Consider the following 259,791-nt stretch of genomic DNA (forward strand, 5'->3'; position numbering starts at 1 on the left):
TCCCACAGAGAAGAGAAACTCTCTTAGTTGCTCTAAGTGTGTCAAACATTTGATAATTTTGTGCTTTCCCAGTCCAGTTATTTCCTCCTTTTAGTCATAGTTTGGCATTTTTTTTTCTTTCCTTCATTCAATGTAAAAAAAATTTATTCTTGCCCCTTTCATTTACAGGCCTTCAGTCTGGGTGCATTGACATTTTTCAGATTCCCAACTACTCAACCTCCCCAGACCATAAAGTCTTTTGACTTTGGGTCTGCAGTTTTTCCTGCAATGTCCAAGGCTCCTAGGGACTTCAGGCAGTTCTCTCAGTGCCACAGGATCATTTCAGATACAGACTTACATAACTGGTATGTCCAGTGTCTAGGTCCTTTTCACTGAGATATTTCTTTCAAGCTCTGTACTCAACTGCAGAAGTTGCTTAAAGCCAGGAAGCTGCTAAATGAGAAATTTTTCAGGTCAACTATACATGTATCGATAATTGCTGGAGACTCAGACACTCAACATAAAGAATGAAGCAGGGAAAAAAAATCAATCCCCACAAGCTTGGTGACCATCTCTGCAATCTCGGTCCCCTTTCCTGTAAACTGTCTGATCCCATCTGCACAAGCCTCAAATAGTTATGATTTTATTTTGAACTTATTTTATTAAAGTATAAAAAGAAACAATATTCTATAGAATTGCCATTTTATAAATACAAATACAGAGCAAGGATCAACAAAACCCCTAGCTCCCCTCCCCCTTCACAAATATCTCCTCTACTATTGAGAAAACTGAACAAGTCAAATTACATAGAAACATAGAAATAGACGGCAGATAAGGGCCACGGCCCATCCAGTCTGCCCACCGCAATGACCCTTCCCCACCTAACTCAGTGAATAGATCCCACGTATCTATCCCATTTGGCCTTAAAATCAGGCACGCTGCTGGCCTCAGTGACCTGAAGTGGAAGATTATTCCAGCGGTCAACCACTCTCTCAGTGAAAAAGAATTTCCTGGTGTCACTGTGCAGTTTCCCTCCCCTGATTTTCCACGGGTGCCCCCTGGTTGCCGTGAGACCCATGAGAAGGAAGATATCTTCTTCCACTTCGATGCGACCCGTGAGATACTTGAACGTCTCGATCATGTCTCCCCTCTCTCTGCGTTCCTCGAGTGAGTAGAGCTGTAACTTATCCAGCCTTTCCTCGTAAGGGAGATCCTTGAGACCAGCGATCATCCGGGTTGCCATTCTCTGCACCGACTCTAGTCTCAGCACATCTTTTCGGTAATGCGGCCTCCAAAATTGCACACAGTACTCCAGGTGTGGTCTCACCATGGATCTATACAATGGCATAATGACTTCAGGCTTACGGCTGACGAAACTCCTGCGTATGCAACCTATGATTTGCCTTGCTTTGGAGGAAGCTTGCTCCACTTGATTGGCAGCCTTCATGTCCTCACTGACGATCACCCCTAGGTCACGCTCTGCTTCAGTTCTTGTTAGGATCTCGCCATTTAGGGTGTAAGTCTTGCATGGATTATGGCTGCCCAGGTGCATGACTTTGCATTTTTTGGCATTGAAGCTGAGTTGCCAGGACCTAGACCAGCGCTCCAGTAGTAGTAGGTCGTGCATCATGTTGTCGGGCATTGAGTTTTTGTCTGTTGTACTCTTGGCCACTACATTGCTTAGTTTGGCGTCATCAGCGAATAGTGTTATTTTACCTCGGAGACCTTCTGCCAAGTCTCTTATGTAGATGTTGAACAGGATCGGGCCCAGGACGGAGCCCTGTGGCACTCCACTGATCACCTCTGTCGTTTTGGAGGGGGTGCCATTCACCATTACCCTCTGAAGCCTAACCTCAAGCCAGTTCCCAATCCATTTCGTCAGCGTGTCGCCCAATCCTATAGAACTCATTTTGCTCAGCAACCTGCGGTGTGGTACGCTATCGAATGCTTTGCTGAAGTCCAGGTATACGATGTCCAGGGACTCCCCAACATCCAGCTTTCTCGTCACCCAGTCAAAGAAGCCGATCAGGTTGGATTGGCAGGATCTCCCCTTAGTAAATCCATGTTGACGGGGATCACGTAGATTCTCCTCGTTCATGATCGTATCCAATTGGCATTTGATTAGAGTTTCCATTAGTTTGCTCACTATTGATGTGAGACTCACCGGTCTGTAGTTTGCTGTTTCCATCTTGGAGCCTTTCTTATGAAGTGGAATTACTACACAATACTTCAGTCACACATAGCATGAATAGCGTTAGGGGAATGCAACTAGAGCAGGGGTCTCAAAGTCCCTTCTCGAGGGACTTTATATCAGATTTGAATATATATCCTGCTAGAGCTGGTGTTAGACATAACTGAGGACCACAAAGCCCAGGCTGTGCTCTTTAGCTTCCAGCTGGCTTAGGGCTCTTTCTGACCAGGGGGCACTTGCTCTAGTTCAGGGGTCTCAAAGTCCCTCCTCGAGGGCCGTAATCCAGTCAGGTTTTCAGGATTTCCCCAATGAATATGCATGAGATTTATTTGCATGCACTGCTTTCATTGTATGCTAATAGAGCTTATGCATATTCATTGGGGAAATCCTGACTGGATTGCAGCCCTCGAGGAGGGACTTTGAGACCCCTGAACTAAAGCAAGTGCCCCCTGGTCAGAAAGAGCCCTAAGCCAGCTGGAAGCTAAAGAAGCACAGCCTGGGCTTTGTGGTCCTCAGTTATGTCTAACACCAGCTCTAGCAGGATATGTATTTCAAATCTGATATATTCTTAGTACAAAATAGAAAAAAAAAATTTTTCTACCTTTTATTGTCTGCTAATTTTATTCTTCAAATCACTCTCAGGCTCTGGTTTCCTTTTGTCTTCATCATGGCATTGGTGGCTCCTGACGGTAAAATAGGCACGAGAGGAGCTGGGGAGCAGAAGGCGATTCTAACCTGGGTGCAATTTTACCACTCACATGGGATAGTAAAAAGTCTTGTCCCTGTTCCTGTGGTAAACCAGCTGCTAATTTTCCTCCTTCCTGCAGTAACTCCCGTGTCATTCTCTAGTTCAACATCCAGCAACTCCAGCACCCGAGCCCTATTTCACCTCTGCATAGTTGGTGTTTTCTTCCCAAGAGGATCCTCTTGCTAAGAAGCACAAACATTTCTCTACCTCCAGGTAGGCTTTAGCATCATTACAAAACTTCTTTTCCATTGACGCTTTTACCATTCCTGAAACTTGTGTCACCTCTCAGTCATGCCTCAACATTTATACCTTAACAGTGATAGTGGTGCCATCTCTGCAGGTGCAACCCAGACAGCTATTGCATAAAATTAGCTGGGATGCTAGTCGTACTCAATGCAAGTACCTACTTCAATATGCCCAGCTTCAGTACAGTCCAAGCAACAGTCTATATCTGCAGTGAAGGACCATTCTCAGATGGCCAAGCATCGCAAGTCCTGTATGAGGGGGACACACTTCATCTTCCAAAGAGAGCACTTCATCACGATCTCCTCAATGCACTTGCTCTCCTTGAGGTTCACCTAAGCATCCATCTCAACCCTAACCTTGACGTCAAGACCTACAATTCAGAGTTATCACAAAGATCAGACTTTGACTTGTCTATAGAGGAATTTTATAGCATACTGTCAGATCCTTTTCCACCACCTTCTTGAAGATCCCCACCAGAAAGTCTGTCTTTTAGTAAATACAGTAGATTCACAGCTATCCAGCACCCATGGGGATTGGTGGATACCAGATAAATGTTTTTCTGGTTGCTTGAGAGTTACTGTAAAATAAATAGTGTAGAAGGCAGCCGTTCCCAATACCCCTTTCTCCAGCCTCCCCCATGCAGCTCAGCCAGTTCTGACCACCCCTCCCCCCATCGGGCCTGAGGCAGCAGCGGCAGCCTCCCTCCCTCCCTTACCAAGGCAGTAGTGGCAGCCGTGAATATAAGAAGCGCTGTAAAGAGGCTGCTTCCAGCCAGCTCTGGCAGGGTTTTTCTACCACCTTAGAAGTGACAGATGTGGGGTGTATGAAATGATGGACGGTTTAATTTGCATCTAAAATAGAGTGATTTTCTATCAGTCTTTTCTGAGAAGTACCAACATTAAACCAAATTGTGATATGTAACACACTCTAAACAAACCTAGAACTACAGATCAAGCAGATGCAAACCATCCCATATAATTGTATCAGGCACAGATAAAAATCAAGGATTAATATAGAGCCTTTTGACAACAAATCTCACCAAGTCTAAACCTACTATAAAAAGTTTCACAAGATCTTTTGATTCCTATTCCACTCTGATATCCAGATACAAAATCAACAATGAAACTGCACAAGGCCTTTTGAGTATACATAGCATCGCTCACCCTGTCTATGCAGAATACATCATGGCTAGTGCATAGAACAAAAAAAAAAAATTAAATACTACTTACCCAGCTGGAGATTTTCTTGAGGAACCAACATGTGCCCCTAAATGTAATCTTTTGTGTTTTTGTATTGTGTAGTCTATTTTTGGTCCTGGGATCAGGCCTCAGAGGCAGTGGGAAATTGAGATGAGAGGAGGAATAGGCTTTTACATATATAGACTATAAATCAGATTTATAGCTGCTTTTGTGTATTAGCGCTGCCCGATTCAGGGGAAAAAAATTTCAATTTGATTCAATTTAGCCTATTGTATCGATTTTTCAATTCGATTTTCCTGCCCAATTGGGTGTTTGTTTGGTTTTTGGGTTTGTTTTGTTTTTTTCCAAACATCCTGGTTGGTTTATTTTATAGCCTCTTCACCCTTTTTCTAACCTCTTCACTCTCTTTGCTCTCTCCTACCCACACTGGCGCTATGGTGTAAACAAAATAAAAGACTTTTTCCTCTCTCTGTTAAATCCTAGCTCACGTTCATAGTCTTTAACACAAGCTTTCAGAAAAGCAAGGACCACCAGAATTGGAACATGTAGCGGCTCCACCTGATCCCTGTCACACCACTTTTGAAAAGCCTTCCAAGCCTTAGGATAGGCCACCATACTAGAGGGCTTTTTCAACTGCATGAGAGTAGCAATGACTACGTCTGAGTAGCCTCTTTGAATGAAGGCCCTGTGCTCGAGAGCCATATCGTAAGACCAAAGTGCTGAGGATTCTCCATGGGAACTGGTCCCTGACTGAGAACACCACGATAAAGAGGGAGCTTGAGGCCTTTGGCCCACTGAAGACAGATGAGATCTGCATACCATGGATGGTAAGGCCAGTTCGGGGCCACTTAAATCATGCGACCTGGATGAGTCACAATCCAGCAGATTATTCAGCGCCTACCATGGACCACAACAGGAAGATGTAAAGGAGATCCTGGCTTGACCAGGAGTGAGCTAACGTGTCTAGCCATAAGCTTCCTGGCTCTGCTCTTTGACTAAAGAAGCGCTTGACTTTTGAGTTCTTGACAAAAGCCATCAAGTCCATTGCTGTTCTACCCCAACGACACACAATGAACTGGAAGGTCTTTTGTGAGAGGGCCATTCCCCTGGGTCCACGACTTGACTGAAAAAGTCTGCTTGAACATTTTATTCTTCATCCACTTGTGCAGCGTAGAGAGCCTGAAGGTGCACATCCGCCAACCAGAAGAGCATCTGTGCTTCCAGATACAATGGAGTACTTCTGATTCCCTATTGCTGTTGCGTTGTCGGAAAATGCTTGCATCACTTTTTCCTTTAGGGTCTATTCCAGAGTTCATAACGCTAACCTTATGGCTCAAAGCTCCAGGTATGGCCCACCCCTTTTGATGGCGAGTCCACTAGACCTGAATGAAGTGGCCTCCGCAATGGGCTCCCCAGCCAAAAAGGCTTGAATTAGTCATGAGATTTAATCACTTTGCGATCCAAAGAGGCCTGCTCTTTGACGAGGAAGCTCCTTGAAGCCACGTTGCTCCTTGCTGCCTCCTTCCATGGAAGCTGCATCTGAAGAGAATGAAGCTGAGGAGAACACTAAGACAGAAGAGACTCCTGTAGGGGCTACATGTGCGCCTTGGCCCAGGGAACCTCCAGTGAAGCTGCCATGGAGCCCAACACCTGAAGGTAATGCCAGATCGCAGGGGATGGAAGTGCTAAGAGATTCAAGATTTGTTTCTGTAGTTTGTTTGCGTGGCTTGGGGGAAAAAAAAAAAAAAGTGGCCTTGTGCCATGTCAAATTGAATGCCCAGATATTGTATGAAAGTCACAAGCTTCCACACTGACTGCTCAAACTCTGGCTTGAGCCAATCATCCCTAGAGGGGTGTACTTGAACCCCCATTTTACAGAGATGAGTAGCCACTACCACCAGTTGGTAATGAAATCCACACTGGATAGGGTCATACTGAACTTAATGCTTACAAACAGGGAAAGTGTTTCTGATGTTACAGTGGGTGTTCATCTGGCATCCAATGATCACTGTATGGTACGGTTTAATATTAAAATGGATATAGAGAGGGCTCATTCAAAAGCAAAGGTTCTAGATTAACTTTGTTTGGAGAGGGGGATTGAATCAAGGAATTGTTTGAATGGGAACATCTGGAAGGAGTAGAAATGCAGTGGGGAAAACTGAAAGGAGTAATTGTAAGAGTGACAAACCTTTTTGTGAGGCATGTAAGAGGGAAAAGAAGGCCGCTTTTGTTCTCAAAAGTAGTAGCTGAGAAGGTAAGAATAAGATCTTAGCTTTCATAAACTACAAAAGATCACAGAAAGAGGAAGACAGGCAAAAATATCTAGAAAAGTTAAGAGAGTGGTCGTGTAGTCAGGAAAGCAAAGATGCAAATGGAATAAAAAATAGCTGACAAGGTAAAGCGGGGAGACAAGACCTTTTTTTTCTTTAATATATTTTTATTGGATGAATAAATCACAAGAGAAACAGACCTTTTTTTAAGATATAGTAGTGATAGGAAGAAGTGCAAAAGTGGCATTGTGAGACTGAAAGGTGAAGGGGAGAAATATATAGAAGCTGATAACAGAAATGGCTGAATTGCTTAACAAATATTTCTGTTCTGTGTTAATGGAAGAAGCCCAAGAACAGGACCTAAGAACACAAATATGAATAGAGATAGAGGAGTGGTAGACCCTGATCGATTTTCAGAAGGTTGTGGCTGGGGGAAAAAATAATGCCAGTGTACAAATCTGCTAAAATCTGAAAGCTTGCTTTTTGTTTTATTAAATCCTTAAGCAAAAAAAAGAAAAAAAGAAGGTTGTGTTTGTGAGGAGCTGGCTAAAATAAAGGTAGATCAAGCGATGTGGCCGGATCGTATACATCCAAGGGTACTTTAGGAACTTAAGGAAGTTCTGGTGGCTCTGCTGACTGACCTTTTCAATGAGTCTCTAGTCGGGAGTGGTACTGGAGGATTAGAGAAGGGCGGATGTGGTCCCTCTCCACAAAAGTAGAAGTAAAGAAGAAGGAGAGAATTACAGGCCAATAAGTCAGACTTCTGTGGTAAGCAAATTAATGGAAACTCTTTTAAAACAGAGAATGATAAAAAAGTTTCTGGAATCCTGTGGATTACAGGACTGGAGGCAACATGGATTCACTAGAGGTAGGTCTTAGTCAAATCTAATCAATTTCTTTGACTGTGTGACTAGAGAATTGGATAGAGGTAATGCGCTAGATGTGGTGTATTTAGATTTTAGCAAAGCATTTGAGTATTCCATACAGACGTCTAATAAATAAACTGAGTGCCCTTGGGCAAGGCCTCAAAGTGACGGACTAGGTCAAAAACTGGTTGCGGGGAAGGTGACAGAGGGTAGTGATCAATAGAGATTGCTCTGAGGAAAGGGATGTTTCCAGTGGTGTGCCTCAAGGTTCCCTTCCTGGGCCTGTTCTTTTTAACATTTTTATAAATGATATGCTATTGCTGAAGGGCTGTCGGGTAAGACTTGCCTCTTTGCAGATAACAAAATCTGCAATAGAGTAGATACCCAGGATGGCATCAATAATATGAAGACAGACCTGGCGAAGCTTGAAGAATTGTCTTAAATTTGGCAGCTAAAATTTAATGCTAAGAAATGCAAAGTCATGCATTTGGGCTGCAAAAACCCAAGGGAACAGTACAGTTTAGGGGTGAAGAAGAACTTATGTGCATGACAGAAGAGTGGGACTTGGGTGTGATTGTATGTGATGATCTTAAGGTGGCCAAACATGTTGAAAAGGTAACGGCAAAAGCTAGAAGGATGCTAGGGTGCATAGGGAGAGGTATGGCTAATAAGAAAAAGGAGGTATTGATGCCCCTGTATAAGACTTTGGTAAGACCTCATTTAGAATACTGTGTAGAATTCTTGAGACTGCACCTTCAAAAAGATATAAATAGGATGGAGTCTGTCCAGAGGAAGGCTACTAAAAGGTCAATGGTCTTCGTCATAAGACATATGGGGACAGACTTAAAGATCTCAATATGTATACTTTGAAAGAAAGGCGGGCGAGGGAAGATATGATAAAAACATTTAAATACCTATGTAATGTAAATGCAAGAGTTGAGTCTCTTTCTTTTGAAAGGAAGCTCTGGAATGGGAGGGCATAGGATGAAGATAAGAGGTGATAGGCTCAGGCATAATCTAAGAAAATATTTTTTTTTACAGAAAGGGTGGTAGATGCATGGAAGTGTCTCCCACAGGAGGTGGTGGAGATAGAGACTGTATAAATTCAAGAAAGTGTGGGATAGGTACATGGGGGTCTCTTAGAGAAAGAGATAATGGTTACTGCAGATGGACAGACTGGATGGGCCATTTGGCCTTTACCTCATGTTTCTATGTTTTATTACTTTGGTGAAGGTGGGGGGAGCTAGCGTCTATCTGAAGGGAAGGATTGCAAATTGGAAAAGCTGCTAGAGAACATGAAATGTCAGATATTTCCTGTGTCCCAGGAAGATGGGAATATGAAGACAGATTTCTGTTAAATACAGAGACACCAAGAAATCTCCAGAAGCCACCACCGCAGTGACCAATCGCACTGTTCCATGTGGAACCTTAAGAAAAGCATTGACCACCTTGAGATCCAGGATGGACCTCCAGTCCTCTGTGCCTTTCTTAGGCATGATGAACTATAAGGAGTATCTGCCCGAGCAAGATTCGTCATCGGGGACCAGTTCTACCGTGTGAATGCCACTAAGAGCTGCTAAAGTGTTGCTTGGACCCTGGCCTCTTTTTCCAGCCTCCCAACTGGAGAATCTAGAAACAAATCTGAAGGGGGATGAAAGAATTCTGTGTCCCTCTTGTTTGATGGTCTGAGATCAATTCCCATTTCCTCTGAAACGCTGACAACCACCCCCCATTGTGTGTAGGTGTGGTTCCAAGCCTGGTGTCATTGGGACTTTTTGGGGAAAATGAACATGAGACACAGAGGTCTGCTGGCATCTGGGATTACTATAATGCTGTCTGTACCCTTGCAAGGATCTCTGGGCAGAGGAGCTCAAGTTATTTTGGCGGGACTGGCAAAAATTACTTTGACTCCCCCTAGGGGGGCAGCGAGGTCTGCTGTCCAGCAGTGACTTAGGGCGGCAGTTTTCTATACTGGCCATGAGTTCATCAAGACCCTTGCCAAAAAGCATCTGTCCTTTGAAGGACAGTCTGCTTAACGTTGCTTTACAAGTGGAGTCTCCAGCCCACTATCTGATCCAGAGCATCATGCAAGCAGAAACTGCATATGCTGTGACTTTGCTCAGGACCCTAATGAGGTCATGCAAGGCATCTGCCACATAATCCACCCCTTCTAGCACCAGCTGGGGGCAGGCAGGCATCCTCCTCCTCCGCTGACTGCACCCGTTGCAGTCTCATGTAACAGGCCCATGTAGCAAACAAGGCTGCCACAGCTGCCTTGATGCCCAAACTGCTTCTTTAAGACCGTGTCCACCCTGCCATTCTGCAAATCCTTTAGCATCACTCCTCCTTTGCTAGGGAATGCTGTGTGCTTGGTGACTTGAGCCACTGCCAAGTCCACCTTTGGTTAGTCAAACACCATACGTATGATTTAACACCATACGTATGGAATCTGGAGTAGATGCAACAGAATCATCATTGGTCAGAATTATCTTAAAACTTTTACAAAAACAGTTTTATATAGGATTTGAGATTTCTTAATATATAGTATTCATCTTTTGAGCTTCTTCAATATATTCACAACTAAGGGAAGACTCTCAAATCGAATCTATATTCCACTAATCATTTTATCAAGAATTCATCTATAAAAACAGTTTTAAAAATGATGTTAATATTCTTTAAACTTATTTCAAGCAGGCTTATTTAAAAACTTTAACACTTAAAGCTACTAATCTTTTAACAGCCAGCTACACCCTCTCTGCAGTTGCAAACTTAAGCAAAGTTGGCATTGTTGTCTATCTTTATTTAAATACTAACCTCATCAGCTGATCTAATATTGCATATAAATTAAAGAACAGATGTGGATTTTTTTATTTAAATTCATGTTTCTCTATATGGATTGAATTCCGAGTTAGAATGGATGACACCGATATAGTTGCTTAAACTAGGGGGTTTAGGTGTCAGTTTCCCTTTAAGATCAGCTGATGTGGTTAGTATTTTATTTATTTATTTTTCTATCCCATTCTCCCCAAAGAGCTCAGAACAGGTTACAATAATGTTAGAGAGATGCCACCGCTATCTTTGCAACTATGAATATGGTATGGCTGAATGTTAAATACTAGTATTTAACAGAAAGTTGAACAGAAAGTTGAACAGAAAGTTGAAAGGTTTTAGGTAAGTCTGCTTGAAATGATAATTTTAAATTTTTTTATAGGGGAAGTCCTTGATAAAATGTTTAGCAAAATGCAGACTATATCAGAAACTCTTCCCCTAGCTGTGAATATATTGAAGTTCAAAAGATAAGTACTCTAAGATTTCTTGATTTAATCTATAGAAAACAATGTTTTGTGAAAGTAAATTTAAAGATAATTCTGACCAACGACAATTTTGATGCATTAGTTTTCCTGGACACTAAGCAGCAGCACTGCTGAGATCTTTAAGATTGTCGATTCTTAGAGGGATTATTTTATTGAAATTTAAAGCGACAGCATACTTGGTATCTATCTGTACCAGGTACTGTGGATGATGTAACCTACATGTGAGAATATTACACCTGCTTGTCTTTAGAGAACAGGAAAGTTCATAAAAACAAAATTGATAAATGCAGTTCACAACCACTTATAGTCACATTTTTCAACACTCATCTACTTCCACATTTTGAGTCAGAAGTTTGGGCAAGCAGGACTTCTTTACAACTACTGTCAGCATTTAAAATTGGGAGGGGCAGGCAGAGAGGCAATAAAGACAGCTCTCTTGCTCTACTTCCACCACAAGCAAATTTTAAGAGATGGTTAAATTAGAGCACAGGCTTGGAAGTTCCTCACCAATGAGTTATACAACTCTGCTTTCCCTTTCTAGTAGCAAAGAGCAGAAGTATGAACGATGGTTGCTTCTTCCATTCTAGTCGTAAGCTCCTCTTCTGGCTCATGTGAACATTTGCTACAGTAAAAGTTATGCCACTTTGTATGCACATAGCCTCTCATGTGCATGAATGGACCAACACAACATCAACAGGTGCTCTTACACAGGCAAAACATACTGAAAAACATTCTGCTAGTCTTACAAAACCTATTGTATGCATTTGCTATAATCTAGGGTGAGACTGTTGCATAACAGAGACTGTAGCTTTCCAGCCAACTGATTTTCTCAAGTTAATTTTCTAATATGAAATTTAGCAGTTTCTATTATATATTGTTCCAGAGAAGCCATAAAGCTAATTTTAATTATAAGCATACATATGATACTTACAGCATTTATTTACAATAGCAAAAATCATAGACAATGTTTGATTTTTGTCCTTATATATTTAAGAGCCCAACAGTAGAAAAGATGGAGAAACACCTTGAAAAGAAACACTTATAAGAACATTAAGTAGATTTAACTGGTTTGAAAAACTTGCTTAATTGTAAAACAAAAACAACCTTAAAATTGCTTTACCATACCGTTATGCATTAAAAGGTAAAATGCAAAACTGTAGGACCCTCCGTCCCCATAATCATCACAAATCCAATTCCAGGAAAAGGAAACTTCTTTTGGGTTGTTTTGTATCTCAGGCTCACTTTGCTCCTTGCTCTTTTCTCCCATTAGTAATTGGACAACCAGATAACATGATTTCAGAATAGATCAAGGCATCTCTTCCCTCTTGCCCTTAGGCTAACTTCATCCACTGTCCATGGTACTCATTCCAGATAAAATCTCCATTGCACTCTTGTCCTTAAACTGCCGAGTTTATCATTAATCTAAATATCACTCACCTGAATCCTAGCACACTAGATAGTTCCTAAAATTACAACATGTATCAATTATATACAATCTTACCTATAGTAATACAAAATGCATAAAGAGAAAAAGAAACCCATAATATTTACAAAGTGGGGTGGGCTATAAAACTAAACTGGTTAAGGAGTCTTATAAGCATTTCTAATAGTCTTCAAGACATGGTTAGTCCTCTGTATGCTCCAAACATTTTGTCTTTATTTTGTTTTCTTCCTTGCAAGTGCATTTCACGTCTCTCTTTTCTGAAAAGAAAATACAATTGTGCTATCAGACCATAGTATGCTGATATTTCTCATTATGTTTTGAAAGAAATAAAATTAGGCATGCATTTTATAACTTCTGCATTTAGAAAAAAAAAATTGGTATGAACATTTCTTTCTATTGCAGAGATTTCCAAACTGAGTCACATCACCAAATGGAGTGGCAAAGTCTGCAGCTGGGGTCAGAACCTGACCAGGTCTATGGGAAGATTAGGACTTACCTCGATAATCTACTTTCTAGTAGTGAGGAAAAAGCACAAGAATCATGGGGAAATGGCTTTTTGGAGGTGGAGAACCGAGAATGACATGGGGACAAATTTTTCCCCATCCCCACGGGAACTTGTTTTCTCGTCCCGTCGAGTTCCATCCTCATCTGCACAAGCCTCAAACAGTTTAAAATCATAAGTGTTCAAAGCTTATGCGGTTAAGGCAGAGCTTACAGGAATGGGGACGGGACACGGACAGCGACAAAACTCGCGGGGATGGGATGAAGAAATTGCATTCCTGCGGGGACAGGGACAAATTTGTCCCCTTGTCATTCTCTAGTGGAGAACCCAAAAATGTGCCCCAGAAACCCCCAAAACTGGAAATTATACCCCCCCTCCAAATGTGCCCCATCGACAAAGGTGCTGTACTCACACTGCAACTGGTACTATGCCTCCCTCAGCCCTCAGACAAGTTGGAAAGTAGTGAAGACTTAGTAACTCAGGCAAACATAAAAATATAGACAAAATAACTACTTGCATCTTCTGGCTGCTACTAAGACTGGTTTAGAGCCCAAATCCCTGGACCCCACAGCTCATCGTTCCTCTTTTTTAGGGGGGTGATGCAGCTGGCACCAAATAAAGTCCCAGGACCACAATGGACAAGCAGTGCTACAAAGAAAATGGTCCCCAGGTATCTCAATGTTAGTGCAGGTTGGCCAAGTAGGTGCTCTGGAACAGTAGCCCCCCCAGCTACAGACATCAATTGAGCATCTGTGTCTCCAGGAACCCCAAGTGGCTCCTAAACACCAGAAAGCTTCTAAAATTGGTAAACACCTCCCCCCCCAAAAAAAAATACAAAAAACCCCAAAGAACAAAGCAGGGACAAAAATGACACCAACTCGCATTTAAAAGATGAACTGAGGAGCACAGAGCAGCGTCAGAGGAGGAGCTGAAAAATGTAGGTGATGCCTTCTACACAAACTCACGAGTAGGTGTGCACAACCCACTAGTCAAGTCTCATAAACCTTTTGCACTAAAAGTGCCCTTAATAGTCCCTATGTTTTTTTGATATTACTTCAGTCTTGACTGTTTTGTTTTTATTTTTCACTTTCTTTTTAGTTTATGATATTTTATTTTTAAATCTCATTCATTGTTTTGCCACTTGGTTTTTGTTTCCTAGTTTATTATTTAAATTTCATTTAAATTTCCCAAGAATTCTATAGTTTCAACGGTTCTCCCTTCTGCTTCTATTTCCTATCTCCCCTCTTTTTTCAACCTTTCAAAGTCCTTTAGATCATTGTAGTCTTATTAGAATGTTTTATTTTCTCATTTTTCTCATCTCTCTATTTTATTTCTTCATTACTCTACTAATTGTCATTTTTTCCAGGTACTTTAGTTAGATTGTGAGCCTTCGGGACAGTAAGGGAATTTATAAGTACCTATTTTACTTATAATTTTAATGCACCCTATTGTCTATTTTTCTGTAAACCGCTTAGAATCCTAACGGAGTTTAGCGGTATATAAGAAATAAATTACATTACATTACTCTTATAAAGTCTATCATAGTAGCCTTTATTGAATTAGAGAGGGATTTTTTTTTTTTAATTAAATATGTCTAAGTGTGCTTTTATACCATCAAGAGGTTTTTATGCTTTCTTCACAGTGTTGTGAAAGGCTTTTTGTATCCTATATGTAGTGGTACAGTTTGGAAGGTAATTTCACCAAATTTTTGGTTTTCTTATTTAATTTTTTTTTCTGCTTTTTCTCCGATACTTCTAATCTATGGTTTGTCTCTCCGTTATAGGGGGATATACAGGGTGCCCACAAAAACACTCCTTGATTTTAAATGGTTACAAAATCAAAACCTATTGAATATGTTTATAAATAAGATGACAGCAAATACAAGTCCCAAAAAGCAAGGTTAGCAAGATCTTACACAAATCGCTTGCATTTTCACCCTTATAAGCCGCAATTGGTGCAGAAGTTACAACCTTCAGACAATGCAATGCAACAAAATGACCAGGTGTTCCTCAAGTGGCCCCCAAGATCACCGGACATTACTGTTTGTGACTTTTTCTTGAAAGGACAGAGTGTGCATACCTCCACTACCCGCAACTATGGATGATCTGCAGGAATTATAAATGTGATCACGCCGGATATGCTTCGGAGAGTCTGGTCCAAGCTCAATTATCACATCGATGTTTGCCGAGTAACAGGTGGGGCACACATCAAGCGTATGTAATCAACATGCCATATGAAACTTTATGAGTTGATGAAACTGTAGCCTCAAAGGGGAAAGAATATTACAATAAATTTTGGTTTTGTAACCATTTAAAATCAAGCAGTGTTTTTGTGGGCACCCTGTATATGTTTTTGAACTCATACTTAATTGCTTGACTGTAGCCCCTGACACAGGCGCAGTGTTGCCGCTGCGGTTACAGATACACCAAGGGCCATTCTTTGTTGGAACATTAATAAAGACCAGTTTGAACTTATCCTTTTTTGTTCTTGTTGTTATTGTTGCTGCTCTTTTTCTTTGCTTTGGACCTGCAGTTTGGATTATTGCCTCTTTTTGCTTTTGAAGTTCAACATTATGCCAGCTGAATGTACTGGCAGATACACATAGCATTCCTGCATATCACATTTTAAAACATGTTCTACATACCAGTGGAATTGTGAACGTCCCAATCTACATGTCTCAATTCCCATCCCAACATTCTATGTAAAACTGAGCGTCACGTTTACGGCTTGTAAGTCAATATATGCACCCCATTGCACCTCTTCATAATGCTTCTGAAATAATTATGCTCCCATATAACTAAAGGAAAACTATTACCTAAGCACTCTTAAATAATTCAGATAATGCAAAGTTAGTTATAGTTACCTAGTCTGGAGAGAGTGCTGCTTGTAGTTCTTCTTAAGGCTTGCAGATTTATTCGTGGCATCAGTTTTTTCTTGAACGCTTCTCCAAGGTTTCAACTTTCCTACAATGTAAAACAAAAATCCATGCCAAAATTCTTAGTTATAAGTATTCTGTGCTATTTTTCCACATTGATCACCATGGGATGGAGACTCAAATGATTGGTTTAAAAGCTTTTTACTTAAATTAAAAATAAAGAAGTGTATCATTTTCTGTTGTAGAACAAATGAAAAAACACAAACACACGAATCTGATGCAAGTTCTGGAGACCGATTCCACACAAAGATAAGACTGAGGTGATCCCATGTGACAAGGCAGGAAATGGTAGAAGAGAGCAGAGCGTGCCTGGTCTTCAAAACCCACTTTATTAGCAACCAAACCTAACATCCATGCACACAGTGGTCTTGTCAATCATAAGCATGTAGCAGATTATGGACATGACACGGACTATGTTTCGGCTAGACAGCCTGCATCAGCAGTCCTAGAACATATGGAGGGGCATAATCAAAAGACAAGTCTAAGTCCAATTTGGATATAGGGCGCTAGTCATCCAAAGTCGGCAGGAGCAAAATGTTCATTCTTAAAAAATACGTCCAAAATATATTTTTTTTCAAAAATCGTCTACTTCTACGTCCAACCATTTGATCATCCAGACCACTAATACGTCTATCTTTATACCATATTCTCATCCAAAAAATCATTCCAAACGCCCAGAACAAGACCTTTTGGACGTGGGGGAAGCCAGCAAAGTGATGGACTGGCAATACAGCAATGGGGCACCTTACGGGGCACTACTGTGACCGTCACAAAAAGGGTGCCACAAACATCTCGCCAGAACTCCCCTGCAGGTAATGATGAGTCCCCCAAAACCCACTATACCCACCTGTTCCCCAATAGCCCTTATGGCTGTAGGTGGTACCTATTTAGTAGTACAGTAGGGTGGGCGCGCATTTTCCATTAATGTAGTGGTTGGAGTGGCTTTTGGGCCTGGGTCCTCCTCTCTATGGTTCAGTAGCCTACCCCCCAAGACTACTTAAGCTACCTCTGTGCAGCTCTACTAGGCTTTCCTATAGCAGGTGCTGATATTTCAGAGGCAGGTATGTATGTTTTTATTCTGAACTATGTGGGGGTGCAACGGGGTCCGTGAACAAGGGGTGGGGGGGATTACTTTGTGTCTGCAGTGGTTATCTGGTCACTTTGGATACCTTTTGGGCACTTAAATCTGGTTTTAGATCGCCTAAGTCACAACGTATAAGGTCCATCTGGGAAGCCTCGTCAACCACCAAAATTGCCCCTTTCAGCTCTGGGCGCACAGTAGGATTCAGAAGCCTAGAAAGTCTCTAGATCTAAAATCCCATTTCGATTATCAGCACTTGGATGGCCTGCCTTTTAGATCGACTAAGTGCCGACTTGGGCGGGTTTTTAGACATATTTTTGTTTCGATTATGAGCCCCCATGTTTTTAAATGCCATATAACACAGATGATATACTGTAATATGAGATAAATTAAAATAAATATAAAAAAATAAGAATTATATAAAAAGCTAAGTATTTAACTTTGTAAAACATACATACCCCAAGAGCTAAATAACAAACCACAATTGCGAGTCAAATCTGTGAAGATACTATAAAGAATAAAATACATAAACTCTATTATAAATCAATGCAGCTTACAATATACTCACAAGCATAAAAAGAAGCCAGTATACAATTATAATGTTTACTGATGATACAATATGCAAATTGACCTATTTTTCTAATAACCCAGGAAAATGACAGATTACACTGCATACTCATCAGCAGACTTAAATTGAAACAATGTTGCAAAACATTGGCACATTCAAACTTCCACTGAGATATATTATTCCAAATTCTGACTCGATTGTGGCAAAAAGGTAACTTTACTTACTATAACTTGAGACTCCAATGAGAAAAAAAAGGGCATGCTAGACATAAAAGGTTTAAAATGCATATTATGTGTTTAAACCAGATCAAGTCAATTGCTATCAAGGAACATAAAGCACGAGTATAATGCACGGTTAACATCTAGCGTATGGCTGCATATATCTACATTTAAAAAGAACTAAAAACCATGCCTGTTGACTTTACTGAAATTATATAAAAAACAGCAGTAATACGACAATCAATCTCCCCCGTTGAGTAAAGATGAATTATGAAAGAGTAGCCGACAGTATAAACTAAAAATAGATTTGCCACTGTTGAAAGCATCATTCTGCAAAGTATACCTTTTAGAAAGGTACTCAAAAAACGCCAGCATAGGGTTTGCTTGATTAAATAATGATAGCAATTTATGATGCGACAACTAAATCCCATTCTAAAATGCGCATGGTGGAAAAAGCATGGTACAAAGATAATGTTCTATTGCCAACGTTTTTTAAGGATGGCACAATCTTACCACTCTACCTGCTGGAGACTGAGAAAAGACCGATTGTAAGAGAGACTGCATAGCCCACTTGTACTGTAGCCATAAGTTAGTAGTGACTCAGTTTCCACATGCTGGCAGAGGAGTGTAAACCATCCATTTCTGTGCCGGTCTGGAGAAACGCTAAAGAATCAGTGTGATTTTCCTAGGTTATTAGAAAAATAGGTCGTCGATTTGTGTAGTGTATCACCAGTAAACATCATAATTGTATACTGGCTTCTTTTTATGCTTATGAGTATTGTAAACTGTAATGATTTATAACAAAGTTTAAATATAGTTTAGTTTCATAGTTATTAAAATTTTGATTAAACGCTTATCATAGCATTCAAAGTGTTTATAGTATCTTCATAGATTTGACTCACAATTGTGATTTGTCATTTAAAGGTATGGGTATATGTGTTTTACAAAGTTAAATACTTTGTTTTTATATAATTCTTATTTTTTTATTATTTATCTCATATTATGATATCTATGTTATATGGCATTTTAAAATATTATGTGTTCTAGGACTCCTGATGCAGGCTGTTTAGCTGAAACAGAGGATGAAACAGGGGAAACAAAACCACAAAATCGAAAACAAAGATAGAGCGGAATTGTCCCAATCAGAATGATGCGCACAAAGAAAAAGTGTCCTTCAACTGATCTGATGAATTCAAATGCCTTTATTCATCCAAAGTATCATAAATACATCCATGGACTCAATGACCCGACGTAACCAGCCTGCCTCAGGAGTCTTAAGAGTCTTCAACAGATGTATCCAAAATCATATAACCATAAATGTAAAGATGCACAACCCACTAAACGCGGCTGCCAAATCTGAGAGGTACCAGGTGGAAAGGATCTCAGCTGTGGGGAAGAGCTGACCTGCGTTTCAAGTTACAGCACGATTGGGTTGGTATCTGATGTTTAACGACCTCAGATTTGGCAGCCACATTTAGTGGGTTGTGCATCTTTACATTTATGGTTATATAGTTTTGGATACACCTGTTGAAAACTCATAAGACTCCTGAGGCAGGCCGGTTAGGCAGAAACATGTACATGTTAGGTCATTTAGTCCATGGATGTATTTATGAAACTTTGGATGAATAAATAAAGGCATTTAAATTCATCAGATCAGTTGAAGGACACTTTTTTTTTTGTACGCATCATTCTGATTGGGACAATTCCGCTCTCTTTATGTAGCTGAAACAGTCCATGTGAAGTCCATGCTACATGTTAATAAGACTGACAAGACCATTGTGTGCATGGGATTTTGTTTGGTTGCTAATGAAGTGGGTTTTGAAGACCAGGCATGCTTTGCTCTCTTCTATTGGATCTTATGGTTAGTCATGCAAAGGTGATCATCTCCTCTTTGATTGCAGGAAATGGTATGCATGCACAATGAGGCAGCTTAAAAGCTTTAGCATCTCTGAGATGGAATACCTTCCCACACGAGCTCTGCTAGTGTTATTACCCACAATGAGTACAGTGTTCCCCCGCAAATGAGAAATTAGGTTCTTACCTGCTAATTTTCTTTCTGTTAGCCTGTAGAATGGTATAGTCCTTACAAAAGGGTTATATATCTCACTGCTACCAGCAGGTGGAGACTTAAAACAAACTTGTATATCAGGATAGCTTCCCCTCTTGCAATCCAGTCTGGCGAATAGCCAAGCAGAACATAGGAAAGACTTCAACTGAAAAAAAACAGTATAACACACTCTGGACAGGAGTGTAAAAACAACAAACACTGGTAAACTACTGTTGGAACATATGTAGAACTGAATCCTGGTATAGAAAACATCCCTACAGTTCACCAGCTAAGCCAGCTGAGTCATAGCTGCTGTTCTTACTTCTCCCCGGCCCTAGAAAAATACTAGAACCCGCAGAGAAATCCAAAATCTGCACACGAGCAAAACAAAAACCCGCAATCACCGCACAAAGACTGATAGGGTGGGGGACTATACCAGTCTACAGGCTAACAGAAAGAAAATTAGCAGGTAAGAATCTAATTTCTCCTTCTGTATTGCCTGGTAGACTGATATGGTCCTTATGAATGGGACGTACCAAAGCAGTACCCATTAAGGGCTGACACCAGAACACGTTCACCGAATACCGTGTCCCAACACGTTTAAACATCCATACGGTAGTGTCTTACAAAGGAATGCAGAGAAGACCAAACTGCAGCCTTGCAAATATCCACTGGAGACACAGCCAAAGAACCTGCCTGACTCCTATTGGAATGAGCCTTGAGAAATTCTGGAACAGGCTTCTTCAGAAAATAAGTGGAAGCAATAGTCTCCTTGATTCAGAGCACAATAGTAGCCTTAGAAGCGCCATCCCCCTTACTAGGACCCGCGAGAAGGACAAAGAGATGATCTGATTTCCTGATCTGGGTCCTCTACATATAAAAGGGAAGGATCTGACTGACATCCAACTTGAGCAACTGTCTCTGCTCAGAAGAGCCCTCTCGGCTACCCAACACTGGGAGGATCACTGCCTGATTGACATGAAAAGGAGAAACTACCTTTGGCAGAAAGGAAGGAACAGGCCCCAAGACAACCCGTTCCCTAGAAAACTCCAAGAAGGGAGCCCTACAAGAAAAAGCCTGCAGCTCAAACACGTCTAGCTGAAGAAAGGACCACCAAGAAGACCGCTTTAAGAGTAAGGTCCTTCAAAGAGCAGTCGCTCAATGGTTCAAAAGGAGGGTGCACTAGAACTGACAGAACCAGATTCAGATCCCAAGATGGAATAGAGGGTCGAATGGGAGGCTTGAGCAACTTGGCCGCCTGCAAGAAGCGAATCACATCCGGAATGTTAGTCAAACGCCGATCTTTCAACAACCCACAAAAGGTTGACAAGGCCGCAAGCTGAACCCAGAGAGAAGACCAAGCCAGGCCCCTGTCCAGGCCATTCTGCAAAAACTCTAGGACAGGGGTGTCAAAGTCCCTCCTCGAGGGCCGGAATCCAGTCGGGTTTTCTGGATTTCCCCAATGAATATGCATTGAAAGCAGTGCATGCAAATAGATCTTATGCAGATTCATTGGGGAAATCCTGAAAACCCGACTGGATTCTGGCCCTCGAGGACCGACTTTGACACCTGTGCTCTAGGATGTTAGCCAGGGAAATGCGAAAAGAGACCACTCCACAAGCAGCACACCACTCCTCAAATAGACACCAAACCCTCACATAAGCCCGAGAGATGGAAAGCCTCCGAGACCCCAAGAGAGTTGAGATCACTTTATCTGAATACCCCTTCTTACCTAGGTGACCCCTTTCAAGAGCCAAGCCGTAAGACAGAAGGGACCTGGATTGAACATTGGAATGGGACCCCAAGTCAGAAGGTCATACAAGAGAGGCAGAGGAAGATGATCCGCCACCAGATCTGTATACCATGGACGTCGAGGCCAATCCGGAGCCACTAGAACAACAAGGCCTGGATGGCGAATTATGTGGATAAGAACTCTGCCCACTAATGGCTATGGAGGGAACACATGCAATGACTGAAGTGGGGTGTTTTGGCATTGACACTTGTGGCCATCAGGTCAATTAGGGGTTGACCCCAAGACTGCACTATCAACTGAAAGGCCACCGGGCTTAGACACCACTCTCCGGGATTTAGCACATGACAACTTTAGGAAGTCCATTTGAACATTCTCCACTCCGGCTATGTGGGATGATGATATTTCCTGAAGGCACAACTCCGCCCAGACCATGAGCAGAGTCGCCTCCTGTGCCACCAAAGTGCTCCTGGTTCCCCCCTGATGATTGACATATGCCACCGCTGAGGCATTGTCCGACAGAACCTTGACTGACTTGCCCATCAGAAAGGACTGGAAGGCTAGCAACACCAGACATATAGCTCTGGTCTCCAAGACACTGATCGACCAAGAAGCCTCCTCCGTGGACCAGGTGCCCTGAGCTGAGTGACTTATATACACTGAGCTCCCCAACTGAGAAGTCTGGCATCCGTGAGCAGCACCGTCCACTGTGGCTGATTCAGACTCGCCCTTTGTACAAGATGGGGGGGCTGGAGCCACCAACGAAGACTGCCCCGAGCTAAGCCCGGAAATGGAACAGGGTGATCCAGACTGTGCCTCCGAGACGACCACCTCCGAAGAAGAGCATACTGAAGAGGACGCATGTGGGTCCGCGACCACCTCATGACATTGAGGGAAGCCGCCATCGACCCCAAGACTTGGAGGAAATCCTGTGCCCGAGGACACCGGGAAGCCATAAGCAGGTGAATCTGAGATTGCAATTTGCTTACCCGGGCCTCCGGAAGGCAGACCTTCCTCAAGGTGGTGTCGAACAGCACTACTAGATACTCCAGGCGCTGAGAGGAGACAGCCTGCTCTTGGCAAGGTTGAATACCCAGCCCAGCAACTGCAGAAACTCCACCACCCAAACAGTGACCCAGGTGCTCTCCTGTAATGACTTCACTCGAATCAACCAGTCGTCCAGGTAGGGATGAACTAGAATGCCCTCTTTTCGCAATGCCGCCACAATGACCACCATCACCTTGGTGAACGTTCGTGGCTCTGTAGTCAGATCAAAGGGAAGTGCACAGAACTGATAATGTTGCCTCAAGATCACAAAGCACAGGAAGCGATGATGGGAGGCCTGAATAGGAATGTGCAAGTAGGCCTCGGTCAGATCTAGAGAGGTCAGAAACTCCCCCGGCTGAACCGCCAGAATCACAGACCACAGAGTGTCCATGCGGAAGGAAGGCACGTGAAGAGCCCTGTTGACCTCCTTCAAAGCCAGGATGGGCCGAAAGGTCCCTTCTTTTTTTGGCACCACAAAGTAAATAGAGTACCAACCTGTGCCCCACTCTTGCAGGGGAACTGGAACCACTGCGTTGAGATCTAACAATCTTTGAAGGGTCTGGCGAAAGGCTTGCTGCTTCCACCTGCGAGAGAAAAGCAAAAAAACGGACTGACAAGGAACGGGCAAACTCCAGAGCATAACTATCCCGAATCTCCTCCAGAACCCACTGATCAGACATGATGTCTGCCCACTTTGGATTAAAAAAAAAAATCCCTCAACCGGGTGCCCACTGGAACCAAGACGGTCACCAGTAAGAAGTCATTGGGAAGGATGGGTGGCAGAGGACCTGGCGGGGGCGCTATCCGCACCCCGGCGGGCCCAACAAAAAGACTGCATGCGCTGGAAGAACCTGCCTCTAGAGAGCCCAGGAGACTGAAAAGAGGCAGACTCCTTGACCAGGGTGGAAGCTGCAGAAATCATGCCCACGAGCAGCCCCAACTCGAGCCAGCGGCCTAGGCCTATCCTTAGGCAAACAAGGCACTTTAGAATCAGTGAAAGTCTGAACCAACTTCCCCAGATCCTCACCAAACAAGAAGGATCCTTTAAAAAGAAACTTTGGACGGTCACGTGATGTGCTGAGCCGAGTGAGACGTGCTTCACTCATGCTCCGGGGCCCCGAATCCCTCAGCACCGTCTCAACTAATCTTTGCTAGCCCTGCACTGTACTGAACCTTCGGGGTTGTGTATGGAACGTTTTCTGCAGACACCCAGCCCGGTTATGAGCACTAAATCGAGCCGCTCTGTGAAAGACAGGGAGACTAGGTCGGCGCGGCCCGAGGCTAAGATGGCGGCGGGGGACTTGGGTTCCGCGTTCCCCCTGTCGGAAGCCCACATCGCGGCGCTGTCGGCTTCGGTGGTGCGAGCGTTGGACTCCAAATTTGATCTTCTCTCCAGCCAACTTACCTCCCTTGAGTCCATCTTGGGGGAAACAACTAGACGGACGGGTGAACTGGAGCATCGCGTCTCGGGGGTAGAGGACACGTGTTCCTCGTCTGCTGCGGATCTGGCCTCCCTGCGTGCCCAACTCAAGAGACAGGCGGATAAAATTGAAGACCTCGAGAACCGCTCGAGGAGTGATAACATACGTCTGGTTGGTCTACCTGAGGCTGTTCCAGACTCTTGTCTCCTTTCAACATTGGAGTCTTGGCTCCAGTTGGCGTTGCCACTTCCAGCCGGGGTTGGGCCCTTGAGGCTCGACCGCGCTCACCGCCTGGGCCGGCGCAACGAAGACCGCGAACGAGCCCGAGTTACCATCTTTATCTTTACAGTTCATAATTCGGCTGTGAAATCTGAACTCATGCGGCAGTACCGTCAGAAGCGGAATACCCTCTCTTATGAGGGTACCCCTGTGCGCCTGTTCCAAGATTATTCCCCTGCACTACAGGAACGTCAGAGGCGCTTCTCCCGGGTGTGCTCGGCTCTCTTTGATAGAAAGCAGCGGTTCCAGCTCCTCTACCCGGCACAACTGAAGATTTGGACTCCCACCGGTTGGCAACTGTACACTATGGCGGAGGATGCCCAGGCCTACCTAGATTCGTTACCAGGAGAGGCGGGACCATCATCGGCCACCTGAGTCCTGTAGCAGAGTTGGTGTACAGCGTTGATACCCCTTTGTGGAGCGGCTTTGTTCTGTTTGGCCAGTGCTAGCTCTTCGAGCTTTTGCTCCAGCTTGCTTCCTCTTTGGACTTCTAGCTTCCTGGACTTTGCTGACATTTACCTCTCACCCTGCGTTTGGGCTGCTTTGTGGCCCACTCCGGCTGCTTCTCTATGCTCTCCCCTAAAGTTTGTTTATCATTATGTTTGCGCACCTGGATTTGATGTTTTGTAATTTTCCAGTTCCTGTTCAGGATTTTCCTGACTGTTTTCATGATCTCTTTGTTGGTTACAGGTGTTTCCTAGGGGGTTGCAGGGGTGCTATGGCTCTGGTGGGGAGTTGGCATTCTGTCTGGTTCGAGGGTTTGTCTCCTCCCGTATGGTTGGGGTATGCTTGTGGGGGTTGTGATTCTGATTGGGATGTTGCATGGGTGCGTATTGATGGGATTGGGTGGAAGGGGGGAGTGTTTGTGTGTTTGTGACCTTGGAGTTTGCTTTTCTTTAGGCATATGCGCATGTGGGATTGATTGCACTGTGTCTGCCTGGGTTGTATGCCACCCTGGGAGGCCCCTTGGTGATCCCTTTTAGGTCGGATGGCTATTGGGCTGAGTTGCTCCCCGTGTCCTGGGGTCATTTTGCTTCTTGACTTCGCTCTAATATGGCTTCTCTCGGTGTGTATGGTGGTTGGCTGGGGCGATCTGATTGACTGTGGTGTGGTTTGGATTGAGGGATTTGGGGCCCTGACTGCGTCTTTACGTGACTATCTCTGTTCCACGTTTGTGGGACTGGGTTTTCCAATCTGGTTGGGTTCTTAGGGGGTTTGGTTCGGGGGGGGGGTCTGGGAGGGGTGGGGGGGGGGTTGGGTTGGGAGTTGGTGGGGTGGGTTTGTGGGGGTGGGGGGTCCTCCTTCTGTATGTTTGTTCCATAATTTTGATATGTTTCATTGCCCACCTTTTTTATCCATCACTATCATCTGGTAATTCCTACTGCTCTGGGGGGGGGGGGGGGGCTGGGCCCTTGGGGTAGTTTTCATCTGCTTTTTCTTTCTCTTATATTGCTTCCTTTCTGATTTTCTGCTGTGAGTACCCCTTTTAGAATTACATCTTGGAATGTTGGGGGGATCACGTCGCCTGTCAAGAGATCCAAAATAATTGCTGCCCTACAACGCTATCGGTCAGATATTGCTTGTCTACAGGAAACTAGATTGACTGATGAAGAACATCTTAAGTTATGTCGTTCTTGGGTGGGGGAGGTGTATTTTGCTTCCTCTTCAGGCCGTCATGGGGGCATTGCTGTGTTGGTCCGCAAGTCTTCACCCATTGGTGTCCAGGTTCTTGATAAGGAACCTGACGGTCGATCTTTGCTCTTACGACTTACCTTGGGAGGGCGCTCCTATCTTTTGTTAGTGGTTTATGGCCCTAATTCTGGAGAATCGGCCTTCTTGCAACGGTTGCTCCAACTTTGTTCTCGTTTTCCTGGTGATCCTCTCTTTCTCCTGGGAGATTTTAACTTGGTCATGAATCCTGATCAGGATAAATCCGGATCTCCCGTTTCTTCTTTGGGTTCTAAGGGTCACCTTCTTTCGGACTTTTGTGGATCTCTTTCGGTTGTGGACCCTTGGCGCCTCCAGCACCCTGAAGTTAGTGACTATACTCATCTTTCTCGTGCCCATGGCACTTGGTCTCGCTTGGATTATATCTTCCTCTATGTTTCCTTCCGTTCAATCGGCTGAGATTGGACCTCTGTCTATTTCGGATCACGCCCTGATTTGGGTAGATGTTTTCTTGGATTCTACGTACCTCCGAGCGTCGTCATGGCGGTTTCCCTTCTATCTTGCCCAGGATATGGAATTTCGTACTTTTTTGCAGGCCCAATGGGATGACTATTCTACGAATAATGCTTCCCACATGGATGATCCTATTTTGTTTTGGGAGGCTGGGAAGACGGTGATTCGAGGTCATATCATTTCATTTCTGTGTGCTCGTAACAAGCGTATTAACCAAGGGATCGTTACTCTCAAACGGGTCTTACGTTTGGTGAAGCAGTCCTTTTCTCTCCACCTTTCTCAGGAGACTCGAGACTGTTATCTGTCTACTCAGGTGGCCCTGAACTCGCTTCTCCATTCTTGTTCCCAAAAATGCAAAGCCTTTTATCAGCATCGTTCTTCGTTACGGGAACAAACCCGACCGCCTTATGGCTCGTTTGGTTAACGCTACGACTGGCAGGAAGCCGATTTTATCTCTGTGGACCCGGGGCGGTGGGGTGGTGTCCCAAACTTCTGAGATCTCCGGGGTCTTATTTGACTTTTTTCGTCGGTTATATGAAGCTCCGGATGATGCTTCTTTGGAGATGATGACGGACTATCTTCACTCTTCTGGGCTGCCTCGTTTGTCGGCGGATGCGATTTCTTCTCTTAATAGTCCGTTCCGGACGGTTGAACTGGAGTCTGCCATTAAATCGCTCTGCTCTGATCGGGCTCCGGGTCCAGATGGGTTCTCGGGTGACTTCTATCGGCTACTTTCCCCTTCTCTTTATGGACCTTTGTTGGCATATTTTAATGCAGCTACTGCCCGTTGTTCTTTTCCGCGCTTTGCGAACGAGGCCCTTATTACTTTGCTATTGAAGCCGGGTAAGGACGCTGATTTGCCGGGGTCTTATCGCCCCATTTCTTTAATAAATGTTAACCTCAAACTCTTCGCACGCATGCTGGCTGATCGTCTTGCTCCTCATTTACCACAGCTTATACATGAGGATCAAGTTGGTTTTGTTCGGGGCCGCCAGTCTGTACACAATGTCCGCAAGGTACTTCTTGCTCTTGCTCAGTGTCAATCTCGCCAAATTCCGACTTTATTTGTTAGCCTGGATGCTTCTAAGGCGTTTGATAGCATTCACTGGTCTTTTTTGTTTCGTACCTTGGAGTATGTGGGGCTCGGAGGGTTCTTTCTGGATGCCGTGAGTTCACTCTATTCCAATCCGCAGGCTTCTCTGCTTGTCAACGGGACCCGCTCAGACTCTTTCCCTATTCTTCGTGGTACCCGGCAGGGTTGCCCTCTTTCCCCTCTTCTGTTCCTTCTTTCTTTGGAACCCTTGTTATGCACTCTTCGGGGTTTCGCGGAGGTCAGAGGTCTCTCGGTTGGCGACTTCGAACTTAAGACTCTGGCGTACACGGATGACATGTTTTTAATTCTTACCCGGCCCGAAGACTCTCTCCCGGCAGCTCTGGATCTCATTTCTGAATTTGGTTTTTATTCAGGGCTGTCTCTCAATTTAGATAAATCCTTGGCCTTACCTTTTCCACCGGATTTACGAACTTCGTGGAGGGGTGCTTTTCCTCTTCGTTGGGCTGATTCCGCTTTGCGGTACCTGGGGGTTAACTTTCCGCTGGATTTATCTAGTCTGTACCGGTTAAATGTGACGCCGCTGTTTCAGGCTCTACAAAATAAGTTACACCTTTGGGAAAATCTTTCTTTCTCGCTTCTGGGTCGAGTACACTTGTATAACATGCTCCTAGTTCCCTGTTGGCTTTATGTTTTTCAGGTCCTTCCCCTTTATTTGACTTTTCGTGACGAGCGCAGACTGGAGCGCCTGGTCCAGAAATTTCTTTGGGCTGGTAAGAGACCTCGTTTGTCTTATAAGCGGGCGGCGACTCCCTGGTATAGAGGTGGTTTGGGCTTATTGAATCTCCGATATTTGACAGTTGGTTGTGGCATGCGGCATATTAATGATCTCTTTAGGGGTACTTCAGCGTTCACTAACACTTCTCTGGAACTTTCCTGATTTCATTCTACTCACTTTAGTGCCTATCTTCATTCTATCCCTTCTCTTGAACCCGAGTCTCTTTCTGTGAAAATACTACATCGACCCTTGCGGAAGGTTTGGCGTTGGGTCTGTAAATTTCACACTCTTTCTCCCTCTGTCTCTCCCTTTCTGCCTCTTCGCTTTAATGGTTCTTTCCTGCCTGGGATTGATGGGCCGAGTTTTGCTCGGTGGGAAGCGAAGGGCATTCATTATATATTTCACTTGGTTAATGATGATGGTACCTCTAAATCCTTTGCTCAATTGCAAGCAGAATTTGATCTCCCTCCTTCTGATTATTTTGCTTACATGCATATCCATCACTACCTTTCTTCCTTACCTTCTAGCTCCTTGCAGGCCTCCTGTCAGGAGTCGTTGTCCACGGCTTTTACCATTGGTTCCCAACAACCGGTCCCCCTTAAGTTCCATCATCGCCACTTGAAAGATGAATGCCCTTTGTTTGACCATTCCCGGCTGCGGGATGCTTGGTCTTGTGATCTTGCTGTTGATTTGCCTTCTGATATACTCCTTCAGGCGGTTCGCTGTCTGTCTACTTTTCGTAGAGTATACCACTTTTTGGGAACAACATTTTAAATTGATTTTTCGTTTATATATCTCTCCTAGAAAGGCTTATTTATCACACTTCCGTCCAAATGCAGCCTGCCTTCGTTGTCAGGCTCCGGAAGCAAGCTTGGAACACATGTTTTGGACTTGTCCTAAGGTACAGCTTTTTTGGACTGCTATCTTTGCTTTTGTGGAGAATCTTTGGCATGTCAACATTCGCAGCTCCCCTTTGCTTTTGTTTGGGACTGTTCCTCATTACTTTCCACGTTCTAAAGGAGTTGCAACCTTCCTTAAGTGGTCTATACAGATTGCTCTGAAATGCATCTTGCTGAAATGGCTTGATGCCAAAGCTCCGGACTATTCCCTTTGGAGATGGCGAATAATTTCTCTTCTGATGTGGGAGTGGAGGGATGTGACTGATATGTCTTCTTGCCAGGGCCGCCTTTTCCAGACCACTTGGGAACCTTTTTTGTCTACTTTGACCCCTCTGGCTCGTAGCCGGATACTCAATTGATGCTCTTGTTAGTATTTACCCTTTTGTTTAGCTTGGTGTTTTACTCTCTTTTCTCATTTTTTGCTACAATGTATTTTGAAGGAGGACCCAGGGGTAGGATTGGGGGTGGGGGGGTTGTTTTGGTTGGGATTTTGGGGGGGGGGTTCTTTTGGGGCCATTTTATACTCTATTGAACTGGTTTTGTATTTTATTGTGTTGCCTGTTGCTTTCCTGATTGCTCAATAAAAATATATTTGACCATAAAAGGAAACTTTGTCAACTTAGATTTGGACGCTGAATCCACCGACCAAGTGCGAAGCCACAAGATATGGTGAGCTGCCATTGCAAACGCCAACAACTTGGCAGAAGCTCGAAAGATAAGAAGCACCCAATCTGATCTTTGCCAGCTCGTGCTTGAGCAATTCCCAATCCTCAGATGTACTGTCAGCACATGCGTGGCCCAGCGAAAACACGCCCGAGCCACCAGCCTGCCACACATTGCCACCTGGACCGTCAAAGTTGTCACATCAAAATTCTGTTTAAAGGAGGGTCTCCAACTTATGCTCCTCCAGGTCCTTCAAGGCCGCACCACCCTCAACAGGCACAATATGCCTCTTAGAGATGGCCGAGACCACCGCATCAACCACAGGCAACTTCAGATTGTTCCTATCCCCTTAAGAATGGGATACAGGCGGGCCATGGAGTGCACATGGAGTGGCAGGTGCTTCCGGCACCTGCCACTGTGTGAGTATAATGTCCCGAATATCCTGATGCCTAGGAAAAGAGCGGGAAGCAAAGCAGATCCCCTTAAGCAAGGGATCCACCGTACGCGGGGGCTTCGACACAGTATCCTCAAAGTGCAAAACTGAAGAGATCTGAAGAATTAGCTCATGAAGCTCTTCCTGCTGAAAAATGTGCACCACAGACGAATCTTCGCCAGCTGGGGAGTGCTCGAACCCCTCGCTGGTGGAATCTGACTCCCAAGAGGATCCTGGAAATCTCCAAGGGTCCAGGTCCTCATCAATAACATCTTGCTTAACTGACAAAAATCCTCATCCCAAGACACCCTCGGGTGCTTAGACGAGAGAGGAGTAGATGGGGGAAAATCGCTGCTGCCTGGGGCCGCACTGGTGAAGATGTTGAGGGCAACACCCCCATCCCCGAGACCTCGAAGTGGACACAGAACTTCCAGCCGCCGGCACATAAACTTTACAAAGTGCTAATATAAATTCAGGAGGAAAACCCCCCAGCAGCCCCAAGGAACTCCCTGCCCCAGCAGGGGATCCTGCCATATCTTGCCCCTGTATTTCCAGAACAGGGGGAAGGTCATCTGAGGTAACAGAAATGAAGGAGGAAGTTCCCGTCGAAATTGGACCTGAAACCGCCAAAATCAGAGCTCCTGCGGCCTGTCATGTCTGAGAAGCCTGGGACTTTCCCGACGCTGAGGCAGAGGAACCAACCGACAAGAAAGGGAATCCCTAGCCGCTCCAGCAGTAAGGGAATCCTTCGCGAGGTACATGCGGCGAATTGCCCAGGCCGCCGGCAACCGCTGCTGATGAGACTCCCCCACCGATCCGGCCTACACAACGCTTGAACAGGCCAGCCGCGAGTACATCACGTCTGGAGCACAATGAGCATTTTTCCCCCTTAAAAAGTGCTCATTGTGCTGAAAAACACTCTAGCGGTAATAAAAGTGCTGGTTAGATGAGGAAAGACCAATACAAATGGCAGTTTTAAAGGGAATTAAGCCCTTTAGACCAGCACACCTCAGGATTTTTTTTTTCATTTAGTCAAAATAGACTCCATGGCTCTCAAAGCTGGAGGGCTGACCAATCAGGGGGCCAGGCCGCCGGCTCAGGTACCTCTACAAAAATGTGGGGAGGTGGAGGAAGGGACCCAGCATGAGACTCGCCAAGTTTAACACCCCCGAGGTCGGACGGATCCCCAAACAGGACCTGTCCAAGCTCTATCCGGCATAAAAGGGGAACCCTGGAGACCAAAACAAAATTCCAACAGTACTAAGAGGGGAGCCGAATTAGTCTTACTACCTGCTTTAACGGAGACTGAGGAAGACTGTTTTGCAAGAGGGGAAGCTATCCTGATATACAAGTTTGTTCTCAGTCTCCACCTGCTGGTAGCAGTGAGATATATAACCCATTCGTAAGAACCATACCAGTCTACCAGGCGATACAAAATTCGCGGTTTGCGAATCACGGATTCGCTCATTTGCGGTCTGCTCCGACCGCCTCTTCCTGTAGTAAAGTCGGGCTACACCAATCAGGAGCTGCGTGTCAAAGGAGCTCCTGATTGGTGTAGCCTGACTTTCCTGAGGCAGTCAAACAGACCACAAGTGATTTTCTTCACCGCAGGCGCTCCAGCTGTCCTCTCCTGCTTCCCCTGACTTTTAACAGGTGGAACCCCCGCAAATTTCGGGGGAGTACTGTACTTGCTATTCTGCTTGTCCTCAAAAAACTTTATCTAGAATTTTATTTATTTTTTAATAAATTTGTTTTCATGGTATGATTTTATAACAGGATGCTATGTTCAGTGAGGCTCTATTTTGACCATGATTTTCCATTCACTTATTTTATGACTCCTAATTACCAGGCTTGAATATTGTAACATCACCTATCTAGGTTTCCCCCTACCCAGCTTAAAAAAAATGCAAACCATCCAAAATACTGCTATCAGACTTATGTCATGCCCGTTATGACCATGTCTTTCCCCTTTTCCAAAAACAAACATACATTGGTTGAACAGTGTCTAATTTTTAAGATTTTAACCCTCACCTTCAAGACATTATAAAGAGATTATGTACTTACCCTGGTAAGCTTTTCTAGTAGATAGGTAAGACATTCTAGACAAGTAGATAGTGTCCCCATGGCCACGTGCCAACTGTGGAAGGAATCCAATTCAGATTTGTCTCTGTGCTCCAAAGAGGCTCAAAGGGAGCCTTGGTGAGGCTAGACAGCACCAGGTTGAAATCACAAAAAGGGAACCCCTCCGCTGCTAATGCTGAGCCAGTTGGAAAGCTCAGTGGGAGAATTCAATTTTAAAGCTTTTGTTCATTTGGCCCTGCCACCCTCACTTTCCTTCCTTTGGACTGGGAGCAGCTGAACTCAGGCATGGGAGAGCACTCTGCCCCTCCCCTCCGCTGCTAATGCTGAGCCAGTTGGAGGGCTCAGCGGGAAACCTCTCATTTGAAAAATCTCCCCCTTTCCTTTGGCTTTGCCATTTTTCTACCTGCTACCGATGCGACTGAGGATCCCCTCGGGCATGGGAGAGCACTCCGCTCCTCACCGATGCTCCAGCCGGCCCAACATTTTATCCCTCTTCAGCCGAACAACCTCCAAGGAAAAAGAAAAAAAAACACAAAACAACCAAAACACAACTTCCCAACCCCCAGAAAATCACCTACAACCGCACTCCCATATACTTCTACCTCCCATCTTTCACAATGAAAACTATACCACAAAAACAAACACAAGCTATCCTTCTGATCACCCTGCTCCTAACCAACTGGAAGGCGGCAGCAAACAACATCTCCCCAATACCAATTATTTCAACTAACAGAATTCACCACCCAGCCAGAGGAATCACAGTAGAAAGAAATATAAACTGCCAGACCTGCATTTATCACACCATCATACCAACAGAGGGAAGACCGACAAACCCCTCCAAGACCAAACCACATCCTCACCCCAAGATCACTCATCTACCCAAAAATGACTTACAGTACCTAAACAGATTATACCACACTAACATGTGCCTACTTAAACATCAGAGCTATAGGCCCTAAGTCAGAACACATAAAAGACTGGATAGAAAACGAGAATTTAGAGTGCCTCTTCCTCACAGAAACCTGGCTAACATCAGAATCAGATCCCAGGATAACAGAAGTCTGCCCAAAGGGATACAAGATAACAGTGGTCTGCAGAGAAAATAAGAGGAGGAGGTCTAGCCATCTTAGTCAGAAACGCCCTAAACCTAAATATACTAGACAAAACATCCACTCCATACATGGATCTACTAGCCTTCCAACTCTCAGGCACTACACTCAAAGGATCCATAACCTGCATGCTCTGCTACATAACACCAGGGAACTGGAGCACAGCAAGACCAGAATTTTAAGATTTTATATACCAAAACTCACTAACAGCAACATACAACTTAATCCATCTAGAAGACCGATCCTCCAAACAAGTAGGAAACTTACTATCATACCTCAAAACCTTAACATAAAAGATCTTAGACCCACAACTCACACATGAGCAAGGTCACCAACTTGACATCGCACCCTTCATGACCCAACATCCCGTTCAACCAGATTCAAACCTCAAATGGAAATTGGTCCCGATACCTATGGTTAGACCACTACACATACTCCTTCAATATCAACTGGGCCAAAAGCAAAAACAAACCAAAATCTCAAAGAATAACCTACAACTCAAGTAAATACAATAGACCCCTCCAAATTCTGGAATAAAATGGACAATAATCCAAGATTGTAACCCCAAGGACTTCATTTCACAATGGTGCAGTCAAAGTACAGCTACCCTGGATGAGCTAGCCCCAATACAAACAAAAACCAGAATTAGCAGACGATCAGAAAAGTGGTTCGACAACAAACTACTCCTACTCAAGAGATAATGCAGACGACTAGAAAGACAATGGAGAAAAAGTAATCAAGAGCTCACAAAAACAGCATGGAGAAAACTAAACCAACAATACAAACTAAAACTGAAAGAATAAAGAAAGACACACTACTCCAACCAAACAGGCAGAGAATCCCAAGAGACAAAAAAAATATTCCAATTATTAAAAGAATTCAGACACCAATCCCTACCTGGCCAATAACGACACCCCTACACCCTCAGCCACCCTTTTAAGCTGAATTCTTCAAAAACAAAATCACTTAATGGATCATTCTGGAGCTACCAGAATGATCCGTTAAGTGACCCAACCTATCACGGGCCAGGGAGAAAAGACACACAGGAGAATCTCCGGAGGCCATGGCTGCACTATAGCATTGAGACCCTCACTTTCAGGCTCGGATCTTCAACTGAAGAAATGATCTGCTTTCTAGTTCTTTGCCGTGGTCATGAAGTCAAAGCAGGACCAGCCCCCGTGTTGCACTATGGCTTAGATGCCACTGCACACAGGGCCCACTCACCCAGATTCAGTCTTATCTGCTGAGAATGTCAGCTTAAAACACTCTATTCCTGCTACATGTGCTGTCGATAACGCCTGGAAGTGACGTTCCGCTCACAGAAAGAGAAAGCAGACTTCCTGAGCCAGAGGAATGCTCCTGGTCCCTTCCCTGGCAATTGACATAGGCTACTGCTGTCACATTATCGGAGAAGATCCTGATGGTTTGGCCCTCCAGAGTCTTCTGCAATTGCATCAGAGCCAGCTGAATGGCTCTCAGCTCCAACCAGTTGATTGGCTATTTCCTCTGAGTGTGAGACAAACCATTTCCTCTGAGAGTGTGACCAACACCTCTGGATGGGACAATTGCAGAGGGCTACCCAGACCTGAAGGCCAGCATCGGTCATCACCATGATAAAGGAGGCAATCTACAGCCCAAGCCCCAGAGTCCAGAGAAGATAGTTCTGTAAAGCACTCCCGTGCAGAGCCCAGCGAGAGAGTAAGGCGTGCTGCAGAGGACGCATGTGTGCCCGCATCCAAGAGCCACATTCAATATGGCAGCCATGAACCCCCAGGACCTGAAGATAATCCCATGCTAAAGGATCCGGTAACTCCAGAGGGAAGAAATCTGGGCACATAGTCTGTCTGTGCACCTTTGGAAAATAGACATGGCCTTCAGCTGTGTCTAAGAAAACTCCTAGATATTTCAAAGAAAGTATGGGTGCTAGATTGCTTTTTCTGTAGTTCACGATCCAGCCTAGATCCTCCACCAAGGCAGATTACAAAAGGAGTTATCTGGCCATTTCCAGAGGAATTGAAGAGTAGAGCGGTTTGCTTCAGAGAATTGGGACAAGTCTTGTGGTGTTAGTTTGTCTTCAGGGATTTCTTGAATAGCATGTTTATTATTTCTTTTCTGAACGATTTGTAGTCTGGGGTTGTTATCAGTAAATTGGAGAGTTGGTAGTCTAGTTTTGCTGCTCGTGTGGCTAGGAGGCTATCGTACAGTTTTTTTTCGTTTGACGTCTCTGATTGGGGGATGCGTGAACGGTTTGTGGATTCTCTTATGTCTGGTTGAGGTAGTTTGAATTAGGCTCAGTTTATGGTTTTAAATAGTAGGCAGTAGAATTTGAATAGTACTCTTGTTTGTATTGGGAGCCAGTGGGAGCCAGTGTAAGTCGAGGTATGCCGCCGTGATGTGATCGTGTTTCCTCAGTGAATAGATAAATCTTAGCGCTGTGTTTTGAACTGTTTGTAGTTGTTTTATCATGGTTTCGGGGCAGGGGAGATAAGAGTATGTTGCAGTAGTCTAGAACACTGTTCTTCAACCACCAGTCCGTGGACCGGTGCCGGTCCACAGAAAATTTCTGCCGGAACATGCAGGGCCGGCGAGATCTACAAATTAAATTTCCTGTTGGGCATCTGCTCCCCTTTCCCTTCCAGGGCCGGCGTTAGGATCGGCTGCGGTACTGCTACAAACGGATGGCAAAAAGAAAGACAGAAGCCGTGGGACTTTTCCTCTTGCCTGCATCACTATAGGCTTTGCCGATCTTGATCCCGCTCCCCTCTGAAGTGACTTCCTGTTTTTGAGGGACAGGATTGAGACCGGCAAAACTTGTAGCGAATAACAATGCAGGCAAGAAGAAAGGTCCCACGGCTTGTCTTCATTCTAGCCATCTGATTTAGCGGGACCACAATTGAAGGTAGGGTAGGTTTTGTCTTTGTTATTGCTGCCATGTTTAAACAGGACCAGGGTCGAAGGCAGGACTGATAGCAATCGAGTGCTGGAAGAGTGGATCGGGGCCAGCAGCTAAGGGAGGAAATAAGATATGCTGGATTATGAGGAGAGGGAAAAATGTGATATAGGTGTTGTGGGAAGGGGATGGTAGACCCAGGAGGGGGGATTGGTGTGATAGAAGGGAGATGGTGTATCCCCTTGGGGGAGGATAGTTATTGGAACTAGGTGGGAGTTGGAAGAATAGGGACACAAAGACAGATGCTGGACCTTGCAGGGGGTAGAGAGACATGGAAAATGCTGAACAGGAGGATGGAAAAGTAAAATGTTGGACATGGGTAGAAGGAGTAGGGAGACAGAGGGGATATGCTGGACATGGTGAAGGGGGAATAGGGAGACAAGGAGAAGATGCTGAATAAGGAATGGAGGGAGTAGGGTGATGGAAGGTATCTGCTGGATTAAGATGGGGAAAAGAGGGGAGGTACTGGAATACGTTCAATATAAAATCATAACTGAGGCTTGTGCGGATGGGATCAGATTGTTTGCGGAGACGGGGCGGAATTGTGATTTTTTTATTTCAATCTTAGTAGTTTGCCGGTCCACAAAATAATTATTTTATTTCTGCCGGTCCACAGGTGTAAAAAGGTTGAAAAACACTGGTCTAGAAGACATAGGACTAGGGATTAGACCAAGAGCTGGAATTGTGTTCTGTCGAAGAATTTTCGAACTTGCCTTAAGTTTCTCATGACCGCAAATGATTTTTGTATTGTTTTGTTGATTTGTGGTTGCATTGTACAGCATCTGTCTATCGTCATTCCTAGAAGTTTTAGAGTGGGTTGTATGGGGTATGTGTATTTTGTTATGGTTGGGGTTTTATTATTTTCATGGAGAATGAATTTTGGCTTGTCTGGGTTCAGTTTTAGTTTGTGATATTTCATGTGTCCCGTGTAGTATGTCTGTCATGGAGAACGTTAGTTGGTCAAAAGGAAGGAGAATGATGATGTCATTTGCATAGCTATAGGAGGTTAAGCCTAATTTGTCCAGGTAGGTGCCTAGGGATGCAATGTAGAGATTGAAGAGAATTGGGGATAGTGGAGATCCTTGGGGTTCGCCGCAGGGGTTCAACAATGGTTCTGATTTTTCTTTGTTCAAATTTACTCTGCAAGTTCTAGATTGTAGGAATCCTTGAAACCATATGTGTACCTTATCTGCGATTCCTTTTGTATCTAGTATTTGTAATAGGATGTTGTGGTCCACCAGGTCAAATGCTGCGGTGAGATCCAGTTGCATAATCAGCATTTTCCTACCTGTGCTGAGGTGTTGTCTAGCTGTGTCCAGGAGGAAACCTAGTGTCTTTGTGCTGCAGTTGGTTCTGAAACCAGACTGTGTAGGGTGGAGTATGTTGTGGTCTTCTAGGTAGTTGGTGAGGAGTTTTGGCTACTAGGCCTTCCATTAGTTTGACATAAAGTGGTATTGAGGCTATGGGTCTGTAGTTGGATGGTTGATCTGTTGCTCCTTTAGAGTCTTTTAGGATCGTGGTGACGATAATTTCACTGAGATCTTGGGGGAAAAGGCCATCTGCGAGCATGGTTTGTATCCATTGTAAGAGGAGAGCGTGGAATTTGGTACTGGAGGATTTTAATAGGTATGGTTGCCTGAGCTTGAGAGTTTAGACAGCACCGGCTGTATGTTTGAATATTCAGCAAGTGTTGAATAGTGGCTTGAACCTTAAGCGCTTTGTCTTGTCGACCCATGGGAGAGTCCACAAACCAGTCCAGAGGCCATGCGCATTACAGCTTGTAGCCCAACTGAATAATGTCCAAGACCAAATGGACAAGAATGCTGAGATTCTGCCCCCTATCTGTAGATGGGCATCTCTCAGCCTGGCATCATTGCGCCTTTATGGCAGAGGATGCAGGTCAGGAGGTGGAAGGCTAGGACCACCTATAGCCAGCATACTTGGGCTGGGAGCCCTGAGAAAATCTCTGCAACGTGGCACTTGCATAAAGGCAGGATCACCAAGAGCCATGAAAATTAGCAACCAGAACCTCTAGAGGTCTTGGGTCTGCTACCAGGCAGAGTTTTAGGGCGACGGTCCACCACAAAATTCATGCGGTTGTCCAGGCCCCTGCCAAACAATAACTGTTCCCTAAAAGGAAAGTCAAAGTAATCTTGGAAATGGAATCATCAGCTCATTGTCTGAGCATCCTGCGGGCAGAAATGGAGTACACCAACACCTTTGCCAAAACCACATAAGGTCATACAATGCAACAACAACATAATCTGACCCAGCCAAAAGAAGTTGAGGAGGAGGATGATCCACAGTCTCACTTTCCAGCGTATGCATTGGAGACAGAGAGGCACGTGTGATAAAGGACACTGCTGAAGCAGCCTTTATGCCTAAAGTAGCTGCATCAAAAAGTCTCTGAAGGACCACATCCAAGCACCATACCACCTTCACTAGGTAGAGAGGTGTGCTTAATCACCTGCGCAACCAAAGAATCTACCCTAGGCTGACTCAGAAGCTGCTGCCACTCCTGGGCCAGAGGATACAAGCGAGACATAATTCTTGTTATCTTAAGAGTACCTCCGAAGAATCATACTGCTCTGAGATAAGAACACTTATATTAGGGTGCCAGGGAAAGGTAGCAGACTGCAACCACACACCACAAAGCCAGGAAGATGAAGTGGACAGAGCCGGCTGAGTGACTAAATTCAACTCTTGGAAAGACTCCGAAATAAGATCTGATAAAACCAGACTTAAATAAACTCAGAAACGTGGGATCATCCCCAGGTTCCAAAACCCCACAGGGATCCGCAGATCTAGCACATAATCCCTGAACTCCCTTCCTGGGAAGCACTACGCCTGTAAAATAAGAGATCAGCGAGCTGGTCATCATCATCGGGATCAGGCAGCGCAAGAACAGTGGCTGACTGAAATGAGGATGTATTCATAGAAGCTACGCGCCACTGAGAGATGCATCTGAGACAGAGCGGGACTGTGCAGGGGAAGAACGCCAGCTTGGAAATACATTCCACAATGTTTCATAAAGTCAGACAAAGCCTTTGGCTCCTAGGGCGCAGAATCACCCATTGATGACTTGTGTGTCTTAGAAAGGCGCACGAAACTGTGCCAAGCCCCGAAAATAAAGAAAGCCACCCCACCGGACTAGCCAAGGGTTTGGTCACCTGCTTCAGCATGGGAGAAACATAGAACATAGAAACAGACAGCAGATAAGGGCCCACGGCCCATCTAGTCTGCCCACCTTAATGTCCCTCCCTTACCTTTGCCCTGTGAAGAGATCCCATGTGCCGATCCCATTTGGCCTTAAAATCAGGCACGCTGCTGGCCTCAATCACCTGTAGTGGAAGACTATTCCAGCGATCAACCACTCTTTCAGTGAAAAAGAATTTCCTGGTGTCACCTCGTAGTTTCCCGCCCCTGATGGGAGAGGCTAAACTGGATGCTGCCGCCTCTCCCATCCGCACCACGTGGTGCAAGGACACTCTTGAGGTGCTAAATTTGTACAATCCTGGCAAGAATTTACATTAGGAGAGCCAAAGAACTCAATCCCAACAGACTTTGAGGCAAAAACTGAAGTTTTGGAAAAGAAAGGAGCTTTAGAAAAAGAGATAGCTAAATATCTAAGAAATTCACACCAAAAACCTGAAATTTTTTTTACATTAAACAAACTACAAAAAGGGTGATTTTAGGATTTTTCAGGTGGGGAACACAGGGGAACATGTAGAAACCTCAATACTTTGAATTTCAAACCTCCCACAATTCACCTCACAGGCTGTTACAGCCTTTACCCACTGTGACCTGGGCTGATAATGCACCGCGCGGCCATGCCAAAAGCCGTAGTTAGCCAAGATCCACACCAAGTCATAAAGAGCATCCGAGAGGAACGAGGCAGCCATCTCAATCTTTGCCACCTCCTGAACCACCAAGGACTAGTCATCCGACTCACGATCCAGGTCACGCTCAGCCCACCGAAACACGGCATGAGCCACCAGCCCCACCACAAATGGCCGCCTGGCTCCCAAAGCCAAGACCTAAAAATTCTGCTTAAGAATGGCCTCCAACTTACGCTCCCCAGAGTACCGTAAGGCAGAACCGCCCTCAACAGGCACGGTATGCCGCTTAGAAATCGTCAAGACCACTGTGTCAACCATTGGCGATTGTAATATAGCCCAATCCCCCTCCAATATGGGATACAAACGAGCCAGGGCGCACCCCAACTGAAACGGCACCTCCGACGTTTTCCACTGCACCAGAACAATATCTCTAATATCATGATGCATAGGAAAAGAACGGATAACAGTACAGATCCCCCGAAGCAGAGTGTCCCCCACACGCGGAGTCTCCAGTGGCGCATCTTCAAAACGCAACACCAATGAAACCTGTTGGATCAGATCAGGTAGCTTATCTCTCTGAAAAATGCGCACCACAGACGCCTCTTCGCTGGAAGGCAGAAAACCCGCCAGCCCGACGCCAGCGGACATCCCCTTGAAAGGGTCCTGAAACTCCTCAAAAGGGTCCAGGTCCTCATCCAGGCCGACATGCTCCTCAGACCATAAATCCTCATCCCAAGTCATCCACGGGCGCTTGGCTGAGGGAGGAGGGGACGCCAAAGGAGACGAGGGAGGCAAAGTCACAGGGGGCGCGGAGGAAACCCCACTCCCCGAAACCCTCTGGGTGCATACAGGACCCCCAGTCACCTGAAAATAGGCTCTGCATAAAGAAAAAATTAAATCAGGGGAAAACCCCCCGGGAGTCCCAAGGGACTCCCTGTCACAGCAGGGGACCCAGCAGAAACCTGCCCCTGTTTGTCCAAAACAGGGGGGAGGGTCACCTGAGGTTGCAGACAAAAATGGAGGGGCCAGACTGAGAAAATGGCAAAGTTCCCACCAAAAAAGCTCCCTCCATGGCCAGTAGCGGCTGGGAAGCCTGAACAGTCTCAGCTGCTAAAACATGCAAGTCGGCATCGGCTGTTAAAAAAAAAATTAAAAAAAATAAAATAAAATAATCAGCTGAGAGGGAATCCTTTGAACCCTGACCGTCGGCGGTTCAGGGAAGACCGGATATCCCCACTGCTCCTAGCCAACTCGCGAGGCACTAGTGGCGGGGTGCTCTGGGCGCCTGCAGCCGCTGCCGACGGAGCTCCTCCACCGCACCAGCCGGCACACCGCTTGCACAGGCTGGAGAGTGCCTCGCGTCTGGAGCACAATGAGCACTTTTTCCCCCTGAGAAATGCTTATTGCTCCATACGCGACCTAGCTAGAAATAAAGTGCCGGTTAGATGAAAAATACAGTAAAATACAGTTATCTTAAATGGAAAACACCCTCCAGACCAGCACTACCTCAGGAGATATATATATATATATATATTTTTTTTTTTTTTACAGAACAGACTCCACAGGCTCTCGAAGCAATATGCCTTGCTTGGTTTAGGGGGGCAAGGCTTACTGCTGAGGATCCTCTAAAAAAAATGTAGGGAGGTGGAGGAAGTGGGTGGGGTCCCCGCTCGAGACCCGCCTGGTTTGCTACCCCCGAGGTCGGACGGACTCCCAAACAGGGCCCACCCAAGCTCAATCCGGCTAAAAACAGGGACTAGAAAACCCCTAAACAAATTCCAACAGCCCTACAAAGGGAGATGGGTACAGGTCACTCAACACCTGCTGGAGACCTGAAGTAGAATAGAGAAGGGGATATCTTATGTACTATTCCACAGTTTTGTTTTCAGTCTCCACCTGCTGATCATGATTGGATATATACCCATTCATAAAGATCTGGTCTGGAGAGTGCTAAAGAATGTGCCATAGCTTACCTCAGCTCTCTTACAGTAGCTGAAATCAGAAAATCACTGCCTCATGCTGAATATTTCTCTGCAATGCTGATCTTCGGGCTGCCAGTAAGACCCTATGCCTGACTATACCTACACCCTTGTGGACTGATGGACGCGTTCAGGGATGGGCAGAGGTGAGAAGATACAGCTGGCAACCTGTGAGACACTACTGAGTCTCCAATGGATGCCAAAAGGTGCTCGAACCTTCATTCGGCAGAAGGAGAAAGATGGGGATGGCCCCAAGCTCCTGTGAAGCAAATGCAGGCTGGCTGACAGACACTGGTCCATCACCTACAGAACGAAGTCTGTGTGATCTCAATGCAGGCAGAGCTGAAGAATCGCTCCGAGTACCAGAAACCCTGAAAAAGGGACAAAAAACACACCGAATAAAATGTGGAGAGACGAACACACTCCTGCTGGCAGAAATGCAGAAAGGAAAAACTGTAGGTGGGGCTAAGGAGCCCAGAGAAATACAAGCAGAGGCACAATGAAAAAATCCAGAGTGGATTTCTTCTGCAGATGGTACGCGGAATGCCTCACCTATTACACTGGAAAGACTAGTGGGTAAGAGAAAGGGAGAATGAGCAGTAAAAATCATGAGTGTATATAGAGGCAGAGGAAAGAAAATAAAAAAACCCCAAAACAAAGAAAGATCAAACAAGAGGAAAGAGAAGGGGGAAAAAAAGCCAACCTATAAAAGAATTTAAGAAAAGAAGACCAACATACGATTGGAGCCAACCTATTAGAAAAGTTCCCAGGCAACAAAGATAGAGAAGAATTTATTTTTAAAATGTGAGTATAAAATGGACTTTAAACATGGAAAAACCTTTCTAAAATTATTCCCTCAAAGCAATTCTAACAGTTCCTTATGCATTTTTAACTATGAATGATAATCCCTTTAAATTGTAGCATAAGTGTGAAACTGATACATAAACTTAGTGCACTGACCTTTATGTGGCAGGTAGCCAAGTGGCCGAGCCAAACTTGCTTTCAGGTCAAATGTCAACTTATTATTTGTGGCTGGAGTCACTATATTCTCAGCTGCAAATTTGAATGGAGTTAAGGCTGAAAAAGAAACCATGAGATGTGATCTAAATCATCTAGATAGCTTAGTAGATTGGATTAAAGAAAACTTCAATTTTAAGATGCACAATGTCCGCATCTATGAGACAAACTTGGTTCTTTTTGTTACATTGAGCATTTTGGACCCCAGTTCGATTACAAAAGTTGGATAGCTCTAAGTCTAATAGATGCTGGCATTGCAATCTGGAAGCAGGGACCTTAGATCATTTAATATTTTATTGTCCCATTATCATGGCTTTTTGGAAATCAATTTGGTCTCAAATAAGTTGTTTATTAGAAAATCATGTAGCATTATCATATGATACTATTCTGTTCGGTATGTCAATGAGAACAAAAAATCAAATTTCATCAAGTAATAAACTTCTATTGATAATGACAGGAGTCGCCATGCAACATATCACCAATAATTGGAAAAATTACAACAATCTTAGTTATACATTCTGGTGGAATTCGTTGTGCCACATTTACAAAATGGAAAGAGTAATTGCTTTGCAGAATGGGAATTATAATAATTTTTAAAAGATCTGGGGGCCATTGGCAAATTATTGTAATGATTAGACATCATTTTCCACTGACAGTAATTCTACTTATAGGGGGGATGGTATAATGTTCTATTTATAGGTTTCATCAATAATTAAAAAATACAATATTTATGATTGAAATATTTGAGGGAAGGGTGGGTGGGGAGGGAATAAATTTATGTACTTACGATGACAATAGAAAGAAATTCAAGTGATGTGTAAAAGTTATAAATGATGTAATGTTGTGTACTTGTTATAAGATGAAAAATGAATAAAGAATTTAAAAAAAAGATGCACAATTTTCACAATTTCCTAGTCAGATAATATCAAAAAGATACATTTTTGATGTCCATCTCTTTCTTGCTTTAAGTTTCATCCTTCCAAATCAGGGCTTTCATTACTAAAGGCTTTGTCTCATCCCCACTGACCCCCAATGTCTTCTAGAATTCATTTTTTTTGTTACCAATTGACAAAACTATTTTATAAATATTGCTCTTAACTATATAAACCCCCAGATCTGGATAGGCATTATACTATACAGAAATTAGACAAGCCACTTTCTCTATTGCTGGATCATTGCTTTAGAATAAGCTACCAAGCAAAGGCTCAGTACTTCTTTTCAACAATTTAAGAGAATTCTGAAAGCTTTTTCCTCTAAGTACTGTAATGCTATAAGGTGTTATCTGGATATGTGCAATTGGAAGTACAGTACTGCAAAAGGTTTTTCTTTGTATGCATTTTTATGTCATGTTTGTAATTTTATGTACATTTTCTGATGTAAAAACAAAAAACAAACTGCAGGCATCTATGTACGAGATGGCAATGTTTATTATACAAAATATTTATGCAGTTAAAAATACCACCTTATAACAAACCAAAGGACCAGACATGGTCCATGTTTCGGAAAACACTCCTTCCTCAGAGGTCCATGGTTGCTAAGGTATAAAATAAGCTACATAAAAGGTATAAAACAACCGCCTATCTGTAATCCTTCTTCACTTGGAATGTGTGACACAAATAGTCAAGCAAGTCATACATAGTTGCCTGCAGTTTGTTTTTGCTTTGGCTGACGGTACTGCAGTTTTCGTTGGATTTTGTTTGTGTCGTTTTCTGATGTAAGCCACTTAGATTTAAGTGAATGAGAAATATTTTAAATAAATAAAATTGCAAGTGAGCCAGAGCTAGGTATAGGTCAAAATAGCCCAAATAAATCAGCCCGAACACAAAATAGCCCTGACAAAAAAAGCTCCTGAAAAAAATAGCCCTTGCCCACAATTTGGCCCATGACAAATGAGTTCCCAACTGTTATGCATGCTGCTGCTGAAAGCTGAGTTACAGTACTTGCTCTTAGGCAGGGGCAACAGTGGCACCCTTCCTGAGTCCAAACAATATCTCTCTTTCTCCCCACCTTGAGTCCAGTGTCTCTCTCTCTCTTCAGAATGAAGGAGGGAAGCAACAGTGACTGGTTTGGGTAGTGGAGGAGAGATGCTCGACCCACAGATGGAGAGCGGGTGTTATGCCAAACCATGGCAGGGGAGCTGCTGGGCATGGAGTTAGAATAAAGACAGGGACACATGGAAATGCTGGAAAAAGAGTAGATGGAGAAACACTACGAAAGTAGATGCTGAACAGGGACACAGAGGAGAGATGCTGGATAGGACATACAGGGATTCAGAGAGAAGATGGATGGTCGAAATGGAGAAAGAAGAAATGTCAAGGGCTATTGTGTTACAGGGGCCATTTTGTTACAAAGCTATTTTGACAAGGTGCCCCAGAGCTATTTTCATCACCACTAAAACTTGAGATTCTATAAAGTGTAGTTGCTTACCTGTTAATAGGAGTTTTTGGTGGATAACAACATAAATCAGTCATACAATAGTGACATTATCGGATGATGTCAAAACATATTAGCTCTCCCAAAGGTCAGAAAAGCTAAAAGGCTTTCTGAGCATGTGCTGGCCTTTCTGCCCCTCTTGCTCATCCACAAAGGGGATAATGGGAAGGTTTGCATGGCTGACTTAGCCTGCTGTCCACTTAGAATCCCAGTTACAAGTAAGCAATTATGCTTTTTCCATTATCAAGTAAGCTGAATCAGTCACACAATAATGGTTCCTAAGATTTAAGGTTCCAAAAGGACAAGTGTACCAGAATAACCCTCAATTCTCCTTTGCAACCCATACAAGAAAGCTGCAGTGAGGATAAAGTTATCAAAGAGACACAGGGATCTCTTTTGTTAAACTTACTGTCACTGTACCTTTATTGGGGAAAATATTAGTATACTTGCCTTATTCCTTTTTTAGTTTTTTTTAATTGGGTTTTTTTTAAATTCTTTATTCATTTTATAATTCACAAGTGTACAGTAAATATCAAACAATTAGAATACAATATCACTTGAAAATCTACCATATCATGCAACAAAAAGATATAACCCCACCCCCTCCCATATACAACAAAAAATATACCACATGAATATAATATCTTATCATTCATATATATTATTAATAGAAATCCAACCCCCCCGATCCACATGTAAGAATTAAAATTGGGAAAAGTATAAATTATTCATTAGAATAATTTAAAAATGGCCCCCACACATCCTTAAATTTAAGGAAATTCTTTCTAATATTGAAAAAAGTTGAGAAAACACCTCCGTTGTTGCTAAAACTGTGCTGGTTGCCAGTAGTGACTTGCATGCAGTTCAAATTTTATATAATTTTTATTCTATATATATATTTTTTTCCAAGTCTTTATTCATTTTAATAAATACATCAAGTGTACATTAAATATAAATTAACATAGTACATTATCACTTGAAAATTCCATTACAATATGTATCTAAAAGATTTATATCCCATCCCTCTCCTATAACCATATACAAATAATAACATTCTTATATATATTAGTCAATTAAGATATGCAAATATATATGTAAATCTCCCTAACCCACCCATCCCCCATTCTAGTTTGTTTTTAAAATAATGAAAAAAATAAATCAAGATAGACTATCTCCTAGAACAGTGTTCTTCAACCTTTTGACACCTATGGACCAGCGGAAATAAAATAATTATTTTGCGGACCAGCAGTTTAAGAACACTGGGCTAAGTCGTGGGTCAGACCCCACCCATCTCCACCCAATCTCCGCCACCAGACCCTGCCCCCATAATAGTACTAATTGTAACACCATTTTATCCATACACACAATATAATCGTATTAACAACACATAATGGTTAATCACAAAATTATGTTTAAATGATTTTTATTATTCCAGCAGTAAGAAGCAAATTCAAACAGTTGTACCATTCAGGAAATAACATTTTCAACAATATAATTAGTTCCCCTCCCATCCCCTCCCCAGGAATCCATGGCCAGTCCAACAGCTTAGAGTGGGAATAAAATCTTAAAGATTCAAAAGTCTACTGCGAGCATGCGGTGTGAGGTCCTGCCAGAAGTGCTCCCACACCTGACAAAATTTGCGACCCGGGCCAAGAGGGTTAATCACAAAATTAAACTACACAAAGCACACTGTATGATTCTCAATATTCATTCCTACCAGAACACAGATAACCCCATGCAAATACAGGACCAAAAACTAAAAATACTAATATTTACAAACAAACCCTAAGATGCAAGACTCTGCAGGCAGTACAACCCCAGAGGAATAGAAAGAAACAAATGCATTTCTTCCTGATGTAAATCAATCACTAAATTATAAAATAAAATAATTCCCCATACTGTTGTTGTCTCCCTCCCTCCCTCCATACTGTACCTTGCCTTCTGGCCTGCCCCCCAGTCTTATCGTCGTGCTGGCTCCCTCTTCCTCAGTGCTTCAATGCACAAAGATGTGGGCAACAGCTCTTTGCACATCCCGCGCCTCATCTGGAAGCCTTCCCTCTGACGTTGCAACATCAGAGAGGCTTCCAGTTCAGGCACAGGACACGCATAGGAGCCTCTGCCCACGGCTTTGTGCACTTCAGCACTGAGGAAGAGGGAGCCGGCCCGAAGAAAACGCTGCATCAATCTGACCGTGGACCAGCGGCTGAAGAGCACTGTCTGGGGCCTGATGCACCTGCCGGCCCTGTGGACCGGCAGGAAATTTCTGCGGACCGGCACAGACTGGTGATTGAACAACACTGTCCTAGAACACATCATGGAAAACTTCCTGAACAGAATAGTCTCTCCTAAAGCGGCCTATTTAGGTCTTTTATAATGAAAATTGAAAAATAATAAAAAACACCAACTATTCTTAGGCTCTAATAGTTTTATGTAGTCATAAGGAATAAAAGACCTGCAAGAAAAGCTGAATGCACTGTCCTTCTCTGCATGGATTGAGACAATAGTTTTTCTTCCGCGATGCATTCAGTAACATGACCACTGTTACAGGGGAAAATTACCTGTATATTCTTCAAGAATTTGCTCTGCCACAACTTCAAGCGAGGACTGACCTTGCTAATATCTTTTTTCAACAAGACGAAGCCTCTCCCCACTTTGCAAGGTTAGCCAGATTTCCTGAATATCAAGTTTTCTGACCGATGGATCGGTCAAAGGGGTCTCCTCGAATGGGCTCTGCGCTCCCCTAACCTTACACCATGTGACCTTTTTTTGTGGGGCTATATCAAAAGCAAGGTGTATGCCACTAAGCCCGTAACCTGTCTTAGGAGAGCTAATCTGTTCCTGTTATTGTCAGATGACACACATTTTGTGACTGACTCATTGGCGTGGTCCAAGAAGAACAATGAATCAAAGATCACCCCCCCAAGCTTTTAAGGAAAGGAATAGCCAGTAGGAAAAAGGAAGGTAATGATGCTCTTATATAAGTATATAAGACTGTAGTGAGACCCCATTTGCAATAGTGTGTACAATTCTGGAAACTGCACCTTCAAAAAAGATAAACAGGATGGAGTCGGTCCAAAGGAAGGCTACTAAAATGGTCGATCTTCAAAGTATTTGAGGACAGACTTAAAAGATCTCAATATGTACAGTGTACAGTATTGTGGAAGAGGGGATATACGATAGAGACATTTAAATACCTATGTGGCATAAATGTGCATGAGGCGACTCTCTTTCAATTGAAAGGAAACTATGAAATGAGAGGGCTAGAATGAAGGTGAAAGGGGATCGATTCAGAAATAACCTCAGAAAATATTTTTTCAGGGAAAGGATGGTGAATGTGTGGAACAGCCTCCCGGTAGAGGTGGTGAAAATGAAAAATGTATCTGAATTCAAGAAAGCTTGGGAAAGTACAATGGATCTTTAAGGGAGCAGGAGATGGCATAGATATCTAGGCAGACTTATCTACTTTCACTTTTCTATGTAACTTCAGATTTAAATCACAAGACTGAAAAAAAAAATAATAATAATAATAATTTTTCCCCAAATTCTTTATTCATTTTTCCATCTTATATCAAGAACACAATATTACATCATTTAAACCTTGTAAACATCACTTGTATTTCTTCCAACATCATCTTAAAAACATAAATTTATACCCTCCCCACCCACCCTTCCCACAAATATTTCAATAAAAAATCATATATATTATATTCTTATCTATTGATCAAACCTTTAATATAACTTTATACCCTCCCCCCTCCCCCTATGTACGAGAGTACTTTCAGTAGATAATGGTGTCTAATCATTGCAATAATTTGTCAATGGCCCCCAAATCTTTTTAAAATTGTTATAATTCCCTCTTTGTATGGCAATTGTTCTTTCCATTTTGTAAATGTGGCACAACGAATTCCACCAGAATTAAGTCTACTGTAATTTTTCCAATTACTGGTAATATGTTGTATGGCGACTCCTGTCATGATCAATAAAAGTTTATTATTGCTTGATGAAATTTAACTTTTTGTTCTCATTGACATACCAAACATTATTGTATCATATGATAATGCTATATGGTTTTCTAATAAACAATTAATTTGAGACCAAATTGATTTCCAAAATGCCACAATACAGGGACAATAGAATATTAAATGATCTAAAGTCCCTGCTTCAAGATTACAATGCCAGAATCTATTAGACTTAGAGCTATCTAACTTTTGTAATCTAACGTGTCCAAAATGCTCTGTGTAAAAGAAAAAAAAAACAAGTTTGTCTCATAGATGCGGACACCGTAGATCTCATTCTCCAAGACCAAATTCGTGGCCATTGAGACGCAGTAGTTTGATGCTTTATATCAATGCTCCAAATGTCCCTAAGTCCATTTTTAGGTTTTTTATTTATAAATCCGTTTATCAATTTATACCACTGTGCGGCCTGGTGACCCAAGAAGTCCACCTGAAAGCATAAAAACTCCAGACTATACTGATTATTGAGATTTTTCCATTCAGGGAACTCCACCTGAATAGCCTGTTTCAGTTGCAACCATCTAAAGCTTTGTGATTTATTAAGACCATATTTATGTTGCAACTGTGAAAAGTCATGCAGCCTACCATTTAAAAAAACATCTCCCAAAATTCGGATACCTGCAATCATCCAATGCTTCCAGATGACCTTAAATCCGCCAATTTGAATCTTGGGAGTTTAACCATATAGTTTGATTTGTTGATTTATAGATTGGAATAGGTGTTAAATTACTAAAATATTGGAGTTTTCCATAAATATTCTGTTTTCTTTATATAATCTAAGCATTTTAATACTAAGGACATGACAATCGTAAAGGGAACATGAGTCGCCACTCCAACCATAACCAATCTGGGGTATTATCAATGAGCTCTGGGAGGACCCAATACATACCCTGTCGTAAAATATAGGCTTGATGATACCTATAGAAATTGGGAAAATTTACCCCACCCTCCGCAATTGATTTCTGTAAAGATACTAAAGCAATTTTAGGAGTTTTGCCCAACCAAACAAATTTTGTAAGAATACTGTTTAACTTTTTGTAAAAGGACCCCTTGAAAAAAACTGGTAACATTCTCATCTGATAACAAACCACAGGCAATATCATCATTTTAATAGTTTGAACTCTCCCCCACCAAGACAGATGTAATGGAGTCCATTGCTCACACATTTCTGTTACCTTCTGCACATTTCTGTCACGCCTTCTGTTACCTTCATTCTCTTTCATTGTGTCTTCCAGCGTGTTTTTTATCCAAATTCCCAAATATTTTAATCCATCTTCCTTCCATACAAAAGAAAATGAATCAAATAATCCTTTTGTGCAATACACATTTAGTGGAAGAACTTCAGATTTACTCCAATTTATCTTATACCCTGAAAATTTTCCAAATTTTTCAATCAATTCTAGTAAGCATGGAATGGTTGTTTCTGGATTTCTCAAATGAAGCAAAATGTCATCTGCATATGCAGAGACTTTGTATTCCCGGTCTGAATAAGGAATACCTTGTATCTCCTTTACTTGCTGAATAGCTAATAACAGGGGTTCCAAAACAATATCAAAAAGCAAAGGAGATAGGGGACAACCTTGTCTAACCCCCCTCCGCAAGTTAAAGCGTTCTGAAAAATTATTATTAATATATAGGTTTTGCAAACAGGGAAGCTATACAATGTTTGAATCATTTGTATAAATCTTGAACCTATTCCAAACCATTCCATAGCTTGATACATGAAGGTCCATTCTACCCGATCAAAGGCTTTTTCTGCATCAAAGGACACAGAAAGCCAGATCTTTCATGTCTTTTATTAAATTTAGCATATGAAAAGCCAATCTAGTGTTATTAGATGAATGTCTCCCAGCAACGAATCCAGTTTGGTGCATATCAATTATAAAAGTGAGAGCCCTGGCCAAGCATAAAACCAATGTCTTAGCCAAAAGTTTTCCATCGACATTAATTAAGGATATAGGTCTGTAATTTGAAACCAATATAGGATCTTTGTTTGGCTTTGGCAAAACTATAGTCAATGTTTCTGCCATAGTACCTGTAATGCAACCCTTATTTAGTTGAGTCTGATATAATTCCAATAAATGAGGTAATAGGGTATTTTGAAATGATTTATAAAATTCTACTGTGAAACCATCCCCACCTGGAGCGGATCTAACTCTAAGAGACTTCAACGCTGTTTCTAATTCTTTTAATGATATAGGCTCCTCTAAACTTTTTTTAATACGCTCAGGAATTTTTGGTTCCTCAATCAGATTCAAAAATTCTATACCATCTTCTCTATTTTCATAAGGCTCAGAAGAATATAGGTATTTATAAAAATTTAGAAATTGATTCAAAATGTTTCCAATTTGAGTATGTGTCTCACTTCTCTCATCCTTTATAGCAATAATTTTTGTTCTTCTTTTCTTCACTTTAAGATAATTTGCCAATAATCTTCCCATCTTATTTGAATTTCCATAATACAAAGTTTGTTGGGAAAACAAATCTTTCCTTACAAATTTTGATGATATCTCATTATATTTACCCTTTGCTTTAAATAAAGCCTGCAAGGTATTTTGCTCCCACTTATCAGCTAATTTATTTTCAAAATGTTTAATTTCTTTTTCTAAATCAGAAAATTGTTTAAGTTGTTTTCTAATATATGTCGAATATGAGATAATATTACATCTCATGGTAGCCTTAAATGCATCCCATGTTTCCATGGTAATTTTTTCCGAGGTGTTAATTTGAAAAATTTAATAATTTTTAATTTAAATTCTTCAAGAAAATTTGAATCCGCAATCAATGTATTATCGAATCTCCAAACAGACCTACTACACTCTTGAGCCTCAAACATAAAAACTCAATTCACACACCTCCATGATCAGACATTATGATAGGGTCTATGGATGCTTTTGTCACTTCTTGTACTAACTGATTTGTAACAAAAATATAATCTATTCTGGAAAAAGATTTATGAACTTGTGAACAAAAAGAAAATTCCCGCTCATTAAAATGAAATATCCGCCATATATCTTTCAAATCGCAAGATTGTATCAAATTATCTAACCCCAAAGACTTCATAATTTTACTTGGTTTTTTATCCATTAATAGATCTATAACAGCATTGAAATCTCCAGCCACCACTAAATTAGAAGCAGCCAGTGGGAGTAATAATTGTTGTAATTTCTTTAAAAATTCACTTTTATTCATATTTGGGGCATATACATTAACCAGATCCAGGGTATTATTTCCCATGCTCATTCTTACATGTACCCACCTTCCCAAGGGATCAGAAGCAATCAATTGAAAATTAGCTGTATTCTTTTTTATTATTAATATGGCTTTAATATTATTTTATTATTAATATGGTATTAATATTAATACCCCAGCTTTTTTACCAAGAGCAGGGGCAAAAAGACTGTTTTATCCAACCTCCTTCCAACTTTTATCACTCCACCACTGATAGGTGCATCTCCTGTATGAAATATAGAACCACATTCTGTTGTTTCAGAAAGGCAAGCATTTTTTTCTTCTTATTTTATGGTTAAGGCCATTAACATTTAATGAAAAAAGTTTAACCTCCATTATATAATTTGTTTTCTAAGTAGTCAGATGTAATTAATTTAAAATAATTAGATACCATTTCCAATATTTTAAAACTTTGCACATAAAATTCTCCTATCCCAAATATTTTCTTTTCTACCCTTCCCCCAACCTTCCCTCCCCAAATCTTTATTAACAGTGTTAACTTGGTGACACACATATTAGATCAGGCAATGATAAACTCCCTATAGACCTTCTTTAAATCAATATTCAAAAATAATTCACAAAGAAAATACTTATTAAATATAATCATTCTTCATAGAACTTATTCTAAGTCATAAATTATACAATAATATCAGTTTGATGACTTTGTATGCATTTCAGAAACCTCTAAACTAAACTCATATTAGTATACCTAAACAACCAATTATATTCCAATTATTTCACCCTATAATCAATATATTTTAATAATGATTATACCATCTTAATACCATTTAATATTTTATACTAAAGACTTTTACATCTAAGATTAGAAATCAAAAACTCATATTAGTATACCTAAACAACCAATTATATTCCAATTATTTCACCCTATAATCAATATATTTTAATAATGATTATACCATCTTAATACCATTTAATATTTTATACTAAAGACTTTTACATCTAAGATTAGAAATCAATAATAGATTCAAATTCCTTTTTGGACCAATTATCAACTTATTTTATAACTTATGATATAGAAATTCATTAATAAACATCTATAATTTGTCATCTTCTTACTTATGTTTGATGATAAAATTTTATGAAAGATTTAATTAATCTTCTTTTTCCCCAGCTTACATAATTCAACACTCCAGAACATATTTTAATTTATTGAATCTGCATAAGACTTAAACCTACCATCTATATTTTGGGAAATGTATTATATTACCTTTAAATTAAATCAATTTCTTAAATTAAATCAATTTATTTTTATTAATGAGAATCCATTGAAAAACCATATGTAGAACTAAGCATATTTAGAACCATTTAGAATCTGTTTCTTATGTTACAATTAATATACGACACAAATACTCGGATTCGTGAAAAAATCAATATTATTGTGAAACACTTTCACGAGAAAAAACAATGAATGATGTCAAGTACTACGTGTAGATAGAGCTGCTTTAGTCATAGGGAGAAAGTTCAAGCTGAACTCGAGGAAAAGCCTCAGATAGGGGCCCTACCACCACCACAATGGTGGATAAAGGTGGTAGGGTGATAACCTCACCGGCAAAAACCTCTGTTTGCTCCCAAATGTAAACAAATATAAGCAGGGCTGTCTAAGCTTGATAGAAGAAAAAACTTTTCTACTTATCTCTCAATTGACCGGTGCACCGACGATGGCCAGCGTTTCACTAACTTGCTGCCTCAGGGTGTAATCAAAGTCCGATCAAAAAACTTTTAGTAGGACGCCGCAACGTCTCAAACGATCCTATGATCGATCCTATGATTTTTGATCTTAGGATCGTTTGAGACGTTGCGGCGTCCTACTAAAAGTTTTTTGATCGGACTTTGATTACACCCTGAGGCAGCAAGTTAGTGAAACGCTGGCCATCGTCGGTGCACCGGTCAATTGAGAGATAAGTAGAAAAGTTTTTTCTTCTATCAAGCTTAGACAGCCCTGCTTATATTTGTTTACATTTGGGAGCAAACAGAGGTTTTTGCCGGTGAGGTTATCACCCTACCACCTTTATCCACCATTGTGGTGGTGGTAGGGCCCCTATCTGAGGCTTTTCCTCGAGTTCAGCTTGAACTTTCTCCCTATGACTAAAGCAGCTCTATCTACACGTAGTACTTGACATCATTCATTGTTTTTTCTCGTGAAAGTGTTTCACAATACAATTAATATACGAGACATAAATAAATAGATTAACTTCTACCAATATAATACCTTCCTTTAAAAATTCACCTTTATGAAACTATTAGCATCTTTCTCATTTTAAATTCTAAAATTGAATTAATTTGTATTTATCTGAAGTATAGATAAAACAAAAATTAATAAAATATCTTATGTTACATTTACAAATCCTCCTATGAACCATGAATCTACAGGAATCTACTTAAGCAGACTTATGTACTGAGGCATTGACTCCCGAAAATAAAACTTTATATAATTCCTCCCAAACCAACTAACAAAACTACTCCACATGTCATTAAAATCCATGCACTCCAAGTTTCTGCATCAGATGCTTTAACTGAACCACTTCCCTCTTGCTTTGACAGAGAATGTTATATTATTCCTATACATTCTTTCATCTTATCTCCGAACATCCTTGACGAATCCATTACTGAATTTCAAACCAGCTTCAAATATCTAATCCTCTGTGAATCTTCTTCTTTAACATTTGGATTGGAAAATAGTGCTAATGAAAAAAGAAAAATGCAAGAATTTGTTTGTGCTTTTATTCTTTCTGATCTTGGTAAGGTGCAGTTAGTGACATCCATGGGTTTTGATACCCTGATTTTCAGGATATCCAAAGTGAACATTCAGCCTCTATATTTGCATATATTTGCATTTATATTAGTCACGACTTCTTCATATATTAAAACTTCCTCTTTCCATTCCAATCCATCTAAGGAGCCAGCTGAAAAGAATGAGGATGAGGTGGATGAAGGAGATATCCTCCCCAATTCTATCTCAGTATTTAATTCCTCTCCATATCCTGGAACGGGTGCTTTCCTTACAGCAGTGACGAGTTTTACCTGTGCCCTCCAGTTCTGACCTAAGACCTCTTTGGATACAGTCCGCATTGAAGAATAGTGCTAATGCAGTGGTAGGATGAGTCTACAAAAGAGTACATGTACTGCTCACACATTCATGAATGACAGCGCTGGATCATTCAGTACATTACATACTAGGCAGGACAAGCCATAATTGACTGTGTCCTTCAGCCACTCTTTCCCATGCCAAAAATAGACTCACTATTCTGGTATGTAGGATGTCAGTGAGCAGAGGTTGAAACATTCCAGCAACAATGGTCGGTGTAAAACCTGCTTTTGCAGGAGACACACCAGATCCATGCGAAACACTGTTCGGGAGGTCTACCCCTCTGAGATTAGCTTCAGAAACAGTGTATGATCAGGAAGCTTTTCTTTAAAAGACTCATTTAGAATCGGGTATCCTGATTTTATGTGTTTTCAATAACATCTAGAGCAGATGCAATTTCTTCAAAGGCAATCATTCAATCACTTCTAAGATTAAGACCCAACATAGAATCCACGAGAGAATTCAATTTCTCATTGTTTCTGCCATTGAGTCTTATAGTTCAAATTGAATCATAAACATTCTTTAACGTTTTCCCCATCAACTTTCACGGAGGATATGTTTAACATATTACTTATAACGTTAAGTAAAATCCCATTTACAGTCCTCAAAAAGATGAAAAGAAAAATAAATATTTCAAAAGAAAGTAAAAAATCATATCATCCACACTATCAATCATTCTAAGTCAACATGGGCTGTTCCTGTTGATTTATGAAATCATGCAACTTTTCTGGATCATCAAAAGTAATTGTTTTATTCCCAAAAGTAATTCTCATTAATGTTGGATATAATAATCCATATTTAGCTCCCATGGTGTCAGATCAAAAGCGCACCGGGACAAAGGTGCGTGCAGACAACTGAGTGCAACGCGGAGCCGCGCACCGAAGAAAATGACTGTTTTAAAGGGCTCCAACAGGGGGCGTGGGGGGAACCCCCCACTTTACTTTATACAGATCGCACCTCATTGTGGGGAGTTGTAACCTCCCCACATTTTACTGAAAACTTCACTTTTTCCCTAAAAAACAGGGAAACAGTTAAGTTTTCAGTATAATGAGGGGGGTTACAACCCCCAAACCCCCCATGCCGCCGCGATCTGTATTAAGTAAAGTGGGGGGGGGGGTTCCCCAACAAAAACCCCCGTCTGAACACCTAAAAACATTTTCTTCGGCTCGCACTTCCGTCTTGCGCTCATTTGTCGGCGCGGGCCTTTGTCTTCGGCGGTTTTGTCTATGAACCAGCCCCCAAAGCCCTCAATTGTGGTCTCAGTGCTAAAAAAACTTTTCTTTTAATTGCTGTATTTCTAGCAAAGTCAGGAACAATATGAATACGTGCATCCTGACATTTCAAGTTCCTGTTTTGCCAACTGGAATATTTCTAAAACCTGCTGATACCTCAGCAACTTAAAAATTAGAGGACGAGGACCCTTTTGCCTATCATCTCTCTTAGCAGGGATTCGGTAAGCCCTTTCGATTTTGAGAGGAAACTTTCATTTTATAGGCAGTATCTCAGGCAAAAAAATTCTCTAAAAAGGAAATTGCACTCCCTTTCTCTACCCCTTCCGGGAGATCTAAGATACGCAAATTACTCCTCCTCTCACGATTTGAAACATCCTCCAGCTCTCCGGTAAGAAAATCAACTTTTTTCCGATCCATTTTGCTTGTGACTATCTCCATTTCAGCTGCCTCTAATCTTTTCTCGATATTATTTGTTTTAATTTCAGCCTGCTCCAATCTCCTAGTAAGAATAGACACTTCATCCGTAAGATCATTCACTTTATTGGCAATACCTGAAACGATCTCTTTTATTTCTTTCAACTCCTTCATATCGCTGTCGCCATTTTTTGATGTTGATGATTTTAACGGCATCTCTGGCTCCAGCTTTGCTCGTTTCACACTTGCAGAAGGTACAAACGTTGAATCACTCTTATTCTGTTTACCCGAAGCCATTATAAAGATCTTACCCTTCACTGAAAAACAAATTTAAAAAACTTTCGCGTGACTTATTACAATCAAGGTCTATCAATACGGAGCCCACTCACTATCTGACTTTTTCCATGCACGACCAAGCCACGCCCCCCTCAAAAAAACCCAAAAACTAAAGTTAAGAGCTATACAGACTTCAGGGAAGCAAAAAGAAAAAATTAGGTTCTTACCTGCTAATTTTCTCTTTTAGACTTTCCAGGCCGGTATGGCTTCACTGATGGGTAATACCTCATTATGACCAGCAGGTGGAGACCGAGACAAAAACTTTTAGTTGCAATACAAGTAACTGTGCTTCTCCCTAATCTGACCAATCTGCCAAATAGCTAAGCAGAACTAAACAGTGCTAATTATAACAGTAACAATACTCTGAAGAGGAGCAACAATGAACATAGAGCAATACTGTTGGAAGATGCAAAGAAAGTCCATTCGGCAAAGGTTCCCTCAGCTCGTCAGCTGAGCCAAAGCTGCTGTTCTTGCTATCTCCCGAGTCCTAGAAAAATACTAGAATCCACAGAAAAATCCCACTTTTCACGCAAAAACTGTAAGAACAGACAGACAGATAGGAGTGCTTTATCACCTTTCCAGACCAGTACAGCTTCACTGATGGGACGTACCAAAGCAGTACCCATCATGGGTGGGAACCCAGGAGGGCTGCCATCAGAACACGCTCACTGAACACCACATTCCGACGTGCCTGAACATCCACACGGTAATGTCATAGAAAGGAATACAGAGAAGACCAAACCGCAGCTTTACAAATATCCACTGGAGGCACAAATGAAGACTCAGCCCGAGTGGAATGAGCCTTAAGAAATTCTGGAACAGACTTCTTCTGAAGAAGATATGTGAAAGCGACAGTCTCCTTGATCCAGCGCGCCAATGGTAGCATTGGAAGCACTATCCCCCTTACGAGGGGCCGCTAAGAGGACAAAGATGATCCGACTTCCGGAAGGCCTGGGTTTGTTGACCATAAGAGTGAAGGATCCGACAGACATCCAACTTATGCAACTACCTCTGGTCTGAAGAGCCCTCCCGACAACCCAAAACCGGGAGGATCACGTACTGAATGACATGAAAAGGCGAAACCACCTTCGGCAGAAAGGAACAGGCCGCATGAAGGGAGGCCTACAAGAGAAAGCCTGCAGCACAGAAATCCGTCTCGCAGAAGAAATAGTCACCAAAAAGGCTGCAGTAAGGTCCTTCAACGAGCAGGAACCTAGGGGCTCAAAGGGAAGACACACAAGCACGGACAAGACCAGACTGATACCCCAACCCGGAACAGAAGGCCGCACTGGAGGCCAAAGCAATTTGACCACCCTCAAAAAGCGAACGTCTGGAATAGATGTTAAGTACCTACCCTTCAGCAACCAGCGAAAAACGGACAAAGCCGCAAGCTGAATCCAGAGAGAAAACCAGGCCAGGACATCCTGCAAGAACTCCAAGATACAAAGCAAAGAGGCGCGAAAGGAAACCACTCCTCAAAAAATACATCAAACACACACATAAGCCTGATAAGAGGAAAAACCTACAAGACCCCAAGAGAGTGATCACTTTATCTGAATAACCTTTCATACCTAGGTGTTCCCGCTCAAAAGTCAAGCCGTAAGACAAAAGGGACCCAGATCAAACATTGCAAAGGGGCTCCCAAGTCAGAAGGTCAGGCGAGAGGAACAGTGAAAGAAGATCTGCCACAAGAAGATGAACCAAATCCGCATACCAAGGGTGCCTGGGCCAGTCCAGGGCTACCAGGATCACTCGGTTGGGGTGCAGAGCAATTTGAAGAAGATCTAACCACCATCGGCCAGAGGAAACACGTACAGGAGGCCTGCCGTCAGCCAAGGCCGAACCAGAGCAACCAGACCCCTGGCCTGAACATCCCTGTGCCGACTGAAGAACCGGGGTGCTTTGGTGTTATTCTCTTGAAAGAACCCGGACAGACTTGCTCGTTAACAGAGTCTGGTACACTAGCAATGCCAAACGGATGGCTCTGGTCTCCAGAACACTGATTGACCAAGATGCCTGTTCTGAAGACCAGCTGCCCTCAGCAGAGCAACTGAGACACTAAGCTTCTCAGCCGAGGAGATTGGCGTCCATGAAAAGAACTGTACACTGGGGCTGAACCAGACTCACTCCCTGCACCAGGAGAGAACACTGCAGACACCAACGGAGACTGCGATGAACCAACCCACTAAAAGAGGAATGGGAGAGTTCAAAGCGTGCACCTGGGGCGACCACTGCTGAAGTAGAGCATACTGAAGCAGATGTAAGCGAGTATGAGCCTATCTCACCACGTCCAGGGAAGCTGCCATCGACCCCAGGACCTGGAGAAAATCCTGCACCTGAGAACACCAGGAAACTATCAGAAGGCGAATCTGCGACTGCAACTTGCATTTCTCACAAGCTGTTAATTTTGTTCTGTATAGACAGACACTTCTCACTCCTGGCAAAATTCTGTGAGTGAACAATACCTCACCCCCCCTCAGGATGCACAGAATTCTGGACATGCTGTGCAGAATTCAGTGCAGTAGAGGAGAAGGTGAACCACTGCACAGCAGGTCACTTTCTCTTCCTGTGCCGGCTTAGACCTGAACTGCTATCTTGCACACGCAAAATCCTGCCAGGAATAATTTCTGTATTGTATAAAGTTAACAGTTTTAAACATGTAAATGCTTAGTAAGTTTGCAAAGTTACTTCAATGAAATACCTGTAGGTTTGCTCTTCTCAAGAGCCATTTCAGAACTCACAGGCTTGCTTCCACTCTTAACGACTGCAATAGGCCAGTCTTTCTTCTGATGGCCACTAGGTGTGTTCATACAAGTGTACGGAGACTTCCTAGCTGGAGTCTTGGTGAGGGAACGTTTATGTTCATTATCTTTAGTGGTCTCTGAGAATCTGATTAAATAGAAGGGATGTACTAGTGAACATGAATGGAATTACAATACCAGTGAGGAAAGTATAGAAAACCGGCTTCTAAATATTTTTATGACTATAAGCAAATCTAATACCAAGTACTTCAAAGTAGTAAATAAGAGTGTCTCATATTAATTTGGGGTCCAAAAAATGCACTAGGGCTTACTTTTGGAGATGTCTTATTTTTTTCATGTACAACAATTCTCTCCCTTCCTCTCCTCCACCCCAATTCTTCCTCTTTCCTCCCCCCATGTGCATCTTTCCTCTCCCCCATCCCCTTACGCAGCATCTTTCTATCCCTCCCTCCCATCCCCCTGTGCAGCAGAACCCCACTGACATACCTCTGCACCAAGGCCTCCTAAAGCAGCATGGGTGGGGGTTGCTGAATCGACGAGTCCAATTTTTTCAGCAAATTAGGCAGCACTAGTGTCAGGAATAAAGTCGGGAAGTGTCGGGTACATTCGGGGGGGGGGGGCCTTGGGGGTCTATCTTAACTAGGGCTTATTAATATAAGCATCTTTAATATAAGAATCTCATTAGAATCTCGGAAAGAGCAGGAGCCAGAAGGCCTTGAGCATGCGCAGATGCTCAAGGCCCAGAAGAATCAGCGGCAGACTCTTTGGGCACCGGCACATCCTGTCAGTTGGTGCTGTGTGCTGATGCCCAACCCGGTAAGGGTTTGGGCGGGTGATGCCGGTTCTCAGGAGTGGGGTGGGCAAAGCCAATTCCCGGGGGTGGGGTGACAGTGCGCTTGTGGCCTCAGGGGTGGGGGGTCTTTTGGGGATGGGGGTTGTAGGGTTGAAGCGCGCCAATGGTCTAAGGGGTACATAAGAACATCTTTTGGGATGTGGTGGAAGTGTGCCAGTGGCCTTGGGGGGGGGGGGGGAGGGTCCTTTTAGGGATGTGAAATGAATCTCCCATGTTTCCATTGTCTCTATGAGGAAATGTGCATTGATATGAGCACTTTGGTTTACAAGCATGCTTCTGGAACGAATTATGCTCGCAAACCAAGGCGCCACTGTACCTAACTTTAGGCATGAGCACTTACACTAGCTCAATGTCAGGCATAAATACTCATGCTTAACTGTAGACAGGTTAGGCTCATAAATGCTAGTATTCATGCATAATTGCCCGACAAGCCCCTAAAAACTGCCCATGCCCCTCTCAGGTCTCCTCCCCTTGAGGAAGATGTAAACTCTGGAATTTAGGCATGCAATTTATAGAATACTAAGGGCAGTTATAGATATAACAGCAATTTACAACAATTATAGCCAAAAATTGTTTGGCCTTGGGATCTGAGGGATGATCCAAAGATCACTCCTCTAAGAGAACCTGAAGCTTTTCCTCAGAATCCTAGAGTAGTCCATATCAGCTTTCTGTCTGAGTTTGTACCTGCTCAGATGACTGAGCTCGTGGCCAGGCTCTGGACGAAAACACGGAGAACCAACATGGGATCTAGAATAACCTCCCCCCCCCCTTCTGGAGTGATTAGAGATCAACGGTGTCTCCTCTGGTGTCTATCTTGATGGCCCTTTAGGTAACTCTGCTGTTACATGGCCAGGGAATGGCATTCCTCCTGCCTGATTTTCGCCAAAAGGAACGGGGAGGAGCGATGTCAGGAGAAGGTGGTTCGCAAACTAGGGAGGGTTCTAATCTGAACCTCCCCCAGCCAACCAGGATTTTATGGGCGTGCTTAGGGAGATTGGAAGGGAAAGGAGGGGGCCTTGGTGTTTGGGGTGCTGGAGGGAAGGCGCACATGCAGCAAGGGGCTGGAGAGCAGGAGAGGTGCAAGCACATGATGTGCCAAGATGACACATGAGGCGAAGCGCCGCCCCCCCCCCCCTTACTAAGCTACTGGATTCTGCTACCCCATGGGAAGCCAGTGTTTTCAGAAACCCATAACATTGCTGGTGCAAAAGATTAACATGGTAAATTGTTTTTTTCCTGTCACTCCTTCACTGGCCCAATGGAGATTTCGGTGAGCTTGTTTATAAGTTTGGAGTAGAAACCTTCGAGTCTGGAATTCTTTGACCCATAGAGCATGCAGTAAGATTTTTAATCTATAAGTTGAAAATGCAGTTTCACATGCTATTGTCTCAGGGATGCTTTCTGTGTATGAAGGTGTTGGGTGGGAGAGAGGAATATCAAAACCTTTAAAAAAAAAAAAATAATAAATAATTGCTGAACAGATCTATGAAAAGTGCTAATGTATGAGCACTAAAAACTTGTATACAATTGATTAGACAGTTTGGGTTATGCTGACCTTTTTAATTGTAATGTAATAATTTTTTTTTTTTAATTATTTATTCATTTTATATTTTACATCAAGTGCACAGAAAGTAACAATTAATTTAATACATAACTTGAAATTCCACAAATTTTCTCATTAAATAAGATTTATTCCCTTCCCTCCCATCATACTGGTATCAAATATAACAAATAATATAATAAACTCTCTCCTTCCCTTCATAACAAATTATGAAAATCAACCCCCCCCCATTCTTTCATTTATGTTAATCAGGGAAAAATGATATCTATTCATTACAATAATTTATTAATGGCCCCATGACACACTGATCTCCACCAAAAACTATAATTCAATCTGTTCCAATTTTTCCAATTATACGTTATTTGCTGAATGGCAACTCCTGTCAGAATCAATAAAAGTTTATTATTTTTGGAAGATATTTGGCTCTTAGCTCTCATAGACATGCCAAATAAAACTGTGTCATACGATAATGCCACATGATTCTCTAGCAAGCAATTTACTGGCCCCAAATCGACTTCCAAAAAGCCAAAATAAATGGACAATAAAACAATAGATGATCTAAAGTCCCCGCATCGAGATGACAAAGCCAACATCTATTAGACTTGGAGCAATCCAATTGTAAACGAACAGGGGTCCAGAATGCTCTATGCAACAGGAAGAACCACGTTTGCCTCATAAATACAGACATTGTACATTTCATCCTCCAATTCGTGGCCATTGAGAAGCAGTAATTTGATGCTTAATCTCATATGCTCCAGACAATGTACATGATACAGGCAAGAATTTATTGTACCAAAGTTAAAATTGCAGTAATAAAAAACCTTTTTACCAACCACTTGGTTGGTAAAAAGGTTTTTATTATTGCATTTTAACTTTGGTACAATAAATTCTTGCCTGCATCGTGTACATTGTCTGCAGTTTTTGTTTGGTTTTCCTGCAGATATGGTTGGATTTCTTTTTTGTTGCTCTTTTTTAATCTCAATGCTCCAAATGTCTAAGTCCAGTGTTTGGTTTTTTATTCATATATCTAGATAATAATTTGTACCACTGTGCAGCCTAGTGCCCCAGGAAGTCTGCCTGAAAGCATAAGAACTCTAAACTAAATTGATTATTCAGATTTTTCCATTCAGGGAACCCCGCCTGAATAGCCTGCTTCAGTTGCAACCACCTATAACTTAGTGATTTATCAAGGCCAAATTTATGTTGCAACTGTGAAAAATCAAGCAGCTTACCATTGGATATAATAGCATCTAATGTGCTTATACCTGCTTTTATCCAATACTTCCAGACAATCTTAAACCCGCCAATTTGAATCTTGGAGTTCAGCCATATAGTTTGATTTGTAGATTTTTGAATTGGAATATGTGTTAAATTATTGACATATTGTAAAGTTTTCCATGTATCTATTAATATTCTGTTTTCTTTATACACTCTAGCCATTTTGATACTAAGAACATGGCCGAGCCTGAGAGGAAACAAGAGCTACCATTCCAACCCCAACCAGTCTGGGAGCTTTTCCATGAGCTCTGGGAGGACACAATACATACCCTGGCACATAATATAGGCTTGATGATACCTACAGAAATTGGGAAAATTTACCCCTCACTCTGCAATTGCCTTTTGTAAAGACACTAAGGCAATTCTAGCAATTTTACCCAGCCAAATAAATTTTGTAAAAATACTATTTAATTTTTTATAAAAAGACCCCTGAAAAAAACCTGGTATCATACCCATTTGGTAACAAACCATAGGCAAAATCATCATCTTAATAGTTTGGATTCTCTCCCACCAAGACATATGTAAAGGATTCCATTGCTCACACAATTCTGTTACCTACTGTAATAAAAAGTTTTCATTCACTTTCATTGTTTCTTCTAGCGTGTTTTTTATCCAAATATCTAAATATTTTATTCCTTCCTCTCTCCATAAAAAGGGAAATGAATCAAATAAACCTTTTGTGCAATGTACATTTAGAGGAAGAACTTCTGATTTATTCCAGTTTATTTTATAACCTGAAAATTTCCCAAATTTCTCTAACAATGGTTATTCCAGGATTCCTCAAATGAAGCAGTATCATCATCTGCATAAGCAGAAACTTTATATTCCCTACCAGAATACGGAATACTCTGTATCTCCTTCACTTGCTGAATCACTAACAACAAAGGTTCTAATACTATATCAAAAAGTAAAGGAGACAAGGGACAATCTTGTCTAACCCCCCCGTTGCAAATTGAAACACTCTGAGAAATTATTATTAATATACAATCTAGAAACATGGGAGCTATACAATGTTTGAATCATTTGTATAAATCCTGGACCTATACCAAACCAATCTATAGCCTGATACATGAAGGTCCATTCTACCCGATCAAAGGCCTTCTCTGCATCTAAGGATACAGAAAAGGCCGGATCTTTCATGGCTTTTGTTAAATATAACATATGAAAAGCCAATCTGGTATTATTGGAAGAATGTCTCTGAGCAACAAAGCCTATTTGGTGCATACTAACTATATAAGGGAGAGCCTTAGCCAAACGTAAAGCCAAAAATTTAGCCAAAAGTTTTCTGTCTACATTAATTAAAGAAATAGGCCTGTAGTTTGAAACCAATGTAGGTCTTTATTTGGCTTTGGCAAAACTATAGTTAATGATTCTGCCACAGTATCTGAAATGCAACCTTTAGTTAGTTGAGCCTGATATAAATGTAACAAATGAGGTAATAGGGTAATTTGGAATGATTTATAGTATTCTACAGTAAAACCATCACCACCTGGAGCTGTCCCTACTCTAACAACGCTGTTTGTAATTCTTTTAATGATATAGGCTCTTCTAAACTTCCTTTTATATGATCAGGAATTTTTGGACCTTTAATTAATTCTAAAAATTCTAAACCATCTTTTTCTCTATCTAAATAAGGCTCAGAAGAATAAAGGGCTTTATAAAAATTGTTTTTAAGATAGGACCAATTTGAGAGTATGTATCTTCTTTTTCATCTTTAATTGCAATTATCTTTCTTTTTCTTGCTTTAAGATAATGTGCCAATAATCTCCCCGCCATATTTGAGCTTTCATAATACAAGGCTTGTTGAGAAAATAAATCATTCCTTACAAGTTTAGAAGAAATCTCATTATATTTACATTTAGCTTTTAAAAGAGCTTACAACATAGATTGTTCCCATTTTTCTATCAGTTTCGATTCCAGGACCTTAATTTCTTGTTCCAAATTAGAAAACTGACGTTTTATTTGTTTCTTAATATATGCTGAAAATGAAATAATTTGTCCTCTCATGGTTGCCTTAAAAGCATCCCATAAGATTTCCATAGAGATTTCTTCTGTGCTATTAATTTGAAAATAATCATTAATTTTTAATTGAAATTCTTCACAGAATTTTGGATCCATAAGCCAGTGGTTCCCAACCCTTGTCCTGGAGGAACACCAGGCCAATTGGGTTTTCAGGCTAGCCCTAATGAATATGCATGAAGCAAATTTGCATGCCTATCACTTCCATCATATGCAAATCTCTCTCATGCATATTCATTAGGGCTAGCTTGAAAACCCAATTGGCCTGGTGTTCCTCCAGGACAGGGTTGGGAATCACTGCCATAAGCAATGTATTATCAAATCTCCATATTGGTCTACTTCCATCTTGATCAATAAATTTAAATTCAACCCACACCTCACCATGATCAGACAAAATAATTGGATCTATGGAGGCTTGTGTAGTCTGTTGTACTAGTTGATCTGAAATGAAGATATAATCTATTCTTGAAAAAGATTTGTGAACATGGGAATAAAAAGAAAATTCCCTCTCATTAAAATGAAATATTCGCCATATATCTTTCAAATTACAAGATTGTACAAAATTATCTAGTCCTAATGATTTCATAATTTTACTAGGTTTTTTATCCATTAAAAGATCTATAACAGCATTAAAATCCCCTGCCACCACAAAATTAGAAGCAGCTAGTGGCAGTATTAATTGTTGTAGAATTTTAAAAAACTCAATTTGGTTCGAATTGGGGGCATATACATTAAACAGCGCCATAGAAGTATTGCCCATGCTCATGTCTACATGTAACCATCTCCCTAAAGGATCTAAAGTCATCATTTTAAACATTGCAGTACATTTTTTATTCGCCAAAATAGCTACTCCCGTCTTTTTACCTACAGCAGAGGCAAAAAAGCAATGCTTTACCCAATTGCCCTCTAATTTTTTTAGACTCTACAACAGACAAATGTGTCTCTTGGATATAACAGATGTCCGCATTCTGTTTTTTAAGTATAATAACGTTTTTTCCTTTTCATCGGATGGTTAAGGCCATTAACATTTAATGAAAAAATTTTTTAAATCCATTATATTTAATTATAATACCTACAGATAACCAGAAATTGATAATATACTGAATAATTAATATATAATCAAACTTAAAACTTAGACTATACCCCCCTCCTCCAAATTCCCTCCCTCCAACACCCCATCCCACCCCCACCCAATCCTCCCAAATTAAAAGTGAAAACTTGGAAACGCACATGTAAAATCAAATCAGGTGACGAAAAACTCCCTTCAGGCTAAATCCATAAACATCATTAATTAATTATAATAAGTTATCCAATACTGTAGTGTGAATCACATATTATATAAAATCCATTTAATTTTCAATCCCCTCTTTTGAACTATACTAATGAAGGTTAATTACTAAAAAATCCATATTTGATTCATTATATAAATCTTTGCATATATTAAACTTAAATCATAATACCATTACAAGCCTTATTAACTTATATCCATTTCATAAAAATTTATATGAATCAGTATTTCCATAAATTAATAGGATACTCTATACATCAACAGTACTAATTGAATACTAATTAAGGTATTTATCATTGAATTACCCACAATCCCGTACATTTAGTTAATCCACATAACTGTGCAATACTGTATCTATACCAAATCAATCCTTTCTCCTGTTATTTTATCTCCTATATTTGAAATCCTGTATAATAAATTCTTCTACATTCTAATTTTATGTTAATATATAATAAATAAAGCTATAAGCTGCAATATTACATTTCCTTATCTCATAAATGGCCATACTTTCATGTTATTAACTATTGGAAAAGTTAAGGATCCAAACAAAAACCTTTCCCATAGTATACCTTCCTGTATTAAGATACACATCAATTCAAATAAAATATTAGAAAGCATTTTTTGAAATTTGATTTCAGGAAGAGTTAGTAAAATACACTTTATAAACATGAAGGACGGCATTTTCGTTAAAAGCAAACTGATAAGAAAGAGAAGTGTAATGTAATAATCTGATATTTAACTGGAATGTGTTATAGGCTATTCACTATTTTTGCTCATCACTTAAATAAAAGAAATGATTTAAAACGAACAAAACCACCCCCACACAAACAATTAAAGAAAACCAAATGGAAGATTGAATATTTACCGAACATTCATTTTGGATGTTGAAAGAACAGAGGGTTTATAAACAGACTTCTCTGTCAAGATACTGCGATTAGCCACATTTGAGATACGTGGTGAACGGCGCCGATTGGAAGGAGTGCACACAAAAGAGTGCCTGCCTTTATGGGGGAATGGGCTAAATAAAGACATCCTGGGATTTAATGGCTTCTGAAAGAAGAGATTACAATATTACACAACAAGTCTAGGTTACTAGTAAAGATAAAACAGTTTCATAGTAACTTCAAATAACTAAATACATGGGCCCAATCTACACTATTAAACAGCGGGATGCATTTTCAGTAGCAACATCAACATTAAATAAAATTATTATGTATATTCAGTGGTGATGAATATATGTACAGAATAATGTTGTTAGAACTGCCATCGTTGTCAATTTACTGTATATGCTCAATAGGCTGAGATTTTTGGGCCCAAACCCCCCCCCCTAAAATTGAGGTCTCAGCTTATAGTTGAGTTAAAAGACTTGACTGTGCCTCCTGTCTTCCCACAGTGACTAGCAATCTTATGTCTCCCTCTCCAGCCCAGGCCATTTGGTCTCTCAAACCACTCCCTTCTTAGCCACTATCTGTTAAAAGGTTAGATCTTTGACAACAGCAAGCAGCGAGATTGATACACTGTTCATGCCGGTCTCAAAAACTTCCTTTTACATCAGAAGGAAGGGCTCTGGGTTATGTTCCCTCTAAGCGGGGTGAATGAGCAATCGCTCAAACATTATAGGAGCGTTGCTCACAGATTTTACATGTTCACTCATAAAAATACTTGCAAATCTGAAAAATTGTTGATTTTTAGAACTTGTTGCTCACATGAAAAACTGCATGCATGCACTCAGCCAATCCTTAGAAGGAGTATTGGCTGTGGGACCAGTGTGAGCAATGCAACAATCATCCTGCTTGCTGCAGGCAAAGATCTAATCTTTAACAGGTATATGATCGGGGGGGGTGGCGGAGGGGGGACATCAGACTGCCTGTTACTGTGGAGGAGGAAGGCAAGGAAGATGAAGGGGGGTTGGGGGAAAGAAGAGAAGAAGAGAGAAATGTCAGTCTCTGCAGGGAGGGGGGCGTGGAAGATAGAGAGGGAGGGACAGAGAGAGCGAGGGAGAGAGAGAGAGAGAGAGAGAGAGGAGTGACAGTCATGTTAGATAAGTGTAGGAGAGGGAAAGGGACAAATGTAGGACACTAAAAGGGAGCAAGAATGGAAGATTAGATTCTTACCTTGTTAATCTTCTGTTGTAAGACATAGAATTCTGTACTATAACTGTTGCATCCTAGTAAGCGCGAACTTTACAAAAGTGTGTCACTCAATACTCTGAACTCCTCCCCTTCTGCAGTGGAGAGCAGCTCCCTCTTCAGTTAGTATCAAAGGAATCAAACTCCACTGAAATAGAAGAAAAGAGAAGGAAGGGCATAGGGAATTTCTCCAGCGACAAATCATATTCTGTTCTGCTCTGTAACATTTGAGAAAAGAACAATGATTAATAACCATTAAGAATCAACGCTGAACAACAAATAAAGTACATAAGTAGCTAGGAACCAACCTGCTAAGTGCAACTAGTAGGAGCCATAAAAACCCTCCAAAGGAGAAAGGGAATCTTAGAAACAGGAGTGGTTAATTTTGGAATGGAAAATTATGTCCCCAATGCGTTTATCTCATATATTAGACATTAAACTACCCAGTTATGCTAAGGATAATAACATTATTTTGGATACTTGGAAGACCCTGAGATGCATAAATAAACTAACTGAAATTCCTATAGAGAAATCTTTGCGTCAATCACTATGGCTCAACTCCAAGATACAAATAGGCGGTCAAAAATTGCACGGAAAGATTGGATGCAAGTAGGCATAGAACATTAGAGGATGCTATTTCAAATAGAAAACTGATTGATTTTTCACGGTTGCAACAAAATTTCAATTTTATAAATGGTTGCAACTGAAACAGGCTATTCAGAAAGGGTCGCCATTCAGCATACAGTGGTGCCTCACACAACGAACTTAATTCGTTCCAGGAGCAAGTTTGTTATGCGAAAAGTTCGTTATGTGAAACGCGTTTTCCCATAACAATACATGTTAAAAAAAATAATTCGTTCTGTAGCATAAAATATGCTAAGATGACATAAAAAAAAGATAAATTTTTGGTTATTATTTTTATTTAGATACATCTAAAAACATAATTGTTTTTTAAAACACACATTTTTTAAATTTAAAGACAGACTAAGTAGAGTCTAATTTTACAGTGAGAGAGGGCAGAGTCTCAGCGGCAAAAACTGGGACTTAACTGTTCATTTTTTTTTTTTTTTTCTACCGTGTTTCCCCGATGATAAGGCAGGGCCATCAAATAAGACAGCCCCCCCTTTTTAGAAAAAAATGTAAAATAAGGCACCCCCCCGCAAATAAGCCACCCACCGATACCTGCGCTTACCCGAATCGGGTGGTACGGTGGGTGACTCCGTGTGGTCCCTGGCACCCCCGACACGATCGGGGCAAGAGGGAGCTCAAGCCCTCTTGCCCCCCCGACTCCCTGACACGATCGGGGCAAAAGGGAGCTCAAGCCCTCTTGCCCCCCCCCGACTCCCCGACACGATCGGGGCAAAAGGGAGCCCAAGCCCTCTTGCCCCGCCGATTCCCCAACTCCCCGACAATATCGGGCCAGGAGGGAGCCCAAGTCCTCCTGGCCACGGCGACCCCCTAACCCCACCCTGCACTACATTACGGGCAGGAGGGATCCCAGGCCCTCCTGCCCTCGACGCAAACCCCCCCTCCCCCCAACGACCGCCCCCCCCAAGAACCTCCGACCGCCCCCCCAGCCGACCCGCGACCCCCCTGGCCGACCCCCACGACACCCCCAACCCCCTTCCCCGTACCTTTCTGTAGTTGGCCGGACAGACGGGAGCCAAACCCGCCTGTCCAGCAGGCAGCCAACGACGGAATGAGGCCGGATTGGCCCATCCGTCCCAAAGCTCCGCCTACTGGTGGGGCCTAAGGCACATGGGCCAATCAGAATAGGCCCGGGAGCCTTAGGTCCCTCCTGGGGGCAGGGCCTGAGGCACATGGTCGGGTTGGGCCCATGTGCCTCAGGCCCTGCCACCAGGAGGGACCTAAGGCTCCCGGGCCTATTCTGATTGGCCCATGCGCCTTAGGCCCCACCAGTAGGCGGAGCTTTGGGACGGATGGGCCAATCCGGCCTCATTCCGTCGTTGGCTGCCTGCCGGACAGGCGGGTTTGGCTCCCGTCTGTCCGGCCAACTACAGAAAGGTACGGGGAAGGGGGTTGGGGGTGTCGTGGGGGTCGGCCAGGGGGGTCGCGGGTCGGCTGGGGGGGCGGTCGGAGGTTCTTGGGGGGGGCGGTCGTTGGGGGGAGGGGGGTTTGCGTCGAGGGCAGGAAGGCCTGGGATCCCTCCTGCCCGTAATGTAGTGCAGGGTGGGGTTAGGGGGTCGCCGTGGCCAGGAGGACTTGGGCTCCCTCCTGGCCCGATATTGTCGGGGAGTTGGGGAATCGGCGGGGCAAGAGGGCTTGGGCTCCTTTTTGCCCCGATCGTGTCGGGGGGGCAAGAGGGAGCCAGGCGGAGAGAGGGCAGTTAAGCGCAGTGCCTGCGCGGAAGGATGCAGCTCGGGCGACTTCGTTATGTGAAACGAAGTTCGTTGTACGAATCAAGACATAAAGTTCGTTGTGCGCAGCGTGCGCTGTGCGAGGCGTCCGTTGTGTGAGGCACCACTGTATTACCAACAATTGGAAAAACTACACATTTTGGTGGAATTCAGTATGCCATATTTATAAGATGGAAAGAGCTATTGCTACGCAGAAAGGGACTTACAATAAGTTTATAAAGATCTGGGGACCAATGGAAAAGTATTGTAATGAGTAGACATTTTTTTAAGGGAGATTATATTTACACATTGGGGGGGGGGCGATATAATTTTTATTTGAAAGTTTGTTTTACTTACTTTAAGATGGGTGGGAGGGAGGGGATTTCTATTTTTGTTTATGAGGATTTGATTAAGAATTTTAAGTGCTGTATTGAAATTATAATGGATATATTTATGTACACTTATTGTCTGCTTTAAAATGACTCAAGAAATTTAGTTACTTTAAGAAAGGTGGGGGTGGGGATGTATATTTTTGTTCTAGATGATATGATTAAGAATTCCAAGTGTTATATTGAAAGTTTAATGAATATTTTATTGTATACTTGTTTAAGATTTAAAATGAATAAAGAATTTAAAACCAGAAAGGGTTCCCTGAATGGCGTAATTTTAAATAATTTTTATAACCTGCAATTCCTCTGTTTTCAAGCAGATATGCTAGGGCATCAAGCCACCAAGTGGTATAAATTAATATCTGAACTTATGAATAAGAAACCCAAAAACGCTATTAGGGATATTTGGAGCATTGAGATTAAGCAGTATATCTCTGCATCTCGATGGCCATGTATTTGGTCTTGGAGGAAGAGGTGTACGGCGTCAACATCTATGAAACAAACTTTGTTTTTTGTTACATCGTTCTTTTTGGACCCCAGTTAAGTTGAATAAATTAGATAATTCTAGATCTAATAGATGCTGGCACTGTCACCTTGACATAGGAACATTAGACCATCTATTGTTTTACTGCCCTAGAATTCTGAATTTTTGGAAATCAATTTGGGGAAAAATTAATAATATTTTAAATTCTGAGATTCCTTTAACTTATGAAATAATTTGCGGTACTATTTTGCATATTAAAGATCCCCTAGATAAACATAAAAGACGTCTCTTTAATTATGACAATTACAGCTATACAACAGATTACACAAAACTGGGAAAAATTTTACATTTTGGTGGGCAAGTTACATATATATATGTCTAATGTATAAATATGAGAAAATGAATGCTGCTATATTAGGGAATATTGAAAATTTAAAATTAATTTGGGGCCCAATGACGTCCTTTGTAGAATCTCTATAGTTATGGTTTGTCATTAGATAATATGTACATCCAAGGAGGGGGGGAGGGATGGGAGGTAAATAAGGCTGGAAAATGGTTGGAAAAGTTTTGGTGGGTGAGGGGAGGGTATTAAGCATGAATTTTTGAGAATTTTAAGTGATGTCTATATTGTAAAATGAATAATTTACTCTGTATTTCACTCATTGTATATGTTTTAAAAATGAATAAAGTATATAAAAAAAAAAGAAACAGGAGAAGAGGTCCCAAGATGGACAATGGCAATGTCCAAGATAGAAATCGAGTGAATCAAAAGTCTGCACAGGGTGGGCTGAACAGAATCCTATGTCTTATAAACAGAAGATTTAAAAGGTAAGAACCTATTCTTCCATTCTGTTGCAAAGACATAGGATTCTGTACTATAGCTGATATACCAAAGCAGTGGCAGACATCTGGGGAGGAACATATGAGTCTGCCTGCAGTACTGAGGATATAAAAGTGTCATCCTCTCGAGTCACCACATCCACTCTGTAGAACTTCGTAAAGGTATGGAGAGTAGACCAGGTTAGCTACTCTATAGATTTCATCAGGAGAAACAGCCTGGGACTCCGCCCAGGAAGCAGCCATGCCTCTAGTCAAATGAGCTGTGTGATAGAAAGCTGATTTTCCCACAGGCAATGTAGGAAGAAGAAATTGCCATAAGAATCCTTCTAGCAATTGAAGCCTTGGAAGTTGGCTTGTCCCATCTGGACTGGCTGGTCAGTACAAAAAGGTGGTCAGAGGCGAGAGTCAGTCCTCTCCAGATAGTGAAGTAGGATTTTGTGCACATCCAGCTTCTGTAAAATCCTGGTCTTGCTTCACCGAGCCAATGGGGTGAAACATGGGTAAGCAAATTCCTTGACCGATGTGTCAGGCAAAGACCACCTTCAGCAGGTACGAAGGAACCATCCGCAGAGAAACACTAGAGTCTGTAAACGTGAAGAACAGTTCTCTACAGGAAAAAGCCTGTAACTCCAAGATCCGCCTTGTTGAGACTAAGATCAAAGAGGATTGCATCTGGCAGAGGTTCATATGGAGCCTAAGAAATACTTCATAACAACATTAAGGTCCCAAGCCAGAAATGGCCTACACAATCTGAGCATCCTCAAAAATATTAACATCTGGATGAGATGCCAGTGACTGCATACCTCTCCAAGCCCTAAAGCACAAGAGGCCGGCTACTTGTACCTCAAAACAAAACCACTAGGCCCTTTTCTAATCCAGCTTGCAGGTATGCTAGAATCGTCAGGATAGGAACCCTCTCCTACTCCACCTGCTCCTTGGTGCAACACAACTGGAAAGCTTTCCAGGTCTTTTACATAAACTGCAAATGTCACAAGCTTCTTTGCTCTAAGGAGAGTTGAAATGACTACCTCTGAGTAACTCTTACGAGTTAGAACCTTGCACTCAAGAGCCATGCCTAAGACCAAAGCGCTCTGGATTCTCCATAGGAACCAGACCCTGGCTGAGTAGGCCGGGATGAACTGGCAGCCTGAGAGATCTGCTACTTTGGGGGCATACCAAATCCACATACCAAGACCAATAAGGCCAGTCTGGAGCTACCAGGATCATTAGCCCCTGGTTGCTCGCTATTCTGCAGATAATCTGAACCACCATGGCCCATGTTGGAAACACAGAGTAGGAACTTGATGGGCCAGGGCTGAACAAGGGCATCCAGCCATGTGCTTCCCGGCTCAGCTCTTCAACTGTAGAAGTGAACTGCCTTCACATTTTTGGCTGTGGCCATGAGATCCATGTCCAATCTTCCCCAGTGCTGAACAATGAGAACGAATGCCCTCTGGGACAGAGCCCACTCCCTCAGATCCAGAGTCTACCTGCTGAGAAAATCAGCCTGGATGTTCTCTACTCATACCACATGGGCAGCTGAGAGGGCTTGTAAGTGAACTTCCACCCACTGGAATAACATCTGTACCTCCAGGCATAGGGGAGTGCTTCTGATGCATCCTTGTCTGTCTACTTAAGCTACTTTGGTGGTATTGTCTGAAACCCCCCCAACTCCAGCCATGTGCTTCCCGGCTCAGCTCTTCAACTGTAGAAGTGAACTGCCTTCACATTTTTGGCTGTGGCCATGAGATCCATGTCCAATCTTCCCCAGTGCTGAACAATGAGAACGAATGCCCTCTGGGACAGAGCCCACTCCCTCAGATCCAGAGTCTACCTGCTGAGAAAATCAGCCTGGATGTTCTCTACTCATACCACTTGGGCAGCTGAGAGGGCTTGTAAGTGAACTTCCACCCACTGGAATAACATCTGTACCTCCAGGCATAGGGGAGTGCTTCTGATGCATCCTTGTCTGTCTACTTAAGCTACTTTGGTGGTATTGTCTGAAACCCCCCCAACTCCCGACAACCTTCCCCATCAGGAAAGACTGCAACATCTTCAGTGCCAAACAAATAGCTCACAGTTCCAAATGGTTTACTGACCACTTGCTCTCTGACCGAGTCCCTGTGCCCTGAATAGGGCGACCATAGCAGTGAACTTGCCAGCATTTCAGGCTGGCATCAGTCATGAGGGTCACTCAAGAGGCATCAATAAGGCATCCTCTGCAGCCACCAACATAAGCTGCGTTTTGCCCCCAAAGATCAGGGAAGCTGCATCTGTAGAAAGTGCAGTTGCGGTGACCACCTGAAGAGAAGTGTCCTAGAGTGGCCGATTATGCATTCTCACCCAGGGGACAACTTCCAAGGAGGCCACCATCAAGCCCAGCACCTGAAGGTAATGCCAGGTCGTAGGGCTCGGTAAGGCTAGGATCTCTAAGATCTGCTTCCTGAGCATGTTTGCGTGGCTCAGGAAGAAAGACACAGCCCTGCACTGTGTAGAAGCAGACTTCCAAATATTCCAAGCTCTGAGTCGGCTATAGTTGACTTTTTCGGAAGATGACTATCCAAGCCAAGCCTATGAAGACGATCTACCACCTGCAGTACAGTGTGCTCGCCTTTCCGTTGTGAAGGGGCTCTGACTGGCCAATTCTCCTGATAAGGATGCACTGTATGACCATCCTGTGTAGGTGAACTGCTATAACCACAAATCACCTTGGTAAAAGTGCATGGTGCTGTGGCCAAACCAAAAGGGAGTCCCACAAACTGAAAGTGTCACTAGAGAACATGGAATCTTAGATATTTTCTGTGATCCGTTAAAATGGTAATGTGAAAATATGCCTCTATCACATCCAGGGAGGCTAGGATCTCCCCCGGAGCTACTGCTGTGATGACTGTGTGGACAGTCTCCATGTGATAGCAGGGAACTCTGACCACCTCATTTACTGACTTTAGGTCCAGGAAAGGCCTTGGGCACTAAGAAGTATATGGAGTATCTACTGGAGCCCAATTTTTCTGCAGGAACTGTTTCCATGGCACGAATGTCCAAGATATCATAAGAATTGCCACTGCTGGGTCAGACTACTGGTCATCGTGCCCAGCAGTCCGCTCATGCAGCGGTTCTCTGGTCAAAGACCAGTGCTCTAAATGAATCCAGCCTCACCTGCATACGTTCCAGTTTAGCAGGAACTTGTCCAACTTTTGTCTTGAATCCCTGGAGGGTGTTATCCCCTATAACAGACTCCGGAAGAGCAATACAGTTTTCTACCACTCTCTGAGTGAAGAAGAACTTCCTTACGTTTGTACGGAATCTATCCCCTTTCAACTTTAGAGAGCACCCTCTCATTCTCCCTACCTTGGAGAGGGTGAAGAATCTGTCTTCATCTGCTAAGTCTATTTCCTTCAGTATTTTGACTGTTTGTAATTCTTTTAATGATAAAGGCTCTTTTTTTTTTTTCCATTATTTTTTATTTTCAAATTTTACATAAAGTGTACAAAATATTAAAATACAATTGATAAATATATAGTATCACTTTTATATCTAATACATTATATATCTAAATTTAATTTTCCCCCTCACCCTCCCCCCACCCTTTTATTACTTTAATATAATATTTTAAATTTTCAAATTTTACAGAAAGTATACAATATGTTAGAATACAATTGATGAATATTCAATAACATTTTTATATCTAATACATTATGTTCTAAATAAATTTTATCCCCTCTCCCTCCCCCCACCCTTCTATTACTTTTCATTCATACATTACATATTGTATAATATATTATATCATATTATATAGAAATTATTTTCCTTATCCCCCCTCTATGTGTGTCATAAAAAAAAAAAAAATCCTGAGAAGAAGAAAAGAAAAAGAAAAATCTTACTATTTATTCATTACAGTATTTTGTCAATGGCCCCCATATTTTTATAAATTTAGTATATGTCCCCCTTTGTATTGCTATTGTTCTTTCCATTTTAAATATATGACATATTGTATTCCACCAAAATGTATAATTTAGGTTGTTATAATTCTTCCAGTTGTTAGTTATATGCTGAATGGCAACCCCTGTCATAATTAATAAAAGCTTGTTATTTTCTGGTGAAATTTGACTTTTTTTTCTCATCATCATTCCAAATAATATTGTATCATATGATATTGCAATATGATTTTCCATCAATTTATTAATTTGTGGCCAAATTGAATTCCAAAAAGTTTTAATATAGGGACAATGATACAATAAATGATCTAATGTCCCTGGTTCTAGATTACAGTGCCAGCATTTATTGGACTTAGAACTGTCTAATTTTTGCAAACGTGTAGGGGTCCAAAAAGCTCTATGTAATAAAAAGAACCAAGTTTGTCTCATAGATGCTGACACTGTACATCCCATTCTCCAAGACCAAATTAGTGGCCATTGAGATGCATTAATCTGATGTCCAATCTCAATGCTCCAAATTTCTCTTAGACCATTTTTTGGTTTTTTATTCAAATATCCAGATATTAATTTATACCACAATGCGGCTTGATGTCCTAGGAAGTCTGCTTGAAAACATAAGAACTTTAAACTATATTGATTATTTAATGTTTTCCATTCAGGGAACCCAAACTGAATGGCCTGCTTCAATTGCAACCATTTAAAACTTTGTGTTTTATTAAGACCAAATCTATGTTGCAATTGTGAAAAATCCAGCAGTTTACCTTCTGAAATAACATCATCTAAAGATCTAATGCCTGCAATAATCCAGTTCTTCCAAAGGATTTGAGCTCCGCCAATTTTGATCTTGGAGTTTATCCATATAGATTGATTAGTTGATTTGTTTATTGGGATAGGTGTTAATTTATCAATAAATCTCAACGTTTTCCAAGTATCCATTAATATTTTATTTTCTCTGTATCTTCTAGGTATGTTAATACTTGGCAAATGAACTAAATTTAGGGGAAACATAAGGCGCCATTCTAAATATAACCAATCCGGTGCATTATCCATAAGTTCTGGGAGGATCCAATACATACCCTGACGTAGAATATAGGCTTGATGGTACCTATAGAAATTTGGAAAATTTACCCCTCCCTCCTTAATTGATTTTTGCAAAGTTACTAAAGCTATTCTAGGTGTTTTACCAAGCCAAAGAAATTTTGTTAAAATGCTATTAAGCTTTTTATAAAAGGACCCCTGAAAATAAATAGGTATCATACTCATTTGGTAGCAAACTACAGGCAAGATCATCATTTTAATAGTTTGAACTCTTCCCCACCAAGAAATATGTAATGGGTTCCATTGTTCACATAACTCCGTAACTTTTTTTAATACATATTTTTCATTCTCTTTTACAGTATCTTCAATTGTATTTTTAACTTGAATGCCAAGATATTTAAATCCTTCTTCTTTCCATATAAATGGAAAAGTATCAAATAATCCTTTTACACAATGAACATTCAAGGGTATAATTTCAGATTTATTCCAATTAATTTTATATCCTGAAAATTTACCAAACTTATCAATTAATTCCAATAAAGAAGATAAGGTTGACTCTGGATTTCTCAAATAAAGTAAAATATCATCAGCATAAGCCGAAATTTTATATTCCATATCTGAATATGGAATACCTTGTATCTCCCTCGCTTGTTGTATTGCTAACAATAAGGGTTCTAATACAACATCAAATAACAAAGGAGATAGAGGACAACCTTGTCTAACTCCCCTCTGCAATTGAAAACCATCAGATATCTTATTATTAATATTTAGTCTTGCAATCGGGAAGCTATACAATGTTTTTACCATTTGTATAAATCCAGAACCTATACCAAACCATTCTAAAGCCTGATACATAAAATTCCATTCTACCCTATCGAATGCTTTTTCAGCATCTAATGAAACTGTAAAAGCCGGTTCATCCATTTTTTTTTATAAGTTTAACATGTGAAACAATAGTCTAGAGTTATTAGAAGAATGTCTTTTAGCAACGAAACCCGTTTGATGCATATCTATAATATGTGGGAGAGCTTTGGCTAATCTCAAAGCCAAAATTTTCGCCAAAAGTTTATTATCAACATTTATCAAAGATATAGGCCTGTAGTTTGAAACCAAAGTAGGATCTTTATTTGGCTTAGGCAAAACAATTATTATTGATTCAGCCATAGTACCTTTAATATTACCTTTTATAAGTTGTGTCTGATATAAATTTAGTAAATGTGGGGAAAGGATATTTTGAAATGTTTTATAAAATTCTACTGTATAACCATCACCACCTGGAGCGGATCCAACTCTAAGAGATCTCAATGCTGTTTCTAATTCTTTTAATGATATAGGTTCATCTAAACTCCGTTTTATATGATCAGGAACCTTAGGTCCATTAATTAAATCTAAAAAATTTTTTCCATCTTTTTGTCTCTCCAAATAAGGCTCGGTAGAATACAGGTCCTTATAAAATTTTAAAAATTGTTTTAATATTATATTTGTTTGATTTGTTATTATACCATTATCATCTTTTATTCCATTAATATTAGTTTTCCTTTTTTTTGCTTTAAGATAATTTGCCAATAATCTCCCCGCCTTATTAGAATTTCCATAATACATTGTTTGCTTGGAAAACAAATCTCTTCTTATCATTTTTGAAGTTAATTCATTATATTTACCTTTTGCTTTCAAAAGAGCTTGCAAAACTTCATTTTCCCATTTACTTACCAATTTAGCTTCTAATATTTTTATTTCTTTTTCTAATTCTATATATTGTATTTTAATCTGTTTCCTAATATAAGCTGAATATGATATAATATTTCCCCTCATAGTTGCTTTAAATGCATCCCATACATTCTCTATAGATGTATCCTCCACTAAATTTAGTTGAAAAAAATCATTAATTTGTATTTTAAAATTTTCCAAAAATTTGTCATCTACAAGCAATGCATTATCAAATCTCCAAAGAGGTCTACCATTTTCTAATTGATCTAATTGTAATTCTATCCATACTCCCGCATGATCTGAAATAATAATAGGATCTATGGAAGCTTTAATCACCTGTTGCACTTTATTTGTTGAAACAAAAATATAATCTATTCTTGAAAATGATTTATGAACCTGTGAACAAAATGAAAATTCCTGATCATTAAAATGAAGAATACGCCATATATCTTTCAAATCACATGATTGAACCAAATTATCTAAACCTAAAGATTTTATATTTTTACCAGGTTTTTTATCCAATAATGGATCCATTACAGCATTAAAATCTCCAGCCACCACTAGATTAGAAGCAGCTAGTGGTAATAACATATTCTGTAATTTTTTAAAAAATTCTGATTGATTCGAATTAGGGGCATATATATTAAACAACGTCAGGGCATCATTTCCCATACCTATATCAATATGCATCCATCTTCCATGTGGATCTGAATTTTTTACCTTAATCTTGGCCATACATTTTTTATTTATAAGGATTGCTACCCCTGCTTTTTTACCCTCTGCTGGAGCAAAAAAACATTCCTTTACCCACCCACCCGATAGTTTCTGTGATTCCTTTATACTAAGATGGGTCTCCTGCAGACAGTAAATATCCGCATTTTGCTTTTTTAAAAATGTTAATACTTTTTTCCTTTTGATTACGTGATTCAGGCCATTGACATTAATAGAATATATCTTAAAAGACATTATACATTTTAATACTTCTCATTATAATCTTCTTCTCCTCTTCCTTCATATTTAGAATCCAAAAAATGTTTTTCATGACACACATATTTACCCCTAAAATATCTAATCCCTTGTTTATTTTTTCCTTAATCATAGTAAATACTCTCCTTTTCCCTCCCTTTCCCACCCAATACAATGGCTGCTTAAGGATACACATTGGAACTGTAACCCAAACATTCTCCTCCCCTCTAGGCATTCAATATTCAATCAAATTCCCCTTCTATCTATTTATATTAACCTTTAATATCTTTAGTCATATTTTCTTAACATTTCATTAATGTATCTTTATCCATTTAACAATTTTTAATTTATATTTCCTTAGTATTATTATTTACATCATAAAATTTTATCTTAAACATATATTTAGTATGTTATTGATGTTTTTCCTATATCTTGCTCTTTCTTTCTTATAAATTTTTATTGTCTTTTCTTTATATCATTTTTTTTTCTTTTTTCAGATATTTCAATATTTCATACTTTTATAATTATTTCATAAAGTCATCAAAACCCATCTTAAAATTTTATGTTAAAATATCATAGGTTCTGGCTTAGAAAGAAAAGCTTTTAGTTTTTCTGGATCCTCGAAGTATAAGGATTTATCTCCAGATGATACTCTCATTTTCGCCGGATAATATAGACCATATTTAAAACCTTTTTCTTTTAGTTGAGGTCTCATGTCTAATAGTCTCTTTCTTTTATTTGCTGTGTTTTTGGCAAAGTCCGGCAAGAACCATATTCTAGATCCTTTATAGTTTAGATTTTTGTCTTTCTTTGCAGAATTTAATATTTCTAATGCTTGTTGGTATCTAAGCATTTTGAAAATTATTGGTCTTGGCCTGCTTTTATTTTCTGTATTTTTAACTGGAATCCTATGCGCTCTTTCTATTTCTAGTGGTTGTTTCAAGTCCAGTTGTAGTATTTTTGGAATTAAATTTTCTAGAAAAAGAATAGTATTTTTTCCCTCTAAATTTTCTTGTATTCCAAAAAGTTTAATGTTTTTCCTTCTTCCTCTATTCTCATAGTCTTCCAGTTGATCTTTCAATTTATTTAATTCCAGACTATCATTTTTACATCTGTTTGTTTCGCTTTCTATGACCTCCATTCTGGATTCTAATTCAGTTGTTCTTTTGTTATTACTTTCCATTTGTCTGTGAATGTTTAATATTTCTTCCTTCATTTCAGACATATTGGTTACTGTTTCCTTAAGCATTTGTTTGATTTGTCTTAGTTCTTCCATAACTTCTGCTTTACTCAATATGTCAGGTTCTTCAATAGGAAGTGGGATCTTGCTTGGTGTTATTTGATCTTGTTTTTGTCTTTTTGCTGATGTGCCAGCCTCATTTTTGTTTTGCCTGGTACTTGCCATGCTGTTGTTTCTTTTTTCGTGGATTTTATTTATTCAGTTTTGTTAGGAATCTTAAAATATCTTTCAGTCACAATTTTTTGTAATCTGTCTTTGATATCTTTTTTTTTTTTTTTTTACACCAGTGTTGCGTTGTTTTAGCACTGAGCGGATTGCAAATCAGTCACTCTGTCCAAATATAATAGTCAACAAAAGAGAAATCCTTTTCTTCTTCTTCTCAAGCCTTTCTCTCTCAGAATTTCATTCTGATTTCAAGCAGCAGAAATTTTCTCACATTAATTTCTTGTCAGTTATCTGCTTTATTGTCTTTTTAAAGTATCTTGATTTTGTATCTCAAGAAACTGCTTCAAGCAGAGGATAAATTGATCTCTCTCAGGACTCCAACTCAATACCGGCAGGAGAGAGCTGCTTCAAACTGTCACAGCTTTGGATTGTTAAACTGACAACTGCCTTATAATGAGATTGATTTTTTTTCAATACTTCAAGTAATTAGTTGATCTCCCAGGGCTCCGACTGGCTGTAAAGGGCAATTTCAAACCGCCACATCTCAGGAATTTAACTGACAACAGGCTTCATATTAGAATCAGTCTTTCTTTTACTTTTTTTTTTTTTTGGTCAGTTTAAATTTTTGACATCCCTTCTCAATATCGTGCCGATTTAACTTTCTCTATTCAATAGTCTGTCTTCACAAAAAGAAACCGGCAAAAGGATAATATTGATCTCCTTCATTCACCACCCGTAGGGCTCTGAGTCAGCGCCGGCAGGAGAAATCAAACCGCCACATAAATCAACTGATAGCAGCCTCACAACAAGATCGGTTTTTTGTTTTTTTTTTAACTTTTATTCAGTTTTCATCGCTCCAGCAAACCTCCTCCTCAATCTCCTACTGTTTCAGTAAGGAGAAAATTTGCCGATTCTTTGCCCTCAGAGTCTCTGTTCAGCGCGGGCAAGAGAGGTCTGTTTCAAACCGCCACAGCTCTATCCCTCTTTAATTTCTCTCGCTGCAAGCCTCTCTTTCTCAATGCCCATAAACTTTACCTTCGTTGGCCAATTTAAGTTTTTATCTACCTTCACTCTCTGCCTCGCCGTTTCAGCACAGATAAAAGCCGGTAAAAGATTCAATTACCTTCCCCTCAGCTTTTTTTTTGATGTCGGCGATTTGATGTCGGCACTCTGCCTTTTCAGCTGTTATTCTCTCAAACTTTAACTTCAGGCTTAAGAGGGTAACATCATCTTCATTAATAATTATTTTTTGATGAAATCTTCAAGAAGGGAATAATATTTTTTATCTTCAGTTGCCTAGATGAAGAGGAGCTTTGCTATTACACGTCCATTCGTGTTCCCGTTAAGCCACGCCCCCCCATACCGATAAAGGCTCTTCTAAACTTCCTTTTATATGATCAGGAATTTTTGGACCTTTAATTAATTCTAAAAATTCTAAACCATCTTTTTTCTCTATCTAAATAAGGCTCAGAAGAATAAAGGGCTTTATAAAAATTGTTTTTAAGATAGGACCAATAGGTATCATGTCCCCTTTCAGTCTCCTCTTTTCAAGGGAGAAGAGGCCCAGTTTCTCCAATCTCTCACTGTACAGCAACTCCTCCAACCCCTTAACCATTTTAGTTGCTCTTCTCTACACCCTTTCGAGTAGTACCATGTCCTTCTTCATGTATGACGACCAGTGCTAGACACAGTACTCCAGGTGAGGTCGCATCATGGCCCGATACAGCAGCATGATAACCTTCTTTGATCTGTTTGTGATCCCCTTCCTAATCATTCCTAGCATTCTGTTCGCGTAATGCGCAGCTGCAGCGAAAAAGGCGAACGGCTTCATCGACTTGTCGATCAGAACTCCCAAGCCTCTTTCCTGGGAGGTCTCTGTTGCTTGGCATCCTTTTCTGGCTGTCCAGCTGGGGAGTCAAGAAACAGATCTGGAGGGGGCCAAGAAAACAATCTTGTCCCCTTCCTGAATAATGTCCAGAAACCAACAGTCTGATGTGATCTGTTCCCATTCCCTCCAGAAAGCCAACAGTCACCTGCCAATGTAGGGTGGTGGTGGTGGGGTTGTCAACCTGGAGTCATTCTGGCTTTTATTTGGCTGAACCGCCACATGAACCAGAGGTTAGCTGGTGCTTATAATTGCCAAATCCTATTCAATACGACCCAGGGGAAAGTTTTTCTTTGGTGGGTCAGGGGCAAGAAGTTGTAGTTTCAGATCCGTCTTCTGTTACAGGTTCTCCGGCCAAAAATTTGGGATTATGTTCAGGTCCTGGGTTCCATGATAGTGACTCTGGAGGTGGTGCCGTGGGCTCAGTTTTATGAGGCCTCTGAAGCAGCCTCTTCTATCCAGGTGGTCGCTGATATCTCAGGATTATGAGCGGCAGCTGAGATGGAGTCCGCAAGCCTCTCACAGCAAGCATTGGTGATTAGATGTGGAACACCTGTTCAAGGGCATGCCATTAGCAACTCCAGACTGGCTGGTGATAATTATGGACACCAGCCTGACGGGGTGGGGGCGCAGTGCCTCCAGTCCTCGGTGCAAGGCACGTGGAACTCCGAGGAGGCTCAATGGTATATCAATCTTCTGGAGCTAAGGGCAATCAGGCTAGCTCTCTTGGAGTTTCAACTGCTGATTCAGGGGTGGTCGACTATGGGTGTTGCATTGGATTGCACGTTTCCAGGGCTCAGTGATCTTGGTGGCTACGGATTGGCCGCACCATCCGTGGTATGCGATCCTCTGAGGTTGCCGGTGAGTCCTGACTTACTCAAACAGGGGCCGATGCAAATGGAAGATCCTTCCCGCTTACTCACACAGGGGCCGATCCGAATGGAAGATCCTTCCCGCTTTGGTCTTATGGCCTGGCTTTTGAATGATCACAGCTAAGGCATAAGGGATTGCTATTCTTCTGCAGGCAGAAAAGAGATCTACGTCCATGGCTTATGCCAGGGTCTGGAGAGTTTTTGATTCTTGGTGCGGTCAGATGGGCGTTCCCCTTTTCAGGCTTCCCTTTCCCAGCTTCTATCATTCTTGCAGGATGGGTTTTCCAAAAGGTTAGCCTACAATTCTCTTCGGGTTCAAGTTGTGGCTATCGCCTGTTAGAGTATCGAATTCTTTGTTGGCTTCGCAGCCAGATGTTGTTTGGTTCCTGAAGGGGGTGAATCACATTCGCCTGCTACTGCGTAAACCGTGTCTGGATTGGAGTTTGAAATTGGGGGCTTACAAGAGGCTCCTTTCAAACCCTTAGATAAGGCGACGCTTAAAGACGTTACCTTAAAGGCGTTTTTTCTGATAGCTATGGCGTCCGCTCGACATGTGTCGGAGTTGCAGGCCTTATCTTGCAGGGATCCGTTACTACATTTCTCAGAGTTGGAGTCTCGATTCAGATGGTTCCTTCATTTCTTCCCAAGGTGGTCTTGCATTTTCATGTCAATCAGTCCATCTTTCTACCATCCTTCAGGGAAGAGGATCAGGGGGTCAAAGTTTCAGTCCTTGCGTTTGCTTGATGTGCAGAGAATTCTCTTGCACTATCTTCAGGTGACTAATGACTTTCGGCGTACAAATCACCTCTTTGTGCTGTTTTCAGGACCCTGGAAGGGTTTAGCAGCCTCCAAAGCCTCAGCAGCTTGTTGGGTCCAGAGGCTGTTGCTGCTGCTTACTTGTTTGTAGGCAGGAGATTGCCTGAAGCTTTCCATGCTCATTCCACCAGGGCAATGGCTACTTCTTGGGCCGAGTTCAGATTTTCGTTGGAAAAAATTTGTAGAGCGGCCACTTGATCATCCTCGAACACATTTTCTAAGCATTACCGGTTGGATGTGGCAGCGTGCGCAGAGGCATCTTTTGATGCTTCGGTTATTGCAGAGGCGGAGTTTGCGTCCCACCCACCCAGATTGAGGATTGCTTTGCTACATCCCCACTAGTCTCTGGATTCATCTGCTGTCATTGCTAAGGAAGGAAAAATTATGTTTTGACCTGTTAATTTTCTTTCCTTTAGACACAGCAGATGAATCCAGGGCCCCACCTGGTCTTGATATCTGCTGTTGTTCCCCTCATGGGTTCATTTGGTTGTTCCTTCAAGTTTGTTGTTCATGTTGGTTATATTTGTTTACATATGGGAAAGAAGTTTTTGTTATGCATTTGCATTGTACCTGATGCTTGGGCAAAGAGCGATACTAATTGGCCAGGAGACGTTCCATCCAAGAAAACACCTGAAAATCAGTTATCTATCTCCACCTACTGGAAGATATGTGCTATCCCACTAGTCTCTGGATTCATCTGCTGCGGTTGCTAAAGAAAAATAGATAAAGAGAGCTAAAAATCCAAGACAGCTGCAGAAAGGGCTTGTGGGAATTTAACTGAAAAATAAAAAAAATGTCTAAAAAGGGGTTTTGGAGGTGGGATAACCTGACTAAGCTCAGAAACCCTCAAATCTGTTTTTTGGTGGGCCTTCAGACCCTTCCCTCTCCCCCCTGGTTTTCCCCATGGGGAATAATAGAAGTACTCACTGTGACTTCTGGTGCCCGTCAGCTTGCAGCAGCCTGCCTACAGGGAAAGGATTTCTGCCTCAGAGAATGCCAGGAATATGTCCACCTCTGTAGAGCTTCTGGCTGCTAGTCAGGCAGAACCAGACCATAGACTCCTACTCCTGAAAATCCATGTTATGTGTTGGGGAGAGATAATTTGCAGCCGGCACCCCAATACCCAGAGTATTATTACACAGGGGCCCCACAGCCTGTGCTCAAGCCTATGATAAATCAGCAAGTGAGCAAGCTCCAATGGGGGAACGGATCCCGAACTCCAGAAGAGACACAAAGCAGGCTGGTTCTACAGGTACTTAGCGCAAGATTGGCCTGAAAGCAGTAATCCGCCCACTTGGGACTGCGTCCTTTTCCCTCACAGAGTAAACCCAAGAAGGGGACCTCCGAGCACCAAAGCCATGCAGTAAAACAGAAAACAGATGTCAAAAATACCCAAAAATAAGAAAAAGAAAGTAAAACAGAACAGATCAGAACACTCCTAGCAGAAGGAAAAACTGAAGAGGGAGCTGCTCTCAACTGCAGAACAGGAAGAGTTCAGAGTTTTGAGTAACACCCTTCTGCAAAGTTCGCAACTGCTGGTAAGCAGCAGCTACAATACAAAATCCTGAGTAACACCCTTCTGCAAAGTTCACAACTGCTGGGAAGCAGCACAGTACAGAATCCTATGTCTTTGCAACAGAATTACCGATATACTTGAATATAACCCCCCCCTTCTCCCCCTATTAAGCAGAGCTAAACTGAACATCAATCATTATCTGTATAGCAGCTGAATTTTGCTACTATGTGGATTTCTTGAGGCCAGCCCTTGGCCCACCTTTCCTCTGCCTCTTCACTACAGAGAGGGTCAGGGCAATTAGACATGTTTTCAGCATGGTGTTAACTTTATAGCTAGTATACATAACTTCCTTTGAAAATTAATACCACTATGTTTGAAAAGAAAGTTTGACAAATGAGTAAATCTACTTAAATATTAATTATAAAATTAAATCTCACCTTAAGACTGTTACCAGGTGATCTTTTCTCTGGTGGCTTTAGAAGACTAGACTTTTCAACTAAAATCTGCAAAAAGGGATACACAGCAGAAAGAAAGATTAGGTTCTTACCTTGATGATCTTCTTTCTTGAAGATATGTCTAATGGTTCTGAAAGCTAGGGTTTTGCATTTAAACCCACAAGTTGCTTGCAGAATGCTAGCAATCATCTTTTGAACGCCACCTCTTTCCCAAGGAGCTGCTCCTGCCCCCTCAGTTTGTACAAAAGTAATCACTAGGGAGGGAGGCATGTTTGATTACTTCAGCCTCCTTGGAATCAACCTTTGGCTGGTTAAACAGCTACTGAAATGCAGGAGCCATAGATTAAAGCTTGGACATAATTTTGGTCATCCTCAGGGAGACCTCTGGAGATTCCCATCACTCTGTGACTAGTAAGGTGATGTCCTGATGTGCAGGGAAAGAGGTAGTCTGAGCATTTGAGCCGCTGATGACTGTGTACTGAGAATTCAATGGCTGTTGAGGTTTCAGCTTCAACTCCCTGAGCACATTCATAATAACAACATGTTGTACAGAAGCAAACTTGAAAAGCCAGTACACAGATGGATCTTCTCCCTGGTCAAGAGCCACTATTGCCTCCCAACTTCCAGTCCCTACAAGGAAACTGAAATCCTCCAGGGAGGATGCTGCACCCTGTGACAGTAAAGGCATGGAGTCTGACCTCCAATCTTCCCAGTATTCTTTCTCCTATTCACATAGGCTAAGAGCTGGGTCTCTAAGCTGTGGGAGAGGTCTCAGAGCAGGATCACTCCCTGGTCCAAAGCCAACATGCTTCTAGGCAGCACAGACTGTCCCGGACCCATAAGATAAGTTTTACACAGAAAATTAACTAACTCCAGGGTAAACCCTTGAACCGTGGGACCAAGAGACCCCTGTAGGACTTCAAACTGGCTTCTCTTGGGCTCTACAGCATCCACTTACATGCTTTTTGCACCTTCACTAACTGTAGGCTTCAAGAGGAACTTCCCTGCCAATCGGGTTCCCTACGGTTCTCCAGCCCTAGAGGACTCTTGAGGAGGCTAAGCCCAAGGCTCCCACCTCTCTCTTGTGTGCCTCGCCCCACTCCTAGGCTGATCATCCAGTGCAAAACTGGCATGGAACTCATTGTGTCACACCTATAAGATGGAGAGAACAATAGCCATACAAAAAGGGAACTATAAAAAATTTAAAGAGATATGGGGGCCATTGACAAATTATTGTAATGAATAGATACCACTTTTCCATTGTAACTACAATGCAAGTGAAGGGATGGGAGGGGGAATTTTATTAAAGGTTTGGATAAGTTAAAAAGAATATTTCATAGGATATATTTGACTGCATATGTTATGGTAGGGATGGGAGGGAAGGGATTAAAGTTTATGTATTATCGTTAAATGACAGAAATTCAAGTGATGTATTTAATTTCAATTGTCAATTTGTTGATACACTTGTTGTAAGAGGTAAAAATGAATAAAGATTTATTTAAAAAAAAAAAAGAAAATTAGATAATTTAAATCCAAGATGGTCTCCACAATGATTTTGCACAAACACCCCTTGGGGGCTCCCCTGAAGTTAAAAAAAATTCAGGGAAGGGTGTTTTGGAGAAGGAGGACCCTATCTCTGGCCTCAAACCCTGAAAAATGAAATTTTCAGACTTCCATGATTTTCCCAATAGGGAATAATGGACTGTACTCACTGTACTGTGCTGGTACCTGCCAGTGTCAGCTTTATTGCAGCCTGACTGAATAGAGAAGACTTTCTGCCTCAAAACTGGCCTAGAAGTGTTCCAAATCTGGAAATCTTTGGGCTGCTATTCTGTCCAGCACCAACTGTGAACTCAACCTTCATGAATCTTCGATGGGGATTTGGGAGTTGAGTTCATGTGGGTGAGATAAAAATGCGGCCGGCTCCATGAAACCATAAGGGACTAACACAGGAGCTCCACAGCCTGCATGCTCAAGCCTCTATCACAAAAGGCAAGCTAAATCCCAGAGTTTTGACCCCCCCCCCCAAGCTTTGACCCCAATGTTTGAAAATGCACAAAGCAGGCCAGCTCAGCAGGTACAGCCAGGGGTTGCCCTGCAAGCTGCAGACTTCCCTTGCAGAGTCTGCATCTTCTCCTATGCAGAGCTTCCCCACCTGTAGAGACTGCTGGGCACCAAAGCCTCATGAAACGGATGAAAAAATACCCCAAAATAATAAAAACCAAACAGAGCAGATCAGGACACACCTTGTCAACTCAATCGAAAAAGGAAAAACTGAAGAGGTAGCTATACTCCACTGGTGAAGGAAGAGTAGCTGAAAGATGCGATTGACATCTTTCTGCAAATAACTCACGACCAGGAGATATTCACCTAGGAGTACTGACACCTATGTCTTTACAGCAGAACAGTCTTCTGAAAGGATTGCATATGGACCCTGGCACACTGCACAACTTCCAGCATGGCGGCTTTGGACCTCAATATATGAAAGTAATCCTGAGCTTACAAACCTGGCAGAAAAGTTGTCCCAAATCTGATACTGTCCCCATTCCTGAAGATTCCATCTCCATCCCTACTCCATTCTGTCCCCACAGACACTGCCCTCACCTGCACGGTTCATAGACAAAACTGCCGAAGACAAAGGTGCGCGCCGACAACTGAGCGCAAGACGGAAGCGCGCGCCGAAGAAAGAGTGTTTTTAGGGGCTCCGACGTGGGGTTTTGTTGGGGAACCCCTCCCTACTTTACTTAATACAGATCGCGGCGGCATTGTGGGGGGTTTGGGGGGCTGTAATCGCCCTCATTATACTGGAAACTTAACTGTTTCCCTGTTTTTTTAGGGAAAAAGTGAAGTTTTCAGTAAAATGTGGGGGGTTACAACCCCCCAAACCCCCCACAACGCAGCGCGATCTGTATAAAATAAAGTGGGGGGTTCCCCACCCCTCCATCGGAGCCCTTTAAAACAGTCATTTTCTTTGGCGCGCGCCTCCGCGTTGCGCTCAGTTGTCTGCGCGCGCCTTTGTCCTGACACCCATCTGCACAAGCCTCAAACACTTATGATTTTATATTTAAATTTTTAAAAAGGGACAATATTCTGTATAACTGTTTATAAATCACAAACGGAGTCTTCCATTTCAATCTGGTTTTGGTATAACCTTCCCAATTCAGTTGCTTGTGTTTCTACATCAACTAGGAAGATAATTGGTTTGTCTTTCAGATATAGCGGAATTAGGAAAGGTGCAGAGGTGACAAAAATGTTAAAAGGTTTGAGATTACTTCCCTATGAGGAGAGGCTAAAGGGGCTAGGGCTCTTCAGCTTGAAGAAGAGGCGACTCAGGGGCAAAATGATAGAAGTCTCTAAAACAACGAGTGGAGTGGAAAGTGTAGATATGAATTGCTTGTTCACTCTTTCCATGCGATGAAGCTACTAAGTAGTAGATTTAAAACTAACTGGAGAAATATTTCTTCACACAATGTGTAATTAAACTCTGGAATTTGTTGCTGGAGAATGTAGTGAAACCAGTTAGTTAGCATGGTTTAAAAAAGGCTAGGATAATTTCCAAAGAGAAGTCCATGGGCTATTATTGAGATGGCTTGGGGAAATCCACTGCTTATTCCTAGGATAAGTAGTATAAAATCTGTTTTACTACTAAGGATCTAGCTAGGTACTTGGGACCTGGGATGACCACTGTTGGAAACAGGATACTGGGTTTGAGGACCTTGGTCTGTCCCAGTATGACAATTCTTATGTTGTTAAGAGAACTACACTGTGTAATAGATGAAAGCAAAATAAGTGTCTATTAAAAATGATGGAAATGCTCGATATCAGTAACGATGGATGAATCTGTTGCAGTAACAGTAAAGATGCTTGAGCAGCTGGGCACGTGATGGAAGAATGTTGCAGATAGTAGGAATCTGATCAGGAGACAAGACTCTTGTTGCTACCTCAAAGGCAGACAAGATGCAAATGATGTCATTTAACAGCAGTTCATTTAAAACCAAAATCAGCTTCTACAGTTTATCACTGAATTCTGTTGCCAATTGACTAAGGCATTTTCAGTTTTTTATATATTGATACTAACATTTTAAATGCTGTTCCATCTAGTTCAGTGGTCTCAGAATCCTTTGCAGGACCATATTTGGATTTGTAGGAACTTGGAGTGCCGCAGAAAAAAATACTTAATGTATTATTAAAGAAATGACAATTTTGCATGAGGTAAAACTCTTTATAGTTTATAAATCTTTCTTTTTGGCTAAGTCTTAATAATAAGGAGAAATTAGGTTCTTACCTGCTAATTTATTTTCTTTTAGCTTCTCCAGTCCAGTAGAGGTTAATCTTTACGAATGGGTATATATCCAATCATGACCAGCAGGTGGAGACTGAAACAAAACTGTGGAATAGTATATAATATATTCCCTTCTCTATTCTCATCAGTCTGCCAAATAGCCAAGCAGAACTAAGAACTGGAAACAGAAATAAACAATACTCCAAACAAGAGTAACAACTAACATACCCAAATGCTGTTGGAAAATGTAGAGGAGAAATACTAGAAGGAAAATGTCCCCACAGCTTGCCAGCTAAGCCAGCCGAGCCACAGACGCTGTCCATCAATTCTCCCCGGTACTAGAAAAATACTAGAACCCGCAAGGAAAAAAAAACAAAACTGCCCGCGCAACAGCCCTAACACAAGAACAGACAGGGTGGGGACCTCTACTGGTCTGGAGAAGCTAAAAGAAAATAAATTAGCAGGTAAGAACCTAATTTCTCCTTCTTTAGCACTCTCCAGACCAGTAGAGGTTAATCTTTACGAATGGGACGTACCAAAGCAGTCCCTCTCACGGGTGGGACCCCCAAAGGGCAGACACCAGAACACGCCCACCGAACCCCGTGTCCCGGCGCACCTGAACATCTACCCGATCGTGTCTGACAAAGGAATGCAAGGAAGACCAAACCACAGCCTTACAAATGTCCACTGGAGGCACAAGCGACGACTCAGCCCAAGAAGCCGCCTGACGCCGAGTGGAATGAGCCTTGAAACTCCGGAACGGGCTTCTGCCTCAGAAGATAAGCGGAAGCAATAGTCTCCTTGATCTAGCGCACAATAGTAGCCATAGAAGCGCCAGCCCCCCTACGAGGGCCCACCAGAAGGACAAAAAGATGATCTGATTTCCTGATCTCCTGAGTCCGCTGCACATAAGAGCGAAGGACCCGACCAACATCCAACTTGCGCAGCTGTCTTTGCTCAGAAGAGCCCTCCCGACTATCCAAGACCGGGAGGACCACAGATTGATTGACATGAAAAGGAGAAACTACTTACGGCAGAAAAGAAGGAACAGGCCTCAAGACAAACCGATCCCTAGAAAACTCCAAGAAGGGAGCACTACAAGAGAAAGCCTGTAGCTCAGAAACACGCCTAGCGGAAGTAATGGCCACCAAAAAGACCGCCTTCAGAGTAAGGGCCTTCAAAGAGCAGCCGCCCAACGGTTCGAAGGGCGGGTGCACCAGAACAGATAGAACTAGATTGATATCCCAAGATAGAACAGAGGGCCAGCAGGGGAGGCCTGATCAACTTGGCCACCCGCCAAAAGTGAATCACATCAGAAATGGCTGACAAACATTGACCTTTCACTAACCCACAAAAGGCTGACAAGGCCATAAGCCGAACCTGGAGAGAAGACCAAGCCAGTCATCTATCCAGGCCATCCTGCAAGAACTCTAAGATGGTAAGCAGGAAGGCACGAAGAGACCATTCTTCTGTTCTTCTGATCTCACTTGACCTTTCGGCAGCTTTTGATACGGTTGATCATAATCTCTTATTGAATAGATTACAATCCATAGGCATTACGGAGCAAGTCCTTCTCTGGTTTAGATCTTATTTAGACAATCGATCGTCTATAGTTTCCTTTAATGATTCAATTTCTACTAGTTTTTCTGTCTCTTATGGTATTCCACAAGGTTCTATCCTGTCCCCACTTCTGTTTAATATTTTTCTTGCTCCTCTTCTATCGGCTTCTCCGTATTTGCTTATGCGGATGATATACAACTCTTACATCCTCTTGACCCTAAGTTCATCTGAAATTGCAGCTATTAATGAGAAATTAAACCAGATTCATCTATGGCTCGATGATAATAGACTGTCTTTAAACATTAATAAAACTAACACCTTGCTCTTCCCCTGGAAAGACAATCATAAAATTGCTGTTCCCATTACTATCCAAGGGGTTATTCTTAAACAAATAAACAAGATCCGAATTCTAGGTGTTATTCTAGATGAAAACCTAACCTACCATGACCACGTTAGTTATGTGGTTAAGGCTACTTTTTACAGACTACGTCAAATACGGTCTATTTCAAAATTCCTATGTCCCAAATCATTGAATATATTAATTCATTCAATGATTATTTCAAAAATTGATTACTGCAATTCTTTATGCAAGGGAATGGCTCAAAAAGAAATTAGAAGATTGCAGATAATTCAGAATGCCTCTATTAAATTAATTATGGGGGCTAAGAAGTTCGACCATGTTACTCCATTACTTCAAAAGGCACATTGGCTCCCAGTATCATACCGTATTTTATACAAATTATCTTTACTTACATTTAAATCGTTATTATACAAAACCCCTGCTTTTATTTACAAAGTTTTAATTCCATATAATTCTCCAAAATTTTTAAGATCTAATGACCAACTTTTGTTGGTCATTCCTACTCTTAAAATTATTAACACTCGAAGGCAATTCATTTTTACTGTAACGGCGCCACAGACATGGAATTCACTCCCACTATATTTAAGAGAGGAGAAGAATTTGGAAAAATTTAAGAGCCAACTTAAGAGTTTTCTTTTTAAAGATGCGTTCAATACCTAATTGAAATGTTAATTGCTCTTTCATCATTTGCTCTTTTATGTATTTTTATCTCCAATTATTTATTTGTCCTCCCATTCCTATTGGGTTTTACCTTTAATTGTTGATTCTTTCCTATCGAAAATTGTATTTCTTCCCCTTCTGTCCTATTGTTTGCTTGTTTTGTTTTAATTAGTTTGTGTTAATTAGTTTGTTTGGTGATTTTATACCGTTGTTAATGTTACTTTCTATTTTATGTATATTTTAGAAATTTATTTTATTATGTGTACATCGCTTAGAATTTATAATAGGCGATTAATCAAATAACAAATAAACTTGAAACTTGAAACGCACATAAGCCCGTGAGGTAGAAATCCTCCAGGACCCCAAGAGAGTAGAGATCACCTTATCTGAATACCCCTTCTTACCTAGGCGACCCCTTTCAAGAGCCAAGCCGCAAGTCAGAAGGAAGACGGGTCAAACATGGCATTGGGACCCTGCGTCAGAAGGTCACCCAAGAGAGGCAGAGGGAGAGGATCCGCCACCAGACGCCTCATCAGATCCGTGTACCAAGGACGTCGAGGCCAATCCGGAGCCACCAGATCCGGGTGGCGAACAATGCGGAGAAGAACTCTGCCCACTAATGGCCATGGAGGGAACAACAGCCCCTCCTGTTGGCCATGGTTGAACCAGAGCATCCAGACCCTTGGCCAGACCGTCCCTGCGCCAACTGAAGAAGTGAGGCACTTTGGTGTTGCCACTTGTGGTCATCAGGTCCATCAGGGGCTCACCCCAAACCGGCACTATCAACTGAAAGGCCACAGGGCTGAGACACCACTCTCCGGGAGCTAAGATGTGAAGACAGAGGAAGTCCACCTGAACATTCTCCACCCAGGCTACGTGAGAGGCCGAGAGGTCCAGAAGGTGAGACTCCGCCCAAAGCTTGCGCTGAGCCACTTCCTGCACCACCTGAGCGCTCTTGGTGCCTCTCTGATGATTGACATAAGCCACCGCTGTGGCATTGTCCGACAGAACTCTGACCGACATGCCCATGAAGAGGGAGCGGAAGGCTAACAGCGCCAGACGGACAGCTCTGGTCACAAACGCCTTGATCGACCAGGACGCCTCCTCCGTGGACCAGGTGCCCTGAGCTGAGTTACCTAGACACTGAGCCCCCCAACTGAGGAGACTGGCACATGTGAGAAGCACTGTCCACTGCGGTAGATCCAGACTCACCCCCTGAACCCGAGGAGATGTCTGGAGCCACCAACAAACACTGCAGTGAACCAAGCCTCGCAGAGAGACAGGGACATCCAAACTGTGCCTCGGGGGCGACAACCTCCAGAGCAGAGCATACTGAAGAGGACGCATGTGGGCCTGCGCCCACCTCACCACGTCCAGGGACGCTGCCATTGACCCCAAGACTTTGAGAAAATCCTTTGCCAGAGGACACCAGGACGCCATAAGGAGGCGAATCAGAGAGTGAAAACTGCTTACCCGGGTCTCTGGAAGGAAGACCTTTCCCAAGGATGTATCGAACAGAACCCCAAGCTACTACAGACTCTGAGCTGGGACCAACCGACTCTTGGAAAGGTGGACCACCCAGCCCAGAGACTGGAGAAACTCCACCACCCGAGCCATAACCCAGGTGCTCTCCTGCAACGACTTCGCCCGAATCAACCAGTCGTCCAGATAGGTGTGCACCAGAATGCCCTCCGACTGCAATGCCGCCACAATGACCACCATCACCTTGGTGAACATCCGGGGAGTTGTGGCCAGGCCCAAGGGAAGCGCACAGAACTGATAGTGCCGACCTAAGATCGCAAAGCGAAGAAAGCGCCGATGAGAGGCCTAAATGGAAGCATGCAAGTAGGCTTCCGCCGATGCGAGAGAAGTCAAGAACTCCCCCAGCTGAACCGCCAGGACAGGCTGCAGTGTGTCCATGCGAAAAAACGGAATTCTGAGAGCCCTGTTGACCCCTGTTTAAACCAAGGATGGGCTGAAAGGTCCCCTCTTTCTAGGGCCCCACAAAGAAAATGGCGTACCAGCCGGTGCCGCACTCCTGAGAGGAAACTGGACAACCGCTTTGAGATATAGCAAGCGCTGAAGGGTCTGGCGAAAGGCTAGCGTCTCCCATGCCGCCTGGCACGGAGAGGCTAGATATGATCTGGCAGAGAGCGGGCAAAATTCCAGAGCATAACTGTCCTGCACCACCACCAGGACCCACCGATCAGACGTGATCTTGGCCCACTTGGGAAACAAGTTGTGCAGCCGGGCACCCACTGGAACCAAAGGGGACGCCAGTAAAGAGACATCGTGCAGGATGGGCAGCAGGGGAACCAGAGGGGGGACGGACTCCCAGCCCCCTGACGGGACCCCTGAAAGGACTGCATGCGCTGAGCCAACCGACCCCGGCGAAAAACCGGCAGCCTGGAAAGAAGTAGCCCCGGGCGAAACTTGCAAAATTCTTGCAGACGCCCCCGAGCAGTGCCACCCCAAGATGTCGAGCGGGCACAGTCCTCAGGCACACGGGGCACCTTTAGAGTCCGTCAGAGTCCTCTCCAAACAAAAACGACCCCCGAAAGGGAAATTTTTGGAAGTTCAGTTTTGGACGCGGCAACTGCCGACCAAGCACGAAGCCACAAGGTACGGCGTGCAGCCACCAAAAGTCCCAGACTTAGCCGCACCAAGTCAAAGAGAATCCGAGAGGAACGAGGCAGTCATCTCAATCTTCGCTACCTCCTGATCCACTAAGGACCAGTCATCAGACTCACGATCCAGGACACTCTCAGACCATCGAAACACGGTGCGAGCCACTAGCCCCACACATATAGCCGCCTGGACCCCCAAGGCAGAGACATCAAAATTCTGCTGAAGAAGTGTCTCTAACGTACGCTTCTCAGAGACCCTAAGGGCAGAACCGCCCGCAACAGGCACGGTATGCTGCTTAGCAATCGCTGAGATCCACCGCGTCCTCCACTGGCAAAATTAAGGTAGCCCTATCCCCTTCCAGGAGCCAAGGCGCGCACCAACCAAAACAGCGCCCCCGGCATATTCCACTGTGCCAGCACGAAATCCCGAAAATCCTGACGCACAGGAAAAGAGCGGGAAACAGGACAGACCCCCCTGAAGCAGAGGGGCCTCCATACGCGGGGTCTTTGGTGGCGCAACTTCAAAAATGCAGCACCGAGAAGACATGCTAAATCAGGTCTAAAAGTGTGTCCTTCTGAATAAAAGGCGCACCATGGACGCATCTGCACCAGAAGACGGGAAACCCGGCACCCCGCTGCCAGCGGCCATCCCCTCTAGGGGATCCTGGAAGCCCGCCAAAGCAGCCAGATCCTCATCCGTGCCAACACGCTCCTCCCACCACCAATTCGCAATCCAAGCCCCCCGTGGGCACTTGGATGAGGGAGGAGGAAGAGGGGATGCTAAATGAAAAGAGGGAGGCAAAGCCACAGGGGGTGCGGAGAGAATACACCTTCGAAACCCCCCAGGCACACGTGGGACCCCCAATTGTCTGCCCAAAGAAAAAAATTAAATTGGGGGCAAAAAAAACCCCCAGGGGACCTTTCTGAAACCTGCCCCTGTGTTTGCAAGACAGGGGGAAGGTCACCTGAGGTTGCAGACAAAATGGAGGAACTGTCTGTCAAAATGGCGAAGATCCCGCCAAAAATAACCCCGCCAGGGCCTGTTGCGGCTGGGAAACCTAAACTGTCCTAGAAGCTAAAGCAGGCCAAGTCGGCATCAGCTGTTGAAAAATCAGCTTAGAGGGAATTCTTTTTCCCCTACCGTCCGTGGTTCGGGAAATCCCTCCGGAGGAAGTGAGAGCCGACCGGGCTGCCTCACTGCCTTCAGCCGGCTGACGAGGCACTAAGGCCAGGGAGATCGGATGCCTACAGCCGCTGCCGACAAAGCTCCATGACCACACCAGCCGAAACTGCCGAGATCAGGCCGGCCACAAGTGGGTCGCGGCTGGACCAAATTGCATTACACTTCCCGGGAGAAGGGCACAATTGCTCCATATGCGACCTAGCTAGAAGAAAAAGTGCCCGTTAGTGCAAAAATACACTAAAATACAGTAAATTGACAGGGAAGCAACCCTACAGACTGGCACTACCTCAGGATTTTTATTATTTTTTTTTTAACTGAACAGACTCTACAGGCTCTTGAAGCAGTAGGCCTTGCTTGATTTAGGGGGCATGGCTGACTGCTGAGGCTCCTCTAAAAAAATGTGGGGAAGTGGGGGGAGGGACCCCGCTCGAGACCCGCCAGGTTTGACACCCCTGAGGACGGATGGACCCCCAAATAAGGCCCGCCCAAGCTCTGTCCGGCCAAAAACAGGGACTAGAAACCCCCTAAACAAATTCTAACAATCCTCCAAGGGAGATGGGTACAGCTCACTCAACACCTGCTGGAGACTGAAAGAAGAAGACTGATGAGAATAGAGAAGGAATATATTATATACTATTTCACAGTTTTGTTTCCAGTCGCCACCTGCTGGTCATGATTGGATATATACCCATTCATAAAGATTAACCTCTACTGGTCTGGAGAGTGCTAAAGAATATTGTAATTTACAGCTAAAGAGACATATGATGAAGAAACTGTTTATTTTATTTTTGTGATTATGCTAAACATAAAGAGGGAATCAAAATAGTTCCTGGCGGGCCGCAAGTTTGAGACCACTGATCCAGTTGGAACAGCCTGTTTATGGCTAGTCTAGAAAATGACACGTGGATAAAGTTTGTCCCTGGCCTTACCCCATAGGCTCTATCTCTGTCCTGTGGGTACCTGTCTGCATGTTATTCTCTAGTCTCTACAACATATTTTTTGTATAAATCCACTAAACCCATTTCCTACTGGTAGCAAGGCAACATGATTTTGTTCATAAAATTAAAAGCAACCAACCAACCAACAACAGAAATGATGCTATTAAATAATGTCACCGTTAATGTTGAATAAAATTCATACCTTCACTTCTTGGATAGAACTGCCAATTGCATCAAAACGTTTCTGTTTCCTTTCCATGTACTTGTCAATTGACTCCATTTTCTTAAAATGAGCCTCATGTAGCTTCTTGAAATCTGTGTATTAAATGTAAAAACAAAATCCAACTGTATGCTGAAGGAAAAATAAAGGCCTTATTCACTCATTCAGTTTTGGAAAGAGAGAGAGAAAGAGAGAGAGAGAGAAAAATTAAGCCTACATAGGCTGTGAAATGAGCTTGTCAGAGGCCTCTCCCTTTGTATACAAGGCTTTACATTTGTTTTACTTATCTGACATGCCCATGTTTGCACTGCTTCATCACTGAATCCCTCCTGCCATAGCCAGAGGTCTTCACTTCCTATCAGTTAATAACTGAGGGAGAAACATTCCTGACCAGGCTCCATGCCCATGTATGTACAGTAGTACCTTGGATTACGAGTATAATCCGTTCCAGGAGAATGCTCGTAATCCAAAATGCTCGTTTATCAAAGCGAGTTTCCCCATAGGAAATAATGGAAACTCGCTTTGATGCATTCCCCCCCCGAGAACTGGCATTGCTCCCCTCGAAGGCCCCCCTGCGATCCAGCACCCCCCCTGCCTCGAACCAGTACTCCCCCCCATGATCCGACCCCCCCCCGCCACGATCCGACATCCCCCCGACACAATTGGGCACCCCCCCCACCGCTTCTTACCCTCATCTGGGCACTCTAGAAGGTCGGACTCTTCGTCTACTGGGCCTTGAGCATCTGAGAATGCTCAAGGCCTGCGAGATCACGTTCACGTTCAGAACGTGAACTCGCAAGGCCCAGCAGACGAGGAGTCCGACCTTCTAGAGTGCCCAGATGAGGGTAAGAAGCGGCGGGGGGGGGTGCCCAATTGTGTCAAAGGGGGGGTGCTCGTAAATCGAGCCAAGCTCGGTTTCCAAGGCACCGATTTTGCAAATGTTTTGCTCGTCTTGCAAAACACTCGCAAACCGGTGCACTCGTAAACTGAGGTACCACTGTATTTGGATTGGTTGTCTTGCCAAGGCTCAGTGCTGTTTTAGGCAGACCAAGCAAGAGTATAACTGCACTATGTACCGATACATTTGAAGCATTCTTTTCTTTTGCATTTTGCTTCAATATTACATCTTTGTGCACTGTAGAGCTAATAAAGCCATAAGTCTCTGTAGTCCAAACCATTTATGTCCCCTCCCTGTGCAAGGGAGGGGGCATAATAAAGTATCTATTGCATTTATTTCCTGGCAGAGTGTGTGAGTCTCTAATCTACGCATATTTGTTATCCAAAAATACAAAATAACTCATAAGGTACAAGCAAGGGCCATTGCTAATCTAGGTCATATTGTTTGACCAAACCAACTGTCACTTTAGAAGTCCTACACTAGGCAGTAGTGAGTCACGAATGTGTGGACTGATGACCATGTTGCAGCCCTGCAAATCGCCTGTATGGAGTTTGATCTCAGGTGGGTTACTAACATAGCCATAGCTCTAACATTATGAGCCATGACATGACCCTCCAGAGTTAATCCAGCATGGGTGAAAGTGAAGGAGATGTGGTCTGCTAGCCAATTAGATAAATGTGCATTTATTGATAGCTTCCCTCAACCTGTTGGTCAAAAGGCACAAAAAGCTGGGTAGACTGTATATGGAATTTAGCATGCTTCAGATAAAGGCCAAGGTTCTTTTACAGCCCAGAGTATGCAGTATGATTTCACCTGGATGGGCATGTGACCTTATGATAAATATTGCAGAACTTACTGATTAAGATAGAATTCCACTTATTGTTCTATTGTCCTTTTATTTTGGCATTTTGGAAATCAATATGGGGCCAAATTAATTGTTTTTTGGAAAATCCAGTGGCATTGTCTTACGATACTGTATTATTTGGTATGTCAATGAGAGCTAAAAGCCAAATATCATCTAAGAACAACAGGCTTTTATTAATAATGACAGGAGTCGCCATACAACAAATTACAAACAATTGGAAGAATTGGAAAAGGATTAACTATAGTTTTTGGTGGAATTCACTATGTCATATGTATAAAATGGAAAAGACATTGGCCATTCAGAAATGGAATTTTAAGAGGTTTCAGGAGATTTGGGAGCCATTAGCAAAATATTGTAACGTTTAAATAGTGTTTTCCCCTTTAAATATGCACATCCGGGAGGGGGAGGTGGGGGGATGGTAGGTTAATGAATTTTGAATAATTGATATGGGATGATTATAGATATTTTATGTATGGGCATTGTGATTGTTTAGGGGGGAGGGGGATTAAGCACAGTTACTTACCGTAACAGGTGTTATCTGGGGACAGCAGGCAGATATTCTCTACATGTGGGTGATGTCATCCACAGAGCCCCGACACGGACAGCTTTTCAAGCAAACTTGATTGAAGATTTCAAGTTTGCTGGTGCTGCACCACGCATGTATGTGCCTTCCCGCTCCACTAGAGGGCGCATCCCTTCCTCGTGGTCTTCAGTTCAGATAGCTAGCAAAGAAGCCAACCCCGGGGAGGTGGGAGGGTTGCGAGAATATCTGCTTGCTAACACCTGGATAACACCTGTTACGGTAAGTAGTTTATTTAATTCTTTGATTACCTCGCGTAGTCCAAATCCAATGCGATTTACATACAAGTTCAAAAATTGCGTAAAATATTAAAAACCGATAAACATAGCATTCACTACTAATACAGTAATACATGTAAGGAGGGAGGCGGTTGACAGCAATTGACATAAATACAATTCTAAAAAAATAAGTAAAAATAAAACCAGGGGAGGGTCAAGACACAGAAGGTTGGGGAACAGGTACCCGCTTAATTCTATTAGATCGTCTTCCTGAAGCTATTATAGGTTATAACAAATCTATTGGAAAGCGTCCTTAAATAGCCAGCTCTTTAGGAGACTTAAACTTGCTCAGTGATTTTTCTTCTCTAATATTAAATGGAAGTGAATTCCAAATTTGTGGAGCTGTTGCAGAAAAGATCATATCTCTCCTAAAATATATAACTTAAGGAAGGCACTACTAGCAGAGCTTTATCTACAGATCTTAAGGATTTTATGGGAGAGTATGGTATTAGATATCTTTCTAAAAATATTGGAGCTTTATTTATAAGTATTTTATGTGCGAGTAAAGCTATTTTATAAATGATTCTGTAGTTTACTGTTAACCAGTGTTTTTCCTTTAGAAGCGGTGTAACATGATCAAATTTTTCTTTTTCATAATTATTTTTATTGCAGTGTTTTGAAGAATTTGTATTCTGCATATTTCTTTTAAAGCAGACCCTTTGTATAGGGCATTGCAATAATCGATTTTTGATATTACTAATGAATGTATTAATGTGTTTAATGCCGATTCATCCAGGAAAGCAGATAATGTAACTGCTTTATCCCAGGACAAGCAGGCAGCATATTCTCTACATGTGGGTGACCTCCAAGCTAACTAAAAAAAGGGACGGAGGGAAGTTGGCAATTTAGGAAAACAGATTACGCAAAACCGATTAGCCAAACCAGCCGTCACTCCTGGACAAAGTATCCAGACAGTAGTGAGAGGTGAAGATATGAACTGAATACCAAGTGGCAGCCTTCAGATCTCCTCAAATGGCATGGACCTGAGGAAAGCGACAGAAGCCGCCATCGCTCGGACCTTATGTCCTATGACCTGACCATGCAGCGAGAGACCAGCCTGAGTGTAGCAAAAGGAAATACAAGCAGCCAACCAGTTGGACAAGGTGCGCTTGGAAACAGGACGTCCCAACCAATTAGGATCAAAAGACAAGAACAACTGAGGAACCTTCCGATGAGACTGAGTGCATTGGAGATAGAACGCCAACGCCCTCTTACAGTCAAGAGTATGAAGCGCCACCTCCCCAGGATGAGAGTGTGGCTTCGGAAAAAACACCGGAAGAACAATAGACTGATTAAGGTGGAAATCTGACACCACCTTATGCAAGAAGTTGGGATGAGTACGCAGGACCACCTTATGATGAAAAACAGTAAAAGGTGGGTCCGCAATCAAAGCCTGCAGCTCACTAACCCTGCGAGCAGACGTGAGGGCAAGCAGGAAGATCACCTTCCAAGTAAGGAACTTCAGATGAGCTTTGTCCATGGGCTCAAAGGGAGGTTTCATCAATTGAGCGAGATCCCAAACCACAGGGGGAGGCTTGAGGAGGATAGACATTCAAGAGACCCCCATGAAATGAGAAACCAAGGGGTGGACAGACAGCGACTTCCCATCAAGCTGCCGATGGAAGGCGGCAATCGCACTAAGATGGACATGAACAGAATTGGTCTTGAGGCCAGACCGAGACAAATGAAGCAAATAATCCAAAACCGAAGACAAAGAAGCAGACAAAGGTTCCACCTGATTTGAAGCACACCACGTGGCGAATCTAGTCCACTTCTGGGCATAACACTGTCTAGTAGAAGCCTTCCAGAACATCCCGCACCGACTGGACAACCCCAGGGAAGGTGTCAAGTGGAAAGGAACCAAGCCGTCAGATGAAGAGACTGCAGATTGGGATGCAACAGCAAACCCCGACTCTGAGACAGCAGAGAAGGAAACGCAGGCAGAAGCAGAGGATCCCTGATACTGAGTTGAAGAAGCAGGGAAAACCACGGCTGTCGAGGCCACCGAGGAGCGATCAGAATCATGGTGGCGTGGGTCAACATGAGATGGAAAAGAGTCCTCAGAATCAGCGGGAACGGAGGAAACGCATACAGAAACCTGCCCTTCCAATCCAAGAGGAACGCATCGGCCTCGAGACGATACGGGGAGAATACCCTGGAGCAGAAGAGGCAACTTGTGATTGAGGGGCGAGGCGAAGAGATCTATCTGCGGAGTCCCCCACCGAAGAAACACCTGACGCAGAGTCTGGGAATGGAGAGACCATTCGTGCGGCTGCAGGAGGCAACAATTTGTCCGCCAGGCAGTTGTGTTCGCCCTGGATGTAGACCGCATGAAGAAAGATGTTGTGGCGGAACGCCCAATTCCAAAGGCGAAGAGCCTCCTTGCAGAGAGACAGGGAACTCGTATCCCCCTGCTTGTTGACGTACTACATTGCCACCTGGTTGTCCGTGCGTACCATAGAAACATAGAAGATAACGGCAGAAAAGGGCTATAGCCCATCAAGTCTGCCCACCCTACTGACCCTTCCTCTTAAGTCTATACCTAGTGACTATTTATTCAGATTGACTCTCTTAGGAATCCCCTATAGGCATCCCATTTATTTTTAAAGTCCCATTTATTCTTAAAGTCCAACACGATGCAGGTCTCTATCATCCCATCAAGTCTGCTGACCCATCCTCTTAAGTCTATACCTAGCGACCGATGTTCCAGTTCGACCCTCGTAGGGATCCCACATAGGTATCCCATTTATTCTTAAAGTCCAGCATGCTGCTGGCCTCGATGACCTGCGCTGGAAGCTCATTCCAACGGTCAACCACTCTTTCTGTGAAGAAATACTTCCTGATGTCGCCATGAAATTTTCCGCCCCTGAGTTTGAGCGGATGCCCTCTGGTGGCAGAGGGTCCCCTGAGAAAGAAGATATCATCTTCCACCTCGATACGTCCTGTGATGTATTTAAATGTCTCAATCATGTCTCCCCTCTCCCTACGTTCTTCTAGAGTGTAGAGCTGTAGTTTGTTTAGTCTCTCCTCGTACGAGAGACCTTTGAGCCCCGAGATCCTCCTGGTGGCCATCCGTTGAACCGACTCGATTCTAAGCACATCTTTATGGTAATGTGGCCTCCAGAATTGTACACAGTATTCCAGATGAGGTCTCACCATGGTTCTGTACAATGGCATTATGACTTCAGGCTTCTTGCTGACAAAGCTTCTACTGATACATCCCATCATCTGCCTTGCTTTAGATGAAGCCTTCTCCACTTGATTGGCAGTTTTCATGTCTGCACTGATGATTACTCCTAGGTCTCGTTCCGCCGAAGTACTAGTTAAAGTTTCTCCATTCAAGGTGTAATTTCTGCATGGATTACCGCTACCGAGGTGCATAACCTTACATTTCCCAGGACCACCTGATCCTGAAGCAAATGGTGGAAGGCCACCATGGCATTGTAAATGGCCCGAAGCTCCAACAAGTTGATGTGGCAACGACGGTCCGCACTCTACCAAAAGGCCTTGCATATGCAGCCCGTCGAGATGTGCCCCCCAAGCATACGCCAAGGAGTCCGTCGTCAAGACCTTGTGATGCGGAGGAGCGAGAAAGAGCAACCCTCTGGAAAGATTGGAAGAGTTGGTCCACCAACGGAGCGATCGTGTTAAGGAATGAGTCACCGCAATGAGATGACAAGCGAGATCCCGATCCTGCCGCCACTGAGAGGCCAGAGTCCACTGAGGGACCCTCAGATGCAGCCTCGCGAACGGCGTGACATGCACGGTGGAGGCCATGTGTCCCAGGAGGACCATCATCTGCTTGGCCGAGACCGAAGCCCGCAGGGAAACCTGCTGGCTCAGCTGCACGAGCGTGGCCTGCCGAGCAGGAGGCAGGAACGACCGGAGGCGAACCGTGTCCAACACGGCCCCGATGAACTGTAGAGACTGAGAGGGACACAACTGGGACTTTGGGAAGTTTACCTCGAACCCCAGACTCTGAAGGAATACAATAGTCTGACGGGTCGCTGAAATAACCCCCTCCCTCGGCGGGGCTTTGATCAGCCAGTCGTTGAGGTACGGGACCTGGAGTCCCTGCGACCGCAGCCAACACCACGAGACACTTCGTGAAGACTCGTGGGGACGAAGCCAGTCCGAACGGGAGTGTAAGCTTCCTTCAGATCGAGGGAACATAACCAGTCCTCCTCGTCCAGCAAGGGATACAGAACGGGAAGCGAGAGCATCCGGAACTTCTCCCGAACAAAAAAATCTGTTCAGCTTCCTAAAGTCCAAGATAGGCCTGAGGTCCCCGGTCTTTTTGGGGACCAGAAGTACCGGAAGTAAAACCTTCACCTCCCGCGGACAAGGGGGAACTCCTCCACTGCTCGAAGGCGAAGGAGAGCCTGAGCCTCCAGAAGGAGCAAGGGAAACTGCGCACGATTCGAAAGAGACCCGCAGGAAGGACTGTCCGGCGGTAACTCCCAGAAGTTCAGTGAATACCCCTCTCTGATAACGGTGAAAACCCAAGCGTCCGAGGTTATGCGGGTCCAACTCGGGTAGAAGGCCCTGAGACGGCCCCCGATAGGAAGAGGGGCGTTCAGCACAAAGGAGGCCAGCCCCCATCCGTGCAGCCCGTCAAAAAGACGGCACGGGCTTAGACACCGCAGGGGTCTGAGGCTTGGGAGGAGCCCGCTACTGCTGCTGGCAGCAAGGAAGCGGGCAAGAAAAGGCCGGGGTAGACTTCTGTGGGTACCGCCGGGGCGGCAGCTGATAAGCCTTAGGAGGAGTGGGTTTCGGCTTGGGCCGCACCAAAGAAGCGAAGAATCGCTCATGCTCCGAGAGGCGCTTGGTGGCCGCCTCGATCGAGTCGTCAAAAAGTTCTTTCCCCAAACAGGGAAGATTGGCCAGACGATCCTGGAGGTTAGGGTCCATGTCCACAATGCGGAGCCACGCCAAACAGCGCATGGCTACCGCAAAGTCGGAGACCCTTGAGGACAGTTCAAAAGCATCGTAAGCCGCGTGGAATAGGTGCATACGAAGCTGCGAAAGGGAGTCCACCAGACGCCCAAAATCCACCTGATGGGAGTCGGGCAAGTCACCCTGAAAGGCGGGCAAGGACTTGATCGGAACCTTAAGGTACGAGGTAAAGGTGAAGTTATAGTTCAAGACCCGATTGGCCATCATAGAATTTTGGTAGAGACGCCTGCCAAATTTGTCCATCGTCCTCCCCTCCCGGCCAGGCGGGACCACCGCAGAGACCCTGGAGGGGTGAGACTTCTTCAGGGAAGACTCCACCAGCAAGGACTGGTGGGAAAGTTGCGACTTCTCAAACCCCAGGCAAGGGACGGTCCTGTACTTAACTCCATTTTGGATGGAATGGCTGGGACCGCATAGGGGGTTTCCAAATTCCGGATGAAAGCCTGGCGCAGCACCGGATTCAAAGGGAGCCGCAGGGATTCCTGAGGAGGACAAGGCTGGTCCAACTCCTTCAAGAACTCCTTTGTGTATTTGGAGTCAGACTGAAGGTCGAGATGGAGCACCCTCCCCATGTCTTGCACGAACCTCGCAAGAGGACGGTTGACTATCCAACCGACCCTAACGGGGTGTGGTCGAACGAGACGAGGCGCCACCGAGAAGAACAGAGAAGCCTCCCTAGAGTAATGAGGAGGCAGATCAGTGACCCCTGCCCCGAGCCCCAGGACGCTCCACTAAAGGAACGCGGCAGGGTCTAGGACCGCTGGCGCCTCGAGGACACTCAAGGCGAGGACCCCGGGGTTCGAGGCGCCCTGGCGTCGAGGAGAGAGGCCTCAGGAAAAGGAAGGGGACCTACCCAAAACCGGGGCCTCCCGGAGCGGCGACTTGAACAACCGAGGGTTGGACAAAGACAACTCAGAGGCCCGGAGAACCGCAGTAGAGCGAATGCCCGGGGACCTGCCCCGCCTCAGAGGGGAGTCCTGGGGTTGCGAAACGGGGTTGAGGCACGCTCCAACCGGCGCTTCGACTTCGGGCGGCCTGAAGGCGAGGAACGCCTCGAGGTCCGAGGCGAAGAATCTGAAGAGGAAAGACGCCTCGACCGGCGCACCTTGACCCGAGGGGCCTCGACGCAAAGCTCAGGCTGGTCCATCGCTCGCGAGGTCGAGGCCAGAGTCACGTGGGCCAAAGCCGAGGAAAGCTCCGAGGATATCAAGGCCCGAAGTATATCCTGGAACCCCACGCCGAAACCACAGCGGGCAAGTCAGGTGCAGCAGTGCATTCCACCAAAGGCGACCTCGAGGATGAGTATTCCCTTGAGGAGGAAGCACGCTTGGAGGGCTTAGACTGTTTCGACAAGACCAGAGGAAGAGCACTCCCACCATGGACGGCCAGAGACTCCGAGGTTGGCTTCCTCGCCGGCACAGACCCTGAAGAAAGAAGAGGGGACTTACCCAACGCCGACGCCCTCGAGGACGAGGCGGAGCTCTTCGAGGCCAAGGTCTTCAAGGCCGACATAGAGGCCGGGGTCGATGTCGAGACCGGGGCTAGGGCCTGCTCCACAGCAAACAACTCAGCCATGCGGGCCCGTCGACGACGCATTTCTGGAAAGTGGCACACCGGGGACAAGAATCGGTAGGATGGTCCGCCCCTAGGCACAAAATGCACCAACGATGCGGGTCAGTGATAGACAGAAGCCGACCGCACTGGGTGCACTTTTTAAACCCGTTAAGAGGCCAGGACATAGAGAAAACGGCCACGGCCAATCAAGGCCAAGCGGCCACAGCAAACCGGGAGCCCCCGGATGCCGAACTACGATCGGTAAAAGCAACAAAACAACAAAAACAAAGAAGAAAAACCGCACAGCGACTCCCGAGAAAAAACCCAAAGAAGCCACGGTGCTAGAAAAGCACTGAACACTGAGAGAAAAAAACAACAGGGCTTTCTGGCTCCGCGGAAAACTAAGAACGGAAGACCACGAGGAGGGGAAGCGCCCTCTAGTGGAGCGGGAAGGCACACACATGCATGGTGCAGCACCAGCAAACTTGAAATCTTCAATCAAGTTTGCTTGAAAAGCTGTCCGCGTTGGGGCTCCGTGGATGACGTCACCCACATATAGAGAATATACTGCCTGCTTGTCCTGGGATAAATTCTGAAATGGATATTACAAGAACATTAAGTGTGATATTTGAGTATAAAATGTTATATTTACTGTTACACTTGTAAGTATTGAAAATAAAGAAGTGGGAAAAAAAAACCCCAAACAAAAGTTCCACAGGCTAGCAAGAAGAAAAAAGAAGATAGAATTCCAACACTACCTATGAAGAAACTTAGGATGCATACACAGAACTACTCTGGTGTGATAAAATCTGTGGAAGGTAAATAAACTACTAGGGCCTGAGCTCACTAACCCTTCGGGCTGAAGTGACTGCCACCAAAACCAGAATTTTCCAGGTTAGTTACTTCAGGGGACAGGTATCAAGTGGCCCAAAGGAAATTTTCATCAGCTGGGCAAAGACAAATGTGTAATTTCACAACACTGAGGAGCTTTACAGGAGGTTTGAGCAACAAGCCAGTTGCACCAAGGTAAAGCATTACAGAGTTTATTTATTTAAAATATTATCCACCTAAAAACTAGACAGATTACAACAAAAAACATCCACACTCACCAACAGGCATATGCTAAGTTCAAAAATCAGTTACATCAATAAAATTAACACAGCATCTTTACGACTGATCTAACCCAAGTCATCCCAGATTCAATCAACCCTTATACTTCTATGTCCAGGCATTTCATTAAGTATGTCCTCAATTTCTTGAAACTAAGCACATTCTCACAGAAACACAAGTGTCCGGGAATACCATTCCATAAATTGGACCAGCAATAAAGAAGATATTGCTGTATTCACATAATGTGAATTCACCCTTATTCTAACATCCAACAGCATACGTTTCTCAGATCTCAATGTACGCTCCCCGTTTGTAAATCTGTAAAAATTCATTTAAAAAAAAACTGGGGAATTTACTATAAATACTTCTGCTAAACCAATTTCAAAATTTTATAATGAATACAAAATTGCACTGGAAGCCAATGCAATTTCTTCAATATAGGGGTAATGTGATCAAAATGTGATATTCCCATAAGCATACAAGCAGCAAAATTTTGGACAATGTGCAATGCCTGTACTCAAGTCACTAAATTCACTGATAACACAATCAAATTTTCACAAGGGTCCTTAATCAAGACTATTTCAGATATGGTAGAGTAGTTCTTCCACCATTTGAATACCCTTATGGTTTTACTATTTTTCCATACAGTTTTAAAGGATCCTCAGCGGCACCACTTGGAACTCAATTACATTTCATTGTACCAAGCTTTACGTGTCAACTCGTCATCGGGTCCAAATAATTCTAATAATTTTATCTAGTATTTTTCACTTCTGCATATTTATCAATGCTTTGAAATTCAAATATTTTATAGTTTTATAAGCTATCACTTAGCTTTTAGATGTGGTCTCCGGCTAGGGCAGGGGTCGGCAACCTGCGGCTCGCGAGCCACATGCGGCTCTTTCGCCACGTGGATGCGGCTCAGAACAGTGCTTCTGACGACCTCACACTGTTCAAAATTCCTCTTATTTTTTCACATCTTCCAGAATGACGCTGCTGCTTCCGACGTGGTACGCTCGGCTGAGGCGCGTGCTGTTGGCTGTGCTGGTCCTCTGCCCCCCCTCTTAAGTCAATTCCTGTTCCGGGGCAGAGGACCAGCACAGCCAACAGCGTACGTCTCAGCAGCGCGGTATCGCGCTGAAAGCAGCAGAGTCTTACTGGAAGATGTGAAAAATAAGAGGGATCTTGAACAGTGGGAGATATGGTTCAGAGTGTTGCAACTAAGAAACCAGTGATAGTTTTGTGCATCGGCCGCTTGAGGAGAAAGAAGGGCTGGGAAGAGCAAAACGGAGGTTTCCTGAGCCATTGGAGGCTTCTTCTGGATTGGGAAGAGCAGATAAGAAAGGCCCCAGCTCTGCCTGAGCTTGGGACCGGATTGGGCAACATCCGCTGACATCATCATATCTCAAACCCCCTTGTCTACCCATTGCGGCTCTTTGTAAATCTTGGGTCAAACATTTAGGAAAAAATGGCTCTTTGCTTTAAAAAGGTTGCTGACCCCTGGGCTAGGGGAATGTCATACCGACATGTTTCGCCAGAATAGCTTTATCAAGACATTCTAAAGACAGAGTGGTCATAAGGGCTGTCTGCTTAGTATTGGGGGAGAATTCCTTGATAAATCTATTCTGGCGAAACATGTCGGTATGACATTCCCCTAGCCGGAGACCACATCTAAAAGCTAAGTGATAGCTTATAAAACTATAAAATATTTGAATTTCAAAGCATTGATAAATATGCAGAAGTGAAAAATACTAGATAAAATTATTAGAATTATTTGGACCCGATGACGAGTTGACACGTAAAGCTTGGTACAATGAAATGTAATTGAGTTCCAAGTGGTGCCGCTGAGGATCCTTTAAAACTGTATGGAAAAATAGTAAAACCATAAGGGTATTCAAATGGTGGAAGAACTACTCTACCATATCTGAAATGTACTCAAGTCACTGTCATACCCAGGTACAAACCATTGCAGTGGTCTAATTGATAGCACCAAAAACTTGTCAAAAATCCCAACCAGTAAGCACTACTTTTAATTTTGTCAACATTCTCAAGGCAAAATATGCCTTCTGTACTATTCATGCAACTTGCGCTTCCATTGTCAATTTTGCATCCAGTATCACTCCCAATACCATGATTTCCTTTTCTACTGTAATCAAATTATTAGAAACACACTCTGGCAAAAAAAGTTTTTACCTTACTCACAATCAAGAATTCTGTCTTCGTTACATTCAACACATTGTAACTTGACATTGTAAATGACAGCAGATAAAGATCTGAACGGTCCATCCAGTCTGCCCATAAGTTAAACCCATTTTTAAAAAATACATAAATTAGATTAACTTGTCTATTCTGTGATATTTCTGGGCCATAGACTGTAAAGCAGGGGTGCGAGCTACGTGGATTGCGAGCTACTTTTAAAATGACCAAGTCAAAATGATCTACCAGCAATAAAATTTTAAAAACCACAAAGCACACTGTACGCAGAAAAAATGTTAATTATCATTTATATTCGGGTTTTTATAAAGAGGTCAAGGCAGATGACTTTAAAATATGCAATGTCACCTCAGTAACAACTACACAAAAATAGACAAATATACCCCCTCCCCTTTTACTAAACTGCAATAGTGGTTTTTAGAACAGGGAGCTGTGCTGAATGCCCCACGCTGCTCTTGACGCTCATAGGCTTCCTGCGCTAAAAACAGCTGTCGCAGTTTAGTAAAAAGGGAACCATAGTGCAAAATATAGACAACAGATATAAATTCGGACACACTTTGATCACTAAGTTTAAAATAAAATCATTTTTCCTACCTTTGCTGTCTGGTGATTTCATGAGTCTCTGGTTGCAATGCCTTCTTCTGACTGTAAATCCAATATTTCTTTCTTCCTCCTGCATGCTTCCTTTCCTCCAGACCTCATTTCATTCCCCAACCAACATCTCTCTCTGTCCCTCCATGAGTACAACTTTTTCTTCCTCTCTCCCTGCCCCCCCCCTTTTACTTTCTCTCTCCCTACCCATCCCCACCAAGCCACCACCGCCAATTTCTCCCTGCTTCCCCGACACCAGGCCAGGCGCGTACAAGCTTCGGGCCCATAAACCTTCCCCCCGCCCCCACGTCAATTCTGACATCGGAAAGGAAGTTCTGGGCCATCTAGGCAGCGATTGGCTGGCCCAGAACTTCATCTCCGATGTCAGAATTGACATCCAGGGGTGGGGAGGGGGGAGAAGGCTGTGGGCCTGGTGCTTATACGCGCCTAGCCTGGCATTGGGGAAGCAGGGAGAACAGAACGCAAAGGCAACGCAAGTCTATCATGGAGCCCGGGATGGGCTCTGTGATTGACTCACGTTGCCTTTATGATCTACTGGTTGATCACAATCGACCTTTTGGGCACCCCTGCTGTAAAGTCTGGTATTGTCCTAATAACAGAAGGCCATTCATGCGCATCCATTACTTCTTTACAATCTTACTCATAAATCCATTCAATTGAGAAGTTACTATTTCACCCCATTCTGTAATTTAAAAATAAAACTTATCTGCATACATACGAAGACACCCCATTCTCCTCTAAATGTTTACCCAAGGAGGCCAAATAGATGTTAAGCAATATCACCGACAATTAAGATCCTTACAGCACCCCCCTCCATTTTAACATGCACTTCAGGTGAAATTACTCCTCTGCTATATACATACATTTTCTCCCCAAAAAGGTATGTTCTAAACCCGGGGTGTCCAACCTGTGGCCCAAGGGCCGCATGCGGCCCCATGGAGTATTTTGTGCAGCCCCGGTTGAGGGCAATGCAGTGTTTTCCTCTGCTGCCCCCGGGTGTTTACTGTCTTGCCGGCTCCCTCCTCTGTCTTGCTGCAGCATTTGCGCATTTGTGTGGCCCCAGAAACATTTGTTTCAGCCAATGTGGCCCAGGGAAGCCAAAAGGTTGGACACCCCTGTTCTAAACCATTTCAAAACAGACCCTGTCACACCTAATTTCCTCAGCTTAATTAAGCTGGTCTTCAGATTAGACTCAAAGATATAAAAAAGCATTCAACAAGTTTTTGTTTAAACATAGAAACATAGAAGATGACGGCAGAAAAGGGCCAAGGCCCAACAAGTCTGCCCACTCTAATGACCCACCCCCTAAATTCTTCCCTGAAGTGATCACACATGCTTATCCCATTTTCTCTTAAAGTCCAGCGTGCTGCTGGTCTGAATTACCTGCAGTGGAAGACTACTCCAATGATCAATCACCCTTTCGGTGAAGAAGTACTTCCTGGTGTCACTATGAATCTTCCACCCCTGAGTTCCAACGGATATCCTCTTGTCGCCGTAGGTTCTTTAAGAAAAGAGATATCCTCTTCTACCTCAATATGGCCCGTGACATATTTGAACGTCTCAATCATGTCTCCCCTCTCTATGCTCCTCGAGTGAGCATAGCTGCAACTTACCCAGCCTTTCCTCATACAAGAGATCCTTGAGTCCCGAGTAGAGAGTTGCGCGGGGACAGAAATCCCACCCGTCCCCACCCGTCCCCGCCAAAATCCCACCCATCCCCACCCGTCCCCGCGAGGAATCCCTCCGTCCCCACCCGTCCCCGTGAGGAATCCCTCCGTCCCCACCCGTCCCCGCGAGGAATCCCCTCCGTCCCCACCCGTCCCCGCGAGGAATCCCCTCCGTCCCCACCCGTCCCCGCGAGGAATCCCCTCCGTCACCATCCTTCCCTATAAACTTCAGAAATAGTTATTTTATTTAATTATGCTACTGAATTAAAGGCTCTGGTAGAGACCCATTTACAAATAAGCAAAGAGACTATTAATTTGGAAATATTAATTGGGAAGAATACATACTTTGTAAATGGGTTTCTACCAGAACCTCTAATGTAAATATAAAATATAAATACTCAGCTGATGAGAACCCACAAACTGTCAGCTGAGGACTTCCTTTGCAGTTGGGGTCCCTTTTGCCAAGCTTGGCAGGCAGCAGTAGCGTCCCTGAGTCACAGATGCTGGCACCTCAGTGGCTCATGGATGCTGCCAGCGACTGCTGCGCTTGGTGGAGGGGAGTTCTGACCATCTCTAGAGGAGGTCCTCTGCTGGCGGTGCTTGGGGATCCCCACCAGTCACAGCAAGGGCCAACAAGTACTTCAACACTGTAGAAATAAAACCAGAAATGCATTTCCTTTTCTTTTGAACACAAAACAAAGATATCTGCCATATACATTTCCCAAGGCAGATGACTCTATGCAATGTCACCTCGGTAACAAAATACAAAAATAGACAAATACACCCCCTCCCTTTTTACTAAACCACAATAGTAGGTTTTAGCACAGGGAGTTACGCTGAATGCCTCGCGCTGCTCTCAATGCTCATAGGCTCCCTGCGCTAAAAAACAATATTGCGGTTTAGTAAAAGGGAGCCATAGTGCAAAATATAGACAGCAGATATAAATTCTCAAAACAGACACATTTTGATCACTAAATTGAAAATAAAATCATTTTTCCTATCTTTGCTGTTTGGTGATTTCATGAGTCTCTGGTTGCACTTTCTTCTTCTGACTGTGCATCCAATCTTTCTTCCTTTCTTTCAGCCTCCTGTATGTTTCCTCTCCTCCAGACCTCATTCTCTCCCCCAACTTTTTCTTTCTGTCTCCCTGTTCCCCCTTCTTTCTGTCTCTCTGTCTGCCCCCTTTCTTTCTTTCTCCGTGCCCTCCCCCAAGCCACTCGGTTTGCTGCCACCGCCATCGGGGAATAGTCCCCAAGCCACCGCTGTCCCAAGCTTTCCCTGCAGAAGCGTCGCGCTGACCAGCATTCCGCTCCCTGACGTCAATTCTGACGTAGGAGAGGAAGTTCCGGGCCAACAAGGCATTTCTCCTCATTCCATCCAGCCTGAGCCCCATCTCTCCTTGATCCAGCATTTCCCTTCTGTGTCTGTCAGAATTACCATTCCACCTATTTTCCAGCATCACCCTTCTTTGTGTCCATCTCACCTATATCCCTATCTCACCACTTTTTCAGAATCTTCATTTGTCTCTGTCCTTGTCTTTACCCCATATTCACCATTTGCCCTTTCAATGTCTTTATCTCCCCCCCCACACACACTTTTTCAGCATTACTTCTATGTCTCTATTTCACCTCCTCTTCATGTCCCCTCTGTATCTCTATCCTTATTCAGAAGGTCCTGCTTACCCTTTCTCTTCTTTGTGTCACTATCTCCATTTTCAGCTTTCCCCTCTTTTCCTTTGTTACTGCACCCTGTAGCCAGAATCTTTCCACCCTCTCTCCACTCCGGCCCAGCCCAGTATGAAATATTTCCTTTTGTTTCTCTCCCCTCTCTCTTCTCCTCCCTCACCCACGAGTCCTGCATCTGGCCCTCTCCCTTCTACCTGCACCTGGCAACACCCCCCTGCTCCGCGGCTCTCTTAAGCAACTCGTCAGCAGCGGTGATCAAGACAAGCTGCCGACATCGAGGCCTTCCCTCTACGAGTCCCACCTTTGTGGAAAAAGGAAGTTGAAACAAGCGGGACTCGCAGAGGGTAGGCCCCGACGTCAGAAGCTTGTGTCGATCGTTGCTGCTGAGTTGCCGAAGAGAGCCGCAGGTAGAAGGGAGAGGGAGATAGGAAGGCTGTAGAAGCTCCGGAGCATGACACCGAACCCGGCCAGGATGATTTCTTTTTCAGGCTGCTGCTGCCGCTGCCATCCCCCACCCGAAATGACAAAAAAACAGCCTAATGCCCGCGTCGGGAAATAGCCATGCTGAGCAGTGAGCTCAGCATGTACACAGATGAAAGCCTTGCTTGCTGATTGGTCCGGCGGCACGGTGGGGCGGGGCCGCCGGACCAATCAGCAAGCAAGGCTTTCATCTGTGTACGTGCTGAGCTCACTGCTCAACATGGCTATTTCCCGACGCGACGCCAGACTTGTAAGCTGCATCTTGCATCGCCAGAATTTAGGTAGGCTGTTTTCATCCCCGTGGGAGTCCCGTGGGCAAGGGGGCGTCCCCGTGGGAGTCCCGTGGGTCAGGGGGGCATCCCCGTGGGAGTCCCGTGGGCCAGGGGGCGTCCCCGTGGGAGTCCCGTGAGCCAGGGGGGGAACCCGCGGGATCCCCGCGGGACCCGCGGGATCCCCGCGATCCCCGTTCCCGTGCAGACCTCTAGTCCCGAGACCATCCTGGTGGCCATTCGCTGAACCGACTCCATTCTCTGCACATCTTTTTGATAATGCGGTCTCCAGAATTGTACACAATATTCCAGATGAGGTCTCACAATGGATCTGTACAATGGCATTATAACTTTGGTCTTCTGGCTGACGAAGCTTCTTCGGATACAACTCATCATTTGTCTAGCCTTGGATGAAGCTTTCTCCACTTGATTGGTAGACTTCATGTCTTTGCTAATGATTACTCCCAAGTCCCGTTCTACTGTAGTTCTTGCTAAGGTCTCACCATTTAGGGTGTAAGTTTTGCATGGATTTCTGTTGCCAAGGTGCATGACCTTACACTTTGTGGCATTAAAACTTAGTTGCCAAGTTGAGGACCAATGTTCCAGTAAGAATAGGTCCTGCATCATGCAGTCGGGCATTGTGCTTTTGCCTGCTATGTTGCATAGTTTGGCGTCATCGGCGAATAATGCAATTTTCCCTCGAAGCCCTTGAGCCAGGTCCCTTACGAAGATATTAAATAGGATCGGACCCAAGACCGAACCCTGCGACAATCCACTGATCACTTCTGACATTTTGGAGAGAGTACCGTTCACCACCACCACGTTTCTCCTAATTCCATCAAACTCATCTTGCTCAATAACCTGCGGTGTGGGACACTATCAAAAGCCTTACTGAAGTCCAAGTACACGATGTCCAGGGAATCCCCCATATCCAGCTTTTTCGTTACCCAGTCAAAGAAGCTGATCAGATTGGATTGCAGGACCTTCCCTTTGTAAATCCATGTTGATGGGGGTCTCAGATTCTCGTCATTCAGGATTGTATCTAATTTGTGTTTGATTAGTGTTTCCATAATTTTACACACTATTGATGTGAGTCTCACCGGTCTGTAGTTTTCAGCCTCCGTCCTGCATCCTTTTTTGTGGAGTGGAATGATGTTAGCTGTTTTCCAGTCCAATGGGACTCTTCCTGTACTCATGGAAAGATTGAAGAGCGCGGATAACGGTTCCGCTAGGACATCACTCAACTCTCTAAGCACCCTGGGATGTAGTTTGTCAGGTCCCATGGCTTTGTTCACTTTGAGCCTTAAAAGTTTGTAGTAGACGCTGCTGAACGTAAATTCAAAATCTCGAAACGGGTCTTCCGAGCTTTCCCTTGCCTGCAGCTGTGGACAGGATCCCGGCGCCTCGCAGGTAAAGACTGAGCAGAAGTATTCATTTAGTAGTTCGGCTTTATTGGAGTCCGATTCTACATAGTTCCCGTCTGGTTTCTTAAGGCGCACAATCCCATCCGTATTCTTTTTACTGTCACTGATATACCTGAAGAAGGATTTATCCCCTTTTTTAATGTTCTCTGCTAGATTCTCTTCCATCCGGAGATTGGCCTCTGACTAGAGAATGACACGGTGGCGGTTTACCTGCGGCTACCGCCTTTAGCCGCGGGTAACCCGCCGGAACGGTGAAAGAAAAGAAGCAGTCGCTGCGGGGACAAGGCCATTCACCGCCCCGTGGAGCGGTGAATGGTCTTGTCTCCGCAGTGAGGTATCAAGGATCGCGCGGTCCCCGCAGCCACTGCCCGCCCGCCCGTAGCATTTAGCCAGCTCCCTCCCTCCACCTCACCTTAAATTTCGAGTTTTCTGGCTTCCTTTTTTCCGAGCTGCACGCGTTCAAAAATCCGTGCACGCGCGGCTGCGCGAGTCAATCAATCTTCTCCTCTGACGCAACCGGAAACAGGAAGTTGCAGGAGAGGAGAAGTTTGATTGACTCGTGCAGTCGCGCGTGCACGGATTTTTGAACGCGTGCGGCTCGGGAAAAAGGAAGCCGGAAAACTCGAAATTTAAGGTGAGGTGGAGGGAAGGAGCTGGCTAAATGCACGGCTTTTTGAACGCGTGCGGCTAGGGAAAAAGGAAGCCGGCAAACTCGGAACGAATATAAGGTGAGGTGGAGGGAGGGTGGGGGCTGCTGGACCATTCTTCATTACTTTGCCATACTAATTCCATTCTATGTTAGGTGCCATGGACTCAGATTCGAGTCCTAGCGACGATGAGTTAAAGATCCCAAAAGAAGCCAACTTCTAAATCCAGTGGTTAGAGCTACACTACACTCCTTGTGACCCTGGGCAAGTCACTTAATCCCTATTGCTTCCGACACAATGGGCAGTTCCAAAGACCAAGACTGGCCAGTGTCAAAGACATGATGCTGAGCTTGATAGACCCTTAGTCTCCACTGTTTTTAGTGATCAACAAAGTTCTATGTTTCTATAATCACCCTAATTCTGTTATCATTGGACTAGATATTCAAAATGATTTAAATGGCCAGGACAGGCTCCTGGCTGTTCAAATCATCTGTCCAGGGCTAACCAGGCATTTTCAATCTTCATGTTCAGCCCAAATGGTGTCACACAATTCAGCAAAAATACCCAATGTTGTTCCTCATAATTTAAATATTGCTCATAGAAGGAACAACATTGGGTATTTTTGCAAATGGAAGTTGGAGGGTTAATTCCCTTGAAACAGCCAATTGAGTGAAACATGAATTCATGCTGGGACACAAGATAGGTTGAATTTGTTTTGAATTTAAAAAGAAAAATGATCAATGAAGAATACTATAATGGCAAGAAAATATAATGATAAAACAGCAACTAATTTTGTCTATTTTTATATATTAAAAAAGTACTACATAAGGTGAATGTCCATATTGCTGTCTGTTGTTCTGCTGAGCACTGGCATTGAAACAGCAAAATGCATTTATTGCATACTTGTCCTCTGTCGGAAACATTATGGTGGTATATTAGTTGTGTTAATAAAAATTTATAAACAAAGCCCTGCCAGCTGAACATCTTTCTCTAGTTCAGCAGCAGGAACTTTGATTTATAAGAATGGAATAAGCTAAATATTAGAGTACTAAGGCTTATATGGATGCTGCGGGGACGGTGAATGGGATGGCAGTGGCGGTGACGGGGCGGTGAAAGGGATGGCGGTGACGGTGACGGGGCGGTGAATGGAACGGCGGTGACGGGGCGGTGCAGAGGATGGTGGGCCGGGGACGGGGCGGTGATGGGGACAGATTTTTTCCCCCGTGTCATTCTCTACCTCTGACTGCTGTTTTGATGGCTCTAGACTTGGCCTTATAGTCTTCTTTGGTCTCTCATTTTCCTGATTGTTTGCAGGAGATAAATGCTTTTTTCTTCATTTTCACGAGGTCCGAGATCTCCGCAGAGAACCAATGAGGTTTATTGTTCCTCCGCCGTTTACTTATTGTTTTTATGTAGAGGTTGGTTGCTTCGTGTAGGGTAGATTTCAGAGCTGACCACATTGCCTCTACATTATCAGTTGCGGCCTGATTTTGCAGCGCCCGATAAACGAAATCACCCATGTTTTTGAACTTAGTGCCCCTAAAGTTGAGGACATTCGTGGATGTGTTAGATCTAGTGAATCCTTTCCTGAGGTGAAACCACACCATGTTGTGGTTGCTAGAGGCCAACTTATCGCCTACTGAAACCTCTGTGACACTTTCCCCGTTGTGAGTACCAGGTCCAGTATCGCCTGATCCCTAGTGGGCTCCAATACCATCTGTCCGAGTTGTGCTCCCTTTATGCTGCCGCTGGTTGTAGCGGAAAGTTTGTTCCAATCTGCATCAGGCATATTGAAGTCCCCTAACAACACTGTGTCTCCACGCAAAGTGATGGTCTCTATATCTTTGATTAGTTCTATATCTATGTTTTCTTCTTGTCTTGGAAGTCTGTATACAACCCCAAGATACAGGCATTTGTCATTCCCCCTGGCCAGGTTCACCCAAAGGGATTCCCCGGTCAACTTGACGTCCATGATCCTGGTAACTTTGATGTCTTCCTTAGTGTATAGTGCTACCCCCTCCCCGTTTTGCCCTCTGTCTCAACGAAGTAAGTTGTATCCCGGTATAGCCATATCCCACCAATGGGAATCCGTGAGCCAGGTTTCGGATATCGCTACCACATCTAGGTCGGCGTTCCTTATTTCTGTTTCTAATTCCAGAATTTTATTACCTAAACTGTGGGCATTTAACGTACATAGCCCTCCATACTTTGTTGTTAGGACCCCCTGGCAATTTTTCTGCTTGAGTTAGTGTGGTTCCTACAGTACTATTTGTCATGTGTGTACTTACCTCAGACTCAGAAACATTTAGGATAGGAGAAAGGATTTATGGCAGATGTCTCAGATGTCTTTAACATGCAGCAGGTCCCTGCAGTCCTTCGTTGCGGCCCTCAAACACCATTCACCACCCCCCCACCGTTGGCATCCTCCCACCTACCCGTTTCAGCCCGTCAAATATTGCTCAAGTGCTGCTACACTGCCAAAAGCATGCTGCCTTTCCCACTGCCCAAAGCCTCTCTGTAGCATCCCAGAATGAGATGATTCATGTTTCAATGTCTATGTGTCTGTAACTCAAGGAGGCTGATCTGATACTCTCTCTCTCCTGAGCAGACCACTGACCTTGGATGTAGAGCCCATTTACAAGAGCCCCACCCCCACCCCAGCTCAAGTTGGATACATCTGTTAAAGTCTTATGGGACATAAAAATTTAGATTGGTAGTCTCTTGGTCAAAATGCCAACAATCATCCACCAAAACAGAAACTTTTTGAGGGATGGAGTAAAAGTGATGCTGTCTGCTAAGCTTCGGTTAGCTTATGGTTTAATATACTGCCTTTCCTGCTCCCATAATAGGGGGCAATTTATAATTTCAGAACAAATCTGTTTTAAAGATATATTTTTTTTAATGTTATTTAAAATGAAGGAAAGAATTTGCAATTGGGGAGAAGGGGGTGCTACAAGAGAAGGAGTTGTGCCAGAAGTGCATAAACAAATATTGCCAATCCTGTGTTTGGTTGGGATAGGCCTTTTTAAAAAGGTATGTTTTCAGAGTTACTGAAAAATTGGATAAAGCCATCTCTGTAGGAAGGGATTATGACAAAGTATTCCATAAGTGTTATGGTGAAAAACAAAGCACCGCAGTGAGAAGAACACAAGTATGCACGGTGCTGTAAGGGAATATAGCACAGTTACTTACCGTAACAGGTGTTATCCAGGGACAGCAGGCAGATATTCTTGACTGATGGGTGACGGCACCGACGGAGCCCCGGTACGGACAATTTTAGAGTTATTGCACTCTAAGAACTTGGAAAGTTCTAGTAGGCCGCACGCGCGATTGCCTTCCCGCCCGACAGAGGCGCGCGGTCCCCAGTTTCTTAGTTTCCGCGGAGCTAAGAAGTCGCTTTTTTCAACGGCTGTTGAAATTTTTTCCTTAACGCCTTCCCGGTTTGCGAGTGTTTTGCAAGACGAGCAAAACATTTGCAAACTTGGTGCCTCGTAAACCGAGCGCGCCTCGATTTGCGAGCGCCCCCCCCCCGTCGCCATCCGGAACCCCCCCCCCGCCGCGACCTGAGGTTCCCCCCAACCCACCCGAACCCTCTTCTTACTTTGATGTAGCCTCCGCACCGGCACCAGCATGTCCTGTGCTGGGCCTTAAGCATGTGCTCATACTCAAGGCCTGAGAGTTCACGTTAAATGTGAGAGTTCACATTCGACGTGAACTCTCAGGCCTTGAGCATGCGCACATGCTCAAGGCCCAGCACAGGAAGCAGATCTTCGGGCACCGGCACCAGCACAGGACATGCTGGTGCCGGTGCGGAGGCTACATTAAAGTAAGAGGGTTTGAGTGGGTTGAGGGGACCTCAGGTTGCAGCAGGGGGGGGGGGGTGCCGGTTCTCGTGGAGGGGGTTGGAAACCTATCAAAGCGAGTTTCCATTATTTCCTATGGGGAAACTCGCTTTGATAAACGAGCATGCTCCTGGAACGGATTATGCCCGTAATCCAAGGTACCACTGTATATAAAATGGAAAAAACATTAGGCACACAGAAAGGACATTTTAGTAAATTTCAAGAGGTTTGGGGGCCATTAACAGAATATTGTAATGAGTAGATAACATTTTTCCCTTAATAGTATAATTATAAATAAAGGGGTGGGGGGGAGGTTTTTTGGTCTTTTATTAAATGTTGAGATTAATAGGAAAGAACATATTTTATGGTATACGTGATTGCATATTTTATGATAGGGATGGGAGGGAGGGGGGTTAAATTTCATTAATTTAAGTTGATTACAATAGAAAATGAAGTGATGTATCCAAGTTCAAATGTCATTTTCTGAAGCACTTGTATGTTGTAAAAATTAATAAAGAATTAAAAAAAAAAAAACCTCTCCAATATAAATTTTCAATAACTAAAGAAAACAGTTAAAACATACCTGGCGTAGTAGTAGCTTTCATTACAACTTGCCTAGGTTTAGATAGATTGGCCATATATTGTGGGATCTTTCCACTAGTATCTAGGAAAAGAACAAAATGAAGTGTAGTAGCTGGTCAATATACAAAGCAATTTAAGTGGGCAAGAGTATCTCCTGCCCACTTCTGTGGTCTGCGAGCTACGTGCTGACATTCAGCAACATTTGACTGGGCAGTGCCACTGAACATTGGCTTTGGCAGGCTCATTTTCAAGCGAGTTGGAGAGGGGCATTCCAGAAGTAGATATGCAGATGCTAACAATATTCAGTACTGGCACCCACAAAGCTAATCAATCAAATAGGACTGCCTAAACAGAAGTTCTAATGCAGGTGCCAAACTTGAATATCAGCCAGCATCCACATAACTACTGGGTTGAGGCCTGAAGAAGCTGCTCCAATCTCCCTTCACTCCCTGGGCCTACATCATGAGGCCTAGATGCGATAAAAGGCAGAACCCCATTAACTTATATCCCTCACACCTTCAGTTAAAAATGGTTGTCATGACCTTTAGTGGTAGTCTCATTGTACTACTGGTTACAGGCCAACCCCTAGCTGAGTACTGACTGGCTGAATATTGACTGGTTCAAGTACAGTGAAGTTCTAGGACAGGGGTGCCCAACGCGTCGATCGCGATCAACCAGTAGCTCAGGAAGGCAACTCGAGTCGATCGCAAGCCCATCCCGGGCTCAGTGATAGACTCGTGTTGCCGTCCTGATCTACGGGATGATCAGCCTTCCTCTCCAGTGTTTTCCCTAGGGCCTTTTAGCTGGGCGGTCCGCCCAGCTGTCATCTGCCGCTGCTGAACATTAAAAAAAACCCCAAAAAACCGGCTTGGAGATTTCAGCCCGCAGCGAACTTATGCTCCGGGCTCTAACGTGTGCGTGCCGGCTTCTCTTCTCTTCCCTCCGAAACCGGAAGTTATGTCCGGGGGGGGGGGGGGAAGAAAGGAAGCCGGCAGGCACATGTTGAGAGCCCTGAAGCAAGCGTTCGCTACGGGCTAATGCGGGAGACAGGTTAGTGAAGCATTTGTTCTTCTTCCTGCCGGGTCCTGCCTACTTTCTGTTTCCGCGAAGGCAGGACCCGGCAGCATTTCCCCCAATAGGTTGATCACGATCTTGGGCTGATCAGCCTTCCTCTTCCCGACGGAAAATTGACGCTGGTTGGCCGAAGCAGGGAGAGTTTGGGGCCTGTTATTGGTGGCGTCTGGGTCCTGGTCCCCGATGGCAATGGCAGTGGCGTGGAGGAGGGCAGGGAGAAAGAAAGAAAAAGGGCAGGCAGGGAGACAGAAGGAAAGAAGAGAAACAGAAAAAAAATGAAAGGGAGGCAGAGAGGGAAGAGGAAGGAAAAGTTGGGGGAAGGAATGAGGTCTGGAGGAGAGGAAACATACAGGCTAAAAGGGAAGAAAGATTGTATGCACAGTCAGAAGAAGAAAGTGCAACCAGAGACTCATGAAATCACCAGACAAGGTAGGGAAAATGATTTTATTTTAAATTTAGTGATCAAAATGTGTCTGAATTTATATCTGCTATCTATATTTTACACTAAGGTCCCCTTTTACTAAACCACAATAGAGGTTTTTAGCGCAGGGAGCCTATGAGTGTCGAGAGCAGCGCTGGGCATTCAGTGCAGCTCCCTGCGCTAAAAACTGCTATCGTGGTTTAGTAAAAAGGGAGGGGGTATATTTGTCTATTTTTGTATGGTTGTTACCAAGGTGATAGTGCTTAGAGTCATCTGCTTTGACCTCTTTGAAAAACCCTGGAATAGGAATGATGATTAACATTTTCTATGCATACAGTGTGCTTTGTGGTTTTTTTTTTTTAATTTTATTGTTGGTAGATCATTTTGACTTGGTCATTTAAAAAGTAGCTCGCAAGCCCAAAAAGTGTGGGCACCCCTGTTCTAGGACATAGGATCTCAAGCTTAGAAGAAAACCTATTATTCTTATACAGTAACAGGTACGTATAAAGATTAAATTCTTACTTGCTAATCTTTCTTGTAACCAGGACAGGTAAGTCTTGACCATCGGGTTTTCACCGCCACTAGTTGCGTGGGTTAAAGAAAGCCCACTGTTTGTTTTCATGTTCCACCTCCCATCATTCTGGGATGAGCGTCTCCCCCTCAGTCAGTACAAAAGCTTCTAACAAGTCCTAGAGCAGTGTTTCTCAACCTTCTCAACCTTTTCATAGATCTCATGCATATTCATTGGGGAAATCCTGAAAACCCGACTGGATTGCAGCCCTCAAGGAGAGACTTTGAGACCCCTGCAAGCCTAACAAATACCAACCGATTACCCTGCCCAAGCTCCACCCCAGACCCGCACAAACTCCACCCTATACCACCCAAACTCCGCTCCCAACTCCACCCCCATAATACTAATTGTAGTACAATTTCTTTCATCAATTTTTCATATACACACAATGATCTTATTAATACATAATGGTAACCACAAAATTTAAACAAAGCACACTGTACACAGAGAAAATGTTAATTATCATTTATATTTGGATTTTTTTCAGAGGCCAAGGCAGATGACTTTAAAATATCCAATATCATCTCAGTCCCCTTCCTCCTGCCGCATTTACTATTTTTACTATTAATGCCCCCTCCCTTCCTTCTTTGTCCTGGGTTCATTCCCCCTCCCCCAACCATTGAGGAAGGAGAAGCAGGTGAAGAACAGAAGATCTGTACAGGTGAAGACAGACCCCTGTAAATCCTCATATTAACAGAGACATGGCAACAATAATATTATAGGCCTGAAAGCACTCTGCTATGATTTCTCTCTCTGCTAACATAAGCAAGTTTCATGCAAAACTCATGTTTCACAACAGAAACTAACAGGCATCTGCTGACCATAGGAAACAAGAAGTTTTGTTTGTGAGAAAGGAAAATTATCGACATCAGAAGGAAATTAATACATCTCTATAACCTAAGTTAAGTTGATTCACCAAAAATAAGATCATCCACAAGGATATGAAATTGACAAACTGTGCTAAGAAGTAAAAAGGAACAACATAGGCTGTTGCTTGGAAATTGATGATTCTTGATATTAAAAGGACATATGTCGGGAAATTAGCTAGCCATTTGGTAATCAGGACATTACACTCAATATGACTCAGAAAAGTATAAATGTTGACCAATCAATGAAATGGTAAAGAAATGACAATTATGAATATCCTATAGAAATTAAGAACGTAACATGTACTAAAATGTGGTCTCAAGTTGCTAAGATTGTATAAAAGGCCAGCTTACTAGGGGATTAATCAGGACAGACACTAGGTGTTCAGAAGGCTGTATTCTGTTTAGGCTCTCTCTGTTAACCCAATTGGCTGAGACTTGTTCTGTAAGCTGACTATATTGATTACTAATAAATATATACAATATACAACTAATTGGGTTGTTGTGAGGTCACTGATGGAGACTTTCGCAGCTGGTCCTCATATGGTGGCCCCAACCACAGGCCTTAAGCCTAGTGGCCCATGGGTTAAAGGCCTACATCTGCTTTTCAGACAGCCCCTCTAATTATTTGGGACTATTCAGGATTTTAATTGACTGGGTTTTAATTGACTAAGGGTATTACATTGCGCCTGCGTTTTCTAACTACTTTTTGTTCTTCTTTTATTTTTACAAGTTTTTTAACTTCCTTTAATAAGCTTTTCTTGTTACAGAATATTCAAAACTTGACCTGAAACAGAAGCTAGCATTGAGACTAGTGGGTAGGGAGCTAGCTGAGACTAGTGGGTATGGTTCAGGGAACCAGCAGCTAGCAGTGACTAGTGGGTAAAGTTTTAATAATTACTTCAAGAAAATGATTAGTAGAGTCAGCTTTGACTGGTGGGTAAAACGTTTTGATGGACCAGTGCCACTCACGATTCAAAAAAACAAAACAACAAAGAAAAACAAAAAAGGTACCTGCTCTTCTGTGATCACATTGCACTATTTTGTAAGTATTCCTTCTTCTCCTTATACGGTAATTTGTAAGTTAGTAAAGGCCTTTCTTGTTTTCAGTTTACTGTTTCTGTTAGTAATAGGATTTTATTTAGCTGTATATTGATTGCCTTTTATCATGATACCTTTAGATATTACTCGCATTAATCCTGAAAGGGATCCTATTTCTGTCCCAGATTCTCTTATTGACCTGAACCCTTCATGTCCGATTCTGGACAATCCGAGCGTACCCCCCTTATTCTCATGTTACTTGATGGCACTGTGAATCCCCTGTCCGGTTTTTCTGGTCAGATCAGCCCTGACTTTTACACCTTTCCTAGAGACTTTGATCTGTCCAACTGCCCCAACAATTATTTCTGTGACCCTAACCTCAACCTGTCTTTGGCTAATTCTGACCCATCCACCTTATTACATACCCCTGCACAGGACACTCTTTCACAATCTACTGTACTCTTCCGTCATGCTCCATATGTTTTGCATAGATCTTCTGTTAAAGCCTTTGCATAAGCATTCCCTGTTCTCCATTCTACACCGATATTTCCTGCCATTAATAAGCAGAGAATATACACCACTACTCTGCATTGTGCCTTGTGTTATGTAGCTCCGGATGATCTCAAAACATTGATTGATTACAAAGTTGCTTTAACTGAAATACAGGCTAAAATTGCTCAGCTTTCTTTATTCACGCGGGAGATGTGTTCCTGGACTGTATTACAATAAGTTGTATTATAATAGATAGCAAATACTTTGTATGGGTTCTTTTAATCACCCTTTTAAGTAGAGTTGAATATAAGTTCTGTTGTAACGGGTTTATTTTCTCCGTTACTGGCAAGAGGGATAGTATAGCCTTGTTAGCATGGCTCTTAAGAGTTTGAATCATATCCCTATATATTTTAAGTTTGTCATATTGACTAATGGCTTCCGTGGTTCTGCTGTTGATGTCGTTTGATTTAAATACTGTACTGAGATTTTTAGCCGATAGCACAGGCTTTCTTTTAAACATTATGGGAAAGCGAAAGTACTTTATTGAAGCAAACCGAGATGTTGTGATTGTGTTCTTTTGTGGTTTACAAAAAACAAACCCCACGCCGATTCCTGCTTGCCCCTAAGCCGACCTGCCACCGATTCCTCCTCCCCCCTGCCGGTCCATCCCCTCCCCCCCTTTAGCTCCATTCAATTATCCCCTGCCACAACTCTGGGCAAGGAAGAGCCAGGCGCTTGCAGCGATTGCATGCCACTAGCCCACAAGCCTTCCCCCGACGTCAGAAAGAAGGTCCGGGCCAGCCAAGCACCTTCCACTTTCCTCTGTATACAAACACTTCTGGTTCAATGAATCGTTGCATTTCTTCCAGAAATTTCCAATTTATTATTTCTCATTTTTCACACTCTTGGAGACACATGAGCGAATTTGGAGCATTTTGTACATTGTGGACACTCATGACTTGAAAACAGACTGAGTGTTCATGGCCGACATTTATGTGACAATCTAGGCAGCTTTTAAAACCAGGCTTATCTGGCATTCCAAACATTTTAGCTAAACCACTCAGTTTGGTTGTAAACAAACTGATCAAAAAAAAACCAACCCAAAACCCTACACCCCAACAAAGAAGATGAACCCAACTGATTCTGATTGCAGAGATCAGAAAAAAATAGTACTACAGGAAAAGACAACCTGACTTGGCTCCATCCCAGTGACATCACCCACTTGTGTAGCTACTGTGATCCTGCTTGTGCCTGAAGAATAATAATTTTGAACAAAAGTAATGTATATAGTAGAGGGCACATAAAATATCAGAATGGGCCAGTCTACCAGTAAGGTAGTTAGAATGGAACAAGCAAGACAGAATTGATAATTGCCAAGAAGATCTTTTGAAGATCCAATTCCAAACTCCAACTCACCTTCTAAGCACCAATATCTGTCTTTATCATTCAATCTGTAATTCCCCCACCTGAACACTGTGTATTGATGCACCTTCTTGTCCAGTTTGTCTGTCTTGACTAGACTGTAAGCTCTTTTGAACAGGGACTGTCTCTATGTTACGTACAACGTTGCATATGTCTAGTAGCACTATAAAGCACAGTTACTTACCGTAACAGGTGTTATCCAGGGACAGCAGGCATATATTCTCACATGTGGGTGACGTCATCTACGGAGCCCCAGCGCGGACAGCTTTTCAAGCAAACTTGATTGAAGTTTCAAGTTTGCACACTGCACCACGCATGTGCTAGCCTTCTTGCCCACTAGAGGGCGCATCCCCACCTCATGGTCCTCAGTTCCATATCATAGCAAAGAAGCCATCCCCGGGGAGGTGGGCGGGTTGTGAGAATATATGCCTGCTGTCCCTGGATAACACCTGTTACGGTAAGTAACTGTGCTTTATCCCAGGACAAGCAGGCATGATATTCTCACATGTGGGTGACCTCCAAGCCAACCAAAAAAGGGTAGGTGGGAGGATGGCAAATTATGAAAACAGGTTACGCAACACCAACTGGCCAAACCGGCCGTCGCTTCTGGACAAAGTGTCCAGACAGTAGTGGGAGGTGAACGTATGAACCGAAGACCAAGTGGCAGCTTTACAAATGTCCTCCATAGGCGTGGATCGGAGGAAAGCCACGGAAGCTGCCATCGCTCGGACTTTATGACCCGTAACTCGACCCGAAAGCGGGAGATCAGCCTGAGCGTAGCAAAAAGAAATACAAGCAGCTAACCAGTTTGACAAGGTGCGCTTCGAAACCGGGTGTCCTAAACGATTAGGATCAAAGGACAAAAACAATTGAGGAACCTTCCGATAAGACTTGGAGCGTTGAAGATAAAAAGCCAACGCCCTCTTACAGTCAAGCGTATGAAGCGCCGCCTCACCAGGATGAGAATGGGGCTTCGGAAAAAACACCGGAAGGACAATAGACTGATTGAGGTGGAAATCAGACACAACTTTAGGTAAAAATTTTGGATGAGTGCGAAGAACCACCTTATCATGATGAAATACCGTGAAAGGAGGATCCGCCACCAAGGACTGCAGTTCACTAATCCGACGAGCAGACGTGAGCGCAATCAAAAATACCACTTTCCGAGTGAGAAACTTAAGGTGCGACTTGTCGATGGGCTCAAAGGGAGGCTTCATCAGCTGAGCCAAGACCACATTAAGGTCCCACACCACCGGAGGAGGTTTCAGAGGAGGATGGACATTCACTAAACCCTTCATGAAACGAGTCACCAGAGGATGAAGAGAGAGAGAACGACCCTCAAGGTGCCGATGAAATGCAGCAATGGCACTGAGATGTACCCGAATTGAAGTCGTCTTCAGGCCAGACTCAGATAAATGTAATAGATAATCCAGAACCGAAGCCACAGGCACTGAACTCGGTTCCAGACGATTCAAAGAACACCAGGACGTAAACCTGGTCCACTTCTGGGCATAACAAAGCCGAGTCGAGACCTTGCGCGAGGCCTCCAAAATGTCCCTCACGGCCCTGGACACCGGAATCGAAGTCAGGGGGAGAGAAACCAAGCAGTCAGATGTAAAGACTGAAGATTGGGATGTAACAGCGAACCCCGACTCTGAGACAGCAGAGAGGGAAACACCGGCAGAAGCAGAGGTTCCCTGGCACTGAGTTGAAGAAGTAGGGAGAACCAGGGCTGCCTGGGCCAACGAGGCGCAATGAGGATCATGGAGGCTCCGGTCGATCTGAGATGAACCAGCGTTCTCAAAATCAGAGGAAACGGCGGGAACGCATAAAGGAACTTCCCCTCCCATTCGAGGAGGAAGGCATCCGCCTCGAGACGATCCTGGGAATAAATCCGAGAGCAATAGAGGGGCAGTTTGCGAGTCTCCGGAGAGGCAAACAGATCCACCTGAGGAGTTCCCCAGCGGTCGAAGACCTCGCGAAGTACTCGGGAGTTCAGAGACCACTCGTGCGGCTGGAGAAGACGACTGAGTTTGTCTGCCAGCTGGTTCTGCTCTCCCTGAATGTAAACCGCCCGCAGGAATATGTTCTGGGAGATCGCCCATTCCCAAAGGCGAAGAGACTCGTGACACAGAGGCCAAGAGCCCGTACCCCCTTGTTTGTTGACATAGTACATCGCCACTTGGTTGTCAGTCCGCACGAGTACCACCTGGTCGTGCAGCAGGTGGACAAAAGCTCGCGCGGCCAGAAAAATGGCGCGAAGCTCCAGCACATTGATGTGACTTCGACGGTCCTCTGCCGACCACAGACCCTGCGTCCTCAGGCCGTCCAGATGAGCTCCCCACGCGTACTCGGAGGAGTCCGTGGTCAGGACCTTGCTGTGAGGTGGAACGAGAAACAGCAAACCCCCGGACAGATTGGAAGAGCCGGTCCACCAACGGAGCGATCGACGTAAACAAGGAGTCACTGATATCCGGGAAGACACCGGATCGCGATCCTGCCGCCACTGCGACGCCAGAGTCCACTGCGCGAGCCGCATGTGCAAGCGAGCGAAAGGCGTGACGTGAACCGTCGACGCCATGTGACCCAGCAAGATCATCATGCTCTGGGCCGACACCTCCGACTGCCCTTGACAGTGGCGGCTCCACCGAAGCAGAGCCTCCCGCCGAAGCGGGGGGAGAAAAGCGCGGAGGCGAACCGTGTCCAGCACGGCTCCAATGAATTGGAGAGACTGCGCCGGGCACAATTGAGACTTGGGAAAGTTCACTTCGAACCCCAGTTCCTGCAGAAGACTGATAGTCTGTTGGGTCGCTAAGATAACCCCCTCCCTGGACGGGGCCTTGATCAGCCAATCGTCCAGGTAGGGAAAGACCTGTAGACCCCGCGAGCGCAGGGCCGCCGCAACCACTACCATACACTTGGTGAATACCCGAGGGGACGACGCCAAACCGAAGGGAAGAACCCGATACTGCAGGTGCAAATCCCCGACTTGAAAACGCAAGAACCTGCGGCAAGCGGGATGCACCGGAACATGGGTGTACGCTTCCTTCAAGTCCAGGGAGCACATCCAATCCCCCTCCTCCAATAGCGGATAGAGAACCGGAAGCGATAACATACGGAACTTCTCCCGGATCAGGAACTTGTTGAGCTTCCGGAGGTCCAAAATGGGGCGCAAGTCCCCGGTCTTTTTTGGGACTAAAAAGTAACGGGAGTAAAACCCCTGGCCCATCTGATCGCGAGGTACCACCTCGACCGCCCGGAGGCTCAACAAGGCCCTGGCTTCTTCCAGGAGAAGGGCCAACTGGTTCCGATTGGGAGGGCAAGCTCCGGGAGGCAAGTCCGGAGGTGGACTGGAGAAGTTGAGCGAATAGCCCTCTGAGATTGTCCGGAGCACCCATGCGTCTGACGTAATCGCAGACCAGGCCCCGGCAAAGGCCGTCAGCCGACCCCCGATCGGGAGGGGGTGGCGCGATGTCGCGGTGGGGGCCCGCCCCCGACCGCCCACCCCGTCAAAAGGACGGCGCGGCCTTGGCCGCCCCCTGCGCAACGGGCTTAGAGGGGCCACCTCTATTCTGTTGGGGTGGACGCCGTGGCGGCGGTCTGGAAAAGGCCGGCGTAGACTTCTGAGGATACCTTCTCGGGGGCTGCCGGAAGGGACGCTGGGTAGGGGCCTTAGGCTTCGGGCGCACCAGAGATGCCAGAGAGCGCTCCTGCTCGGAAAGCCTCTTGGTCGCCGCATCCAAAGAGTCGTCGAACAATTCCGACCCAACGCAAGGCAAGTTAGCCAGGCGTTCCTGCAAATGCGACTCCATCTCGAGGGTACGAAGCCATGCCAGCCGGCGCATGGCCACCGCACAGGCCGATACCCTCGAGGCAAGTTCAAACGCATCGTAAACTGCGTGGAACAAATATAGGCGCAGCTGGGCCAGATTAGAGCTGAAGGTGGCAAATCTGTCCCTATGCGACTCCGGTATCACCTCACGAAAAGAGGGGAGGTCCTTCACCATCGTACGTAGGAAGGACGAGTACGAAAAGGCGTAGTTCAGGACCCTCGTTGCCATGAGAGAGTTCGCATAGAGACGACGCCCGAATTTGTCTAAGGTCCGTCCCTCCCTACTCGGCGGGACCGCGGCCGAGACCCTGGAGGGCTGCGATTTCTTAACCGCCGATTCCACTAGGAGCGAATTGTGAGAAAGTTGGCCCTTCTCGAACCCCTTGATGGGGAGGGTGCGATACTTCGACTCCATTTTGGAGGGGACCACAGCGACCGTCAAGGGAGCCTCAAGATTCCTCAGGAAGGTCTGACAGAGGACCTTGTTAACCGGAAGGCGCGGGGATTCCCGAGGCGGGGCAGGAAGATCCTGCTCCTCTAAAAACTCCTTGGTGTAAGTGGACCCTTCAGACAAGTCTACACCCAAAGCCGCCGCCATATCCTGCACGAACCTCGTAAAAGAGGAAGGTTTAGCAGGAGGAGAGGGAGACTGAGACTTCCCGGCGGAGCCGAAGGGAGAGGCCTCGTGAGAATATCTGGGCTCCCTACCGGACCCCGACCCCAACGAGGCACAGTCCTGCGACCTCGACGGAGTCGGAGACCGGGTGCGTCTAAAGGAACCCCTCGGGGATCCCCCCGGGGTCCGAGGCACCGAAGCCCGACCCTTCGGTCCCGGCGAGGAGGCCCGGGAGCTCTCCCTGGCCGGAGACCGGAAAAAGATGGGATTATCCACCCGCAGGTCCCTCACCTGCAAGGCATCGGCCCCGGCCGGCGACGAGCGACCGCGCCGCCGAGGCGAGGTCCGAGACCGCTTGGCCTTTCTCGGACGGCGCCTCGCCCGAGACCTGCCCGAGGGCGATGAACCCCGCGAAGACTCCGAGGACGAAGACGAGATCCTCCGCACCCGGCGCACCTTGTCTTTTGGGCGCACGCTACGCTCCGGCGGACCCCGCGAAGCCGGGTCCGAGGGTACTGTCGAGGTCGAGGCCGTGGGCGCCTCGGGAGCCGAAGCCCCGGTACCCGAGGCAGAGGTCGTCAACTGCGGGGCCACCGAGGCCGGAGCAGCCGAGGCCGAAGCCTGCTGCAGATGTTCAATGGCCCCGGTGAGCTCCGAGGCGATTAACGCCCGGAGCAAATCTTGGAACACCGGGATTGACATTCCCTGTGGCAAGACCTGCCGCTGCTCCTCAGAGGGCGACCTCGGTCTTGAGTATTCCCTCGGGGCGGCGGACGTGGGCATCTTGGGTTTAACAGAGGTGGACCCTCCCGCCGAAGAGCCCGAGGATGGCTTTTTGGACGATCCTGGAGCTGAGGAGGGAAGTGGAGACTTACCCGAGGCCTTGGATGAGGCCGGCTGCTTCGATGGCAACGAGGCCCGAGGCGAAGCCGATGGTCCCGAAGCTGAGGTCGAGGCCGATGTCGAGGCCGAGGTCAAGGCCGGGGCCGAGGCCGAACTCGAGGCCTTCCCGGGAGGGGACTCGACCGAGAAAAGTTCTGCCATGCGGGCTTTGCGGCGTTTGAGTGCCCGCTTCTGGAAGGTGGCACACTTCTCGCAGGACGCTGTCGGGTGTTGGGGCCCCAAGCACCTCAAACAGCACCTGTGTGGATCAGTAATCGATAGCAGCCGTTCACAGCGCCCGCACTTTTTAAAGCCCGTTACGGGCCGGGACATGGGCCCAAGAGAGGCCGGGAACAAGCGAGGTTCCTCGGCCACGGCTACCGGGAGCCCCCGGTAGCGACGAAATCGAAAGTTTTTTTTTTTTTTTTTTTTTTGAAAAGAAAGGAAAAAAAGAATAAACAAGACAAAAAAAACGCAGCGACCGCGCGAAATACCCTACACAGCCGCGGCGACAGAAGGCACAAGAGCACAATTTTTTCCACAGGGCTTCTGGCTCCGCGGATAAAATTGAACTGAGGACCACGAGGTGGGGATGCGCCCTCTAGTGGGCAAGAAGGCTAGCACATGCGTGGTGCAGTGTGCAAACTTGAAACTTCAATCAAGTTTGCTTGAAAAGCTGTCCGCGCTGGGGCTCCGTAGATGACGTCACCCACATGTGAGAATATCATGCCTGCTTGTCCTGGGATAAAATTTATTATTAATAAGTTTATTGTGAAATAAATATAGAATTACTTATTTCTCATCAAGCAATGGAAAGCATGGAAATTAACCTAGGTACTTGGTTAGGCACACAAAAGTAAACAAATGAATGATTCCGAAATCCTTCACAATCACTTTTTCTTTTTTTACCGTCAGCATTACCGTTTTCAGTTGGCATGATCTCTGTGCCCTCCATTGTTATTGGCTTAGCTGGATTATTTCCAATTTGATGTCTCTTGCTCTGTCTTCTGCCAGATGACGTGCTTCTTGCTTTCTCTTGGGTCTCCTTTAAGTTAAAAAAAAAAAAACACAAACAACCATACCACACAAACAGAGGAAAAAAGTCATTTTCTACAAACAAAATTTTCCAAACAAACAAGAAATGGTTTGAAAAATGAACATTCAAAACTAAATGCTAAGGAGAAATTAGGTTTTTACCTGCTAATTTACTTTCTTTTAGCTTCTCCAGACCAGTAGAGGTTAATCTTTACGAATGGGTATATATCCAATCATGACCAGCAGGTGGAGACTGAAAACAAAACTGTGGGACAGTATATAATATATTCCCTTCTCTATTTACATCAGTCTGCCAAATAGCCAAGCAGAACTAAGAACTGGAAACAGAAATAACAATACTCCGAACAGGAGTAACAACTAACATACCCAAATGCTGTTGGAAAATGCAGAGGAAAAATACCAGTTAAGCCAGCCAAGCCACAGCCGCTATTCTTTAATACTCCCCGGCCCTAGAAAAATACTAGAACCCGCAGTAAAATACAAAACTGCCCGCGCAACAGCCCAACACAACAATAATAGACAGGGTGGAAATCTCTACTGGTCTGGAGAAGCTAAAAGAAAGTAAATTAGCAGGTAAGAACCTAATTTCTCCTTCTTTAGCACTCTCCAGACCAGTAGAGGTTAATCTTTACAAATGTGACGTACCAAAGCAGTCCCTCTCACCCCAAAGGGCCGACACCAGAACACTCTCACCGAACACCGTGTCCCAACGCACCTGAATATCTACCCGATAGTGTCTGACAAAGGAATGCAAGGAAGACCAAACCGCAGCCTTACAAATGTCCACTGGAGGCACGAGCAACGACTCAGCCCAAGAAGTCACCTGACCCCGAGTGGAATGAGCCTTGAGAAACTCCGGAACGGGCTTCTGCCTCAGAAAATAAGCAGAAGCAATAGTCTCCTTGATCCAGCGCGCAATAGTAGCCTTAGAAGCGCCAGACCCCCGACAAGGACTCGCCAGAAGGACAAAGATGAACGGATTTCCTGACCTCTTGGGTCCGCTGCACATAAGAGCAAAGGACGACATCTAACTTGCGCAGCTGTCTTTGCTCAGAAAAGCCCTCCCGACTACCCAAAACCGGGAGGATCAGATTGATTGACATGAAAAAGGAGAAACTACTTTTGGCAGAAAAGAAGAACAAGCCTCAAGACAAACTGATCCCTAGAAAACTCCAAGAAGGGAGCCCTACAAGAGAAAGCCTGTAGTTCAGAAACAAGCCTAGCGGAAGTAATGGCCACCAAAAAGACCGCCTTCAGAGTAAGGTCCAACGGTTCGAAGAGCAGGCACACCAAAAACAGAGAGAACCAGATTAAGATGGAACAGAGGGTCTTACGGGAGGCCTGAGCAACTTGGCCGCCTGCAAAAAGTGAATCACATTCAGGAATGGCTGTCAAAACGCTGACCTGTCACTAATCCCCGAAAGGCCGACAAGGCTGCAAGCTGAATCTGGAGAGAAGACCAAGCCAGGCCTCTATCCAGGCCATCCTGCTAGAACTCTTGGATGGTAGGCAAGGAAGCGCAAAAAGAGACCACTCTCCGCCCCTGGCACCACCCCTCAAAGAGATGCCAAACCCACACATAAGCCCGAGAGGTAGAAAGCCTCCGGGACCCCAAGAGCGTAGAGATCACCTTATCTGAATACCCCTTCTTACTAAGGTGACCCCTTTCAAGAGCCAAGCTGTAAGACAGAAGGGAGATGGGTCAAACATGGGAATGGGACCCTGCATCAGAAGGTCATCCAAGAGAGGCAGAGAGAGAGGATCGGCCACCAGATGCCTCACCAGATCCGCATACCATGGACGTCGAGGCCAATCCGGAGCCACCAGAACCACCAGACCCGGATGGTGAACAATGCGGAGAAGAACTCTGCCCACTAAGGGCCACGGAGGGAACACGTACAACAGCCCCACCGTAGGCCATGGTTGAACCAGAGCATCTAGACCCTCAGCCAGTCCATCCCTGAGACGACTGAAGAAGCGGGGCACTTTGGCGTTGCCACTCGTAGCCATCAGGGGCTGACCCCAAGCCTGCACTATCAACTGAAAGGCCACGGAGCTGAGACACCACTCTCCGGGATCTAAGAAGTGACGACTGAGGAAGTCCACCTGAACATTCTCCACCCCGGCTATGTGAGAGGCTGAGAGGTCCAGAAGGTGGGACTCCGCCGAAAGCATGAGCCGAGCTGCTCCTGCACCACCTGAGTGCTCTTGGTGCCCCCCTGACGATTGATATAAACCACCGCCGTGGCATTGTCAGACAGGACTCTGACCGACTTGCCCAATAAAAAGGAGCGGAAAGCTAACAGCGCCAGATGGACTGCTCTGGTCTCCAACACGTTGATCAACCAGGATGCCTCCTCCGTTGACCAGATGCCCTGAGCTGAGTGACCTAGACACTGAGCCCCCCCAACCGAGGAGACTTGCATCCGTAAGAAACACTGTCCACTGCGGGAGATCCAGACTCACTCCCTGAACCAGATGAGAGGTCTGGAGCCACCAACAAAGACTGCAGCGCGCCAAGCCTCGCAGAGGGACAGGGACATCCAGACCATGCCTCTGGGATGACCACCTCCGGAGCAGAGCATACTGAAGAGGACGCATGTGGGCCCGCGCCCACCTCACTACATCCAGGGATGCCGCCACTGACCCCAAGACTTGGAGGAAATCCCGCGCCCGAGGACACCAGGTCGCTAAAAGAAGGCGAATCTGAGATTGCAATTTGCTTACCCGGGCCTCTGGAAGGAAGACCTTCCCCAAGGAGGTGTCGAACATAACCGCAAGGTACTACAGATGCTGAGCTGGGACAAACCACCTCTTGGAAAGCCCAGCGACCAGAGAAACTCCACCACCCAAGCCGTAACCTGGGAGCTCTCCTGCAACGACTTTGCCCAAATCAACCAGTCCTCTAGGTAGGGGGTGCACCAGAATGCCCTCCAAGGCTGCCACAATGACCACCATCACCTTGGTGAACGTCCGGGGAGTCATGGCCAGGCCAAAGGGAAGCGCACAGAACTGATAGTGCCGACCCAAGATCGCAAAGCGAAGGAAGCGTTGATGAGAGGCCCAAATGGCACATGCAAGTAGGCCTTCTGTCAGATCAAGAGAAGTGAGAAACTCCCCCGGCTGAACTGCCAGACCGCAGTGTTTCCATGCGAAAAGAGGGAATCTCGAGAGCCCTGTTGACCCCCTTCAAATCCAGGATGGGCCGAAAGGTCCCCATCTTCCTGGGCACCACAAAGTGTGCCAGTGCCACACTCCTGAGGGGGCACTGGAACAACGGCTTTGAGATTTAGCAAGCGCTGAAGGGTCTGGCGAAAGGCCTGCGTCTTCCAAGTCACCCGACATGGAGAGGAAAGGAAGAGATCTGGCAGAGAGCAGGCAAACTCCAGGGCATAACCGTCCTGCACCACCTCCAGGACCCACTGATCGGACATGATCTCGGCCCACTTGGGAAAAAAATCGCGCAGCCTGGCCCCCACCAGAACCAAAAGGGGCACCGGCAAGGCATCATTGTGCAGGACGGGTAGTGGGGGAACCAGCGGAGAGATTCTCAGCCCCCTGATGGGCCAACAGGGCTGCATGCGCTGATAAAACAGACCCCGGAGCTGGGAAAGAAGCAGTCCCACGCCCAGGGCGATGCTTGCGGAACTCTCGCAAACGCCCCCAGACAGTGCCATCTTGAGACGCCGAGCAGGCACAGTCCTCAGGCAGACAGGGCACCTTAGAGTCCGTCAGAGTCTGAAGCAACTTATCTAAGTCCTCTCCAAACAAAAAAGACCCCCGATAGGGAAATTTAGTAAGCATAACTTTGGATGCTGCATCCGCCGACCAAGCACAAAGCCACAAAATACACCTCGCGGCTACGCCAAAGGCCATAGACTTAGCCCAGATCCACACCAGGTCATACAGAGCATCCGAGAGGAGCGAGGCAACCATCTCAATCTTCGCCAGGTCCACCAAGGACCAGTCATCAGACTCCCGATCCAGGACATGCTCAGCCTACCGAAACACAGCACGAGCCACCAGCCCCCCACAAATAGCCGCCTGGACCCCAAACCAGAGACCTGAAAATCTGCTTAAGAATGGTCTTCAACTTGCATTCCTCAGAGTCCCGCAAGGCAGAACCGCTCTCAATAGGCACGATATGCCGCTTAGAAAATCGCAGAGACCACCGCGTCAACCACTGGCTACTTTCATTTAGCCCGATCCCCCTCCGGGAGGGATACAAACGAGCCATGGTGCGCGCCAACTGAAACGGCTCCTCCAGCGTTTTCTACTGTGCCAGTACAATATCCCGAATATCCTGATGCATAGAAAAAGAGCAGGAAACGGTACGGATCCTCCTAAGCAGAGGGTCCCCCACAAACGGAGTCTCCAGTGGCGCATCCTCAAAACGCAACACCGATGAAACCTGTTGAATCGGGTCCGGTAGCTCATCCCTCTGAAAAAGGCACACCATGGACGCCTCTTCGCCGGAGGACGGGAAACCCGACAACTCGCCGCCAGCGGCTATCCCCTCGAGAGGGTCCTGGAAATCCTCAAAAGGGTCCAGGTCCTCATCCAGACCAACACGCTCCTCAGACCATAACTCCTCATCCCAAGACACCAATGGGCGCTTGGGCGAGGGCAGAGGAGGGGACGCCACAGCAGACGAGGGAGGCAAAGCCACAGGGGACGTGGAGGAAACCCCACTCCCCAAATCCCCCTGGGTGCATTCGGGACCCCCAGCCGCCTGAAAATAGGCTCTGCATAAAGAAAAAATGAAATCAGGGAAACCCCCCCCGGGGGTCCCAAGGGACTCCCTGCCACAGCAGGGGACCAAGCAGAAACCTGCCCCTGTTTTTCCAATACAGGGGGAAGGGCACCAAAGGTTGCAGACAAAATGGAGGGGCCAGACTGAGAAAATGGCGACTTTCCCGCCAAAAATGCTCCCTCCATAGCCTGTAGCGGCTGAGAAGCCTGAACAGTCCCAGCCGCTAAATCAGGCAAGTTGGCATCAGCTGTCAAAAAATCAGCTGAGAGGGAATCCCTTGCAACCCGACTGTCGGCGGTTTGGGGAATCCCTCCGTGGGCGGTTGGGGAAGGCCGGGCTTCCCCACTGCTCCCAGCTGACACGCGAGGCACCATCGTGGGGAGCTCTGGGCGCCTGCAGCCACTGCAGCTCCTCCACCGCACCAGCCTGAACACCGCTTGCACAGGCCTCGCGTCTGGAGCACAATGAGCACTTTTTCCCCTTCGAAGTTCTCATTGCTCCATACACAACCTAGCTAGAAATAAAATGCCGGTTAGATGAAAAATACAGTTTTCTTAAAGGGAAATAACCCTTCAGACCAGCACTACCTCAGGATTTTTGGTCGTTTGTTTGGGTTTTTTTCAGAACAGACTCCACAGGCTCTCAAAGCAATATGCCTTGCTTGATTTAGGTGGCAAGGCTTATTGCCGAGGCTCCTCTAAAAAAATATGGGGAGGTGGAGGAAGTGGGGGGGGGGGGGAGGGACCCCGCTCGAGACCTGCCGGGTTTGACACCCCCTCGAGGTCGGACGGACCCCCAAACAGGGCCCACCCAAGCTCTGTCCGGACAAAAACAGGGACTAGAAAACCTCCTAAACAAATTCCATCAGCCTTACCAAGGGAGATGGGTACAGCTCACTGAACATCTGCTAGAGACTGAAAGAAGACTGATGTAAATGGAGAAGGGAATATATTATATACGGTCCCAGTTTTGTTTTGTCTCCACCTGATGGTCATGATTGGATATATACCCATTCGTAAAGATTTACTGGTCTGGAGAGTGCTAAAGAATGGTATTTTGCTAAGGAAAAATTATGTTCTTACCTGTTAATTTTCTTTCCCTTAGACGCAGCAGATGAATCCAGAGACCAATGGGATAGCTCACATCTACCAGCAGGCGGAGATAGAGAAACTGATTAACAGGTGGTCCTATTGGCTGGCACTCCTCCTGTTTATCCAGTATAGCTCCTTGCCCAAGCATCCGTAACCATCAATAGGCATAGCATGTAAAAAACTTCTTTCCCATAACAAATCTCAAAATGCAATAATACAGAAAACAACCTGCCATAATAACAAACTGTGAAAGTTGCAAAAGAAAAAACCGAGCGACAATATCCAGAAAGGGTGGGCTCTGGATTCATCTGCTGCGTCTAAGGGAAAGAACAGCATCCTTACAGGTATCAGACAAAGCTCACATCGCTAATGAGAGCTTCAGGAATGAGGCTAACAGCCACATAGTGCGTGATCCTCCGTGGGTTTGATAGAATAGATAACTGGCTCCTGGTTAAAAGGAGCTGTACAGCCCTTCCTGTCTGGTTGGGGGGCCCGTCTAGCATGTGCCATGAGAAAATGGCGACAGGAGAAACCAGCGTGATAAGCATGGAAATCTGAAGTCCAGGCCCCCTCAGAAATAAAGAAAGAGTCCTGGTCGCAGGAAGATGCGCAGTGTCATTATGCCCATAGAGACAGCCAGAACTTGGAAACTGTTTGTACTACCTTTAGGCATATATATCCTGTGCCACTACTAGATACATGCAACTCAGCACAGAGGCTCAAATAAGGACAGTTACCAACAGACAAAGGCTCAATCTGCAGGGACCCCAAGAGAGACAATGAGATACCTGTGTGAAATACAGGGCACTATCTTACTGCTGATCTCACCGTGCCGTGAGTTGCCGTATGTCGCCCCAGTCCAAAGACAAACCAAGACTGGGTGACCTAGCACTAGTCAAAGTCTCTCTGGTAAACCCCTTGAGTGCTAACCCCAGAGTCCGATTAAACAAGCAGCTAGTTGAATAATGACCTTTTCCTGCTGGAAGATAAGAGAATACTGGACAAACAAGCAGCTTCTTTCAAGGGAGTACAGCAGAACAGACAGACAGACATATAAATCTGCCCAAGCTTGTCCCAAAGTTGGTGAAACACATACAACTTGTCTGAACCGGAAAGGAGAGAAGCCCTGGCATACCCTGAACCGGAAAGGAGAGAAGCCCCGGCCAAAGTCAGCTGTAAATAAACTACCAGAACGCTGCAGCTCTCCCGCCATCGCCGGAGACCCAAGCGCACGCCTGATTCTCGCTGACACATGGTCGCTGCATCAACGCTCCTAGAAACATAGCCGGATTCGAGCCCCGCAAAATTTACCCTGCCACAGCTTGCATAGAAAGAAAATCAGACTCTGAGAATAACCAGAAGAACGGCCCACAGCGCCGGAAAAAACATGTCCCATCTCATGTGCGCTGCTATAAACCGGCACCTGCACAATCAGCTGCACATGGCCGTGACAAACACCGATGAAAGAGAGCCTCAGAATAAACAGGACTACTGCTGCACTGAAACCCAACAATGAGAACAAGTACGAGCATGAAATCGCATTGCTACTGCCGCGCTGTAACCAACAAGGAAACCAAGCACGTGCATGCAAAGGGCGGGAAGTCCCGGCTCCCTCCACGGATTTCTAGTCATAAAAAACTTAGCCTCAATAAAATATCCATACCTTAAATGTACGATGACCGAACCCACAGTACTAAGACTCCCAAACAGAACTTGAAGTTCAAACAACCTTAAAAGCCAGATATACTCACAAGCTTGTTGTTAGGGCCGGTTGAAGCCAGTTTGTAGCAAAAGCATGGCAGAATGTAGCAACTATGGTCTCTTTTTTTTAATTTTTTTACAGAGAAGGGAAAGAAGAAAAAAATTGAGACCCAGTTAGACCCTCTATCACTGGAGGGAGGGTGAGGCAGGGACCTGGGGGGGCCCAGGTATAACCCCTAAAGCCGGCACCGTTCAGCCGGACACCCCTGTCTCACTGAAGAGAAAATCTCAGGAGAAATAGCATTGCCAGCTCACTGAAGAGAAACCTCAACAGGAGAAACAGAATGGCAGTCTCACTGAAGAGAAATTTCAACAGGAGAAAATAAAGTTCCAGTCACAGTCAGAGCTAGTTGAATAGTGACCTTTTCCTGCTGGGAGATAAAAGAATACTGGATAAACAGGAGGAGTGCCAGCCAATAGGACCACCTGTTAATCAGTTTCTCTATCTCTGCCTGCTGGTAGATGTGAGCTATCCCATTGGTCTCTGGATTCATCTGCTGCTGTTGCTAGGGAAATGTTCTTTCTCCATTTTCTTCTATTTAGAATTCTAGCACTTAAAAATTAGGTTCTTACCTAGATAATCTTCTGTTAATCTAATAGATTCCATATGTATGGTTTTCAATTCAAACCTGCAAACGGGTCTTGCAGAAATGACCTTCCTTTGCTCCTGCCCATGCAGAGCCACTATCTAATTGGCAACCGCGAGAACTCCCAGTAGCCAATTAGCTGGCAGCTGTGCACGGGCAGGAGCGAAGGAAGGTCGCTCCTGCCATGATTCATTGCTGCTAGAATGGGAAAACTTATCACAGCTGTGATGAATCATCTTTTCCACAATGGTTACGATGAACCATGCACCTTCAACTCCCTCCCCGCCGGTGCCTCTCTTCCTCCCCATCGCCCTCCTGCACACCTCTTGAAAAGTACATTGGCATGAGCAGCATCTTCCACTCCCTGCTTGACTGGCCTTTGCTCCCTTCCGATGTCACTTCCTAGTTGCGGGTCCAGGACATGACAGAGGAGCACCGATGCTGGAGCAAGAGGTGAAAAGATGCTGCTTGCACCAATGAACTTTACAAGAGTTAAGCAGAGCGGTGGGGTACAGTCCTAATTTGGGGGTGCCCCCCCACAAGAGGTCAGGTGCTGCCATGGATGATTCACTGTGGCCAATTCAGCAATGAAATGGTCATGCTGAATTATCCTAGACCAGAAGGCTCCATGCCTTTCCTACAGGGGTAATGCCTTTCAAGATGATTCCCCAGTTTCCGGGCCTACATGACAGATTTTTGGGATTATTGGAGCAGTATTATTGAATTCCTTGCCATCTGAAGTAAATTGGCTCATCTTCCTACCTCTCTCACACCCAACATTACTGGAGTTGATTTTGTAGCTCTTCAAGAATAGGAAAGATGCTCCACCTTCCCCTATTTCCACCCAGCTAAGAATAAAGCAAGTTTCATCCTCGGGTTAAAAAGGTACATGCAGACAGAACAATGCTAAAGACTCCAGAAAGCCCACCAGTCACTGCAAAGTATTGTTCTCAGCATGTGTACCTCTTTGCTCTGTAAAGAAAAGGAGTCATTCAATTCTTTACTTTCTAAAACAAAATCTTGATGTAAAAATTAACTGATATTTATATACGATAAACACCCCAATGCTTCTTTCCATAATTTAGATAGGATGACATGTTAACCTATGTTGATGATTTGTTCTAGTATAAGGCTTACTTTTCTTGTAGCTGTCCTCTTGCGTCTTTTAGTAATATGGACCAGGGCAGTTGCATCCTCCTGGTTACTAATGAATTTATTTGAGTCCGAGGAAGAGGAGGTGATTATGCTGCCTTCAGAATCCTAGAAGTGACAAATTCAAAATGCTAAATTGCTCGCTCACACAGACTTCTGTTCTCAGTTAACATAATTTTCAAAGAAACTTCTATTAAAACAAAATAATTGCTTAATCATTTTTTGTGATGATTAAACACCAGTTACTCTATTGAAATATACACCGTGAATAATAGAGAGGGGGGAAGGGTTCTTAAGCTATTGTGATTATTAAGGGGGGTGGTTTTTATGTTTTTATATATATATATACACACATATATACACACATATATACACACACACAATTGTTGTTTTTCTTGATTGATTTACAAGTGATGTTTTCAAGAATTTGTATGTTTTTAATATGTACACTTGTTGAAAGATTAAAAATGAATAAAGATATATATATATATATATATATAAAAAAAACAAAATAATTGCATTCCAACATTCCCGATTGCAGTGTTATGTTTTATTAAAGCCTAAAACATCAACTTTAGTCTAGCATTGCATTCTTTGGGATGCTAGTCAGACCAGAGTCAGACTGAGATCTCAACACCTGTAGATCCAGGAGACAGTGGAAGAGGGAAACACCGTCAGCACCCAGTAAGGCCACACAGACTTAGGCGGAGGCCAAACAGCCTGCACTCAAGTACCTGATAAATCTGGTTGAGAGGCAGCTTCCAGGAGAATGGACCCCAAGCTCCACATGAGCTAATCCAGGATGCTCAGACAGATAATCCTGCCAGCTGCATAGTTCTAACACACAGTTTGCATCCTCTCCCAGTGGCACACCAGGAACCTCTTAGCACCAAAAGCCCTCACACATTTATTTATTTAGATCTGAGTAGATTAGAAACACCCCAAAAAACCAGGACATCTTCTCAAGTCATTTGCAGAAGGAAAAACTGAAGGAGGCACTACAACCACTAAGGAAGAATGTATAGTTGAAGAATGTAAATTTCATCCTTCTGCAACACAACTCACGTGTGGGGGGATATGGGGGATATTATATATAGTCAGAACTCCTAGATACATAGAGGCTCATTTTCAAAGCACTTAAACACGCAAAGTATCATAGGTTTCTATGGTACTTTGTGTGTTTAAATGCTTTGAAAATGAGCCCCATTGTACCAGAATCTGGAATAGCCACTGAAAGAAACTAGATGGGCCCATGGTCAATTTCAGCATGGTAAAGAATGTCCCTACTGATATAAAGATAGAGGTCCCTCATGCGCAAACAAAACAAATATCCTGAATTCAATAGTTCCAACATGTCCTGAGAATTGGAATGATAACTCCTGCTCTGGACCAAGGAAAGGCCCAAGGGACTGAGGCACGGTAGAAGTAACCAATAGAACAGGGCACCTGGAGCAGAACCACTATGGGTTCCAACATGAGACTGGCAAAACCCAGAAGACAAAGGCTCAGAGATTTGGGGAGCTTGCAGAAATAGAAATGAGCGAAGCCATTACCCAACCTGGGACTGGCAGCACGGAAAGCTACCATAAATTTGAGTCTGCCATGCACCTGCAATCAGGATTGGTCACAGACTGACTGGAACAAGAATTCAGAATTTCCTAAGGTCCTATGCAAGTCACTCCCTATGCAATACAGCTGATCCAGAATCCACAAATGGCTAACAGCGTCTCAAGGCTGAAAACTCCAGCTCTAGCATAATCCCAAGGCTCAATGGAGGGGAATCCGAAGCTAAAGGCAGGCATAAACCATTGCAAAAGCAACAACAGGAGCAGATTGCGACCCCTTCAAGCAGGCTGCTAACAATCTGACACGCTCCCTCCAAAAGTTACACCAACGCTAAACAGCCTGATGCTGGGTCCCTGTTGCCCAAACATGTGATAGCAGCACATGACCGGATCAGCAGACATCCCTGTTGGCCCAAAAGAATTCCAAACTGCTCCAACTCCTTGCCATCGCATTTTTTTTATTTTTTTTTTAGGCATTGGGAGCAAGCTTCAGAGAGGATAACCCAACCACAGATAGGCCTGACAGAGAAACTCAAATGAGGCAGAGCAATATGGGAGATGCAGGGAGAAATAACTTGCATATACCCAAGGTCCCCTCTGCGGGGGGACCCCTAGAAACTGAACCATCAGCATATGAAGAGTAGAAAAATAAACACTCACACATCAGGAGCCAGCCCAAAGCACATACCCGATTGGCTAACAGCAGTACCTATTCCCATACTGGGAAGGAGCCTTTTTTAGGAGGGGGGCTGTGCATTGCCTCCAGTCCACTGCATTTTAATGTTATCATTTCAAATATTTCGAAGACCTTCTGTTGAAGAATTGGCTACTTTTTTTAATGAAAAAAATCTTTAACTACAAGATCTTCGTTTTCTTATAAATCAAAGATATTTAATTTGTCTTGCAATGAAGACTCTCCAACTGACATTTCAGTTAATAGATACTGGCATACCTGACGCAATATCTGAAATTCAATTGATGAAACTGTATGAAATTTGGTCATTAAAAAAAAAAAAAATGTCTCCTTGACTCTTTTCCGTCCTACATTTTTTGTAGTATTCCTTCTCATGTCATATCTTGGTTAACAGCATTAGTAAATTATCTCGTTATTAGTGGTTATTTCTCAATAGACATGGGTCATATGCTTACTTCATTATTAAAAAATTCAGAACTAGACCCAACTTTTTTAACTTCTCATTATCATCCTATTGACAAAGATGATAGAATCTATTGTTTCAAAACAACTTTCAGAATATTTGGATAGCTTCTCAATTCTTCTCCCATTTCAGCATGGATTTCGCCCAAACTTCAGTACTGAGACCTTTCTGATTTCATTGGTAGCCAAAATTGTCTCAAGGTCGATTTGCTATTCTACTGCAATTTGACTTGTCTGCAGCTTTTGACGTCGTTAATCATGACATTTTAAATTCAATTGCTAGCCAATATCGGTTTACATCAAAAAGTATTAAATTGGTTCAAAGGTTTTTTTACATTACAATGCTATCAAGTACATGCTGAGGGTAAATTCTCTTCTGCTTGGAATCCTGTTTGTGGACTACCACAGGGTTCACCATTGTCCCCCATATTATTTAACATATATATGACTACGTTAAAATATCTGAATTTATCCTCCTCAGAATCGATTTGCACTTGTGCAGATGACATTTTCATTTTACTTTAAGTTGATCCTTCATTAATAAACTTAACAGCAGATATTAATTCTTGCATTTCAAGAATTCAAGATTGGGCTTTCACTGTGTGTATGAAATTAAATACTACTAAGAGAAAACTGGTATGGTTTGGTCCCAAACTAGACCACCTGCCTTTTTCATTGTTGTTAAATTCTGGCAATACTTTGAAGATTGAATTTTCATCAAAAATTCTGGGTTTTATTCTGGATTCTACTCTGTCAAATCAAATGAACAAAATGTTTCTTCAGTTTCCGAATGTTGAGAAGGATTTGTCATTTTTTTTCCATCAACATTTTGCTGTTTTGGTTCAGGCAATTATACTGGCTCACTTGGATTATGTAAATTCTCTTTATATTTTTTTTTTTCAAATGGCTCTCCCGAATTGAATGGGGACCGCAATCTGCCTTAATCTGTATTAATTTGTACCGATTCATATTGATTTGGATTTATTTATTTCAATTAACAGTTTTAGTGGATATGTTTTAGAAATATTAATTTCTTTGATGCTCTCAAGCTCTTCCAGTGGCAGATCTGTGAAGTGTGCTGTGCCGGGAGTTTTATTAAGACCTGCACTAAAATATGACTGTTTGCTATCAGGCCGCTTCGGAGACTTTTCTATCTCTTAAATTTGTTTTATTTATCTTCTTTCATTATTTCTATTTTCTGTTTCTTTGATTTTTGATCTTGGAAATGTATTATATGTTATTACATATTTTTAGTTTATCAGGTACTTTAGCTAGATTGTGAGCCTTCGGGACAGATAACAGTTTTTATCAAGTACCTAATTTCATTTCATTTTAGTTTGATAGTTTGTAAACCGCTTAGGTAATTAAAATGCAGGAGCGGTATATCAAATCTTAAATAAACATATCTGCCTAAGTAAGTATAACATGAAAAGGCTGCAACTTATTCAAAACACAGCGGCAAAATTGATATTTGGTAAGAAGAAAAATGATCATGTCATTCCTTTGCTAAAAGCCTTGCTTCCGTTTATTGGAGAATTCAATTCAAAATGTGCCAGTATAACATTCAAAATTCTATATGGGATTTTTTTTCCCCCATTGGTCGATCTTTCGTTTAATTCTCAACAATCTCTGTCCTCCAGGGGTATTCATACATTTAAACTAGCCTTTCCTTCTATTTGGGGAATTAAAGCTTTAGGTAAGATCTGTCAAACTTTTGCAAAAATTTGGAATAATCTTCCTGCTGAAGTGAGACATCTTCCTTCTTTATTAACTTTTCGGAAAACTTTAAAAACTTATCTATTTCAGAAATTTCTAATTGACTTCAATATAATTATAATTAAGGATTATAAATGATGATGACTATACTCTAATATCCCGCTTTTCTGTCCTATTTAATCTTTTGTAAACCGAATCGAGCCCCATTGTTGGGATGAGTCGATATATAAGACCAAGGATTATATTGTTTCCCTGGATATTGGCGCCCAGCAAAAGACAGTTCGGTACGGCCTATTTGACAGCGCAGGTACTGGCTATGGACTTTCAGAATGGAGATGTGTCTACTTGTGTCCATGAAATTTGGTGAGCACAGCCAGGTGTTCTTGTTTTGAAGAGGAAACATGGTTATTAAGAGGATACAGAATTGTTTTCTTTTCTGCTTTTAGTATGTCAGAGAGAGGATGGAGATTGAGAATTGGTTGAAGACCTCATCTTTCCTGATATGAGGAAACAGTTGGAATGATAATAAGTTGCAGAAGGACAGAGTTTCTGAAGAAAGCGGGACATCCTCAGAAAACCAATCCTGTAAACCATTCAGATACGATTTGCGCTCTCTATCTGCAAGTCCAACTTCTCAAACAGCCACCTTTCAAAAATTGCTGCAAACTCATGATTTTATCCGGCTTGAAGCTATCTGATGTTGCTCCACCAGTTTCTATTTTCTTGGCCCTCTACCCTGTCCTGTTTCACCCTATCTACTATCTTAACTCCTTGCTAATCCCATCTTGCTAGATTACTCACTGCTCCACCTCAATTTAATATGTGAGCTTTATTCACCTGTTCTCCAATGTTGCTGAAATAGTTTGGGAGATCTCTGCTATGTCTTCTCTTATTTGGTTCGAGGTGATACAAAAACAGGTGTTTAATATATTTTAGAATAGCGTACATATGTATACCTTCTAAACAAAGAAATGCAACAGGATTATTTGGTATTCTTACCTGACTATCATTCTCGGATTTTAGCTCATGCTGAAAGTATTGTTTCAAGGCTTTTAGCAATTTATCAGCCTACAAAGAAACAAAATAATGACTATTAGTTTCATGTAGGGGCTCAAAGACAGATTCTACAGCAAAATGTTGTGTTTATTTTTTAATACAGTGGTCCATTTGCATAGATATGCATATTAAATGTGAATTTTATTTCTTTAAGTAGCGATTTTCTAAAATTTGAGCCTCTTGTTATTTTGGTCAGGGAGAAAAGGGACTTTAATGATCAGTGCTGGGACAAGAAAAGGGAAATAGTGAGAGGAAGCAGAAGGAAATCAAAACAAAGAAGGAGATAGAGAATGAGAGAGAAAAAGTGAAAGCAGAGAAGATTTGGTATCGGAACAGGGAAGAAGGAAGACTTAGTTTCAGACATCAAATATAATGTCAATTTCTTATTTCTCCCCATCTTTCTTTCTTCCTTCCTGCATGCACCTCCTCTCCTCATTCCTCTCCCTCCAATAAGATGGTAGAGAGGAAACAATGGTAACTCCTTGGGCCTTTACACTTCCCAACACAAATCAGATTTAGTTTGAACCACAAGTACTACAATATCTCACACAGTTCAAAAGGCTATGCTTTGGGAGTAAAGTATAGCACATTGTTTTTTCCTTAAAAAAATGCACCAGAGAAAGTATGGAATGTTTATTATCTATAGGTGAGGGGATAGACTGTCCTATCTAGACAATGGAGTTCTTATTTTATTGAAATGGATACTGAAATTGGTAGGTGGTATATCAAATGTTTTAACAAACATAATATTTTTTCCTTATACATTCATAACCTTCATCACTTAATACCACAACCATGCCGGACAGAAACAAACCCATGTTTTAGTCAAAAGATTGATAGCAACAGCAAACATACTGAGGGAACTTCAATTAGCTGAATATGAAGGCTTTATGGTACAGTAACCAGGGCTAGTGAATGGATATTTGACACCCCTAGACAATCCTTCAAATTTTTATGAAGATTTGTATGACCCTCAATTTTCAGGTGTTTAAGCCACCCCCCCTGAGATTTTGACAATCAACTCTATAACCATGAGCACCTAATCATCACCCCACCCCAAATGATCCTGTAAAAACATACAACAGGGAATATCGTACATCTACATGTTATATATTAACAAGAAAAATTTCCAAAAGCCATTGACTATTGAAAATTGCATGCTACCCCTGCGAGTAAAATTTTGTGGTAACTGCTCTTTGTGACAGTAAGGATTTATTTGTAGTGCTTTTTTTATGGCCATGACCCTATGTTCACAGCCAAATAATGTTGTGACCTCCCCTCCCCATCCTCCAGAAGTGCAGAATAATTATGCATCTATGGAAATCTCACCTAAGAACCCAAAAGCTAGTTTTGTGACCCTATTTGGGATCCCCAGCAACAATTTGGGAAGCTCTATTGTTTTGTTTACATACAGTTGCTTTTTCTCTCTCCCTTAGAAACTTCATTCTAGGCAACTATTTAGTCTACTACACAGCTACAACATCAAAAACAGAGAACTTGGGCGTTTAATGTACAGCGCTGCGTACGTTTAGTAGCGCTATAAAAATGATTACCTTGGTTGGTTGGTCTCCGCTAACCATAAAGGATTGATCTCTAGCCCTGGTCTACTAATGGTTAAAGCTGTCTCCGACAGTAGCTTACTCAGGCTTTGAGTGGCTCCAGGTTTTCATGACGGCGTAAACCCAGAACTGATCTATCACATAAAGAAACTTGTGGTTTTCCATGGCAGTCTATGCCTGCTTTAGACAAAATACGGAACTAGATCACCCTGTCTGGACATTCTGGAAACAGCAAAAACCTAAAGAAGCGAGTGTTACTAAGAAAAACCCTTTGCGCGTTGGCTGGCCAGTTCCCAAAAACCCAGATACTACAGTTCTCCATTCTCACCTTCAAATTTGCCTTCAATCCTGCTTTCTTGGCGACTTTCTGCAGCTCCGAGTATTTGAGTGCATCCAACTCTTGAACTGAAAGGATTTCCATGGTAGCATCTGGTTGCGCTGGCTGACAAATTATCAATTTCCCCAAAGTGCTCGCTGAAAACCCTAAATGCACCACAGCCACTCGCGCTCCCGCGCCCACAAGTTTTAATCCACAACTGCCGGATTCAATTCAAAGTCGCACATTGCCCTTTACAATTGGTTCGAGGTTTATCAAATACTGTACCAACCAATCAAAGAACTAGCCTACTCCAACAGACGAAGTTCTTAAGGAAGATAGGTTGGGTTGTGCTGTCATTCAAAGAGTGACCCTACCCATTATGAGGAGCGCTTTCATATTTAAAGATAGAGGAATTACTATCTTTTTTTTTTTTAAACTCGACTTGAATTTATTTTCGTTTCTAGTAGGATTACCTATAGCTCATGAGAAGTAAAAGACTGCATTTGCAAATTTAAAATAAAAATAAAAAAGTTCTCCCGATTATTCTTTTTCCTAAAGACACGCCCAGAAGACGGTGTGCCTCGCTTGAGTTACAGAGATCCCCGCCCAAGAGGAGGAACTACCGTGTAACCTTAGAAAATGCTGTCCAATCGCTACGCGCTCCCTCGCGGTCTCGTTAGAGATTAGAAGAATCTTGTAATTTCTCGGCGGGATGTTTGATTATATCCGGGATGCTTTGCAGGGATAAGCGAAAGGTGCGCTGTGTTGAGGATGTTTGTGGGCTTACGGCGGTTTGCAACCCGGTGCGGGAAAGATGTGAGATTTTGAGTAATAGTAGCTTTGATTCGACGACGTGTCGAGGAGTCGGGCTCGACGAGCTGGTCGTGTTTCAATGCAGGCAGTGTAACGCAGTGCTGGGAGACTCTCTGCAGCTGTGCCGGGGTGGTGAGCAACTTGGAGCTGTCAGCTGTATCCGTAAGTGGATTTTCACCGCTGCGGTTCTGGTTCTTTATCTAATTGTTATTTCAGCCTAGAAATGTAGGGGATTCTGTTTTACTTGACCCCCCCCCCTCCCCCACACACACACATTTACTTCTTTTTTTTAACTCTTCCCCATTCTTTTTCTCATATGCACAATGTCCAACAACTTACTTTTCTCTTTCTTACTACTACCGGTACTATTTATCATTTCTATAGCGCTACTAGGCATCAAACATGGAATAGAGCATAGACAGACCCTGGTCGAAAGAACTTACAATCTAGTTATGACAAATACATAAAACTCCTAACTTTCCATTTTCCTCCTATCAACCGCTTGTCCCACTGACTCATTTTCCTTTCTTTCCTACCCAACCTTGGTGTCCTCCCGTCCCCATATATCCTTTTCCTCCTGCACAATAACCTCCTTTTCTAACTTCATTCTTTCATTTTCCCTCATCCTTTATTCATCACCAGGATTTCATGGTTTCCTGCCCATTGATCTCTCTCCTTCTGTAGAAGTTTCCTACTTACACCATAAGGCCATTCTGGGCCTTTTAACAAACCCTTTTATGGCTGGACCTGGTTTAAAGTTTCCCATGCAATGTGGGCAGGAAACGTTAGCCCACGATTCCTCCCAGTAATTCTGAAAAACCTTCCCCTCAATATCTTTTCTCCCAATTTACAGATATCACTCAGTAATTCCTGTATATAGGCAAGATATATATCATGCCTTTTATGTACGATAACTAACATGTTCCTCCATGGAAGTTATGATCTGTATTTCCTATTTAAGTTTTTTGTGGATGCAAAGCATGTTTGTACTTAATTCTTAAGAATTGCTACTGTATTAAAATTAAAGGTCTGTAAGGATCATATAGTCCCAACTGAATAAAGATTAAGACAAACTGGACAAAGCCCTGGTGCTTAAATCCCCAAATTTTTCTCTACTTATTTTTGTGCTGCCAGTGCCTATGTAGCATTTTTCTCTTGCATGCAGCAGTTCAGATCACTATTGTATGCTTGAGTCAAACAGCACAGGAAATTTGGGCACTCATGCAGTTTCAATTAAGTCCCACAAGACTTGAAACTGTGCAAGTACCTGAACTTTCTGTACTATGTGGGTCAAGCTGCAGGAAAGAAGCAGTGTGAAGGAAATTGATGGCAAGAGAGAGAAGAATGAGACTGGTTAAAGGCTGGGGAGGGTAGGACAGAGAGGAGATCTGCATGGCTGGGGCAGGAGGTTAGAACATGACATAAGAATAGCCATACTGAGTCAGATGGTTCATCTAGCCCAGTGTCCTGTTTCCACAGGTTACAAGTACCTGGAAGAAACCCACTGACTGTATCATGTAGGAATTTTGAGAAACACAATGGTATCTTTAATTGACTATATGTTTTTAAATGCACAAAGTTTCTGATACACTGTGATAGTTCGCTGTGGCTAAAAATGTTTTCCAGCAGATTTTTGTTTGTACGCTGTGTCCTCTGCATCTCGTTGCAGTGTCTAACAATAGTCAGCCAGCATTGATGGATTCCAGTTGCCCTGATATCTTTTTTCCATAGTAGCAAATGTCCTGGTGAAACCTTTTGCCATGTTCATCACTGACTGCACTGAGATTTGCAGAGAAGAAGTCCCAAGTGTGAATGTAGAAAGTGCATCTTCAGTAACATGTTGCGCTTCATGGTTTTGTATGCTCTAAGAAGTTTGTCAACCCATTGAATATAGTTTAGTGCTCTGTAGCTGCCAAGAAAATTCTCAACAACATCCTTGAATGCTTTCCAAGCGATTTTCTCTGGCCCGATTAACAGATCTTCAAATTTCTCTTCGTTGATGATGTGTGGATCAACAAGAATGCCTTCTTTAATCTTGGTGTCAGTTATTCTTGGAAACATCTGTCTTGTCTTTTTAAAATAATATTTCAAACAATGTTGTTACACAAAGTAAAGGTCATGGTATAAAAAAGGAAAAAAAAAATAACTTTTGATACTTCAAAGCCTCCATATTTTTGAAAGTCCATCTAGCCCACATTATTGAGAGAAAGTGTGTTAACTTTTAAAAGGAAAAAATTGGGAATAAATCCCCAATACTAATAGGCACTAATAATAAATCTATGTCCTTAAGTCAAAAATTGAACAAAGAAAATAGTATTATATTACTGTATTTCTCATTTGCATGAAGAAATGCTTCAAGTTGTGTTGCCTCCACAAATACATAATCCTTATTCTGTAAATGAAGCAGACATTTACATGGATACTTTAGCAAGAACATGGCCCCCGGACTCACAACTCTAGGTGCTCCTTTTACTAAGCTGCGATAGCATTTTTAGCATGCACTAAACCCACACTACGTGACTAGAACTAACACCAGCTCAATGCTGGCATTAGCGTCTAGCGTACGTGGTAATTCTGCGCACATTAAGTGCGCGCTAAAACCACTATCGCAACTTAGTAATAGGAGCCCTAGGTTTCATGACCAAAAAGGCCTTTCTCCTCAATTGTGTCAGCCGGGCCACGTCCGGAAAAATCATAATCCTATCACCACAATTCAGGTGTGCAAAAATTGATGATGATAATAAAAGTGCCCAAAGTGTCAAGTGCAAAGTCACATCGTTCCTGAATTGAATTGAAATTCTGGAACGATGTGACTTTGCACTTGACACTTTGGGCACTTTATTATTATTAGCATCAATTTTTGCACACCTGAATTTATATTTATTAGATTTTTATACACATAAAATTGTTTTTTTAAGCTAGAGGATGGCTTTAAATAATGTTTGTGGTAACCTTGCATGCACTTTAGGGTGCTTTATGCTTGATATATCCTGGTGAACCTCTGACTTTTTGTCAATAAGTTCCCATGAACTGATAACTATCCTCTGCTATTAAATCTTTAAAGTTCTTGGTGTATCTAACCAATATTAATTAAGCAGTACAAATTTGAAAGCCCGTAGGTTCAAAATAGTTCCTAGAATTGAGAGTAGGTCTCTTTCTTCTAATTTACATGTTATGACCCCTCTCTTGTAGTGTAGGCTATTTATTACTTTGAATTATCAAGTTTTCTATAACACCATTTTGGACCCCCCCCCCCTCTTCATTTTTCTTTGTATTAGTTTCCTCACTTAAAGCACTTCAGATGATTCAGAATGCAGGTATCACTTGGGTTGTGTTCATTGGTTAAGTGGCATAATAATTTTAAGGTCATCCGTCAGCTGGTAATCAAAGCTGTGGAAAAGATGTTTTTATCTTTAAACTGTTCCTTTGCCTGTATACTGCCCAGCCCGGTCATTAAGACCTTTAAACCAAGGGCAGCTCTTCATTGTGATATGCCTATGGGGTAAGAACACACACAGTCGGATGGCCTCTATAAGAGGGCCTTATGTACAGAATGTTTTGCCTTTTTGATACTAAATTGCAAACCAACATGCTTGATGCCTAAATTATCTTATTTGTTTACCGAGCTTTGCATTTGTTGACTGCTCAAGCTTATTTAGTTACAGCTTAATTTTTATATTTTATTTCTTATGTTTTTATTTTGGTATCACTTAGAGCCAACAATGAATAGCAAGATATAGTGTTTATAAATAAGAGTATGATTTTTAAAAACTGATCTTCATCCCCTATTTTTAGGTCATTTTTTTATGCTACCTTAAAAAGGGTAATGCAGCTGACAAAGTTGTGGCAACCTTATTGGGGGGGGAAGAGGGTAAACATACCTAATGGAAGGAATTGTTTTAAATATTTGCAACACCCTCTCTGCAGTGGTATGCAAGTATTTTATCTTGGTGACAAACTTTAATTCTCTTTCTCAGGTGTTACTGATGAAGTTGTTTGCGAAGATTGTCTTGTGATTGATTATGAGGGGCCTCTGAATGGATGGTAAGTACTGTAGCTGTGAGTATGTTTATAGCCAGTGCAGCTCATTTCAGGTATGGAGCTCATTTCAGTACTGCTAGACTAGCCCAGATGAGTGGGTTGAGTCTCCCTACCAGCAAAAGGAGGTAGAGATACTGAGTTATTCCAGAAACATTACTAGTGTAGCCTAGAATTCTCCAGGTTTTCTCTACACTTCTCCCTCAATATTCACAGGGGTTAGGGGCAGAGCCAGCCCGCGAATATTAAAAAAACATGATTAATATTCATGCCGGTTCTGACCCGCCTTCCCCTGGAATCCCGGACCTTACCTTAAGCCTTCTAAGACTCCCTGGAACCGTACCTGGTGGTCTAGCAGGCTTTCGGGGCAGGAGCGATCTTCCTACGCTCCTGCCCTGTGCAGATCACTCATAGGAAATGGCTGCCGTGAGCTCCCGTCATATGTTTTGATTATATATGTAATTATGTAACTTGTTTAGATTCATAAATAAGCAGAATATAAATGTTGGCTGAGGACATTGTTTGAATGCAACAAAGGGACATCAGCCTAACTCTGGAGCCACTGCTTCAATGCATTTACAGGCCTTGGCTATGGCTAAGTGCCCCCCTTTAAGGGCACAGAACCTAGTAAGTAGTGGATTTTGATTTATAACTGGCGGGTTACATGTTAAGAATCATTAATCTTTGCAGTATTCACGTTTGAGGGTGTGGAGACTGCTATTGGAACTAGAGGTTTCCTTGCTTCCAAGAAATTTTTCAAATGCTCAGGATTAAGGAATGCAAAAGTTTTCTCATCGACTTTGATAATAGATTTGCACGGAAACTGCAAGAAAAAAGTCTATCTTTCATGTATAATTTTCCTTTATTTCCTGGTTTTTCCACATCATTCCTCAGTCTCTTCTAATTTTCCTTTTTTATGAGGTTTAAATTGTGACATAAGTAAATTTTGTTGGATATAGATTTCTTTATATTTTTGTTGCAATTGTAATCCTATTTTCTTTGTCAAGATTTATGCTTGTAAAATTTGAATTAAAAAAATGAGTGGATTTTGAGGGCCTTGGGCCCCTTAGAGGGTCCACTAAGCACTTGAGGTTCTCTAGCTTTGCAGAGAGGCCCTCTCCCTTGCCCTAATTCCTCTCTGGCAACTCATTCAGTAGCATTGGTAATGGTGGCCAGTGTTGGTTGTGGCTAAGGCATTGGGCAGCTGACACAGCCTCTGAGGTACCTTGAGCAAGGCTCCTTCAGGGGCCATTTCTTCTTTTGAGAATACCTTTAAAAACTGACAAAGGATCTGGGTGAAGCCAAGATCCAATGGCTCCCAAATGAAGGGGATCAGAGCAGGTCCAGATCTATGGATGGCAGCCTGTTAGGGCAGCCCCTTTGGAGTCTTTTCATGGGGTCAGGAGATCTACAGACTTCAGTCTTTCAACACAGTGAGAATCAGCCAGGTTCTTCTGGAGCATAGAAGACATTCACTCTCTCATTTTCACAACATAGGCCCACATCTCCTCCAAACAGTGGATGCTGGAGGTGATATGCTAGGGGTATATTCTGGAGTTTGCAAAACCAGTTTCTGATTCCTTTATTGTGAACTAAAAACATAGTAATATGAATGCAGATAAAGGCCAAATGGTCCATCAGTTTGCCTATCTATAGCATTCACTATCTCTTCTCCCTAAGGGATCCCATGTGCTTATCCCACACTTTTTTGAACTCAGACACAGTCTGTCTCCACCACCTCTTCTGGGAGACTATTCCATGCATCTACCACCCATTCTGTAATAAAGTATTTCCTTAGATTATTTCTGAGCTTATCGCCCTATAACGTCATCCTACGCCCTCTCATTCTGGAATTTCCTTTCAAATGAAAAACATGCCTCATGCGCAATTATGCCAGGTAGATATTTAAACGTCTCTATGATATCATCCCTCTCCTGCCTTTCCTCCAAAGTATACTTATTGAGATTTCTTTCTTTCTTTCTTGCCTCCCTGCGTCCCCTAGTTCCCTTCCCCAAGCAGACTTATCTGAGAAGTCTCCCTTGTTTTGTTTTCAGAAGCAGCTTTGGCAGGGGCAGCTGCAGGTTCTTTTTTTTTTTTTTTTTCATCTTCAGAAACCACCGGACGAAAGCCTCAACCGTTGCAGGTTCCCAGCTTTGGCAGGGCCTGCCGCAAGCTCCTTTTGCAGGAACATTGCTGGAGAAACCGCCGAATGCATCGCAAACCGCCACAGGCTCCTACTGCGCATGCAAGAGCACAGAGCCACGGATCATGGCCGCACAGAGATTGAAGTGCGCATGCGCGCTAAGGTTTTTATTATAGCGGATGTTTCTTGTACAGTCCTGCTTTATTCCTGGACAAGTGGGTTATGCATCCCCAACAGTATTAAGTGGAAGAATTATTTCCAATATTGACTTGTTATAATCTCTGGTTTCTCTTCAGATCGAATAAATCTTTTGCCTTTTACAATATTGACTTGTTTTTACAAATTATGTGCATTAGTCTTCCTCTCTCAAAATGGGGTTTGTGTGTTGGAGGGTTTTTTACCTTTTTATGTTAACTTTGCTTTTTGGTTTGTAGAATGGAAGTTTGGAAGCTTATATCCCAAAGATATCATCTTAAGCAGTTAACAATTAAAATTAGCTAAAAACAGTAACAGTGCAAAACTTTAAAAACCCTATTACAACTGTACTCTCTCAAGACCCATCGATAATATTTTGAAAAACCTACATCTCCTAAGATATATTTTAAAATGCTGACAGTTCACTGTCCAATTCACATCCAGTCATCAATATCCCTCAGAAGGTATATCCTCCTGTACTCTAATCCATCAATGATGTCTAAACTCAAACAAAATATCTTCTAGTAAACCACCTGATTAAACACTAAAATACCACTTGTATGGTTGGTAAAGAGTATTTCAGAGACAACCAGCTCTTGTAGCCTTGTTAGTAATTCTTCTAAAAGGCAGGTCTTCAACAATTTCCTTCTGAAAGATTAATTTGCATAATTCTCAAAATCATTGGCAAATTGTGAGGATTTGCCCACTGCTCTAGTCTTGCTATGTCCTCCCACATCTAAATAGCACAGGGATTATTTATCCCTAAATGTTTTGTCCTTGGTCCAAATTATATTTCAGCTATTGGAACAAGATTGGCTTCAATCAATCCTCTGGGTGATCACAACTTGTGTACTGTACACAGTTCTGGTCTCTAGCTCAAAAAGATGGATCATTCCATATAAATTAAAACAAAACTTGGAAACCTCCCCACTTAACATTTCAGAAATTGATGATAATCTACACCAGAATGGAGACCAATATATAAAATGAAAAACTGAAAACTTTTCAAACTTCTACCTTCAACAGCTTTTGAGATATTGACTTGTTGTTCAGTGGGCGGTCAGTGCAGTTTTCAGGGCACCTTTTAGGTCTTACCTGCCATTAAGTACCCCACAGCCATGAAGTTTGTATTCATTCAGAATTTTGTGTAGATCAGAAACTGCAACCCATTTTGAGCTGAGACGTATGGTTTCTAAGATATTGAATAAAATCCCACTTTTGATAATTAATCTCACGTACTTGTAACCGTGTCACTTTCAGCAAATCACTGTATCAAGGATATAGGAAAAGCTATCACGTTTTATCTTTTAGTACTTAGCAATTATTTAAAATGAACAAGATTGGTAAAGCTTACCTCAATATCCCAGCGGGAGCAGCTTTGTATTCATACAGACACATATTTCACCTAAAACAGCCTTTTCATATGGGGATCATATAAAATAAACCCAAAATAAGTGGAATTCTAAAGTACCCTAAACATTACATAAAAAATCTGATATGGAGGAAAAAGACTCGGAAGTCCTTCTGTGTGTAGCCATATCAATATTGAAGCTACCAACACTAGGAATGATAAAGAAGGGGATCATAGAAACATAGAAAATGACGGCAGAAAAGGGCTATAGCCCACCAAGTCTGCCGATTCCAAGTGCCCGCCCCCTAGAGTTCATTCCCTTAGAGATCCCACGTGAGTATCCCATTTCCTCTTAAAATCCATCACGCTGTTGGCCTCAATCACCTGCAGTGGGAGTCTATTCCACTGATCCACCACTCTCTCAGTGAAGAAGTACTTTCTGGAGTCGCTATGAAATTTTCCTCCCTTGATTTTCAGCGGATGCCCTCTGGTGGTTGAGGGTCCCATGAGACAGAAGATATCATCTTCAGACTCGATACGTCCCGTGATGTATTTATACGTTTCAATCATGTCTCCCAGTTCTCTTCTTTCCTCAAGTGAGTACAGCCGCAATTTTTTTAGTCTTTCTTCATACGTGAGATCCTTGAGCCCCAAGACCATCCTGGTCGCCATTCGCTGAACTGACTCGATCCTCCGTATGTCCTTACGGTAGTGTGGTCTCCAGAACTGAACACAGTACTCCAAGTGAGGCCTCACCATGGATCTGTACAAAGGTAGCATGACTTCAGGTCTTCTGCTGACAAAACCTCTACGGATACAACCCATCATTTGTCTTGCCCTGGAGGAAGCCTTCTCCACTTGATTGGCAGCTTTCATGTCCTCACTAATGATCACCCCTAGATCGCGTTCTGCCGTGGTCTTAACCAAGGTCTCACCATTCAGTACATAAGTTCTACGCGGGTTTCTCCTACCCAGGTGCATTAACTTGCATTTTTTAGCATTGAAGCCTAGCTGCCAAGTAGTTGACCATCTTTCCAGCAGCAGTAGATCGTGTGTCATATTATCAGGTAATAAGTTTTGCCTACTATGTTGCAAAGTTTGGCGTCGTCAGCGGAACAGTGCTATCCTTCCTTTAAGTCCTTGCGTCATATCCTTTATGAATAAATTGAATAGAATCGGGCCCAGGACTGAGCCCTGCGGCACCCCACTGATTACGTCCGACGCCTCTGATGGGGTACCGTTCACCACCACCCTCTGAAGTCTACTGCTCAGCCAATCCCCAACCCATGCAGTTAGAGTGTCTCCTAATCCTATCGATTTCAACTTGTTCAAAAGCCTTCGGTGTGGGACGCTATCAAATGCTTTACTAAAGTCCAAATATACCACGTCCAGTGATTCTCCGGCATCCAGTTGTCTAGTAACCCAGTCAAAAAAGCTAATCAGATTAGATTGGCAGGATCTACCCTGGGTGAACCCATGTTGGTGGGGGTCACGTAGGTTTTCCTCGTCTAGAATTGTGTCAAGGTTCCGTTTGATCAGCGTTTCCATGAGTTTGCACACTATAGACGTGAGACTCACTGGTCTGTAGTTTGCTGTCTCTGTCCTGCAGCCCTTTTTGTGGAGTGGGATTACGTTGGCAGTTTTCCAGTCCAAGGGGACTCTTCCTGTGCATAGGGAAAGATCACGAACAGATCGGAGAAGGTTATCATGCTGCTGTACCAGGCCATGTTGCGCCCTCACGTAGAGTACAGCATTGGTCGCCGTACATGAAGAAGGACATGGTACTACTCGAAAGGGTTCAGAGAAGAGCGACTAGGATGGTTAAGGGGTTGGAGGAGCTGCTGTACAGCGACAGATTAGAGAAACTGGGCCTCTTCTACCTCGAACAGAGGAGATTGAGAGGGGTCATGATCGAAACATTCAAGGTACTGAAGGGGATAGACTTAGTAGATAAGGACAGGTTGTTCACCCTCTCCAAGGTAGGGAGAACGAGAGGGCACTCTTTAAAGTTGATAGGGGATAGATTCCATACGAACGTAAGGAAGTTCTTCTTCACCCAGAGAGTGGTGGAAAACTGGAGCTCTCCCGGAGGCTGTCATAGGGGAAAATACCCTCCAGGGATCAAGAAAAAGTTAGACAAGTTCCTACTGAACAAGGACGTACGCTGGTAGGGCTAGTCGCAGTTAGGGCACTGGTCTTTGACCAAAAGGGCCGCCGCATGAGCGGACTGCTGGTCATGATGGACCACTGGTCTGACTCAGCAGCGACATCTCTTATGTTCTTATCCCAGACCAATTTCATTCATGGTATATGTAAAACCTCCAAATTGTATAACAATTCACATTGACCTTAACGTGTTCTTGACCATATAGTATTGCAGGCAAAATGTAAAAAAAGTATATAGGCCCTCTTTTACTAAACTCTGGTAGAGGTTTCTACCATGGTCTGGAGCACTAAATGCTCCAATGCTGATAAGAATTCAATGAGCGTTTGAGCAGTATCAGAGTATTAGTGCCCCAGGCCATGGTAGAAACCTCTACCACTGTTTAGTAAAAGAGGGCCATAGGCTTTTCTTTTTTTTGCACTTCCTAGCTGTGCCCATTCATACTCTAATTCTTACCTCTCGCCTTAAATAGAGTTACCATATGACTCCAGAAAAAAGAGGACGGATTGAGACATCCGGGTTCTACTTCTGTTGCTTTCAGTGGAAGTAAAACCCGGATGTCTCTATCTATCATCCTTTTTTGGAGCCTTATGGTAACCCTAGCCTTAAAGAATGACACAGGGATGGTTTCCACATGGTTAACTGCAGGGGCGGGGACAAATTCTGTTTCTAATGATGTAAAACCTTTGATTTTTGTACTATATGTCCCACATGATGAAACTTTGTCTCAGAAGTGGACTCAATTAGAGAGTATGACAATGTTCAGTGAGGCATATCAAGAAAACTATAGCTTCCTGCTGCAAGAAATTGAAACCTATTGCTCATTTTAACCAGTACATTAAATTATGAATCCTCTTCTTTAATATGTGGTTTACTAAAGTGGCATTTTGTTACATGAGAACAAATAAAATCCTGTTTGACAGTTAATATCTCAGATGCCATGTGTCCCAGCTCAAAATGGGTTACAGTTTCTGAATCTACACAGAATTCTGAATAAGTGGTGCGATTTCACATTTAATGGCAGTATTAAAACCTGAAAAGTGCCCAGACTTTGTTGGTTGTGAACTATGCTACCCCTCTTCCCCGATGGAAAAGAAGCCAATATCTCAAACGAATTGCCATACTGGGACAGACCAAAGGTCCATCAAGCCCAGTATCTTGTTTTCATCAGTGGCCAACCTAGGTCCCAAGTACCTAGCTAGAACCATTGAAGCTGGAAGTCCTGAATTATTTTTGCAGTTTTTCATATGGTCTCCATTCTGATAGATTAATTTCTGAAATGGTGAGGTGAGGACCATTGCTTAAAATGACATGGAATGACCCAAATAGAAATATAAAATAAAAAAGGGTGGTCAGAAGGCTAAGGAGATGCAATGGCTTGTTTATAAGGAAAGGTTATGGCTCTTAAGCTTGGAGAAAGCACAGCTAAGAGGAGATACAACAGAGGTTTATAAAACCATGAGTGGGGTAGAACAGGTTTATGGGGAATGGTTGGTTACATTACATTACATTACATTAGGGATTTCTATTCCGCCTGTGCCTTGCGGTTCTAGGCGGATTACAATATAGAAGATGTCTGGGCAATTCCAGTAGAATTACATTACAGGATAAGAGTAGATTTCAGGAACAGTAGAATTATGATACAACAATTTAACAGAATGGTACATAACACAGAGGATAATACATGTCACAGAAGATAATACATATCACAGGAGATATTATATATCGATTGAATCAAGTTAGATCAGGTGTAGTGTAGAAGGGTTACTCTTTCGGAATTATACTGCAGAATTTTGTTGCTGAAAAATAAGATCCAGCCAGCTAACATAGCTCATGTTTCCAAGCCTGTCATGGGAACCACTAGGCTGTTTTGGATTTTCAGACTGTATACAACAAATATGATTAGCCTGAGAATCCAAGTAGTTGTGGTGTCCCCAGGACAGGTAGAAAAAAAAAATCTAAACCAGTTTTTTAAACCATGTACATTTTGATAAAGCCACCATTGTTGGTCTTAGTCTTTTTTTTTTTTTTATTACCTTAATATGAACATCAACTGCTTGTGTCGATAACAGCAGAAAGGCTAGCACGCTTCACGTGCCTATACTGACCAACAAGATGAGATCCACCTGCTGCTTCAAGGCAGGGATTTTTTTTTATTTCTGGGAGTTATACAGAGGCTTACAATGTAAACTGTCGGATGCCCCAGAGCGAAGTGGACTTTGCCCAAAGTCAGAGTCATTGGATTGGAATCCTGGATTCCCCGATTTTCAGTCTGCAACTCGAACCAACAGGTTATTCTTTTGCTCATGCTTTGAACCTGGCTCTCAGCAGCTGAGTTACTGCCATAGGTATAGCCAGTTCAGTAAAACCTTGGTTTAAGAGCATAATTCGTTCCGAAAACATGCTTGTAATCCAAAACACTCGTATCAAAGCGAATTTCTCCATAAGAAATAATGGAAACTCAGATGATTCGTTCCACAACCCCAAAACTTTAATACAAAATATTATATGTACTTGTATTACAAGACCTCGCTCGTTTAGAACAGTCACTACACTGTTGCAGCGTCAGAGAGAGAAGAACCATCGGCTCAGTTGTGATGTGTGTATACTGTATGTACTTGTATTGCAAGACATTGCTTTTATATCAAGTTAAAATTTAATAAAATGTTTTGCTTGTCTTGTAAAACACTTGCAAACCAAGTTACTTGCAATCCAAGGTTTTACTATACTTGTTTTGTGAATTTGTGTTTATCATTAATGAAAAGATGTATTCCTAAACTAGTTATTTTAAAAAATATGGATAAAACGTTGGCGGGAGAAGGAAGAATGTATAAAATGCATTGAATTTGATGATGTACTCTACAAAACAAACGAAACCCACTGAAGCTTTTCTTGTTTCTTTAGCTCATATCACGTGCTCCACTGTCGTTCGTGTACAATGAAAGTAGGATTTAGCCTTTTCTCTGCATTTGCATCTGTTGCTCACCTTCGAGAACTTTTTTGCTTTTTAAAGCAGAACATCTCCTGGTAAGGACATATCATGAAAGGTTAGATAGTGGGAAATGTTGGTGCTGCACATTTACATATTATCCCAGAAAATTTATGTTTTATATATTAGAACTCTGTTTTGACAAAAAAAAAAAGGAATAGCCTTCTCTTACATCTTAACTTACCATATATAATAGGTGGGGGGCAGAAGGACTACTTGAAATGGGTTTAGTTTTGTTGGCACCAACTGATACCTCCAGACAAGGGTAATTTTGTATTTGTATTACTAAAGTTTTTTGTTGGGGATTTTTTTTATCGTTATTTATTTTTGCTTCTCTAAAGGACTGTTCTGGCTCTTGATGTTGTTATAACCCATTTTGAACTGCAAGATGTTAGTGGGCTATAAAACCAGATGTTAAGTGGTCTATGAGCAAGGGGTGTTTAAGACTATGGTAGTGTGAACATTCTTCCTCCTCTCCCTTGCTATTGCATATAGGTCCACTGAATGAATGGTTTTATTTTTAAATAAAATATATAATAAGTAAAGGGAGTAAACATCCTACCACAGGCTTTAAATTACTCCATTTATTTAAGGAACACAGTTATCCAATAGACCATAGGGCTCAATTGCAGCTACTGTGTATTGAACCTTTCCAATAGAGTGGAGTCAGCACAAAGTTTCTACAAGGTCCTTAAGCCACAATCTAAGGACATTCCAAAAGAGATCAGATTAAAAGAAAAAGCTGTTGGAATATATATATCAGCCTATAAAGGGTTACAAAGCCATTTCTAGAACTCTGACTCTACCAAATCACAGTGAAAGCCATTATGTCCAAATGGAGAAGACTTAGAACACTAAATCTTCCCTGGAGGCTGGGATGGTTTAGATGGGCTGGAGTGAGCTTGGCTGGAGACTTCAGTAGATGGAACCTAAGCACAGTACTGGGCAGAGGTTACTGGGCAGAGGGTACAGTTGGGCAGACTGGATGGACCATTTGAGTCTTTATCTGCTATCATTTACTATGTTATCCCAGGACAAGCAGGCAGCATATTCTTAACGCATGGGTGACACCCCTGCAGTTAACCTAAGCACAGTACTGGGCAGAGGGTACTGGGCAGAGGGTACAGTTGGGCAGACTGGATGGACCATTTGAGTCTTTATCTGCTGTCATTTACTATGTTATCCCAGGACAAGCAGGCAGCATATTCTTAACGCATGGGTGACGTCACCGACGGAGCCCCGGTACGGACACTTTTAACTAGAAAGTTCTAGTTGGCCGCACCGCGCATGCGCGAGTGCCTTCCCGCCCGACGGAGGAGTGCGTGGTCCCCAGTTTCTTCGTTTCCGCGGAGCGAAGAAGACGCATGTGTTTTCAACGGCCGTTGAAAAATCAGTTTCTGCCTTCCCGCTCGCGTAATTTTTCGTTTTTTTTTTCTCTATTTTCCCTTCGGGTTACTTCTCTTTTTATTTTTTCAGGCCGGCCCCGACAAGGCCTGTTGCCACCATACAGGCCTCCGTCTTCGATTTTGCGGAGACCGTGTTTCCCTTCATGCCCCCTCAGCCGGGCTTTAAGAAGTGCCAGCGGTGTGTACGCCCGATCTCTCTCACCGACCCGCACAATTGGTGCCTGCAGTGCTTGGGTCCGGATCATCGGGCTGACACCTGCACCCGCTGTGCTACTCTTAAAAAGCGCACATTGAAAAATAGGCAGATCCAGCAAAATATTCTTTTCGGTACCGGGTCTGCCATGGAACCTGCTGCGACGTCGACGGCACCTCAAAAGTCGGCACCGACTACTTCGACGCCACCGGATCCTTCTTCAGGGTCGCTGGCCCCAGGTAAGCCGGCTAAGAAGCCTTCCACTTCCCTTGAGCGCCCTCCTGCCATGGCTGCGACTTCGGTCCTCACGGCACCGCGCCGACCCCACAAACGCTCCGCTCCAATATCGGTGAGTGCCTCGTCATCGGCCTCCTCATCGCCAGAGTGTGGAGCGGCACCTATGGTACCAAAGAAGAAAAAAGCGGTACCGGTGCCTCCCCTGGACGACCGCATCGCGGCCATACTCCAAGCCCAATTGCAAGAGCAGCTGCAGCAGCAACTCCAGCACCTGTTGCCGGCGATGTTGGCCCCACACCTTCTGGTACCGGACCGGTCCGAGCCTCGCACAATCCCATCGGTGTCGACCCCCTCGGTACCGCTTAACACTTCCATGCCAGTGCTCTCGGCTGAACCACACCGTTCCCATCCTACGGTGCAGGCCCGCTCTGATACCGACCCTTCCCGGTACCCGGAACGGCGCCGGTCTTCCTCTCCCGGTACCGCCTCGGTACGCTCCGGCAAGTCTCTCTCCAAGACCCGCCATGCCGAGCCCTCCACACCGACATCCCGCCGTGCCACCCTGACATCAGGGACCTGGACTTATGGGAAGAATCCCCGCCCGGTACCGAGGAAGACGCTTCGTCGACAGACGAGGAACCCTTGGCGGCTGATACCGGTTCAAAACCCGAACAGTCCTCTTTCACCAAATTCCTCAGGGAGATGTCGGCGGCTCTTTCCATTCCCTTAGAGTCTGACTCTAAAAAGTCCCAGGCTTTTCTCGATGCCCTAGACTTTGAGCAACCTCCCAAGGAATTCCTTAAGTTACCCGTCCATGACATCCTACGGGAAACTTTTTACAAAAACTGGGAGAACCCCCTCACTGTCCCCGGGGCCCCTCGCAAACTGGATAGCTTGTACCGGGTCATTCCGATCCCAGGGTTTGACAAACCTCAATTGCCCCATGAATCCCTCCTGGTGGAGTCCACCTTAAAGAAAACTCAGGGCTCCAGTGTCTATGCCTCCACCCCTCCTGGCAGAGAGGGGAAAACTATGGTTAAGTTTGGCCAGCGCCTTTTCCAGAATGCGATGCTGGCCAACAGGGCAAATAATTACACCTTTCACTTCTCCTTCTACATGCATCTGGTGCAACAACTCTCCTCCTTACAAAAATACATCCCTGAACGTAAGGTCCCCCACTTCCAACAGCACATTTCCAGTCTGCTCCAACTCCGGAAATTCATGGTACGCTCCATTTATGACTCGTTTGAGCTGACCTCTCGAGCATCTGCCATGGCTGTTGCCATGCGGCGTCTGGCCTGGCTGAGGGTTTCTGACCTCGACATCAACCATCAAGACCGCCTGGCTAACGCACCTTGTCTTGGTGATGAACTCTTTGGGGAGTCCCTAGACTCAACAACCCAGAAACTCTCAGCACACGAGACCAGGTGGGATACTCTGGTGAAACCTAAAAAGAAGACTCCGCCTGCTCGCCCTTACAGACAGCAGTCTTCCTACCAGCGCAGGTTCTCGGCCAGACCTCTCAACCCGCCACAACAGCAGCCTCGCCGACCTCGTCACCAGCATCAAACTCAGGCTCGCTCCCAGTCTCACCAACCTGCCAAGCCTCTCCCTCCGTCAAAACCATCTCAACCCTTTTGACTCTTTTCTCCAGGGCATGGCCAGTCTCCCACCATCATTGCCTCTTCCTCAGCCTATCGGAGGACGCCTCCAACTTTTCCTCAGCCGTTGGGAGGTCATCACATCAGACCAGTGGGTCCTCAACATCATTCGCCACGGCTACTCTCTCAACTTTCAGACTCTTCCACCAGACAGTCCTCCCATAGAGTCTGCTTTCCACTCCTCCCAATCCTCCCTCCTCTGAGGGAGGTCCACTCCCTCCTTCTTCTCAACGCCATCGAAGAGGTACCCTCAGACCAAAGGGGTCAGGGATTCTACTCCCGCTACTTCCTGGTTCCCAAGAAGACAGGAGACCTCCGTCCCATCCTCGATCTCCGGGACCTCAACAAGTGTCTGGTCAAGGAAAAGTTCAGAATGCTCTCCCTTGCCACGCTTTACCCTCTTCTCTCTCAACACGACTGGCTATGTTCCCTAGACCTCAAAGAGGCCTACACTCACATTCCAATCCATCTGACTTCACGTCGCTACCTCCGATTTCAGATACAGCACCGCCACTATCAGTACAAAGTGCTACCCTTTGGCCTGGCATCATCGCCCAGGGTGTTCACCAAGTGCCTTATTGTGGTGGCGGCCTTTCTCAGGTCTCACAACCTCCAGGTGTTCCCCTACTTGGACGATTGGTTGGTGAAAGCACCTACGTCTCCACTTGTGCTACAAGCCACTCAGCACACCATCTCCTTCCTCCATCTCCTGGGGTTCGAGATCAACTACCCCAAGTCGCATCTGCTTCCCACACATCGACTTCAGTTTATTGGAGCCGTTCCCGACACCACTCTGATGAGGGCGTTTCTCCCCTCCGACCGCCAACGGACCCTACTCCACCTCTGCCGTCAGGTGCTCCTTCATCACTCCATTCCAGCTCGGCAGATGATGATCCTCCTGGGCCACATGGCCTCGACGGTCCATGTGCTTCCTCTGGTGCGACTCCACCTCAGGACACCTCAGTGGACTCTAGCCAACCAATGATCACAGACCACGGATCCTCTTTCTCATCTCATCTCTGTGACATCGTCTCTTCAGCAATCTCTTCAATGGTGGTTGAACTCCTCCAATCTTTCCAGGGGTCTACTCTTTCATCTACCCCCTCACTCCATGATCATAACCACAGATGCCTCCCCCTATGCATGGGGAGCTCACCTGGGAGATCTTCGCACCCAGGGACTCTGGACCCCTCAGGAGCATCAACATCACATCAATTTCCTGGAACTCAGGGCCATGTTCTATGCTCTCAAGGCCTTCCAGCACCTTCTCTACCCTCAGGTTCTTCTCCTGTGCACAGACAACCAAGTCGCCATGTACTACATAAACAAGCAAGGCGGCACCGGATCTCCCCTCCTCTGTCAGGAGGCCATCCGCATCTGGACCTGGGCCACGGCCAACAGTCTCTTCCTCAAGGCTGTCTATATCCAGGGCGAACAGAACTCCCTGGCTGACAATCTCAGCCGCATCCTTCAACCTCACGAGTGGACTCTGGATCCTCCCACACTCCGCTCCATCTTTGCTCGGTGGGGCACTCCTCAGGTGGACCTCTTTGCAGCTCCTCACAATCATCAGCTGCCCCATTTCTGTTCCAGACTCTTCTCTCCTCATCGTCTGGCCCCGGATGCATTCCTGCTCAACTGGACGGATCGGTTCCTCTATGCCTTTCCTCCACTGCCTCTGATGTTGCGGATGTTATTCAAACTCCGCAGGGACAGAGCCACCATGATTCTCATCGCCCCTCGGTGGCCTCGCCAACACTGGTTCTCCCTCCTGCTCCAGCTAAGCTCCAGAGAACTCATTCCTCTTCCTGTGTTTCCTACTCTACTTACACAGCAGCATCAGTCTCTACTGCATCCCAATCTGTCCTCGCTCCACCTGACAGCTTGGTTTCTCTCGGGCTGACCTCTCCAGAGAATCTGTCTCAGCCTGTCCGTCGTATTTTGAATGCCTCCAGGAAACCGGCCACCCTCCAATGTTACCATCAGAAGTGGACCCGGTTCTCCTCTTGGTGTCTACTACATCACCACGATCCCACCTCATTGGCGGTGGAAACTGTACTAGACTATTTGCTCTCTCTGTCCGACGCTGGCCTCAAGTCTACCTCAATCAGAGTCCACCTCAGTGCCATCACTGCGTTTCATGAGCCTATCCTCGGAAAACCTCTCACGGCTCATCCCCTGGTTTCCCGGTTCATGAGAGGCCTCTTCAATGTCAAACCACCTCTGAAGCCTCCTCCAGTCGTCTGGGACCTGAATGTGGTTTTATCCGCCCTCATGAAACCTCCTTTTGAGCCTCATGCCACAAATTCGCTCAAATTTCTTACGTGGAAGGTGCTTTTCCTCATGCCATCACCTCTGCCAGAAGGGTTAGTGAGCTGCATGCACTGGTTGCCGACCCACCTTTCACTGTTTTTCACCATGACAAGGTGGTTCTGCGTACCCATCCTAAATTCCTTCCCAAGGTGGTCTCGGACTTCCACCTCAACCAGTCCACTGTGTTGCCTGTCTTTTTCCCTAAGCCCTATTCTCATCCTGGGGAACAGGCGTTGCACACGCTGGACTGTAAGCGTGCCCTTGCATACTACCTTGACCGTACCAGGGCTCACCGCTCGTCCCCTCAGCTCTTTCTGACCTTCGACCCTAACCCTAACCGTCTAGGTCGTCCTGTCTCTAAACGGACGCTTTCCAACTGGCTTGCTGCCTGCATTGCGTTCTGTTATGCTCGGGCCGGTCTCTCACTGGAAGGTGCTGTCACGGCCCACAGGGTCAGAGCTATGGCTGCTTCTGTGGCTTTCCTCCGTTCCACGCCCATCGGGGAAATCTGCAAGGCTGCCACTTGGTCCTCAGTTCACACGTTCACTACTCACTACTGTCTGGATACCTTCTCCAGACGGGATGGACACTTCGGCCAATCTGTGTTACATAATTTATTTTCCTAATGGCCAACCATCCCTCCTTCCCTCTCTGTTCGCTTAGAGGTCACCCATGCATTAAGAATATGCTTGTCTGAAGTAAGAACAGTAAGAAGTTACTTACTGTTATCCAGGGACAGCAGGCAGATATTCTTATGTCCCACCCACCTCCTCGGGTTGGCTTCTTAGCTGGCTTATCTTAACTGGGGACCACGCACTCCTCCGTCGGGCGGGAAGGCACTCGCACATGCGCGGTGCGGCCAACTAGAACTTTCTAGTTAAAAGTGTCCGTACCGGGGCTCCGTCGGTGACGTCACCCATGCGTTAAGAATATCTGCCTGCTGTCCCTGGATAACACCTGTTACGGTAAGTAACTGTGCTTTATGTTATGTGACTGGCTTGCCAAAATTTCCCTCCTAGGACATATCTGCAATGGAAGTCACAAAACATTCCATAAGAATATCTAAAGAACTCTAGCTTCAGTCAATATCTGTGTTCATTATTCCACAATAAGAGACAAGCTGAGCAAAAAAATGGGATTCTGCAGACCCGTCCATAGAATATTGTTCTAAAAGGCTTGGGGATCATGTCCAAAGTGGAATTCTTTGGACAGCACAGGTCCCATTATATCTGGCATAAAGCAAATACAGCTTTGCAAAGTAAGAACAAAATACCAGCAGCCAAACATGGTGGCAGTGAAGTGGTATAAGAGTGCATTGCTACTTCAAGACCTGGAAAATTTGCCCGTTATTGAAGAAATAACTAATTCTGCACTGAATTAGGAAATTCCTAAGAGCATGTCCAGTCATCTGTCCATTAACTAACACTGAAAGTGTAATTGAGTTATACAGCAAGACTATGATCCAAAACACAAAAGCAAGTCTACATCCGAATGAGGAGAAACAAAACTGAAGTTTTGGATTGGCCTAGTCAAATAGTCTTGAATACAATAAAGATGATGTGGAAGGACCTGAAACCAGCAGTTCAGATAAATTTGTCAGTTTTTATGTATGAATTAAAGTAGGTCTGAAAGAAAGGGGGTGGAATACCTCAGTGGCAAAGTGAAAGACTGATATCAAATTATCGGAGATCTCTGAGAATCTCAGCGAGAGGGAGAATTAGAAGTCCTTGAGCAAGCGCAGATGCATGCTCAAGGCCGGCAGAAGCAGGGAAGATCTTCTAGCGGCACCAGCACGTCCTGTGGGCTGCGTGCCGGTGCCAGACAGGGGGTAAGTTTAAGTTGTTCGCATGGGGGGTGCCGGTTCGAGGGGGGGGGGAGCGATACCGGTTATTGTGGGGGTGCTCACAAATTGAGTCAACACTCGGTTTGCGAGAATGTTTTGCTCGTCTTGCAAAACACTCGCAAACCAGGTTACTCGCAAACCGAGGTTTGACTGTATATAACTTTTGCCCTTTATGGAAATTTGCTTATGTGAATGCTGATTATCCCATGTACAAATTTTAAACATGCAATAGTTGTGATCATTTTTTGTCTCTTTTACAATAGTTATATCCTTAAAACAAAAACTACAGTACCAGCCTCTGATTTGAATTTTGATATTTCAAGTCTTCAAGAAGATATAGATAAGGTAAAGTGTCTTTCCCCTCCCCCCAAAAAATCTCCCCCTGCATGTGTATGATTTTGAAATTACAGCAATAGTAATAGGAGAGAGTTAAAGCTGATGATCCTGCAACTTAGCTTAGTATATCTATATCATTTAGGAATAGGGAAAGAGATCCACTCCAATTGAGTTTAAACTATGATTCCTTATTGAGTAGATATTTATGGGCTTATAAATAAAATCCATATATATGCTGCAACATGTGTTGTGAATTGTGACAAACTTTTCTATTAACACAAGCAGTTGCTGGCTGGCTATTTCTCTCTCTTTTTTGGGGGGGTGGGGAGGGGTTGGTACCATCTTCCTTCATAGGTAGGTAGATTATTTATCTATACTAGTAATCCTGAGGGATTGATACAGATCTCTTGTATCTATGGTGTATAAGGCGCATCAAATGCTCCTCTCTGATTTTTTTTTTTTTTTTGCATATAATTTGACTGATACTTGGTTTCCCTTTTTCCAGCTTAAACAACGCCTGGTAAAGGCCCATAATAGCATGGAACTTCTGACACAGAGACTGGAAGAATTAATAATAAGCAGGACAGAAGCTGCCTAAGAACACAGTTCAAAAACCAAACAAAATGGATTTGGAAAGCTATTTTCTCTATTTGGTTCATTCCAGACCTTCCCAAACCTGTCTGTGTAAGTGACTGCATTGCTAGTCAAGTTTTCCAGAGATATACACTGACCATGCAAGGGCCATATGTGTAAACTGCATCTATATTCTATCCAATATCTCTTGTATGTTTTGTGAATATTCTGCAAATCAGTTGGCTGTGGCCTTACTGTGCTGATGCAGTATCAAGTAGTTTCTCCTTTTATTTAAAACAAACCTGTTCTGCTTTCTAAAGTTCCTTAAGCATCCTGTTAAATAGTATGACTACTGTCAGCAAGAATTTGGTTTCTTTGATGCTCAGTTGTCTAAATATTAAGTCTTGTTTTACTGAAGGGGAAAAGTTGTTCTTATGCCATGTATAAAAAAGGGTCGTAGCAGTACTGAGTTAAAACAATCTAATATAAAGCTTGGATATCGAACTGAATCCTGGAGGGTTGCAAACCAGCCAGGTTTCAGCATGTCCTTAATAAATATAGATGAGAGAGATGAATACAATGGGGCTCGTTTTCAAAATACTTAGACACATACAATGTAAGTGCTTTGAAAATGAGCCTCAATATCTCCCTTGTAAGCAAATGTATCATGCGGAATCATGAGGCATATCCTGAAAACCAAACATTGTGTTCTGTGCCTCCACTTACTGGTTGGAGAACAAAACCCATTAGTTTGGACTGGTCTACTAGAATAGAAGGAAAAGGAAATGATCAAATAAGCCATGATTAAAGAAGTTATCTTTTAACTTCAGTAGCTAAGACTAAACTCAAACCCCTTTGTCCAGGCGGCCCAAATTTATCCCCCCCCCCACACACACACACTTTTACAAAACTGTGAAAGCATTTTTTAGCACAGGCCGGTGCGCTGAGTGTTCTGCGCTGCTTCTGACATATTCTGCGTGCTGGCCTGTGCTAAAAAAAACTTTTTGTGGTAGTTTAGCCTTCAGCGTGCTTTTAAGTGAATGAATTGTGATTAACCAGTTAAGAGGCTAATGTAATAAAGTGGGAGGCTTTGAACATTGTATACTGTGGTTTGTGTGTACAATACACTTGTGCTTTCATGGATTTTTAACACCAGGTCTAAAGAGGAGTAAAGTTAATTTATTCCTCCAGAGGTAGCATTGATAATTTTATGTCTCTCTCTTTTTTTTTTTTTTTTTTTTTTTTTTTTTTTTTTTCTGTAAGCATGAAGGATCTGTACCTCTTTTTTTTTTTTTTTGGGGGGGGGGGAGGTATGGGTATATTCAGTAAAGTGCTGTTTGTGTAGAATAGTATTCTGAAAAATATGCATGCATGGCTGAGTGCTAAGAAGTTCTAGTGTATGCTTTTAGCCTGCTGTCCCTTCTTTGTGTAAAATATATTGTTTACTGTATCAGGAAATAAAATTTGTGTAAAATACTGTGCTAATTGATAGCACAATGCATGGTTAGTTACAGTAACCCCTAATTGTGCTAAAAACACTGCAAAAGGGAGGCTGTGTGGGTCTTATATGGGTGACCTTTAAAGACCAGATGGAATGTGGGTGGCAGGGCTGGGGGAGAGAAATGCTGTAGTAGAGGATAGGAGGTAGGAAGGAGGGAGAACACGTTTGGACAGGTAGGCAGTTTAAGGAAGAGAAGGGATGCAGAGAGGGAAAGAAGTGCAGGACTTGGGGGGGGGGAGGAAGAGAGGTGCTGGTCCTGCAAAGATGAGACAGAACAGGGGTATGGAAAGAGTGGAACACTTGTTGAACCCCTGTAAGAGGGAGGAAAGAGAGAGAGGTGAGGGAAGGTATAGTGTACATAGGGACACACAAGACAGGGTAAGAATAGAAATGCACAGTCTGGGAGATGTTCGACAGGGTGGGAAGACAAGGATCTAGGAGTAATGCTGGGTAAAATAGATAGGGATGCGCAGAGAGGGATGGTGGGTATGGAGAGAAAAGAAATGCCAAATGTCCAAGGAGAGTGGCATGACAGAAGCAAAGAAAGGGAAATTACTTACAATTACCTGATTATTTGTATCACTTTGTGTGAATCTCTTCATGAAAAGATGGTTAATAAATCCACATAGAGAAAATCAGAAACTAGGACCACCAGAACAAGAAGCATAAAAAATGTTATTTTCTATTTATTGATTAGAATATATTAGTTTTTGGAATGTGCTTCTGCCATCCCTGGGGTGTCGCCCACCTGGTCATAGGTAACAGAATTGGTTCATGTCTCCTCTGTTGTGGATTTGCTTTACTATCTTTCTCCTTCTACCCCTCAGCTTGCACTCTCCTCTCTGCTGCAATTCTATAAACTTTGCAGTTGCTCTTATTACAGGTTTTCAGGTCTCGCTGTGTCTTTGTCACGTAGAAACCGATGTTTCAGCCACCATGCTGTGGCTTTCTTTGGGGTGTGCTCTGAAGTCTGCAGTGTGACTTTTTAAATAGTGGATTCACTGACCTGAGTGGGAACAGGGCAGTCCACCAATTTGCAGTTGCTGGCAGCTATTAGAAGAGCAAAGAAGGACAAGCTCCGCACAAAGTCAACCAGCCAAAATCAAGCAGGGATAATTAAGGTATCCAAACTGGCAAAAAGGTAGCTCACGTGGAACACACTTCAAATGAACCTGACAGGGGCTGTATTTAGGCAAATGGCTGCTTCAGGGGTTCACAATCTACACTACCCTACAAACATCAATAAAATATATGAAATTATTTTAAAACATAAATTTTAATGAGTATGCATACACATATTGAAGAACACTGTTTTATGCGAGCTACCTATTCAACTTTTTGCCAGCTTGAATGCCTTGGTCATCTCTTCTTGTTATTAGCTATTAGAACAGGCCACCTTCTGATACAGCTTCTTTTACTGCATGGCAGGGGTATGGTAGAGGGAAGATCTGTTCTAGTAGCTGCCAGCAAATGCAAACAAATTGTAAAATCAGGCCGAAAGGCAAGGAAGACCTGAGGTGTGGGAGGAGGAAGCGAAAAAAATATGTTGGACCCATGAGAGGGAGGAAGCAAGACAATACCATAGAGAACTGGAATAAGCACAAACAACATCAACGTAGGTGCCATAAGGCGGTAAAAGGGGCCAAAAGAGACTACGAGGAAAAAATAGCCAAGGAGGCGAAAAACTTCAAGCCGTTCTTTCGACATATTAAGGGGAAACAACACGCGAAGGAAGCGGCGGGACCGTTGGATGACCATGGAATAAAGGGAGTGCTAAAGGAGAACAAAGAAAGCGTAGACAAACTGAACACATTTTTTGTATCTGTATTTACCGAAGAGGATATACACAGCATACCGGAACCCATCAGATTATATGCTGGAAACTAAGACGGGAAACTAATAGGGTTGATAGTCAGTCTAGAAGAGGTATGCAGGCAGATTGATAGGCTTAAGAGCAATAAATCCCCGGGACCGGAAGGCATCCATCCGAGAGTCATCAAGGAACTGAAAGGGACTATAACTAAACTGCTTCAACTGATAACCAATCTGTCAATCAAATCGGAAAAGGATTCCAGACTGGAAGATGGCGAATGTTACGCCAATCTTCAAAAAAGGTTTGAGGGGAGATCTGTGAAACTATAGACTGGTGAGTCTGACTTCGGTACCGGGAAAGATGGTAGAGGTGCTGATAAAGGTCCGCATCATTGATCACCTTGACGGACACGGTTTAATGAGGACCAGCCAGCACGGTTTCAGCAAAGGTACATCTTGCCTGACGAACTTGCTGCACTTCGAGGGAGTAAACAGGAAGATAGACAAGGGCGACCCGGTCGACATTGTCTATCTGGTTTTTCAGAAGGTGTTCGACAAGGTTCCGCATGAACGACTACTTTGTAAAATTACAAGCCATGGAATTGAGGGTGAAATACTCACGTGGATTAAAAACTGGCTGGAGCATAGGAAAAGGAGAGTGGGGGTAAATGGACAATACTCAGACTGGAAGAGTGTCACCTGCGGGGTGCCGCAGGGCTCGGTGCTTGGACCCATGCTCTTCAACATCTTTATGAACGATCTGGACATTGGTACGATGAGTGAGGTGATTAAATTTGCAGACGATACAAAGTTATTCAGAGTAGTGAGGACGCAGGATTGCGAAGCCCTGCAGTGTGACATAAACACGAGAAATGGGCCGCGACATGGCAAATGAGGTTTAACGTGGATAAGTGTAAGGTGATGCATGTCGATAGCAAAAATCTTATACACGAATACAGGATGTCCGGTGCAGTACTTGGAGATGGAGAGGGTACAAGTGGCCATAGCCTTTATATAGGTGACCCATCTGCTCCCTGTATATGAGAGACCTCCCAGGAAAGAGATTTGGGAGTACTGGTCGACAAGTCAATGAAGTTGTTTGTACAATGCGCGGCGGCAGCAAAAAGGGCAAATAGAATGTTAGGAATGATTAAGAAGGGGATCACAAACAGATCAAAGAAGGTTATCATGCCGCTGTACCAGGCTATGGTACGCCCCCACCTAGAATACTGCATCCAGCAGTGGTCGCCATATATGAAGAAGGACACAGTACTATGCGAGAGGGTCCAGAGAAGAGCGACTAAAATGGTTAAGGGGCTGGAGGAGTTGCCGCACAGTGAGAAATTAGAGAAACTGGGCCTCTTCTCCCTTGAAAAGAGGAGAGTGAGAGAGGACATGATCTAAATATTCAAGATAATGAAGGGAATAGACTTAGTAGATAAAGACAGGTTGTTCACCCTCTCCATGGTAGAGAGAACAAGAGGGCACTCTCTAAAGTTAAAAGGGGATAGATTCCGGTAAGGAAGTTCTTCTTCACCCAGAAAGTGGTAGAAAACTGGAATGCTCTTCCAGAGGCTGTTATAGGGCAAAACACCCTCCAGGGCTTCAAGACAAAGTTAGACTAGAATGTATGTAGGTAAGGCTAGACTCAGGGCCGCCGTGGAAAGAAGAGTGCAGACATAAAGCTGGGGCTGTATTATCGCCCGCCTGGTGCATCAGAAACAATAGGACAAGACTTGGAAGCAGAACTGAGACAGGAATGCAGGACTGGAAATGTAACAGTGATGGGGGACTTCAACTACCCGGGGATAGACTGGAGTACGGGACACTCCAACTCCACGAGGGAAGCAGGATTCGTAAAAGCTGTGAGGGACTGCTTCATGGAGCAACTAGTCAAGGAACCGACGCGAGGGGATGCTACTCTTGACCTCATCCTTAACGGATTAGGGGGGCCTGCAAGAGGGGTAGAAGTGGGAGGAACACTAGGCAACAGTGATCACAACGTGATCAGATTCACATTAGAAAGGGGGTCACCCATAGTGGGGAGGACCGCAACGACTGCGCTCAACTTCAGGAAAGGGAACTATGTTGCTATGAGAAAAATGGTGGGGAGGAAGCTCAGGAACGACTTTAGGATGGAGACTGTAGGGAGCGCCAGGACCCTTCTCAGGGACACACTGCAGGAAGCGCAAAAACTGTACATCCCCAGTTTCAGGAAAGGCCGCAAGAACAAGCGGTCAAAAGACCCGGTTTGGATGACACATGAAGTAAAGAAGGTAATCAGTGACAAGAAAGTGTCCTTCCGGAAATGGAAAAGGGATCCAACGGAGGAAAATCACCAGGAGCACAGGAAATGCCAAAAGGAATGCCACCGAGAGATTAGAAAAGCAAAAGGGAAATACGAGGAGGGGCTGGCCAGGGAGGCGAAAAACTTCAAGGCATTCTTCAGTTACGTAAAGGGGAAGCAACCAGTGAGAGAGGAGGTGGGGCCATTGGACGATGGGGATAGGAAGGGAGTGATTAAGGAGAATAAAGAGGTAGCTGAGAGGTTGAACACGTTCTTCTCGTCGGTCTTCACGAGCGAGGACACGTCCAATATACCAGACTCAGAGGAGCTCATGAGTGGGGAGCAGGCCAAAAGATTGGGGCATATAGAGGTAAGTCGGGAGGATGTCCTCAAGCAGATTGACAGACTGAAAAGCGGCAAATCACCGGGACCGGACGGGATCCACCCAAGGGTTCTAAAGGAACTAAGTCAGGAAATAGCGGGCGCAATCCAGCATGTTTGCAACCTATCCTTGAAAACTGGAGAAGTACCAGAGGACTGGAAACTGGCGAATGTCACACCTATCTTTAAGAAGGGATCGAGAGGTGACCCCGGGAACTACAGGCCGGTGAGCCTGACTTCAGTTATAGGGAAGATGGTGGAAGCAATGATCAAGGACAGCATTTGCGAGCACATCGAGAAAAATGGCCTACTGCGGACAAGCCAGCACGGATTCTGTAAGGGAAGGTCGTGCCTGACAAACCTTCTGTACTTCTTTGAGGGAATAAGCAGTCAGGTGGACAAAGGGGAACCCATAGACATCATTTACCTCGATTTTCAAAAGGCCTTTGACAAGGTGCCACATGAAAGGCTGCTTAGGAAGCTGTGGAACCACGGGGTGGGCGGGGATGTACACAGATGGATCAAGCACTGGCTGTCAGGTAGACTACAGAGGGTCGGAGTAAAGGGCCAATATTCTGACTGGCGGGGAGTCACGAGCGGTGTGCCGCAGGGATCGGTGCTGGGGCCGCTACTCTTCAATGACCTGGAAATGGAGGCAAAGTGTGAGGTTATAAAATTTGCAGACGATACCAAGCTCTGCGCCAGAGTTAGGACCAGGGAGGAGTGTGAGGAACTGCAAAGGGACCTCGATAAGCTGGAGGACTGGGCAAACAAATGGCAAATGCGCTTTAACGTAGATAAATGCAAGGTCATGCACATAGGGAAAAAGAACCCGTTGTTCGAGTATAAAATGGGGGGGAGATTGCTGGAAGACACCGGACTTGAGAGAGACTTGGGTGTGCTAGTGGATCCATCCATGAAACCATCCGCACAGTGTGCAGCAGCCTCGAAGAAAGCCAACAGGATGCTGGGCATCATCAAGAGGGGCATATCAACCAGGATGCGGGAAGTCATCATGCCGCTGTAACGAGCGATGGTGCGCCCACATCTGGAATACTGCGTTCAATATTGGTCGCCGCACCTCAAGAAGGACATGGCAGTTCTTGAGAGAGTCCAAAGGAGGGCAACGAAACTGGTAAGAGGGCTGGAAAACTGCCCATATGCTGAGAGGCTGGATAAACTGGGGCTCTTCTCTCTGGAAAAGAGGAGGCTCAGGGGGGATATGATAGAGACTTTCAAAATACTTAGGGGCATAGAGAGGGTGGACAGGGACAGGTTCTTCAGACTAAAAGGGACGACAGGTACAAGGGGGCACTCAGAGAAACTGAAGGGAGATAGGTTCAAATCAAATGCAAGGAAGTTTTTCTTCACCCAAAGGGTCATGGACAAATGGAATGCACTCCCGGAGGAAGTGATCCGGCAGAGTACAGTACAGGGATTCAAACAGGGATTGGACAGATTCCTGAGGGAAAAGGGGATCGTGGGGTACTGAGGGAGGTGCTGGGGTGTTGCATAAGGGGGCCCCTTCTGGTGATTAAGGCAGGTCATGACCTGTTGGGCCGCCGCGGGGGCGGACTGCTGGGCGGGATGGACCTCTGGTCTGACCCGGCAGAGGCACTGCTTATGTTCTTATGTGTGAGCAGACTGCTGAGCACGATGGACCACTGGTCTGACCCAGTAGCGGCAATTCTTATGTGCTCTTATAAAACCAACCTAAAGGACAGCAAGTCACTAAAGGCAAGGGCAGATTACAGTACCAACAGTCAAACCTAGTGATAGCAGACAATGGAACTGCAACTTGAATGCCAATCCTTTATTTTGACAACCTTGGTCACTATGCAACTTTTATAATGGTTTACAGGACCTCAGGTTCACTTTTACTGTTGGCTAAAGATTGTTGCTATATGTTGTTTTGTTAGTTTGCAATACCACTATTGGGGGGGAGGGGGAGAGGACAGATAGACAGATACCTACCTACCTACCTAGAGATTGCTCTCACTATGGGAGGGGTATTTCAGATGGTGTTCAATGGACAAAGCGCTTATGATGTTAGCCCGAGAAGCATTCTTTAGACCCCAACTTGGGGTACTTAGGGATTAGATTGGGTGCCTCCTTTTTACTTTTATAGGTCAAGAGTTTGGGGTTTAAACTCTCCCTTCAAGATGGGCACTATTACCTCTGTCACATTCAATGATAGGGGTCTTAATTCTTCCTTTAAATGTTAATTGAGATGAGGAGGGTACAAGTAGCCTTTATATAGGTGACCCATCTGCTCCCTGTATATGAAAAGCATTGTCACCACAAAAAATTTCAGCATATTTATTTTGCATTGAACACCTCTCTGGAAAAAGTTCAGGGGAATGGTCATTGCTAGCTGCAGACCAGCTATGGCAGATGCAAAAAATAAAATTTGTGAGAAGGCAGGATGATACTTATTGGGATGGGTGTTCTGTTTTACTAGACCTCAAAAACTATCAGATATTTGAGGATCAATATAACTAGGTCAGATTAAGTGTATGCAACTAACCTACCCTTAAAATTAAATGAGTTTACTGACTTAGATATGTGGGAGGAGTTAATGGTATATTGGATAGGAAGGGTACAAGCCGTAAAAATTACGGTATTACCTAAAATATTGTATTTTTTCATAGCCTTACTGCTTTCCTATCCTATAAATTTTTTTGTCCACCCGAAAGGAAAATATTTAGATACATATGGAAAAAGGGCCTCCCTAGGGTTCACACTTAGGCAAAGTATATCCCCAAATAGGGGGTATGGCGGTGCCTGATTTTGTTACTTATTACGAGGCAGTACAATTTCATATTTTAGCAAAGTGATTGGCCTATTCACATAAAATTATAACAGAACTGGACAGAGCCTATTTCTCTATGGGCTATCCTGTCTGGGATCTGGGGCAGAGGGTACTTGGTTGATATTTGTTAGACTTAGGGGGGTACTTGTCTTGAAGAAATTCAGAAACACCGCTCTAGGCCAAGAAACAGATCTTAGTTTTCTTAGGGATAGCAGGGTACAATGTCCTTATTAAGAGATTCAAAAGAAGGGAAGAAAACTAAACACTTCACAGGAATCCAAAGGAAGAACAAAACCAGTGGGAATGACCTGATATTCCAGGATGAGCAATAGCAGATACTTTATTAGAAGATACTCAGCACATGAACACTTGACTGTAGTTGACCCTACATATTGGAAGCTTGATAATAAGTGGACCCAACAAAGGTCATTTGAAATGATTACTTCAAGAACCACCTCTGAATAGATTCAATAATTGATTGCCTGATTTGACTACATGCTTCCTGTAGTCCTTCCATCTAACCTATGGTGTTTTCCCTTTCCAATTATGGTTTAGCTTTCTTAGGGGCCATAGAGTATATAGATATACATTTTCATCGTTCACCACAGAAAAGACAATGTATGTAGATGGACTTTCCAAAAAGGATGAGTCAGGACTGTCTTGACACCGGGCTGCTTGTCCCCTTAACTCAAAATGGAGGCCTTTCACTTGGAAAGTGTAATACTTATCAAATAATTTTTCTCATTCTCCCCCAGATTCTATTTATTTATTTATTCAATTTTCTATACCATTCTCCCAGGAAAGTTCAGAACGGTTTACATGAGTTTGAGGAAGTCAAGCATTTTTCCCTGTCTATCCTGGTGGGCTCACAATCTATCTAATGTACCTGGCCCAATGGTGCGATTAAGTGACTTGTTCACAGTCACAAGGAGCAGCATGGGTTTGAACCCACAACCCTAGGGTGCTGAGGCTATAGCTTTAACCACTATGCTACTCTCTCCCCATATAGATATTGAGGGACATTATCAAAAATGTGCCCAAGTCTAAAGTTGGACATTTTGTGCAAAATGTTCACAAACCCAGCAAGAAGAATGTCCATTTTCAAAGCTGCTAAACATCTATATTTTATTTTTGAAAATGAGCAAGGTATAAGTTTTCGTTCTTAGGACATCTACCTTTTTTGCCATTTTCAAAAATAAAAACATCCACATGAAAAATGTACAAAGCAAGTTTTGTAGATGTATCCACCAACTACCTTGTCTGATCACAGCAAAAGGAATCCCCATCAGCTAAGCCAGTTTCAGGGGATTCCTGGCATTTTAGTTGATGGGGATTCCCCCTGCCAGGCTCAGCTGAGCCTTGGAGCCCTACACCCCTCCTCCTGATATCCTGTACCTCACATCCCTGATATCCCATACCTCCCCTGACATCTCAGCCCCACCACATTCCCGGGCCCCCTTCCCACATCCCTGGAACCCCCCCCCCAATACCTTTGGAAGAGCAAATGGCGGAAGGGAAGCTCACACCCTCCTGCCTATAGGGGCTTCCCTCCTCCCAATGCATCCCCAAAGATGGGGAGGCGGAGATGTCGAGGGAGGGATGTAGGGCTCCATAGTTCACCTGATCCTAGCAGGGGGAATCCCCATCAGCTGAGCCACCAGGAAACCCCAAAACCAGCTCAGCCACAATTCCTCTGCCACAATCAGCTGATGGGAAGCCTATGGGTTTTTGGGGTGTTTTTTTACTCTTTGGGTGGTGGGAGGGGATTATGACCACTGGGGGAGTAAGGGGGGGTCATGCCTTAAATCTTCCAGTGGTATTCTTGTCAGTTTGGGCACCTTTGTGGAACTTAAACACAACTCAAACAGGTCTAAGCTAAGTACTCAAACAGACCAGCGTCAAATTCCCTCTAAAAAAGTTTTGATTATGACTGGGGTAGGTCCAGATTGAAGCTTGTCCGCTTCCCACCTATAACACACCTCCGAACATGCCCCTTTGCTCTCTGAACACACAGCAGCTTAGAAGTGCTGCTGCACATCCAGAAAGTTGGGTTTTGATTATTGGTACTTGGACGTCCCTGCTATTAGGACGTCCAAGTGCCAACTAGGCTGGTTTTTGGACGTTTTAAATTTTTGATTGAGCCCCACAGCATCCAAAATTGCATGCCTAAATTTGGGCATGTGCAACTTGAGTAATGCGTGGTTAACTAGCAAAAATTGGGTACTAACAACCAATTGTTGCAGTTAATTGGCTCCTATTAGGATCTGCATGTGCATCTTCCTAGGTGCTATTCAATAAAGATATGTGTGCCTATTTTATAGTGTGCAACTCAAAAGGGGGCATAGCCAAGGACAGGGCATTCACTAAAGATGCATGCAATATTACTGAACACCTGGTTCTGCACCTAATTTATGTGCCATGATTTACACCAGGTTTCAGTAGGTGTAAATCATTGTGCCCTATGTTAGGCATGCAAATCAGCTCTAAGTGCTATTTTATAAACAGCGCAAATCTATGAGTGCATCTATAGAATAGTGTTCCATGCTGATTTTTTCCACATCCAAATTTTGCCACAATTTATTAAATCTAGTCCTTTGTGTCTATGGGAAAATACTATATTTACAGAAGTGGGTCCTTAGTGTGCAATACTCGTACCAGCAAACACAACTGACAACACAAGTGTTCAGTGCATTCTGTGCTGCTTTATTGCTAAAACAAAAAAATCCATACATAGGTGCAGAGTTTCCATGATTAGGGTTTTTTTAAACAGATCTTTTGTGACATCATAACAATAACATTACTGTCAGCAAATTCACTGATTGCAATTCCCCTCCCACCATTACTACAAAATGCATAGGTAAAACAAAAGAATAAACTGGTCTTCCTGAACATTTCTGAGCCACATATATGGGGGATCTTCAATTTGTGAATTAAAATGAGAAGCAGATGCTTTGCTGCTCAGAAGAAAAAGCACTTCTTTCATAGGTAGTTAGTGTTTTAAAACCTCAGTAGGTCATAAGACCTACCAAATTGACAGTACAAAGGTAAATTGATGACTATAAATGAAAATAATAAAATTAGCTCCTCCAGGTCTGTAAAACATTTACAAGATATGAAGGTCAGTCTATTCCATAAGACAGAATCCTGCTTGCCATTATCAGCTTCTGAGAATATACTCACACCTCTTATTAGGAGCACTGTATTTTAAATACAGAGATGCAGGAATATAGTATCTTTCTAATAAAATGCTGTCTTTTTGTATAAATTATTAACATGGGACTCTGCCTTCCATTTGGTAATTTCTAGGACTAGGGAGCCAAGGAGGAAATAAAGAGACAATCTACTCAATTCCCCAATTATTGATATAAACATTCCATATGATCAGATTTCTGCCATAAACACACACATATACATTTCAGACATTATAGGGAACCTTATTGCTTATTGACACCAATATATTTAAACAAAGCTGCCTCGGTGCCTGTTAGAAATCTCATATTTGCCCAATATCTCTTAAAGAAATACATTGTATACTCTCCTGTCCCTGACATTCCTACCCTAAATTCCTCTCCCCACCCCCACACCCAGTGAAGCTGACAGCCAAATTTAAGCCCTTACTTTATTTTGGTCTTGGTAGTTTTTCCCTACCCTGCCTCTGAAACTCTGCACTACTTACTGCACAGCTACATTGATTGTGACACCTGTATCCTCTTGCCATCAGATATGCTTGGTTTGTGCCTGATTTCTGTATGCTCACAGGACAAATGTAAACCAAGCATGAGAGTCAAGGTGAGTTTCCTATTGGTTCCTGGAATACAGCTTCGATGCTATCCCTGTGGACAATATAACTCTTTCCCTTTGGAAAATTGGAGCATTGCCCATTTTAAAAATTAAACATAATAAAAAGCAGTAAATTCAAGCTATTGGTATATTAGTTTCTATTGCTTCATTAGTATATAAATGCATATATCAATTTACTTTTAATACCTACATAACACTATACATTTGGAATCATGCATAATTAGAATATTAATATAGAACTGTAGTTCAGTGACATTTTCATTCTACTTTTTAATCTTAAACTTTCCACCAAGATCCTCAATCTCAAACCTGCTTTCAATGGACACACAAACTGATTGATGCTCCTGTGATATTGGGAACATGCAAGAAAAAAATTGTGCTTTATTAGTAAAATATCACATTTCTACTTTGGTTAGCAGACACATATGTGGAGGTTAGTATAACTTGGCTTAAATATACTTACAGACACACAAGCATTTATATTGCAAATCCTGAAAATAATTGTAGCGCCTAGAGTCCATCTGATAAACTGCACAATCAAAATAACCCAAATGAAGAAAAATACAAGTAACACTGGCAAAAGTATGAGCTCTGTTTAGAATGTCTGCCTTGCCCAGCAGTTTTCAGGAATTCTGTCATACCTTTATGCCAGGGCTTAGCCAGGTCCTCCACTGCCAAGTGGTGTTATGCAGGGAAGGCATGGCTCAAAGTGCTGAGAACAGATTTCATTTAACAGAAAACATACTGTCATACATCTTCTAACTAATCAATCAAAAGAGAAAATATACAAATCATGCAAAATTCATTTCACCCATGGGAGCTGAAGCCAGAAAGTGAACATTAATTTTAGACCTGGCAAGCCAGAGAGTCTAATCTTCAAAGGCCTGTCATTTATCTCATTCTCTATTACTATTCTGATTATGTCACTGGAGAAACCATGTTTGCCAAAACTCTTCTGTTTAATGAAAACTCTTGGCCTGGTTGGCGATAAAACAGCTGTACTGCTAAAACATAAGAAATCCTGGTTTTGGCTCTGTTACATTTTCATTTGGGCTTATTTTCAAGATTTTTTTTTGTCCCAATTTTGTTTGGTAATTCCATGCCCCATTTTAAATATCTTGCTTTGTATCTGTCAGTGGTCCATGCTATTTTATTTGAACCACTGACATGTCTGAATAAGATTATGAGAATCCAGAAGAACTCTGCTTTACTAAGAGTCTTACGGCTTTATTAAACATTTTTGTTATAGACACAAAATGGGAGTAAAGAGGCCTCTTAGGAAGGAAGTTATCAACACAGACCAAAATTAAGACAGGTTATTCTACTACAAGTCACGATATTTCAAAAGCACAGTGTCCCATTTTATACAATGAGACCCTGTGCTAAAAGAGCACAACTTATGGTAAAATAGCCTGTCTTAATATTGGCCCACGTTGATAACCTCTCTCATTAATAAAGGAAATCAAGAAGATATATTCCTGTATAAAAGAAAAACAGAATGTGAAGGGAACATTTTACCCTCCCCCCTTTTATGAAGCTGCATTATGGTTTTTTTATTGCCGCCTGTGGCGGTAAAAGCTCTGATGCTCATAGAATTCCTATAAGCGTTGAAGCTTTTACCACCGTGGCCTGTATTTAAAAAAATCCTAATGCAGCATCATAAAAGAGAGAGTGGGTTAATTTGCTACTGAATTATAAATTTTTGTTACTGCTGTTGCTTGAGTATAAAAAGGATACAGTAATATAATTAAAATTAAAAATGTGCAGCAGCTGTATTTAGAGTTTTTGAAAAGTGTGTGCAACAATGGTTCTATCCATAGGAGATGCTTATCCCTCAGCACATAAAAAGAACAGCATGTTTCTCTCTTTTCAAACTTCACAGCTATTTTTTTCTCTCCATCTTAAGACTAAAACGCTCTGGAAGAGACAAGTTTTCAGAACCTGGATCTCAATTTTCATTGTTCCATTATGATCTCTAGACTACTACCAACACCATACTTATCTGTAACTAACAGGAGACAACTACTGCCATACCATCATTCCATCAGCTCAGTACTTCTGAAGAAAGAGCATCGACATTGTCAAAGTCGGCTATTCCCTTAATGTACCTCTCCTCACTAAATACTCAGACCCATTTGTAGTACAATCGTATTAATGCAGATTACTTACTATTACATGCAAAACAGTTATTGCTACTAAAATTCTATTATATCATTTTATGGCTTTATTTGGATTAGGAATTTTGTATTTTCCTACAAACTGTGCTATTTTGCATTTCAGTTTTAGAGGTATTTTTGCTCAGTTAAGTTACACAATGGATTTTCTCAAGCACTAAAGCCACTTAAAGCAAGTTATAGCTAAAAAAATCTTTAGACCTGATCTCAGAGTTGGAGCCCATATCAAGCACACAAGATTCAACTGTGAAAGCCTGCTGTAAAAGGCCAACCTCTACCAAATTACTTTGTTCGAAAAAGAGGAAATTTTGTTCATTATGAGAGCAATCCTAGAGGGCCACTTCCATGGCAGGCACTGCAGGATTGTGGCATCTCGAATCCAAGTGTGAGGAATGAAATAGCACATCAATGACCAAGTTAAGAAGTGCTTGCCATCCCTTAAGGCTACCCTATCTCATGTCTTCATTGACACACATTTCACACCAGTTAAAACTGAATTCCTTACTTGTGGAAGGGGGGCCAGTTACAAGCAGAATTCACACGAGAAAGATGCAGTATCATTTCCAGGCTTTCATGTTTACAAAAATATTACTCTCTTCTATGTATAATTATTATGTTTTAAGAGCAGGTATTAATTCACATAGGGATTCAGATTTTATCCTCTAGCAATCAGACTATTTCACGATTTGGAAGTAAATTAGCATTTTTCCATTATATGTCTATGGGCTCCTTTTACAAAGGTGCGTTAGGGCCTTAACGCGTGGAATAGTGCACGCTAAAATGCGTGTGCTAGCCGCTACCACCTCCTCTTGAGCAGGCGGTAGTTTTTCAGCTAGCGTGCGCTAATCCAGTGTGTGCGCTAAAAAACACTAGCGCACCTTTGTAAACGGAGCCCTATATGACCAATTCACACATATTAGATATTTTATGTCCCAAAGATACTTGTAAGTAAAATTTAACTCTCTTTAAAAGCATAGTGCAGATACCTTGTTTATCTTGAGGGAAAATTTGATGGTGATTTCAGTTTTCCCTGCCCCCTCCCCCCTTGCATTTGGGTTTATATAACATTTTTAGCTTCCTTACAAATACCATAAACCTCATTCTCCCTTCTGATGTCACAACATCTAGAATTCAACAGAAAAAACAGAGTTCATTCCAACTAAAACACCAGCTTGAACTAAGGGCAGGAAGCCAAAACACGGCTGACCATATTTCATACATCATGCTGCCTTTTTACAAATATGCTGAGAATCACTTATGAGGTCTTGCTCTATATAGCATTCAAAAGGAGAAATCAGAATATACATCAAAGTCTTGACACTATGATTGGGACACATTTATAAAAATGTCCTAGTGCCTATCCCAAAGGTGAGGGAAAGCTCACATATATGTTAAAAAAAATACTAACCCTTTCATCCCCACTGCACTTGACCCACAAGCTTCATCCTCCACTCTATTATTCCCATCAGAGCTTTCTTTGATATCCAAATTATTTTTAAGGAGGTTGTATATTTAGGGATAGAGCAAGCATTTAAGCTGCCACATCCATCTTCTGTCTCATCATTCTAAAAATATGAGATATTCCATTAAAATTAATTGACTTTTGTCATATATGATAAAAGGCATAAGAGAAGAATTAGGAGAATGTATAAAGACATGGCATTCAATGAGAAACTGACACCAATTATGTCTCCTTGTAGTGTCTTGAGGAAACCACTCTTATGCATGCTTGCAACATAAACTGAGTGTCCTTTTACTAAGGTGCGCTAGTGTTTTTAGCACGCGCTAAATTAAAAAATACTAATGCAAGCTCTATGGAGGCGTTAGCATTTAGCTTGTGCGGCATTGTAGTGCGCACTAAAACCGCTAGCGCACCTTAGTAAAAGGAGCCCTGAGTTATCTTCTTTGCTCAAGAACTGTAGCTTAATTTATTCTATAAGAGAGTACTGAAGGGATCATTCACAGAACTATATATCATACCGTGTCTTTTAGTGTGATTTTCAATTTTGCCTTACTAAGTCCTATGGTGGAAACTGCAAGGACTAGCATACTTAACTGTGAGGAAATTAAGACTGCTCTTTTCTATACCTGTCAAGAAAACAAGGAAGATGCTAGGAATTATTAGAAAAGGGATGGAAACAAGACTAAGAACGTTATAAAGCCTCTGTATCGCTCAATGGTACAACCTTGAGTATAGCATTCAGTTCTGGTCTCATCTCAAAAAAGATATAGTAGCACTAGAAAAGGTTCAAAGAAGAGCGACCGAGATGATAAAGGGGATAGAACTCCTCTCATATGAGAAAAGGCTAAAGAGGTTAGGGCTCTTCAGCTAGGAAAAGAGATGGCTGAGGGGAGATATGATCAAAGTCTACAAAATCCTGAGTGGTGTAGAACGGGTACAAGTGGATCAGTTTTTAACTACATCAAGATTTACAAAGACTAGGGGACACTCGAAGTTAGAGTAATACTTTTAAAAACAATAGGAAATATTTTTTCACTCGGAGAATAGTTAAACTCTGGAATGCCTTGCCAGAGGATGTGGTAAGAGCAGTTAATATAGCTGGTTTTTAAAAAAAAGTTTGGACATGTTCCTGGAGGAAAAGTCCATAAACTGCTGTTGCGACGGACAATGGGAGAAACCACTGCTTGTCCTGGATTAGTGGCATGGAATGCTGCTACCATTTGGGGTTTTTTTTGCCAGGTACTTGTGACTTGGATTGGCCTTCGTGAAGATTGGATACTGGGCTAGATGGACTATTGTTCTTATCCAGTAAGGCTATTCTTATGGTGCTACAGAGTTATTACCGGTATCTCCAGGAGATCCTGGAGTGTCTCTGTTCACTCCCATAAGTACATTTTCATCAAATTTCATAACTTGATATCTAATCATATAAATTAGTTGATGTATTCTATCAGCACACAGGTCTACTGTAAATCTAGAACTACTATACACTATAAAATACAGGCACATATATATTGCCTGATATGTTTCCTTTTTTTTTTTTAATGAGGGGCTTATTTTGTTTAAAGGAGCAGCCTCATCTCTGTCCCACCAAGATAGCAGGTTTCCCAGGTGGCACATAATTTTCATTAAGATGATGAGCAATTACATTGTATTGGACTATCCAAATAGCAACATATGTGACCTGCTGTCTAATGTTACTGTAAGTAGTTTACGCACATAAGCATATATTTTGTGGTAGATAGGGATTCATTATGCCATTCAGCACATGCACATACTCTCTCTCTCTCTGTAGGTTTCTCTCCTAGTTTGATACCTGGCTAGATTTTGTTACATTGCCGGTCCAGTCATACCCCAAAGCCCTTGCCATCCCTAACAAGCACTGTTCTCATCAATTGGTATTTAAATAAAAATTATAACTGCATAGTGTCAGTGTTTGTACGCATGTCTTCAGATAGAAATAGAGAAAATGAAGGCAGAAGGATAAGGAAGTATTTAAAATATGGGAGGAGCAGGGTTTGAAGTACCGTAATTTTGCCAACTTATGGAGAAGAGAAGCTGCCTTTCCTTTCGTGAGCTCTGAGAACAGCTTGACCTCTCAGGGGCATATTCATTCTGCTCATCTGTACCATCTACTATCCCTTCATAAGAAATCTTGTGCTTGTCTCATGCTTTCTTAAATTCAGATAATCAGATAGTGAAAAGCCATTCCATGCATCCACCATCTCTGCCCTAAAGCAGTAATAGTGTTGAACGATTAAGAGAGGGCCTATGGTGGTTCTTCCTGCAGGCTTTATGTTTAGAATAGCCTGAATATCTTTTTTTTCATAAGCTATGTATGTTGTAAATATCTATTTTCTTTATTGTTATCCCTCAAAAACCTAGCCAAAATGATCTGAGGTTGTGAGCCTTAAAGAAATGGTTTTTAGATGCTCATCTAAAGAAGAATTAATTGTGCAGTTAAAATTACTTTAGGCTTAGGCATTCTGGGTGTTTTCATGCATTTTCAAATCTAGACAAGCCAAAATTTTGCTTAAAATGGGCCAACACCTATAAGATGTAAACTACAGAAAAAGCTACTGCAAAAACTGGATTTCACTCCCAACCTTCAGCTTCTCAATCAGCTTCCTGACCTCAGAACTGCAAGCAAAATATGTTGCACATACTCTACATTGCTCACCAGGCTATCCATCTGATGGAAGGTTTTGTTCCAACCACTTACTGGAAATCTTTCATTTCACAGACTTAAACACCATTATTTACATTTTCTTCTCAAGTTTAACAGTAGCACTAATCAATGCAAAAAGTGTTCACACACAGTTATACTATTCTTGCCTCAAAAACTTAAAACCTCTTGATTATGAGAAAACAAAGCTCAAAGCTGCAGTACCAGTTAGATTTTTGGCTCATCCCTTTTGTCTTACTCCCCATTTGCTTCTTTATTGAAATGTAGTTCTAATGCATCCACACATTTGGAATGTAAGTTGTCATCATTCCTTGAGACCAACTGTCCTTTAAAAATCTTTCTAGAGTATGCTTTTTCGGTGTTCACAGTTTGTGATTTATACTTTTAGTGAGGTTCCAATTTACTTCAGTTCAGAATGATGAAAGAATATACACTTCTCCATCCGTATTTGCGGGGATTAGGTGCAGAGCCGGCCCATGAATAAGTTTTTGGGCCGGCTCTGACCCACCCCGCCTCCCTCCTGCGTCCCCAGACTTTACCTGGTAGTCTAGCAATGACGCAGGGCAGAAGCGATCTTCCTACACTCCTGCCCCATGCACAGCCGTCATCAAAATGGCTGCCGTGAGTTCCCGGTGTAGTCGAGACTATAACGGGAACTCAGGGCAGCCATATTAACGGCTCTGCACAGGGCAGGAGCATAGGAAGATCACTCCTGCCCCGCATCACCACTAGACCACCAGGTAAGGTCCAGTAAAGTTCAGACAGCTTGCAAATAGATGAAAATTAGAAGAAACTTAGAAGAAAAAAAAAAATCACAAATAATCTAATTCGCGAATAGTGAGGGAGAGCTGTACAGGAAGAGCTTTCAACCAGGAAAGCACCCAGATTTCCTCACAACAAAAGATGTATCAGAATGTAAAAAAATATTTTAATGATTTTGACAGATTTACCCTTCAATGAAAAGAATTGCCAGCACTGCTGCTTTATAATTATATTCAATGTCTTAAATCAGTATTTAACAAAAATATTTTGACATAAAGAAATTAGGTTCTTACCTTGCTAATAACTTTTCTAGTAGATAGGAGAGTTATTCTGGATAGACAGATATTCTCCCCATGCTTGCGAACTATGCAGAAGGAATTCAGTCCAGATTTTCAACACCTCCTCCTTCACCAGAAGGCTCTGCTGCCCTCTTCAGTTTGTACCAAAGCAGGCAATATGTTCATCGCTTTGAAATATGATTAAGCAATCAATCAAAAACCTTATTAAACTTGAAACTCTATTGAAACAGATGCAAAGGAGGGGTACAGGGAAACTCCCCAAACTACAACTCTGTTCTGCTCTAAAAATATAACAAACATATTAAACTCTGCACTTGAACAATCTAAACATCAAAATAATCAAACCAATCAGAAACATTTATGGTGTTCAAACATTCCCTCAATGGATTACAACAATGGATTATTCTTCATACTCTTAAGATCTGACTGACATCCAAAATTTCAGTTTGGACTCAAACTTTCTGATTGAGACAATAAGCAGGCGCAGGAGATAACTGACAGGGCAAAGCTCCAGAATGACATACCTATGTATTAGAAAAGATATTAGCAAGGTAAAAATCTAATCTTTTTCTAGTGCAATAGGTGTGTCATTCTGGACAGACGGTACATATAAAAGCAATCCTCACTTGCCACTACATCCACTCTGTAAAACTTGGAAAAATGTATGTACAGCTGCCTGGCTGGCCCGGAACTTCCTCTCCGACGTTAGAATTGACGTCGGGTGGCAAGAATTGGTCAGCCCCATGCTGGGGAAGATAAGTAGGGAGAACTAAGAACTCGGCACCGGCCTGTTCTCCGATGGTGGTGGCTTGGGGGAGGGCAGAGAGAAAAAGAAAGAAAGGGGGGGACAGGTAGACAGAAAGAAAGAAGGGAAACGGGACACAGACAGAAAGGGGAATGGAGAGAGAAAGAAAGAAAGAAAAGGCATGGAGAAAGAAAGAAAAAAAAGAAAGAAAGGGGGCACGGAGAGAGAGAGAGAGAGAAAGACAGACATAGAAAGAAAGGGGACATGGAGAGAGAGAGAAAGACAGACATAGAAAGAAAGGGGGCATGGAGAGAGAGAGAAAGAAAGAAGGGGGCAGGGTGAAAGATATAAAAAGTTGGGGGAGAGAAGGAGACAGATGTCAGACCAGGGGAAAGGAAGGAGGGAGGGAGAGAAAGGAAAGAAAGAGATGTCAGACCATGGAAATAGGGACGGAAGAAGAGAGAGATAGAAGGGAAGGGAAGACATGGAAAAGTAGATTTTGAAAAGAAAGCAGAAAAACTGAATATTAAGTTAATGCCAAAGATGAATGCAAGGCAGAAAGTGAAGACGGAGAGAAAAACAGTCAAAGGACAAGAAGGCCCTGGAAACATAGTTAAAAGCACAGAAAAATAAAGTCACCAGCCTACAAAGGTAGGGAAAATGATTTTATTTTCAATATAGTGATTGAAATGTGTTAGTTTTGAGAAAGGAAAGATATTAAACTTTAAATGTGAGGGCTGCAGAAAAAATAGGGTAGAACATAAGAACATAAGAAGTTGCCTCCACTGGGTCAGACCAGAGGTCCATCTCGCCCAGCGGTCCGCTCCCGCGGCGACCCATCAGGTCCGCGACCTGTGAAGTGGTTTCTGACCACCTCTACAACCTACCTCAAGTTCTATCTGTACCCCTCTATCCCCTTATCCTCCAGGAACCTATCCAAACCCTCCTTGAACCCTTGTACAGAGTTCTGGCCTATCACATCCTCTGGAAGCGCGTTCCATGTGTCCACCACCCTCTGGGTAAAAAAGAACTTCCTAGCATTTGTTCTAAACCTGTCCCCTTTCAATTTCTTCGAGTGACCCCTAGTGCTTGTGGCTCCCCACAGTTTGAAGAATCTGTCCTTATTTACTTTCTCTATGCCCTTTAGGATTTTGAAGGTTTCTATCATGTCCCCTCTAAGTCTCCTCTTCTCCAGGGAGAACAGCCCCAGCATTTTTAACCTGTCAGCGTATGAAAAATTTTCCATACCCTTTATCAGTTTAGTCGCCCTCCTCTGCACTCCCTCGAGTACCGCCATGTCCTTCTTGTGGTACGGCGCCCAGTACTGAACACAGTACTCCAGGTGCGGGCGCACCATTGCGCGATATAGCGGCATGATGACTTCCTTCGTCCTGGTTGTGATACCCTTTTTGATGATGCCCAGCATTCTGTTTGCTTTCTTTGAGGCTGTCGCACACTGCGCCGATGGTTTCAGTGATGTGTCGACCATCCCCCCAGGTCCCTTTCAAGGTTACTCACCCCTAGCAGTGTTCCCCCCATTTTGTAGCTGAACATCGGGTTCTTTTTCCCTACATGCATGACCTTGCATTTCTGTACGTTAAAACTCATTCGCCACTTTTTTGCCCAGTCTTCCAGTCTCGTTAGGTCCCTTTGCAGGTCTTCACAGTCTTCCGTGTTTCTAACCCTGCTGCAGAGTTTGGTGTCATCAGCAAATTTGATAACCTCACATTTTGTTCCCGTCTCCAGATCGTTAATAAATATATTGAACAGTAGAGGTCCCAGTACCGACCCCTGTGGAACTCCGCTCGTGACCCATTGCCAGTCTGAGTATTGGCCTTTTACTCCAACCCTCTGTTTCCTGCCTGCCAACCAGTGTTTGATCCATCGGTAGATATCCCCCTGCACCCCGTGGTTCCACAGCTTTTTAAGTAGCCGTTCGTGAGGTACCTTGTCGAAGGCTTTTTGGAAGTCAAGGTAAATGATGTCTATGGATTCCCCCTTATCCATCTGGCTGTTTATTCCCTCAAAGAAGTACAGCAGGTTCGTGAGGCACGACCTTCCCTTGCAGAAGCCATGCTGGCTCGCCTTCAATTGACCATTGTTTTCTATGTGTTCGCAGATTGCGTCCTTTACCATTGCTTCCATCATTTTTCCCGGAACCGAGGTCAAGCTCACAGGCCTGTAGTTTCCCGGGTCAACCCTTGATCCCTTCTTGAAGATGGGCGTGACATTTGCTATTTTCCAGTCCTCTGGGATCTCCCCAGTTTTTAGGGAGAGGTTACATATTTGGCGAAGTGTCTCTGCTATTTCGTTTCTCAGTTCTTTTAGTACCCTTGGGTGGATGCCGTCCGGGCCCGGTGATTTGTCGCTCTTTAGTCTGTCTATCTGTCTGAGGACATCCTCTTTACTTACCTCTATTTGTATCAGTCTTTCGTCATGTTCTCCGTTTATAATCACCTTGGGTTCTGGGATATTGGATGTGTCCTCTCTGGTAAAGACTGACGAGAAGAAATTGTTTAACCTGTCAGCTATCTCTTTTTCCTCCTTTATCGCTCCTTTCCTGTCTCCGTCGTCCAGTGGTCCCACTTCCTTTCTGGCTGGTTGTTTCCCTTTCACATACCTGAAGAAGGGTTTGAAGTTTCTTGCTTCTCCTGCCAGTCTTTCCTCATATTCTCTCTTTGCTTTCTTGACCTCTTGATGGCATTTTTTCTGGTGTTCTATGTGCTCTTCCTGGTTTTCCTTTGTTGGTTTCTTTTTCCATTTCTTGAAGGTTGATTTCTTGTCGCTTATCGCCTTTTTAACTGCAGTTGTTATCCATGCTGGGTTTCTAGTTCGATTTTTTTTTGCACCCTTTCCTAAACCTTGGGACGTACAGGTCTTGTGCCTCGAGCACTGTGCCTTTGAGCAGTGTCCAGGCTTCCTTTACGGTCTTCACCTTCCCTGAGCTGTTTCTGAGCTTTTTTCCTACCATTTTCCTCATGTCCTTGTAGTTTCCTTTTCTGAAGTTAAGTGCTGTCGTTGTGGTTCTTTTCACCTTTGGTGTTCCCATGTTTAATTTGTACTTGATCATGTTGTGATCGCTGTTCCCTAATGGTGCTAGTACCTCCACTTCCTTTGCGGGTCCCTCTAGCCCGTTGAGGATTAGGTCTAGAGTGGCCTCCCCTCGCGTTGGTTCCGTGACCAGCTGCTCCATGAAACAGTCCCTTGTCGCCTCTAGGAATCTAGTTTCTCTCGTGCAATTTGAGTGTCCAATGTCCCAGTCTATTCCCGGATAGTTGAAGTCCCCCATAACCACCACCCTTCCACTTTTGCATACCTGCCTCAGTTCGGCCTCCAGGTCCAGGTCGTTTGCTTCTGGCTGTCCTGGTGGGCGATAGTACAGTCCCAATTTGATGTCAGCTCCTTCCCCTCCTGTCAGCTTAACCCATAGTGACTCCAAACTGTCTGCCCTTATTGTTGTTTCTGTTCTGGATGAAGGAATGGAGTCCTTTATATACAGTGCTATTCCTCCCCCCTTCTTGTGTGCCCTGTCCCTCCTGTAGAGTTTGTACCCTGGCAGGGCCACATCCCATTTGTTGTCCTCTGACCACCATGTCTCTGTGATTCCTATTATGTCTAGGTCCTTATTTCTGGCTATAACTTCTAGCTCCCCCATTTTAGTCCCTAGGCTCCTAGCATTTGTGTATAGGCAATTCAAGTCCCAGTTTGTTACCTTTTCTTTTGGATTTACTCTTGATTTGTTGCTCCTGCTGGTCTCCTCACGGGCTGCCTCCTGTGGTGTATCTATCCCGCCCTCTGCCCGCTTCTTTGTTCTTTGATAGCCCTCTGGTTCCGGCTGTTTCCTCCTTGTCGTGCTCTTTAGCTCTAATTGCCTCTCGGGTCCCTGTACTGCATCTTTGGGTTTATGTCCAAAAAGTATCCATTTTGTCTCTAGTCCACAATCGCCATTTCCTGTTTCAGTATCCTTGTTCGATACTGTGGCCCGATGTGTCGAGGTCAGATCGACTATCGGCTTTCCCCTTGTTATCAGTTTAAAGTCATGTCTATGCAGGTCTGGATGTTACGTGCCAGCATCCTCGTCCCAGCCGTGCTCAAATGCAGTCCGTCTCTCCTGTAGAGCTTGTTTTTCCCCATGAAGGTTGACCAGTTCCGTACAAAGAGGAAACCCTCCTCCTCACACCATCGCCTCAGCCATCCATTTGTTGCTTGCAGCTCGGTCTGCCTCCTCGCATCTGCCCTTGGTACTGGCAGGATCTCTGAAAAGGCTATCTTCCCTGTCCTCAGCTTCAGCTTCCTCCCCAGGATCTTAAACTGCTCGGTCAGTGTAGTCATGTTGAAATTCCTTCTGCTGACGTCGTTTGTTCCGACGTGGACTATCACTGCTGTTTCCTCCGTCTCAGCTCCCTCCATGATTCTCTCGATTCTGTCGGAGATGTCCTTTGTCCTCGCCCCTGGGAGACATGTCACTAGGCGATCCGCTCTGCCCCCTGCTATGTGACTGTCCACCTCTCTCAGGATTGAGTCTCCCACAACGATAGCAGATTTTCCTCTCCTCAGCTTCCTCCTGGGTCTCAGGTCTGTGTCGATGATTGGGTCCTCCAATCCTTCCTCCTCCTGAATGGTTCCTCCGCAAGGTTCCTCTCCCTCAGCTCCTGGTGGGTCCTGGTGGGTCCTGGTGGCTCCTGGCGGGTCCTGTCCTCCATCCGTTTGTTCCCTTCTGAAGAGCGGGTGAACCTGTGTTTCTACCATCTTGCAGGCCTCCTCAATGAATCTTTCGAGCTCTCTGACCTGTTCGTTGATGTGGTTTTCTCTGGTGGTGTCCTCAGTTGGTTCAAAATCCCTTGGTTCCTCTATGGAGCGGAGTCCCTCTAGCTCCTGTACTTTGATCTGCAGTCTCCCGACCTCCTTCTTTAGGCTAGCCAGTTCCTGACATCAACTGCATATGTAGGCCTGCCTCCCGGAAGGGAGGTAGTCATACATGTGACAATCAATGCAGTATACTGGAAAGCTTCGCTGGCCTTCTGCTGCCTCCATTTTTCCTTTCTTGTGATTTAAAGTTGGTGCGCTGGAGTACGCCCGACGTGTAGCTAGGTGGAGAGGTAGAGAGAGAAGAAATAATGAGTATAGAAGAAAGGGTAAGAAAAAAAATTTTTTTTTTAAGAAGTTATTTAAGAAGATTGAAGATTGAATTTGCTGCTGAGCAGCCTGGGCTCCTGGCTCCTTCGCGAAGGCGGCCCTCGCTAAGGCGAGCGCCTTTGCCGCGCGCCTTCGCCGCGCGCCGAACGGCCATGCGCCGTTGGCTCCCTTCCTCTTAAAGGGGGGGGAGCCCGGGCGCCGATCCGACCTGTGATGCGGGGGTGGGCGGAGCTACCTCTCGCCGCAACCCCGATATGGCTTCTGCCCTTTTGCCTGCCTGCCTGCTCGGTTTCCTCCCCTCTGCCCTCTCCGGCTCTTCTCCCTGCAAAAAAAGAAAAGCTACAACAAGAGAAGAACTCTGCTGAGGTCTGCCTCGTGTCCCGGCTCCCTTCCTCTTAAAGGGGGGGAGCCCGGGCGCCGATCCGACCTGTGATGCGGGGGTGGGCAGAGCTACCTCTCGCCGCGACCCCGATGTGGCTTCTGCCCTTTTGCCTGCCTGCCTGCTCGGTTTCCTCCCCTCTGCCCTCTCCGGCTCTTCTCCCTGCAAAAAAAGAAAAGCTACAACAAGAGAAGAACTCTGCTGAGGTATGAAGGTACTTGGAGGACCGCAGGAAAAATAGTTAATGTCAATTTTGCTTGAAGTAAAATTCTTTATAGTTTATAAATCTTTCCTTTAACTGTTAAAGGAAAGATTTATAAACTATAAAAAGTTTAACCTCATGCAAAGTTGTCATTTCTTTAATAAGACATTAACTATTTTTTCTGTGGCCCTCCAAGTACCTACAAATCCAAAATGTGGCCCCACTAAGGGTTTGAGTTTGAGACCACTGTCATAGGAGGACTCTCCTCACATCCAACATTTTCAGAATTTGGTCCTCCTTGGATCCTGTGGACTGGAACGCCGGCAATCTTACTTCTTGATTGACATGGAAAGCCGAAACAACCTTCAGTAAAAAAGACAGAACCGTGCACATAGAAACTCTGCCCTCAATGATCTTGAGGAAGGGCTCTCTGCACAAAAGTATCTGTAGTTCTGAGACTCGTCGTGCTGAGGTAATGGCCATGAGAAAAACTGTCTTGAGCCTTAAGCGGTTTGTACGCAGCCTGACTGAAGGCTTTGCAAATCCATGTTAAGGTTCCACTACTTTTGAGTATTGTTTGCGTACTAACGCTGCATGCCGTAAGCCATGCCATAAGAGCAAAGCAATCTAGATCTTCTATGACCACTGGCCCCTGAGAAAGAAGGTCCAGCTACATATGCAGTCTGAGACTTGTACCTCTCTGAAGATGCACTACATCTGCATACCAGTGTCTACATGGCCAATCTGATGAAGTATCCGCCCTATCATGGGCCACGGAGGAAGCACATACAAGAGCTTGTTCTTTGACCACTGTTGGACCAGAGCTTCCAGACCTGTTTTCCAGGTTCGGATCTTCAACTGAAGAATCAGTCCACCTTCTTGTTTCTGGCAGTCGCCATCAGATCGAATGTTGTGCGACCCCTGCAAGAACAAAAGCTTGGAAGGCAATGGCAGACAATGTCCATTCTCCCAGATCCAGTAATTGTCTGCTGAGAAAATCGGTCTGGACATTGTCCACTCCTGCTTCATGCACTGCCCACCGGAACAGAGAGCTGGCCTCCAGACTCAGCTGCACAATTTTGGTGCCTCCCTGTCAACTGACATATATCGTGACCCAGTAGGCAAGCAAAGCTACTTGGGGACCAGACCCCAAGCTCCACAAAATTTCTGCAGGCTGGATAGCAGGTACCACAGAGGGATTGATCTGTTAATTGCAGAACTCAGTCTGCTTCTCTTCCATGCAAGCAGAGCTTGACCCCCAAAGTAGGGAGTTCTGAGCACTGAAAGCTGCCAAAAATTGTGAAAAAGACTGAAAAAAAATAATAAAGAAATATGCAGAGCAGATCAGAAACATTCATAAGGAAACATTGAAGGGGGCAGAAGAGCCCTCTGGTGAAGGAGGAGGTGTTAAAAATCTGGAATGGATTTCTTCTGCATGGCGTGTGAGCATGAGGAGAATATCCCTCTGTCTAGAATGACACACCTATTGCACTAATAAATACTGCTAGGTCTTAAGTAATTTAACGGAAACAAAAATTGCTAAAATCCCTCTATCAATTTGATTTATACTGTGTTCCTAGGCAAACATTCTCAATGCTCCTGTTTAGCCACCACAACCATTCTGAACTTAATTGGGAATGTTTATCAAATATGTGCAAATGGACAGTAGCTAAAAAGTTAAAGTTCAGACAACTGGGATCAGTGCTCACATATTTCAAACATATGCTAGGCCACTACTGTGTATGAATACATGGAATGAACAGAGAATACCTACTTGAAAAGAAACAAGGAGAAAGCCCGAGAGTGACCGTGATACACAGCATTATGCAGAAGTAAAAAAATAAGTAGATTGGGTAATTTTCTACCACTTCATTCTGTTTCTGTGATTAAGTAAATCAGAATTCTGCTGTGCCAGTCCTTATCTGAATACGAAGGTGGCATCACATTCATATAGAACCAATGTAGATATAAAAAAAAGTAAAGAGAAAAATTATAAAGTATAAAAGAAAAACAAAAAATATTAATTTAAAAAGAAAGAACTAAGAATAAGACCCAGAGATAATAAAACTGCACCAAAACACAAGCAATTCTGATCACTTTGCTTAATTTTACATAAAGGCAGTATATTAAGTGACAAATAAACATAAACAAACTGAGTTAGACATCTCTTCTTTAAATAATTTGAAGGGAATGTCCTCAAAATAAAGTACTCAATCCCAACTGCAGCTTATAAGAAAGGAAGCACCAAGCTATGGTCATTCTTTTTTTTCTCAAACCTGCAATTTTCTACCTCTCTTTTGGGCTATCTGGAGAATCAGTACTAATCTCTATTGAGCTGGAGCACCGTGAGTCACTATTTACAAGTACCCATGAGATTTCCTCTACTATTTATAACCCCTGTCCCAGCCCAGTCATTGCAGTGACAGTCCTCAGCCATAGGCCACAGCCCATGGGCCTCTCTAAAATACAGTATGTGCATAAACTGAATCCAAACAGAATGTCTCACTATTGAGCAATAGCACACACTTTCTTCTCTTTATGGGCTGTGAATGCAGCCATCACAGCATCCTCTGCCACCCTGAGAAAGCTAACCTAAAAGTCAAACCAGGGTCCTCCGTGCAGGGTACTGCCAAAGTCATTCATTCAGTTCAAACATGGTCATTCTAAAGGATACAGCTCAATGCTTCTCCAGGCTAAGTGTCACCAACAATACTATCATCCTCAAAAGGGGCAAAGATTCACAAACCAGTAATGTTTTAAACTCAGCACAGAACAGTTGTCTGCTAATTTTGGGTCTAAAAGGGCTGAAGGAGAGCTGACAAATATCCTTCTATTTGGGGTTATGCACTAATAATGCTTTGACATTCATTCCTACCAGAACATCTGGCCTTGGTCACACATGCAAAACACAGACAAACCCTATGCAAATACAGGACCATAAACAAAGTCCTAATATACACAAATAAAACCCTAAGATGCCAGACCCTGCATGTAGTACATCAGAGAAATAGAAACAAATGCATTTCTTCCTTAACAGTGCAAAATATATTTCAATCACCAAATTGAAAATAAAATCATTTTCCTACCTGCAGTGATTTTATTTTTCTAATCATCTTTTCCCATTCTCTGGTTGCACTTCCTTCTGTGCTCTTAACTCTGTTTCAAGAGCCTTCCTAGATGCATTTGCTATATTTCTCTCCTTCACTTTCTGCCCTGCATCCATTTTTTACTCTTCAAAAGAACCCCCAGGATAATGAAAAATTTCACAAAACTTAATAAACCAGCTATTAGTTTAAATTAATAATCTTTGTGTGCTCATAGATCAATGATTCACAGGGCACCATGAGGTAAAAACATTTTTACCAGTGGTTCATGTCATATTCTAATCATAGCACACTGCCTGAATGCTATGTTTTACCTCATGGTGCCCTGTGAATCACTGATCTATGAGCACACAAAGATTATTAATTTAAACTAATAACTGGTTTATTAAGTTTTGTGAAATTTTTCATTATCCTGGGGATTCTTTTGAAGAATGTATTTACCTGTCTGCCTTGGTTTGCTATTACTTTCCATAGTAATCTCCTTTTTTGTTTTGAATAAACCTACATCCATCTTTGGCATTAACTTTTAATATTCAATTTTCTTCAATTTTGTTGCTTCCTTCTCAAATCTACCTACTTTTCCATGTCTTCCCTTCCCATTTATCCATGTGCAGCATCTCCTTCCTCTCTCGGCCCTTCCCCTCCCCCTCCATGTGTACCATCTCCTTCTCCTTTCTTCTCCCCTACTCCCATCTTTTCTTAAACAGCATTTCTTCCATCCGTTTTCCCTTCCCTACTCCTCCCATTCCTCTCTCTCCCCTTCTGGTGATCTGGCACCCCTCTCCTCCTTCCTGGTACAGCATATCTCTGTCCTTCTCTTTCCCCCCTCTCCCCAACCTTAGTCTGGAACCTCTCTCCTCCTTTCCTGCCCCCCTCCAGCAGTCCGACATCTTTCTCCTTCTCTTTCCTGTGGTCTAGTATCTCTCTCCTCTCCTTCCATGGTCTGTTTCTGTTTATAAAAAATTCTCATATTCCTAAAGCATCTAGTTTTCTTCAAAGTCATTACTACTACTATTTATCAATTCTATTTTACTGTTACTAGACCCTGCACTAAACGCCAGTTATGATGCTCCCACTGCAGGATCATTTAAAAAAAAAAAAGATTTTTACAAGGTCACAACTAGCTTTCACTAAAATGTTTAATGTCCCCAAATACTTGTAAACATAAATAAAAAAGATTAAATGTGCTTAAACTTCAAGCTTTTGTGTTTAAAGTCAAGGGTTGAATGGAGAGATAATCCTAAACACCAAAAAGTCAGAGGAGCATTACCACATGCACTCGGTGTCTCACCTCCTTGGGCTCCGGGGAACCAGCTTAACAGCATTGGTGCTGCATATGTCTGGTTAGCGGTCCAAGGCTTGTGGGAGCTGCCAGGGCCAAGCTGCGGTGAGCAGTAGGGTCAGACATCCAGAGCCATGACCACCATGGTGCTCGCTCCGGTGTCAGGCACCCTCATCCTCCTCTTCCCTCAGTAGCCACTTGACTTGCTCCAAGCTTTTGCTGAACAGGAGCCACTGAAAGCCTTGCACCACTTCTCTTTTCCGGTAGCCGCTCTTTCACTCTTCAGGTCACTGGCAACGTGAGTGAAGTAAATATTGTGCTTTTGATGGCTGGAAGCTTTCCCTCTGCTACTGTTTCCCATCTATGTAGGGACAGGAAGCAGTAGCAGGGGGAAAGCTTCCAGGCTGCCAAAGGCAGCATGTTACTTCACTCACGCTGATGGCAGCCCGAAGAGTGAAAGTGCAGCTGCCAGAACAGCGTTGAATCCCACCCGGAAGGGTGGGGAGGAAGGGGGGAATAGAACCCTAGATTGCAGCGCAGGCCACCATTGGCTTGCAGACCTTGCAATAAAGACCACTGGCTTAGGTCTCAGAGCACAATCCAGGTTGATGACACTGCATATACACTTCAAAATAAGTGCTAATCCCAGTTTAAACATGAAGAAGAATGTGCTTAAATTCTCTTTGCATAAAAATGTATTTGTCCTATATTAAAATCAGCTGGACTTCAAGCAGCCTGAGACATCCACAGCTGATTTGCAGAAAGGATACTGCATCTTTCAATGACATTTTTTTACATCTTCTAATTATTCATATGTATTAATAATCACTCTGAAAATTATTACTAGCATCTCATGCACTGATCCTACCATGGCACTACAGTTTTCTACAAAGCACTAATGCATATGGAACTATACACATCTCAAAATGGAAGACATTGGTGATTTTGTTGTTCTCAGACAACTTGTAACATCATTATGCCCACAAGTATTAAAATATACATTTATGTATATCTATTTATATATATATGGATATATTGCACATGCCCTTTGTTAGTTTTTTCTATATGTTGCAGAGGAAAGATTCTGGAGCAACAGGAAGCCTCAGAAGGGTTTGCAGTGATTCAAACAAGGGCTCCAGTACAAATGACCAGTTCAGCACAGACTATGTATATGCTGTAAAAGGATGCCATTGTAAGTAGAGCATGCATTCACAAGTTTTATTATAAATCTCCTACAATCAGCCATGTGGCAAAACATCTGAAAAAAAGAGCCACAAACTAAATAAATACCCCTGTTCCCTATTACTGACTTATTTATCAACATGTAGATAAAACTACCAGGGCTGAGATGAACCTTCTTCCAAGGACACATCAAATTCCATAAAGGGGGCTGGGGCATTATTTAGCTACGATCTCCTCACTTTTGGCATATAAACACTCTACTCACACTTTCCAGCACCGTACAGGTCTCAGTTGGAAAAAAGTTACATTTACCATAAAGAATGCCTTCAGTTTTCATACTTTGATGTCACTGTACGAAGCATTTTCCTTCAAAACCCCTTTTATATATACCAAGATAGGAATATTCCTCAAGATAAGAAGGTGCTGCCTTGTAAACTGATGCTAGCAAATTCAAATAAATTTGGCCCACCATCTCTTGCAGGACTCTTCCAAGTACCAAGGTATATGAGCAACTGTGATTCTGATCCATCTCAGTACAGTATTCATTCTACTGCTGGTTTATCCCAATGGTACTTCTACAGCAGTGTGAAGGGGGGGAGGAAAAAGACATTATGGTAAATGTTTTTTCATCATACAGTGCCTCCTTTTCTCTTCAAAGCAGGTCACAATTGCCCAGAACACCCAACATAATTTCTTAGAATTATCTTCGCTGCCCCTATCAAGACTCCAAAGTAAAGTCAGTGTAGTCCAAATTGGATAAAAGGTCCAACTTCTCTACCCAGTCTGATTTTACTCCAAAATTCTTTACCTCCAACCAGCTCCATAATTACAATAACTTGTTGCTGAACTAAAATCAGACTTTCTAACTAGCATCTTACCTCCCATGCCCCTCTCCATACACACACACATGCTGCATCTGTTCTACAAAATGTTGCATGTCAACCTGCTCATGAAGTTTTGCAAAAATATTCACTGCAAGTTTCATTAATAGCAGCTTCTGAGCAATGTTTAAATTGAGAGAAGACTTCATGATTATATGCAATCCCCAAATTCTGTCCTAAAAAGGTCAAACGTATTATATTCAGTGAAACTTCTCTCTCCATCAGTTAAAAAGCCTTACTCAAAGTTTTATTGAACAGAGAATGGTGTAACTTGCAGGATGCAGACAGACAATTCTTGTCCAGCTGCATCACTGAAGACCACAGGTGTTAGCGATGAAAAGAACCAAACCAAGGATACAAAGTGTTAGGATTGAAAAAGGTACCCCATTATCTACTAAGCTATGTTTTCTTAGTTTTTATTTACCATCTCTTTCCTGGAAAGCAAGCACATAAACTACATAATCTTTATCTTGCCTTGCTCCTGTGTTTACCCGGACTAAACATTTGTACCAATTTTCTGCCATCTTTTGATCAGAGATTTCTGAAGAGGTTAAGAAAAGATCTTTATACTTGGCTGTATATTTCTCTAACAACAGTGGCAAAGATGCAACTAATAAGGCAAACTCCATTCTTTTGCTACTATTCTTCTTTCTGCTTACAGCATTACAGTAGTCCCCTTCGTGCTTCAGGGACAGACATCAAACTGCTGAATAGCTAAAGTATTGCAAGCAAATGGCAAAATGTATGTTTTGGCAGTGTGTAGGGCAATCACAAAATATTTAAAAAATTAGATAAGAACTGAAAAGGTATAAGGGAATCATCACATCCCCCTTCACATCCCAGATTGCTTCTTTCTTTCTTTGCCATTTTTGTCTCAAAATGGCAAATTAGGTGATAGCAAAGGAAACTAATGACAGTCACTCTTCCTGGAATATGCCTGGAGCAGAAAAATACACCAGTTTTACTTTCTTAAAACAAAAGTTCACCATTTTCCAATCATCTGAAGTTTGCTGTCTTATATTCTGTCAGTAAAATAAAAGACATCTTCTTGGAAAGATTATACACATGCAGGGCATCCCAGAACTTTAAGATGAACAGTAATAAAATGCAATCACTCCAGACTTTCTATTTGTTCTTGCACAGAAACTATACGTTGTGATTATAATTTTTATCCACAGATTCTTCCAACTCTAGGGATTTTGGTCAAGGGTCCCCAATTACTTTTATTATTCCAGGTTTGAAGGTAAAAGGCAGGCTTGGGTTTCTACTTGTGAAGACCTATAGAATCACATGTAATTTAGCACACAGAATTTGCTTTCTCTTTACCAGGCTCAGTATTAAGTTTGCCATAACCATTTCCTCTTTAAACACAGAAAGAATAGTGATCACATTAATATATGCCCCTTAAAACTTCTTTCAAGAATGTCTTTAGATAAATGTATTTGAACTTTGAATAAACATGTTTCTATGATAGATATTATATCCAGAAGTTTTAGTTGATTCTGTTTTACTATAAACAGCGTGGCATTGGAGGGCTGTTTCCATAGGCAGAGCGATTGGAGATGCACAATATCCTCTCAGTATGTTAAGAGCTGGTATGATTATGAAGAAAGCAGGAAGGCATTCAGCAAAGATTTTCCTGATACAATCCAAGACAACAGAGGTTTATCCTTTATGCTCTTCCTTCTCCTGTTCTCATTAAAGCAGAATGACAGATCGCTGATGCCTGATGATCTTTAATATAAATACATGGGTCTTCTCCTTTGGAGCACAGACATGACTGCAGAGAGAACAAAAGAAAATTATTTTAATTAGGTAGCTTAGATTTCATAAGTGAAATTAATGTCTGCAGAAAAAATATTCCAAATTCTATAAAATTATGATATACCAGATGTTTAAATTTTCATGCTGTACAGAATGTTACAAACTCTCAGTCTGATTAAGCTTATATGAGAACATTACACTGTGGAATATCCTTACGGTAAAATCAAAGTTTACTTGCACTGCAAAGAAAGATTAGATTTTTAGAGAATGACACGGTGACAAAATTCATCACCGTCCCCGTCCCCGCGGATAACCGCGGGAAACCATCTTCATGTTATTCTTTAAGGAGAGAGGGAAGAATCAGAGTATGAATGGCTACAACCACTGACCCGCAAGCTTTGCTTTGAAGAATGCTGGTGTAGAAGGACTGAGGTTGAAATAGACACTAGAAAATGACATGGGATTATTTCCCGCGGTTATCCGCGGGGACGGGAACGGTGATGAATTTTGTCACCGTGTCATTCTCTAATTCTTACCTCGGTAATCTTCTTTCTTGAAGATGTGTCTAGTAGTACCGAATGCTAAGGTCTTGTATCTGAACCAGCAAATTGCTTGCAGAAAACTGTCAATCAGGTTTTCTTACTCGAACTCCTTCCCAGGGAGCTGCTCTTGCCCCCTCAGTTTCTACAAAAGCAATCAAATAGCACTGAAAAGACATAAAAGGAAGGAGGGAAACAGAAAAATCCCCAACACCACAATTCTGTTCTGCTCTGTAACAAACATAGGAAATAACATTATAACATCCAAACTTGTGCAACCAGCACTAATTGTGGATAGAGCTTGTAGCTACTTGCATGATCTGCTATCAAGCAGAGACTTAGGATGCACCTTTGCATCATCTTTGTTTTTTAATTCTCTCAGTTCCTCTGAGAGATAGAAAATTCTTCAAATCCTAAGGCAGAAGGCAGGCAAAGCCCATACATAGGGTGGGACTTCAGGACCACTAGACACATCTACATGAAAGAAGATTACTGAAGTAAAAACCTAATCTTTATGTCTAGTGCAATATGTTTAGTGGTCCTGAACACTAGGGATGTACCAAAGAAGTCCCCAGAGTCTAGAAAGGGCCTACTGGGCCTGCCTTCAAAATGGAGGACCCGAAAGTGGCATCTTTCCTGGCTGCTACATCCTCCCTATAGAAAGTGGTAAAGGCATGAAGAGTAGACCATGTAGCTGCTCTACAAATCTCCTCAGGTGAGACGCCCTAGTCTCCACCCAAGAGACACCAACCCCTCTAGTGAAGTGCACTCTCAATACAATCAGTGGCTGTTTACCACAGCCCACATATATGGAGGAAATGGGCATTTTAATCCATATGGAAATCGAGGCTTTAGACAATGGCCTCCCTTTCTTGGCATGACTGGTGAGAACAAATAGGTGGTCCGATAGGCAAAACTCATTGGTAACTTTGAGGTACCAAAGAAACACTTGTCTGACACCCAGCAAATGCCATGTTCTATTTATTTTTTTAGACCCGTAGGGTTAAAAGTGGGAAAAAACACTTTCAGAATGATGTGGAAGGCCAAGACTACTTTCAGTAAGGAAGATGAAAGCATGAGTAGGGCGCCACCAGGAACACTCTCTTGACTGTAAGATCCAAAAAGACAGCCTCCCATAAAGTTTCATACAGAGCTGTACTGTCCTTGCAATTGGATATTAAGATTCCAAGAAGGGAAAGGGAAATGTACTGGAGGGTACAACCATAAGAGTCCCTTTAATGAACTTGGTGACATCAGGGTGAGAGTCCATGAAGTCCCTTGCCCCTTGAGCTTGGAAATAGGAAAGGCCTGTTATTTGCACTTTCAGAAAACCTACCGACAGCTCCTTCTGAAGTCCCTCCTGCAAAAAAATCCAGGACTACTAAAATCTGATCTCGCCAGACCTCTATAGCCTTCACCGCACACCATCGCTGAAAGGACTCCAGACCTAAGCCAACGTGGACACCTTCCTAGCTCTGAGCAAGGTGGTAACAACAATGTCCAAATAATCCTTGCTCTTCGGAGCTGCCTACTTAAAAGCTATGCTGTAAGCCCAAAGTGTTCCAGATTCTCGATAGGAACTGTCCCTGAGTGAGAAGATCCAATTGGACCAAAAGTCAGAGGCCTTCGTCCCTCTGGAGACAGACTAGTTTTGTATACCATGGTTTGAGAGGCAAATTGGGCGCCCCTAGGACTACCAATCCGGGATGGATCACAATCCTACAAACAACTCAACTGATCATAGACCACGGGGAAAACATGTAGAAGAACTTGCTCTCCACCAAACTTTGGCATCAAATGCCTGTGGAGACAGTGACCATTCCCCCGGGTTGAGAATCTGCTGACTGACAAAGTTGGCCTGCCGCTGAGGACTCTCAGCAGTTCAAATAGTAACACAGTAACATAGTAAAATGACGGCAGATAAAGACTCAAATGGTCCACCCAGACTGTCCAACTGTACCCTCTCTTTAGATTACTGATTTAATTTAAATTGACCTTTTTCCTAGCTATTTCTGGGTCAGAAACCCAAAGCTCTGCCCAGTACTATGCTTAGGTTCCATCTACTGAAGTCTCCATCCAAGCTCACTCCAGCCCATCTAAAAATCCCAGCCATTGAAGCCCCCCCCCCCCCAGCTCATCTAAACAATCCCAGCCATTGAAGCCCTCCCCAGACTATCCTCAACCAAATGTTCATATAAGGACACAGACCATGCTAGTCTGCCCTGTACTGGCTTAGTTCTTCAATATATACCATTATTTTCTGATTAGAGATCCTCTGTGTTCATCCCATGCTTTTTTGAACTCCGTTACTGTTTTCCTCTCCACCACTTTCCTCGGGAGCGCATTCCAGGCATCAACCACCCTCTCCGTAAACAAGAATTTTCTAACATAAAGGTACTCTTGAGTCTACCACCCCTCAACCTCAAATTATGCCCTCTGGTTTTACCATTTTCCTTTCTCTGGAAAAAATTTTGTTCTACGTTAATACATTTCAAGTACACTTCTCCCTCCGTATTCGCAGTGGATGCGGGAGAACATAGCCGCGAATATGGAAAAACCACAAATAACTTTTCAATAGTTATTTGCGGTTTTTTGTAAAAGTTAGCGTTTTTACTATTGAAAATACGAATGCAGTAGTGTACAATAATAATCTCAGGGTTAAAAAAAAAAAGTTATGAGGTGTTTACAAGAAGGTACAGGGTGAGGGGGCTCTTTAAAACCTGTTCCCCTGTTCTTTACTACTACGGGGATTTAAAAGAGCTCCTGAGCAGGGGGAAAGTACACACTGTTGAGTGCGTGGCAGGCCAGTACCAACAATCGCCTCCCCGCCCCTTGCTTACCTTGGACACGATTAGCGGCTCCCTGTGCTCCAGGCCCCCTTTCAACGTGAAACCCCACGGCATTCCCCCTTGCAGCTGCATATGGATGCACTGGAAAGGGACAGCTCTGCTCTCCATTCTCTCCTCCAGGCCGGCAGTTGGAGCACCTCAATCCATGATCTGCACTAATCCACAGCCGGCTCCATTCACTGTCCACTCCAATTTTACACACAAGAGAAAGAAGAGGTGGGGGATATGCGCACATGCCTCCGGCAAGGATTGTGAGGCACTGACAGTGACCCGGAGCACCAAAGCCCTGTGACTGACAAGACACGGCAGCAATGGGCGGCCTGCGCCTGCCAAAATCCAGCCAATCATCTCACAGTATACTGTTCATAGTCAAAAGCGCGCGCCGACAACCCAGTGCAGACAACTGAGCGCAAGGCGGAAGCGCGCCGAAGAAAAACAGTATTTTAAGATGCTCCGACAGGGGGTGTTTGTAGGGAACCCCCCTACTTTACTTAATAGAGATTGCGCCGGCGTTGTGGGGGGTTTGGGGGGTTGTAACCCCTCTCATTTACTGGAAACTTAACTTTTTCCCTCTTTTTTAGGGAAAAAGTGAAGTTTTCAGTATAATGTGGGGGGTTACAACCCCCCAAACTCTCCACAATGCTGGCGTGATCTCTATTAAGTAAAGTGGGGGGTTCCCCACCAACACTCCCCGTCGGAGCCCCTTAAAATACTGTTTTTCTTCGGCACGCTTCCGCCTTGCACTCAGTTGTCTGCGCTGGGTTGTCGGTGCGCCTTTGTCATCACGCGCTTTTGACCCGTTACCACAGTATACAGAGGGGGGGTCCTCTGAGGTGTAATTGTTTCACTCTACCCTTCTCGCTCCCCCCACACACACATACTCCCTTCTGAAAAAATAACAAAATACAAAATTCTCAGTGCGAGGAAGAAAGAAGGCAGAGCATGGAAGCAGCGATTTTCAAAGTGATGTAATTTTTGGGGGTGGAGACAGCATGCAAAAAATCACAAATAAGTGAAATTGCAAGTGCTGAAACTGCAAATACAGAGGGAGAAGTGTATTTGAATGACTGAATTATATCTCCCCTGTCCCTCCTTTCCTCTAGGGCACAGGTGTCAAAGTCGGTCCTCGAGGGCCAGAATCCAGTCGGGTTATCAGGATTTCCCCAATGAATCTGCATGAGATCTATTTGCATGCACTGCTTTCAATGCATATTCATTGGGGAAATCCAGAAAACCCGACTGGATTCCGGCCCTCGAGGAGGGACTTTGACACCCCTGCTCTAGGGTATACATATTCAGGGCTTCCAATTCTCCTCATATGTCTTTTGGTGCAAACCTCCTATCATTTTTGTCGCCTTCCTCCTGACTGCTTCAAGTATTCTTAAGTCCTTTGCCAGATACGGTCTTCAAAACTGAACACAATACTCCAAGTGGGGCCTCACCAATGACCTGTACAGGGGCATCAACACCTTCTTTCTTCTAATGTTATGTCTCTCTCTATACAGCCTAGCATCCTTCTGGCAACAGCCACCGCCTTGTCACACTGTTTCTTTGCCTTTAGATCTTTGGACACTATCACCCCAAGGTCCCTCTCCCCATCCGTACATATCAGCCTCTCACCTCCAAGCACCTAAGGCTCCTTCCAATTTCTAGTCTCCAAAAGCATTACTCTGCATTGAATTTTATTTGCCAGATATTAGACCATTCCTCTAACTTTTGCAGATCCTTTTTCATGTTTTTCACTCCCTTTTGGTGTCTACTCTGTTACAAATCTTGGTATCATCCACAAAAAGGCAAACCTCTCCTTCTATCCCTTCAGCAATGTTGCTCACAAACATATTGAACAGGATCGGCCCTAGCACTGAACTTTGAGGGAATCCACTATTTATTTATTTATATTATTTATATACCACTATAGCATAAGTGGTTTACATTCAGGTACTCAAGCATTTTTCCCTCTCTGTCTTGGTAGACTCACATTCTATCTAATTTATCTGGGGCAATGGGGGATTGAGTGACTTGCCCAGGATCACAAGGAGCAGCATGGGATTTGAACCCACAATCTCAGGGTGCTGAGGATGAGGCTCTAACCACTGCACCACTACTCACCTTTCCTTCCTCTGAGCGAATTCCATTAACCATCACCCTCTGGCGTCTGTTTGTCAACCAGCCAGCAGCTATTCTCACAACCCACCCACCTCCCCTGGTTGGCTTCTCTGCTAGCTTAATGAACTGAGGAGACGAGCCCTGCATTGGGCGGGAAGGCACTCGCTCATGCGCGGTGCGGGCGACTTGAAACTTCGAGTTTCTTCAAACAAGTCTGCTTGTAAGGCATCCGCATCTGGGCTCAATCGGATGACGTCACCCATATGTGAGAATAGCTGCCTGCTATCCCTGGATAACACCTTTTATGGTAAGTAACTGTGCTTTCTTTGCATATATGTAGGATATTTACGTAAAGGAAATGTTCACAGTAATTTAGACTCATCTAATGTAAGTTAATTCACCCCAGTTTTTAATCCAATTCACCACTTTGGGTTCTAACTTCAGCCCGTCAAGTTTGTTCAAGAGCATCCTATGAGGAATTGTGTTAAAGGCTTTACTGAAATCTAAGTAAATTACATTTAGCATATGTTCTTGATCCAATTCTCTGGTCAATCAAAAATTTAATCAGGTTCATTTGGCACGATTTATGTTTAGTAAAACCATGTTGCCTCAAATCTAGGAATTTCACTATCCTTTATTTCAGCAACACTTCCATTATTTTTCCAATAACCAAAGTGAGGCTTACCAGCCTGTAGATTCCTTCTACATCTCTGCAATCACTTTTGTGAATAGGGACCACACCTGCTCTTCTCAAATCCCCAGGAAAAACCTCCGTCTCCAGAGATTTGTTGAACAAGTCTTTAATAGGACCTGCCAGAACCTTTCTGAGCTCCCTCAATATCCTGGGATGGATCCTGTCCGGTCCCATTGCCTTGTCCACCTTCAATTTTTCAAGTTGATCATAAACACTTTCCTCTACGGAGGGCAAAGAATCTACTCCATTTTCATGTGTAACTTTGCTAAACAATCTTGGCCTTTCTCCAGGATTTTCTTCTGTGAACACAGAACAAAGTAGCATGTTTGCTTTTTCCTCATCACTCTCCACATAGCATCTTTTAGTTTTGCAATTCCATTTTTCATCTTCCTCCTTTCACTAATTTATCTGAAAAAATTTTTATCTCCCTTTTTAACATTTTTAGCCATTTGCTCTTCCGCCTGCGCTTTCACCAGACGTATCTCTCTCTTGGCTTCTTTCAGTTTCACCTGGTAGTCCTTTCTGTACTCCTTAATTTTTTTTTTTTTTAATATTTAAGGAACACCAACTCTTTTGCCTTTATTTTCTCCACCACTAGTTTGGAGAACCATATTGGTTTCCTTTTTCTCTTGTTTTTATTTATTTTCTTCACTTAAAAGGTCAGTAGCCATTTTTATTGCACCTTTCAGCTTAGACCACTGTTTTTCCACTTCTCTTAGGTCCTCCCATCCTAACAGCTCTTTCTTCAGGTACTCTCCCATTTTACAAAATCTGTACTATTGAAATCTAGGACTCTGAGTTTTGTGTGGCCGCTCTCCACTTTAGCTGTTATATCAAACCAAACTTTTTGATGATCGCTACTTCCCAGGTGAGCACCCACTCAAACATTATAGATACTCTCCCCATTTGTGAGGACCAAATCCAATATCGCTTTTTCCTTTGCGGGTTCCATCACCATTTGTCTGAGCAGAGCCTCTTGAAAGGCTTCCACAATCTCCCTACTTCTTTCCGATTCCACAGAAGGAACTTTCCAGTCTGCATCCGGTAGGTTGAAATCCCCCAACAGCAGCATCTCCTCTTTCTTTCCAAACTTTTGGATATCTGCAATCAGATCTTTATAAATTTGCTGCGATTGAGTCAGAGGTATGTAGACTGCTCTGAAAAGAGACAATGGAATTTCTATCTATCTATATGGTTGCAGTCTACATCGCTTCTTCCTCTCCCCAGGTCCCTTGCATTTCAGTCGCTTGGATAGCGATCTTTACATAGAGAGCTACTCCACCACCTTTTTGACCATCTCTGTCCTTCCCATAAATATTATATCCTGGTATGTTTGCATTCAATCCATGAGATTCACTGAACCATGTCTCTGTGATAGCAACAATATCAAGGTCTGTCTCAAACATCAGGGTTTGCAGATCATGAAACTTTGTTGCTTAGACTGCAAGTGTTTGTGGTCATTGCTTTCCAACTATTTTTCAGTGGTAATCTTTTTTTGTGTCATTTTGCTTCCTGTTTCATTGCTAAGATGTTGAGTTGCTAATACAGTGGAACCTTGGTTTACGAGCATAATTCATTCCAGAAGCATGCTCGTAAACCAAAGTACTCGTATATCAAAGCGAGTTTCCCCAAGCAAGTACATAATTTATGAGGCGTAAGCTCAGTCAGACCAACGGTCAATCATGGTCAGAATCTTAATACCAATAGTAACAACTAGGGTCACTTGGAAGGACCCAATAGATTCTAATATGCCCTTCAACAGTAAACTGCCAAATGATGTTCCTACTCCCACTTCACATTGAGCCACTGGAATCAAATGCCCCCACAGATCAGATCCTTTGAAAGACTCTCAACTTTAGAAAAGCAATAAAAACATACTTCTTCACCTAACTCCCCTGCCCATGACAGATGGATTACAAATGAATGTATATTGGTTCTAGATCCCAGTACGTGTCACGTTAGGATAAAAACTTGTATTGAAAAATCTTGCACTGTAAGGATAACTATGGCAAACTGTAACCTGAAAACTGTATATCCTAAATAATAAAACGCTAGCCACGTATGCGCACTCAGAACTGCGTGATCTGTGATCCCTGATCCGTGATACGTAGGTCCATGGCTAAGGTGATGTGCGGTCTTGCCGGCTCTGGCTCCCTTTCCCTTCACGGGTTATTTGTACATTCACCCGGCTCCCTTACACTTTACTGGCAAAAAGTTCACAGCGGCGGCGGTGGCTCCTCTCTCAAGTCTCTCTCGCAGACCGCAAGGTGATGTGCGGTCTTGCCGGCTCTGGCTTCCATAATTTCATACTCTGTAAGCAACATTCGGTGCCATAATTTTGGACGGGGACTTCAGCCCTTGGACCCCCCTCCCCCATGGCTATGCTACCGTCAACACGTTGCGTGCTCTGGTCGGCATTCGCCCTGCCCCCGCGAAGAGAACCACCTCTGCAGCGACTGTGAAGCCTGCCGGGCACCTGGTAGCGAGGAAGGCTGGGCTTACCTCCTCAAAGGGGGGGGGTGTGACATGGTGCCCGCCTCCCACTTACCCACGGTTTCCCTTGAGCGAGCATCTCCTGAAGCTCTTCGTTCCGCGCGGGAATTCCAGGCGCCCCCGAGCAACGGCTGTGTCCAGCGCGAGCCTTTAACCGCCGCGGCCAGCGCGGGAGAGGCGCGAGCGCAGCCCCACCCACCCCAGCACCGCGAGGGACCTTACGCCCCTCTGCTCGCGCTGCTTGAGGTGATGGACGGCGTGGCTTTCGCTGAAAGGGGACCAGCAGCGGCTCAGGTAACTGGAATGCGAATGGGGGGGATGGTCTCTCGATGCCTGATCCACGGTGGGGCCCTTGGGCTGGGCCAGAGACCTTTCAAGGATGCCATTTCTTCTGGGTTGCTGCATTGGCTCTGGCTCAGGGTACGAAGGATTCGGGGATCCGATTGTTTTTTTTTTATTTTTTTTTATTACATTAGCAATAATGGCAAGTTAAACACACAGGGCTTGCTTTTCCAAGAAAAAAATAAGACCGAAGGCATCAGATCAAAAGGAATGAATGAAATACAAGTTCTTCCAGCAGACCACAATAAACGTAAGGGAGGAGAATAAAAACAGATGAGCTGGGATTCTGACTTTTTTTTTGTTTGTTGTTCTTATATATTTGTAAACAGTTGTTTTATTGTACATTACCTTGAAACTATGGAGGAAGACAGTATATTAAATTATCATATCCCACAGAAAACTTAATTGGGGTCTACACAAGGCCAGGCATAAGGTGCTACTCATGGACCCAGCACCTGGAAAGCTGTCACTCCTTGGCTACTGTACAGAAAAGTGGAGAGGGGGACATAAATGCTGCATAGGGGGCAGGAAGAGAGACAGATAGAAGGAAAGACAAATAGTAGGAGGGAGGGAGGGAGGCAGAAAGAAAAGAAGACACAAGGGCAGGGAGAGAGACAAAAAGAAAGAAAGACAGACAGACAGACAGACATATATTCTAGCACCCGTTAATGTAACGGGCTTAAAGACTAGTTATATATATTAGTATTAGAATTCAATTTAAATGCATTTGTATTTCTTTTAAAATTCTACATGGTATCTTTAATATTCTTATTCCTTTATTTTGGAACATTTACCGATTCTCCTTTGCAAGAGGTATCCAATAATTTAAACTCTCCCTTCCTTCTAAAAAAGGGATTAAAGGAGTCAAGATCTTCAGTCAATCTTTAGTCTTTAAATTTCTCAACTCGGAGATCACGTGATGCACTGAGCCAAGGCAGAAGCAGGCTGCCTGAGCTCCCGGGCCCCGAGTCCTGAAGCGCCCTGTTACTAGCCTTTGGAGGTGAGCCGGGAGACAGCGCTTTGCAGCGCTTGCTGTGCACAATATATGGACAGATTTCTGTCCTCTAATGTCCACCCGCACTCAAAAAAAGGATTGGGACCGCCCACAGCATGGTGCTGACAAAATGGCGCCGGTCACCTCCACAGCTGCGATTCAACAAATAGCGCCGGAGGCGCTGACGGCCCTTACTCAAGCAGTAACAGTGGCAATGCAGCCCAACATAGAAAAACTTTCTGAACAGCTCCAAAAGCTTGAAAATCTACTTATGGAGACTACTAGCCGCACCACAGCGCTGGAGACTCGGGTTTCCAGCGTTGAGGATACACAGCAGGCACATGACACTACGTTACAGGAACTGCAGGCTCTGACTCAAAAACAAGCAGAAAGACTGGATGATCTTGAAAATAGATCCAGAATTTTTAACTTACGTTTTTTGGGGATTCCCAGTCCTAAGCTCCTGCAGGTGCTGGAGGCCTGGCTGACCACTTCCTTTCCCTTGAAGGAGGGCCTGGGGCCTATTCGACTGGAGAGAGCACACCGGCTAGGCCGAGAACAAGCAAGAGAGGCGAGGCCTCGCATCTTAATAGCCAAACTTTTAAACTATAACCATAAAGTGGAAATATTGCGCAAATATAAACAACTTCGGGAAACTTTAGCATTTGAGGAGTCTGAGGTGCGCATTTTCCAGGACTACTCTGTGGCCCTAACGGAGCGCAGGAAGCAATTCTACCTACTTTGCTCCTCTTTGGCTGAAAAAAAAAATACGCTTTCTCTTTTTGTATCCAGCCACTTTGAAAATTTACCATCAGGGACGCTGGCAGGTATTTGAGGCCGCGGCTGAGGCGGCCCTTTATGTGAACACTCAGGTGTTGCCCCAGTCGGACCTTACATGAAAGAGCACATGGTGTGCTTCCTTGTTTGTCACATGCTCCTGTGTGCCTGTGGCATTGTGGATGCACCGGGATCTCCTGGTTTGGGGGAAGCCTGGATCTCAGATAATCTGGCTGTTACTTGCTATTCTGGTTTAAGTTTGTTTACAATTTTGTGTTTTTTCCTGTTCTAATTCAGAAATTGATATATTGTATATTTGAGCTCATCCTAACGTTCATTTGCTCTGCAGACTGCTCTTATGACTATTGTATTTACTGTATGGGAACTCGGGACCCGGAGTGGCATTGTTTTGTGATCTTTCACACCTTTGGGACCGCCTAGGGCGAACCTGAGGCTGTGACCACAACCATGCAATTGGGGAGAAGGTTGGGAAGGGAGGGGGGGTTGGGGTTCTAGGGGGGGGGAGTCCATGGCCTACGTGGTTGCTGCTGGTATTCTTTCGATTATTGGGAAGGGTGGGATCAGACCCTGCTGCGAGACTCCTGCACCTGACATTTACCATGGTACTGGTGCTGCTTGGGCAGGTCCTGAGCGTCATGTGGCTGCCCTGGGTATGGCTGGGAACCCGGGGTGGATTTTTTCCACATTTAGCATTTTATATGTTTGTACTAGCCCCTTTTGTACCTGCTGGCTAACACTTTGAGAATAGTATCCTGGAATGTTTCGGGCATTACCTCTCCCATAAAACGAACAAAAATGTTAACACAGCTCAAACGACATAAGGTTGACATAGCCTGTCTGCAAGAAACCCGACTTACAGACTTGGAACATCAGAAATTGAGGAGGTCCTGGGTAGCTGCAGTGCATGCAGCATCTTCAACTCATAAGCGGGCAGGGGTGGCGATACTGATTAGTAAGACATTGCCTTACACTGCAAAAGTAGTAGCCTCAGACCCACAGGGCCGCTACCTCTTGCTGCAGTTGTCAGTAGGCACATATTCCTTTTACTTGATGAATGTATATGCACCTAATACCTATGACCATTCCTTCTTTGAGGGTCTCACTGCCATGCTTCTTGGGCGGGTTACTGATCCGGTATACATTGCAGGGGATTTCAATCAGGTGTTTGACCCAACTTGTGATCGTTCTCAGCCGGGACCTGGTGCGAGTATATCTCATACCAGAGGCCTGCCCTATCTTTGCACCACTTTAGATCTGGTGGACCCGTGGAGAATTCTCTATACCACTGAACGGGATTACACACACCGCTCCAGAGCACATAATACACAATCTAGGATAGATTACATCCTTACCACGCGCAGAGCATTTCTAAATGTAGATGCAGCGGTAATAGGCCCAGCGGTGATTTCAGATCACTCGATGATCCGACTAGATGTGAATGTGGGCTTCAGTTTACGCGGACCTGTACGTTGGCACTTCCCTAGTTATCTATTTTCTGATGACCATTTCAAAACATACCTAACGACTAAATGGAGTGAATTCCTAGACTTTAATGGTCAGCATAGCAATGATCCGACATTGTTTTGGAGCACAGCTAAGGTGGTGCTCAGAGGAGATTGTATAGCTTATGTAATAGCACGTAATCGTTGTTTGTCCCAGGGAATACTGCAGTTGGAAAAAGAACTAGCAAGCGCTAAGCGTTAGTATACCCTGTTCCCGAACCGCTAGGGAACACTTAGCGTCCGTGGAAACGACCCTCAACTCCTATATACATGAGCGCACAGTGAAAATGTTCTTGTATCAAAAATTTCGCTACCATCGCTATGGAAATCGGGCAGGGAAGTTATTAGCCCGCTTGACTTCCCAGGTGCGGGGTCACCGTTATGTTCTGGGATTGAAGGATAGTACGGGCCAATTTCACCACACTACTGAACACATCGCACAACTTTTTCAGTCCCACTTCGGGAAGATATATGGGCACCGGGACTCGGGAGCTGAACCCCTTATTAAGGACTATTTCACGGATTCCGGTTTACAGCCGCTCTCTGACTCGGATGTTAGGTTTCTTAATGCACCCATCACCCCTAAAGAACTACATAAAGCTATCCACAATCAACGAAACTTTTCGGCTCCAGGGCCGGATGGCTTTACGGCAGAATTTTATAAACTGCTTTCAGGGCAGCTTAGTCCTTTTTTGAGGGACTATTACTCCCAGGTAATCCAGGATGAACATTTCCCTGGAGAAGCGAATAAGGCTTTAATCATGTTGATATTAAAGCCTGGCAAAGACAGTTCTGCTCCCGAGACCTATCGCCCAATTTCTTTGCTGAATGTGGACATCAAAATTCTGTCCAAAATCTTAGCTGATAGATTAGCGACCCTTCTCCCCGATGTAATTGCATCCACACAAGTCGGCTTTGTACAGGGTAGACAAGCAGTACATAACGTACGTAAAGTATTGATAGCCTTAGCGCACACGCAACTCCATCACACTCCTATGCTTCTACTTAGCTTGGATGCGGCACAGGCGTTCGACCAGGTCGATTGGACGTACCTCTTTGAAGTGTTAAATTGTATGGGTATATCTGGCTGGTTCGCCTCGGCATTACGCACTTTATATTCCACTCCAACAGCAAGACTACTTGTCGAGTTCCCCTCTCAATACCTATTGAGAGGGGAACTCGACAGGGCTGTCCCCTGTCACCCCTCTTATTTCTATTGTACCTCGTACCCTTTCTTCGCACAGTGTCTCAGGACCCCGACATAGTGGGTGTGGACTTCGGGATTCATTCACTCAAAGTGTTGGCCTTTGCAGATGACCTATTATTTTTGTTAACTGACCCCGCTCACTCTGTCCGATATTTATTGCAAGCGCTTGACGAATTCAAATTTTATTTGGGTTTACGTTGAACTACCAGAAATCTATGGCCCTAGCTAGCCCCATGACACTACAATAGACATGGAGCGGTCACTTCCCGTTTACGTGGGCTCAGACTTCAATTCGCTATTTGGGGGATACAGATCCCCCGAGACCTTACGACCCTGTACACCAGCAATATCACCCCATTGCTTCAAGACACCTCACAACATCTACAGAATTGGTCCACTTTTCCCTTATCGGTGGCGGACCGGGTAGCTCTTTTTAATATGGTGCTCTTTCCCAAATGGTTATATCGCTTTCAGGTTTTACCTCTGCTGCTGTCCCATGCCCATAACATTCGTTTAACGAAAGAGCTACAGCGTTTTCTATGGGGTGGTAAGCGACCACGTATGCCCTTGCTACGGATGTGTCTGCCCAGCGATAGGGGGGACTATGGTTTATTAAATGTATGTTGGTATGCTATGGCTTGTCAGATGAGACATATCAATGATTGGTTTAGAGGCACATCTGATTTTTCTGCAACACCACTGGAGTTATCTTTACTTGCTCCGTTTCATGTGAGCTATTTTCTACTTGTGGCGGATACGAGGATACGTCCTTTGGTGTCTCACTACCCCATTTTTACGCCGGCCAGAAGGACATGGAGATGGGTCTGTAAAACAGCCAAATTGTCTTCTAGGGTGTCTTTATATTTGCCTATACAGGGCAATGGAGCTTTCCAGCCAGGCATGCAAAATGCCACCTTTCTTAGGTGGCAAGCACAAGGTCTACAATATCTTTTTCACCTGTTTTCGGAGGAGGGGAGCCTGGTCACATTTGCTGAGCTGCAACGGACTTTTGACCTACAGGCTAATGATCTCTTTGCCTATTACCAGATCCATCACTATGTTCAGTCCCTCCCAGTGGCTGCCCTTACTGAAGTCTGCAGGGAGGCGCTTTCGGAACTCTTCAGCCTTTCAGCACAACAGAGGATTCCTCTACGATTTCATATTGTGGGGATCCGGGATTGCCAACCAAGTACGAATCTGGATATATTAGCGACAGCGTGGGCTGAGGACTTGCATTGCCAGTTGACTCCTCAACAGTTACAACAGGTCCTGAAGAACATTCAGAAGGTGTCACCCAATATTACTCACTGGGAAATGCAATTGAAAATTGTTCTTAGACTTTACATTCCACCGTAACGTAGAGCCCGGATGGGGATTACTGCGTCACATTCTTGCCCGAAATGCAATCAGGCTCATGCATCTTTGAGTCACATGTTTTGGGCCTGCCCCGCAATCCAACAGTTTTGGAGACATCTGGGCCTATATACCACATCGCTTTGGGGACGGCGATGGCTTCCGCAACCGAGGGCGTTATTTGGATTTTATAATATAGCCTCGCCCAAACCCAGGGGAATGTCAGCATTTCTCTCCAGAGCCCTTTTGATGGTAAAAAAAGCCATCCTCACCAACTGGCTCTCCCGTGATCCCCCATCATATGCACAATGGAGATCCCTAATAATAGTGCACGCAACACTGGAGAGATGCATGGTGGGAGACTTGACTCTTGGCCTGGGTCACAAATTTTATCAGGTGTGGGAGCACTTCTGGCAGGACCTCACACCGTGTGCTCGCAGTAGACTTTTGAATCTTTAAGATTTTATTCCCACTCTCAATTGTTGGACTGGCCATGGATTCTTGGGGAGGGGAGGGGAGGGGGGGATGGGAGGGGAACTGCTTATATTGTTGAAAATATTATTTCCTGAATGGTACTACTGTTTGTATTTGCTTCTTACTGCTGGAATAAAAAAAATCATTTAAACATAAATTCTCTCAACTCTGGAATGATCTCATCTTTTTTAAAGGAGTTCCAGTTTGTTTCAATTTTTCCGTAAATCTTTAAAAACTACTCTTATTTGCCAAACATTTTGAAAATTAATTCTTTTGAAATTTTGCTATTATCTTCTATTTATCATTTTGTAAATCATTCCCTGTTTATTTAATTGCTGTAAACCGAGTCGAGTCTTCTCAGAATGATGACTCGTTATACAAAGTTAAGCTTTAGTTTAGTTTAGATCCCTAGTGTGTGTCATTAGGATAAAAACTTGTATCCTAAAACTTATAATGTAAATATACGTTTAAATATATCACTGGACGTATAGAAGTGGAAGAGGATATTTTCTGTCTTAAAGGACCCATGACCACTAGAGGGCATCCGCTCAAAATCAGAGGCGGTAAATTTCATGGTGACACCAGGAAGTATTTCTTCAACGAAAGAGTGGCTGACCATTGGAACGTTGCAGGTGATAAAAAGGCCAACAGTGTGCCGGATTTTAAGAGTAAATGGGATGCCCATGTGGGATCCCTAAGAGGGTCGAGTTAATGAGTAGGGACGTTAGGAGTGGGATCTCTAGGAAAATAAGCCTAGGTGGGTGGGTCTGTTAGGTGGGCAGACTTGATGGGCTATGGCCCTTTTCTGCCGTCATTTTCTATGTTTCTATGTTCTATGTTTCTATGGCAAATCGCAACCTGTTAGCCATATATTACCGTGTTTCCCCCCAAAATAAGCTCTAGCATGATTTTCAGGGTAGATTCTAGAACTTCTAATATAATAAGCCTTACCCCATAAAATAGATTGGATTGACCCCTGAAGCCCCTCCCGAATGTCCCCGAAACCCCCCGATTCACCGGTGGCGACAGCATTTTCTCCCCCTCCATGTGCAGCATCTTTCCTCCCCTCTCACCCATCCCCTTGCGCAACATCTTTCCATCCCGCTTAGTATAACCCCACCGACCCTCCCACGGTGAAGCTGACATACCTCCGTTCCAAACAGCAGTGACAGCAGCACTGAACAGGCTGCTTTGCAGCCTTCCCTGTGCCGCCACATCACTGACGACATCATCAGTGATGTGGCAAAGGGAAGGCCCTGGCAGGGAAGGTCGTAAAGCAGCCTGTTCAGTGCTGCTGCCACTGCTGTTTGAAACAGAGGAATATCAGCCTTGTGGTGGGAGGGTCATAGTAATATAGTAGATGACAGCAGATAAAGACCTGAATGGTCCATCCAGTCTGCCTAACCCGATTCAATTTAAATTTTTTATTTTCTTCTTAGTTATTTCTGGACAAGAATCCAAATCTCTGCCCGGTACTGTGCTTAGGTTCCAACTACTGAAGTCTCCATCAAAGCACACTCCAGCCCATCTATACCATCCCAACCATTGAAGCCCTCTCCAGCCCATCCGCAACCAAAAGGCCATATAGAGGGTGGTTCTGCTGCACAGGGGGAATGGGAGGGAGAAATTGAAAGATGCTACGCAGGGGGGATGGGTTGGCTAGGTCATTGGGGTTTTGCTGCACGGGGGGGGAATAAGAACATAAGAATTGCCACTGCTGGGTCAGACCAGTGGTCCATCATTCCCAGCAGTCTGCTCACGCAGCGGCCCTCTGGTCAAAGGCCAGCACCCTAACCGAGACTAACCCTACCAGCGCACGTTTTTGTTCAGCAGGAACTTGTCTAACTTTGTCCTGAATCCCTGGAGGGTGTTTTCCCCTATGACAGACTCCGGAAGAGCATTCCAGTTTTCTACCACTTTCTGGGTGAAGAAGAACTTCCCTACGTTTGTACAGAATATATCCCCTTTAACTTTAGAGTGCCCTCTCGATCTCCCTACCTTGGAGAGGGTGAACAACCTGTCCTTATCTACTAAGTCTATTCCCTTCAGTACCTTGAATTTTTCGATCACGTCCCCTCTCAATCTCCTCTGTTCGAAGGAGAAGAGGCCCAGTTTCTCTAATCTTTCGCTGTATGGCAACTCCTCTAACCCCTTAACCATCTTAGTCGCTCTTCTCTGGGTCCTTTCGAGTAGTACCGTGTCCTTCTTCATGTACGGCGACCAGTGTTGTATGCAGTACTCTAGGTGAGGGCGCACCATGGCCCGGTACAGCGGCATGATAACCTTCTCCGATCTGTTCGTGATCCCCTTCTTTATCAATTCTAGCATTCTGTTCGCCCTTTTCGCCACCGCCGCCACACATTGCATGGACGGCTTCATCGACTTATCGATCAGAATTCCCAAGTCTCTTTCCTGAGAGGTCTCTCCAAGTACTGCCCCAGACATCCTGTATTCATGCATGAGATTTTTGTTACCACCATGCCTCACTTTACACTTATCCACGTTGAACCTCATCTGCCATGTCAATACCCATTCCTCGAGCTTGATTATGTCACATTGCAGATCTTCGCAATCCCCCTGCGTCTTCACTACTCTGAATAACTTCGTATCGTCTGCAAATTTAATCACCTCGCTCGTCGTACCTATGACCAGATCGTTTATAAAGATGTTGAAGAGCATGGGTCCAAGCACCGAGCCCTGCGGCATCTCACTGGTGATGCTCTTCCAGTCTCTGTTTCCCATGCTCCAGCCAGTTTTTAATCCACACGAGTATTTCACCCTCGATTCCATGGCTTGTAATTTTCCGAACTAGTCATTCATGCGGAACCTTGTCGAACGCCTTCTGAAAGTCCAGATATATAATGTCAACCTGGTCACCCTTGTCTATCTGCTGGTTTATTCCCTCAAAGAAGTGCAGCAAGTTCGTCAAACAAGATCTGCCTTTGCTGAAATCATGCTGGCCGGTCCTTATCAGACCGTGTCTATCAAGGTGATCAATGATGCAGTCCTTTATCAGCGCCTCTACCATTTTTCCCGGTACCGAGGTCAGACTCACCGGTCTTTAGTTTCCCGGGTCTCCCCTCGAATCTTTTTTGAAGATCGGCGTAACATTCGCCACCTTCCAGTCCTCCGGAATCTTTCCCGATTCGATCGGCAGATTGGCTATTAGTTGAAGCAGTTCAGCTATGGTTCCTTTCAGTTCCCTGATGACCCTTGGATGATGCCATCCAGTCCCGGGGATTTATCGCTCTTAAGCCTATCAATCTGCCTGCATACCTCTTCTAGACTGACCGTTAATCCTGTCAATTTCCCGTTTTCACTTCCAGCATATAGACTGATGCTGTTCCAGTATACAGATGCAAAAAACGTGTGCAGTCTGTTGGTGATTACTTTGTCCTCCTTTAGCACTCCCTTTATTCCTTGGTCATCCAACGGTCCCATCACGGGTCATTTCCCTTTAATATATCGAAAGAATGGCTTGAAGTTTTTCACCTCCTTTGCTATTTTTTCCTCGTAGTCTCTTTTGGCCCCTATTTACCGCCTTATGGCACCTGCGTTGATGTTTGTCCTTATTCCAGTTTTCGTCCGTTTTTGATCTTTTCCATTTCTTAAATGAGGATTTTTGGCTCTGATCACTTCCTTTACCTCTACAGTGAGCCACGCTGGTTCTTTATTCTTTTTCCTCTTTGGTCCCTTGTTGTTCGTGCAGCTCAGATGGATAAATTGGATCGCGCAGCCGATTAGCAGCGGGGCAGGAGTTTGGAAAGCTTGGTCCTGCCCGCTGCACCTCCACCAGTGATCGGCAGAGGTATGAAGATAGGGCGGGGGGGGGGACAGAGAGCAGAGCCTAGGAGGAAGAGTGCAGAGTCTGACAGGGGAGGGGAGGATGGAAGGGTGCTGGGCGCAGAGCCTGACAGGGAAGGGGAGGATGGAAGGGTGCTGGGCGCAGAGCCTGACAGGGGAAGAATGGAGGGAAGGGGGCTTGGTGCAGAGCTTGGCAGGGAGGGGGCTGGGTGCAGAGCCAGACAGGGCAGGACACTTGAATATTAAGTCACCTGACTTATATTCGAGTCAATCATTTTTTTTATTATTTTATTTTTCCTCCTTTTTGGGGTCAAGGGGGTCTCGATTTATATTCGAGTATATATGGTATTTTCAGGGGAAACACAGTATGTATGTTTATCCTATAACCCATTTTGAGCTCCTTGGGGAGAACGGGATAGAAAACAAAATAAATAAATAAGACCCTCCAGTCCATTTTGCTCACTTGCTGAAGTTAAGAATGTAGACACCCAAGTTTATCTGTCCATTAGCTGTTAATGGGTCTGTCTTCCAAAAACATCTCCAAACTTTTTTCAATCTTTAGCCTTAACCATATTTCTCTAGAAACACCTTTTATAGCATACATATTTATAGAATTGTTCTGTGAAAGATGATATGCTATTTCAACTGTTAATCAAAATCCCAATGGAGATGGATTCTAGAGGTCCAAAAGAGATTTATGAAAGGGAGGGGGCAGTGCTCACACAGTACCTTTCTATCATGTTTGAGCTTAATGGGAAAAATGTACCTTTTTAACCCTTTCAGGACCATAAGGATCGTAGGCCAATTTTTGTGGTTTTGATGACATTTTTATGGTAAAAAGGGCTTGCAGATGCCAAAAAATTGTTTTTTTTTGTGAAATATAATTATTTTTATTTAAAAAAATCACACTTCTGGCTTATGGACAGTGTGGCAAGTGAATCTTCTCGTCAATCTAGCAACGACGCTAATGAATGAATGTCGGAACCAGTTTGTTTACATAAAGGCAGTATCATATGGAATCCGTACATATCAAATTTAGAACTGTAGACTATCCCAATCAAAATTTATAGGATTTTAAAGTTATAGGACAAATATGTCCCTTGGTCCTGAAAGGGCTACAGTCATTTTAAATCTGCTATTAGCAGAGCATTCCATGACCCTAGTACAGGAGTCTGTAACCTTTCAAAACAAAAGAATCATCGCATGGTGTTTTCATTTGTCCAAAACATTTTAAGACCTGTAACCTTGTGGTAAATTGAAACAGTCAAGTTACAAGATCCTGCTTTCTCTTATCCCAGCAATTATTATCTCTCCCAATTCCCCCTCCCCCTTCTTCAACAGTCACTTTCAATCCAAGTCCTCATCCTTAGCAAAAACTCTATTCCTGGCAATCTCTCACTCTCTATACTCCCATCCTCAACAGTCATTATTTTCTTAATCATTTAACACCAGCAGTCACTCTTTCAATATCTTTCTCCACTCTCTCTAATCATGCTTTCCCACAACCAGACCATTCCTCTAACTTTTGCATATCCTTTTTCATGTTTTCCACTCACTCCTTGGTGTCTACTCTGCTACAAATCTTGGTATCATCCACAAAAAGGCAAACCTTTCCTTCTATCCCTTCAGCAATGTCGCTCAAAACATATTGAACAGGATCGGCCCTAGCACTGAACTTTGAGGGAATCTACTATTTATTTATCTATATACCACTTATAGCAGCCTAAGTGGTTTACATTCAGGTACTCAAGCATTTTTCCCTCTGTCCTGATAGACTCACATTCTATCTAATTTACCACCCCCGAATTTCCAAGTTACTATTAAAGCCTATTTTAAAAGATAAATATGCTTCCCTTATTAATTTGTTTCACATGACTGATGATTTTCTAAACTTGAAAATTCTCTCTCCTCCAAAATGAAGAGCTCCCATATTCTTCATAAGAAACCATGCCTTTTATCATTTTTATGGCCCTGCTGTGCACTTTTGCTAGTAATAGTATATGTTTTTTGAGAAGGGCTGACCAGAATTAAACAGACTGATAAGGCAATGTGTTAACAAGTTTTGAAATGTTACTAGGTAATATGTAGAAATAAAACAAAAACATAAAGGAAAAAATGAATACCTTCTGTTATTGGACTAAGTTAATGTAATTTATTATTAGCTTTCGAAGAAGGGGTTACCTTCTAAAGCTAATCATAAACTACATTAAGTTAGTCCAATTTTAAAAAAATATTACTTTTTTCCTTTATATTTTTATTTTATTTCTACATATTACCTTGAAGAGTCGAGTAGCACGGCCATCACATCACTCCACTCAAATACGTTACTAAAAATATTTTTGGGATGAATGTTAAGTGCTACTATTAAGGATCAATAATAACTAGAAGCAGCAAAAATAAACTCTGCTTATGACAGTGCTTTTTAAATTTCAGACTATCATTTCCTTGAATACCATTGGTTCAGTTTTAATTTAACTAGAAGCGGTTATTCTCCAGTTTTCAGACTCCAGTGGTAAAGAACAGCCCAGACACTCATGCATATGAGAAGCACGCACATACAATACATCTTTGTTTCCAGCAAGGGAAACTAACATATATGTGAATGCTTCTCACATGCATGTACAGAAAGCGCCTACATGTGCTGTCAACAGTGCACCGGGACCCCACGGCGGCCCCAGGGTTCCTCGGCAGTGGCCCGCTCTTGGGGGGGGGGGTCTCCTCACCAGCCCCGCGGGGGTGGGGTAGGAAAGCTGGCCCTTTAAGAGGAGGCTCATACAAATTAAGAAGCCTCCCCCCAAACCGAATCGCGGGGCCGCTTCAACGTCCCCGGGCCGTCCTGACTGCCGTACGCTTTCAGCCCGTCATACCTCGGAGCCCGTCTGGGGCGAGGAGGTGGAGGATCCTCTGCCAACTCCAGCCGTCTCCCTCTGGAGCGCTCGGTCCTGTGAGCGCTGCGGCTCCGCTCGCGCTCCTCTCCTCCTCCCGCCTCTCGATTCCTGGAACGCCAAGATGGCTGCGGCTGCGGGCGCTGGGCCGGCAGCGGCAGCCACCTTCACTCACTGAGAGAGCTGGGACATGGGGAGCCATGACGGGGGGGGGAGGAGAGGAGGGAGGCGCCATTGGTCAGGCCAAAGCAATCGAACTGGTGCGAGGCTTACAAATCCACGGGCGAGAAAAGCCCCCGACCGATGCTTCTGAATATTGGAACCGGGCGTCCGGCAGCAACTTCCAACCGCACGTACCCCAAACCGGTCCTTGCTCTCTAGACCCGATTTTTGGTACCTCTCTTATCGACACACTCGGCCATGCGGTTCGTACAACCTGAGACTGACGGAGATTGCCGACTGCTTGCGATGACGCGTGAATCGATTTCGCTGCTTTAATGCTTACAAAAAATGTAATTTTGACAAAATGTTAAGTTATGTGGGAGAGAGACTGTGATTGGCCGTCACACTGGGCCCAGTAGTGTATAAGTCGAAGTGCTGGAAAGGGACGTAGGTCAGTTATCTGAATATATAAGCGATTAGGTGTCTGCTTATGGGAGTTTACGACTGAGCATTTATGGACTTCAAGTTTCAAATTTTTTTTCTGAGTTAATAAGTACAAAGCATAATTACAAAGAAAATACGATTAAAAATTTTTTAACTGGACTAACTTAAAACATTTTTGACTATGAAGACGACATTTGATCACTGTCCTCAGTATACTCTTTATATGATTTTTGCATTAGTTCTAGGTAGGACTGTATTGAATATTAGCATTTAATTCCATTTAGACCCAAAGAGCGCGCCAAATATATTATTTATATTTGGCCAAATAGAAATTTTAATTTTAATATGAATAATCCAGGGCTATTCTGTACTAAAGTCTACTGAAATAAACATTGATTTCAGCATTGAGTATTAACATAACAAATAGTAAAAGAAATAATGCCAATTATTCATATTCAGCTGTTCATTATTCAAATTCGCAGTTGTATAGTAAAATATACTATTTGGTACAGCTCTCATTACAAATCTTTACTTTGTCCGGTTAGAGATGATGGCTTTAGAGCAGTGTTTCTCAACCTTTTCAAGCCAAATACCCCCTAATACTAGCAAATATCAACAGAGGACCCCCACACAAGCTTCCACCCCAGACCCGCCTAAATTCAACCCCTGACTCAACCCCATATTAATAATAATGTAATGTAATGTAATTTATTTCTTATATACCGCTAAACTCCGTTAGGATTCTAAGCGGTTTACAGAAAAAATAGACAATAGGGTGCATTAAAATTATAAGTAAAATAGGTACTTAGATATTCCCTTACTGTCCCGAAGGCTCACAATCTAACTAAAGTACCTAGAAAAATTACAATTAGTAGAGTAATGAAAAAATAAAATAGAGATAAATGAGAAAAAAATAAGAAAATAAACATTCTAATAAGACTACAATGGTCTAAAGCAGTGTTTTTCAACCTTTTTTGGGCAAAGGCACACTTGTTTCATGAAAAAAATCACGAGGCACACCACCATTAGAAAATGTTAAAAAATTTAACTCTGTGCCTATATTGACTATATATATAAGTAATTCTCTTGAATAGGAATCAATAAACACAAAGAAAGTATTTTATAATGCTGCCACCGCCAACAACACCGTTGGCGGCGGTGGCACTCAAGTGGCTAAAGAGCCGCAGTTTGCCGGCCTAGGGACAACACTGGAGGGTGGCCAGCTGTGCACCCCCTTGGGACGTAAACCCGGGGTGGGGCAGACTGCCCCCCCCACCCTGGTATGCCACTATCTGCACCTCACTCCCTCCCTATGACCAAAAATTCTCCTTTCTTCTATTCCCCGTGTACACAACCATCTCTTTCCCTCCCTTCCTCTCTCCAAAGTCCATGCCTTCTGTGTCCAAAAACCCATTCCCTCCCCCACCTCAGCATCTCTTTCCCTCCCTTCCTCTCTCCCAAGTCCATTTCTTCTGTGTCCAAAATCGCATTCCCTCCCACACCTCAGCATCTCTTTCCCTCCTTTCCTCTCTCCCAAGTCCATGCCTTGTGTCCAAAACGCACTCCCTCCCCCCTTTTGTGTTCCGTGTTTGCCTACCAGCCCATCTTTGCAACTTTCTCAGCAAAACGAAGCTCAAGCCATGAGGCTTGTCTTCTGCTTCCTGTCTGCCCTGCCGCACACAAATAGCCGAACGGAAGTATTCTCCGACGTCAGCGCTGACGTCGGAGGGCAGGCTTTGCTTAAGCCCTCCCTCCGACGTCAGCGCTGACATCGGGGAACGCTTGCGATCGGCTATATGTTAGCTGCAGGGCAGGCAGGAACAGAAGACGAGCCTCGCGGCTCGAGATGTATTGAACTCCGCGGGTCCCCCGTCCAGCTCTCTCCTGTCCACGTGGGGCGGACCGCCCCTCTCCCTAGACTGGTGGTACTGCCCTGATGGCGGCCCTGACCGTACGGCACACCAGGCAACATCTCGCGGCACACTAGTGTGCCGCGGAACAGCGGTTGAAAAACACTGGTCTAAAGGACTTTGAAAAGGTTGAAAAAGAGGGGAGATAGGAAATAGAAGCAGAAGGGAGAACCGTTGAAACTATAGAATTCTTGGGAAATTTAAATGAAATTTAAATAATAAAGTAGGAAACAAAAACCAAGTGGCAAAACAATGAATGAGATTTAAAAATAAAATATCATAAACTAAAAAAGAAAGTGAAAAAATAAAAACAAACAGTCAAGACTGAAGTCCAGCTTGAAATGACTTCACTGCTTTGGCTGCGAAACTTCTCTAGATGTCATCCGATCCTTGTCAGCAAACCGGAAGCCCCAAATCAACTCGTCTAAGATATTCACTCTTTCCGCCTGCATGTCAAATTCGCTGAATCTGTCTCCTTTCTTCCATCCATTTTTCATATACACACACTATAATCTTAATAATACAGAATGGTAACCACAAAATTTTAAAAAGCACAAAACACACTATACACAAAGAAAATGTTAATTATCATTTATATTCGGGGGTTTTCAAAGAGGTCAAGGCAAATAACTTTAAAATATGCAGTGTCACCTCAGTAACAACTATAAAAAAAGAGACAAATCTAGTGCAAAATATAGACAGCAGATATAAATTCTCAAAACTGACACATTTTGATCACTAAATTGAAAATAAAATCATTTTTCCTTCTTTTGTCTGGTGATTTCATGAGTCTCTGGTTGCATTTCCTACTGACTCCATGCTTCCTCTCCTCCAGACCTCATTCCATTCTGCAATTTACATTCTGTCCCTCCAAGAGTCCAACTTTTCTTCCTCTCATTCCCCAGATCATGTGCAGCATTTTTCACCACTGCCCACCAGCCTCAAGCCCATTTCTCCTTTCACCCCTCTCCAACACCATGCCACATCTCTCCCTCCATCACTATGCCCAACATTTGTCCCCTTTGCATCCCCTTCAATCTATCCCTCTCCACCACCTTATTCAACATTTCTCCCTCTCATCCTTCTATTCCCCATGCATCTCTATCTCACTCCTCTCTATGCCCAATTTACCTCTTCCTTTCCCCATGTGCACTATCTCTTTCCCTCTCATTCACACACTCAGGCCCAACAATTGTCCCTGGTTCATAGACAATGGCGCGAAAGACAAAGGCGCGCCCGGACAATTGAGCGCAGCGTGGAGGCGTGCGCTGCTCTAAATTACTGTTTTTAGGGCACCAACGGGGGGTTGTGGGGGGGGGAACCCCCCCACTTTACTTAATAGACATCGCGCCGGCATTATGGGGGGTTGTAACCCACATTTTACTGTAAACTTAACTTTTTCCCTAAAAACGGAAAAAGTGAAGTTTTCAGTAAAATGTGGGGGGTTACAACCCCCCAAACCCCCCACAACGCGGCGCGATGTCTATTAAGTAAAGTGGGGGGGGGGGTTCCCCCCACCCACCCACCCCCGTCGGAGCCCTAAAAACAGTAATTTAGAGCGGCGCGCGCCTCCGTGCTGCGCTCAATTGTCTGGGCGAGCCTTTGTCCCAGCGCGCTTTTGACCTGACACCATTGTCCCTTTCTATTCCCTCCCTCCTTCCCATATCCCAAGTTAGTGCCCCCTCCCTCCCTTGTGTAAAATGGCCACATTTACTGTTTTTCCGCTTAGAACCTCCCCAGTATGGCACCATACTAATAAATTATTATTAGTAATGCCCCCTCCCTTCCTTCTGTGTCCCAAGTTCATGCCCCATCCCTTTCACTGCCTTCCAGCCTTTATCCCACGCCCTCCCTCCCCTGAAGCTGACCCACACCGAAGCCTGCCTGCCTGCCTGTCCCCAAGCCGACCCATTGCCGATTCCTCCTCTCCCATACCCATCCACTGCCACCACAACCTGCCAGCTCTATTCAATTATCCCCCACCGTAACTCCAGGCAAGTAAGGGCCAGGTTCGTGCAGCAATTGCACGCAATCAGCACACAAGCCTTCCCCCGATGTAATTTCTGATGTCTAAGAGGTAGTCTGACCCAGCCAAGCAAATGGTAGAAATTGAGGGGGCCCCTCTCCTACCTGCCCCTCTCCCAATTTTCCCATCCACCATATAAAACAACTTTAAATTACTTATTCACACACATAACACAGACAGACCTTCAACAAACACAGAACAATGGATCACAAATTAGAAATAGATATATGAATACCAAAACTAATCTGGAAACCCCAAAAAGTTAAACTTGGCAAGTTCTTCATTTTGTACTGAACACAATTAGTGGCATAACCATGAGAAGGGGTTGTGGCTCCCACTTTGAGTTTAGTCACCCTCAAATTGAACATCTCCCTTGCTGTAGCTGGTGGAAATCCCCAAGCCTCACCAGTTGATGACCACCTCCTCCCACTCCTCAGGTCCAACAACCAGAACTTTCCAAGTTCTGCAACTGTATTAACAGAGCTTTTTCTGCCTTCCCTGCTTCAAAATATTGCAAATCAGCATGTGATCTGAATAACTGCCCACCATACCTACTAGCAACAGCTTCCACCAACTTCAAAGCTTGCTACACATTATGGCTGCAAACCACACTCAGGGAAGGCCAGTTCCCACCAGACCTCGGAGAAATTATAATCACGCCAATACTGAAAGATCCCAAAGGTCTAACAAACAGCCCATCAAACTACAGACCAATCACTTCTATCCCAACATACGTCAAAATAATAGAAGGACTAGTCGCACAACAACTGTCCACGTACCTTGAATCCCACAATATCTTACACCCATCCCAATCCGGATTCAGAACCAACTACAGTACCGAAACTCTACTGGTATCTCTACTAGACATAGCTCGAAGTCACCTCAGCCAAGGAAACAAACTGCTAATCATCCAATTTGATTTATCAGCTGCATTCGATCTAGTGGACCACGACATACTCCTCCAAATACTAGACGCAATAGGAATTTCAGGTAAAGTTCATAACTGGTTCAAAGGCTTCCTCAAAAATAGAACATACAGAGTCAAATCTAAAGACATTCTATCTGAACCATGGTCCAATCCATGTGGAGTACCACAAGGCTCTCCCCTCTCTCCCACACTTTTCAACCTATTCATATCCTCCCTAGGCACCACCCTAGACGCCCAAAATATTACTTCTCTCAGCTACGCGGACGACATTACCATCCTCCTTCCATTCGACATACATAACCCAATCTCCACAGAACGCCTGAAAACCACATTGGAAACAGTGGATAAATGGATGATAGATCACAAGTTGAAGCTGAACTCTGACAAAACCAAATTCTTATTACTAGAGAAAGACAAAAAACCATCCCTAACAGAACTGGAAGTAAACTCAATCAAGTACCCTATACAGAACTCCCTCAAAATCCTTGGAATACACTTAGACAGATGCTGTACAATGCAAACACAAATCCAAAAAAATCACCCAAAAAGCATTCTTCACAATGCGAAATTTAAGAAAAATCAGAAAATTCTTTAAAAAAGACCAATTCAGGATCATTGTCCAATCCATGGTACTAAGTATCGTCGACTAATAATAATAATAATAATAATAATAACTTTATTTTTCTATACCGCCATAGTCAGGCGACTTCTAGGCGGTTTACATTGCAAGAAGGCTGGACATTCAGCGAATAACAAGAGGTCTCAATACGATACAATAGGTCAACATATAATACAGTACAATGAGTCTATGTACAATACAGTACAATGTAATGCAACATGTCTAGATACAATACAATATAATAGATCTAAATACAATACAATACTTAAGTCTTGATAAGTCTTAATACAATACCATACAATGGGTCTAAATATAATACAATAGTGTAGAAGGGAAAGTCCTGTACAGATTGGTGTTCAGAGGGTAAAGAATATCTGAGTATTTTTTTTTTTTTTTTTTTTTTAATTTCCATTTGAATTGGAGTTCTAGGAACAGTGAGTATATGAGTACATGAGGAGCTTCTTGCGGGAGAGAAAGAAAGGCATTTTCAGGGAGGGGAGTCCTAAAGAGGGAGGGGATAATTTTAGTCAGTGAATTTTGCGAATAGGGCGGTTTTGATTGATTTGCGGAATGCACTGTAAGACAGATTGGGTTTGTTTATGTAGTTTTTCAGCCAGCCTTGCTGTCTGTTTGCTTGGAACTTAAAGGTTCTATCCAGGAATGATTTGTATCTGCAGCCAGTAATCTTTGGGTATGCAAAGATGTTTTTGTTTCTGGTCGCTCGTGTGGGGTTGTGAAGGGTGAAGTGAGTTTGTAGGTATGAAGGTGCTAGTCCCCAGGCTTGTCTGAAACAGGTGCAGGCAAATTTGAATAGTATTCGTGCTTCAATTGGAAGCCAATGCAACTTTTTATAGTAGGGGCTGATGTGGTCGTTTTTTCTTAGTCCGAAGATTAGTCGAACGGCGGTGTTTTGTAATAATCTCAGTTTTTTTATTGTTTTTTGTGGTATGCCCAGGTAGATGATGTTGCAGTAGTCAAGGATGGATAAGATCAGTGCCTGTACCAACAACCTGAATGATGTTGGGTCAAAGTATTTTTTTATGGTCCTTAGTTTCCATAGCGTGTAGAAACATTTTTTCACTAGTGCGTTTGTGTGGTCAATCATAGTTAGGTGTGTGTCTAGAGTGATACCAGTATTTTTTATGTTTTTGGAAATTGGGTACTCGTGATTGTTTATTTTTATCGATGTTCTTGTAATTTTGTCATTAGGGCTAGCCAGAAAGACCTTTGTTTTTTCTGCGTTTAGTTTTAGTTTGAAATTAATGGTCCATTTATCGATTTCGGTCATTACGTTTGAGAGCTTGTCTACAATTTCTTTTGTGATGTCATTTAAGGGGATTAGAATGGATATGTCATCTGCGTAAATGTAGTGTATTAAATTTAGTTTTTGTAGGAGGTGACTTAAGGAGGCGATATAAATATTGAAAAGGGTGGGAGATAGTGGGGAACCTTGAGGCACGCCTGAAGGGTTTTTCTATGGTTTGGAATAATTACCATTGCTGATTACTTGATAGGATCTGTTTGTTAGGAATTCTTTGAACCAGTTCTTTGCTTTTCCAGAGATTCCCATCACTTCAAGGCACAGTAGCATGATTTCATGATCTACCAGGTCGAACGCGCTGCTAAGGTCTAATTGTAGGATTAGTGCGCTTTTGCCTTTGCTAAAGAGGTCGTAAAGGTGGTTTAGTAAGGAGGCTAAGACAGTTTCTGTGTTGTATCCTTTCCTGAATCCTGATTGGTGTTCACTAAGGATGTTGAATTTGTCTAGGTAGTTTACTAGTTGAAGGTTGACCAATCCTTCCTGTATCTTTGTGAAAAGAGGAATGCTTGCTATGGGTCTGAAATTGGATATCAGAGCTGAAGAGGTTTTGTGATCTTTGGGGATTGGGGTGATTAGTATGTGTCCCAGTTTTTTGTTTAGTGTTCCACTTGTGAGGGTGGAAGTTAGCCATTCAAATAGTTCCTTTTTAAATTTTGGGGGAGCAACTATCATTAACAGCCTCTACTTACCCTGCCCGACCAACACAATAAAAAAACTACAGACCATCCAGAACACAGCCCTCAGACTCATATATTCACTCAGCAAATACGACCACATTACCAATGCATACCTAGAATCTCACTGGCTACCAATAAAAGCAAGAACACAATTCAAACTCTATCTCATTTTCAAAGTAACCCATGGCACGGCACCCAGTTACCTAAATAACCGTTTTCACTACTACCACCCACCAAGAAAAAGGAGAACACAGAACCTCTTCACCTATCCACCACTCAACGGTACTTGTCGTAAGAAACTCTATGACAACCTCCTGGGGACACAAGCAGCCAAAATAGACTCTGACATCTCTAAATTACTGACCAAAACAACAGACATAAAAGAGTTCCGCAAATAAATAAAAACACTACTGTTCAAAAAATATCTCCCATCACTCTAACCACCGCCCAATGAGTTCCCATTCAACGACTTCGGAATCACTCATCCATATTATCTCTTTGTCTGTGATCAAGAATGTACTGTAACTCTTCTACACTACACCCGACTTAACTGATCGAGTTGACATGTATTACCTCTGTAAAATGCATTATCTTCTGCTATATGTATTATCTTCTGTAATAAGTAATATCTTCTGTGAAATTGTAATATCATAACTCTTCACTGTTCCTGTAACTTGCTCCTATCCTGAAATGTAATTCTACTGGAATGTCCCAGATATTTTCTATATTGTAATCCGCCTAGAACCGCAAGGCACAGGCGGAATAGAAATCCCTAATGTAATGTAATGTAATGTAAAACCCCACTTTTCAAACCTCACCCAATGTCTCTCACAGGCTGTCAGCCTGTGTATTCACTGTGACCTAAGAGAAGTTGTACTACAACCTGCATTTAGCTCTCTCACAGTAGCTGGATGAGAAATTTCACTGCCACAATGCTGCAAATGGTTTTGGAAAGCTGATATTTGGGCTGCCAGTCAGACTCCTATGTCTGACTTCACCTCCACCCTTGCTGACCACTGGATGTGCATTGGGATGGGTGGAGGTGCGACGAAGCAGGTGGTACTCTGCGAGACCCCACCAAGCCTCCTAAGGGCACCTAACAGCCTGTGCTCGACCCCTAATTAACAGGAGATGAGACCACCTCAGGGATGGCCCTGAGCTCTAGAGAAACTATGCAGGCTGGCCAACAGGTACCCAGTGGGATCGGCCTGTCAGCTACAGACTGAAGTCTGTGAATTCTCAAGCAGGCAGAGCTTCAAATTTGCTCCAAGCATTAAATTACCCAAAAAGGGGACAAAATTACATCAAATTAAAATAAATTAGGGAGAGCAGAACACACACTCTTGCAAGCACACGTGCACAAAGGAAGAACTGAAGGTGGAGCTAGAGAGCCCAGTGAAGTACAATAAAGGCAGAATGAAAAATCTGGAGTGAATTCCTTCTGCAGCAGCATGCGGAAATAAGCCTACTTTCTAGAATGTCTCACCTATTACACTGGAATTGGAAATTTAATTATCTCACTAGTTATTCCCATCTCTAAATCATTGATAAATATGTTAGAAAGCAGCAGTCCCAACACAGATCCCTGGGGAACCCCACTATTTATCCTTCTCCATTGAGAATATTGACCATTTAAACCTACTGTTTTCTGTATTTCAACCAGTTCTTAATCCATAATAGAACATTACTTCCTATCCCATGACTCTCTCCTCAGAAGTCTTTCATGTGTGAGGGGTGGGAGACTCAAGAGCAATGTAAGGAAATAATTATTTACAGAGAGGGTGGTGGATGCCTGGAATGCGCTCCCGAGAGAACTGGTGGAGAAGAAAACGGTGACAGAGTTAAAAAAAAGCATGGGATGAACGGAGGATCTAGAATCAGAAAATAATAGTAAATATTGAAGAACTAAAGCCAGTACTGGACAGACTTGCAAGGTCCGTGTCTGTATATGGCTGTTTGGGGGAGGATGGGCTGGGGAGGGCTTCGATAGCTGGGAGGGTGTAGATGGACCAGAGACGGAGGCTTCAGTAGTTGGAACCTAAGAACAGTACCAGGCAGAGCTTTAGATTCTTGCCCAGAAATAGCTAAGGAAAAGAAGAAGAAAAAAAACCAAGCTAACAAATTTTTATCAGGCTGGGCAGACTAGATGGACCATTTTGGTGTTTATCTGCTGTCATCTACTATGTTACTATGAGGTACTTTGTCCATTGTCAAATGCCTTTTGAAAATCCAATTATACGATATCAACCAGCTCTTCATTTGATAGGGCTTGGGGATCCCTCCAGCTCAAGTATTTATATTTTGTTTTCAGGTAGGGAGAAAATTTGGTGTCCATCCATCCATTTTGGGCTCCCCCCTCCTCCCAAATCAACTAGTTGTGTGGCTACACCACTGAATACAATACAAATATATTTGTAATTCACATATCCTAAAACTAATATATTCCAGTTAATAAATTAAAAATAACACTTTTTTTCTACCTTGTTGTCTGGACATTTTGTTTTTCCATCTTCTTGGTCCCAGTTTCTCTTTCTGTTTTTGTCTATCTTTACAAATTATTTTCCCAGTGTTTTCTGTCCTTTTTTTTTTTAATCATCTTATCTCTTGTTCCATTCCATCACTATGCCTGTCTCCAACATTGATTTTTTTCCTTTCTGCTTTATTCCCTTTTTTCTGTCTGTCCACTCAAATCTTGCCCTTTCTCACTCTTAAAAATTTCAGCTACAGTACTTATTTTTCCATCTCCTCTGTCCCTAGCTCTCCCATTTCCCATCTCACTCCTTTCTCAGCTTCCTGTTTCCTTCTGTCTCCCATTAACACATTTTTACCATTATACTCACTCATCTTGTCATCCCCCTTTACATTTCTTCCACATGGCTCCACCATTTCTAGAATCTCCCCTCCCTCTCTCCACTCTTGTCACACTACCATATTTCCCTACCCTTTTCTCTCCATCCCTTAGCATCTTCTTATCCCACCTCTGTTCCATCCTGCCCTTCCATGGGTCAATCTCTCCCCTACACTCTCCCTATGGTCCTCTCTTTTCTTCTCTCCCCAATTAATGCTAAACAATGGGATGGAGGGGGAAATAAATATGCTGCATCTCTCTCTCCTTCCCAGACCTAACATTTCTTCCTCCCTTTCATCCCCAGGTCCAATTTCTTTTCCTTTCTCTTCTCAACTGCCCTCACATCCCATATCTCTCTCTGCCTCCCTCCTCCCAAGTCCAGCATTTCTCCCTTTTTCTTTCCAACTACCCTCTCCTCCCCTCTCTCTCCCTTCCCCCCAGATCCACCATCTCTCCTTTTTCCAACTACTCTGCCCTCCCATCCCACATCTCTCCTGCCTCTGCACCACCTTAGGTCCATCATCTCATCTCTTTCTCAACTGTGCTCCTTTCAATTATCTCATCTCCTCTTTCTCCACACCAAACCCAACTTTTATCCCTTTCTCTTCTCTATCTCGAGACCACTGCCCACCATCTCTCGCTTCTCTGTTTCTGGCCTCATAATTCTTCAATTTCACCTTCCCACACACCCCGTCTGACATTTCTTTGAACCCTTCCCCATTCTACTTAAAAAAGGCAAACAAAACAAAGCTGGTCTAGGGGATTTCCTCGGCCCAGCATGTCCTCCCCCTTCTATCTGTGCTGGTTCAACATTGCCCTCACCTTTGGTTTTGCTGATAAATCCATTTCTGTTGCAGTGGATGGATGGCTATGGCAGCGATTCTGAAGCACTGCCTGCAGCCCCCTCCATGCTTTTCTTCTGCTGCAGGCTGTTCCAAATGATGAACTTCCTTTTTCTGCTTTGGTGCCTTCTGAAAGCATAGAAGGAGGCTGTAGGCACTGGTAGCATTTCAGAATCACTGCCGCTGGTGGTCCATTGCAACAAAAATGTTTTTGTCAACAAGACCAAAGGTGAGAATGATGTTGGACTGCTGCAGATAGAACAGGAAAAACATGCTGGTCTGGAGGGGGGGGACAGACGGAAAAGAGTTTTGGGGCCCAGGGCAGTTACTCTGTTTGCCCCCTACCCCCCAACACCAGCTTTGCTTGTATATTCTCCACATGCCTGCTCCCAGTTCTCTTAAGGATGCAGCCCTCATCTGATTACAAGTAGCATAGTTTACTCTGTCCTTAGACTAACACCCCCCCCAACCCCACTCAAAAATCTGTAGCACTGTGACTGGGGACTGCAGAAATTGAGCTCTCTGTGTTTAAGCAATGATTGGGAGTTAAATTTCACTACACCTGTTTGTCTGAGCACAGGTTTAGACATTTGCTAATGAGAGGGTTTAATGCCAATAATAATAAAAGGCTGGAGATACAGAACAAGGACTTGCGTCATGCTTTGGTATGAGATACAGAAGTCAGGTTTACAAGACTATGAATTCTGAGCATGAACGTGTGCTTGGGCTTTGCTGGTAGTTAAGGGATAAGGTGAAATTAATGCAATTTCCTATATCTGATACTGTGGCTTGAATTTCTATGTTGTTTATTATAATGAAATCAGACAGAAGGTATATTTTCCAAATGAGTGATGTACCCTATTCCTACCCTAGTAGGGCTGCACTAGGGACAAAAATTATTTTGTATGTATTATACTAGTCAATATGATATAAACCATAATGGGAGGAACAAAGCAGTATAAATAGATGCCAAAGCATAGAATATGATGCCAGATGTGTAGAAGCAATAGTGTAGTGTTTAAAGGTTTGGGAAAATAAAGTATTTATTATGAGCAAGCTGGTAGAATAGATAAACTTACTTGTTTGGTGATATGACAGACTGAATACCCTGTTTCCCCAAAAATAAGACCTAGCATGATTTTCAAAGATGCTCCTAATATAAATCCTACTCCAAAAATAAGCCCTAATTAAGATCAACCCCTGAAGCCCCCATCCCAAATGTCCCCGATACTCCCTGACTCCATCCCTACCTGATTTGACCAAAAAAATCAGACTCGCTGATTCAACAACCCCCACCCCAGTGAGACCTGACCGTACATTTGCTCCGAGGCCTCCTAACTGCAGCAGTGGCGGCAGTGCTCTGAACTGCTGCTTCATGGCCTTCCCTGCCGGGACCTTCCCTCTGCCACATCAGCGATGTGGCAGGGGGAAGGCCGCAAAGCAGCCCGTTCAGCTGCCACTGCTGTTTTGGAGGCCTCGGAGTGGAGTTATGTCAATCTCACGGTAGAAGTGTCAGTGGGGTTCTGCTGCACAGGAGGATGGGAAGGAGGGATAGAAAGATGCTGAACAAAGGGATGGGTGAGTCGGGAGGAAAGATGCTGCACATGGGAGGGAGGGGGAAGAAAGGAAAGAGGAAGAATTGGGGTGGAGGAGAGGAAGGGAGAGATGATTGTTGTACCTGAAAAAAAAAAAAAAGACAATCCCCCAAAATAAGTCCTAATGCGTTTTTGGACCCAAAATTAATATGACACTATCTATTTTCGGTGGTAATTGTCAAATGATGATACCAGTTTCTAGTCGCTGATAACATTAAGATAATAATGGCACAGACTGTGCGTATAAGATATCTGCTACATTTTTATCATGTGACATTTAGAAGAATAAAAAAAAATATTATTTGTAAGTTTGTAATTTATTACTATGACATAGAATACAAAGAGAAAATACATGCCTTTTTATTTAACTTCTCTTTTTTTTCTTAATAACAATACATATAATACAATAACAAACACACACACTTCCAATACAATAATAATTATACACACATTATTACAACATAATGAGGACTATGTCTATTATAAAATAACAACCTAAAATAAAACAAAATTTAAACATAGAATAAAATAAAATACTCATAAGCTGCATATATCCATTTCAGATGGTAGGGAGTTAGGGAAGATTCTTCTTCAAATTTTTACAAAAACCATCCAGGGGGTCCCATTTCTTAGTAAAATTAGCAATATCATTCTGTTTAATGGCTATTATTTCCTCATATTTTCTAATTATACTCAAATTATTCCACTATACAGGAAACTTGAGTTTAGAATTATCTTTCCAATTGATGGCGATATGGTGGATAGCTAATGTTGTAAAGAGAGTTATTCACACACATACTTTGTGGAGGAATCCTGTGGAGCCACAACATAAGACCACCTAAGCTGGAGAGGATAAGATAAGTGCTATTACAACATTATTAAGAATATAGGAGTAAAAGGAGCTCCAGCCGAGGTGATAATGTACAAGATTGAATTGAGAAATAAGTAATATCAGCTAAAAGGAGCCGCATCAACAGGATCATCGACAGCTTGGAAGAAGAAGATACGGTGGTGGTGATCCATTTGGGGGACAAACAATGTGAGCAACAGGAACTACAGCAGGGAAGGACTGAAGGACCAGTTCTCGATGCCAGGAGGGAAGCTGAAGACCAGAACACAGAGGGTAGCGTTCTCAGAGATCCTGCCAGTACCCAGGGCCGTTGAGAAGAGGCAGATGGAGCTACAAGAAGTCAAATGCATGGATGAGGCGCTGGTGTGAGGAAGAAGGATTCCACTTCATGCGCAATTGATGACGTTCTGGGGGAAGAGCAAGCTATTCAGGAAGGATGGACTTCTCCTCAGCGGAGATGGAACGAGGCTACTTGCAAGTGACATCAACAGAGAAATTAAGAAATTTTTAAACTAGGAAGAAGGGGAATGCCGACAGTTGACGGTTCGGGAACCGGTATACCCAGAGGATACCATGCAGGGAAATAGCAGGGAAGACTCATCGGATCATAGGCATGACAGAAATCTTGACAGATCAAAAGAGACACAAGAGGGAAGTAAATGCAAGAAAGTAACAGGCCGCAAACTCAAGTGTATGTACACGAATGCAAGAAGCCTAAGGAATAAGATGGGGGAATTGGAAGCTATGGCACAAAAAGATAACCTTGACATCATCGGCATCACAGAAACATGGTGGAACGATGAAAACATCTGGGACACTGTGCTACCACGATACAAGCTATACCGCAGAGACAGAGTAGGTCAAAAAGGTGGGGGTATTGCCATATACATCAAAGAGGGATGCGAGTCTACCAGAGAGAACATGCCGTAAACAAAAAATAAGGTAGAGTCTCCATGGGCCAAAATTCCGGGAACAAATGGAACGGAAACGAAGATCGGCATCTACTACTAACCCCCAGTGCAGTCCGAAGAAATTGATAGAGAAATGACGGACAAGATTAAACGCAACTGCAAGGGAGGCAACGCAGTTATCATGGGCGACTTCAATTATCTGGGGATAGACGAACCTAGGCACCTCCAGCTGCAGTAGGGAACCAAGTTCCTGAATGCTGTAGGTGATTGCTTCCTGGAACAACTTGTCAAGGAAAATACGAGGGGAAATGCAATTCTGGACTTAATTCTAAATGGACTACGAGGACCGGTGCAAGGTGTAGAAGTAGAAGGGATGCAGGGAAGCAGTGATCACAATATGATCCACTTCAACCTGGACACAGGGGCAAAACATCAATTCAGAACGATGGCCACGGCACTGAACTTCCGAAAAGGGAATTACGAAGGGATGAGACTCATGGTGGGGAAGAAGATTAAGAAGAGGATAAGCACTGTAAAAACACTAGAGCAAGCATGGTCCCTTTTTTAAGGACACAGTCACCGAGGCGCAAAATCTAAATATACCGCGTATTAACAAGGGATCCAAGATGAAAAAGAAAAAGGAACCAGCATGGCTCACTGTAGCAGTGAAAGAAGCGATCAAAGACAAGAAGACTTCGTTTAAGGAATGGAAAAGGTCAAAAATGGACGAAAACTGGAAAAAGCACAAACAACATCAAAGCAGATGCCATAAGGCGATAAGAGGGGCCAAGAGACTACGAGGAAAAAATAGCCAAGGAGGCAAAAAACTTCAAGCCTTTCTTTCGATATATTAAGGGGAAACGGCCTACAAAGGAAGTGGTGGGTCCATTGGATGACCATGGAATAATGCGAGTGCTAAAGGAGGACAAAGCCATCGCCGACAAACTGAACACATTTTTTGTGTCTGTATTTATCGAAGATGATATATATGCAGTAGTGATGCCTGATTCGTGATTCGTGATTCGAATCGATTCACTTTGAGTGAATCGATTCCAATCTATTTGTTTTTAGAAAAAAATCAGCCTTCCGATTCGGTGACCAATCCTCTTCCTGCCTTCAGGAGCGGCAGTGCTGCCATTTGTTGGCAGTCCACTGCCACTCCTGCTTTAGAATACCTGAAGGTAGAAGGAGAGTTGGTCACCGAATCGGGAGGCCGAGGGGGAGGGCCTGGAGCCAATAGTTGATCTCCGGTTTTACCTTAGCCTCTGACAGAGTTGAAGTCACACACAGGTGGAGCGCTGCATTGCGGGCACAGATTCGCCATAGTGTAACAGGACAGAGGGGAGCCAGAAAGTAGCTCCGGAGAATCAGAATCTGGGATTCCCTTAGGAGACCAGTAACAGATTCCCCCTGAACTGGGCAGCACAGAAATTCCTTTCCCTGGCCCTGTTAGAGTGCTCCTCCTTCCATCTTACAGTCTGGCTCCCTTCCTCTGCTACTGCACTTCCTCGGTCACTTCTTCATTTTGCACCCGGAGCTACCCGCAGCAACCTCAGCATTCTATTATTACTGTAAAAAGACTTGACAGGTGGGGCGAAGCAACAGGAAGAATCCTCCAGAGGATGACTCGTTGGTCTGTTGCTTACGATTGAACCTCAAGATTAAATATTGAACTAAGGCCAGTACTGGGCAGACTTGCACGGTCTGTGTCTGTATATGGCCGTTTGGTGGAGGATGGACTGGAGAGGGCTTCAATGGCTGGTAGGATGTAGATGGCTAGAGTAAGTCTTAACAGAGATTTCGGCAGTTGGAACCCAAGCACAGTACAGGGTAAAGCTTTGGATTCTTGCCCAAAAATAGCTAAGAAGAAAAAATTAAAAAATTTAAATTGAATCAGGTTGGGCAGACTGGATGGACCATTCGGGACTTTATCTGCCGTCATCTATTATGTTACTATGTAAGTACTATATCTAAAAATGGAAAAAAAACTTAAAAAAATTTAAAAGCAACTTAAAATGTTTCCTTTTTAATGAAGCTTTTAACTGAAAAAAAAAAAAAAAAAAAAAAGAGGCACATTTTAGAGATTAAATAATTAATATTTGTTTTTAATTTATACCCTTCTCCCTAATTCCTTTTGTGTTTACCTTAAATGTTTCTCATTTTTATTTTATCAATTGTATTTCTTACCCCCTTTACCAATCGTGTCTATTGCATGCTTGTCTATAATTACCTAATACGTCAGTCATGTTGATATTAAAAAGTTTGTATTAAATGTTTTATTAACTTTTTTCTGTAAAGTTATTTTTATTCTGTACAACGCTTTGAAGAAACGAAAAAGCGTTTAATCAAAAATTGAATAAACTATAAACTATTGGTGGGAGGACTCAGCTGGCTCGGGATAGGCAGAGAAGTGGCAGCGAGGATTAAGGATGATCTTTGTGGGGTGGTCTGGATTTCTTTTTGGTTTTCTGGTCTAGTGGTGTTTTGCCATGTTTTGGTTTGTTTCGGGGGGGGGGGGTGGTTTCCAGTAATCTATTGTTTTTGGACCTGTATTTCTAGCTGTTTCAATAGGAAATAATTTATTAGTCTGCCCCTTATTCTTTTTTTTTTTTAATATTTAAATTGGCTTAAGCCAGACCTTTATTTTTGAGGGGCCTTAAGCTCACAGTAGGTGGACACAAAATTGGGCTTTGGCTTCTTCCACGATCTCTATATTCTCCTACCCTCCCTCCCCCCAGTGACCTCAACAGCTGAACAGGTTCTCCTCCTGGGGCCAACAGCCAGAGGCTCCCCAATGTTAGCAGTTGGCATCACTTTCCATGGGCTGGGTGATGCATGATTGTTCTTGAAAATTACATACCAGTGCCACCAACCATGAGTATTGAGAAGGCACCAAAGTAGCACTTCTGCTGGCAGGGCAGGGCTTTAGCACCAGGAAGCAACAGCATTGCTTTGCATACTACATAAGAATCTAGGCAGCACACACATCAGGTTCACTATTCCCTATCACCACAGCATTGTAAATATTTTAGTGAGCAGTACAACATCAATATACCTATTGCACGGGTATTAAACCCAGGCCCGCTGGGTAATTAAATTTGTCCTGCGAGAAAATACCTTGTTCCCTCCATCTCATTGTCCACCATCTCTCTCTTGGCTTCCCGGTCTCACCTTCAAAGCAGCCTGCAGAGGATTGCTGGTCGGCTGTAGCGATCCTAGCAGGCTGTCGTAGCCTCCGCAGCACGTTCCCTCTGCCACGGTCCCATAAGTAACAGAAGTTGGATACAAGGGATGGTGTGGAGGGGGGGATACAGATATTGCATAGGAGAGTGGTTGGGAAGAGAAAGAGAGAGATGGTGGACTCTGGGATGGTGGGGAAGGAGGGTGAGATTCTGGATGAAAGGGTAGTTGAGAAAAGGAGAGAATGGATCTGGGGATGGTGGGGTCCATTGTAGCAGCTTCAGGGACGGAGACGAAAAAAGGAAAGATGCCAGACCTCCGGAAAAGGGGAGGACAGAGAAGAAAGATGGATGGTTAGCACGGAGAAAGAAGGAAATGACAAATGGGCAGCAGACCCTAGCAAGTGAATTATCAGAAGACAACCAGAGCCTGGAAACAACATGATTTGAATAATGACCAGGCAACAAAAGGTAGAAAAAATAATTTTATTTTCAGTTTTGTGATTACAATATGTCAGATTTGAAATGTATATCCTGCCAGAGCTTGTGTCAGACCATGAATGTGAGCTAGGATTTAACAGAGAGAGGAAAAGTATTTTTTTGTTTAAACCATAGCGCCAGTGTGGGTAGGAGAGGGCAAAGAGGGGTGAAAAGGTATAAAAGGGTGAAGAGGCTATAAAATAAACCCACCAGGATGTTTGGAAAAAAACAACAACACCCTATTGGGCAGGAAAATCAAATCGAATCGGAAAATCGATTCAATAGGCTGAATTGAATTGAATCAAATTTTTTTTTCCTGAATCGGGCAGCACTAATACGCAGGAAACGAAGACGGGAAACTGACAGGGTTGACGGTCAGTCTAGAAAAAGTATGCAGGCAGATTGATAGGCTTAAAAATGATAAATCCCCGGGACTGGATGGCATCCATCCGAGGGTAATCAAGGAACTGAAAGGGGCTATAGCTGAACTGCTTCAACTAATAGCCAATCTGTTGATCAAATCAGGAAGGATTCCGGAAGACTGGAAAGTGGCAAATGTTATGCCGATCTTCAAGAAAGGTTAGAGGGGAGATCCGGGAAACTACAGACCAATGAGTCTGACCTTGGTACCGGGAAACATAGTAGAGGCACTGATAAAGGACCGCATTATTGATCACCTTGACTGACACAGTCTGATGAGGACCAGCCAGCATGGCTTCAGCAAAGGAAGATCTTGCTTGACGAACTTGCTGCACTTCTTCGAGGGAATAAACAGGCAGATAGACAAGGGTGACCTGGTTGACATTGTATATCTGGATTTTCAGAAAGCATTTGACAAGGTCCCACATGAACAACTACTTTGAAAAATTGCAAGCCATGGAAATACTCACGTGGATTAAAAACTGGCTGGCAGATAGGAAACAGAGAGTGGGGGGTAAATGGACAATACTCAAACTGGAAACGATCACGAGTGGAGTGCCGCAGGTTCGGTGCTTGGACCCATGCTCTTCAACATATTTATAAACGACCTGGAAATTGGTACGATGAGCGAAGCGATTAAATTTGCAGATGATACAAAGTTATTCAGAGTTGTGAAGCACAGGATTGCGAAGACCTGCAACGTGACAAAACACGCTCGAGAAATGGGCCATGACATGGTAAATGATGTTTAATGTGGATAACTGTAAGGTGATGCATGTCGGTAACAAAAATCTAAATCATGAATACAGGATGTCCGGTGCAGTACTTGGAGAGACCCCCCAGGAAAGAGACTTGGGAGTACGGTTCAATGAAGCCATCCGCGCAATGGGCAGCGGCGGCGAAAAGAGCAAACAGAATGCTAGGAATGATTAAGAAGGGGATCACAAACAGATCAGAGAAGGTTATCATGCTGCTGTACAGGGCCATGGTACGCCCCCAACTGGAATATTGCGTTCAGTACTGGTCGCCGTACATGAAGGACACAGTACAACTCGAAAGGGTCCAGAGAAGAGCAACTAAAATGGTTAAGAGGCTGGAGGAGTTGCCAAATAGTGAGAGATTAGAGAAACTGGGTCTCTTCTCCCTTGAAAAAAAGAAGACTGAGAGGGGACATGATCAAAACATTCAAGATAATGAAGTGAATAGACTTAGTAGATAAAGACAGGTTGTTCACCCTCTCCATGGTAGAGAGAACAAGAGGGCACTCTCTAAAGTTAAGTTCTTCTTCACCCAGAAAGTGGTAGAAAACTGGAATGCTCTTCCAGAGGCTTTTATAGGGGAAAACACCCTCCAGGGATTCAAGACAAAGTTAGACAAGTTCCTGCTGAACCAGAACATACACAGGGGCACTGATTTTTGACCTAAGGGCCACCGCAAGAGCGGACTGCTGGGCACAATGGACCACTGGTCTGACCCAGTAGCAGCAATTCTTATGTTCTACCAGTGATTAGTCTTAAAAAGAATAGCTAATTTAATCATTGTGTCAAAAATTTTGGTATGCGTTTGTGTGATCAAGATATCAGGATTTGAGAAGCATAGAATGATGAACTTGTAAGAGATAAGAGGATTATTTTCTAAATGTGTTATAGAAAGTGTTCTGGACCAAATATCTGTCCAGAATACTTGTACCTTGGAACATTTATAAAGGAGATGTTTAAGAGTACTGGCCTGCGTATGGAAAGGCCAACATAGACCTGAAGAAACGGAATGTTTAAATTTAGCAATTTTATTAGGGGTCCAATATTTAACTTCTCTCGGATTTTAGTGTGCTTTTCGTTATGTAAATATTTATTGTAATTGACAAGTCACTAACAAAGTATCCTACTTAGGATCCCTTTTACAAAGCTGCGGTGGCTGCACTAAAGCCCCAGTTCCTATGAGCTTTACCGCAGCAGCATTGCTAACGTGCCTTTGTAGAAGGGGCCCTTAAAGTCTGAGATGTCTTTATGCTAGTTGATGGGAGGAAGGAGGCCTACCAGGGTGAAGTACTGTATAGCTACAAGGACTAAGGATATTTGGATTTTGCTTTCTGCTTATACAAGAATTTTAACTCCGCTGGAAATAAGTGGGGTGGGTAGTCTTTTTCATAAATTCCACACCTGCCGCTTCTTGTTATATTCACTCCATGAATGACAGATTGTTCTTTTATTTATTACTACAGGCACTGCTATTGCTATCTCACCCAATATAGAACTATTTTGCAATGGGATTTAAAAAAAAAAAAATAGAAATGATGTTCCTTTAGTTGCTTATAATTTAAATAATTTTAGGCGATTTTAAGATCAGATAGATGTTTTTAACTTAGTAGATGACAGATAACGACCTGAATGGTCCACCCAGTCTGCCCAAACTGATTCAATTTAATTTTTTTTTTTCTTCCTCTTAGCTATTTCTGGGCAAGAATCCAAAACTCTGCCCGGTACTGTGCTTAGGTTCCAACTACTGAAGTCCAGCAAAGCTCACTCCACCATTTTCCTCTACACCACCTCTCTCAGGAGTGCATTCCAGGCATCCACCACCCTCTCCATTAGATGGTTTTATGTTGGCATATCGTTGATGTTACAAATCAAGTTATGTGTGTTACTATTAAGTCTTTATACCCCTAATGTAGCCTGAGGGCAATTGTGGCCGTCAAGCACTTGCTAATAATTTACCCAGAAAAAAATAGATGAAAGGAGTTTAGATCCTGTCTGCTTTTTTCTTTCACTGCATTCTAACTTTAGCTTGTGCTCTCTGTGTACCATGATGTTCCTGTTCTGAGCAAGATCGTGTGCACAAATCACTAGTTCTTGCCTGCATCCTGCTGGGCCTTATTCAGCCTAACCACCAGCACCTTGACCTTGCTGCCTCTACCTCCACATCATGATCCATGAAGGGACAAAGGCATAGGCAACTGGATGCCTTCATATTCTTTCATAGTGTGCATGGGTGGCTCGATGGTCTCTTTTTTTCTTAGCTCCTAGTTTATCATGCTATCCTCCCCACCTGGCTGCAGATCATTTGCTTGTTATGATTGCTGTGGCTACAGCCAGCTCTTCCCTCCTCAGGGGACTTCAGCTTCTGGTATGCGAGAACACATATTTCTTCCCTCTGGCTAAATGTACAGTGCTGCTTATGCCTTTCAGCGCTATAGAAATAAGTAGTAGTAATGAGATGTGTCCAGGATATTCGATCTAGAAGTTGATTTTATGTTATGTCACCAATTCTCCTCAACTAGAGCATGAAGAACCTGATCTATAAGATTCAGTTATCTCAACACGAGTTTGGGAGCTGCCCCTTACTTTCAAGTTTGGCGTCTCTGCAGCATTCTTTCCACTTACACTTTAGGTCCTCTGCATACCTGTTATTATGCATGACATCATTAAAGTTATGACAGATCCTAACCCATGATTTTTGTTTTGGATATATACTGAAACATTGTCCTCCCAAACTAAAAAGATGCTTTCAGTGTTTTAGAAGGGCCTTGACAAGCATTTCCACTTCTTCTGAGATAAAGTTATCCTTTTGTTTCAACAGCTGTTGCTTAGCAGCCATTCTGAGGTTCCATATACAGGCAGTCCCCTGGGTTAAGAACGAGTTCCGTTTTTTAAACTGTTCTTAAGTTGAATTTGTATGTAACTCGGATCCTGTAAAATACACAGTCTATAAAAACAAATAGGTTTACATTTACTTTTGTACTTCATCCGTCCAACTGTTCCCTCTCCACCACCACATCCAACATTTCTCCCTCTTCTCCTCATGCATCTGTACCTCATGCTTCTCCCACCACAATGTCCAATATTTCTCTGTCCCTCCCTGTACCCAACAATTCTCCTCTGTTTTCATTTCCCCATGTGAACCATCTCTTTTTCCCTCCGACACCCATGCCCAACAATTCTCCCTTTTTCATTTCCTCATGTGAACCATCTCTTTTTCCCTCAGACGCCCAGGTCCAACAATTCTCCCTTTCCATTCTCTCCCCCATCTCAGCATCTCTTTCCCTCATTCCCTCCTATGTCTCAAGTTCATGCTCCCTCCTTCCTTCCTTTGACAGAAGTTTGTGCTCTTTTCTTCCCATGTTCCAACATAACCCTGCTTCTCCCTTCCTGTGCCAATATGCCCCTCTTCCTCCCTTCCTGTCCTAATGTGACCCTCGTTGTCCTTCCCTCCCTCTGTGCTGTGCCCCAAATTCGTGCTTCCCTCCCACGGGTGTTTACCTTCTCTGACCAGCTCCCTCCTCCCTGTTGCACATCTTCACAAAGCCGCAGTTCCTACACTCAGCCCACCGCTGACCTTGATATAAGAGGGAATGCTTCTGGGTCAGCTGCGGGCAGGAGCCATTGCTCGCAGCTTTGTGAAGACAAGTGTGATTGGGGGAGGGAGCTGGCCAGAGAAAGTAAACACCCACAGGAAGGAAGGAAGGACGACGAGGAGTGTGTTAGGACATGGAAGGGAGGTAGAGGAGCATGTTGGGACAGGAAGGAAGAAGCAGACCCTGGTTCATAAATACGAGTCTGCTGTAAGTCGGACATTCTTAACCTGGGGACTGCCTGTAGTTCAAGTCTCAGAGATTGTAAAATGGCAACCTGCACATTTATATATGCATCAGAAAAACATTGAGGTGGGAGAGTAGGATATGAGATCTACATTTGGATGTTTCTGAAATTGCTGGCAGTTACAGCCCTAAATCTGTATGTCTGAAGTTTTACAATCAGCATCTAAATGTCAAAATTTAATACATGTATCGTTAATTTAGCATTATGTTTGGATGTTTTGAGCCATGGTTTTCAATTATTATCCAATAAGGTAACATCAACTATTGAATGTCCAAATTAGCACAGTCAGCAACCTTTCAGTGTAGTACAACTAATATTCCAAGGAGAATTCTGCATAAATTTTGAATTGTGCAGTAGTACAGAAGTCTGCTCATTTACAGACTATGCAGAATTCTGTGTAGTCTGCTAAATATGCTCCAATTTTGGCTGCCTACACACACACATACACCACTCCTGTATAGCAGGACTGTACTGCTATCTTGGCCCCCAGAGGTTCCTTTAAGCTGTATGGTTCAAAGGAACAGTTGGGCTCAGGGCATTAGAGGATGAGAAAGCAGGCCCATGTGTAGCTCCTCTGTTGCCACTGGTGTAGTGGTACATTTGCAAGTAGGTAGGTAGGGAGTACCTAGAAAAAAGGTGGATAAGAGGTGGGTGTTTGGCATGTATGCACACATAGGCCGCAGGGGTTGTATAGGGCATTGAGGTGGTGGATAGGGTGGTGTGTCATGGAGGGCTAGAAAAAAGTGGTTGATAGTGGCCCTCATAAAAGGGGGAATTTTAAAGAAAATTACAAATAAGGCAGAGATTTGCAGGTTGTTTTGTTTTTGCAGGAATAACCCAAGCGTTTTATATTGAGCATAAGAATTGCTGCTGCTGGGTCAGACCAGTGGTCCATCGTGCCCAGCAGTCCACTCACATGGCGGCCCTCTGGTCAAAGACCAGCGCCCTAACTGAGACTAGCTCTACTGCGTACGTTCTGGTTCAGAAGGAACTTGTCTCTTTGTCTTGAATCCCTGGAGAGTGTTTTCCCCTATAACAGACTCCGGAAAAGCGTTCCAGTTTTCTACCACTCTCTGGGTGAAGAAGAACTTCCTTATGTTTGTACGGAATCTATCCCCTTTCAATTTTAGAGTGTCCTCTCGATCTCCCTACCTTGGAGAGGGTGAACAACCTGTCCTTATCTACTAATCTATTCCCTTCATTAACTTGAATGTTTCGATCACGTCCCCTCTCAATCTCCTCTGTTCGAGGGAGAAGAGGCCCAGTTTCTCTAATCTTTCGCTGTATGGCAACTCCTCCCAACCCCTTAACAATTTTAGTCGCTCTTCTCTGGACCCTTTCGAGTAGTACCATGTCCTTCTTCATGTACGGCGACCAGTGCTGGACACAGTATCCAGGTGAGGGTGCACCATGCCCGGTACAGTGGCATGATAACCTTCTCTGATCCGTTTGTGATCCCCTTCTTTATCTATAAACTATTTTAATTGGGATGAAGATAATTGGTAGGATGACAATTGGCAGGAAAATTCTACCAATTCTTGCCCTCCCTATTACAGGTACCTCTTTATACCCCCTCCCATCGTTATTTTGTACCTCTGCGCATAGGCCTACTGCATCAGAATGGGAGGTCATCCTGTGGGGAGCCTGTCCCATGGTACTTCTTTGTGTCCCCCTTCCCATGGGTTTTTTGTATCTTTCCACATAGGCCTGTACTTCCCTACCTCTTAATGCCCCCCTCCCACAGGTTATTTGTACCTCTCTGCATAGGCCTACTGCATTAGAACAGGAGGCCCTCCCGCAGGGGACCTCTCCCGCGATATGTACCCCTTTGTGTTCCCCTCCCAAAGGTTTTTTGTACCTCTCCACATAGGCTTGTACCTCTCTGTGTAGGTCTACTCCTTCTTGCTGGCTATGAGGTCCATATAGAAATCCGTGGGCTGCGGCTAACCTGGAAGTGCCTCCTCTGATGTCACAGGCTCCTTTGGCATATTACACGGCAAACAACAAAATATTGTGGAACAGAAAATCTGATGCAACAAGTGCCATGAAATTCTATCCAGTACTCTGTTTTGACGCCCATGGTTCTTCACATGTGAGGTTTTATCCATTCCAGACCCCTGGATGACCCATGTCGGATCCTGCATCTTCACATCCTAGAATCAACATTGGGATCACCACATTGCATTTACTTCAATTAAATATCCTGCACTTTGTACATCATCTCTGCAGTCTTTTCTTTAGTTTTTTTTTATAGTCACAAGTGACCCACAGAATGAAACACAAATAATATATAAAATACAAATGGCCTAACATGGGCTGTGGTTCAGCAAAATTAAAATGCCTTCCTCAGGGGTTTTACTGGGTCTTTGTCTTAAAAAGGTAGCATCAGCACTAAAGTTTCTCCCCTGCTTTTTATTTGATTTAGACTCTTAAGAATTTCCTAGTAAACAAGTATATGGTTATCATCTGCATTCGATTTGTATTCAATTTGTAACTTTAGAAGTGTAGCATACTGATATGCCAATTTTCAAAATGTTTATTTTTGGCTTTAAAATGAATAAAGATTTACAAAATGTTTATATTTATTTGCTAGCAAAAAAATTAAAGATGGTATTGTCCACTATTATTTCATCAGTTTTTCACATATAATTGATATGCCTCAATCTGGTTTTTTATCATCTCTCTCTATTTGGTTATGTTTTTAAGCACTGCACTGTTTGTGTTCCTCTTATGTCATCTGTCCAATCAGCTAACGTTAGCCATGTAGTAAGTTAGTAGTACTGTACGGCTGTATGCTCATTAAGTTCGTAGTACGGCCGTACACTCATCCTGCTTTGTATAATGTTCCTTTTTTAAGTTCAATGCAATCACACGCTGCTCTTGATTTTTCTGTGATTACTGGATGCCGATACGGTAAGTGTAACTTGGTTTTAATGTTCATCTTTACCTTTTAAGGTTTCTGTACCCAACTACCGTATTGCTCTAGTTTAAATATGCTTTTATTTTATAACCATTTTATAGGCCTCAGAGGTGCATACACGTAAGCTGATAGTAAGTACCTGTTTGTTTCCACACTTGGGAGCATAGCTCAGTTCATCTCAGAATACTGATTATTAATAAAGTATTTCTTCTTTTAGTCTCGCAGCTCCCCGATGCTTATATACCTCTGGTATAATCTTTTCACTGTGCTTATCACATCTGTGAGTTTCTTCTGCATGCTGGGCCACACCTTTGCTTTTTCATTGATTTGCATTCATATAGATCCCCTTGGGTCTATTAGCTTCTTGCATGCCTACCTACTGTATACTCTACTCACTTGGTGCTTTCTCATTATAGTTCATGCTTCATTCTGAGCATTTTAGATAGTTCACATTGATCCAGACGATCTGTCTGTTGCACATCAAGCACATTATGGTTTAAATTATAGTTTATTTGCTATTATTTTATTTTGGAGTTGTTTCTTGTTTTATCTATTTCAAATATGCATTATCAGTTTTTAATTCATATGTCTCATGTCTTTGGTTGACTGCTTTTATTGAATGTGTTCACATTTTTATACTTTTGGTTATTGTATGCTTTTATTTTATGTTTTTCATATATATTTGATTCTATTATATAAACGACTCAGGGTTTTACTTTGATTATTTGTCTATTTAAGTGTCCCCTGAAGAAGGCATTTTTAAATGCCAAAACTGGGTTCCTAGGCAGGACGTTGTTCCAACAGGACGCCATTTGGAAGGACCACTGGTTTTATCCATGCTCTTTTTTGAACTGTTGAGATATCCACAAAGATTTTGTTTGTGATTGGTTAGATTGTTACTAACTGTTTAAATAAATCACCAGGTTGCTTTGACATCTTACTTGCCTTTCTAAATATAAAAAAAGTCATAAAAATTCAAGAAATTAAGACTTTTATATTTTTTTTTATATTTAAGACAGCCAAGCACCCAATATTAAGACCCCTGAGGAAAGCATTTTCTGTTCCACAGTCTTTTGTTGTTTTGCTTCATTTCCTTTGTGGAACCTTTTGGTGCTCTTTGCATTTTGTTGTTTTATATTACAAAGCTTTAGATGCTATGGCTCTTGCTGAATTACTAGATAAGGTCAGCCTCCAGTAAACCTGCCTAGACCAGGGCTTTGTAACTTTTT

The 259,791-nt window shown here is 43.6% G+C and overlaps 2 protein-coding genes and 1 long non-coding RNA gene across 4 annotated transcripts; 1 reads left to right on the plus strand and 2 right to left on the minus strand.

The window, feature by feature from the left end:
• Positions 1–11,685: 11,685 nt before the first annotated feature.
• NUSAP1 (nucleolar and spindle associated protein 1) lies at positions 11,686–153,261 on the minus strand. 2 transcript variants are annotated; one of them, XM_033953009.1, is made up of 12 exons: positions 152,898–153,257; positions 150,954–151,022; positions 145,503–145,625; positions 136,039–136,162; positions 123,902–123,982; positions 100,223–100,335; positions 88,392–88,457; positions 68,481–68,665; positions 60,556–60,743; positions 43,030–43,146; positions 15,623–15,722; positions 11,686–12,514 (listed from the first exon to the last, which is right to left on the minus strand). In XM_033953009.1, the coding sequence occupies exons 1-12, from the start codon at positions 152,988–152,990 to the stop codon at positions 12,427–12,429; spliced, it is 1,347 nt and encodes a 448-aa protein (XP_033808900.1). In that variant the 5' UTR covers positions 152,991–153,257; the 3' UTR covers positions 11,686–12,426. The 2 variants fall into 2 exon arrangements, with proteins under 2 accessions (XP_033808900.1, XP_033808901.1); XM_033953010.1 differs by lacking the exon at positions 123,902–123,982 and having other exon boundaries at positions 152,898–153,261.
• Positions 153,262–153,394: 133 nt separating this feature from the next.
• OIP5 (Opa interacting protein 5) lies at positions 153,395–176,058 on the plus strand. Its single transcript, XM_033953011.1, has 5 exons — positions 153,395–153,863; positions 157,679–157,745; positions 166,497–166,619; positions 174,498–174,579; positions 175,076–176,058. Exons 1-5 carry the CDS (start codon positions 153,620–153,622, stop codon positions 175,166–175,168), a joined length of 609 nt encoding a protein of 202 aa, XP_033808902.1. The 5' UTR covers positions 153,395–153,619; the 3' UTR covers positions 175,169–176,058.
• A 32,193-nt stretch (positions 176,059–208,251) lies between these two features.
• On the minus strand, positions 208,252–232,183 carry LOC117364273. The gene is made up of 2 exons (XR_004540197.1): positions 231,818–232,183; positions 208,252–209,811 (listed from the first exon to the last, which is right to left on the minus strand). It is a non-coding gene; the product is annotated as an uncharacterized LOC117364273 (long non-coding RNA).
• Positions 232,184–259,791: the final 27,608 nt, after the last annotated feature.

This window comes from Geotrypetes seraphini, chromosome 7 (assembly GCF_902459505.1).
Source record: "Geotrypetes seraphini chromosome 7, aGeoSer1.1, whole genome shotgun sequence".
Lineage (NCBI taxonomy): Eukaryota > Metazoa > Chordata > Amphibia > Gymnophiona > Dermophiidae > Geotrypetes > Geotrypetes seraphini.

What these genes read in the sequence shown, in the direction of transcription:
- NUSAP1 (XM_033953009.1), bottom strand. Translation starts at nt 152,990, where the DNA reads ATGGAAATCCTTTCAGTTCAAGAGTTGGATGCACTCAAATACTCGGAG. An exon ending in GATTGAAGGCAAATTTGAAG is followed by an intron (nt 151,023 to 152,897) that starts GTGAGAATGGAG and finishes GTTTCTTTGTAG; the next exon opens with GCTGATAAATTGCTAAAAGC. An exon ending in GTTCTATCCAAGAAGTGAAG is followed by an intron (nt 88,458 to 100,222) that starts GTATGAATTTTA and finishes CCCTTTTTGCAG; the next exon opens with ATTTTAGTTGAAAAGTCTAG.
- OIP5 (XM_033953011.1), top strand. Translation starts at nt 153,620, where the DNA reads ATGCTTTGCAGGGATAAGCGAAAGGTGCGCTGTGTTGAGGATGTTTGT. An exon ending in TGGAGCTGTCAGCTGTATCC is followed by an intron (nt 153,864 to 157,678) that starts GTAAGTGGATTT and finishes TCTCTTTCTCAG; the next exon opens with GTGTTACTGATGAAGTTGTT. An exon ending in GAGGGGCCTCTGAATGGATG is followed by an intron (nt 157,746 to 166,496) that starts GTAAGTACTGTA and finishes TTGTTTCTTTAG; the next exon opens with CTCATATCACGTGCTCCACT.